This window comes from Loxodonta africana, chromosome 25 (genome assembly GCF_030014295.1).
Source record: "Loxodonta africana isolate mLoxAfr1 chromosome 25, mLoxAfr1.hap2, whole genome shotgun sequence".
Classification (NCBI taxonomy): Eukaryota; Metazoa; Chordata; class Mammalia; order Proboscidea; family Elephantidae; genus Loxodonta; species Loxodonta africana.
Genome location: NC_087366.1, coordinates 12,755,240 through 13,043,597, shown reverse-complemented (window position 1 = coordinate 13,043,597; position 288,358 = coordinate 12,755,240).

The window sequence follows — 288,358 nt, the reverse complement described above, 5'->3', positions numbered from 1 at the left end:
TGTGTGTATATATATATATATATACATATATATACACATATATATATTATATGTGTGTGTCCCCAACATAATCAGCCTCAATTAGTCACCTTGTGTAGGTCCTATCTTTTCACTCCTGAATTCCTTGGGGGCCACTCTATTCATGTCCAGAGACTCTGCAGCCTGCTCCCACAAAAACATGCTGCCACTCAGAATGTAGTTGCTTTGCCATTAATCTATATATGTGCATATTTGGATGTTTTAATTGACTTCGTCAATATACACTTTAAATAAAACAAAATTCACAGACTTTCAACGTTCATTTCTTCGAATTCTGACAAATGTATATATCCATAAATCAGCACACACAACAAGAAAAAAAATTCTATCTCCCTAGAAAGTTATGACACTTTGCAAACACCCTGCCCACCCAGGGTCCTATCTACATAAAATAGAGCCTACGACAATTAGTTTTAAATTGCTGAATGATCCCTCACAGCTGGTGATGGAAACTGTGATGGCAAATAGTAGCCGATCATTAGCACCACTTCTCAAGTGGTGCCCAGGGCACATGCTCTACCTCCCATAACTTAGTTACACCACTGTTTAACCCACCCTAAGTAAATATTGACCTGATTTGGGCCATCACAGAGTCATTTCGCTGTCCTAGAATTAAGTACAAGGAAAATCATACAGTATGTATTTGTATTCTTTTGTTTTGGGCTTTTTTGTGACAAGTAATGTCTATGAGATGACATTTATGTTTTTGTATTTATCAGCAGCATGGTTATGTTTTTTTTATGTTATGTAAATCATGGAAGTGTGCTTTCTGATTTATACGATATATGTAGTATAAAACCAAACCAAACCGGACCCAGTGCCATCCAGTCGATTACGACTCACAGCGACCCTATAGGACAGAGTAGAACTGTCCCCATAGAGTTTCCAAGGAGCGCCTGGCAGATTTGAACTGCCTACGCTTTGGTTAGCAGCCGTAGCACTTAACCACTAAGCCACCAGTATACATAGGTTTTGGATATATATACATATATATATATATATATACACATATATATATATACACACACATATATATACACACACATATATATATATACTGGTCTATAATATCCTGAACAGTATCTATATTTTAAATAGTTAACATTGTGTATTTAAATGTTTTCTCTATGCAGCGAAATAGAAAAACTGTTATGAACAACCTCAGTAGATATAAACAAAACTGACATTGCAATGTTAAGATTTTAGAAAGCATATGTGATGAACGGAAGCCCTGGTGGCATAGTGGTTAAGTGCTATGGCTGCTAACCAAGAGGTTGGCAGTTCAAATCTGCCAGGCTCTCCTTGGAAACTCTATGGGACAGTTCTACTCTGTCCTATAGGGTCGCTATGAGTTGGAATCGACTTGACGGCAGTGGGTTTGGTTTTTAGTTTTTTTTTTTTTTTAATGTGATGAACGTTGGCAAATACAAGTCTACGGTAAATATTCCTATTCATTTATCGTGTTTAAAATCTAAACTTCAGTTTACATAACTAACTATTGCATTAAGTTTACATTATATTTTATATTCCACTAAGGTCTGGGAACAATAAATTGTAAGTGAACAGAAGAAAGATGATAGATGCTCTTCATGAAGCCGAATTTGTTTTCTTAATTATTATTATAGTATTTACTTGATTTTGTACTTCTCGTCTTCCTGTTTTGATTATCACATTGAAGAGTAATTTCTTTTATTTTTAATCTACAATTATAATACTAACATCTTTAAAATAGTATATATTTCAAGTAACTGACAATTTTTTAAATTTATGCCCTTTTATTTACTTTTAAATCATTTTCATGTCATAGAATTACCTCCAATTTATAATCATGTCAAATTGATTCTTCTCCCAATCACACATTTAAAAAATATATATCCTTAAAATCCCCGACATTTTAAGTGTCCTTTTGCAGGATTAAAGACAATAATTATTGTCTTGTCAAGATGTGAAACACAATTTCAATTTTGCTTCATAGTGAAGGAAACGTATGAAATTCGTTGTATTAAAATATATTGAAACAACTGCATTCTACATTGATTATGCCTTCTGATTAAATCTGAAAAAGTAATTAACTATGAGAAAATAGATATTTTTAGAAATATGCCAAGGAACTAAAACTTAGATGAGAGTTTGGAGGTTTAATCTTGAGATCAGGCAGAAAGTTCCAGAAGTCTAGGCAACAAGAAGTAAAGCAACTGAGTTTGTAGAGATACAATTGGTCAGCTTACGTTTACTGCGATGAGCGACCTACACTCTCACTCGTGTCCTGTGTCTCTTGCACAGGATATGAAGTCCTGGAGAAGGAGTCTTGTCAAGCAAACATAGGGCAATACTCCTCAACTATTGGGGAGAGAAAAAATAAATAACTCCCTTAAACTAGAATTATTTCCTCATGAATTTTTAATGTAGCCTCGCTGTAAATAACTCCAAAAAATATTGTGGGAATTGTGCATTATACAATAACTGTGTATAGCTTTTTTTAATGTGTGTGTATAGTTATTTTTCATTGGCTTCTAATTACCTATTGTAAGGAGATTTGGAACAAGGAAAAGAGATTACTGGCTATCTTATTTAGATCATAGAATTCTGTGTTTTATCTAGCCTTTTGGGACAATAGAATAAAGAAAATCCCCTGGCAAAGAAATTAACAAAGGTACAATACACAGCCTATATGTGCCACCAACGGAAGTTTGAACAATTGAATACAGTTCCTCATGTTTACAAATTTGCATAGCTCTTGCAAAACTGAAATAAATTTCTTTAAGAACTTTCATTATGTATTATTCAAAGCAGTGCTGGAATCAACATATTAAATTAGAGTTCAGTTATTAATGAAATGGGTTAAGGTTTCTTGAATAAAGGGAAAGAAAAGAACAAGTGAATATTGAAGGAAGAAATAAAATTACAATACTCTTGGTATATTAACTTTGGAGCGGCCTCTACAACTGAAGTCAGATTATCTATATAAAGCATTCCCTGAATCTGAGTTTTAACTTCATATTACAAATTCACACACTGAAATACTAGAATAACTACGCCCCTATTGAGTGGTGCTGGCACGTAGACAAGTCAAAACCCAGTGCCGTCGAGTCTATTCCGACTTATAGCTACCCTATAGAACAGAGTAGAACCGCCCCTTAGAGTTTCCAAGGAGCGCCTGGCGGATTCAAACCGCCAACCCTTTGGTTAGCAGCTGTAGCACTTAACCACTAGCCACCAGGGTTTCCTATGTAGACAAGTAGGATAATGAAAAGATTAGTCCTTCCTAATTTTTTATCCAATTTGGATGTGCTTAAATAGGTCTGGTGTCCTTACACAGATAAGATTGGGCCTTGATAGACTAAGTGAAATTGAGATCTGAAATGTTATCTTGAAATTTCTACCAAAATAGAATACTAAATTAGATTAGGAACTAAAACATCATTTAGAGCTTAAAAAGTAGGAATTGGAGATCTATTTTTTTTTTCATGTGTATCAGATAATTATTATATATTTCCTTTGCTTAAAACTAGGCTGGCTTTTTTTTCTTCCCCCCACTCAACAACCTTAATTTAAAGGCAATCATATGGTGGAAAAAACACTTTTTTCTTTTTTTTGGCTGAAGCATCTTAGGGTGGTTTACAAGCACTTACTATTCATTGTGTAGAAAACCCAACCTAAAAGAACAATTCATTTTAGATACTGGCATAAGTGTCCCACCACGGGAAGATGCAAGAAAAACAATCGCTGCAGTAACAGTTTCTTAGTCATTAAAGTCTAGATATTAGAATGTTTCCAAACAGAAATATTAGTTTGCTGACATCCACTTTTATTTCACTCTTATTTAAAGATTTATGTGGTAGAATATCTATGAGTGACACCACTAGAGCAAACTTTTGGATAGAAAATATGGTCTATCTGATACTAGTTGATACACTCTCTCTTATCATTTTTTATGGAACCTTTACCATGTAACACACAACTACTATGTGGTCTGTGTTTTGCGATGTGAGGATAAAACCCAAAAAAACCCACTGCCGTCGAGTCTATTCTGACTCGTAGTGACCCTATAGGACAGAGTAGAACTGCCCTGTAGAGTTTCCAGAATGCAAAAGTCCAGTGTTGCCTTCAAGGTTCGCAATGTATTGGGGGCAAATTATGCTAACTTGGACACAAATTTTAATCCAAATTATATGTAAAATTAAAAATCGACATTACGAAAGAAAAAAAAATGGAAAACACCTTTCTTGAAGAACTAAATACATGCAGTTAATATTTTTGAAAATTGAGCTATTTAGTGCCATTAAGAAAAAAAAAAAGGCAGGAGAAAAATAATGAAGGAAAATATTGAGAGTATATGTGCTTGCTAATCCATTCAAAAAATATATTTGATAATCAATAATTTTCTTCAAACTATGTGGTAGTGTGTTGGATAAATACAAGACAAATAAGAGATGACTTTGAAAGACCCACATAGGAAAAAAAAAAATTCAGATTTTATCTTTTTACCCTAAATAACTTCAAAAAAATATTATTGGAATTGTGTACTTCTCAATTACTGTGTATATTTATTTTTCATTGGCTTCTAAAGTAGAACAAGCAAAAAAAAATATTACTAGGTGCATTGTTTAGGTTGTAGAATGCTGTGTGTTGTCTGATTCTGGAACCCTGGTGGCACAATGATTAAGAGATCAGCAGCTAACCAAAAAGGTCAGCAGTTCAAATCCACCAGCTGCTCCTTGGAGACCCTATAGAGCCTTTCAGGGCATTTTTTTTTTTTTTTTTTAGCTAGCAGGTGAGAGATGGCACAAAAGGTTTGTAATAATTACTAACCTGAAAATTAGCAGTTCAAACCCACCCAACTCTACTGCAGAAGAAAAGGCCTAGCTATCTGTTTCCATTAAGATTACAGCTAAGAGAACCCTATGAATCAGTCTACCCTGTAACACATGGGGTTGCCATGAGTCAGAATCAACTGGATGGCAAATAACAACAACAACAAAGCAGAAAGCAGGTGAGAACTTCCTGCCTACTTACCTTTTATTTATTTATTTAGAAAGACTGTTTCATATTGCAAATTGAATACTGTTTGAGATTGTCTTAATCCAAATACCTCTGCATTTTAGTTTTTATTTTTAAATTTTTCTGGGTCTTCATAAATATTGAACTAAGAAGGTAGAATATACTTTAGAGGGATCTACTAGCTATGTTGACTTTAATTACATATTTATTTCACTTTATAATAGTTAAATTATTTGAAAAATGTGTTTTAGATGCCTTTTTTTAAATTAGCATGTAGTTGCTATTTGGATTTGTCACATAAGATTCTATTTCTTTCACATTTTACGTTTTCTCATGATAAACTGTCCCTACCTAGGAAAATAGTAAACCAAAAACAATACCGCACTCTGGAGGAATTGCAGAGCTGACTGCCACCATCAAGGACTTGAAGAGTGCAGGAGTGGTGACTCCCACTACATCACCACTCAACTCTCCTATTCGGCCTGTGCAAAAAACAGATGGATCTTGGGGAATGACAGCGGATCATCAAAAGCTTAACCAGGTGGTAACTCCAACTGCAGCTGCTGTTCCAGATGTAGTTTCATTGCTTGAGCATATTAATACATCTCCTGGTACCTGGTATGCAGCTATTGATCTGGCTAATGTCTTTTTCTCCACACCTTTTTCAAAGGACCATCGGAAGAGGTTTGCCTTCAGTTGGCAAGGAGACAATACACCTTCAGTTCCTTACCTCATAGCTACATCAGCTCTTCAGTCCTATGCCATAATTTAGCTGGCAGAGAACTTGATCGCCTTTCCCTTTCGCAAGACGTCGTACTGGTCCATTACATTGAAGACATTAAGCTGACTGGACCTAGTATGGAAGAAGTGTCAATGACTCTCATTTACTAATAAAACATTTGTGTGCAAGAGGGTGGGAAATTAATCCCACAAAAATTCAGGCACTCTCCACCTCAGTGAAGTCACTAGAGTTCCGTGGTGTGGGACATGTCAAGATATTCCTTCTAAAGTGAAGGAAAAGTTATTGCATCTTGATCTTCCCACAGCTAAAAAGGAACCACAACACCTAGTGGGTGTCTTTGGATTTCGGAGGCAGTATATTCCTTGTTTTGTGGTGTTACTCTGTTCTATTTATCAAGTGACTTGATAAACTGCTAGTTTGAGTGAGGCCCAGAGCAAGAGAAGGCTCTGCAACAGGTTCAGGCTGCTGTATAAGCCGCTGTGACACTTGGGCTGATCCTATGGCGCTTGAAGTATAAGTGGCAGACGGAGATGCTGTTTGGAGTCTTTGACAGGCCCCTATTCGTGAGTCACAGCTCAGACCTTTAGAAATTTGGAGCAAATCCCTGCCATCCTCTGCAGATAACTATTTTCCTTTTGGGAAACAGTTTTGGCTGGTTACTGGGCCTTAGTAGAGACTGAAAGCTTAACCACAGGACACCAAGTCACCATGAGGCCTGAGCTACCCATCATGAACTAGATGTTGTCCGACCCACAGACTCATAAAGTTGGATGTGCACAGCAGAATTTCATCATTAAATGGAATTGGTATATATGAGATTGAGCTCTAGCAGGACCTGAAGGCACGAGTGGCCTGAAGAAGTGGCCTAAATGCCCATGGTTTCCACTTTTGTCACATTACCTTCTGTCTCCCAGTCCACACCTATGGCCTCACGGGGAATTCCTTATAGTCAGTTGACTGAAGAACAGAAAACTCATGCCTGGTTTACAGATGATTCTGTGTGATATGCAGGCACCACTGGAAAGTGGGCAGCAGCAGCACTACAGCCCCTTTCTGGGTCCTCCTTAAAGGACGGTAGTGAAGGAAAATTCTTCCAATGGGCAGAACTTCAAGCAGTTCACCTGGTTTTTCACTTTGCTTGGAAAGAGAAATGGCCAGATGTGCTATTGTATAATGATTCATGGACTGTGGCCAATGGTTTGGCTGGATGGTCAGAGGCTTGGAAGGAACATGATTGGAAAATTGGAGACAAGAATTTATGGGGAAGTGGTATGTGGATAGACCTCAAATAATGAGTCAAAGAAGTGAAGATATGTGTGTCTCATGTGAATGCTAACCAAAGAGTGACCTCAGCAGAGGATGATTTTAACAATCAAGTGCATAAGATGAAGTGTTATGTGGAAACCACTCATCCTCTTTCCCTAGCTACTTCTGTCATTGCCCAGTGGGCTCATGAACAAAGTGGCCATGATGGCAAGGATGGAGGCTATGCATGGGCCCAGCAATGTGAACTCCCATTCACCAAGGCTAACTTGGCTACAGCCACTGCTAAGTGCTGAATCTGCCAGCAACAGAGACCAACACTGAGTCCCCAATATGCACCATCCCTCAAGATGATCAGCCAGCAATCTGGTGGCAAATTGATTACATTGGATGACTTCCGTCATGGAAAGGACAGTGTTTTGTTCTTACTGGAATAGACACTCACTTTGGATATGTATTTGCCTTGCCTGCATACAATGTTTCTGCCAAAACTACCATCTGTGGACTTACAGAATGCCTTATCCACAGTCATAGTACCCCACACAGCCTTGCCTCTGATCCAGAGAATCGCTTCACAGCAAATGAAGTGCACCTAAAGGCCCATGCTCTTGGAATTCACTGATGTTACCGTGTTTCCCATCATCCCAAAGCAGCTGGCTTGATAAAACAATGGAATGGCCTTCTAAAGACACAATTATGGCGCCAGGTAGGTGGTAATACCTTGCAGGGTAGGGGCAGTGTTCTCCAAACCAAAAAAACTAAACTAACCCATTGCTTTTGAGTCAATTCTGACTCATAACGACCCTGTAGGAAAGAGCAGAACTGCCCCACGGGGTTTCCAAGGAGCACCTTGTGAATTTGAACTTCCAACTTTGATTACCAACCATAGCTCTTAACCACCACTCCACCAGGGTTTCCGATGTTCTCCAGGAGGCTGTATATCTTCTAAACCAGTGTCCAATATACGGTGCTATCTCTCCCATAGCCAGGATTCATGGGTCCAGGAATCAAGGAGTGGAGTTAGGAGTGCACCACTCACTATTACTCCTAGTGACCCACTCACAAGATTTTTGCTTCCTGTCCTTGAGACCTTATGCTCTGCAGGTCCAGAGGTCTTAGTTGCAAAGGGAGGAATTTCCCACCTGGAAACACATCACTGATTCCATTGAACTGGATGCTAAGAATGTCACCTGGCCACTTTGGACTCCTTATGCTTCTGATTCAACAGGCAAAGAAAGAAGTTACTATACTAGCTGGTGTGATTGATCCTGATTGCCAAGAGGAGATCAAATTTATATTACATAATGGAGGCAGTTCTACTCTGTTCTATAGGGTCGCTATGAGTCGGAATCGATTCAACGGCACTGGGTTTGTTTGGTATGGTTTTTAATGGAGGTAAAGAAGAGTATGTCTGGAATGCAGGGATCACTTAGGGCATCTCTTAGTACTACCATGCCCTGTGATTAAAGTCAATGGAAAACTATAGCAACTAAATTCTGTCAGGGATGAAGGCTTAGATCACCCCACCAGGCAAAGAACTGCGACCAACTGAGGGGCTTGCTGAGGGCAAAGGAAATATAAGATGAGTGGTGGAAGAAGATAGTTCTAAATACCATGTGGTCAGTTGCAGAGATGAGGACTATAATTCTTGTGAGTATTTCTTCTTTGTACACGTGTTTGTTATACCATGTTAGGGGCAAGTATGACTTTACAGTTGCCTTTATTCAGAGATTTTGTATGGTTTGAAGAGATGTGTACAGGTGCCAAGTTGACAAGGGATGGTTGTGTGTCAACTTGATGGGGCCATGATCCTCAGTGATTTGATAGTCGTATGATGATGTGATCACTTCCATGATGAGATTTGATATTATGTGATAACCTCCGTGATGGAATCTGCTGTGAATAGTCATTCAGTTGAAAGGGAGTTTCCTTAGGTATGTGGCCTGCATTGAATGTAAGTGGATATTCTGTCAAGCCTTCCAGCTTTTACTCATTCTGGATCCTGCAGCTGGCTCCTGTTCATCTGATCTCCAGTTCTTGGGACTTGAGCTAGCAGCTTACAAGCAGTCTTGCCTGCTGATCTTTGGGATTCACCGAACTTCATAGCCTGTGAACAAGAGCCCTACTCTCCATCCTGCTGATCTTGGGTTTTCCAGCCCCTGTGGCTACGTGCATCAGGAGAAGCCTGACCCATGGACATGGGACATTTCAGACTCTACAACGGCGTGAGCCGTTTCCTTGAAATAAATCTCTCTCTATATGTATTTGTTTATGTTTTGCTTCTCTAAAGAACCCAGACTAAGGTGAATGCTATGAAGCCTGTGTCTCAAAATATCCACATATATTTTCACCTGTATCAGGTTTGTCTACCTAGCAAAGTTAGGTATATGCTTTATTGTCTGGGAAGTTTAGTTATGGTAGTAGTCTAAATTTAATCTAGAATTTAAATGGAGTTGCAATGCTGTGCATTAGGAATGAAAGCAACTTCTTAGAAATCATGCAATTGAGTGACACACTTAAAAAACTTCTAAATTCTAATCTTTGAATTGAAGCTCCAAAAATCGATACGTTTCCACTTATAATTCGTATCTTATGCTATTTTCTATCTTGAACTTCTTTGTAAAGATAAAACAAACTCATTACTGCATGTGGGGTCTTTTGTATTGAATGAATGTTTAATTAAAAAAATGTTTACCAAGTTTTAAAAATATTATGTGGGTATTATTTATAGAGAAGACCAATGATGTAATGAGTAGGGCTAGTCCAGGTTGCCAGTTTTGATTTAATAGAAGACCCAAAACCTGATAATATTGTATATCAATAAAAATTCTCTTAAAAGATAATGAGCCAGTCCATATTTGCTAAGAGTACAAAATAATCCCCCCCTTCCCCGCCCCACTGGTCCTAAACACTATTTCAGCTCTGGATTATATACCTGTTTTAAGTGAACATTAAAAAACCAAACCTGTTGCCATCGAGTCGATTCCAACTCATAGTGACCCTATAGGACAGAGTAGAACTGCCCCATAGAGTTTCCAAGGAGCGCCTGGAGGATCTGAACTGCTGACCTTTATGTTAGCAGCTGTAGCACTTAACCAGCACACCACCAGGGTTTCCAAGTAAACACTAAAAAAACATTAGGAAGGTAAAAAACGAATCAGTCTGAATGATTAGCTTCAAGATGGTTATCTTTTTTTTTCTCAAGAGTAAAGGGTGTAAATAAGATACTCAATGACATATTGTAGGTATTGTGTGTCTTTATCTATGAAGAAAATTTAACTGCTAAAATGTATCTATATATTTGAAAAAATAATAGGGGAGGGCAGGTGCAGGATCTATGAACTTATAAAAAGTTGCCTTGGCCCAACTCTACATTCTATACATGAGCTGCTTAAAAATTACAGCAAATCATCTCACTTAAAGCATGAACAACAGATAGTCCTTTGTTTCTGTCCAGGTATCTTGTGTTTTCTGCCATCATCCATGAAACTGCAGCAGGCTAACTTGTTAAAAAATTTCAGACTCCTCACAGTTCTTAATAGTGTGTCAGGATTCCAGATTTAACTACCAGTTTACAGGAAATACTAGTGAAGAAAACCAGGTTATGGGACACTCTTATTATTGTTGCTAGTTACCCTCGGGTCAATTTGACTCACAGCAACCCCATGTGTGCAGAGTAAAACTGTGACCTTTTCAAAGCAGATTCAGGTGCCTCCTGAGGCACCTCTGAGTGGGTTTAAACCATCAACCTTTTGGCTAGTTGTTCAGCACTTAACTATTTGTGTCACCCAGAGACCCCAAAGGACACTATGGGGACACAATCTACCAACATAGGAATGTAGGAAATTCTATAGAACAAATGACTCAGCCTTGTAAAAAAATCTCATACTGTATGGCCAACCATATGAGTTGGAATTGACTCAATGGCAATGGGTTTGGTTTTTTGGTTTTGTTAAAAAAAAAATGGCATAGGAATAAACAAAAAAGAGAAACTTATTTTTACATAACCAGCTGCCAATGGGTTAAATTCAACTCATGATGACTACATGTGTATCCGAGCAGAACCGCGCCCCATAAGGTTTTCAGTGGTTTATTTTTTGGAAGTAGATTACCAGGTGTTTTGTCCCAGGCACCTCTGAGTGGACTTAAACCTTCAAATTTTGGTTAGCCCCTAAGTATATTAACTGTTCGTACCACCCAAACTGTAAGAGACAGAAATTAATTCAGTGTGCTGACATTGTTTGGATCATTTGATTTTAACATAACCATATGATATTTTCATACATAATGTCGTGGGTTGAATTATTTTCCCCCAGAAAAGTGTGTATTAACTTGGTTAGACCATGATTCCCAGTATTCTGTGGTTGCCCTCCATTTTGTGATTGTAATTTTATGTTAAAGAGGATTAGGTTTGGATTGTAACACCCTTACCAGGTCACATCCCTGGTCCAGTGTAAAGGGAGTTTCCCTGGGGTGTGGCCTGCATCACCTTTTATCTCCCAAGACATAAAAGGAAAGGGAAGCAAGCACAGAGTTAGCGACCACATACCACCAAGAAAGCTATACCAGGAGCAGAGTGCATCTTTTGGACCCGGGGTTCCTGAGCCTGAGAAAGTCTTAGACCACAGAAAGACTGCAGACAAGGACCTTCATCTAGAGCCGACAGAGATAGAAAGCCTTCCCCTGGAGATGGCGCCTTGAATTTAGACTTTTAGCCTACTTTACTGTGAGGAAATAAATTTCTCTTTATTAAAGCCATCCTTTGTGGTATTTCTATTATAGCAACACTAGCTGTATGACACATAATAAATAATTGTATTTTAATAAAATTTAATAATCATTTAAAAATTGTTTCTCTGATGGTTTCAAAATGTTATGCATGGTTAACATAAAAGTCTACATGAAATGTTTTGAATATCCCTAGGGGAAAAAACATATATTGGAAGGTGATCAATGAAACTCAATTGGATAACTGGGGGGGAAGGTATTATTGAAACTGAGTGTTGGGTTCATGGAGTTCAGAATATCCTTTCCTCTGTACTTTTCATTACTGAAGATTTATAGTAAATATTCAAAAAGAATAAATGAGTGGGGAAATGAGCATATTTACACATGGTTAGGAGTATAAACCATTGCAAGCACTAAGGAAGACTATTTGATGATATTTCTCAAAATAATGAAATGCACATTATTCATTTGACCCAGCAATATTCATTCCAGGAACTTACATTTTAGATGAATTAGCCTATAATTCCAAAATATAAATGGGAAATATTCATTGCACTATTGCTTAATTGCAAAAGTTTGGAAACTCTATTTTTTATAAATGGCCATCAGCAAGTAAGAGACTGGTTCACATATTTAGGGAAAAAACTTCTAGTATGGAACAGCATGCAACTACAAAAGGACAAGACAACTCTGTGTATATTGAGTTGAAATGGTTTCAAAGATATATTTTTTAATTAAAAACGAAACAAAAGCTGCTTTTATGGTATGTTCTCATTTTTATGTATGTAAAATTGGTATTTATATAAATGTGTATAAATGAATAAATCTATAGACAAATGTAGAAGTAGTTGCCTTGGAGGCAAGGGCTTTATTTTTCAAAGAGAGGTTTACTTTTCACTGAATATTATATTTTTTTTTGGATATTTTATTTCTCACATATATTCAACATTCGAAATAAAAACAGTAATAATATAAATCTAAATAAAAAAATAAGTGAGTGCACCATAATTACAACACTAAAAAAAATGGCACTTCTGATTTGACAAAATTTACTTTCTTCAATAAATTAAACATTGGCCATTGTGATAGTTTGTATAGAAATTGTTCAATGTTGGATATGTATATACTGAAAAGATACTTTTTTCTGCATGTACTTGCTACAGTTACAAACTAATTCATGATTACACTAAATATATTTTTATTAATCTATGACTGTCAAAAAAGATTGTTTTTCATATTTATACATATTCATCAACAGTAACCATTTGAAAATGCACCTTAACTGTGTAATATTCAAATCTGTGTAAATGAAAAATTGCTCCCTTCTTACTTACAAACACTTTTAAAAATCATACCTCTTTAAAATACCTTATTCATAATAATTTAATATATTCTCTGACCTTTAATAGAAATATTTCCTTCCAAAGAATTCCAGAGAATTATATTTCATGGCCTCATAACATAACCTCATTAGAAAATACGATTCATTTTTTTTATATTCTGTAGACATAAAGGAGAGATTCAATTACCTCCCTTTCCTAGCTACTCATTAACAGGTTTTTTTCTTAGAAATGTAAGAATGCATAACGATGTAATATCTTTAAGGGATTATCTATAAATTATAATTTAACATCTTCAATCAGTGAAGTTTAACTCTTTCTAATTTTTGAGATAATGGCTTTATTTTCTTTTTTACTTAAAATTGTATTTTTTAATATTCATCTCCAATTTTATTAAAGATAAGTTATTTTTCACTAAACAGGGCTAAGGCATTTAATTTCAGGAAATATTAGACCAAAATCTATTTAATTTTGTTTGATGAATTTCTTAAATACATCTGTAAAGGTGTGTAGATGCCATTTATTGCCCAAATTCATCAACCCTTTGTCATGCAATATTCAATGTCTTCCAGTTTGGACTTCGGGCTAAACCATGCAATTTGATTTCATCTACAGATTAAGGTGGTAATAATAGGTTGTCATTTCTGAGCCCTGGTGGTACAATGGCTAAGTTCTTGGCTACTAATTGAAAGGTCAGTTGTTCAAACCCACTAAAGGCTCTGTGGGAGAATAACCTGGGGATCTGTTTTACTAAAGATTATAGCAAAACAAAAAAAACCTATGGGGCAGTTCTACTCTGTCACGTGGGGTCTCTATAAGTCCTTAATTGACTACGTAGCACCCAACAACAGTTTTGTATCTAGGCTGAAAAGTAATTATTTCTGTTTTCTCTCTCACTCTACTCATTTCCATGGGACGTACATAACCCACCCAAGGTTAGAGACATGTGAAGCAGAGTGGCCTCAGCTAAGATTTCACATCCCACCACACTGACACTGACTCAGGAGCAAAGATGGCCGAAATCAGCAGAATCTCACATACAACCCTAAACTGTGTATAAACAAATGCTTGTAATTGTGTATTACTGAGTATTGAGGGTGGTTAGTCATACAATAGACATTAGTTGATACAGGATTGTCTAACTAATATACAGTAAAACAAATAGCTCAACTCCTATATATTTATGAAAAAGTTATCTATATTATGCTAGTCAGTTCATGTAAAATTAGCCACCAAGTTAACTAGTTATTTGATTTACCCAACAGAGTAACCATATTATTTATAAAAACTCTAAAACAAATTGTACCCAAACACTCAAACATCAGAGGAATATTTACAAAATTAATTTTATATATGATTTTAGACAGAACTCCACATTGCTTTGCATAATAAATATTCTTGAATACATAAACGATAGTTCTTAAACTTTCATTTTTCCAGATATTATATATTCAAATTGATGAATTTGTTACAAAAATGCTTTAAATATTAGAATGTATTTTATGTGGCTCTGGTGGATTTTTTTCCCCAAATATAAGTGGTAGTGCCTTTTCACAGTAAGCAACATTCTCTTCGATGTTTTTGGTGATGTTTTACTTGGTCCTACTGATACACAGAATGGTATCTATTATAATATCAGCAGGTAATAGCATTCAGAACTCTTCAAATAATGAGATAATAATTCTTCCATTTAAAATTCATGACTAAAACAAATGAAAATGGATCCTGTAGCAAACATTTTTTAGTCAAAGTGCACCTTTAATGTTAGAAATGTAATAATAGAAAACTGCCTTTGAGCATTCTTTTTTATTTATATACTGTATTGATGAGGATTTTGTCTTCTTTTGGGATATACTGTTTATATGTTGAGAATATAAAATCTTCAAAAAATATTTAGGTAAAATGATTTTTAAAAAGCAGCAAGTGTTTTTGTTTTTACTTTTTTTTAATGGAAATCCTGTTTCTTCTGAACATTGTAGAGATGAGAAATTGAGTAGTGTTAAATAAATAAATATATAAGAAGGATGCAGAAAATTCAGCAGGCCATCAGTAATGGTAAAAGTATTCACCTGTAAAGGTAAAAAAAGGTATGCGAAAGAAATTGGCAATTGGTCCAACAATTCTGCAATGATGGGGCTTAATCATATATATATATATATATTTTTTAAACTGACATGATAGGAAAAAACCTTCACTCAAAGAGTGAAAGATTCAATAAAGTTATGTGTGGACCAGATCCCAAGACAAGGCAGACGTGCTAAAATAATCACTTTGCCTACAGCCTCAATTTCTAAGAATTTTTACCCCAACTCGAAAATATAATGAACTAATGTTGGTGTCCAGGGGGTCCGGAAAATTACCAGGAGAAGCCAGTTGTCATTTTGTGAATTTATTTGTGTGGCCAATGGAGAGGCTTAAGTGGTAAGAAACCCCAAACCACGTGCCCCAAACCACATGCTTGAGCTTGGGCGTGGAGTCTTCAGCCCCAGTGAAGCCTCAGATAAATGTAGCCTCAGCTGATGGCTTGGCTGTAACCATGGTGAGACTCTAAACCATCCTACTAAACGGTGCTTGAGATTCTAAACACCCTTGATTCATCCATCTAAACTGCCCCAAGCCAGGTAATAGCGTCTTAGCATTTAGTTTTCATTGCAGTTTTGTCAATTTTGTAACTACAACCTTGATCAGATTTTGTGCACAATCTGTCTTGAAACTGTTCTGTGTATAAGCCTCTTTAAACACTTCTACCTGACTTTCATATCATAACTTGAATTGAGAGTTAGCTAACCTGAGTCAAGCATGATACTGTTTTTTTTTTTTTTTTTTATGAGTTACTAAGTGTGGTGATTTGTATAAAACAAAGGTAACTAATATACCTGTCATTAGAAATGTAGTTCAGATTTTCCCTTTACCTTATTGGTAAGCTATTATTTATTTGATATACACATTTGGAATGATCAGAATTATAACCCAAAGCACTGAAAATTTTGATTAATAAAATAATTGATCAAATGAAAATTTAGCAAGATTGTTAAAAACAAGAAAGTTTCTGTTTTATGTGTAATCTTCCAATTGGTTTATAAGCTTTGATGAGGTTAGCAAGTACACCATTTATTTCCTTGAATCCTATTTCAGTTCTCATCACAGAATCATGTACAGAGTAGGTGGCAAATAATAATAATGATTTTTCAAAGATCAAATTCAATAATGTTTTTGCTGTAAATAAAACATGAATTTTTAAAGGAATAAACGAGAAAAATCTAATAGAACTCTTCATTTATGTTCTTCTTAGGTTTTATTTTACAAAATATTTCATCATTTAATTTACAACTTGTATTTCATGTACAACTTTTAATCTAATAAATATCAAATGGCACTAGGCTCATTTATTATATATAGCAGTCACATTATTTTAAATGCTTCTAGAAATTCTGGGCATCATGCTCTTGGTCTACTTTTTCCAGCATATTCGAAATTGTGAAATGCTACCATTTTCCATTTGGTGGAGGGTAAAGTTGTAAAATGATTTACCATTCCAATTTATCAAAACAGAATATATATACACAATATGAAGTGTTAATATTAATATTAGTTACTCCTAGTTTATGAGATTAGTGGATAAGATTTTCATTTCATACATTTAATATGGTTGAATTTTAATTTTTTTTAATTAGTTTTATGGATGAGATTAATATGAGACTAAGGTAAGAGAGAGTGAAAAGAGAGGGGTGCCTAGTCTGAAGTTCTGAGATATCCCAACATTGAGAATGAGGAACCACCTCAAGGAGAGGGAGAAAGAAGGCAGGAGATTATGGTTTCCTGTAAACCAAGAGAAGCACCTATTTGAAAATACGGGAGAGAGCAACTGTTTTAATTGGAACGTGGATTGAAAAAGATCTATTGGGTTTAATAAAATAGTGGTCATTTGATGACATCAAGAGAAAAGCCTCAAAGTAGGGGTGTATAGAGTGTTAGGGATATAAACCACAGGATAGTACATAAATTACTTTTTTTTAATGACCACAGATCCCTTTGAGGGACAGTAGGAGATATTCATTGAAGAAACTTGCAACAGTTTTGCAGAATCCATTCTTAAGTGCTTCTACTCTTCCCATCTATGAATAGAATCTGGGTTTGAAAAATTGTCTTAAAAAATAACCCTGGGTGAGAAATTTCTCTTGATATTTTCTCATTTTTTAAAGCATATAACTCATATTGCTCTACCCTGTGTCTCTTTTATAAGAACATAGTGAGATCTTTGACAGGGATTCCAACTGTGGTTGAACATGCACTGTGCTTCTGGAATTTCAATATGTTCAGAATCATCCATCAAAATGGCACCAACCCAAATAGTACTGACTCAGACTTTTCCTATCATAGCATTTAGTTTCTTTTTTTTTTTTTTTGCAGTTTTGCTAACTTTATAATTACTCCCTTGACCAGATTTTTTGCACAATCTGTCCAGCAATTGTTCTAAATATAAGTCTTGTTAAACAATTCTATAGTGCTTTCTTACTTTCATTTCATGACTTGAATTAGAAGTTAGCTGACCTGAGTCAATTATATGTATGTGTATGTGTGTGTGTGTGTGTATATATATATAGTTTGGTAAAGTAGTGGGTCAGTGAAAAAGAGGAAAACCCTCAGTAAGATGGATTGACAAAGTGTCTACAACAATGAGCTCAAACATAGCAAGGCTTGTGCGGATGGCACAGGACTGGGCAGTGTTTCATTATGTTGTACATAGGGTTGCTATGAGTTGGAGCTGACTCAGTGGGATGTAATAACAACAACTAACAAAACCCACTCATCTCCAGAATCTAACATTACCAATTCCTCCATGCCTGTACTAGTGCCAACACTACTGCATAAGCCAACCTTTGACCTGCACCACTTTCCAATCTATACCGCGAATGCATATGTTAATAATTGTAATGTTGCTGCATACTAGGGAGTTCCCCAACCATTTTATAATTATTAATGGGTATATAATCACAATTTTATCTTTGATTGATCCAATTCTACAATGTTATCATACAATTGTTTTCTGGGACTACTTGCCTCCAAAAACCTGAGCCTAAGAAAAGGGACATGTGTATTTTTTCTTGGCATGTTATCCTTGGAAACAAGAGAGGGTAACTGGAAGGACGAAAGAGAGAAGAAAGAAAGAAATGGTGGGTTATCAATCTGATCATCATTAGGAACACATGAGATTCAAGCAAAACACAAAGGAGCCATACTGGATTTTCTTTTGATGCTTCTCCCTGAGGAACAGAAAATACTGGCATAATCCCAACCATTATTTTACAGTATTTGCCTGCACTGAGTGTTAGCTCCCTCACATTTTCAAGTTTATGCATTCATCGGAATATATTAGAAAAGAGAAAAATATGTTAATTACAGCTAAGGCTAGTTTTGTAAGCACACAACTGGTTACCATCACAACAGATAGAGTAACCCCATGCTTTGAAAAGATGAACTGAGTCACAAGAGATGTCATCTAATACATCACTTCCATAAAAGACTTGGACTTCTATAAGATAAAGAAAAAAAAAAAAAGGCTTTTCTGAAATAATCTTAACTGATGCAGATGGTGAAGTGCCCTGGTGGTGCAGTGATTAAATGCTCAGCTTCTAACCGAAAGGTCAGCAAATGGATCACCAGCCGCTCTGCAGGAGACAGATGTGGCAGTCTGCCTCTGTAAAGATTTGCAGCCTTGGAAACCCTACAGGGAAGTTCTATTCTGCCTTACAGGGTCACTGAGTCAGAATTGACTCAACGGCAATGGGTTTGGTTTGGTTGAATGCAGATGGTAACTTACACATTGAAGACAATGCAGTGTTTAACAAAATTTGCACTGGCTTTATCCAATAATATTTCCATAACATTTTGGAAAAGAAATACTGATGATGTTAAAATTTTTATCATTTATTTAAAAGACAAAAAAAAAAAATGTTGCCTTCAGGAATGAAGATTTTCAACTCTATTGATATTTAGCACAAAAAGCTGTTCTCAGAGTCAGAATCACAGAAATAATGATGGCAAGAGTTTTTAAAGTGTGACATCTAATTACTTACACTGAGAGATTTATTGAGCTACTGGATTCACGAATGTTCCCATAGAATAGAATAGGACCAGCAAACTTTAATGAAAACAATAGTTTACCAAAACGATTTTTGTTATATTTCCTATATTGTGAAAAAGTCCTTGTCAAAATTTTTCAAAAGAAAATGAGAATATTCCTGAAAGGAAGCTATGCCAACATGACAATTATTGAGTTAATAAACAAATAAATCTTAGAATATAAATCTCATTGCTAATTTACAAACATCACAATGAGGTTATATTGAACAGAAAAGGCATTTTTCTTTTGTTCTGAAACACTTCGTAGGGAAAGCAGAGAATGATTTGCTTTGAAACATTGATTATTTTGAAACACTGACACTATGAGATGAAGTATCTTCAAAAGATAAAGACCCGGGGGGAGGGCATCTTTAAGAAATGAGATTTAAATATACATGGAGCCATACAGGTATTCCATGCCATAAAATACAGAGGAAAAAATATGGGATGATGTCGTTGTCTGCAAAAATAACATAGTAGCTTTTTTATGGACTGGGGAAGTTTTATGGTAATGCCTAATGATTTTCTTTGGCCAGTGCACAAACACTGTACCATCCATAGTTTTCCATGTCTAAATCGAGAGTCTACTAGTGTGCGTCGCTACCCTGTAGTTAATTCACGAACCCCAAGGTAATTAGTTTTCATTGTTGAGAATGCAGTGTCCCCAGGTTTAAGGTCACCCACATCAGCTCGGTGTGGATCATTTCTTTCATGTTGTGCTTGCAGTTAGTGACTGTGTCTATACATAACAAAATAAAGTGGTGACTTGGCAGCTACATACTTTGCCTATTTTATTTATTGGTCTAGAAGGGAACTTGAATGCCTAACTTCACGACAACCAAAGTTACTAAAGGATACAGGAACTGAAAGTCAGAAAATGTAAAAGGATTCTCCCAGGTCTCTACTCAATTAAATTTATTTTGCATTACTGAAGATTACAAGATTTGTTAGGTGTTGTTGTGTCGGCTCTCGACTCACGGTGACCCTATACACAACAAAACAAGACCTCGAATTTTTTTTTTTTTTTTTTTGAAAGTAGGTCACCAGCCCTTTTTTCCTAGTGCTTCTTGGTCTGGAAGCTCAACCGAAACCTGTTCAGCATTATCGCCACACTTAAGCCTCCCACTGACAGAATGGTGGTGGTGCTCACGAGGTGCATTGGCTGAGATGCAACCGGGGTCTCCCACATGGAAGGCAAGAATTCTACCTCTGAAACACCACTGCAAACAGTTAACATGCTTGGTTTTTAATCAAAATGTTGCAGATTCGGTCCACCTAAAGGTGTCTCAGAAGAAAGGGTTGGTGGTCTGCTTTTGAAAAATCAGTTGTTGAAAATCCTATGGAGTAAAGTTTCTACTCTGACACGCAGGGTCTTCGTCAGTCAGAATGGAATGGGCTGCAACTGGTACTACAAGATACAATGGGTAAATTCACAATTAAAATTAATACGTGTAAAATCCTAAATCATCTACATTGACTGGTTTAAATCAAAATAAATCAAGAAAGGGATAATCATTTTATCGTTAAAAATCACAAAACTAATTGAAATGGAAAGAAAATGTAGAATCAATTACTTTAAAAATCTTGATTCATAGATACAAGAACAGAGCTCCAGAGCTGTTAAGTGACTGATTTAGGATCACACAGCTGATGGAAATTCTAGAATTACAATCTTAATACATTCGCATAGGTTTGCTCTTCTTTGCGCCCTAACATTACAGAGTATTTTAATTCTATACTCTCAACTTCTAATTTTTCTCTTAACATTTTTCTAATAATTAATGTTTAGTTATTTTAAAGCAAAAATACGGAAATAATTATTCCTGTCTTAATTACCAAGTGTGGCTATAACAGAAATACCACAAGTGGATGGCTGTAACAGAAATTTATTTTCTTGCTGTTTAGAAGGCTAAAATCCAAATTCAGTATACTGGCCTTAAGGGAAGTTTTTCTTTCTCTGTTGGCTCTGGGGGAAGGTCTTTGTCTCTTCGGCTTCTATTCTTTGGCTCCTTGGTGATCTTCATGTAGTATGACATCTATTTTCCTCCATATCTGCTTTTCTGGTTTGTTTGTTTAATCTCTTTTATATCTCAAAAGTGATTGATTAAAGACGCACCCCATACTAACACTGTCTCATTAATACAACAAAGAAAACCCATTCCCAAATGGCATTATACCTGCAGGTAAGGAGGTTAGGATTTACAACCCATTTTTGAGGGACACAGTTTAATCTATAACAATCTTATTACAAGATTAAGCTTTTTTTTTTTTTCCGGAAAGAAAAAGAAAAAAGACAATCTATACTTTGATTACAATAAGAAATGTTAAATTACCTTTGTAAGGCTCATAGCAAAATTGAGAAGTTGACACATTCTAATAAATTAAATAATGACATTAAACAAAGATTGTTCTGTGGTCTAAATTAGTAGAGGACTGTGTACATAATACCTTATAAATAGGTGTTTGTGAGTTTAAATGTGTAAAATAAGGCATTTCTAATTTTCACAAGGTATAAAACATGATTTATTGACAATCACTCAAGGCATCTAGTATTTGGCTATAAAAGCACTGAGCAGTAATAACTCTAAGACCTTAAGCTGAGACGTAAGCATACAGAAAGACATATATAAGCATGACTCAAGCTCCTTCAAAATGGGAGAATTGGAATCATCCAAATAACAAAACAGTAGGTAGCAAGGCACAATGAATAAAGATATCAATTGGAAATTATAAGCAATAATCTCCAAGGACATGGTAGGAACGTGGGAATTCTGAGTTTTGTCTTAAATTCAGTTTAGAGATGGGCTGAATTTTTTCAAGTTTATGATTAATTAAACATCTGCAGGGATCAAAGTTACATGAAACAATATTGTTTCTAAGTGTGAACACTGAATACATTTCTTAAATTTATTTTCAGTTATTCCCCTTACTTTCATTTCTCTCTCTCTGTGGCTCCTTTAAGCTCTCTTCTTTTAATTTTTGTTTTCCTCCTTTTCTTTCGTTCTTTGTTTCCTTCTTCCCATCTTTCTTGCTTCTGTACATCATATTTGAAGACACCCAGTAATTTTAACTAATGTAAAAGTATCTGCTCTACTAATACCGTGTTCTCATACACTGACAACTCTAATGATGGGTATTCCCTGAGCCACCTGTTCACTGGTATTTATTTTAGGACTGTCAGATAAAATGCAAGATGTTCATTTAAGGTTCAATTTTGAATAAACAGCAAATCAGGTTTTAGTACAAGTGTATCTCAAGCAGTATAACTTGGTTTTCTGTATTTTTATTTGCTAATCTGGCAACCTTAACATATTTGATCTACTTAATCTTCTGTGTAAAATGATAGTAATATACAGACTCAATCACATGTGTTTTGTCCTCACAAATCTGAGTTGTCTGCAATAGTAACGTTTATGTAAGCATGGACTTTAAAGACAGGTAATTCTGGGTTTGAATCATAATTATGTGATTCTGATCAAATAACCTTACTTCTCTAGGCTCAGTTTCCTCTTTTCAAAAATAGCAGTGACAGTAGTAAAAGCTTCAGACGTTTGTCATGAAAATCAAATGAGATTATACAAATAATAACTGTCAAAAGAGAGATACTAATAAAACATACCATTCTTGTTTGTAAGATGCTTATTTTAAAATTGAAATTAAATGAAATAAATTAATTCAATTCCATCAAGGCATTGCAATAGCAGCCATCTTTTCATCTTAAAAATTTACTCATTTATTTCAAAGTCACAGAAAATAATATATAACCATTTATTAATTTGTCCACAGATAAAATCCACCTCTCACTTAAAGAAGCAGTGAAAAGTTTACACACTAAACCTGTACAACAAGAAGTAAGGACTTGGAGAGTTAAATATTTTGGATCTACACTCGAACAAAACAGACCAACCTGAACCTAGATTAAACTGGTCATTAAAACTGAAAGATTAGTCTAGCCAAGTAGTCAAATGTGAAAAAAAAAAAAGAACAAAGAGCAAGAAACAGAAATATTGAGTGTGAAATATACTAGAGAACACATTATTCACAAAGTATTCATCCATAATCTACCACAAACCAGAGTTTTAACTATGGCCTGATTAATTTAAAAAAAAAAAAACTCGTTGCCAATTTCGACTCATAGCGGCTCTATAGGACAGAGTAGAACAGCCCCACAGAGTTTCTGAGGAGTGCCTAGGATTCAAACTGCTGACCTTTTGGTTAGTTGCCGTAGCACTTACCACTATACCACCAGGGCTTCCAATGGCCAGATTAAAAGAATTAGGTAAGGTTCTATATTACAACCCACTTTCAAGAAGTTCACAGAATATTCTTGGAGAAAGGAAACACAGTCAGTCATTATAAAACAATACAGTAAATACAAGTGGCATTATTTTTTAAATACATAAAAATTATTAGTTTTAAATGCATAATTATTATTATTTTTTAAATACAAGTGATATTATTTCTCAAATTACAAGGGTAATTTCTGGAGAAAGTAATCCTTATATTTAGATATAAAAATTAGTAAAAATCCATAGGAATGAAGGGAGACGAGAAAGGTATTCCAAATGTGATGTTAATATCACGTGTACATGTAACTGTAAGGGATTAAATTTCTTTAAGCCTGAAATGTGAGGAAGAAAACATTAAGAGATAAAGCTAGAGAGTCTATTATGTCCAAAGAAAAGCAGTGACAGCACACTGTAATTTACAAAAGTTCAGTATTTAGCACTAGATAAATCCGGATTTAAGTCACGATTTTGCCACTTGTCCTTGGCTAATTATCCTGCCATTAAAAAAAAAAAAAAAAAAAACCTGTTGCCATCAAGTCAATTCTGACTCACAGCAATACTATAAAACAGAGTAGAACTGTCCCAAAGGGTTTCCAAGGAGTAGCTGGTGGATTCGAACTGCCCAGCCTTTTTGTTAGCTGCCCAGCACCACAAGGGCTCCTTTCCTGCCCTAGAAGGCTGTATATAGGAACAGAGAATGGATATGGATTAAAACAAAACCAAGTAAAACCATGTAAAACAGGAAGACCCTTGTTCTATAAAAACCCAATTGCCTTCAAGTCTATTCTGACTCGTGGTGACCCCATGTGTGTCATAGTAGAACTGGGCCCCGTAGGGTTTTCAATGGCTAATTTTTCAGAAGTAGATCACCAGACCTTTCTTCCAAGGCACCTCTGACTAGATTCAAACCACCAACTTTTTGTGTAGTAGCTGAGCACTTCACTGTTTGCACCACCAGGGACTTTCCTTGTTTTACAGGGGTGAAGATAGATAATGCTGAACTTGTCAGTGATGGCTCATAGAATCACAGAGTTTGTGTGACTTTTTATGTGGTGTTTGCACACTATGAAATAGGAAACAACTGAGATTATAATTTAGGGGGAAGATAGTGATTTTAATTATTAACAAGATAAAATGTGCCTGTGATTTCTAGACAAGAGATGTTAAGCTGACATTTGCATTTAAAAGAGTGAAGCCTAGGTAATGAAGTCCTACCTAACAATTTAGTTTGGAGATTCGTTAGTAAATGGAGTTTAAGTACTGAAACACTGAAAATAGATGAGAACTCCTCTTCATCCTTATCTGAGGAGTATGAATAAAGGAGAAGAGCGGTAGATTAAAAAGGAAACTTTAGGAAGCTCATACTTTTAAAGCTATTTTAAATTCTTCATCTTCCTCTTTCCCTTCCCTTCTCTGTCTGAAAATTTCAATCTTGTATACACTAAGTGGGTGTGATGGTTAAGATTGTGTGTCAACTTGGCTGTGCCATGATTTTCAGTGTTCATATGTGATCACCCTCATGATGGGATCTGCTGTGAGTAGCCAATCTGTTGAAAGGGAGTTTCCTTGGGTGTGTAGCCTGTATCCCAATATAAGTGGGCTTTCTGGCTTTTTGCCCTGTCTGGACCCTGCAGCTGCCTCTTCCAGTTCTTGGGACTTGAGCCAGCAAATTACCTGCCAGTCTTGGGATCTGCCAATCTTCACAGCCTGTAAGCAAGAGTCCTGCTTTCTGATCTGCTGATCTGGGGTTTGCCAGCCCCTGTGGCTATGTAAATCAGGAGAAGCCTCTATTCTGATCCATGGACTTGGGACATTCCAGCCTCTACAATAGAGTGAGCTCTTTCCTTAATATAAATCTCTCTCTCTCTCTCTATATATATATTTACAGGCTTTACCGGTTTTGCTTCTCTAGAGAACCCAGACTAAGACAGTCGGGAAAAGTGATGTAGGAATTTTAGAGGAGAGAAAGGTGTGGGGATGGCAGAGGTGGAGGCCTAAATCTATAGGTAGGAGCCTGAGTATGGTGAGTAAGTCATCTACCAGACGGTCCTGGCCTGGTATGGAGTGTTTGAACCTGAGAAGTATAAGGAACGCAGGAGGGTGAATGACCATGATGGCGTGAGTATGGCCTGTTAACCAGGAATCAGAGCCCAAGCCAATGAAGAGGGCATCCGTATGGATATGCACCCTTATTTGTTGTATCAGAGCATGGTCAAGTTGTAAGATAGATGGGGTGGGGTGAAGCAGCCCACCATGGGGTATCAGAGTCCAGGTGGGATGAGGAGCACATCCTTCAAGGGGAGGGTGATATTGGTATGATAGTTTGGAGTCTCAGAGGAGTGAGTATGATACTTGTGTCCTGGGATGACACAGTCCAGGGTGTCAGAACCTATGTGCGGAAGGGGTTGTGCCACACAGAAGAAGCCTGGCAAGGATTTTAGAGCTGGAATGTAGTAAAGAGGGCCTCCAGGAAGAGAGACAGCCCAGCATAACGTGTCAGACTGAGGAGAACATCTAAATGGGAGAGCTGCATGCATGGGGTGTCGGAGCCAGCATGAGATGAGGCATCCACTTGGAGGAGGAATTGATTGTACTGATGGAAAATTAGTCATCCATGGGTGGGGTACCTTAAAAAAATAGATAAATATACTAAGAAAAATCAGAGTTACCCTTTTTAGTGTCAGAGAGGGTGGTGAAAAAGAAGAAAACTAAAATGAACACTGAATTTGAGTGAGAATTGGAAGCATTGGTCTTTGGTATAAAGAAATAGATATAAAAATACTTTCAGACATAAATGTGTGTGTGTTTATGTATATATGTATGTATGTATAAACCAAAAACCAAACCTGCTACCGTCAAGTCAATTCCAACTCATGGCAACCCTACAGGACACAGTAGAAATGCCCCACAGAGTTTCTATGGAGTGGCTGGTGAATTCAAACTGCTGACCTTTTGGTTAGCAGCTGTAGCTCTTTCTTAAACACTATGTTAGATGTTCATATTCTCTAGCTCTGTCTTCAGGGAAGGCTTAGTAGCACTGACACTCCAATAGCAATGAGCACAACTAGCATCCATTCTCCACCAAAAGACACTAGGACATTTTGGAGAGATGGCTGATTCAAGGGCATAAAGGATAGGAAGAAAAATAAATTGATTATATATTTTGTAAGAAGCAAGGACATGCACAAAAACAGGTGGATTAAAAGGGTACAGCTTGAAGGGTGCTCCCACTGGCAAAATATGGAACAATTTGAGCATCACTTAATTTATGGCCGTAACAAATCATAACTCATTTGACAAAACTCTCAACAGAAGAATTTCATAGAATTCTATAAATTCCTCCCAAACAAACAAACAAAAAAAACCAAACCCAGTGCCGCCGAGTCGATTCCGATTCATAGCGGCCCTGTAGGACAGAGTAGAACTGCCCCATGGAGTTTCCAAGGAGCACCTGGCGGATTTGAACTGCCGACCCTTTGGTTAGCAGCCATAGCACTTAACCGCTACGCCACCAGGGTTTCCAAATGCCTCCCAAACAACAAATATGATCAATTAAAATCACATCCTCATGATGAGTTATCAATATTTGACAGTATCCCTCTGTGTGAAAAAATCTTTTAATGATAAAATACGTAAAATTTCATTATAAATCAACATTAATGATACTTGGCAATTGATTTGAACCCCAATTAAGCAAAATGTTATCCCACCAAAATAATGTTTCTTTTCAGTGAATGCATTTTACAAATATATATATATATACGATGTTGTTGTTGTTAGGTGCCGCCAAGTCGCTCCGACTCGTAGCAATCCTATGTACAACAGAATGAAACACTGCCCTGTCCTGCGCCATCATTACAATTGTTGATATGCTTGAGCTTATTGTTGTAGCCACTGTGTCAATCCACCTAGCTGAGGGTCTTCCTCTTTTCTGCTCATGCCATACTCTGCCAAGCATGATGTCCTTCTCCAGGGACGGATCCCTCCTGACAACATGTCCAAAGTATGTAAGATGCAGTCTCACTATCCTTGCCTCTAAGGAGCATTCTGGTTGTACTTCTTCCAAAACAGATTTGTCCGTTCTTTTGGCAGTCCATGGTATATTCAACACCACAATTCAAAGGCGTCAACTCTTCTTGGGTCTTCCTTATTCATTGTCCAGCTTTCACATGCATATGATATGATTGAAAATACCATGGCTTGGGTCAGGCACACCTTAGTCTTCAGGGTGACATCTTTGCTCTTCAACACTTTGAAGAGGTCCTTTGCAGCAGATTTGCTCAATGTAATGCGTCTTTTGATTTCTTGACTGCTGCTTCCATGGCTGTTGATTGTGGATCCAAGTAAAATAAAATCTTTGACAACTTCAATCTTTTCTCCGTTTATCATGATGTTGCTCATTGGTCCAGTTGTGAGGATTTTTGTTTTCTTTATGTTGAGGTGTACTCCATACTGAAGGCTGTGGTCTTTGATCTTCATCAGTGCTTCAAGTCCTCTTCACTTTCAGCAAGCAAGGTTGTGTCATCTGCATAATGCAGGTTGTTAATGAGTCTTCCTCCAATCCTGATGCCCTGTTCTTCTTCATATAGTCCAGCTTCTCGGATTATTTGTTCAGCATACAGATTAAATCGGTATGGTGAAAGAATATAACCCGGACACACACCTTTCCTGACTTTAAACCAATCAGTATCCCCTTGTTCTGTACGAACAGCTGCCTCTAGATCTATGTAAACGTTTCTCATGAGCACAATTAAGTGTTCTGGAATTCCCATTCTTCACAGTGTTATCCACAGTTTGTATGATCCACACAGTCGAATGCCTTTGCATAGTCAATAAAACACAGGTAAACATCCTTCTGGTATTCTCTGCTTTCAGCCAAGATCCATCAGACATCAGTAATGATATCCCTGGTTCCACATCCTCTTCTGAAACCGGCCTGAATTTCTGGTAGTTCCCCGTGGATATACTGCTGCAGTCGTTTTTAAATGATCTTCAGCAAAATTTTGCTTGCATGTGATATTGTTCTATAATTGGTGAAAAACAAGGCTCCAGGATTTGATGGAATATCAATTGAGATGTTTCAACAAGCAGTTGCAGCGCTGAAGGTGCTCACTCGTTTATGCCAAGAAATATTGAAGACAGCTTCCTGGCAAACTGACTGGAAGAGAACCATATTTATGCCTGTTCCCAAGAAAGGTGATACAACTGAATGTGGAAATTATAGAACAATATATATATGATATTATATATAATATATGATACTATCAATACAAATTTATGGAAATCTATTTACATAAGTATCTACATAATATTCCTGATTGTACATCTTAGCCCACAAAGCCTAAACTATTTAGTCTCTGGTGCCTTACTTAAAACGTTTGGCAACCTCTCTTTTAAGTCAATTTTATATTTTGGCATTGACCATTTTATAAGATTGAATTACAATTGTGCAAAAATGTTTTTCTATATTGTATTATTCATAAAATAAAAGAAGGAAAATGTCTGAAGACATTGAAGTTTAATCAAATCATTGTCAATAAGCATGCTCTGCTGGAGTTCCGATAGTTTACCTTTGTAGCTATAACTGATCTATTGCATTTTAAGAGCCAGTAAAATGACTTTGTGTTAGTTTCCAGGAGGAAAGTCCTGGCAATCTACTTCCCAATATCAGCCTTTGAAAACCTTATGGAGCACAGTTCTGCTCTGACACACATGTGGTCACCATGAGTTGGAATCAACCAGAGAGCAAATGGTGTGGCATATTAAATTCCTAGGGCTTCCACAACAAAATGCCGCAAACTGTGTGGCTTACAAGAACAGAAATTGAACATCTCAGTCCTGGAGGCTGGGAGTCTGATATTGAGGTGTTCGCTATGTTGATTCTTTCTGAAACTTTGAGGGAAATACATTCCACGCCTTTCTCCTAGTTTCTCCTAATTTTTTGGTAGCTCCAGGCATTCCTTAGCTTGTAGCTGCATTATCACATGATATCCATTCTCTGTCTCCCTGTCGCTGAATGTGTTTTACTCTTATCAGAACATCTGTAATATAAGATTAGGATCCACCCTACCCTAGTATGACCTCCTCTTAACCTAACTGATAACATCTTCAAAGATTCTGGATTACACTCAAAGGAATAGGAAGTTAGAACTTCAACATATCTTTTCTGGGGGCACAATTCAATCTATAATATATCTCCTACTGAATGTAAGTGAATGTAGAGGAAAAAAGATGAAAATAATTCAATAAGGATAGAAGTTTTACTGCTCTAACCCTATCAAGGGCCTGAACTAGCCGATCAAAATACCTACTGTGTACCTAGCACAAGGATTGTTTTCATACGGTACTTACCACGATCACGCTGAGTGAATGGATGTTCAGCATGCTATTGCATAATGTCAATTGTACTTACCGTGCTCATCATCTGTTCCTGAACCTGAGACTACAGAACTGGCTACACCACTTCAAATTCTCATTCTCTTCCTTATATTTCTTATAATGTGTAGGTAATTTGGATTTTTACAGCCAATTTATGAATTATATTTCTATCAAATTGATTCATATTAATTAAAATACATATAAAGCTTTTCAAGTAATTTCTTAAGTTTTTGTATAATTGAGAAATAGTAATATGGATTCTATGTAAACTTTTATAGAACTGGAATTCAATTCCTACTGCACTTAAATAAGGAGCCCTAGCAGTGCAGCAGTTAAAGCACTCAGCTGCTACCCAAAAGGTTGGCAGATGGAGCTCACCAGCTACTCCATGGGAGAAAGACGTGGCAGTCTGCTTCCATACAGATTCCAAACCAAAACTAAACCCATTGTCATTGAGTCAATACAGACTCATAATGAACTCATAGAGCAGAGGAGAACTGCCTTATAGGGTTTTCAAGGAGCAGCTGGTGGATTTGAACTGTAGACCTTTTGGTTACCAGCCAAACTCTTAGCCACTGAGCCACCAAAGCTCCTCCATAAAGATTACAGCCTAAAAAAACCTATGGGGCAGTTCTACTCCGTGCTATAGGGTCATTATGAGTCGGTACTGACTACACGGCAGTGGGTTTGGTTTTGGTTTTGGTTCTTAATAAGGTATATAAATATATCTTTACCTAAAAAATAAAATCAAAATAAAATTTTCCTGCTTTATGATATTGTACAATAGTTAAATGAATATATTTTAAAGAATCTAGCATAATATTAATTCTACTACTCATATCTGATATTTCTCAGTTACCATTTTCTTCACCTTATGTTTATTATAGGCTTTTATTTTGTTGTTCCACTTCTTCTGGTATTTTTTTCCCTATGCTTTAATTTTTTCCAAAACCAATGTCTACTTCTCTTATTCATTCCAATTAAGTACCTTGCTTTTTTATTTTAACATTTTAGATTCATAGGTGCTCCTCTATATTTGTGATCTAAAGGAAAGAATTAAAAAAAAAATGAAAATGTGTAGCACGAAAGATGAAATCTTGGAAGAAAATATGTGAGGACTGACATTCACCTCACCTGTTGTGAAAGAACAAATGTGTAGAATTTAAGATTGAAAATGCAAAGTAAATAACTAAATTGTCTTAGGAAAAAAAGCAATTTGACAGATAAAAGATGAACTATATTTGTGATGGTTAAGATGGTATCAACTTGGTTGGCCCAGGATTCTCAATGTTTTGGCAGTTGTATAAGGTTGTGATCACTTCCCTGTTGAGACCTGATGTGTGATTACCACCATGATGGGATCTTCTGTGAGTGGCCAGTCAGTCGAAAGGGAGTTTCCTTGGATATGTGGGCTGCATCGAATGTAAGTAGACAGTCTGGCAAGGCCTGAGGCCTTTTTGCTAGTGCTGAATCCTGCAGCTGACTCTTGTTCGTCTGACTTCCAGTTCTTAGGACTTGAGCTAGCAGCTTATCTGTGGTCTTACCTGCCATTCTCAGGATTAATTGATCCTTGCAGCCTGTGAGCCAGAGCCCTGATCTCTGATCTGCCGATCTTGAGTCCTTCAGCCCCTGCGGCTAGGTGAATCAGAGAAGCCTCTGTTGTGATCCACAGACTAGGGATGTTGCAACCTCTACAATGACATGAAGTGAAAATTGGGTGTAAGGGGCAAAACCAACAGTCATGATTTCATCGGTTACTAATTTCTCAGGGACAAGATAACAAAATTGCATACACACACACACACCCCCCTACACAATCAATTCTGTTGCTGTTGTTGTGTGCCATCAAGTCAATTCCAATTCAGAGCATTCCCATGTGACAGAGTAGGACTGCTGCACAGGGTTTCCTAGGCTATAAACTTTGTGGGAGCAGATTACCAGGTCTTTTCTCCCTTGAAGCCACTGGATGGTTCATATCACTGACCGATTGGTTAATAGCTGAACACTAAAATGTTGCTCCACCAGGGCTTCTTTAAATCAATCACAGTAGGTATTTAACAAATAGTTCTTAATGTAATTTTATCCAGTGTTGTCTAGAATAAACATTCAAGTAAACAGTTTAAGTTTAGAAAAAAAAAGTTGCTATCGAGTCAGTTCTGATCATTGTGACCCCGTGTGTTTCAGAGTAGAACTGTACTCCACAGAGTTTTCAGTAATTGATTTCTGAAAGCAGATTGCCACATCTTTCTTCTGAGTGGCCTCTGGATGGACTCAGACCTCCATGCTTTCAGTTAGCGGCAGATACAGATGTTAACCGTTTGCTCCATCCAGGGACTCCAGCTTAAGTTAGAAAAAATTAAAAGGAATTATGCATGTAACTTGCTATAATAAAATGCAAGCATAATGAAAAAGTTTAATTTGAGTCAGAATTGACTTGACAGCAATGGTGTATAGGTTATTTATCACACTGTTCAAACAGAAGATATCACTAACAATCAAAATGTTGTACAGAAAAAGCTGTGTAGGAGGTCATTTTACCAGCACAATCAAAAGATTCCTCCTTAAGAGCTTTATTGTTGGGTGAAACATATCATGGAGAATATTAGGACTTTAAAGTACTGTGTTTTGCCTGAGTAATACCAAATGGTGATATTTCTTTAAAATTATTTTTTCTTAAGTTTATTGCAATTAATGAGCTTTCAATTTCTTCTGAGCCTTTATGCCAATGAGAACTCTGAGGGCTTTACAAAAACAGGCTAGTTATTAGAGAGATTCTTTTTAGAAATAGTTTATCATCTGAAGAATTTTATAACGTTAATAAATTATAAATATTTCAGATTTAAGAAAGATTGATTTCTATAATATTTTTAGTAATCATAGACACTTTTAAGATCATCTAAATATACTTCTCCATAGGCATTTTCCTTGGGGTCAAATATATTTCATAATGGCATGAATCCATAGGAGATTTTATATGATTGCCTGCATTGTTATACCAAACAGAGGGAGGAAGACATTATGCACTGAAATTGTACTTCAATATGTACTCTTAAATACTCATTAGTCTGCAGAGCCGTGGCATTTGGTAATCTAGTAGTGCTGAGAATTCATTAGGAAGCGCTCGTCAATGAAACTTGGCTTCTTTTGATATATTTCACGAACAAATGATTCACGTTTTTTGCTCAATCACATGTTGAAAAATCAGGAAGCATTTACAAATGAATGCATTTTTAAAATACTATAAATTAACTGTACCAGTTGTTATGACCATCTCTTTGGTTTAAAACCCACCACTGTTAATCTGTTTTTTGATGCTGGGGCTCAGGCAGGCCAACTGCATTTCTCCTTTGCTAGTGAGATAAAAAAAAAAAAAATTTTTTTTTTTTTTTTTAGTGAGATAAGTTTCTGTAAACATCTACCAAGAGGTGGGCTGGACACCAGGGAGAAGAGAGGAAAGGGACTTGACCTTTCTTTGTGACCTACTGTTCTCACCAGCATTACTTTAGCAATGACTCTACTGAGGCAGAGCTATCTGGATTCGCTATCTAATTTTTCTCCTGTGCTCCCATGACCAGCTTCCTCCCTCCCTTCTTCTTTTCCTTCCTTCCTTCCAAGTTCTCCCTTAGATGTGAAAGCACCAGCCCAGTAGTGCTCCCTCCTCAGGAGCCCAGGTCTGTTGCCTCCTCTACACTCCTGAACTACCAGCACCAACTGGCTGCACCCTTAGCTCAGAAGTCCTAGGTCCAGTCCTGCAAACCTCTCCTCTGAGCTTCTAGGTTCTAATCGCCCCAGTGCTTCTCCATTTTCCAAATGATTTCCAGGATCATTATTTCAGTGTTATCCCAGATTCACTTTGTGGCTTTCCAGTTGCACAACTGGTTAACAAGTTTTTTGTATTAATTTCTCTTTCCGTAAAAATAAGTTGTGTAACTTTTATTCTTCTCATTGAGTCTTAACTTGTACCATCTTTATTAAAGACTTCACTTTTCCTATTGAAAGTCTGAACAAAACTTATTTTTTTATGCTAAATAAAAATTAAAGCAGAAGGAAAAATATTTCATTTTTCTTAGCCCTCTTTTCCCTTTATCCTGTAGTGGATTTAAAATGATCTATAATTAGAAAAGAAAAAAAAAATGACATCAAGAAGTATTCTTCATCTGTCTGTTTCTCACTTCTTAAAATATTTACCTATTAAATTGGTATCTATTAATATTTTGCTTTTTAATGTGTTAATTATATATAGATATGCTGATCATTATTAACCAAATATTAATCAACAATTATTTAATTATAGCTGGAATACATTATACATGTGTATAGGAAGAGAAAGAAAATAGAAAGAATTCAGGCCAAATAATGCAATGATGACTAAGATGTTCTCTTTTGGGGGTAATATGTATAAGGAGCCCTGGTGGCACAGAAATACTGTATAGAAATTTGATTGGAATAGCACTTACTAAAATATTAACTTTATCTTCAATCAATAGATACTCAAGTTAACAATCCCTTTCTTTAAGGCATTAGAAAGGTCCTTAATTCTAAGTTTAGGATTTGCTTAAAATTTTCCGTTGTAATACTAGTTTTGAATTTTAAAAACAGCATTTTATATAATTATAATTATTTGTCCAATCTTTACCAGAATCCATGGCATGAACCAGTGAGATAATGATAATTTAATGAAGAAATGAATAAATATCTGTAGATGTGCTGCTTGCTCACTCTCTGGCCTGGGATTACATTATGACTTTCTCAGGCTTTGCTAGAACCACAAAGCACACATATGAGAAAAGGCAGCCTCTCCTAGCCCCCATTTTTTATTTTTAATCCACCATACAGTAGATATTTTGGGCATTAAAATAACAGATGTCAATTAAAAGATTGTGTGTTGAGCTGTTATTGGGTGGAACATTCTATACATCTGTTAGGTTTAGTTGAACTGTACTCATTGCTGTCAAGTCGATTTCAACTCAGCGACCCTATAGGACAGAGTAGATCTGCCCCATAGGGTTTCCAAGGAACAGTTGGTGGATTCGAATTGTTGACCTTTTGGTTAGCAGCCAACCTCTTAACCACTGTGCAACCAGGGCTCCAGCTGATCTATACTGTTGTTCAAATACTCTATTTCGTTGTTGATTTTCTGTATAGATGTTCAATCCATTATTGAAAATGGTATATTGAAGTCTCCAGTTCTTTCTGTGGAACTCTCTCTCCCATCAATTCTGTCAATGTTTGCTTCATACGTTTTGGGGCTTTTTTGTTAGACACATATATATTTATAATGGTTATATTTTCTTGACAAACTAACCTCTTTATCATTATGTGATGTCATTCTTTGTTTCTTACAATAGTTTTTCCTTAATGTATATTTTGTGTGATATTAACATAGCCGCCCAACTCTCTCAGTTTCTATTTGTGTGGAATATCTTTTTTTTTCCCCCGTCCTTTTACTTTCAACCTCTTTGTGTTTTTGTATCTAAAGTGAGCCTCTTATAGACAGACATATATTGGATTATGCCTTCTTATCCATTTGGAAATTTTAATCCATTGACATTTAAAGTAATTACTGATAAGGAAGGACTTACTTCTGCCACTTGCTACTTGTTTTTTTTATGTGCCTGTTGCTTATTTCAGAACTGATTGGAGATGGAAAAGGCTGTCCTAAGTTGAGGATAGAAAATTTCATTTAGCTCACCCATCCTTCTGAGTATGATGTCACTGTTGCGTTAATATCTGAATCCACAGTCTCCTTGGTGCGACCCCTCCAAAGGGTAAATCTAGGTTGCCAGAGTTGAGAAGAGGTAAATGCTTTAATTTTTGCTATAAAGGAAGAAATATGAAAGTCTAACATATATAAACACACTTTAAAATATTTTTCTGGTTTGTAGACCTGTATTCAGCTTCCACTCTCAGAGATAATTGGCATCTTCTCATCTGAGTTTTCCTGGGGCTTGCAGCATGGGTCTGCCTGGCCCTGGCCAACATCATTACAGAAGTAAGTTTCCATAGTCCTTAGTCAATGACCACTTCTCCATTTCTTTCCATCTTTAGAATTTTGTTGCAGCAATTCACTTTTATATTCCCATTGTCCTTATGTATGTATTCATTATCTATTCCTTTATGATTTTAGTAGTGGTTTGTGAGAGCAAGAGTGTATATATTCACAAAATTTACAAAAATACATTTCTGTATTTGGTTAGAGTTACCTGAACTCTTTCTAAAACTCTGTTAAAAGGATAAATCAATAGAGAGTGCAATTGTGTAGATGCACTTAATATACAATCGTCTTTTAATATTTGTGCTTTGTTTTCTTTTTTATTGCCTAGGATTATTTTTTTTTAGGATTACATATTTCCCTTAGGGCACACTATCTATAATTATTAGATGTATTTGCAGGAATAAATGCTGAATTTTATAACTTGTTTTTGAAATGTGAATATCATCCATACTAAGGCAATTGATATCTGTCAGGAAATAAAATGCAAGACTTTAGATGAACGTGACAAAAATCTTTGAATACAACTCTTGGTAAGAAAAAAAAAGGATTTACCTTTGTATAGCTTGTGGAATAATCCAAGTTGAGTATTTTTGTTTCAATCCTGCTTTACTATACTAAAAATCAGAAAATATAAAATTATCAACCAACTTGGGAATTTTCGCAAGTTAGTTAGCCTTAATATCTCCTTATGAACCTGTGAAATTGAATCTCTTCATGCTCATGAGAAATTCTGGTGATCATACTGTTGTGATGTCAAGTAAGACAAAATTAAAATTTTAAGACAGATGTGTAAATACAAGTGTTCTATTCAAAAAGCATCTCAGTTTTTTTTTTAATTACTAATTGAAAAATGCTAATGTTTTGTCTGGAGCCCTAGTGGTGCAGTGGTTATGAGCTTGGTTGCTAACTAAAACACTGAGAGTTTGAATCCACCAGCCACTCCTTGGAAACCCAATGGGGCAGTTCTACTCTGTCCTGTAGGGTTGCTATGAGTTGGAATTGACTTAACGGCAATGAATTTTAGTAATGTCTCATCTATGCATATATTAATTGTAATTTCATTTTCGTTTGTGAAAAAACGTTCTATGTTTTAGATATATCATTTATTTGATCAATTTATTAATCTTTGTATGTTTGTTAAATATTTGATAACTCTTTTAGAGATTAAATTCAGTTAAATCTGTGAATGGGACAAGAAATTTCTAATACGGTTAGGACGATCAATCAAGAAGTATAATTATTGGCAAACTGGAAATGACAATAGTCCCTGTATAGTCGAATCCCGGTGAATTTAAAGAACACCTCAAAAATAGACTTGACACATTGAACATGGTTGATTGAAGACTAGATGTGTTGTGGGATGATATCAAGATTATCATAAATGAAGAAAGCAAAAGATCATTAAAAAGATAAGAAAGAAAAAAAAAATGGATGTCAGAAGATGCTTTAAAACTTGTTCTTGAACGTAGAGTAGCTAAAGTGAATGGAAGAAATGATGAAGGAAAAGTGCTGAAAAGAAAATTTCAAAGGGCAGCTCAAGAAGACAAAGTAAAGTATTATAATGAATGTGCGAAGACCTGGAAATAGAAAACCGAAAGGGGAGAACATGCTCCACGTTCCTCAAGCTGAAAAAAATGAAGAAAAAATTCAAACCTTGAGTTGCAATAGTGAAGGATTCTATAGGCAAACTATTGAATGATGAAGGAAGCATCAAAAGAAGATGGAAGTACTCATGAAGCGTGTGCTTCTTAGTTCAAGCAGATACAAGAGACCAAATAGGTGGCTCCTATTCGAAGGCAGGACTGGAAGGAAGGAAGGGACAGGAGACAGTTGCAAGGACACATGAAACCTGGGAAGGAAAGGGGAGTATGCTGTCATATTATAGGAATTGTAAGTAGTGTCACAAAAAAATGTGTATTTAATTTTTGGATGAGAAATTAACTTGAGCTGTAAACTTTCACCTGAAGCACAATAAAAAATAAAATAAGAAGGAGAAGGTGGAAGTAATACAGAGAATTACTGTACCCAACATAATTGGTCAGTGTTCAGTCATTTCAGAAGTTAGTATATGATCAAGAACTGATGGTACTGAAGAAAGAAGTCCAAGCTGCACTGAAGACATGGGTGAAAAACAAGGCTCCTGGAATTGACAGAATACCAATTAAGGTGTTTCAACAAAAGGATGAAATGCTGAAAGTATTCACTTGTTTATGCGAAGAAAGAGAAAAGCTACCAGCCCAACTGACTGGAAGAGATCCATATTTGTTCCCATTCAAAAAAAAAAAAAAAAAAGTGATCCAACAGAATGTGGAAATTATTGAGAGATATCATTAACATAACACACGAATAAAATTTTGAAGATAATTAAAAAACAGTTTCAGTAGTACATCAGCAAGGAATTGTCATAAATTCAAGTTGGATTTGGAAGACGATATGGAAGGAGGGATATCATTGCTGGTGTCAGATGGATCTTAGCTGAAAGCACAGAATGCCAGAAAGACGTTTGCCTGTGATTTATTGACTATGCAAAGGCATTCCACTGTGTGGGTCATAACAAATAACGGATAATATTATGAAAATGGGAATTTGAGAACATTTAAATGTGCTCATGTTTAATCTGTACATAGAATAAGAAGCAATTGTTCTAACAGAACAAGGGGATACTGTGTGGTTTAAAGTCTGGGAAGGTGTGCATCAGGGTTGTATCCTCTCACCATACTTATTAAATCTGTGTGCTGAGTAAATAATCTGAGAAGCTGGACTATATGAAGAAGAATGTAGCATCAGGTTTGGAGGAAGACTCATTAAAAAGCTATGATATGCAGATGACACAGGCTTGTTTCCAGGAAGTGAGAAGGATTTGAAGTACTTATCGATAAAGATCAAAGACTACAACCTTCAGTATGGATTACAACTCAACATAAAGGAAACAAAAATCCTCACAACTGGACCAATGAGCAACATCATGATATACAGAGAAAACACTGATGTTGTCAAGGATCATTTTCCTTGGATCCACAATCAAGGCCCATGGACTGAACGGCCAGGAAATCAAATGACTTATTACATTGGGCAAATCTGCTACGAAAGGGCTCTTTAAAGTACTGAAAAGCAAAGATGTCACTTGGAAGACTAAGGGGGGCCTGACCAAAGCCATGATATTTTCAATTGCCTCATATGCAAGCAAAAGTTGGACAATGAATAAGGAAGGCCAAGGAAGAATTGATGCATTTGAATTATGGCGTTGGTGAAGAATATTGAATATACCATGGAATGCCAGAAGAACGAACAAATCTTTCTTGGTGAAGTTTAGCCAGAGTGCTCCTTAGAAGCTAGGATCGCAAGATTTCATCTCATGTACTTTGGGCATGTTTTCAGTAGGGACCAGTTCCTGTAGAAGGACATCATGCTGGTAGAGGGTCAATGAGAAGAGGAAGACAGTTAATGAGACAGATTGACACAGTATTCACATCACAACAATTGTGAGGATGGTGTAGGACTGGCCAGTGTTTCAGTCTGTTCTACTTAGGGTCTCTATGAGTTGGAATCGAATTGATGGCAACTAACAACAACAACAATAACCAAATAGGGGCCGCTGTGTTGTGAAAAGGTTAACATGCTTGGGTGATAACCTTGGAAGAAAGGCTTGGCGAACCGCCCGTAATAAATAAGCCACTGAAAACTTCATAGAGCACAGTTTTACTCTGAAGCAAGTTGGTTGCCATGAGTCAGAATTGACTGGACAGAAACCTGTCTGGTATAGTGAAATAAGAAATGAAGTAATATTGCTATTACTGCAAAGCAATGACAAAATAATTGAATACTTTTTTACACACTTTGGAGACTCAACATGGCTTATCTGTAATAGGATTTACTTCACCATTATTCTTAAAAGTGTATTTATATGTTAATAGGCCTTTGCCTTTCTTCTTCGAGTGTCTGAAAACTGTGATTGCAAATATTACTGATCTAAAATTGTTTAGTTAACACCTAAAGAAAATAAAGTTGCTACGTATTTAAAACACAATTTACTTTTCTTGAGTTAATCCCACGTTAAGGCAGTTTCCAGTTAACTCGTTAAATATTTTCTAAAAGAGTTTCTCTTAAATCATACAGTATTTCAAATAACCTCAGTTGTAATTATTTAAATACTTTCCCAAATTTGAATTGTACATGAACAACCAGAAACTGGTGTTTATAATGGATGGATAACTCAAAGCAATTTGAATTTTTTGTGTGGAAAGAATTGTAGGTTGGTCACAGAACCCATGAGCTAATTTTCAGGTGAAGGGTCAGCTCCCACAATTAATTATACTTGTCTGAGCATTAGCCCACTCTTTCACCTTCCAATTCCAAATCAAATGTGTGGACAGTATGCAATTAACTAAGAAATTTCAATCCACTTCTTAAAGTTAATAAATGATTGTCTCATTAAACCGATGTCATAAATATGCCCTTCTTGGTAAATTCTTTATTCTAAACTTCTATTTGATACAGGAAGGGAAAAAAAATGGCTGTATACAATTTTTGGAAGAGTTGAAAATGATGAAGACCAGTTTAGATTTGGAAAAAAATGTATTAAGAAAAATACATAGAACATTACATATAAACATCATTTGAAAATGGATTTTTCAAAATTCTATTTTAGGATTGGTTAATTTAAACTGAGGTTTAATTTTTCTGTGGATACATCATATTATACACTGTATAGCAATTCCAGCATGAGTCACAGAAGAAAAGGGTTACAGTCCAGTGTATTTTTGCTTTTATATTTTCCACTTAATATATTTCACAGAATCCTCACATTTTTTTTTTTTTACTCGTTTTTATAGATATAGAAATTGAGTTACAGAAAATGTCCCTATTTTGCAGACAATATTTGGTCATGAATATATTTGTCCCCAAAGCCTGACTTCCTTACATTTCTCTGGGCTATATAGTACATGTTAGTATATGAATACAGCAAAACATACAACACCCAAAATGTAATTGAACTAAAACACTACTCATAGGGAAAGTGAATGCCAAGTGTCAATGGATTAAATGTTTTTTAAAAAAACAAACACACACACACAAAACAAAACAAAAGAAGATATTCTTCCCTCCCTTCTAACATACAACAGTATTTTGATCCCATTTTATGCCTGGGTCTTTCTAGGTGTTGGTGATACAATGAAAGAACTAGACTGGTGGGATGAGTGGGATAGTTGATTTGAGTAATCAGAAAAGGAAACCTGAATAATGAAAAGATATGTTATATATTTCCCCACTTTTGTCTAGCTCCTATGAAAATCTGGTGATGAAATTTTCATACAGAAGAAATTGTAATATGAAGACCTTAAAGTAGAAACAATCTTAGATTGTGGGTGAAAGAAAAAAAAAATTGACATCATCATGACTGTACTGGACTGAATTTAGATACAGCTAAAAGCTTGTATTCTGCTATCATTTTGTACACTCCTTCAAATGTGTCTAATCTACAAAACTATTGGTAATATCAATTCCTATTTTCACAGAGAATCTTGTTTCACCTAAATGATGTGTAGAAAGAACTATCATTAAATAAGTCAAATTAACATGTTACTCATTGGCAACTATTTAATCTTTATAAAATATTTTATAGTACATTTAGGATATTTTAACTCCCGCTTTCCACATCTTTGTCCTTCCTGATACATTGGGATGAACATAGATTTGGAGTTAATCATAGATTTTAACATTAAACAGAGATTTTGGAGTTAAAAAGAACTACATTATTATTTATTATTATACCTTATTATTATTATTATGTTGCATTTCACAAATTATTTAAACTGTTAAACCTTGGTTGCCTCGTCAATTAAAAATAGATACTAGCACTCTCAACTCTACTCCGCTTGTTCAGTAAAGTCTCTGTTATCCAAACTAGCACCTGGGAATAATCTTTGATTCCTTTTTTTCCAAATCCATGCAACACCAACCCTTTTTGATTGTACAGTCTTAGGGCTGTTGGGTATCATCAAGTCAATTTTCAACTTAGAGCAAACCCACGTGACAGATTAGAATTGTTCCATAGGACTTCGTAGACTGTAATCTTTAAGGGGGCAGATCACCAGGTCTTTATCCCATGGAGTATCTGGGTGGGTTCGAACCACCAATGTTTCAGTTAGCAGCCAAGCGTTTAACCATTGGACCACCAGGGCTCCTTACACTCTCAGTACTAATCTAAACTGTCTACATTTTTCAGTGTAGATAACTATTATCTTAGTTGTATCATTTCTCCCTCCTACTTTTGTCTGGAGTATTGCAGTAGTTTAAAAATTTCTGTGTTTCCTGTCAGTCTTCCTCTGTTTTCTAATTTAATGTCAATCTTGCATCCATATTGCTTTTCTAAAGCACAATATGAATTTATGAATGCATTATTAAAAGTCCTTTAATGTCTTCCTTTTGCATTTTTGACAAATTTCAAAGCAATTAGCATAATACGTAATGTAAGAGATCCTTTTGTGTTATTGTATGTGTTCATGTTTACTTTTCCAGTCTTAGCTTATAACATCATTTCTCTGCCATCTCTGAGACTGTTTCTTAAATGGAATGCTTGTGGCACCAAAACATAAGCCATATGATAATTTAGTCTTCTGATGCTTCATAGTGATCTCCTTCTCTCTCTCTTTCTCTTTTATGCCTCAGTCGCCACATAGCCAAAACCAGGCTGTGTAATTGACTAAACCAGCTGCAAACCATAAATCTACACCTTTTCAATAAACTATGAAGTCAAGTTAGTTCAAGCTATCTCTGGGGTGTTTTGGATTTAAGCAGCATATTACTAGCCTCCAGGTGGTATATTCTATCTCTGTCCTGGTCATGGGTTGATACTAGAATTCCAGGCATCCCTGAAGATAAATGCAGAACTACCACAGACTAGCCATAAGTTAACATTAGCCTTACACACTTGACTTATACACACATTTTACACACATTTGACACATCACAATTTCTAGCATTTCTCTAGATTTATGCTGTCTGTTTTATTTGTTGGGAAGCTGGTTTTGGTTTCAGTCTTTACCATTTATTTATCTCAGTGTTTGGCCTGTGCTGGGCATTTTACCCAAGTTTTTTTCTATGCATTTTCCGTCCTATGCCTTTTTTTCTTCCCCATCTCCAACTGTTGTTCTTTAATGCTTTTTTTTTTTTTTTTAACTGAGCTTCTAATAGGTACGGAGTAAATACCAACTACTGAGAGAATGAATAAGTCCACAAGAAGTATTATATAAGTATTTCTGCCCAATTTGCTTCCCCGAAGAGTGGTTTTCTGGAAAAGAAAATTGCTATCTGGAGTAGGCTCCATATAGAAGAAGACTTCTTAAAACATATTATCTACACCATTTGGAGGATAATTTCTGCTAGAGGGAAACCCTGGTGGCATTGTGGTTAAGAGCTATAGCTGCTAACCAAAAGGTTGGCAGTTTGAATCCACCAGGTGTTCCTTGGAAACTCTATGGGGTAGTTGCACTCTGTCCTATAGGGTTGCTGTGAGTCCGAATCAACTCTTTCTCAGTGGGTTTGGTTTTTGGTTGGTTTTAAAGTTATGGAAATCTAATGAAAACAGCACCATGAAGGGCTAAAGTTGTTAACTAAAGCAAGTGCTAAAAAATCAAGTAAATATTTTGAGAAATGTTAATGTTGTGGATTCAGAAAATTAAAATGTAAATGCGTGAGGGTGAAACCAGGCACTTCTGAAGCAAAAACATCTTGATAGTTAACATTTCGTGCCCTTATTACAGAGATGCACAGTTCTAATTCTTTTTAAGAGTCCAGACAGTGGGTCAGATGGCCTCGTTTACATCCCAGCCCCACTTCTCAATAACTATGAAATCATCAGTGAGTTACTAGAACTTCTCTGTGACTCAGTTCCTTCCTCTGTATACTGGGATACTAATTACACTTACATAATAGGGCTGTTGTAATGTTTCAACATGTTAACCTTGAGATAACCATGTTTTCCACCCATGGAGGTAGGGAAATATGTGAATACAATCAGAGTGTTGGACAATTAGATAAAGGAAAAGAGGAGCTAAGTAGGAAGGATCAAATCATTTTATCTAAAAATTTAAGAGTAGCTGATTAATATATGATAATCGGGTTATTGCCATCAATACTTTTTGCCATAATTAGTATTAGGACAGGTTTTTTTTTTTTTTCTTGATAGCTGGAAAGTATAGTCTACTGTTTGCAATCTAAATTGCAGTAGTAATTAGTGTAATCTAATGGACTTCTACCTACCATGCACTTTAGAATCCATTTTGGAACTTAAAAAAAAAAAAAAAATTGAGATACTCATGTTTAAATGCATGCTAAAAAGATCCTCATCTGCATTTAAAGACTTTTTTTAATTCTTTCAATATAGTGAAGAGGTGGAGCAGATATCAAAGGTATCAACATTCATCAGACAGCACCTTCTTTTTAGAAAAATGTAAAATTAGCATGATTTTCAGAGCTGATAAATAGTCTTAGCTTTCAAATATACTTAATATGATTTTTCAGGGACCTGAAGCTATGTTGTTTTCCAACTTTTGGATTGTTGAGCTCTATGGATACTCAACGTTTAGAGAGTAATACATTGTTCCTCCATGTTTGCATTCACAAGATTCTTATATTTCTAATGTGTTTAATAGACAAATAGCTATGTCATTTAAAATATTTTGGGGGTAACCTGTTGTTATTTATAGTCTACTCAAATTATTTTGTAGTCACCATAAAGTGTTATAAATGTGTAAGTAAATGTAAATAAAAGGATGTTCAAGGGAATTATATGTATTCAGAAAAATATGTCAAACTGATTACAATTTTAGTACAACCGTTAGTACAACCAAAACATATGCTTACTGGCAGTCAACAAGAATGCACATTAATCTCAGAATAATCGCACTGCTTCTCCAAAATTATATGCAGGGTGCTAAATCGCATTATTAATTTATATAAAATTGCAAAGAAAACACTCCCCCACATTTACACTTATCTACAGGAATGATCACAGGGGAAATAGATTATGAAAGGCATCATGTTTTCTTTATTATCCTAACTGAATGTTAGTTATAATCTGATGAAAAATTGATCATAACATTTAGAAAACTCTATTAGTAAAATAGCACATCTAGAAAACATAATCTGAAGATACTGTGGATTTTTAAAAAAATGAAAAAATGGATAGTGCTTTAACAAAACTACTTAATAAAGAAAATGATTGACCCATTAAGATATTTTCTATATTCTGAAAATATACAAATCTGACTCAACTAACTTAAAGAAATAAGAGAGTGTACTGGTGTATGTAAGAAAAATCTAAGGATAGGCTACTCTGATTGAGGGCTCACATGTTATTATCAAGTTTTTATTACTTCTGCTCTCTTTCTTGTCTTGCTGTACTGAGCTCACTTTCCAGCTTCATGTGATGAACAAGTTGGCTCTGCCGCTTCAGGTATTGTATCCACTCACACTTTAGATCCAGCATTTAAATGTTGGAATCTTTTCTCAAAATTTCCATTAAAAACCTTTTATTTTCAGATATACTGTTTAATTTAGGACTACCTAAATTAATTAGGTAAGTTATATATATATATATATATATATATATATTTTTTTTTTTTTTCCCTAGAGTGAAAACTTACTGCTGAATTCTTCTTTACTGAAATCCTATGGGGAAGGGTGTTTCCTCAGAATGAAATTATCATGGAATTACCATAAGCGGAGTAAAGGGAGGATGGGTAGCCGAAATGATAGATGTTTTTTCTAGCCTATCTTTGTTGCCAGACAATACACACATGCACATACCCTATGAGTTTCCTTCACTGAAAAAAAAAAAAAAAAAGTTGCCATCGAGTTGATTCTGAGTCATGGTGACGCCATGTGTATCAAAGTAGAATTGTACTCCATAGGATTTTCAATGGCTAATTTTTTGGAAGTAGATCACCAGGCTTGTCTTCCAAGGCACCTTTGGGTAGACTCAAACCTTCAACCATTTGGTTAGCAGCCAAGTATGTTAACCTTTTGCACCACCAAGAGATATTATCTCTCATGTACGTACAAGTAAAAATCTGCTTTTTTACATGATACATCAGTCGGTAACAGGCAAATGTGTCTAGTGAGAATTAGAAAAGATGCATAAATAAAAAAAACTTATTTTAAAAGTAACAGAAAGCTGTAGAATCAAGAAACACTAGAGAAATTAGACAGTAGAGAAGATAGCTTGTCTGAATGATCAAGACATGAAATGAGGGTTTGCTGCTGCGTTTTTTTCCCCTCGAGGCACTTACCAATTGTAGTTATGGCTAAGGGTCTGAGTGAGAGTCAGGCGTTGGTCTACCAAAGCGTAGAATCAAAGAAACCAGTAGAAGTTTTGGTTGATAAGGTGGGGTGACAAAAGTGAAGCCAAAAGAAGTCTCAAACTCAGTCTTTCCCCTTTTCAAAATCTTTGATCATTTCTGGATATATTCAAGGCTGGAGGCTAAAGAGCTTAGCTGATAACTTCTGGAAAATAAAAGTAAATTAACTGTAGCCTTAAAATGGTTAAAGAAAAATACATGCCAAAGATAGGGACACTGAAAACACAAAAGGTCAGAGCTAGAAACTCTAGAAGAAGCAAGGAATTAAGGTGCATATTCTGTGATTAATTTTACCTCAAGGAGCCCTTGTCAATCTGAATACAGATGGATGATGGGAATAAGTAAGGGCTTGGAAAAGGCTAATGATAGGGGACACACAAAAAGAGAAAGAAAACAAGTTTTCTTCATGTTCAGGTGTAATCCCTATTAAGGCTGTAGTATTTCATCAGTAAATGCTTCAGATCGTGTTCACTTTCAGCAAGCAAGGTTGCGTCATCTGCATATTGCAGGCTGTTAATTAACCTTCCTTCAATCCTGATGCCACCGTCTTTATATAAACCAAACCTGTTGCTGTCGAATCCATTCCCACTCATAGACACCCTATAGACAATGTAGAATTGCCCCATAGAGTTTCTAAGGAGCACCTGGTGAATTCAAACTGCTGACCTTCCAGTTAGCAGCTGTAGCTTTTAACCACTACGCCAACAGAGCTTCCTGTCTTTATACAAGTTGAATAAGTAGGGAGAAAGGATACAACACTGCTGCACACCTCTTCCAATTTTAAAACACACACGGTATCCCCTTGTTCTGTTGGAATCACCGCCTCTTGATTCATGTACAGATTCCACGAGAGTGCAATTAAGAGTTCTGAAATTCCTAATTTTCATATCCACTGCATACTCACAAATAGGATTCAAATGTAAAAGATGAAGTATGTCAGGTGTTAGTAAGGATGTTGAAAAATGGGAATGCTGGTGTGAGCATGAATTGGTGTAACCACTTCATTACCCTGTTTAGTAGCATCTAAAGCAGAACATACATATACATTATGATATGGCAATTTCACTTCTTGATATGTAACTAAGAGAAATGAATGTACAGGCAATTCCTAGGTTACAAACACCTGATTTATGTTAACAATCCATAGTTAAGAACCAACTCCCATAAAGCCTATTATATTAAAAACTCAAGGTACATACAATAGTCTGTAATAACAAATGGTTGCTACTTTGGATTCTTATCAAAACATTATTATTATTTTTACTGTATTGTTATGTTAAAGATGTTTTAGTGTATCTGGAAGTGTTTCTTAAATGTTTTTATGCATAGAAAATTACACTATATGCTATATACTAAGACAAACATTTGATTAACAGGCGTTAGATACGAAGCATATCTAACTGTTCTGACTTAAGCACAAATTCGACATAAAGACAGACAGAAACATAATCCATGGACTGCCTATATATGTCCACCAAAATATGTACTAAATGATATGTACATAATAATATGTGCTAAATTATTCAAAGCATCGCTACTCATAAAAGTCTCAAACTGAAAATGAACAAATATGTATCAATAATGCAATTGTGAATAAATGATCATCTGCCACACAATAGAACACTATAGCAATGACGATGGATAACCCACACTACATGAAAGTAAGTGTATAAATAAACCACACAAATATAATATTAAGAAAAAGAAAGCAGACACTGTATCGTTCTGTTTATATAAAGTACAAGAACAAACTATGCTGTAAGAAGTTGAGAGTTTGGTGGGGTATGATGTTTAAAAAGGAACAAAATAGGATTTCTGGCATTCTGGTAATGTTATATGTTTTTATTTGAATACTGGTTGCGCAGGCATAACTAATTTGTAAAAATTTAATGACTTGTTTATGACATGAATAGGTTTTCCATATGTTCATTTTACTTTGGTAACAAGGATCCTTGGTGGCTTAGTTGTTAAAGCACTTGGCTGCTAATGGAAAAGTTGATGATTCGAGCCCACTAGCTGCTCCATGGGAGAACGATGTGACAGTCTGCTTTTGCAAAGATTACAGCCTCGAAAACACTATGGGATGGTTCTCTTCCTCACTAACATCTGACGTATTTCATCTTTTGCATATGAATCATATTTGTGAGTATATGCTGGATAATTTTATGAAAGTCAGGAATTTCACAACTCTTAATTGACTCAACAGCAACAGGTTTAGTTTTAGTTTTGAAAAGTGAATGAACAGTGAAAGAGAATAACCATCGTTTACTAATATGTGAAATGATAATTTTGGTCTACGTGCTGGCTAACATTAAGTGTCAACTTGTCTAGGCTATGGCTCTCAGTGGTTTGGCAGGTACCTGTTGCTCAGTGAAAGAGCCCTGTTAGCTACAGGTTGGAATCTACTCGATGGTTTTGGTGGCAGAGTGGTTAAGCACATAGCTGCTAACTAAAAGTCAGAATTTCAAATGCACCAGCTCCTCTGAGGGGGAAAAGGAGTGGCAGTCTGCTTCCGTAAAGATTAGAGCCTTGGAAACCCTATGAGGTAGTTCTACTCTATCATATAGTGTTGCTATGAGTTGCAATTGACTCCTGGCAACAGGTTTTTTGTTTGTTTTGTTTTGGTTGCTCAACGTAATATAATGTAACCAATTTCCATGTTCTGATCCAATATGATCAGCCAATCAGATGGAAGGGGATTTTCCTTGGTGGTGTGGCCTGCCTTCAGAAAATAAGAGAGTGTTTTGGCAAAGTTCACTCTCTCTAGACCCTGCACTCTTCTCATCACCTGACCTCCAGTTCCTGGGGTTCCCAGAACATAAGTCTGGAGAAGTCTCCAGCCTGCTGCCTGACCTGCCGATTGGGGGCATGCCAGCCTCCACAACTGCATGAGCCATTTCCTTGAAGTAAATCTCTCTCTGTGTGTCTCTTTCTTTCTATCTACGGCATGATTTGAACTGTGTTCCCCAATAATGTACGCATCAGTTTGGCTGGGCCATGATTCCTAGTGTTTTGTGATTGTCCTTCATTTTGTCATCTGATGTGATTTTCCCATGTATTGTAAATCCTGCCTCTGTGATGTTAATGAGGGGGCATGGGTGGCAGTTGTGTTGATGAGGCAGGACTCAATCTATAGGATTGGACTGTGTCTTGAGTCGGTTTCTTTTGGGATATGAAACAGAGAAGCAAGCAGAAAGACAAGGGACCTCATACCACCAAGAAAGCAGCGCTGGAAGCAGAGCGTATCCTTTAGACCCAGGGTTCCTATGAGGAGAAGCTTCTAGTCCAGGGGAAAATTGATGAGAAGGACCTTCCTCCTAAGCTGGCAGAGAAAAAGCCTTCTCCTGGAGCTGACACCCTGAATTTGGACTTTTAGCCTACTTTACTGTTTGGAAATAAATTTCTCTTTTTTAAAGCCATCTACTTCCGGTATTTCTGTCAGAGCAGAATTAGATATACACACACACATATACATCTTACTGGTTTTGTTTCTCTAGAGAACCCAGACTAAGACAGCCTAAATAACTTAATGCTTACTTTACTGAAAATTTCAATAATTTCATTATTTATCATAGAAAATAAAAGATGAGCATTTTTAAGAATAACATAGGAAAAACTAAGTATAATGAGATTGTGTTATTTAGAAATTAACCATTAACCTCTTCATAGAAAATTGCTAAGGAAAGATTATCTTCAGTTGATGATAAATGAATAATATATTTAATGGGCTTATAAATGTGATTATAGTAAAGAATAAATGTTTTATAATATTTACTTGAATTAGAGTCATTGCAGTGAAATTGATTCTTTTGTGATGAAGTTCAAATACAACAGGATTCTGTGGTGTCAGATAACCAGGATACCAGTGTTAAACCCAACCATCCTTTCATCCATTCAAAATGTGTTTATTGGGATATATTATTAAAAATAAATTAAAATTGAAAAAAAAAAAAAAAAAACCCTGAATTTAAAAACTAAGTCCATTGTGTCATATGCCATGGATTAAGTTAAACAAAAATACTGCAACAGTTATATCATAACTTGAAATTTATCTTGGAAAGAAAATGGCAAGTATACTTAAATATTGAGAGATACTTTAAGTAGTAGATAATGTTTTACAAAAACAATTAACTAAAATAATGTGTTCAATTTATAACAATTTCTTAAATTATGTGTGGGTTACCTGTGTTTTCTTTTGTATCTGTATTTTTATTTTAATTAAAAATTAAAAGAAAAAAATAAAGCTAATGAATAGATTAATGCAGGACAAAGACAGAACCTTGGGGAGACTATTGCAGTACTTGTTGCCGTTGAATAGATACCAACTCATAGCGACCCTATTAAAAAAAAAAAAAAGTGAAGCAAAATAAAACAATAACAACAACAACAAAAAGCAACTATTTTTTCCCTTGTTCCTTCTCCCATAGCAAAAACTAGTAATTGCTATCTTCTAGTTGCTCAACCCATGGAAGCAGCAGTCAAGAAATCAAATGATACATTGCATTGGGCGAATCTGCTGCAAAAGAGCTCTCTTCAAAGTGTTAAAAAGCAAAGATGTTACTTTAAGGGCTGAAGTGTGCCTGCTCAAGCCATGGTGTTTCAATTGCCTCATACGTATGTGAAAGCTGGGCAAAGAATAAGGAAAACTGAAGAAGAATTAATACCTTTGACTTATGGTTTTGGTGAAGAATATTAAATATACCATGGACCGCCAAAAGAATGAATAAATCTTTCTTGGAAGAAGTACGCCCAGAACGCTTCTTATGAGCAAGAATGGTGAGACTTCGTCTTGTATACTTTGGACATACTATCATACTATCAGGAAGAACCAGTGCCAGGAGAAGCACATCATGCTTGGTAAAGTAGAGGGTCAGCGAAAAAGAGGAAGACCCTCAAGGAGATGGATTGACACAGTGGCTGCAAAAATGGCTTAAGTATAACAATGATCAATAGGATGGCACAAGACCAGGCCAGTCTTTTTAATACCAGATATGCAATCCCTGAGCACTCATAAGAGTCGTACTATTGCAATAATCTATGGAAAAGAAGATATTGTGATAGAAGAGGATGGTAGCTGCAAAGAGTGACCTGGATTCTGGATACCTTTTACAGTTGAGCCAACAGAAAAGTCTCATGGATTGTCATGGGAAAGCGAGAGGGGAAAAAGTTTTTTGTTATTGTTTTGTTTTGCTTTACTTTTTTCTTTTTATGTGAGGAAGATAAGGTTTTTGCTTCTTTTTTAAACACTGCACCCTCCTAACACCTCCCACACTCTCAATTTCTCACAGTCTATATCAGATGTGATCATTGAAGGAGTGAGAGTGAGTATAGATAAAAATAGAAGTGATCAAAAACTAACTCCTAGAAAAACAAGAGCTTTCCCATATTTGGTTGTCAGAAAGATTAAAAAAAAAAAAAAAAAAGAGCTAAGAAGACTGGGATTAGAAATTAGCGTAAGTAAAAAACCAGGGCAGTAAAGTGTAACTTGAAGCAAATACGGCAATGTTTCAAGAAAAGGAGATTGATCAACTGTGCAAAAAGCTGCTGACGAATCAAGTAAGATAAGGCCAAAAAAATAACCACTGGATTTTGCACGACCATGATAAGAACAATTTGGGTGGACTTTAGAATAATAACAGCATATTTTCAGCTGAATATCCAAACAAACAAACAGATACAAGAGAATAAACAATTAATGATGCAAAGGAGAGGAAAAATACCGAAATAGGAAAAAGGAAATGTATTCTATTGTAAAATGGGACAGTTTTCTATAGTAATAGTAAGAAGACAGAATGTATGAATACAGACTCACGTAGCATAGATTGATCTATGTACTGGGCAGATTTTCTCAATAAAGTGGGAAACAAGGTCATCAGCTTAGGATCAATTTAGGAAATGGATGGTAGGACCTGAAGATTTGAGGAGAGAAGAAATGGAAGGAAATAGTTAACTCAAAAAAACAAGGGTGATGAATCAATAGAAGAAATATTTCACGATTTGCATCCAGCATTTAGGCAAGTTGTGGAGACTGATGGTTATATTTGCATGTCTTTTCCAGCCATGTTTAATCATGGTGGATAGGTAGGGTACTGTTAGAGAACTGGGCTTTCATAGGTCACCATTTATATGTGGGTTAAGAGGGGTTAAAGTGAAGAGAAATTCAAGCAAAGAGTTGAGTGGATATGAAAGAGAATGATTCCAATAACTTATCATGGACAGGGGAAGAATGGGGTCAAGAAAACAGTAACAGTGAGAAGTTAATAGAATTGATAGGTTTCTACACATTATTTTGGTTGTATATCAATTTGTCATATATTGCATTAATATTTAAGTAAATAATGGATTCTCTATAAAATCTTACTGAATGAATAATATGACTGAATATAAAATACTATAACAATTTGTATCTAAGTTAAAAATATTATTTGGAATGACTAATTATCCACCAATGAAATTAACATGAAATGTAAATACACTTATGAAATAGAATAGTTAAGAGCTTCTAAATAAACATTCAGTACGAATACATTTAGGATTTGTGATGTGTTTTGCAGAAATCTGAAAATATCAGCAGTATCAGCCACATTGTCATGTACAGAGATAGCTTTGATTTACTTGACAGATCATTATGGTTGAACATTTTCCCAGAATCATTCTGCTTTGTGCATGCAGATTCAATCTAAATTAGTGGAGGCCTGACCTTTAGTTACAAAACTACAACTGGGTACCAGTTAATACTCACTGTTTCAAGGGGAGACTTACAATGTCTACATGAAAATGTAGCTTATAACTAAAGGGTTGTTACTTGTTCAATGCTGTTTGTTTTATACAGAAATAAATGAATAATACTGCTGAAATATATAGACTATCTTAAAGGCATATATGACTATATTACCAGAAGTTTTCAGAATCCCGCTCTGAAAGTCACTGAAGTTCAAAAAACTCAGATTTTTGGAGGGGAGAAGGGGCATTTTTGCCCCATGGTGAAGACTCAAGTGTGGATTCCATAATGGTTCATATTTTTGTCTTCTTCCATTTCTTCCACACATATCCCAACCATTTAAGGGTAGGGAAAGCATTCTGTTTCTTAAGGAGAAAAATATAAATTAAAAAAATGTTATGATTCTATTTTAAACTATTAAATAAGTGTATAAAGAATGATATAGTAAAGCTTCACAAAAATGCAGGACTATCTACAAAGCCATTTTCAATTTTAGGTTTTTCTATTGTTTGTATAATGTTCTGTTTTCATTTCAGCGTATTGGATTTGGAATATAATGTATAGGAAACATATTTTTGAAATAAAATATATAATAAGACCAAAAAAAAAAAGAACACCTAACCGAGTCCTGTGTAGTTGCTTCCAACTCATAGCGACCCTATAGGATGCAGTAGAACCGCCCCATAGAGTTTCCACGGAGCGCCTGGAGGATTTGAACTGCCAACCCTTTGGTTAGCAGCTGTAGCACTTAACCACTACAGCACCAGGGTTTTCCATATAAGAAGCTCTACTCAAATATTTAAACTTAGTTCCATTACCAGTAGTTTTTCCCCAAAGGCCAGTAATGAGAGTCATGTGTATATTATAAGCATTTACTATTAATGTATTATGCATACAGTAGCAAGTTAATGTTACATTTAAACTTAATACTGTACTTTCTAGGGTTAACTTTTATATTTGGAAGTGTACTCATTTAAATTGTAAAAGTTAACTTACATAGGAAAAAAAAAAAAAAAACGTGATAATGTAGATAAGAAATGGGAGTTGAGTAATTTGAGATCTAATGTGGATAGTAACTTTCTTTTAAGAGGAATCTCTAAAGAGAAATAATCTGGCTTTGAAATATATTTAACTGTTTCCACTCTAAAATTGTTTGTGAAATTTAGACCCCTGGGTTTGTATTCTATTTAACACAGGTGGACTTTACTATTTTATAGTCCAATGTTAGATAAAAGTTTTCAGTACATGTTTTGTCATCCTGTAAAACATAGGCATGTTTGATTTCTATAATTTCTATAAAGCCAGCCAAAGATACAGGAAATGATTGAATGTGTATGGATTTTAATATATTAAGAATAAAATTAACAGAGATATGTCAATTGAAATATAAATGACTGCTATATTATCTACTATTATAATAATTTATATGGCAATTTTCATGCGAGAGGGACAGTTTCTTTTATTGAAATTTAGTATTATAATAATTCAAAGCTACATACATGCTATAAAACGCAACTACTAAGTCATATATCAAATAAGTCCTTTATCAGATTATGATGAGTGTTTTATTGGCTTTTGCTTTTACAGTTGGATTCAGTATCTCATTAATTAGCTTAAACATTTTATAGCAAATATTGGAAAGATAGACATATTTCAGAAATGATGAGTATCCACGTAAAATAAAAATTTCTTAAAGATTCTAAGTTGTGATGTTTTCAACATGGCTAATAATAGAAATGAAAGTGACTGGAAAAAAAGCCCTCTCCCCTGTCCAGGATTTGTTGTTGTAGTTAAGCTTTTCTTAGAATCAGACCATAAATCAATTATTTTATAACATGATTTCTAAATGTTTCCTGTCTTCCAACACCATAAAATTCAATGTAAATTACTAGATTATCCAAGCTTTTTTAAAACCTGAAATCTTTCCCACCTATACAACCATAGAGTTTACTGTATTTTCTTTTCTTTTCTCCTTTGTAAATGTAGAGGTATTTTTCTATTTCTATAAAAAAAAATTTTTTTTTCAAGGCCAAGCTCTTCATACTCAACAAATCTGATTAATCTTGGCTAACTGCAAACAGTATCAAATCAAATCATCAAAAATATTACCATTTGAGGCTTAGTAAATCCCCAAGTTGTTTCCTTATCATAATATAATTGAGAAAACTTAAATGTGAAGAAAAAAATATGTGCATTTCATAAATACACACCTACACACATTTTAAATATTACTAGGTACTATTAATATATTAATAGACCCAATTGAAATACAAGAAAATACATCCCTGTACAAGCAAAACAAAACAAACAAAAAACCCTTTTGTTGAGAGTCTGATTCATCCATTCAAAACGCTGGGTAAGAGGCATATTAAAAAGTGCATGTGCATTTTTTTACTAAGACTTTCTGGAAATAAGCGATCTTTAATGCAAATTATACTTCCATCACTCATAAACTGAATTTCCCATTAATTTTGAACAATAAAATTACCAGAAATGTGAAAGATCCATGGGTCAGAATAGTTTAGTCCCATAGTAAGTAAGTCGGGACAGAATCATGAAGGATAACTGAGTGGGCAATTAAGTGACTGAGTTTCTGAGTCAGGAATAAATTCATTTTTTCTGTATTTAGATATTCAGTAATAGCTTACCCCATTAACAAATGTAGTTTCAGCATGGTAAGATGCAGCCAATTTTTATAAAATATATCCAGATGAACTGAAAAGACTGTTTTCAGCACTATTTTTCTTTCTCCAAATAACATATTTTTGTAACCAAGCCAGGACTCGTTCAAATAAAAAAAATAAAAAAAATCAACTACTGACATTACGAATATATCTTAAACACCACATACACACACACACACTTCAAATCCAAGAGAGATTTGGTTATGTCTCATATCTTTTGTATGATTTACAAATCATACTACAAATCACACATTACCTTATTAATCCTTAGGAAGTATAAGTTATTATTTCTGCTTTACAAATATAATCAGACTGAGAAAAACAATGAAATATTAAATATTTTGACAAGCTCACAAAAGTTCTTAAATATTGTAATCATATCTTTAAGCTAGGTTATCTCTTTCCATTTCTCCTTGAAAAATATTTAAATTTAATAATCACAAAAGTGACAAGTTATACAGTTAGCATGATTAATTTCAATTCTATTTCGATGCTTACATTTTCATTTCTAGGCTTGAGAAAAATACTTGAAAATCTAATATGACTCCACTTTCTTATCTGGCCAGTTTCCCCCACTCAATTCTTAGCTATTCTAATTCAATCTCTAGTGATTTTCACTTTGTAATTCAACAAATAGTCATACCAATATATTCTAGGAACTGCAGTGGCTAGTAGGGACATGGGCAGGAATAACCGGATATTGTATTTGTCCTCATGCCCTTCACTATTTTAATGGGTCTAAAAGATCCTAGTCTGGGAAACTGTGGCAGGCAATGACCCCAAATGATGTTGAAATCCTATTCCCCAGATCCTGTGAATATATTACACTACATAGTGAAAGGGACTTAAGGATCTTGAGATGAGAAGATTATCTTGGACATTTCAGGGGGCCCAATGTAATTATAAGAGTCCTTATAAGAGAGAAAATGATGTGACAGAGAGGGCAGAATTGTGTGATGCAGTGCCAGGAGCCAAAGAATGCGAACAACATCCATCCTGAAAAAATCAACAAAACAGATTCTCCCTGGTAGATTTCAGAAGAAACCAGTCCCGTGGGCACCTTGATTTTAGCCCAGCAAAGCGAATTTCAGGCTTCTGACCACCAGACCTGTAAGATAACAAATTATTTTATTAAATATTTTGTTGTGTTTTAGATGAAAGTTTACACAGCAAATTAAGTTCCCATTTAACAATTTTTTTAGAAATTGTTCCGTGAACACTTGTTACGACCTTTGAGATGTGTCAGCATTCTCATTATTTCCATTCTGTTTTTTCTGTTTCCATTGATCTAGTTTCCCTGCCCCTCTTTGCCTTCTCATCTTTGCTTTTGGGTAATTGTTGACTGTTTGGTTTCATATTGTTAGTTGATTGTTTAAAGGAGTACTCATGAGTGATATTGTTTATTTTATAAAGCCAATGTATTATCTGGTTGAAAAGTGACCTCTGGGAGTAGCTCAATTCCAAGTTCAAAATGTATCTTAGTGTGAGAGTCTCAGTGGTTCCTGTAGTCCCTATCAGTATTCTATGTTGTTTTAAGCCACTAAGCTTGTGGTATTTTTTTACAGCATCAATAGCAAACTAATACAGAAGACAATAAATCTTCCCTGTTTTACTAAAACCAAGAGGTAGAGGTAAGAAGACATAATGCAACAAGTTTTCAGGAAGAAACTGTAAATTCAAGAGGTCCTAATATTGGAAGGAGTTTAGCTCTTTTCAGGAACTTTTGAGGGACTCCATAAAGACATACTGGGTGAATGACAGAATAATATGACTGGGAAGGCAGGTGGAAACTAAATTACATTTGGCACACTGGCCATGTTTAAGACTTTTTTTGGACATTTTATTAAGATCAGTGAGAGGATTTTTAATTGTTTTAGAGAGAAGTTACAAAATTATGATTTAAACTCACTCTATGTTGTGAATAAAGTGAATTTGGAAAATGCAATTGAGAATGGATCCTTTGGGTCCAAACAGGAGGTTATTTCTGTTACCTAAGTGACATACAGATGACAATATGAACTAGGAAGGTGGCCAAAAGTATACTAACAAGTAAAAACTATAGTAAAATGTTCAGGAGGTAGAATCAACTGAATTAGTTGGATGGGAGGAAAAAAAAAAATTTGTCAAGAATTATTTCCAATTATCTAATGTGACCATCTGACATCTGAATGGTGGTTCCACCTGTGCTAGATCCTCGCAGAAGTAACCTATTTGGGGAGGGAAGGCAGCCAAACTTTATGCATTTAATTTTGGACATACAGAGTTTGACTGGGAGATTTAATGTAATATGCAGTATTCACAAGGAAGTGCTCTGTAAATATCAGCTACTCCCACTCTTAATTTAACATGGAAATTACAAATTACAAGAAACTCCTGTTGACTTCAGGTGGAGCTTTCTGCTCAGTCTAAGAAGTAAAGGTGTGTGGGCAACATTCCAGATGATGTGAAATAGCTGTTATCCATTTTATAAATTTTATAAAATTTGTATAATAATCATAAATCACAGGTACCTGGTATTTAAATTACAATACTATAAAATTCCAACAACATAGGTTTTATTTGATCTTACCAATTAATTTTCTTTTCCCAACTTCCCTGAAATGAAAAATACCCCCGGACTACAAACAGACACACACATTTTAACCTTAATTTTCTATATTTAGATACGAGGGTATCAACATCATAATTTTAAATTTGTTTTTCAAGAGGCAAATTACATGAAACTTTATTCAACTTATGCAAATGGGAACTTCATATTTCTTAATGAGATGTATCTTTGTAAATATAAATAAAATGTGCTAAAATTTTTTTGTGACGGTAACATCGAAATGCACTTTGGACAATATTCTGTTCCCTTTTCCCAAACTATAACGCAAGAGTAATAAAGGCTTATTCCTTCAATTATTCCACCTTGCGGAGACACTGGTGGAAATTTCATATGCCTCATTTCTTAATGAAGCTCTTATGCCATTAGAAAGAATTCCGAAGACCTTGGGAAAGAGTAATGTTTATCACAATGTAAAGCACCTCCTGAGTCAGCCTATTTAGGGAGATTTGCTGACATATTTATTGAATTCCTCTAGTTATTACTCTCAAATGCATGAGCAAGAAAAGGCCAGAGCCCTATAGAACTTTAGTATGTGTCTTCATGTAAATGTTTACCAAAACGAAGAATATTTTGGTATGTCAAATCTGTGTTGTCTGTAAGTATTCTATCATGATTGGCATCTTCTCTCTCATCTCAGTATCTCCTGGTGGTTAAGGAAGACTTGAGTTCAGATCTTGCGTTTGACACCTACTAGCTTTTTAACTTCATGTAAGTAACTTACTCTCTCTGAAGATATTTCTTACTGTGAAAAGGGAGATAATTACATTGATACCATTGTATTGGCATAAGGATTACCTATCCCAATAATTTTTCAGAGCCACTCATCCAAAGTAAGTTTTCAATCAGCTGTATATTCATTAACCTTTTCTCCAAGTGGTTCCCTTCTGTTCAATTGCTTTTTTATTAAATCTTTCTATTTTGACTTTAGATTCATCTGAACTTTATTCAAAAACACTCAGGAAATAGAACACTGTGGTATTTACCATCTCTTGCCAGTCTAATTCTAAAATTAAAAAAAAAAAAGTATTTTGGAGCGTCTAAGGGGAATGAAAACAATCTGATTCTCACAGAGTTTTTCCTGCCTTTGGGACTTATTAGACAACAGCTTTGCCTTAGTCACGCTGAAAATCCTTTGGTCGCCATGAGCTAGGCTCAACTCGATGGCAGCTAGCTAACTAACAACAACAGCAACCTATCAACTTAGGTTGGAAAAGCTTAGTTTGGGTTGACTTTATATTATCATTGGGAAATGAAGGACTTAATTAAAAATGAGCTAACAGACTAAATCAAATCTAGCAAGTCAAATCATTTCTACTGAGCATTTTGTAGTTAAAAATGCCAGAGATCTTTAGATGAACAAGTGTATCATATATCATTCATATCAACGGAGTGGGGGAGGATGGTTCAGGGAGAAGGTTTTCAATTAACAAATCAAATTTAGTCCCGGACCAAGAGAGCAACACTCTTACATAGACATATTGTGGCATGAGATCCCTAATAATGAGGTGGTCAGGACCTCATTTTGATGGCTTGGTGAAATAGCTCACAGAACAGTATGCTAGTCCCATAATTATAATAAGCAATAATTACAGGATCAAGTTATTAAAGTCTGCATGGTGAGAGGAAAACTTGTACTCGGCTAGTAAAAGTGATGAGGTCTCTGCAAAAGCTTCATTTTATTTTTTACCTGATTATGCACTTGGTAACAATGAGAGGTTGAAGTTTTTTTTTAGCTCACAATGCACCAAGGTTAACTCAAGACATGATATTGGTTCAATTATATATCTCACTATTTATCTGAATACTGTCATACTGAAACAGAGGTAGGTGAGAATGTAGTGGCATTCCTTTTTATTATAATTGTCCTCTTTTATTGCTTCTAACATACTAAAAGACTAGAAAATGTCGTTTGGGATAATTCTGCATTATCCCAAAGCTTGTGCCATTATCTTACAGGCCACAGCTAGAATTTATCAATGGCCTACCAAATATAGTTCTTTCATTAGTTTTATTTAAAATGTGTTTGTTGTCACTCAGTAACAGTGAATTAGTGAAATTAATAAAGCTCCACTTGAAGATGTGGGAAAAAAGAAAGAGTGATACTGTAACATTTGTTCAACAAGAATATAGAACTATTTTGTGCCAGTTGTATACAGCACACTAAATTGACAAGATAAATAGACAGCATGTCATCCATCCCAATCTACCATAAAATCAGATATAAACTATGTGACACTGTTTCACCAATCTAAGCGTTAATTTCCCTAATGTTTAATTGTTCATTTATTATATATATGTATATATACTTATATATATACTTGTTTTTTATATATATAGTTAATTAATTAATATAATACAAGAAACAGAGTGCTATGATAGAAAGCACTTTTTTTTTTCCTTCTATTTTTCCACTCTCATCTCAGTTGTTACATTTTTATATGTCATAAAGTTAATTGGTGGCGTAGTGGTTAAGTGCTACGGCTGCTAACCAAAGGGTCGGCAGTTCGAATCCACCAAGTGCTCCTTAGAAACCCTGTGGGGAAGTTCCACTCTGTCCTATAGGGTCGCTATGCATTGGAACCGACGGCACCAGGTTTGGTATTTTTTATATATACACACACATATGCTTATATATGTATAGTCATAGATGTATACATGTGTATGTGTGTATAAAATTTATATACTTCATTGGGTAGAATATAAAAATGAACATTTTAGTGTATTCTAGCTCATAGTGATGTCTATGCTATACAAAGCATAGTGTTTCCATATTCTCAAAATAATTTATTTCCTGTTATGGGGTATCCCAAATGCCAGGTGTATAGGTACGGAACAGAATACTGATTATTTTAATGGCACTTATTTAGAAAGATGAGAAGGTAATATACTATGTATTGGCAGAAGGTTTGACATTGGATGAGATAAATTAGAAAAGTACAATAGTATTAAGATTTCTGAACCACAAGGAAAATGATTTATCCAGCACTTCAAACTGATAGCAGTTCAAACTAGTGAGTTGGTACATGAAATATCTAGTAATTTTAAAAATGAATTATTATAGAATACCCACTAGTGAAGTTTTAGTCTTGACTGCTAAGTTTATCCTAAATAGATAGAACACCCTAAGTCTGTTTAAGACTTTGCAAAAACAAAAAACCGTGTAATGCCTTTCCATAGATCATGTTACACTTCTATTCACCAGACCGCACTAATACTAAAAAAAAAAAAAAAAAAAATAGGATGTTAAAAAAGAAAAAAAAAAAAATAGGATGTTAGAAGACCAAAATTAATCCAAAAAGTTGACAGACTTTTATATAAAAGGCAATGTTCAAACAACGCTAAAGAATCGGCCACTTTCCTTTCTGCCCTCACTCTGCGGAGGGAATTCAGATTGTATGATCTACCTGTCTTGAGGTGTAGTCTGTGAATTGTTTGTTCATTTTGGGGACAATTGGCAGAGCACTGATGCCTGTAGCCAATAGCTGAACCCCTGTGGGGAACTGAAAAGATGAAAGAATGACCTGATCTGTTAATTACTTTCCTGAGGGCAGAATTTGTGGTTGATGATAAAATCTTTTCCCAGACCTTCCAAGACATAATCCCATTATATGCCAAAGCAAATATTACTGGATGTAACAAGAAGGTACAGACCTCTCACTGTGTTACAGAACAGGTGTGCAATAGAGAAAGCCTGAAATTTATCTAAATGATGACATAGGATTTACATGTATTATTAATGGCCCCTCAGAGCAAGCATTTCCTAATGCTTGTAAGCAATCTTGAAGTTCTTCACTTAAGAAGTGGTATATTTATTACCAATCCGGAGCCTTAGAATACAAAAATGGCTACACGTTGCGATATTTCTTGTAAAACTGGCATACTACTTGTAGATTTAGGCTTTCCTATTACATAGGCTCTAGTCTATTCTTTCGTTTTGTTGTACATGAGGGTAGCTATGAGTTGGAGCTGACCAGATGGCACCTAACACCAACAACATTATACAATTTTCATTTAATTATATAAAATACAATTTCCATTTTAATCATTTGAAAAATTGGAAATTCAATTTTTGCATGTTAAAACAAAAATTAAAAAAAACTGCAAAATATTATTGTTTTCTACTCTGACCTCTTGATTATTCTTTGTATAAATTTTATGGCATTGCATTACATTGTGGTAATTTTAAATGTGGGTGATTATTATAGGAGGAATAACATTAACTCAATGAGTACTATTTTCACTGAAGTGCACATACAATAAATATAGAAACATGCATTGCAGTTGCTGAAATATAAACAATGTGATTTCGAAGATATTAGAAATTCTGTTTGGAAAAAGGAGAACCGTAGCTTTATATTAAAATAAAGATACAAAAGCAGTGAGGATGAAATATATTTCATTTGAAATAATTTTCAAGAATGAAAAAGGTTGTTTTCACGCTGCTCACAGCTTTGTAATTGAAGCATGGGGTATAAGTGGCATGATCACTTTGGTCATGCAATGGGTATAGGTGGATATATGTGTATGTATTTCTCTGTATGTATGTTTGTGTTTATTATTTCAGTCTAAATTCAGAGCAAAAATAATTGTCTAAGGCAGAGTACACATATTCCAATTTGATTTCCACAGTGAACCGTTTGTAGTTTAAAAATATATATATTGTTCCTTCTCAACCTATAAGCAAGCCCTGGTGGCTAGTAGTTAAGAGCTATGGCTGCTAAGCAAAAGGTCGGCAATTCGAATCCACCCAGGTGCTCCTTAGAAACTCTATGAGGCAATTCTTCTCTGTCCTGTAGGATCGCCATAAGTCAGAACGATTCGGCAGCAACAGGTTTGGTTTGGTTTTTGGTTTATCTAGGCTAAACATCCTGTTCCGTGCCCTGGCCCTCTCATGGCCATTTACTCATGCCTTGTGCAGTGGGTTTGGTTTTTTTTGTGTGTGTGTGCCCCACTGGAGCCCTTGTGGCTAACTTTAAGGGCTATGGCTGCTAATCAAAATGTCAGCAGTTTAAAACCACCACCTGCTTCTTGGAAACCCTATGGGGCAGTTCTACTCTGTCCTACAGGTCACTGTGGGTCAGAATTGACTTGATGGCAAGGGTTTTTTTTGGTTTCGTGCCCCATTAAAAGGGATTTCACTTTCCAGAAAAAGTTACAAACACCCCAGGATTTCTGCCTGTTAGCGACTTCTTATCTACATATACTGTCTTCTCTAGGTAATCTCATACCAATTATATCTTTTTAATCTTGTCTATGTACCATTATTAGCATAATTTCATCTAAAAACCTGAAGTCATACATGAACTATTGATTTCCATTTTAACTTCTTACTTGAAATCTCTGCTTGGGTTACTAATGGACAATCCAAAATAAACATTCTCAAAACACAGATACTTATTTTTCAGAACCTCTAAACTTCTTCCCCAGAATTTCAGATCTCATTATACGGTGCCATCTTCCTCCAAATTGTCTACATCCCAAACTTAGAATTTATTTTTTATTCAACAAATAAATATTTAGTGAACATATACTCTGCCACAAATATTTTCTTCATTTGTCCACAGGCATCATGTCCAACCCCACCTCCAAAATATGCACCAAATACACTTAAAATTTTCTTTTTTTTTAACCACGTCCGTGGTTCAAACTGCAATGAACTCTCATATGGACTGATGTAAATAGTGTTCAAGCCACTGCTGTTATTCCCCTGCAGTCTCTTTTCCATAGCCTGTGTCAGCTGTTATAAGCAAAACATCAACTAAACGATTTTCCCGTTTAATGCTTATCAGTCAAATAGACTGAAAAATAACATGCAAATCTCGTACCCTGAGCTAGGAAGCTCTACATGACCTGGACCCTGTGTCCTGTCCTTCAACTTTATCTTATAATTGTGTCATGTTTGCTTACTAGGCTTCAGCCATACCAGGTCTGAAGCTGACAGACAATCCCTAATTGTCTCAGACCTGAGGCTGCCATGCTTTCCCCCAGGTCTTTACCAAGCTGTATCCTTCTGGTATGAAGATGATGGTTTAAGCATATGCGTCCCTGAGAGGCTTTGCCATAAAACCAATTTCTCTTTATTATACTACTCTCTTTTATTTTCATTACAGCCTTTGTCACTAACTATTCTTTTGCTTTCTGTATACCTTTAGTGGTTTTCTACTAAAATGCAAGCTTGATGAAAACAGGAACCTCATTTTCTCTTGTACTGCTAAATTTCCACTGCCTAGAAACACAGGGATCAAAAAGATATGCAGGAAATAAAGAGATAAATTCATTATGTGGCGTATAGGGAAAACAGCTTTCAAAATACTCCCATGAAAATATGTTGTCATGTAATTATTAAAAATGATACACAAACTAAAGTATTTTGTTTTTTACATATCTGAGAGGGTCGACTCGACAGCACTGGGCTGAGTTAAGAGGGATTATAAGGCAAAAGAGAAAAATTTGCCTTGAGCTGTAGACTCTGAAGACCATTCTGTGTTCCTATATGTGACAATTTTGCTTGCATCTGATTAAGTCTTTAAATATGGGAAGAAATATTCTCCTTGATTTTAGAGGTGGAAAAGATAAAATCCCTGGTAAAGGAGAGGAGGTGTTTCTCTTCGGCATGAAAAAAAAAAAAAAATTTATGAGGAGGTGAAAAATAGATATCTGGATTGTATTCACTAAAAAGTTAAATCAAGACTCAGGTCTCATTTACTTCAGAAATCATCAGAAAATAAGTCTTTTAAAGATACTAGGTTGGAAAATTGTCTAATATTTCTTTTCTTTTTTTTTTTTTTTTTTACAATTCCATTAATGAAACCAGTGTAGGGCTTTATAATAAGAATAATAAAGCTAACAATTATTCAACACTTATGATATACCAAGCACTGTAATATTTTTTTTACATTGATCATCTCACATAATTTCTATAAGAACTATGAGGTAGGAAATATTTTTATCCCATTTGACAAAAGAAAGCTAATGACTAAAAACAAAAAATGACTAGATTGGTTAATTAAATTGGTTAAAGTCTCTTAGGGATGTGGAGTTGGAATTTGAACACAGACAGCCCATAATCATAGCCATTATTCCGTTGTGAATTTGACCAAATTAATTTGCAAATCAAAATTTAGTGTTATTTTACCATGAGCCCACTTAATTTATGATATCCCATTCATTTTCAAAAAAAAAAAAAAACCCGCTGCTATCGAGTTTGTTTTTTTTTTAGATTCCGACTCATACCGACTCTATAGGACAGAGTAGAACTGCCCCAGAGAGTTTCCAAGGAGCTAATAAAGAGGTCGGCAGTTCGAATCCACCAGGCGCTCCTTGGAAACTCTATGAGGCAGTTCTACTCTGACCTATATGGTGGCTCTGAGTCGGAATCGACTGGACGGCAGTGGGTTTTTTATTCATTTCAAAGACTACTAATGGCAATTTTATAATAGGCAATATATCCCCACATTCGAGCAGAAAAGTAACTTGCAACATAAGCCCCAAGAATAAACCCTCCATCCTCTATTGTTAATTTCTGTACCATTCTTCCGTATCTATATTAATGATTTTAACCCTATCTATTCATTATTTTCAAATAATTTTTTTTGTAGCTGACTCAAATTCATCAAAACCAAAACTGAAGTTATTAACTTTTGCTAAAAAATTTTCTCTTATTCCTGTTCTTAGGCGATTATATCCCCTCAGTTATGCAAATAGAAACTGATTCTTCAAATAGGCTTATTTTTATAATATGCATACATTATATAAATGTCTAAGTCATTCTGAATTTATTTCTATCACATCTTCACAGATAATTGACCAGTGTCTTTTTTTATGCAATTTTGTATCTGAAATGTACTTCAAGTTTATCTGTTCTCCCCCGTGTCTAAAGTAGGTAGATATTGAGGAATAAGAGTTGCTTCTTAAATGTCAATCATTCATTTAAAATTGTTGTTATGACAGCATTCTTCGGGGAGGATTTGTACTCATATTTTGTTTTAATTTTTGTTAAATAAATATATTTTATTAAAAAGAATATTTGGAATATAAATGTTACATCATTATAATTAGTGGAAATCTGTTATAATAGCCATAAAGATAAAGTAACTATAAAGATAAATATGCATGCTAAGAAAGATATAAAAATAATTTTTAAAAAACTGTTCATGTGCTAAACCCAAACCCAAATCCATTGCAGTCGAACTGATTCTGACTCATAGTGACCCTACAGGACAGAGTAGAACTGCCCCACAGGATACTGGCAGGGTCTGTTACCACTTACTAATGATATCAATTTGGTGACATGAGTAAATAAATTTACTTGATGGTTTATTCACTTTTGTGAATAAGAGCATGTAAGAACAACTCAGGTACAGAAATGGAGAGAATATGAAATCCATATTCCCCTCACTTTTAAGAGGAGTTTCCTTTACACTTCTCACCTCTCTTCTCAACTCAGATTCATTTCTCTCCAGAGAAGGTGGTTTGATGAGTTTCAGTTAAGGAACCCAGCAAGAATAGCTCAGTCATTTTTTTTTTTCTTTTCCATTCTGGACCCAGATATTGTTTTTCTGCTCTGTTACCTTCATGCCATAATATTTACAGTGACACAATCTCATCTGGATTTAGAATCTATAATATTTTGAGGAATATATTCAAATTAGATGGATAGTAGGATATGGTTCATTGACCAGGAACCTTGAGGAAGAGACTAGGAGTGGGATAACTAAAGTGAGATCTAAAAGGATAAGGAGCCCTGATGGCACAAACGGTTAAATGCTCAGCTGCTAACCTAGAGGTTGTCAGTTAGAGCCCACTCAGTGACTGTAGGAGACAGACCTGGAGATCTGCTTCTGCAAAGATTACAGCCAAGAAAACCCTATGGGGAAGTTCTACTTTGTCATATAGGGTTGCTATGAGTCGAAAATGACTTGAAGGCACCTAACAATGACAGTTACCTGTAAAAGACTCAGGTGGACATATTCAGTATGATGTTTGATGTCTAGATAAAATTTTAATCCATTGAATCAGATAAATTTGCCCAAAGAGAATAAATAGATACAATATGATTGGGGAAAAAAATCAGAAACACAACTTCAGGGGTTACTACAGAGTGAGTACCTGGTTTTATGTAGACAAAACAGTGTTTCAGATAAAAAGGGCTGCACACAGGGCATTAGTTACACATGAAGTATGCATGGAAATTAGTAAAACATGGGCTCCAGCAATAAACATAGGATCAAGGGGCTTTAAAATGTAAGCTGATGTACTTTGACCTTTAACTTAAGGAGCACAGCTTGCTTTGGTATAGGAAGAAAGGTTTCAGATAAGAAAAGATCTTTGGAAGCATCTTTGTATGAAACTTGAGTTGGGTTTCTACGCTAGGTCTGTAGTTATATTCTTTGTACTGCACCTCTGATACAGAATACTAGTGTGTGATGTTCTCCCTTTCAGTATTCAGTGACAGTTGAGAGAAAACACCAGTGATCTGCCCAAAAATATGTTCCTGTTTTATATTATTTTGAGCTACATTTAGAACAAAGTAAGGAGATCTCTTGGTTCATGTGTTATCCATCAGATCTTAAGTATCATTCCCCACTAGATGCTTTGTCTCGGGATGGCTCTGGCCAGTACCTTGGGCTTCTGAGATGAAAACTGAAGCTTTTGCAATAGAATGAAGAATAAAAGGGAATTTTTACTTTGCCTATAGGGTCGCTATGAGTCGGAAACAACTTGATAGCACTGTATGCAATACCAGAACAAGTACTGGACTGGAAAGTATGGACAAATTAAATTTCTGCATTTGATTTTAGAAAATGCTACTATCTTAAAATATTAGAAAGAAACCAAGTCAATCAGGAGGCAAAGCTAAACTTTCCTGAAACTAGTGTATGAACCTCACAGGAAAACTTTATATCAGAATATGCTAAAACAAAAGCAAATCATATATAACTGATTGATATACTACTCAAGGCTTCTACAAGCTGAGAAAAGAGTAGAAAATGGCAAAGTACATGAAAAAAGAAGTACTCTTCACTAGACTCTACCAGTTTCTACTCTGAAAATGTATCATCAGCTTCAATTTAGAAATCAGCTGAAGTTGATTTTCCAGCTGAAAAAAAAGTTGGAGTTTATTGGAAGACATAATTAACAGGCCTGATTGACTCGACGGTACACAACAACAACAATCATTTTTACAGCAAGAAATCATGGTCATAACCACTGAGAAACAGGGCTGAGAATTCTTTTGACAATGTGGAAATTGTCACTGAATACTCAGTGTTCAGAAACATACTTTAATACCAGCAATAAAAGCCTGTAATGTAGATGGTCATTAAAAGTTTCATAATATTTTAGATAAAAAAAAATGATTCCTTGCATAAGAACTTATCTGGGGCTGTCTCTATTTCGGAATGTCTTGAATATACTTGCTTTTCGCTGTAGGATTGACAGCAATTTGCTGCTTCAAAAGCCAGCAACAGCGAGAAAGAAACTGGCAAGACAGGCACTAAACTTTATGTAATCACATATGTACAATCATGTATATCCCAGCATCTTACCTAATTCTATGAATTAAGAGAAGGTCACAAATCCTGCCCACACTCAAGAAGGGATTACAAAAAGGGCAAACACCAGGTGGTGGGGATCATGTATACCACCTTAAATTCTGCCCACCACACCTACTACAAATTTCTATGTCATAATATCCCATCTGTACGATTTCATTTAGATGTCATTATTTGATCTGACACGTGAAACCTGCCAAAATTTGAACCCTACTTTTCATACAACCTTATCCCTTCATGAGTCATTTGATGCTCAGATAAGCGTTATTTTATGCAAAAGCATTATTTATTTAAATAGAAACAGTATAGAATATTCAGAAAGCAATATTTAATTCTACATGACTCTGTGCCAAATTCCGAAATACAGAACATTTTCACCTCAACTGCACCTCAGATTAAAAAAAAAATCTTGAAAGTAAATTATTCCTTTTGAATTTCAGATATTTAACGACTCAAGTAGCACAGCTCTTTAGTATAAAGGAAATTAAGAATGGAATTGAAATGCTTACTGAAATATCCTTAAGACTGAAGTGATTAAGGATATATGTTTTTAAAGCCCCCTTTTTCAATGGTTATATTGAATAAAGTTGGTAGAATTATAAGTCATGTTACCCTTTGTTTTTCTTGTTATTAGTTGTTGACCAGTTAATTCCAGCTCATGGTTGCAGGGTAGAACTGCTCAATAGGCTTTTCAAGGCCGTGATCATTCAGAAGCAGATCACCAAGTGTGTCTTCTGACATGCCTCTGGGTGGATTCCAACCATCAGCCTTTCAGGTAGTATTGGAGCCCTTAATTATTCTCACCACCCAGGGACATTTAGATTATTCATAAAGGGAAATCATACTTACGTACTTAAATTCACTCCAAGTTTTCATAGTGTATTGAGCTACATTTTGTAGCATTTATAAGACTAACTATTATAACTTTAGGCAATTTTATGAAGAAACATGGAGTCAAAAGTAGACATGGAAAATTGTATTACAACTAATTATATGAAGAAGAAACAGTCCAAAATGTTTTCTTTATATTCGTGCTTAGTTAATTTTCAAATTAAATTCAGCTCTGCAAAAGCTGAAACATTTATTGCTTCATGAATAACCATAGAATTTGTATGAAAATTAAAGAATTGCTAAAGTGATGTGTTTAATTAAAACCCAATTAACATTACCAGTAAAATATTAAAACTGTTTAGAAATAGTGTAGCAGCTAACCCGTACAGTAAAGGAAACATATTTCTTAACCAATTGTGTATCTACTGAAATAGTTGCAGTTACTATCAAGTTGATTCTGACTCATTGAAACCTGACATGTTTCAGAATACAAACGCATTCCACAGGGTTTTCAAATCTGTGACCTTTTGGAATCAGATCACCAGGGCCTTTCTTCTGAGGCTTAAATAGTAGTAACAATTAATTTTCTGTCCTTAGGATCAATTTAAAGATGTAAAACTATATAAGAAATAAAGTACATAAGGCCCACATCCTAGTAGCATGCTACTGTAAACTCGTTGCCATCAAGTCCATTCCAACTGCACCATAGGCTGTAATATTTATGGAGGTACACTGCCACAGCTCTCTTCCACGGAGCAGCTGGTGGGTTTGAACCACTGATCCTTCAGTTAACATCTAAGCGCTTAAGTACCATGCCACCAAGGCTTCTGTAGTACCTGTAAAAGTAAACAGTTGTTACTGGGACAGAGGGATGCTATCTGGGAAAAGGAAACCCTGGTGGTGTGGTGGTTAAGTGCTACAGCTGCTAATCAAGGGGTTGGCAGTTCAAATCTGCCAAGCGTTCCTTGGAAACTCTATGGGGCAGTTCTACTCTGTCTTATAGGGTCGCTATGAATCAGAATTGACTAGATGGCAGTGGGTTTGATTTTTTGATCTGGGATAAGTACCTTTTTCTTTAACAAATAGTGGTGAAACATTGTGAGGGATAGCCCTGGAATCACAGACATTAATAAAAGATATATGCTTTAACCATTAAGGGACCTAATGGTGAAATATTGTCAAGAGGAACAAACAACTGTAAGTAAAAATGTTTTCATAAATAGATGTGTTGAAAAAATAAACAAAAAATAAATCTTATGAAAATTCTCTAAATTGACTTAACATGTTTCCTCATATTTACATCCTCTTTTAACCCATCTTAAAGAGGTTGGATTATACTGATTTTTCAATTCTAAGACAAACATTTTATCGCTATATAAAATTGAATGCAATAAATGAAATCATTTATTTAAAATTATATGTAAGTTGTTAATTTTTTAAAGTTTATGTCACTTATCTCAATGTTGCTTAGATTTAGTTAATAGAGCATAAACTAATTATTGAATGCAGTGGAAAATCTACAAAATTATGATTGTATACCAGATACTCTAAAAAAAAATTTTTTTTTTTTTTTACTCTACTTGCGTCTGAAAAACTCAAAAAAAGAAAGAAAAAAAGAAGAGAAAAGGAAGACAGAAATCACAATAGCAACCTGAATTACTTTAAAGCTAATAAAGATTTTACAGTGAAATTTTGAATTTGTAATTTGGAAAATACAACGTATTTAATTACATGCCACATCTTTTTCAAAAAGATTACCTCTGGTCTTCTTCACTCATTTCTTTCCAGGTGAGGTAGATTGATGAGTTTAGGTTGACATATACAGTAGGAATAGCTTAATTCCTTTTTTCTTCCTTTCTGCACAAAGGTAATGTATTTCTGATTTGCTACATCCACATCATAAGATGTACAGAGGAACTGCTAATGTTTTTTAATTTAAATATTATTATAACTATAGATGGTATTGCATAGTCACTGATGAATAGTTTAGCAATAAATGCTTTCTTTTTAAGATCTATAGACACATTTATAACATAATTTCAAAAAGAAAAAGAGGAAGAACAAAAAGGAAACCTGACTGCTTTAAACATGCCTTTCACTTTAATCTCAAATCTGTATTGCCATCACAGATCTATTAATTAATAATATCACAGTTCACTAGGAAAAGAAAGTGACTACATGTACTTCTTAATGTTTTATAAAATATTAAAAGATTTTATTAATTGATCATGAAATGCTTTCAGATGTTAACTAAAATTTTGAGTTTGTAATTATTTCAAAAATGTATTCTGGTATATTTGTTGCAGTCATTGCATTCTTAAAGTTTCCCTTTAATATGCCTTTCCTAACTTTTGTTGGGGGGACATCGATGTTTTAGAGGTAAAGTCTATTCTTCCATGCAGGAGACCTGGGTTTGGGTACCCACCACTGCACCACACGTACAGCTACAACCTATCTGTCAGTGGTGGCCAAGAGGGTTGCTATGATGCAGAACAGGTTTCAGCAGAGCTTCCAGGCTAAGTCAGGCTAGGGAGAACGACCTGGTGATCTCCTTCTTAAAGTCAGCCAATGAAAACGCCATGCAGAGGTGGAGCCAAGATGGCGGAATAGACAGATGCCTCTGGCGAGCCCTCATTACAACAAAGACCCGAAAAAACAAGTGAAAAGAGTATATTTGTGACAAGCTGGGAGCCCTGAGTATCAATGGCAAGCTTAGACAACAAACTGAGGGGCAGGGGAAGGAAGAGACTGTTCAGTACTGGAGAGAAGTTACCGGACCTGAATCACGGGGAGCCCTCGGGAGCCATTCCCAGAGCGGTGGTGGCAGTGGTCTGGTCCTAGTGTTCGGCTGTAGTTTCCTCAGGGAGAAGCAGCCAGCCTCACAGCCTACCCACACCTCCGGAACCTGAGAAGAAAGGCACTCTCGGCAAAAGCTAAGCACTTGCGTATATTTTACCACGCCCCCTACCCCCAAGCTGGCTTCACCGGCTAAATCCCTGGGCCTGAGATAGGTCCTGTTGAGCACCTAGAGCCATCCTCAAGACCTTGGGAAGGAAAAAAATGCAATTGGAGGGAATAGATAATTTGCTAGCTCCATTAACTGGGGGAGCTCAGTACAGAAGCAGCTCATGTCCAGGCATAAACCATCCATGGACCTTGAGCAGCTTTCCCTTCTGCGTGGACCTGTGTGGGCCTATTTTGGGAGAATAGGCCCTTGTCGGCAAACTCCAACCATTTCAGCAGTGCGGAGGAGAGGTGGGTGTTTGATGTTTGACATTGCTTAGCCTATTAAACAAGGTCCTCACCTACCCACATCAGGGACCTAAGGACTGGTGGCTCCACTTGGGTCGCCCAGCCACCCGCAACAGGGATCCAGGGATAACTGGTACCTCCCAGTCCTTACAACAAAAACTTTGGGTGCGCATGGTCCCTCTCCAGAGCCCACCCACCAGCACGCTCTAGGGAACAGAGATGCATTTTCCTCAGAGACAATTGGGGGTTGGTTCTCAGCCCCATGCCTTGTGCAGAGCATGAACCCCTACTGCAATCAGATACTGGTATATACGCCAATCACCCCTGCCCCTCTAAGACTGTAGGACACTTGAGCCTGTACCACACTTGATATCAGCTACCTGGAAACCTGAGCTGAATTCATACAAGAAAACCGAATGGACTCCTAGACTGATATACCTGATAACAGCTCTAGCCAGCTGGGGACAGGACACCAGAGCTCCAAAGGTGAAAATAATCAAGCTACCTCACTCAAGCAACCCATAGGGGTATACAAAACAAAACAAAGCAAGCAGCTATGACCCAGTAAGCGAGCATAAACTAATACAATAACTTATAGATGGCTTGGTGACAACAGTCAATATCAAGTCACAAAAAGAAACAGGCCATGATCACCTCAACAGACTCTCAGAACAAAGAATCCAGGGATCTTTTAGATGAAAGTGAATTCCTGGAATTACCAGATGCAGAATACTAAAGTTTAATATACAGAACCCTTCAAGACATCAGGAAGGAAATGAGGCAATGCGCAGAACAAGCCAAGGACATACAGATAAAACAACTGAAGAAATCAGATTATTCAGGAACATAATGAAAAGTTTCATAAACTGGAAAAATCCATAGACAGATAGCAATCAGAAATTCAGAAGATTAACAATAAAATTACAGAATTAGATAACTCAATAGAAAGTCAGAGGAGCAGAACTGAGCAAGTAGAAGCTAGAATTTCTGAACTCGAAGATAAATCACTTGGCACTAATATATTTGAGGAAAAATCAGATAAAAGAATTAAAAAAAATGAAAAAAGCCTAAGAATCATGTGCAACTCTATCAAGACAAATAACCTACGAGTGATTGGAGTACCAGAACAGGGAGGGATAACAGAAAACACAGAGAAAATTGTTGAGGATTTGTTGGCAGAAAACTTCCATGATATCATGAAAGATGAGAAGATACCTATCCAAGATGCTTCTCGAACTCCACATAAAGTAGATCTTAAAAGAAAGTCACCAAGATATATTATAATCAAGCTTGCCAAAACCAAAGATAAAGAGACAATTATAAGAGCAGCGAGGGATACAAGAAAAGTCACCTATAAAGGAGAGCCAATAAGAATAAGCTCGGACTACTCGGCAGAAACCATGCAGTCAAGAAGGCAATGGGATGATGTATTTAAAAAACTGAAGGAAAAAAATTGCCTGCCAAGAATCATATATGCATCAAAACTGTCTCTTAAATATGAAGGTGAAATTAAGACATTTCCAGATAAACACAAGTTGAGGGAATTCGTAAAAACCAAAACAAAACTACAAGAAATACTAAAGGGAGTTCTTTGGTTAGAAAATCAATAATATCAGGTATTGACCCCAGACTATAACACGGGGGAGAGCAACCAGAAGTCAACCCAGACAGGGAAATCCAAAAAAAAAAAGCAAGATTAAAAAAAAAAAAAAAAAGCCCAACACAAAAACTAACTCAAAATGGATCAAAGACCTAAATATAAAATCTAAAATAATAAAGATCACAGAAGAAAAAATAGGGACAACGTTAGGAGCCCTAATACATGGCGTAAACAGTATAGAAAACATTATAAAGAATGTAGAAGAAAAACTAGATAACTGGTCCTCCTAAAAATCAAACACCTATGCTCATCCAAAGACTTCACTAAAAGAGTAAAAAGATTACCTACAGACTGGGAAAAAGTTTTTAGCTATGACATTTCAGATTAGCACCTGATCTCTAAAATCTACATGATACTGAAAAACTCAGCTGCAAAAAGACAAATAACCCAATTTAAAAAATGGGCAAAACATATGAATAGACACTTCACTAAAGAAGACATTCAGGTAGCTAACAGATACATCAGGAAATGTTCATGATCATTAGCCATTAGAGAAATGCAGGTCAAAACTACAATGAGATTTCATTTTTTTTTCCAACAAGGCTGGCATTAATCCAAAAAACACAAAATAATAAATGTTGGAGAGGCTGTGGAGAAATTGGAACTCATATACACTGCTGGTGGGAATGTCAAATGGTACAACCACTTTGGAAATCAATTCGGCTCTTCCTTAAAAAGCTAGAAATAGAACTACCATATGATCCAGCAATCCCACTCCTTGGAATATATCCTAGAGAAATAAGAGCCTTTACACCCATGTTTATTGTAGCACTGTTTACAATAGCAAAAACATGGAAGCAACCAAAGTGCCCATCAAATCATAAATGGATAAATAAATTATGGTATGTTCACACAATGGAATACTACACGTCGATAAAGAACAGTGAGGAATCTGTGAAACATTTCATAACATGGAGGAACCTGGAAGGCATTATGCTGAGTGAAATTAGTCAGTTGCAAAAGGACAAATATTGTATAAGACCACTATTATAAAATAAGAACTTGAGAAATAGTTTAAACTGAGAAGAAAACATTCTTTTGCGGTTATGAGAGGGGGGAGGGAGGGAGAGTGTGAGAGGGGTATTCACTAATTAGATAGTAGGTAGCAACCACTTTAGGTGAAGGGAAAGACAAGCACACAATACAGGGGAGGTGAGCACAACTGGTCTAAACCAAAAGCAAAGAAGTTTCCTGAATAAACTGAATGCTTCCAAGGCCCGTGTAGCAGGGGCAGGGGTCTGGGGACCATGGTTTCAGGGGACATCTAAGTCAATTGGCATAATTAAATCTATTAAGAAAACATTCTGCATCCCACTTTGAACAGTGGCATCTGGGGTCTTAAACGCTAGCAAGCAGCCATCTAAGATGCATCAATTGGTCTCAACCCATCTGGATCAAAGGAGAGTGAAGAACACCAAGGGCACAAGGCGATTACGTGCCCAAGAGACAGAAAGGGCCACATGAACCAGAGACTACATCATCCTGAGACCAGAAGAACTAGATGGTGCCCGGCTACAATGGATGGCTGCCCTGACCGGGAACACAACAGAGAATCCCTGAGGGAACAAGAGAGCAGTGGGATGCAGACGCGAATTCTCATAAGACCAGACTTAATGGTCTGACTGAGACTAGAAGGACCCTGGTGGTCACGGCCCCCAGACCTTTGTTGGCCCAGGACAGGAGCCATTCCAGAAGACAACTCTTCAGACATGGATTGGACTGGACAATGGGTTGGAGAGGGATGCTGGTGAGGAGTGAGCTTCTTGGATCAGGTGGACACTTGAGACTCTGTTGGCATCTCCTGCCTGGAGGGGAGATGAGAGTGTGGAGGGGTTAGAAGCTGGTGAAATGGACACAAAAAGAGAGAGTGGAGGGAGAGAGCAAGCTGTCTCATTAGGGGGAGAGTATTGGGAGCATGTAGCAAGGTGTGTATGTTTTTGTGTGAGAGACTGACTTGATTTGTAAACTTTCACTTTCACTTAAGAGCATAATAAAAATTATTAAAAAAAAAAAAAAAAAGCCCATGCAGTACAACAGTCAGATCTACAACAGATCATGCGGATGGCACAGGATCAGGCAGTGGGGTCACCATGATTCTGGGGTAACTCAACAGCAGCTAACAACAACAACATTGAAATTTAAGTCAATATAAAGTCACTAAAGCTTGTACTTGATTAAATATGCTTTCTTAAATTCATTGAGCTTATAATGCTTCTCTCTGTTGTGTGCACTATTGTTAAATAAAGATGAACTTCTTGATTTTCTCCAGAAGGAATTTGTAATCTGCTTTGTTACACAAAGTAGACCAATTAACAAGAACCAAAATGTCAATGACAGAGTTGCTTTTTGCTTTGTTTTTTTCTCCCAATGTGTGTTCCTCAAAACACAAGTACAATAACAACATACTTGAAAAGGGCTTTTGTGTTCAAATTAGATAAGGATTTGCTTCAAATTGTACTTACCTCCTCTTGGATATTTATAGTTTACTAGCAAGATAAAAGTTTCGATAAGCCCTGTAGGTAAATCATGATTTCTGAGCTCCATGTTCCTCATGCTTGTATGCAATGTCCTACAGAAAGTATTTGAGAAATTCAGTAAAGCAGGTCCAGACATTTCAGTGAGTCCCAAATTGTCTTTCTCATAATGTAACTTCTTTCTTCCAAGCAACAGCAAAAAAAGGTCACAATTATTAATTTTTTTATAAAACTGTATTATTAGACTAAGAAATAAATAAAACCTTAATTAATTGATTTGTATATTTATAATAACCCTAAGATTCAATATACTGTGTCTATCCTTTTTTTTTTTTTTTATCCTAATAAACTGAGCTGAATTGTTTTCAAAGGGTAAGCTCCTAAATACCTCAGTATGACAAATAGATTACAGTTCTCCACTTTGGGTGCTCTCTGATCTATTGATCATAAATTCTTTGAACATTCTGTTGAGAGAAAAGAAAATTTTTCTGAAGGCTTGTTTGTTAGGGAAGAATGGCCATGGGTGTAAGTAATGGTGCCTGTATCAGATATTTTATTGTCATCTTTTAGAAAGAACTGTCACTTTATTAGTATCAAGCGTATTATTCCCAGTATATAATACAATACTTAGAACACAGAAGGGAATGTTCTCATATATTTGAAACCATAATATTTAACTTTGCTATGTTTTTTTGGAAACCCTGGTGGTGTGGTGCTTAAGAGCTACATCTGCTAACCAAAAGGATGGCAGTTCAAATCCACTAGGAACTGCTTGGAAACTCTATGGGACAGTTCTACTCTGTCCTACAGGGTCGCTATGATTTGGAATCCATTCGATGGCAATGGAATGGATGCTTTTATAGCACGTATGTTTTTATTAAATGGGATTTTATGAAAATAATAGATGGACTAGTGAGTTCATGGGATCATAGTTTACTTCCCCAGCCATAATGCTAGGTGCCCTTGAGTTGATTTTTTATTCTTAGTGACTCCATGTGACAGAGTAGAACTGCCTAGAGACTTTTCTAGGCTGCAGTCTTTATCGGAGCACATCACCAGGTCTTTCTCCTGCGGAGCCACTAGGTGGGTTTGAACAGCCAGCCTTTCAGTTAGCAGCTGTGTGGTTAATAGTTGCCCCATTCCAAACACAGAGTAATGATATATATCACCTTTATAGAGAAATAATTGATAGATGTTGCCCATATGTAATTTGATGATTTTGACATATCTATATCTGTGTTAAACCACCACCACAAGCAAGATAATGAACATATCTATCATTACCAAAAGTTTATGGTGACCAATTACAAATTTTCCCTCTCTTCTCACCATGTCCTGCCCATCCCAAAGCAAAGCAACTACTGACCTGCTTTTGTAACTACTGATTCATTTTAATTTTCTAAAATTTTATATAAGTAGAATCATACAATGTGCATTTTCTTTTGCTCCAGCTTCACTTGGTATACTTACAGTGAGTTTCCTTCAAATTATTATATGTATCAACACTATATTATTTTTTTTTGCTGAATGGTATCCCATTGTGTGAAAATAACACACAATTGTTGATGAATATTTGGATTTTTCTTGTTACGATTTTTCAAATAAAGCTACTATGAACATTTGTGTACACATATGCTTTCCTTATTTTCTCAAATACCTAGCATACAATGGCTGATCCTCGTTAGTGTATTTTTAACATATAAAAAACTGCCAAACTGTTTTTCAAAATAGTTGTAGGCAGTGTGTGAGACTTCAATTTGCTCCACAATTTTGCCATATTTGCTATGTTCAGTCTTTATAATTTTAGCTAGTCTAGTTAGTATATATCTCTTTGCAGTTTTAATTTAGGTTTCTCTAATGCCTAATCATTTTAAGCTTTTTTCCATGTGATTACTTCCCATCCTTATGTTTTCTTTGGTCATGTATCTCATTTCTGATATCGGCTACGTGTGTACTCTCTATTTTTTTGTGATCATGTTGGCCAAAGAGTTCCCCACCCCCAGTTGTATTTATCTTCTGTAAGAACAAGCTATTCTTTCATTTAATAACTTTTTTTTTTTCATTAAAGTCTGCTGTTTTCATTATTATTATGCCTTCCATTCTGACAATGGTAGGATGAATTTTCTTTTTCTTTTTCTCATATCTTAATGTGGAAGCTGAGGTTAACGATTATCGAAAGGTCCTGTAATTAACCCTTTGCCTAAAAATAAAATCAAAAAAGGAAAAACTATATGTTTAAAAAAAAAGCAACATGTTTTTAGACACTGGACATTGGGCCAAGAAGAACAGTGATCCCTCAGAGATGAAAATAAATAAATGGAGCCCTATTCTTACCTCAGCTTACTGCCTGCAAGAAGTTTCTAGGATGTACCCAGATAGACTCTGCCTGTCTTCATCACTTATGGAGAAAGAAATCCGAGTCCAGAGAGGCTAAGGGTTTACAGTTCTCAGCACACTGGAGAAGAGAATGCTACACAGAGAGACAAGGAGGGCTCTTGAGGTTTCCTGTAAGCCCTCCTCGAATCTTCTGCTCAGTACTAACTGGTCACTGGAGGGGAATAACAAAACCATCCAAATGAGAGAGAAATGGCAATTGACAGCACTCACTCAAAGTCAGGAATGTTTTATATTTCCACCAATGGAACTGGGAAACCTGATGATTCATGGGTCATTGTGTAGAATGCTCAGATTATTGTCTCATTAGCAGAAAAAAAAAAAATTATATAATGCAAGCAGTTCTGGTCTCATCTATGAAAACTGAAAATCAAAGCTTCGACTATCAAACTCTTTCCAAAGAACACAGCTGCATCACAGAACAAAGTTGAGAATATTTATAGGAACACAAAAATGACCAGATATCTACCTTGATTGCATATCTAATGTCCAATAAAAAATTACCACACATGCAAAGAAACAGGAAAATATGACCATGCTAAAGTGAAAACCAAATCAACTGAAATAGATTTAGACATTGCACAATTAATAAAATTAATATACAAGTACATTAAAACATTATGACTGTATTAGGCTTGTGCTAGTAGATAAAACTTACATTGAACATATTAGTAAAGACACGAAATGTGTAAAAAAAATTACATAAATCAAATGACCTAGTATTGATAAGTACAATGCCTTCACATTTTGGTTAGCAGTCAAGCTCTTAACCATTGTGCCACCAGGGCGTCATCCAGAAAAACACAGTAGACATGTCCAAAGAATAGAAACAAAACATAAAAACAAAATAAGAAATGGGTCCAAATTTGTAGGCCCACTGCCTTCAGAGATAGTCAGTTATAATGGTTCAGGTTACAGAATAACAAGGGCTTAAAGTGCTGACCGCCTCACATGAGATGGAACTTGGCTTAGTGTGTAAAATCCAGGACTGGGACAAGGCTTCTCCATTCATTAACTGAAATTGTGATAATATTTTTTGCTGAAGTTATTACTGAAATCTGTGCCTGAGATGGAAATGGTGGGAAAAAAATAACCTCACACAATATATAAAACATGTGAAAGTATTTGCTGTCACGGGATCTGGATAAGAGATACATTTTGCAATCCCAGGAGACTAGGGCCCAAAGGCATAAAGAAATTGAAGTGGCGTGTTCAAGAATCTGTGGGCCTGAGAGAAAGTAGCTTACCAAATCATGAAATAAATTGATAGAAATATAGACTTATAGAAACTCCAAAGAAAACATAAACAACTAAACAAGTAAAAGGCAAAAATGACCCAGTCTCACTTAAGATAAGTTTGCAAATGGAAAACTCATAGCAAGTAAGGAGTAGCAATATTAATTTCTGACAAAACAGACTTTAAAGTTAAACCCGCCGCAAAGGATAAAGAAGGACACTACATAATGATTAAAGGGACAATTGGCCAGGAACATATAACCATTTTAAATATTTATGCACTGAATGACAGGGCTGCAAGATACATAAAACAAATTTTAACAGAATTGAAACGTGAGATAGACATCTCCTCAATTATAGTAGGAGACTCCAACACACCACTTTCGGAGAAGGATAGGACTTCCAGCAAAAAGCTCAATAGAGACACGGAAAATCTAATTGCTACAATCAACCAACTTGACCTCATAGACTTATACAGAACACTCCACCCAACAGCTGCAAAGTGTACTTTTTTTTCCAGTGCACATGCAACATTCTCTAGACTAGGTCACATATTAGATCATAAAACAAACCTTTGCAGAATCCAAAACATCAAAATATTACAAAGCATCTTCTCACACCACAAGGCAATAAAACTAGAAATCAATAACAGAAAAATCAGAGAAAAGAAATCAAATACTTGGAAACTGAACAATACCCTGCTCAAAAAAGATTGGATTATAGAAGACATTAAGGAGGGAATAAAGAAATTCATAGAATGCAACGAGAATGAAAACACTTCCTATCAAAACCTCTGGGACACAGCGAAAGCAGTGCTCAGAGGTCAATTTATATCAATAAATGCACACATACAAAAAGAAGAAAGAGCCAAAATCAGAGAACTACCCCTACAACTTGAACAAATAGAAAGCGAGCAACAAAAGAATCCATCAGGCACCAGAAGAAAACAAATAATAAAAATTAGAGCTGAACTAAATGAATTAGAGAACAGAAAAACAATGGAAAGAATTAACAAAGCGAAAAGCTGGTTCTTTGAAAAAATGAACAAAATTGATAAACCATTGGCCAGACTGACTAAAGAAATGAAGGAAAGGAAATAAATAACCTGAATAAGAAATGAGATGGGCCATATCACAACAGACCCAACTGAAATTAAAAGAATCATATCAGATTATTACAAGAAATTGAACTCTAACAAATTTGCAAACCTAGAAGGAATGGATGAATTCCTAGAAAAACACTACCTACCTAAACTAACACAATCAGAAGTAGAACAACTAAATAGACCCATAACAAAAAAAGAGATTGAAAAGGTAATCAAAAAACTCCCAACAACAACAAAAAAAAGCCCTGGCCGGACGGCTTCACTGCAGAGTTCTACCAAACTTTCAGAGAAGAGTTAACACCATTACTGCTAAAGGTATTTCAAAGCGTAGAAAATGATGGACTACTACCTAACTCATTCTATGAAGCCAGCATATCCCTGATACCAAAACCAGGTAAAGACGCCAAAAAAAAAAAAAAAAAAGACAATTGCAGACCTATATCCCTTATGAACATAGATGCAAAAATCCTCAACAAACTTCTAGCAAATAGAATTCAACAACATATCAAAAAAATGATCCACCACGACCAAGTAGGATTTATACCAGGTATGCAAGGAAACAAGGAAACACTGGTGGCGTAGTGGTTAAGTGTTACTGCTGCTAACCAAAGGGTCGGCAGTTCCAATCCGCCAGGCACTCCTTGGAAACTCTATGGGGCAGTTCTACTCTGTCCTATAGGGTCCTATGAGTCGGAATCGACGCGACGGCACTGGGTTTGGTTCTGGCTGGATGCAAGGTTGGTTCAATATTAGAAAAGCCATTAATGTAATCCACCATATAAATAAAACAAAAGACAAAAACCACATGATCTTATCAATTGATGCAGAAAAGGCATTTGACAAAGTCCACACCCATTCATGATAAAAATTGTCAGCAAAATAGGAATTGAAGTAAAATTCCTCAGCATAATAAAGGGCATCTATACAAAGCCAACAGCCAACAGCATTCTAAATGGAGAGAGCCAGAAAGCATTCCCCTTGAGAACGGGAACCAGACAAGGATGCCCTTTATCACCGCTCTTATTCAACATTGTGCTAGAGTTCCTAGCCAGAGCAATTAGGCTAGACAAAGAAATAAAGGGCATCCGGATTGGCAAGGAGGAAGTAAAATTATCTCTATTTGCAGATGACATGATCTTATACACAGAAAACCCTGAGGAATCCTCTAGAAAACTACTGAACCTAATAGAAGAGTTTGGCAGAGTTTCAGGCTACAAGATAAACACACAAAAATCACTTGGATTCCTCTACATCAACAAGAAGAACATCGAAGAGGAAATCACCAAATGAATATCATTCACAGTAGCCCCCCAAAAGATAAAATACTTAGGAATAAATCTTACCAAAGATGTACAAGACCAATACAAAGAAAACTACAAAGTACTAGTGCAAGAAACTAAAAGGGACCTATATAAGTGGAAAAACATACCTTGCTCATGGATAGGAAGAGTTAACATAGTAAAAATGTCTACACTAACAACAACAACAAAAAAGCCATCTATATATACAACGCACTTCCGATCCAAATTAGAATAACATTTTTTAATGTGATGGAGAAACAAATCACCAACTTCATACGGAAGGGAAAGAAGCCTTGGATAAGTAAAGCATTACTGAAAAAGAAGAATAAAGTGGGAGGCCTCACTCTACCTGACTTCAGAACCTATTATACAGACGCAGTAGTCAAAAGAGCCTGGTACTGGTACAACAACAGGCACATAGACCAATGGAACAGAATTGAGAACCCAGATATAAATCCATCCACATATGAGCAGCTGATATTTGACAAAGGCCCAGTGTCAGTTAATTGGGGAAAACAGAGTCTTTTTAACAAATGGTGCTGGCATAACTGGATATCTATTTGCAAAAAAATGAAACAGGAACCATACCTCACATCATGCACAGAAACTAACTCCAAGTGGATCAAAGACCTAAACATAAAGACTAAAACAATAAAGATCATGGAAGAAAAAATAGGGACAATGTTAGGAGCCTTAATGCAAGGCATTAACGGAATACAAAACATTACCAAAAATGATGAAGAGAGACCAGATAACTGGGGAGCTCCTAAAAATCAAACACCTATGCTCATCTAAAGACTTCACCAAAAGAGTAAAAAGATCACCTACAGATTGGGAAAGAACTTTCAGCTATAATATCTCCGACCAGCGCCTGATCTCTAAAATCTATTTGATTCTGTTAAAACTCAAACACAAAAAGACCACGACCCAATTAAAAATTGGGCAAAGGATATGAATATGCACTTCACAAAAGAAGATATTGAGGAGGCTAACAGATACATGAGAAAATGCTCTCAATCATTAGCCATTAAAATAAAAAAAAAAGAGAGAAATGCAAATTAAAACTACGATGAGATTCCATCTCACTCCAACAAGGCTGGCATTAATCCAAAAAACACAAAAGAATAAATGTTGGAGAGGCTGCGGAGAGATTGGAACTCTTATACGCTGCTGGTGGGAATGTAAAATGGTACAACCACTCTGGAAATCGACCTGGCGTTTCCTTAAAAAGTTAGAAATAGAACTACCATACAACCCAGAAATTCCACTCCTTGGAATATATCCTAGAGAAATAAGAGCCTTTACATGAACAGATATATGCACACCCATGTTTATTGCAGCACTGTTTACAATAGCAAAAAGATGGAAGCAACCACGGTGCCCATCAACGGATGAATGGATAAATAAATTATGGTATATTCACACAATGGAATACTTCGCATCAATAAAGAACAGTGAGGAATCTGTGAAACATTTCATAACATGGAAGAACCTGGAAGGCATTATGCTGAGTGAAATTAGTCAGCTGCAAAAGCACAAATATTGTATAAGACCACTATTATAAGATCTTGAGAAATAGTTTAAACTGAGAAGAACACATTCTTTTGTTGTTACGAGAGGGAGGCGGGAGGAAGGGTGGGAGAGGGGTATTGACTGATTAGATAGTAGATAAGAAATACTTTAGGTGAAGGGAAGGACGACACTCAATACAGGGAAGGTCAGCTCATCTGGACTGGACTAAAAGCAAAGAAGTTTCCTGAATAAACTGAAGGCTTCAATGGTCAGCGGAGCAAGGGCGGGGTTTTAGGGACTATGGCTTCAAGGGACCTCTAAGTCAATTGGCAAAATAAATTCTATTAAGAAAACATTCTGCATCCCACTTTGAAGTGTGGCATCTGGAGTCTAAATGCTAACAAGTGGCCATCTTGCATCAATTGATCTCAACCCGCCTGGATCAAAGGAGAATGAAAAACACCAAGGTCACAAGATAATTATGAGTCCAAGAGAAAGAAAGGGCCACATGAACTAGAGACTTACATCATCCTGCGACCAGAAGAGGTAGATGGTGCCCGGCCACAACCGATGACTGCCCTGACAGGGAGCACAACAGGGAACCCCTGAGGGAGCAGGAGAGCAGTGGGATGCAGACCCCAAATTCTCATAAAAAGACCAGACTTAATGGTCTGACTGAGACTAGAAGAATCCTGGAGGTCATGCTCCCCAAACCTTCTGTTGGCCCAGGACAGGAACCATTCCGAAAGACCTCTCATTAGACATGGATTGGACTGGACAATGGGCTGGAGAGAGATTGTGATGAGGAGTGAGCTACTTGTAACAGGTAGACACTTGAGACTGTGTTGGCGTCTCCTGCCTAGAGGGTAGATGGGAGGGTAGAGGGGTTAGAAACTGGCAAAACTGTCACGAAAGGATAGACTGGAAGGAGGGAGCGGGCTGACACATTAGGGGGAGAGCAAATGGGAGAATGTAGTAAAGTGTATATAAGTTTCTATGTGAGAGACCTACTTGATTTGTAAACTTTCACTTAAAGCACAATAAAAATTATTTAAAAAAAAGAATATAGTCGAACGTAGAGGAATAAACTGCACAAAGTAAAGGCATTTGAGATTAAGCAACAGAATGAAAAGACAAAGTGAAACATCTACGGTTGACTGGATGATAATGGGTTTTTTTTTTGTATTTTTAAGATTTGTCAACTAGTGAAGTAATCCTGTTGCCTAACTGCCTCAAATATAATTTCAATTTCTTACTTCAGCAAGAACCAAGAGCAACACATGTAATGAAGAAACCGAAATCTCTTTTGTCATCTATACTTACCTCGTTCCTAGCAATTATTCATCCCATTATTATGTTCCATAGAGAATTATGCCCTATTTGTTGATATGTATGGGCAAAAATCCCTATTGTATTCCCAAAAGTAATTTATTTCTTTCTTTATTTTAATAATAATAATGGTAATAATAAACCTCTTGCCGTTAAGTCAATTCCAACTCAAAGAGGCCTTACAGGACAGAGTAGAATTGCCCCAAAGAGTTTCCACAGAGCGACAGGTAAATTTGAACTGCCGACTACTTGGTTAGCAGCTTGAACTCTTAATCACTTTGCCACCGAGGATGCTTTATAACGTTAGCTAATAAATTGACTTAGTCATTTTTCTCCACTGCTACAATATGAGACATAAGGAGAAATTGGTTTTTAACAATCAAAAAAAGTCTACTTGTAAAAATTTTAAAAAAAGTCTTAGCATCTTCGTATATTTAATTTGATTACATACTAGATGACTAAATCTCGAGTATGTGATGTGTCCGTAGCTATCTAATTTACTTCAACATTGAAATCATTAGACTCAATTAAATAGTGAATCTGACTTGAAGGTGATGATTAAAAACACTTGTGATTAACTAGTATGTGATAAAAAGAAAAAATAAGAGCTGAAACTATGCCTTTTGTTTTTCTCCTTTTCCTTCATAAAATAAACATACGCAATTTACTTATTCTAAAAACATGAGCAAAGGTAGATAATTACATTAATTGAAATATAAAATATAGCAAAGATTTTGATGATTTGTTACTAAATGCTTACTGCCTATGTATTTATTTACAGACATGTATGTCTGGATTGTATGAGATTTCTCCTGATGAAAGAAGCATTGAATGACTTAAAACTACATTAAAAAAAAAAAAAAAGATAATATGCCTACTTAACAAAACATTTTTCTACTTCCTGAAACTTATATATCCTTCTCAATTTTTTTTTAATATTATTTTTGGTGAAAATAATGGCTCCCATTCCACAACTTCTAGACATAATGATCAGTGACACTGATTAAATTCCTCATCTATTCACTCTTGAAAAATAAAATAAGCATCCACTTGAGCCATATATGTATGAGGATATATATATATATATATACAGTGATTAAGAAAGTATCATCACTGAATTTCTAGGAGATAACTTACTGGTTTAATTGTGTCAAAAGAAATTACCCAATATATATTTAAGTAATTTTCAAAAATCATTGTCACAATGAAATATTTCCATTTAATTTTAATTAGCAATGTTTACATCAGTTAATTTCACAGTGATTTTACTTGAAATGTTTATTTGCATTAGCCATACTGCCAGTAATTATTGACTAAGTGTCTAAAAGGTTGCCTAAACACCCATACTGGACACATAATCATATAATGTGGCAATAAATAAAGGCAGCATTACTACTATGAACACCAGGAAAAAACCAAACCAGTTGCTGTCGCGTCAATTCTGAGTCATAGGACCCTGGAGGACAGAGGAGAACTGCCCCACTGAGTTTCCATGGAGCGCGTGCTGGGTTTGAACTACCAACCTTTTGGTTAGCAGCTGTAGCACTTAGCCACTATGCCACCAGGGTTTCCTACTATTATGAAAGCATGAAGGATATTTTAAGGGTTTCCCTAGTGAGCAATTTTAATTTCTTCAGAGGAAAAGAAGCAACTTGAAACCAACAAATCACTACAACATTGCAATAATTATAATGTTTTCTGTGAGTTTCCACAATGGCATGATAATTATTGTGATTTTTAGAAACTGTTCAATTTTATTTCAGAATTCATTTGTGTGTTGGCAATATACCAAACCAAAACTAAACCCAGTGCCGTGGAGTCGATTCCGACTCATAGCGATCCTGTAGGACAGAGTAGAACTGCCCCATAGAGTTTCCAAGGAGCGCCTGGAGGATTTGAACTGCCGACCCTTCGGTTAGCAGCCGTAGAACTTAACCACTATGCCGCCAGGGTTTCCGCTGGCAATATAAAACTGCCTATAAATTCTTTTAATTTTAATGGACAACTTCACAAAAGAATAACATCTTTTAGTAATTTTCAATGGACTGTAATTTATTTTGGAGGATATCTATTTTACTTTAATGTTTAAGTGTGGATTATCACAACTATATATGCAGAAACACATTTTTTAAAATTGAAAGCTCCTAACGGTGACAGATGACCTGAAAATGTAACATTACTAACATTGTGCATTAAGGAGAGATTAGCAGAAGCTCCTACTCAAAACAAACAATTATTTACTAAAGAAATGTTTTTGAGCTGACTTTCAGCAGTTCCCACATGTGAAACTGTAATATGTTATACAGCTTTCTACCGATATTCTAAAGGCTAGAAAATAATCCTTTGAAACTTAATATTTGCATTTAAAAATCAGTCAAGAAATGTTGCTACATGAAATCTTATTAAATCAAGGTATTTTAAAATGCAAAATGGAGCTCCAGCTGGGCAAATGGCCATTCTAAATTCAAAGAAAATGAGTGCCCGTGGTGATAAATAATATTTCTCTAATAGTAATGCACAGTTTGCAAAACAAGAATATTAGTACAATTCAACAAATTTGATTACATTGCCTCTACATAGGTGATCAGGGTTCAGTTGTATGCCATAATTAAATCTATCACAAGTAAAATATTAAATTGAGTTTTCATAGTCCAAATCAAAGCAGAAACAAAATTTTATCTTGTAAAGACAGGGTGGCCTGGATACATTTGTAAAACACCAGGAGTTTGTCTTTGATACTTGAATATCTGAGGCCCAAAATCCTTCAGGGTTATCTCTAGGGAAGTTGTACTCAGGAGGGTGGAGGAAGGGTGTTTGTGTAAGATATAATTCATCTGAACACTAACCACAAATGTGTTATAATTATTCTCAGTTTATTTAAAATTTGGGGAGATAAAAAATTATTTTAGGAATACAATGGGTAGGTGAAATAAAGCTGAAAAGGAGATTTTTATTTCTTTGTAGTGAATAATGTTGTCTGCAACCCATCAAATTCTGTCTAGGTGATAGGACTAAAACAGACGTATATCTCTAAGGATCCTAAGGTCTTATTTTAGCATTCTTTTCCAGAGGGCTTCTCTCCTTAGACTACACTCAAATTTACCCTTTGAAAAAATGTGCTGCTCATTAATAAGTACAATTTTATTGATACTTCTCTTGAAATTTTATACTTTCTTACATGAAACAGTTATAAATTATTCCTAAACTTATCTCCTTTTCAAAAATTTGGTCAGAGAAAATAAATTATGTGAATATAAAAGTGCATTATATTTGTATGCGTACCTTTCACAATCCCCTTTATTGTCAGCAGGTAGATGAAAACAATATTTCTGATCACTGGATCATGAAAGTTGAAAGTATGGAAAATACTGTCACCCTGGTATTATAAACCTCAAAAATAAACATGGCTTGCAATTTATTATATTTTCTTTCATATTATTAGAGGAGCCAAACAATATTGAAAAAGAAGAAAAAACATTAGAGAACATTTCTACCTTATTTCAAAAATTTCTGTAATGCTACATTAACCAAGACCATGTGACAGCGATGTGAGAATATAGATCAGTGGCACACAATAGAGAACACAGAAGTGGATCCATGAACATGTGGTAAAACGATTTTTTTTTTATTTTTATTGTGCTTTAAGTGAAAGTTTACAAATCAAGTCAGTCTCTCACACGAAAACCCATATACACCTTTCTAAAAAATTTCTACACACTCCCAAATACTCTCCCCCTAAAAAAAAAAAAAAAGAGAGAGACAGCCTGCTTTCCCCCTCCACTCTCTCTTTTCGTGTTCTTTTCGCCAGCTTCTAACCCCCTCCACCCTCTTATCTCCTCTCCAGGCAGGAGATGCCAACATAGTCTCAAGTGTCCATCTGATTCAAGAAGCTCACTCCTCACCAGCATCCCTCTCCAACCCATTGTCCAATCCAATCCACGTCTGAAGAGTTGGCTTCAGGAACGGTTCCTATCCTGGGGTAAGAGAAGGTCTGGGGGCCATGACCACCGGGGTCCATCCAGTCTCAGTCAGACCATTAAGTCTGGTCTTATGAGAATTTGGAGTCTGCATCCCACTGCTCTCTTGCTCCCTCAGGGGTGCTCTGTTGTGTTCCCTGCCAGGGCAGCCATCCGTTGTAGCCGGGCATCATCTAGTTCTTCTGGTCTCAGGATGATGTAGTCTCTGGTTCATGTGGCCCTTTTTGTCTCTTGGGCTCATAATCACCTTGTGTCCTTGGTGTTCTTCATTCTCCTTTGATCTGGGTGGGTTGAGACCAATTGGTGCATCTTAGATGGCTGCTTGCTAGCATTTAAGACCCCAGACTCTACTCTTCAAAGTGGGATGCAGAATGTTTTCTTAATAGATTTAATTATGCCAATTGACTTAGATGTCCCCTGAAACCATGGTCCCCAGACCCCTGCCCCTACTACGCTGGCCTTCAAAGTATTCAGTTTATTCAGGAAACTGCTTTGCTTTTCGTTTAGTCCAATTGTGCTGACCTCCCCTGTATTGTGTACTGTCTTTCCCTTCACCTAAAGTAGTTCTTATCTACTATCTAATTAGTGAATACCCTTCTTCCACCCTCCTTCCCTCCCCCGTCTCATAACCACAAAAGAATGTTTTCTTCTCAGTTTAAACTATTTCTCCAGTTCTTATAATAGTGGTCTTATACAATATTTGTCCTTTTGCAACTGATTAATTTCATTCAGCATAATGCCCTCCAGGTTCCTCCATATTATGAAATGTTTCACAGATTCATCACTGTTGTTTATCAATGTGTAGTATTCCATTGTGTGAATATACCATAATTTATTTATCCATTCATCCATCGATGGGCACCTTGTTTGCTTCCATCTTTTTGCTGTTGTAAACAGTGCTGCAATAAACATGGGTGTGCATGCATCTGTTCGTGTAAAGGCTCTTATTTCTCTAGGATATATTCCAAGGAGTGGGATTGCTGGATCATATGGTAGTTCTATTTCCAGCTTTTTAAGGAAGCGCCATATCGATTTTCAAAGTGGTTGTACCATTTGACATTCCCTCTAGCAGTGTAGAACTGTTCCAGTCTCTCCACAGCCTCTCCAACATTTATTCTTCTGTGTTTTTTGGATTAATGCCAGCCTTGTTGGAGTGAAATGAAATCTCATTGTAGTTTTGATCTGCATTTCTCTAATGGCTAATGCTCATGAACATTTCCTCATATATCTGTTAGCTACCTGAATGTCTTCTTTAGTGAAGTGTCTATTCATATCTTTTGCAGTTGAGTTTTTGCAGTATTATGTAGATTTTAGAGATCAGGCGCTGATCAGAAATGTCATAGCTAAAAACTTTTTCCCAGTCTATAGGTAGTCTTTTTACTCTTGGTGAAGTCTTTGGATGAGCATAAGTGTTTGATTTTTAGGAGCTCCCAGTTATCTAGTCTACGTTCTTTGTAATGTTTTCTATACTGTTTATGCCATGTAAGGGCTCCTAACATTGTCCCTATTTTTTCTTCCATGATCTTTAACGTTTTAGATTTTATGTTTAAGTCTTTGATCCATTTTGAGTTAGTTTTTGTGCATGGAGTGAGGTATGGATCTTGTTTCATTTTTTTGCAAATGGATATTCAGTTATGCCAGCACCATTTGTTAAAAAGACTGTCTTTTCCCCATTTAACTATTTTGGGGTCTTTGTCAAATATCAACTGCTCATATGTGGATGGATTTATGTCTGGATTCTCAATTCTCTTCCATTGGTCTATGTATCTCTTGTTGTACCAGTATCAGGCTGTTTTGACTACTGTGGCGGTATAACAGGTTCTAAAATCAGGTAAAGTAAGGCCTCCCACTTTGTTCTTCTTTTTCAGTAATGCCTTATTTATCCGGGGCCTCTTTCCCTTCAGTATGAGATTGGTGATTTGTTTCTCCATCTCATTAAAGAATTTCATTGGGATTTGGATCAGAATTGCATTAAATGTATAAATCATTTTTGGTAGAACAGACATTTTTATAATGTTAAGTCTTCCTATCCATGAGCAAGGTATGTTCTTCCACTTATGTAAGTCTCTTTTGGTTTCTTGCAGAAGTGTACTGTAGTTTTCTTTGTATGTCTTTTACATCTCTGGTAAGATTTATCCCTAAGTATTTCATCTTCTTGGGGGCTACTGTAAATGGCATTGACTTGGTGATTTCCTCTTCGATGTTCATTTCGTTGTTGTAGAGGAATCCAGCTGATTTTTGTATGTTTATCTCGTATCCCGATACTCTGCTGAACTCTATTAGTTCCAGTAGTCTTCTGAAGGATTCCTTAGGGTTTTCTGTGTATAAGATCATGTCATCTGCAAATAGAGATACTTTGACTTCTTCCTTGCCAATGTGGATGCCCTTTATTTCTTTATCTAGACTAATTGCTCTGGCTAGGACTTCCAGCACAATGTTGAATAAGAGTGGTGATAAAGGGCATCCTTGTCTGGTTCCCAATCTCAGTGGGAATGTTTTCAGGCTCTGTCCATTTAGGGTGATGTTGGCTGTTGGCTTTGTATAAATGCCCTTTATTATGCTGAGGAATTTTCCTTCTATTCCTCTTTTGCTGAGAGTTTTTATCATGAATGAGTGTTGAACTTCGTCAAATGCCTTTTCTGCATCAATTGATAAAATCATGTGATTCTTGTCTTTTGTTTTATTTATGTGGTGGATTACATTAATTGTTTTTCTAATGTTGAACCATCCCTGCATACATGTTATGAATCCCACTTGGTCATGGTGAATTATTTTTTTATATGTTGTTGAATTCTATTGGCTAGAATTTTGTTCAAGATTTTTGCATCTACATTCAGGGATATACGTCTATAATTTTCTTTCCCTGGGGTGTCTTTACCTGGTTTTGGTATCAGGGATATGGTGGCTTCATAGATTGAATTTGGTATTATTCCGTCCTTTTCTATGCCCTGAAATACTTTTAGTAGCAGTGGTGTTAACTCTTCTCTGAAAGTTTGGTAGAACTTTGCAGTGAAGCTGTCTGGACCAGGGCTCTTTTTTGTTGGGAGTTTTTTTTTTTTTTTTTTTTTTTAACATTTTCAATCTCTTCTTTTGTTATGGGTCTATGTAGTTGTTCTACCTCTGTTTGTGTTAGTTTAGGAAGGTAGTGCGTTTCTAGGAATTCATCCATTTCTTCTCGGTTTTCAAATTTGTTTGAGTATAGCTTTTCATAGTAATCTGATATGATTCTTTTAATTTCAGTTGGGTCTGTTGTAAATATCATCCATCTCATTTCTTATTTGGGTTATTTGCTTCCTCACCTGTTTTTCTTTTGTCAGTTTGGCAAATGGTTTATTAATTTTGTTGAGATTTTAAAAAAAACAGCTTTTGGTCTTGTTAATTCTTTCAATTGTTTTTCTGTTTTCTGTTTCATTTAGTTCAGCTCTAATTTTTATTATTTGTTTTCTCCTGGTGCCTGTTGGTTTCTTTCGTTGCTCTCTTTCTAATTGTTCAAGTTGTAGGGCTAGCTCTTTGATTTTGGCCCTTTCTTCTTTTTGACTGTGTGCATTTATTGATATAAATTGGTCTCTGAGCACTGCTTTTGCTGTGTCCCAAAGGTTCTGATAGCAAGTGTTTTCATTCTCATTGGATTCTATGAATTTCTTTATTCCATCCTTAATGTCTTCTATAATCCAGTCTTTTTTGAGCAGGTTATTGTTCAGTTTCCAAGTGTTTGATTTCTTTTCCCTGCTTTTCCTGTTATTGATTTCCACTCTTACGGCCTTATGGTCAGAGAAGGCGCTTTGTAATATTTCAATGTTTTGGGTTCTGCTAACGCTTGCTTTATGACCTAATATGTGGCCTATTCTAGAGAATATTCCATGTGCACTAGAAAAGAAAGTATAGTTGGTTGCTGTTGGGTGCAGTGTTCTGTATATGTCTACGAGGTCAAGTTGGTTGATTGAGGCATTTAGATCTTCCATGTCTTTATTGAGCTTCTTTCTGGATGTCCTGTCCTTCACCGAAAGTGGTGTGTTGAAGTCTCCTACTATTATTGTGGAGCTGTCTATCTCACTTTTCAAAGCTGATAGAGTTTGTTTTATGTATCTTGCAGCCCTATCACTGGGTGCACAAATATTTAATATGGTTATATCTTCTTGGTGTATTGTCCCTTTAATCATTATATAGTGTCCTTCCTTATCCTTTCTGATGGAGTTCACTTTAAAGTCTATTTCGTCAGAAATTAATATTGCCAGTCCTGCTCTTTCTTGATTGTTGTTTGCTTGATATATATTTTTTCTATCCTTTGAGTTTTAGTTTGTGTCTCATTGTCTGAGGTGTGTCTCTTGTACGCAGCACATAGACGGATCTTGTTTTTTAATCCATTCTGCCACTCTCTTTCTCTTTATTGGTGCATTTAGTCCATTTACATTCAGGGTAATTATTGATAGGTATGAATTTAGTGCTATCATTTTGATGTCTTTTTTTGTGTGTTGACAGCTTCCTTTTCCCACTTGATTTTATGTGTTGAGTAGATTTTCTTTATATATTGTCCTTTCCTCATATTTGTTGTTGTTGATTTTGTTTCTGCCGAGTCTGTATTTTTCCCTTGTATTTTATTTTGATGAGTGGGATAGTTTGTCTCCTTTGTGGTTACCTTATTATTTACCCCTATTTTTCTAAATTTATTTCTAACTTTTATTTCTTTGTATCACTGTATCTTCCTGTGCATATGGAAGGTGTGTGATTACATTTCTTAGTCCCTCTTTATTATTTTAATGTTGTCTTCTTTTATATAACAACATTGCTGTTACCCTATGTTGGGCTTTTTTTTTTTTTTAATCTTGCTTTGTCTTTTTTTTTTTTTTTTTTTGGATTTCCCTGTCTGGGTTGACTTCTGGTTGCTCTGCCCAGTGTTCTAGTCTTGGGTTGATACGTGATATTATTGATTTTCTAACCAAAGAACTCCCTTTAGTATTTCTTGTAGTTTTGTTTTGGTTTTTACGAATTCCCTCAACTTGTGTTTATCTGGAAATGTCTTAATTTCACCTTCATATTTAAGAGACAGTTTTGATGCATATATGATTCTTGGCAGACAATTTTTTCGTTCAATTTTTTAAATATGTCATCCCATTACCTTCTTGCCTGCATGGTTTCTGCCAAGTATTCCAAGCTTATTCTTATTGGTTCCCCCTTGTAGGTGACTTTTCTTTTATCCCTCGCTGCTCTTATAATTGTCTTTTTATCTTTGGTTTTGGCAAGCTTGATTATAATATGTCTTGGTGACTTTTTTTTAAGTTCTACCTTATGTGGAGTTCGATGAGCATCTTGGATAGATATCTTCCCATCTTTCACAATATCAGGGAAGTTTTCTGCCAACAAATCCTCAACAATTTTCTCTGTGTTTTCTGTTATCCCTCCCTGTTCTGGTACTCCAATCACTCGTAGGTTGTTTCTCTTGATAGAGTCCCAAGTGATTCTTAAGGTTTCTTCATTTTTTTTAATTCTTTTATCTGATTTTTCTTCAAATATATTAGTGCCAAGTGATTTATCTTTGAGTTCAGAAATTCTGGCTTCTACTTGTCAATTCTGCTCCTCTGACTTTCTGTTGAGTTATCTAACTCTGTACTTTTATTGTTAATCTTCTGAATTTCTGATTGCTGTCTATGGATTTTTCCAACTTATTAAACTTTTCATTATGTTCCTGAATAATCTTCCTGAGTTCTTCAGTTGCTTTATTAGTGTGTTCCTTGGCTTGTTCTGCGCATTGCCTCATTTCCTTCCTGATGTCTTAAAGGGTTCTGTGTATTAAACTTTTGTATTCTGCTTCTGGCAATTCCAGGAATTCACTTTTATCTAGAAGATCCCTGGATTCTTTGTTTTGAGAGTCTGTTGAGGTGATCATGGTCTGTTTCTTTATGTGACTTGATATTGACTGTCTCCGAGCCATCTATAAGTTATTGTGTTTAGTTTATGTTTGCTTACTGTGTTGTAGTTGCTTGCTTTGTTTTGTTTTGGTATACCCCCATGGGTTGCTTGAGTGAGCTAACTTGATTATTTTCACCTTTGAAGCTTTGGTGTCCTGTCCCGAGCTGGTTAGAGCTGTTATCAGGTATATCAGTCTAGGAGTCCATTCAGTTTTCTTGTATGAATTCAGTTCAGGTTTCCAGGTAGGTGATACCAAGCGTGTGGTACAGGCTCTGTCCTACAGTCTTAGAGGGGCAGGGGTGATCAGCCTATATACCCGTATCTGATTGCAGCAGTGGGGCATGCTCTGGACAAGGCAGGGGGCTGAGAACCTACCCCCAAGTGTCTCTGAGGAAACCATGTCTCTGTTCCCTAGAGCATGCTGGTGGGTGGGCTCTGCAGAGGGACCATGGGCAACCAAAGATTTTGTTGTAAGGACTGGGAGGTATCAGTTATCCATGGGCCCCTGTCGCAGCTGTCTGGGGGACCCAAGCGGAGCCACCAGTCCTTAGGTCCCTGTTGTGGGTAGGTGAGGACCTTGTTTAACAGGCAATGTTAATCGTCAAACACTCACCTCTCCACCGCACTGCTGAAATGGTTGGAGTTTGCCAACAAGGGCCTATTCTCCCAAAATAGACCCACACAGGTCCATGCAGAAGGGAGAGGTGCTCTAGGTCCATGGACTGTTTATGCCTGGACATGAGCTGCTTCTGTCCTGAGCTCCCCCAGTTAATGGAGCTAGCAAACTATCTTTTCCCCCCAGTTGCAAATTTTTTCCTTCCCCAAGGCCGGGAGGACAGCTCCAGGTGCTCACCAGGGTCTATCTCAGGCCTAGGCGTTCAGCCGCTGAAGGTGGGTTTTTTCATGGGGGGGGCGGGGGCGTGGAAAAATATAAGCAAGTACTTAGCTTTTGCGGAGAGCGCCCTTCTCCTCAGGTTTCGGAGGTGTGACTGGGCTGTGTGGCTGGCTGCTTCTCCCTGAGGAAATTGCAGCTGAATGCTAGTGCCAGCCCGCCGACCCAGCTGCCACTCCGGGAATGGTGCCTGAGCGCTCTCTGCAATTCAGGTCTGGTAACTCCTCTCCGCTTCTGAACAGTCTCTTCCTTCCCCTGCCCCTCAGTTTGTTGTCTAAGCTTGCCTTTGACGCTCAGGGTTCCCAGCTTGTCACAAATATATTTGTTTCTCTTGTTTTTTGGGGTCTTTGTTGTGAAGAGGGCTCGACGGAAGCATCTGTCTATTCCGCCATCTTGGCTCTGCCTCGGTAAAATGATTTTTGATGAAGGTGCCAAAGTAATTCAAGGGAGAGAAAAATATTTTTGTTGAACTGTACTGGAAAAATGGGAACTTAATTTGCATAAGGGGAGAACTTAGACTCTTTACTCACTCCATATTAAGAAAAAAATCAATATGTATTGCACACCTAAATATAGTTTATAAACATAAACAAATATAAATGTAGACATAATTGCTAACTGTTTAAAGCTTCTAGAATAATAACATGGCCTTCCACAGTGTTATCCTAACCTGGCTATTATGTTTTTACGTTTACAATCTGACCCACATTTAACATGTTCCAATTGTCTTCTGCTTTCCTGTACATGGACACCATCATTATTTTCATGCTTCTGGGTCTTTCTCAAATATTGCTTTTCATTTTTTTCAACATCTTTCTATATTTGCTCGTCATTTCAGATTTCCTTCAAATCTTACTTAAAACTAAATGTTGTTCTGAATTAAAAGGATACATGTAAAAATTTCTTTTTGTTTAGAATAGAATTTCCTGAACTCAAACTATGTATTTTAATTGTCATGGTAGAAGATTATATTTGAAGAGTTATGTAATCTAAAAATATTAACAGTTATTGTCAGGATTGTCCATTTTGTACAATTGTACTATCAGATACTATTTATAATGAGAAAATTAAGATTATCAGATACTGCAATTTTATTTACATGTCATATATCACCAGTTATTTTGATTTTATATTTTCTTTTTCCAGTCACTTTATGTAATATTAATACTATTCAAACTTAAATATTTTAATGATCACTTGAGTATTGTTCAATTTGGAATAAAAATAATAATTTCCTTGATCTTAATTAATAATGATTGAGGGCAACTAAAAGATGATTATGTTAAATTAAGGTTTAGAATACTGTGAAAATAAAACATATAATCACCTATTAAAGCGTTTATTAATTTTTAATCACTCAAAATATTTTAATAATTTTATATTAAAGGTAAATAATCTGTATCTGAAAATAAATTATGGTTAAGTAGGGTTGGTATTGTAGTAGTAAATTTAGAGTCACCAGTGGTGTAGTGGTTAAATGCTATGGCTACTAACCAAAGCATCAGCCTTTCAAATCCACAACACGCTCCTTGGACACTCCACGGGGCAGTTCTACTCTGTCCTATAGGGTCACCATGAGTCGGAATCTACTCGATGACAATGGGTTTATTTTGTTTTTGTTTTTATCATCTGTAGGTAACCCTGGTGGTGGAGTGGATAAGAGGTAATGCTGCTAACCCAAAGCCTGTTGCAATGATGCAAGAGGCTTAGGGTCACCGTGAGTCAGAATTGACTAGACAGCAAAGGCTTTGTTTTGTTTTGTTTCTGTTTTGTATCTTCATCAGTGAAAATAAGCAGTGATGTTTTAGCAGCTGCTGAAATTTTTATTATTATTATTATATATTGAATTTCATTATTTCCTTCGGAGTTATTTCTAGTTAATTCATATCTGACATATGATGCAATTCAGGTATACTATAAATTGATTTGTTTATGAGAAATTAAGAGAAAAAATAATTTAACATAAACATAAAAATCAATAAACTCCATCTTACTATGCAAAATTTTTCCCCTATACACAAAATTGTGAGGAAAAAAATTGTATTTTTGCTACATATTTACCTGTGTGTGCTGTAGTTTTGTCTAAAGATAGTGACAATAAAAAAAAATTTGAATTTGGACAATATAGAGTCCAAATTCAAAGATTTTCTCGAGTTTATCTTCAATTACTGAGTTATTCACCATCACAGAGACTTGCTTAGAAGCTTTCAGATTGAAACTGAGTTGACTTGCTTACAGATATATCTTAGAGGAGAAAAGACTGTACACTATAGGAGATGTTGAGAGACACATTTTTTAGCAGATAAAATGAACTCTGGAGAACTAAAGTTATAACTTCTTGGCAACAGTACAGTCACTGGGAAAAATAGGTAAAATAGGAAATAGAATTCTAAAACACGGAACAAATTATAAATTAGACTTGGGTAAAATGGAATAGCACTATGTGGAGTGAAATGAAAATCTGAAAGCCTGTGGCTATGCATTGACTAAACAGAAAATAACTTAGAACTCTAGTTTGATTAATAGACTGCATGTTAGAAATAAATAAAATGTATTTTACATGCGATTCTTTCATTCATGTAGAAGGAAAACCCTTGTTCAACTCTTCCTCAAGGCTGAAAACAGAATAAAAGACAGATTCAGGTGTACGTTAATTTCCCACTGGCTGACACTTTGTAAGCTAAGAAGTTGTATATCAAAATGATAAAAAACAAAGTGTTGAACAACATGGTTTCAGCAAAAAAAAGTACAATTTTTCAAAATGTTTTGGAATTCATGTCACAGATGTTTCTTTTCCTAAGAGACATTGCTGTGCCTCAGTAAGCACATGCTTCTGGTCACTATGATCAGCAGCACAAAAGCACAAAAAAAAAAACCTCTCCTTTTGTAACAGATGATTTTAAAACTGCTGTTTAGATTCAATTTGAGAACGTATGCTTTTGCCAGGACCTTCTTCCGAGGAGCCTATGGTTGGATTCTAATTGCTTACCTTTTTATTAGTAGTTGAACACTTAACTGTTTCTCCTACCCAGGGACTCCTTTCAATCTTATAGATGAACAATACGTGCATGACCAAAATGATACAATTTTTATAACTTTGGAGAATTCTCGAGACAACAGCTTATGAGATCAATATTTAAAAAGGAAATTGAATGTTTACAAATTATTTGTCAATGAAAGCGCTATTGGCATTTTAGATGGGGCAATTATTGTTTTTATGAGATTGTAGTCCTCACTCCGAGCTATTCAAAACCTGGATCGAAGCTAAATATAATCTTACCATAATATATACCAGACATTCTCCTAGGTATTTAGCCAATTGATTTGAAAATTTATGTAAACACAAAACTTGTGTGCTTATTTTTATAACATCTATATTCATAATTGACCAAAACTGGAAGCAACCAAGTAGTGCTTAGATAAGTGAATGGATTAAAAAAAGGTGATAAAAACGTATGATGGGGAATTATTCAGCAATAAAAAAGAAAGAACTATCAAACGACACAAAAACATGGATGGAGGAGGTGAAAAAAAGTGTGCTAATTTAACCAACTTTGTAAGTTCATGAAAAGTGTAAGACTAAGAACTAAGTGAACTGTACATAAGCACTGTAGTCTAGTTGGTAAAGTCGTTTCCCCCAAGGGTATGAGTTAACAAATCTGAAGCCACTATACTATAAATGAAAAATTAAGTAATGGATGGTGGGTGCCAGTTTGCTCACTGTAGGAGTTGGTGATTACAAATAAATAAAGAGGAAGGATAGGATAATCCATATGGTTGTGGGTTTGAGTGGGACATAAGTATGAACTCATGCTCAGCTTCATATAGATATAGATAGATGCATGTATAAATATTTATAGATCTGTGAATACATACAGAAACCTCCGTTTTAGTTATCTAGTGCTGTTATAACAGAAATACCACAAGTGGATGGCTTCAACAAAGAGAAATTTATTCTCTCACAGTCTAGTAGGCTAGAAGTCCAAATTCAGGGAGCCAGCTCAAGAGAAAGGCTTCCTCTCTTTGTTAGCTCTGGAGGAAGATTCTTGTATTCAATCTTTTCTTAGACTAGCAGTTTCTCAGCACAGGGACCCCAGGTCCAAAGGGCACTCTCTTCTCCTGGCACTAGTTTCTTGACGGGATGAGGTCCCCCTGTCTCTCTGCTCATTTTTCTTTTATATCTCAAAAAAAAAAAAAGAGACTTAAAACACAACCTAATCTTATAGGTTGAGTCCTGTCTCATAAACATAACTGCAGCTAATCCCACTTCATTAATATCATAGAGGTAGGATTTACAACATGTAAGAAAATCACATCAGATGACAAAATGGTGGACAATCACACAATACTGGAAATCATGGACTAGCCAAGTTGACACACATTTTAGGGGGACACAATTCAATCCATAACAATATCCTTGTGCTACCAATGGAGAAGACCTAGAAAAAATGACACCCCTGTAGTAACGAATGCAACTGGCAACCAGATCCTGTTTTCTAATACCATTTTCCCAAGAAAAGGAACTAGGGCTCCTTGGAGACATAGCTGATTCTAGGGCTGGGGCAAAAAGCTCTGGTGTACCAATGGTTAAGCTCTTGGCTGCTAACTAAAAGGTCAAAGCTTTAAGCCCATCCAGTGGCTCTGCAGGAGAAAAGAGCAGGTTGTCTGCTCCCATAAAGATTACAGCCTGGGAAGCCTTATTGGGCAGTTCTATTCTGTCCTACAGGATTGCTATGTATCAGAATCTACTGGATGGCAGATAACAACAACAGGGCTGGGGTCTGGTGACCCAACAATTAAGCATTCAGCTGAAAACTGAAAGGTTGGCAGTTAGAACCCACCCAGTGACTCCATGGGAGAAGGACTTGTCAATCTGCTCCTGTAAAGCTCACAGTGTAGAAAACCATATGGGACAGATCTGCTCTGTCAAATGGGATCACTATGAGTCGAAAGTTGACTTGATGGCACACAACAACAACAGCAGGCCTGGAGCAGGGAATATACAAGATGAGTCTGGAGTGTTCTGTAGTACTAGAAAGTGAAAAAGTGTTCAAAAATCCATAAATAATTGTGTCAAATGGTAAAATAATCCATCTGAATGAACTCTCAATAACCAAAACCAGAAAGATTTGAGCCAAAAAATAGATAACATAGCACTGAAATATAATCCAAAGTATAAAGTATATATCCATTCTGATACAAATACATGATTGAATAAATAAGAAAATTGAGGAGAACAGACAAATCTCCTATGCAGAAGAATTCCAAATAATTTATTTGGATACTCGACCCTCAAAGAGGTGGAGAGTAACTCTCCAACCTGTAAGTGTGCACTATGCATAATGACTTCTTTCCAAAGAGTACATTAGGGCAAGGAGTGGGCTAGAGGCAGTAACTTTAAAGTGGAGATACCTGGCAAACACTTCCTCAACAAGATGATCAAAGTCAACATTATTGGTGACAAGTCATGTTGATAGATGTACTCTTGATATGACATGATAAGAAAAACTTCAGAAAATAACAGCTGAGGGACATTCTACAAAATACTTAACCAGTACTACTCAAAACTATTAAGGACATTAAAAAGAACAAAAGACTGAGAAGCTGTTATAGTCTAGGGGAGCCTGAGGAGCACTGGCATTTTGGGGCTATGCCACGGTGGCACAGAATCCTTGGGCCATAAAATTAAAGACACAGTGCATCTGAGTCTAGGTACTCAGATAATGTCTGCACAAGGCCTGCATGGCCAAAGCAAAAAAGATTGAGCGGATTTGAAACAGACATACAGTTGTTTGACACACCTCAACTAAATTTTTTATCTCCAATAATTTAATACTTGACTTTCTTCTTCAGCCTCTAAAAATACTTGCCTTTGTCTCTCTTCTAGATTACTATGTAAATCAAGTCAAATAAAGTGTAATATATTGATATGCATACTTTAAGCTGCTATACAAATATACAACTTCTGATCTATTACTGTTTTATGTGACTTATTGGAAACATTGGCTGCCATCATTCTGATATCTTCCATACTTTTCAAGATAATATGATTCTGACTTCAATTTTTCTCTACCTATCTGGATAGTATGCATGTGCAGGTACCTTTGAGACTATTAAAGATGATATCCCCCAATGGATATCCCTTTCTTCATTATTTTCATTGCGTTTCATGAATATAATGAGGTACATGAACAAAATTAATCATTTTTGCCTATTAACAATTTCATTTTTGAAAATGTTATTGACTTTTGTTGTTGTTAGCTGCCATCGAGTCAGCCCCGGTTCATGGTGACCACATGCACAATGCAACTAAACGCTGCCCAGTCCTGAGCCATCCCCACGATTGGCTGAGGACAGGACAGCTGTGATCCATAGGGTTTTCATTGGCTGATTTGGGGTAGACAGCCAGACCTGACTTCCTAGTCCATCTTATCCTGGAAGCTCCACTGAGAACTGTTTAGCATCATAGCAACTTTTAAGCCTTCACTGACAGACGGATGGTGGCTGCACATAAGGTGCATTGCCTGGAAAGCGAACCCTCGTCTTCCTCACGGAAGGTGAGAATTTGTTGACTTTTACATAATCCTTAATGGGAATAGACATTTTTTCTTCTCAGCACAAGTACATATGAGCTCCTTCTTAAAAAGGCAGTTATTATAAATACGTTTCAAACTATTAACGGTTTCACAAATGATTTCTTTGTTGCTATAATATATATACCAGAAAAAAAAGTGATATGCAATCAAAATATGTGGTTTAACAAGGAAATTCTATTTAAGATTAAATAGATCTAGAAAACCTCTCACATAAACTTGTATTTCATATATCGTCACCACACTTACATGGGTCAAACAAATATTCTCTTCTTTGTTCTTGCATAATAGGACGATACACATTTATAGAAAGTATTTGTCCAGAGTCTGATGCTCTTAAGTAGGCTCTAGATGATGATACTGGCAATGTGTGAATGGGGTGTATGACAGCCTTCAGACAAAAGGAAAAGTGTGCCTGTGGGTAAATCTATATAGGCACTGAAGTTAGGGAAGTTGAAACGGACTGTAGCTTTAACTGGGCAAAAAATATTAAACATCTAACATTGTATAAGCATGACATGTTCTGGGGTTTTGTTCTCATTTTCATTACCCGCTTGACTAAGCAATTACTGAAAAGTCAGTGGCCAAGAGAACTGCAACTAACCTGTTCTATTATGGAGTATTTTAGCATTATCCATGATAAAAACAAACAAAAACGAGCCCCAACCAAGTACGGGCCTGTGCTGGAACACTCATTTTTAAAATCTGAATAATTTTTGTATCTTTGGATATTTTCAGTATATATATATTTTAATAACCTAGTGTATTTAACACAATATTTTAATAAGAATTGTCCTCCTCTTGTCCAATAAACTCTATAAATCCCTACTTTTGGCTAAGAGGAAATAGTTTTCTTCCCATATTAGCAGGCTTTCTTCTTTATATGTTTTGTTCTTCAAAATCAGCATTAAGAGAAGGTTTGCAAGCTGGGAGCAAATCAGGTTTTAAACTTGAGGTCTGAGCTAAAATTAAGCTCATTATTTGCACGGTGGTTAAGAGCTTGATTGCTAACCAAAAGGTCAGCAGTTCAAATCCACCAGCTGCTCCTTAGAAACCCTATGAGGCAATTCTACTCTGTCCTGTAGGGTTGCTACAAGTCGGAATTGATTCGACAGCAAAGAGTTTGGTTTGGCTTGGCTTATTGGAAATGCATTTTTTAAGGTTCTTCAATTTTTTTTTTTTTTTGAAACAGTAACCATTTCTTCACAATTTAAATCTAAACAACAGCAAACACCACATCAAAAATGCATTTAAAATATACCTGATATATTAGTTTCCCAGGACTGCTACAACAAAATATCGCAGACTTGGTGACTTAAAAGAGCAGAAATTTATTGTCTCACAGTTCTAGATATTAGAATTCCAAATTACCCTGCAGTCTGGACCAGGCTCCCTCCAAAGTTTCTAGAGGAAGAATCTTTCTTTTCTTTCCAAGCTTCTGATGGCCCCACGTATTCCTTGGCTTGTAGGTGCATATTCATATGGCCATTCTTCCTTTGTCTTTCTGTGTCTCTTCTCTTTTATAATGACATCACTCAAGTTGTATTAGGCCCCAACTTACTTCAGTAAGGTGTCCTGGTGGCTCAGTAGTTAAGAGCTCGGCTCCTAACCAAAAAGTCAGCAGTTCGAATCCACCAGCCACTCCTTAGAAACTCTATGGGGCAGTTCTACTCTGTCCTATAGGGTCCCTATGAGTCAGAATCGACTTGATGGCAGTGTTTTTTTTTGTTTTTACTCCAGTATGACCTCATTTTAACGGATAACATCTTCAAAGACCCTATTTCCAAACAAGATCACATGATCACATGCCAGGGGTTAATGCTTTAGCATGTCTTTTGGTGAAACGTAATTCAACCTGTAATAAGTGGTATCAGTATGAATTAAAAGAACAGTTGAACAACTATAGAGCAGTTGTTTTCAGGGAGTGAAGAGCTAGGAAACTTTGGGAATCTCATGAATAGTAGAGAAACAGTTTCTGAGGCTTCCTCTCTAGCACAAGGGTCTAAGCCTACAGAAGAGAAATGTTTCTGAGGCTGGCAATTCTACTATGATGAACGCCTTAAGGCTGTTAGTGTTACTCAATTAAGTGATCAAGTTGGTTTGTTTCGGCATCTCCAGGTTTTACCTTTTATCATTCTTAAACTCAATAGCATTTGGACTACTAACAAATGGAAGTTACACTAATAAGCACTTTTTAATCCACTGGGAATTACATTTTATTGCAAGTATGTGATATGTAGACAGAGGGAAAAACATAAGTTTATTATAGTGCATTTTATGTAACCAGAAATATGTTTATAATGTAAAATATGAGGAACTTGCAGTTTGTGTTAATTGCTTATTCTAGTAGCAACAAAGACTAAGGTTAATTTTAAGAAGTAAGACACTAGTCTTTGAATATTTTCTATGCTATACCAATAAAAAACTGGAGTAGTCAAAGAATCTGAATACCACTGGGTACCAGGATCCAATAGGGCAGTCTTTGTTGTCGTCATTGTTCTTAGGTGCCGTCAAGTCAGTTACGGCTCATAGTGACCCTATGCGGAACATAACGAAACACTGCCCGGTCCTGGGCCCTCCTTACAATCGTTGTTATGCTTGAGCTCATTGTTGCAGCCACCATGTCAATCCACCTCGTTGAGGGTCTTCCTCTTTTCCGCTGACCCTGTACTCTGCCAAGCATGATGTCCTTCTCCAGGGACTGATCTCTCCTGACAACACATCCAGGGTATGTAAGGTGTAGTCCCACCATCCTTGCTTCTAAGGAGCATTCTGGTTGTACTTCTCCTAAGACAGGTTTGTTTGTTCTTTTGGCATTTCATGGTATATTCAATATGCTTCACCAACACCACAATACAAAGGCAACAACTCTTCTTCGGTCTTCCTTATTCATTGTCCAGCTTTCACATGCATATGATGTGATTGAAAATACCATGGCTTGGGTCAGGCACACCTTAGTCTTTCAGGGTGAGAGCTTTGCTCTTCAATACTTTGAAGAGGTCCTTTGCAGCAGATTTGCCCTATGCAATGAGTCTTTTGATTTCTTGACTGTTGCTTCCATGGGTGTTGATTGTGGATACAAGTAAAATGAAATCTTGACAACTTCAAACTTTTCTCCATTTATCATGATGTTGCTCATTGATCCAGTTGTGAGGATTTTGTTTTCTTTATGTTGAGATGCAATCCATACTGAAGGCTGTGGTCTTTGATCTTTGTTAGTAAGTGCTTCAAGTCCTCTTCACTTTCAGCAAGCAAGGTTGTGTCATCTGCATAACGCAGGTTGTTAATGAGTCTTCCTCCAATCTTGATGCCCCGTTCTTCTTCATATAGTCCAGCTTCTTGTATTATTTGTTCAGCATACAGATTAGATAAGTATGGTGAAAGAATACAAACCTGATGCACACCTTTCCTGACTTTAAACCAATCAGTATCCCCTTGTTCTGTCTGAACAACTGCCTCCTGATCCATGTAAAGGTTCCTCATAAGCACAATTAAGTGTCCTGTAATTCCCATTCTTCACAGTGTTATCCATAGTTCGTTATGATCTGCACAGTCAAATGTATTTGCATAGTCAATAAAACACAGGTAAACATCCTTCTGGTATTCTCTGCTTTCAGCCAGGGTCCATCTGACATTAGCAATGATATCCCTGGTTCCACATCCTCTTCTGAAACCGACCTGAATTTCTGGCAGGTCCCTGTCGATATACTGCTACAGCCGTTTTTGAATGATCTTCAGCAAAATTTTGCTTACATGTGATATTAATGATATTGTTCTATAATATCCATATTTGGTTGGATCACCTTTCTTGGGAATAGGCATAAATATGTATCTCTTCCAATCAGTTGGCCAGGAAGCTGTCTTCCATATTTCTTGGCATAGACGAGTGAGCACCACCAGCACTGCATCTGTTTGTTGAAACATCTCAATTGATATTCCATCAGTTCCTGGAGCCTTGTTTTTCGCCAATGCCTTCAGAGCAGCTTGGACTTCTTCCTTCAGTACCATCGGTTCCTGATCATATGCCACCTCTTGAAATGGTTGAATATCAACTACTTCTTTTTGGTATAATGACTCTGTGTATTCCTCCCATCTTCTTTTGATGCTTCCTGCATCATTTAATATTTTCCCCATAGAATCCTTCACTATTGCAACTCGAGGCTTGAATTTTTTCTTCAGTTCTTTCAGCTTGAGAAACACGGAGCGTGTTCTTCCCTTTTGTTTTTCCATCTCCAGCTCTCTGCACATGTCATTATAATACTTTGTCTTCTCAAGAGGCCCTTTGAAATCGTTTGTTCAGCTCTTTTACTTCATGAATTCTTCCTTTGGCTTTAGCTGCTCGATGTTTAAGAGCAAGTTTCAGAGTCTCCTCTGACATCCATCTTGGTCTTTTCTTTCTTTCCTGTCTTTTCAGTGACCTTTTGCTTTCTTCATGGATGATGTCCTTGATGTCATTCCACAACTCGTCTGGTCTTCAGTTGCTAGTATTCAATGCCTCAAATCTGTTCTTGAGATGGTCTTTAAATTCAGGTGGAATATGCTCAAGGTCATATTTTGGCTCTCATGGACTTGCTCTGATTTTCTTCAGTTTCAGCTTGAACTTGCATATGAGCAATTGACGGTCTGTTTCACAGTCGGCCCCTGGCCTTGTTCTGACTGATGATAGTGAGCTTTTCCATCATCTCTCCCCACATATGTAGTCAATTTGATTTCTCTGTGTTCAGTCTGGTGAGGTCCATGTGTATAGTCGCTGTTTATGTTGGTGAAAGAAGGTATTTGCAACGAAGAAGTCGTCGTTGGTCTTGCAAAATTCTATCATTCCATCTCCGGCATTGTTTCTATCACCAAAGCCATATTTTCCAACTACTGATCCTTCTTCTTTGTTTCCAACTTTCACATTCCAATCTCTAGTAATTATCAATGCATCTTGATTTCATGTTTGATCAATTTCAGACTGTGGCAGCTGATAAAAATCTTCTATTTCTTCATCTTTGGCCCTAGTGGTTGGTGTGTAAATTTGAATAATAGTCATATTAACTGGTCTTCCTTGTAGGTGTATGGATATTATCCTATCAATGACAATGTTGTACTTCAGGATAGATCTTGAAGCGTTCTTTTTGATGATGAATGCAACACCATTCCTCTTCAAGTTGTCTTTCCCAGGACAGTAGTCTATAAAACTGTCTGATTCAAAATGGCCAATACCAGTCCATTTCAGCTCACGAATGCCTAGGATATCGATGTTTATGCATACCATTTCATTTTTGACCATATCCAATTTTCCTAGATTCATACTTCGTACATTCCAGGTTCTGACAATTAATGGATGTTTGCAGCTATTTCTTCTCACTTTGAGTCATGCCACATCAGCAAAGGAAGGTCCTGAAAGCTTTACTCCATCTACATCATTAAGGTCAACTCCACTTTGAGGTGGCAGCTCTTCCCCAGTCATCTTTTGAGTGCCTTCCTACCTGGGGGCTCATCTTCCAGCACTATATCAGACAGTGTTCCGCTGCTATTCATAAGGTTTTCACTGGCTAATGCTTTTCAGAAGTAGACTGCCGGGTCCTTCTTCCCAGTCTGTCTTAGTCTGCAAGCTCAGCTGAAACCTGTCCTCCATGGGTGACCCTGATGGTATCTGAATACTGGTGGCATAGACTCTAGCATCACAGCAACACACAAGCCCCCACAGTACGACCAACTGACAGACACATGGGGGAGAGTAGGCTTTAAAAAAAAAAAGAAAAAATTTTTAAATGGCAAAGAAAATAAAAATAATTTGACTTCAAAGAACAAACTATATAAAGATATTTTCTATTTAATAGGTCTCATTTATCATGTAATTTGACCTTTTCAATCACTAATTTCTCTTTTTGGTGGGAATAGGTGAGGTTATGCTATATTTGGAATTATTCCAATGGAAAAATCTCTCTATTTGAGCCAAATTGGAATTGTCTAAGTCTTATTATTAATTCTCAATGTTTAAAATTTCTTGCTGAATGTAAGATATACCAAAACCAAACAAACAAACCCGTTGCCATCAAGTCAAATCCAACTCAAATCAACTCTATAGGGCGGAGTAGAATTGCCCCATAGAGTTTCCAAAGAAGAGCTGGTGGATTTAAACTGCCAACCTTTTGATCTGCAGCCAAGCTCTTAACCACTGTACCACCAGGGCTCCAAGATGTATTCAGAGTTGCTAACTTAGTACTCACTCATTGACTTGCCAGCTAGTAGAAATACATACCTTAATAAAAATCTAGTGACTTTGCATTACAAATGTCAACAAATAAGAATGCACACTCTAGGAGGCAGGGCCAAGATGGCGGACTAGGTGGACGCTACCGCGGATCCCTCTTGCAACAAAGACTCGGAAAAGCAAGTGAATCGATCACATACATAACAATCTACAAACTCTGAACAACAAACACAGACTTAGAGACAGAAAACGAACAAATACGGGCAGACAGCGACTGTTTCCAGAACTAGGAGCCAGCGTACCAGGCAGGTGACCTTTGGAGCCCGATCTGGGGCAGAGCCCAGGGGGGCAGACGGCACAGACAAGAGGCCCAGCCCTACCCACCCCCAAACCCATCCCGGGAGGAAGTCTAGCTGGTTGGCTGAAAAAAAATCAGATAAAAGAATTTAAAAAAATGAAGAAACCCTAAGAATAATGTGGGATTCTATCAAGAAGGATAACTTGTGAGTGATTGAAGTCCCAGAACAGGGAGGGGGGACAAAAAACACAGAGAAAATAGTTGAAGAACTCCTGACACAAAACTTCCCTGACATCATGAAAGACGAAAGGATATCTATCCAAGATGCTCATCGAACCCCATTTAAGATTGATCCAAAAAGAAAAACACCAAGACATATTATCATCAAACTTACCAAAACCAAAGACAAACAGAAAATTTTAAAAGCAGCCAGGGAGAAAAGAAAGGTTTTCTTCAAGGGAGAATCAATAAGAATAAGTTCAGACTACTCAGCAGAAACCATGCAGGCAAGAAGGGAATGGGACGATATATACAGAGCATTGAAGGAGAAAAACTGCCAACCAAGGATCACATATCCAGCAAAACTCTCTCTGAAATATGAAGGCAAAATTAAGATATTTACAGATAAACACAAGTTTAGAGAATTTGCAAAAACTAAACCAAGACTGCAAGAAATGCTAAAGGAGATTGTTTGGCCTGATGACCAAAAATATCAGGTACCAGCACAATACAAGGTCACAAAACAGACCGTCCTGATATCAACGCAACTCATATAGGGAAAGCACAAAAACAAACAAATTAAGATTAATTCTAAAAAATAAATAAATAAACAAAATAATTCATATAACAGGAAATCATGGAAATCAATAGATAAACGATCACAATAATCAAAAAGAGGGACTAACTACAGGAGGCATTGAACTGCCAGATAGAGAGTGATACAAGGCGATATAGAACGATACAAGTTAGGTTTTTACTTAGAGAAATAGGGGTAAATAATAAGGTAACCACAAAAAGGAATATCAATTTCATAACTCAAGAAAAAAGCCAAGAAAAACGTAACGACTCAACAAACATAAAGTTAAACATTATGAAAATGAGGATCTCACAAGCTACTAAGAAAAACGTCTCAGCACAAAAAAGTATGTGGAAAAATGAAATGGCCAACAACATACATGAAAAGGCATCAAAATGACAGCACTAAAAACTTATTTATCTATAATTACGCTGAATGTAAATGGACTAAATGCACCAATAAAGAGACAGAGAGTCTCAGACTGGATAAAGAAACACGATCCATCTGTATGCTGCCTACAAGAGACACACCTTAGACTTAGAGACACAAACAAACTAAAACCCAAAGGATGGAAAAAAATATATCAAGCAAATAATAAGCAAAAAAGAAGAGGAGTAGCAATATTAATTTCTGACAAAATAGACTTTAAAGTGAACTCCATCAGAAAGGATAAGGAAGGACACTATATAATGATTAAAGGGACAATACACCAAGAAGATATAACCATATTAAATATTTGTGCGCCCAGTGATAGGGCTGCAAGATACATAAAACAAACTCTATCAGCTTTGAAAAGTGAGATAGACAGCTCCACAATAATAGTAGGAGACTTCAACACACCACTTTCGGAGGACAGGACATCCAGTAAGAAGCTCAATAGAGACACGGAAGACCTACTTACAACAATCAACCAACTTGACCTCATTGACTTATACAGAACTCTCCACCCAACTGCTGTAAAATATACTTTTTTTTCTAGTGCACATGGAACATTCTCTAGAATAGACCACATATTAGGTCATAAAACAAATCTTTGCAGAATCCAAAACATCGAAATATTACAAAGCATCTTCTCAGACCACAAGGCAATGAAGCTAGAAATCAATAACAGAAAAACTAGGGAAAAGAAATCAAATACTTGGAAAATGAACAATACCCTCCTGAAAAAAGACTGGGTTATAAAAGACATCCAGGAGGGAATAAGGAAATTCTTGGAAAGCAACGAGAATGAAAATACTTCCTATCAAAACCTCTGGGACACAGCAAAAGCAGTGCTCAGAGGCCAATTTATATCAATAAATGCACACATACAAAAAGAAGAAAGAGCCAAAATCAGAGAACTGTCCCGACAACTTGAACAAATAGAAAGTGAGAAACAAAAGAACCCATCAGGCACCAGAAGAAAACAAATAATAAAAATTAGAGCTGAACTAAATGAATTAGAGAACAGAAAAACAATTGAAAGAATTAACAAAGCCAAAAGCTAGTTCTTTGAAAAAATTAACAAAATTGATAAACCATTGGCTAGACTGACTAAAGAAATACAGGAAAGGAAACAAATAACCCGAATAAGAAACGAGAAGGACCACATCACAACAGAGCCAAATGAAATTAAAAGAATCATTTCAGATTACTACGTAAAATTGTACTCTAACAAATTTGAAAACCTAGAAGAAATGGATAAATTCTTGGAAAAATACTACCTACCTAAACTAACACATTCAGAAGTTGAACAACTAAATAGACCCATAACAAAAAAAGAGATTGAAACGGTAATCAAAAAACTTCCAACAAAAAAAAGTCCTGGCCCAGACTGCTTCACTGCAGAGTTCTACCAAACCTTCAGAGAAGACTTAACACCATTACTACTGAAGGTATTTCAAAACATAGAAAAAGACGGAATACTACCCAACTCATTCTATGAAGCTACCATCTCCCTGATACCAAAACCAGGTAAAGACATTACAAAAAAAGAAAATTTTAGACCTATATCCCTCATGAACATAGATGCAAAAATCCTCAACAAAATTCTAGCCAATAGAATCCAACAACACATCAAAAAAATAATTCACCCTGATCAAGTGGGATTTATACCAGGTATGCAAGGCTGGTTTAATATCAGAAAAACCATTAATGTAATCCATCACATAAATAAAACAAAAGATAAAAACCACATGATCTTATCAATAGATGCAGAAAAGGCATTTGACAAAGTTCAACACCCATTTATGATAAAAACTCTTACCAAAATAGGAATTAAAGGAAAATTCCTCAACATAATAAAGGGCATATATGCAAAGCCAACAGCCAATATCACTCTAAATGGAGAGAACCTGAAAGTATTTCCCTTGAGAACAGGAACCAGAGAAGGATGCCCTTTATCACCGCTCTTATTCAACATCGTACTTGAAGTCCTAGCCAGGGCAATTAGGCTAAACAAAGAAATAAAGGGTATCCAGATTGGCAAGGAGGAAGTAAAGCTATCACTATTTGCAGATGACATGATCGTGTACATGGAAAACCCTAAGGAATCCTCCAGAAAACTACTGAAACTAATAGAAGAGTTTGGAAGAGTCTCAGGTTATAAAATAAACATACAAAAATCACTTGGATTCCTCTACATCAACAAAAAGAACACCGAAGAGGAAATAACCAAATCAATACCATTCACAGTAGCCCCCAAGAAGATAAAATACTTAGGAATAAATCTTCCCAAGGATGTAAAAGACCTATACAAAAAAAACTATAAAACTCTGCTACAAGAAATTCAAAAGGACATACTTAAGGGGAAAAACATACCCTGCTCATGGATAGGAAGACTTAACATAGTAAAAATGTCTATTCTACCAAAAGCTATGTATACATATAACACACTTCCAATCCAAATACCAATGTCATATTTTAAGGGAATAGAGAAACAAATCACTAATTTCATATGGAAGGGAAAGAACCCCCGGATAAGCAAAGCATTACTGAAAAAGAAGAAGAAAGTGGGAGGCCTCACTCTACCTGATTTCAGAACCTATTATACAGCTACAGTAGTCAAAACAGCCTGGTACTGGTACAACAACAGGCACATAGACCAATGGAACAGAATTGAGAACCCAGATGTAAATCCATCCAAGTATGAGCAGCTGATATTTGACAAAGAACCGGTGTCAGTCAATTGGGGAAATGATAGTCTTTTTAACAAATGGTGCTGGCATAACTGGATATCCATTTGCAAAAGAATGAAACAGGACCCATACCTCACACCATGCACAAAAATTAACTCCAAGTGGATCAAAGACCTAAACATAAAGACTAAAACGATAAAGATCATGGAAGAAAAAATTGGGACAACCCTAGGAGCCCTAATACAGGGCATAAACAGAATACAAAACATTACCAAAAATGATGAAGAGAAACCCCATAACTGGGAGCTCCTAAAAATCAAACACCTATGCTCATCTAAAGACTTCACCAAAAGAGTAAAAAGACCACCTACAGACTGGGAAAGAATTTTCAGCTATGACATCTCAGACCAGCGCCTGATCTCTAAAATCTACATGATTCTGTCAAAACTCAACCACAAAAAGACAAACAACCCAATCAAGAAGTGGGCAAAGGATATGAACACACATTTCACTAAAGAAGATATTCAGGCAGCCAACAGATACATGAGAAAATGCTCTCGATCATTAGCCATTAGAGAAATGCAAATTAAAACTACGATGAGATTCCATCTCACGCCAACTAGACTGGCATTAATCCAAAAAACACAAAATAATAAATGTTGGAGAGGCTGCGGAGAGATTGGAACTCTCATGCACTGCTGGTGGGATTGTAAAATGGTACAACCACTTTGGAAATCCATCTGGCATTATCTTAAACAGTTAGAAATAAAACTACCATATAACCCAGAAATCCCACTCCTCGGAATATACCCTAGAGATACAAGAGGCTTCACACAAACAGATATATGCACACCCATGTTTATTGCAGCTCTGTTTACAATAGCAAAAAGCTGGAAGCAACCAAGGTGTCCATCAACGGATGAATGGGTAAATAAATTGTGGTATATTCACAGAATGGAATACTACGCATCGATAAAGAACAGTGACGAATCTGTGAAACATTTCATAACATGGAGGAACCTGAAAGGCATTATGCTGAGCAAAATAAGTCAGAGGCAAAAGGACAAATATTGTATAAGACCAGTATTATAAGATCTTGAGAAATAGTATAAACTGAGAAGAACACATACTTTTGTGGTTACGAGGGGGGGAGGGAGGGAGGGAGGGAGAGGGTTTTTTACTGATTAATCAGCTGAAAAGAACTGCTTTAGGTGAAGGGAAGGACAACACTCAATACATGGAAGGTCAGCTCAACTGGACTGGAGCAAAAGCAAAGAAGTTTCCGGGATAAACTGAATGCTTCAAAGGTCAGCGGATCAGGGGCTGGGGTCTGGGGAACTTGGTTTGAGGGGACTTCTAAGTCAATGGACAAAATAATTCTATTATGAAAACATTCTGCATCCCACTTTGAATTGTGGCGCCTGGGGTCCTAAATGCCAACAAGTGGCCATCTAAGATACATCAATTGGTCTCAACCCACCTGGAGCAAAGGCAAAGGAAGAACACCAAGGTCACACGACAACTAAGAACTCAAGAGACAGAAAGGGCCACATGAACCAGAGACCTACATTATCCTGAGACCAGAAGAACTAGTTGGTGCCCGGCCACAATCGATGTCTGCCCTGTCAGGGAGCACAACAGACAACTCCTGAGGGAGCAGGAGACCAATGGGATACAGACTCCAAATTCTCATAAAAAGACCATACCTAATGGTATGACTGCGACTAGAGGAATCCCAGAGACAATGCTCCCCAGAACTTCTGATGGCACAGGACAGGAACCATCCCCAAAGACAACTCATCAGGCATGAAAAGGACTGGTCAGTGAGGGGGAGAGAGATGCTGATGAAGAGTGAGCTAATTAAATCAGGTGGACACTGGAGAGTGTGTAGGCAACTCTTGACTGGAAGGGGAATGGGAAGATAGAGAGAGAGGGAAGAAGGCAAAATTGGCACAAAACGAGAGACTGAAAGGGCTGACTCAATAGGAGGAGAGCAAGTGGGAGAAGGGAGTAAGATGTATGTAAACCTACATGTGACAGACTGATTGGAATGGTAAATGTTCACTTGAAGCTTAATAAATATTAATTAAAAAAAAAAAAAAGAATGCACACTCTGTTAAAAATAAAAGCAAAGAGATTTATTGATGGTTCAAGATAGCTTAAACTAGGGACACATCTGAGCTACTAAAGTGAAACCAAATGCTCCAAAATGGTAGCGTCACAGAGGCATATTTATAAGGTAAAATACAACATTCTGAGTGGAGTTGAAAGATTAGGTAGGTGAGAGGAGGGACAACTCAAAGTGTGGGCTTTACTGTGATTGATTGTAAACACAAATGTGGGCTATTTGGATTGTGTAGGTTAAGTACATGACTAAGGGGGTTTTACATGGTGGTTACAATATAATTATCTTACAACATTTCCTGAGGGCTGTCGATGGGATGGAAACCCTGGTAGCATAGTGGTTAAGAGCTACGGCTGCTAACCAAAAGGTCGTCAGTTCGAATCTACCACGTGTTCCTTGGAAACTGTATGGGGCAGTTCTACCCTGTCCAATAGTGTCGCTATGAGTTGGGATCGACTCAACATCAATGGAATTGGTTTTTTGGTTTGGATGATGGGATTCCTGATAAGTGTGTTGTGTTCAGGCCCTCGCCTAGGAACGTACTTTCGATATCTTCATTTTAACCACAAGAGAAATGTTTTATTTGTTAGGTTTTTTTTTAGGTCTCTTTAAGGGTTTGATGGTTGCAGGGGAAATTCTTTATGTATTTAAGTCTGACTAAGAATTTGACAGTTGCAGGGGGAATAAGCAAAAGGCACAATGGAGTCAAGGCTCAGACCTGGGCAGATCATTATGATAAGAGTCAAACACCTCAATTTTGGATCTCCTACACAAAGTGATTTTTTAAATACCTACTGAGCTTAAGATTTATTGAAAAATGCATGCTATGCTTTCAGGTTTTTCAAAATATGATTTTTCAAAACTCAAAAATATGAGTTTCTGGGAGAAATAAAATGTACATTTGGGAAATGCTATTTAATACTTGTACTACATGTATTGGCTCAGTGGTTAAGAGCTAATCAAAATGTTGGTGGTTTGAACTCATCATCCGCTCCACAGGAGAAATTTCCGGTCTGCTTCCATAAAGATTACAGCCTTGAAAACACTATCGGGCAGTTTCTACTCTGTTCTATAGGGTTTCTATGAGTCAGAATCAACTCGATGATAATGGGTTTGGTTTTTGCTTTTACTTATACATGTGATATAGTGCTGGAAGATGAGCCCCCCAGGTTGGAAGGCACTCAAAAGATGACTGGGGAAGAGCTGCCTCCTCAAAGTAGAGTTGACCTTAATGACGTGGATGGAGTAAAGCTTTCAGGATCTACATTTGCTGATGTGGCACGACTCAAAATGAGAAGAAATAGCTGCAAATATCCATTAATAATCAGAACCTGGAATGTATGAAGTATGAATCTAGGAAAATTGGATATGGTCAAAAATGAAATGGTGTACATAAACATCGACATCCTAGGCATTAGTGAGCTGAAATGGACTGGTATTGGCCATTTTGAATCGGACAATCACATAGTCTACTATGCTTGGAATGACAACTCGAAGAGGAATGGTGTTGCATTCATCGTCAAAAAGAACGTCTCAAGATCTATCCTGAAGTACAGCGCTGTCAGTGATAGGCTAATATCCATACACCTACAAGGAAGACCAGTTAATATGACTATTATTCAAATTTACACACCAACCACTAGGGCCAAAGATGAAGAAAGAGAAGATTTATCAGCTGCTACAATTTGAAATTGATTGAACGTGCAATCAAGATGCATTGATAATTACTGGAGATTGGAATGCAAAAGTTGGAAACAAAGAAGAAAGATCAGTAGTTGGAAAATATGGCATTGGTGATAGAAACAATGCCAGAGATAGAATGACAGAGTTTTGCAAGGCCAACGACTTCTTCATTGCAAATACCTTCTTTCACCAACATAAACGGCAACTATACACATGGACCTCGCCAGATGGTACACACAGAGATCAAATCGACTACATATGTGGGGAGAGACAATGGAAAAGCTCAATATCATCAGTCAGAGAAAGGCCAGGGGCCAACTGTGGAACAGACCGTCAATTGCTCATATGCAAGTTCAAGCTGAAACTGAAGAAAATCAGAGCAAGTCCATGAGAGCCAAAATATGACCTTGAGCATATTCCACCTGAATTTAAAGGCCATCTCAAGAATAGATTTGAGGCATTGAACATTAGGGACTGAAGACCAGATGAGTTGTGGAATGACATCAAGGACATCATCAATAAAGAAGGCAAGAGGTCATTGAAAAGACAGGAGAGAAAGAAAAGACCAAGATGGATGTCAGAGGAGACTCTGAAACTTGCTCTTAAGCATCGAGCAGCTAAAGCAAAAGGAAGAATTGTTGAAGTAAAAGAACTGAACAGACAATTTCAAAGGGCGGCTCAAGAAGACAAAGTAAAGTATTACAATGACATGTGCAGAGAGCTGGAGATGGAAAACCAAAAGGGAAGAACACGCTCCGTGTTTCTCAAGCTGAAAGAACTGAAGAAAAAATTCAAGCCTCGAGTTGCAATAGTGAAGGATTCCATGGGAAAATATTAAACGACACAGGAACCATCAAAAGAAGATGGAAGGAATTTACAGAGTCATTATACCAAAAAGAAGTAGTTGATATTCAACCATTTCAAGAGGTGGCATATGATCAGAAACCGATGGTACTGAAGGAAGAAGTCCAAGCTGCTCTGAAGGCATTGGCGAAAAACAAGGCTCCAGGAATTGATGGAATATCAATTGAGATGTTTCAACAAACAGATGCAGTGCTGGAGGTCCTCACTCGTCTATGCCAAGAAATATGGAAGACAGCTTCCTAGCCAGCTGATTGGAAGAGATCCACATTTATGCCTATTCCCAAGAAAGGTCATCCAACCAAATGTGGAAATTACAAAACAATATCATTAATATCACATGCAAGCAAAATTTTGCTGAAGATCATTCAAAAACGACCGCAGGTATATATCGACAGGGAATTGCCAGAAATTCAGACCGGTTTCAGAAGGGGGCGTGGAACCAGGGATATCATTGCTGATGTCAGATGGATCCTGGCTGAAAGCAAAGAATATCAGAAGGATGTTTACCTCGGTTTTATAGACTATGCAAAGACGTTCAACTCTGTGGATCATAACAAACTATGGATAACACTGCGAAGAATGGGAATTCCAGAACACTTAATTGTGCTCGTGAGGAACCTTTACATAGATCAAGAGGCAGTTGTTTGGACAGAACAAGGGGATACTGATTGGTTTAAAGTCAGGAAAGGCATGCGTCAGGGTTGCATTCTTCCACCATACCTATTTAATGTGTATGCTGAACAGATAATACGAGAAGCTGGACTATATAAAGAACGAGGCATCAGGATTTGAGGAAGACTCATTAACAACCTGTGTTATGCAGATGACACAACTTTGCTTGCGGAAAGTGAAGAGGACTTGAAGCACTTACTAACAAAGATCAAAGACCACAGCCTTCAGTATGGATTACACCTCAACATAAAGAAAACAAAAACCCTCACAACTGGAGCAATGAGCCACATCATGGTAAATGGAGAAAAGTTTGAAGTTGTCAAGATTTCATTTTACTTGTATCCACAATCAACACCCATGGAAGCAACAGTCAAGAAATCAAAAGATGCATTGCATTGGGCAGATCTGCTGCAAAGGACCTCTTCAAAGTGTTGAAGAGCAAAGATGTCGCCCTGAAGACTAAGGTGTGCCTGACCCAAGCCATGGTATTTTCAATCACATCATATGCATGTGGAAGCTGGACAATGCATAAGGAAGACCGAGGAAGAGTTGTTGCCTTTGAATTGTGGTGTTGGTGAAGCATATTGAATATACCATGAACTGCCAAAAGAACGAACAAATCTGTCTTAGAAGAAGTGTGGCCAGAATGCTCTTTAGAGGCAAGGATGGTAAGACTGCGTCTTACATACTTTGGACATGTCAGGAGGTATCATTCTCTGGAAAAGGACATCATGCTTGGCAGAGTACAGGGTCAGCGGAAAAGAGGAAGACCTTCAACGAGGTGGATTGACATGGTGGCTGCAACAATGAGCTGAAGCCTAACAATGATTGTTAGGATGGCGCAGGACCGGCCAGTGTTTCATTCTGTTGTGCATAGGGTTGCTGTGAGTCAGAACTGACTCGAAGGCACCTAACAACAGCAACAACATACATGTGCATACAAACCATTTAAGTGGAAAAATACATTATTAAAAGCTTATTCCTATGTAGTCATTTTGACAGTTATTGAGTTCAAAAATTTTTTTTTTATGTAATAGTTTTTTTTTTTTTTATTTATAGTCCATTTTGAGAACCTGCCATACAGGTATTATATATATATATGTATATATATATTTCGGACTTGACAGCACTGGGTATATATATATACACAGAAAGAGAAAGAGAGAACTCTGGTAGTGCAGTGGTTAAGAGCTCAGGCTGCTAACCAAAAGGTCAACCGTTCAAATCCACCAGCCGCTCCTTGGAAAGCCTATGGGCAGTTCTAATCTATCCTGTAGGGTCGCTATGAGTCAGAATTGACTTGACAGAATGGCATTGGGTTTGGTTTCCAGTGGTGCAGTGGTTAAGTGGTTAAGACTTGGCTGCTAACCAAAATGTCAGCAGTTTGAATCCACCAGCTGCTCCTTGGACTCTACATTTATCTATCTATATATATATAAAGACTTGTTTTTTTTTTATATATATATATATGGAAACCCTGGTGGTGTAGTGGTTAAGTGTTACCGCTGCCAACCAAAAGCTTGGCTGTTCGAATCCACCAGCTGCTCCTTGGAAACTCTATGGGGCAGTTCTGCTCTGACCCACTATGAGTCAGAATCGACTCAACAGCAATGGGTTTATATATATATATATAATATATATATATATATATTAAGTTTATATTCCCCCTAAAACTTAAATATATGTGTGTATATATATATATATACACATATATACACATGTATATTTAAGTTTTAGGGGGAATATAAAAATGGATTCAAATAATTCTGATATGACAATTTGGTTATAGCCTCACAGAGGAGTTACATTTCTTATTAATTCTGTAATATTAATCAAACGCTTACCATATTTAGACATTGTGTTATGAATTAGTAATATTCCACCAAACAAAAGTGAAGCCTTTTATTTTCGTATGGAAACTGTGGTGTAGCAGGTAAATGGTACCTGAAATCAAGATAATATACCTCTAACTCTTTTAACCATGAACCAAAATTTGCCCAGTTTTGTAAAAGCACATGCAAGAAACATTCAAAACATTGACAACCCCATAAAATCCACAAGAAAGCCATAGAGTGAATGTGTAAATTCAGTAAAGTGGCATGATACATGGTCAACAAACATGAATCAGTCAGCTTTCTGTAATATAAGTAATAAGCATTCTGAAAAGGAAATTAAAGTAACAATTAGATTTGCAATAGTGTCTGAAAGAATAAATTACCTAGGAATAAATGAAACCAAGGAAGTCAAAGACTTCTACACTGAAAACTATAAATCATTACTGAAAGAAATTAAAGAGAACCTAAATACGTGGAAGAACATTATATAACTATGTACTGAAAGGCTTAATGTTGTTCAGATGTCAAGAGTACCCAAAACAATGTATAAATTCAATTCAATCCTTATCAGTATTTCAACTTTCTTCACAGAAATAAAAAAGCCAATACTAAAATTTATGTGGAATTGAAAGAGGCCCTGAATAAAAAAAGCAGTCTTGGAAAAGAAGAACAAAGAGGGAGGGTTCCCAATCTCAAAACACACTGTAAGCTATGATAATTAAAACAGTCTGGTATAAGTATAACAATATACATATATATATATCTCAATATAATAGAATAGAGAGTACAGACATAACACTGTATAACAATGGTCAATTAATTTTCAACAAGGGTGCTTAGCCCATTCAATATTGAAGTTGTTAGGTGCCACCAAGTTTGTTCTGAATCACAACGACCCAATGTACAACAGAACAAAACACTGACTGGTCCTGTGTCATCCTCACAAACGTTGCTATGTTTGAGCCGATTGTTGCAGCCACTGTGTCAATCCATCTTGTTGAGGATCTTCCTCTTTTTCGCTGACCCTCTACTTTACCAAGAATGATGTCTTTATCCGCCGACTAGTCCCTCCTGATAACATGATCAAAGTCCACGAGATGAAATATTTCCAACCTCGCTTCTAAAAAGCTTTTTGGCTTTACTTCTTCTAAGACATCTTGTTCTTCTGCCAGTTCATGGTATGTTTAATATTCTTTGCTAACACCATAATTCAAAGGCATCAATTCTTTTTCAGTCTCCTTATTCATTGTCCAGCATTGTCATGAAAATGAGTTAATTGAAAATACTGTGGCTTGGGTCAGACACAGCTTAGTCCTCAAAGTGATATTTTAATACTTTAAAGAGGTCTTTTGCAGTAGATTTTGTTTGATTTCCTGACTGCTGCTTCCATGAGCATTAATTGTGGATTCATATAAAATGAAATTCTCGACAACTTCAAACTTTTCTCCACTTATCATTATGTTGCTTAATGGTCCAGTTGTGAAGAGTTTTGTTTTCTTTATGTTGAGGCATAATCCAAACTGAAGGCTGTAGTCTTTGATCTTTATCAGTAAGCGTTTCAAGTCCTACAGGCTTTGAACAAGCAAGGTTATGCCATCTGCATATAGCAAGTTGTTAGAGTCTTCCACCAATCTTTATGACACATTCTTCTTCATATAGTCCAACTTCTTGGATTATTTGCTCAGCATGGAGATTGAATAAGTGTGGTGAAGGGATGCAACCCTGATACACACCTTTCTTGATTTTAAACCATATCGTATCCCCTTGTTCTGTTCAAACGACTGCCTCTTGGTCTATGTACAGGTTCCTCATGAGCACAATTAAGTGTCCTGGAATTCCCATTAACTGAAAGTGGGTCAAGGATCTAAACATAAGAACTAAAACCATAAAACTCTTGGAAGAAAACAAGGGTTAGGCTTTGGAACTTATTTTTTTTAATTAATGGATTCTTAGATATGACACTGAAAGCAAGAAAAGACAACATAGATAAATGGGAAATCATTTAAATTAAAACTTTTGTTCATCAAAGGACTTTATCAACAAAATGAATAGACAACATACAAATGGGAGAAAAAAAATTGGAACCATAGGTCTGATAAAGGTTTAACAACCAGAATGCATAAAGGACTCCTGTAACTTAAAAAAAAAAAGACAACTTAATCAAAAAATGGGCAAATAATGCTAATCAATATTTCTCCAAAGAAGAAGTACTTATGGACAATAAGCACACGAAAAGATGTTCAATTTCGTTAGTCGTTAAACCAGAACCAAACCAAACTCATTACCATCAAGTTGATTGTGACTCTCAGGGACCCTATAGGACAGAGTAGAACTGCCCCATGAGGTTTCCAAGGAGTGGCTGGTGGATTTGAGCTGCTGACATTTTGGTTGGCAGCCTGAGCTCTTAACCATTGTGTCACAAGGGCTCATCAAAACCACTGCAACAGATATTGACAAACATGTGGAGAAACTGGAACCCTCATCCATTGTATGGTAAAATGTTCCAGCCCCTGTGGAAAACAGTTTGGCAGTTCCTCTGAACAATTAACAATATTTTAACTCTAGAATTTATATATTTTTTAAATTGATTCTATTTCTTTACTGAGGTTGCCTGTATATTGAAGTTGTTGGCATCATATTTAGTTCTTTGTGTCTCACTGACTTTCAGTTTTTCAACGTATTTGACTTTCAGTTTTTCAACATATCTGACTTTCAGTTTTTCAGCACATTTAGCAGAAACCTCTATCTGCTAAATCTAACACCTGGGCCATATCAGATTCTTTTCACTGTTTTCTTTTTCCTCCCTTAGTACTGATTACATTTTTCTGTTTCTTTTCCATGTCTCAGAAATTTTAGACACATATTGAACATTGTAGATGGTATATTTTTGCAACTGTATATTTTGTCATATTTTTATAAGGAATTTTTTTTTGTTTTCATTGTCACAAAAATTTATTTTTTAATTGTGGCAGGTATATGTAACAAAACATTTGCCATTTTTTCAATATTTTGCCATGCACAATTCAGTAACATTGAACTAATTCATCATGTGATGCACCTGTTACCACTATCTGTTTCCACTTAGAATTTTTATTTTTCATCCCTGGTTTCCTAGGGATTGTCACATTGTCAGTACAATTTAATTGTTAGCCAGTGACTTTGGCAAAAGTTGTGCTCAAACACATTGAGCCTGTACGATACATGTCATTTAAGAAATACATTCAAAGTTGTAGCTAATTTTCAAGTCTCATTTGGCTTTTCCTTTTCAGTAGTCATTTTTTGGTTTTCCCCTGCAAGTGCACACTTTTTTAACTTTTCAGGAACGCAGAGGAAACTCACCTGAAAATCCCTCTGTTAAATTCCTGGTTGGTCTACTGCTCCCACCAGCTATGACAATATCGGTCTATCAAAGATGTGGGCTGTGCCTAGTCTTTATCTAATATATTTGCTTATTTAAGGCGACAAAGCCATGAGTTCTTGTTCCCCACTTCAAACTAAGGCAATCCTTCAGGCAGCAAAGCTCTTATTTTTTGCAGCAAATTCCATATTTGTAAAACTCCAGTGTGTAGGAGCAGCCCTAGTTGTTAAGGGTACAGGCTTTCATTTTTGTTACCTAAAGCTTTAGCACTTTTTCATAAGTAGATGCTCCTTAATATTTTTGTTTTTGTTTGCCTTTTGTCTATTTCCAGAGCTCTGGAAACAATCTGATATGATTATTTTTGATAATTTTTACTCTGCTTTATATTCGTATTTTTAAAGAAGATTCATCTATCACTTCACACCACCATAAGTTTCCCTTCTCTTATATTATTGGATATAATAATGAAATGACCAATTCATCTAAGAAAGAAAAAGTTCAGAATATTTTTCCTTTTGAAATCAGAATATATTTTTATTTCTCCATTAAGATGCAGATTAAAGTAAATAGTCTTTGTGACTAGGTCATGTTCACATATAAACTTAGGACCTTCACTAATGCTTTTATGCTTACCATATTTTAATGAAATAACATGTGTGTTCTGTTTGTTTGCCAACCGTGCCCTGCCTCCCCCCTCAGCAAGGTATTTTCTTAAGCACGCTATGTTTTTTTTACAGCAATATGTAAAAAAAAAAAAAAAAAAATGGCATAGCACACTTATGAAATTACCTGGGGGGAGGTGCAGTTGGCAAACCAATGTATAACATGCGTGCATAAAAATATGGGTATTCTCTAACAATAATTTATTTTTCCAGTATTATTCTACATAGACAGGAGTAAGGAAGAAGTTTCTGTTAAAAAAAAAAAAAAGTATTCTATATTCTATCACATGATTGATAACATCTACCTAAAGTTGAGATTTTGTAATGAAGAAACTTTGTAATACATTTGAAATTAATCATTTCTGAGGTAGAATTTACCAAAAAATGCCATTGGAGATATTCCTTGACTCAGTCTGTTTATTTGGCCAGTTAGCAATATCCACAGAGACACTAGCATTTTCCTAAGCAATTCAACTTTTAACAAAAACCCTCCCCCATTAAATTTCATAATCTAGGGAGTTAAATAGTGTGGAATAGTCAAGATAATTACACATTTATTCTAAATGGGTATCATTTGTAATAATATATTCTTTTATATGTACAAATGTTTTATACCAAATCACATATACCTTATATAAAAGAAAATTCATCCACAGAGAAAGCCAATTAAATCTTCACATATCTTTGATTATAAATAAATTATCCTTAAGAATATGGGAACCATAATAAAACAGCATATTATTGAGAGTTAGAAATTCACAAATGTTATTAAAATTAATCATGCTGAAATTATTTAAAAACAACTATGAGAATTACTTCATTTTGTATTTCTTGTATGATTAATTAAAGCTCTAAAAAGGCAGAATAACATGTTTTACACAATTTATTAGACTGAAAAATTTTTCAGAGTTTGCACCTCTGGCATGGTAATAAACAGTACAGCACATCCTTTCCATTGATTGGACAGTACAACTCTAGACAAAATAAAGAAACTAGCTGTGCACTCTGAAAAGTCAACAAAAGCAGGTGGATTGTGGATGGGAATCAAAACTGGGAGAACTGCCTGACACAGTGGTGATATTCCCATTTTTAACTTTTTTTTTTTCATGAATTTCCCCTGAGCGAAAGTACCAATTGCAAATGGGGAGTCATAACAATTCAGATGGCTAAATTTCTGATAGAAACATTATTTTCCTGACCATACCACAGTCCGTTGCCATCAGCTCGATTCCCACTCATAGCGACCCTATAGGACAGAGTAGAACTGCCCCACAGGGGTTCCAAGGAGTGACTGGTGGATTCAAACTGCCGACGTTTTGGTTATAGGGACAAGGAAAAGGGGTCACTGTCAGCCAGATTTCATGAAGGGAATCCTAGACAGAAGAGACCTTGAAGGGGTAAACTTTTAATTCTTTGTATAAGCCTGCCTGCTTACCAGTCTAATTACTGAGCTATGCATTAGTGGGCACGAATGGAGCAGACAATTCAGCATACCAAAAGATTTGAAAACTGAACCAAGATTTAAACTACCACAAACAAGAGGCAAACTTAGCTTTAAGATATAAAAGTAATTGGATGCGATACAAGCTGAAAGAAGAATATTAGCATTCTATAGAGTCCAAAAAAACATAATATCCACAATGTCCAGAATACAATGAAAAATTAGTCACCGTATAGACAACAACTCTGAGATGACACAAATGTTGAAAAGGTCAAAGACTTTAAAATAGTTATTATAACTACATCCTGTTACAAAAAGAAAACTTTAAATGAATGAAAAAGTAGAAATTTTCAGTAGAGAAACAGAAAGTATACAAAAGAAGCATATTACCAGGCAATTTTTAAAAAATGCTTCTTGCAATAGCAGAAATCTTATGCACTCCAAACAGAAACTCTGTGTCTGTTAAGCAATGACTTCCCGTTACTTCCTCCACCCTTTATTTTCGATCTATATGCATTTGTCTCTTCTGGATATTTCATGTGAATGGGATCATGCAATATCTGTCCTTTTGTGTATGACTTATTTAGCTTAACGTTTTCAAGGTTTATTCATGTTGTAGAATGTTATCAGTGCTTTACTCCTTTTTATGACGGAGTAATATTATATTATGCATATGTACCTCATTATGTTTATCCATTCATCTGTTGATGGACGCTTGAGTTTATTCCACCTTTTGGCTATTGTAAATAATGCTACAATGAACATTGGTGTACTAGTATCTTTACAGTCCCTGTTTTCAATACTTTTGGGTATATACCCAACTGTGGTATTGTTGGGTCATACGTTAATTCTGTGCTTAACCTTTAGAACATCTGCCAAAATGCCTTCCACAGAAACTGTTATTTTACATCCCCACCAGCAAATAAGTAAATTAATTAATAAAACAAGAGTTCCAATTTCTTCATATACTGACTAACATTTATTATTATTTATAATAGTCACCCTAGCTGGTGTGAAGGGTTATCACATTGCGGTTTTGACTTGCACTTCCCTAAACACTAATGATGTTGAGAACCTTTAATATGCTTATTGGCCATTTGTTTGGAGAAATGTCTATTCACGTTTTTGTCCATTTTTTAATTGGGCTATTTGTCTTAAAGTTGTTGAGTTGTACGAGTTCTTTATCTATTCTGGATATTAAACCCTTGTCAGACATATGATTTCCAAATATATTCTCTCATTCTGTAGATTATCTTTTTCACTTTCTTGATAATGTTCTTTGGAGCACAGTTTTGTTTTTTTTTTTTAAATGATGTCTAATTTATCTATTTTTTCTTTTGCTGCTTGTGTTTTTGTATTTTTCATTTGAAAACTCTTGGAGAGAAGACACAGAAAAATCTAATTTAAAGTGCTGAAAGGAAATGACTGTCAATCCAGAGTTCCATATCCAGCAAAAATATCATTTATGAATAAAGATAAAATTAAAGCATTTTCAGATAAAGGAAAACTAAAGGAATTTGTTACCAGGAGCTCAGAAGTAAAAGAAATACCAAAGTGTTGGTTTTTGTTTTTAGTTGCTCCTGAGTCGATTCTGACCCATAGGTTTTTCTAGGGTATAATTGTTAAGGGAGCAGATTCCCGATTCTTCTCATGAGGAGCTGCTGGGTGAGTCTGAACCACTTGACCTTTGGATAGCAGCCAAGTACTTAACCATTATACTACCAGGGATCCCTTTACTAGATTGGCAGAGGTTGGAAAAGCAGAACATAAATTAAATAATATAAACGTAAAAGCAGAACACAACTATATAGATTGTGCTGTCCTTTATTAGTTTCATGTTTTATGTATTTAAACAATGCTTAAAGTAAATTATTTTATGAATTTCCTTAAAAGGGATTGAATTGTTCTTTTCTGCGGTTATTGAATTATTTCTTCCCCAGAGCCTTGGAATTGCAGCGCACTTGCTATGTAGTTTAACTGACCTTCTATCTTCCCTCTAAGCAGCTGCCTTGGAAATCTCTGGATCTGTCTTGAGCATTATTCACTGCTGTTCCATAGGAATACCTTATGCATCTTTTGCCCAACAGTTGTTTTCCTAGACACAGACTTCTACCCTAATGCCACTTGCTGATTTATCCAGACACCTCTTTTGATGGCTTAGACATCTGTTCTCAAACCACAGGATTATACTACATGCTCTAAGTGGTCTAACTAAAGTGCCATCTATCCTGACTGAGGATTGCATCCCTATTCTTTCACTCTTGTGATAGCATATGAGACTATAAAATGTGTGTATGTCTGGGCATGTCTATTTAGGAGGGGGCACCTACAGGGGGAATTTAGCTTTGTCTCTCCAAACAAATTCCCTATCAAAAACATTCCCCTAATTTCTTACTCATTATCATTTTGTAAAATCATTTGATGGTGGAGGATGAAACAGACTACAAATGGATCTTAAAATTTTGAGACCTTTTGACCTCTACCTCAGTTTGCAATTGAACGTGTCTCGTCTAACACTTCCATTTTAACAAACTGTCAGAATAAAATTGGACAAGCATTACTATGTTTCAGTCAGTAAATATAAATTTGATTCACATTCCCTCATGTTTTCTAGGCCCAGTAACTGCCATTCATTAAAAATATGTATTCCACCTATACTCTGTAGGAGAGCATGTCATCTAATCATAGAAAGAAGCTTGAAACAGCCTTCACAGTATTCCTGGTTTTGCCAGCCTATATTTATGATTTCTTTGATTTTCTAGATACTTTTGGGGAGTGGGAGCCCTGGTGGTGCAGTGGCTAAGGGCTTGACTGCTAATCAAAAGATTGGCAGTTCAAATCCACCAGCCGCTCCTTGGAAACCCTATGTGACAGTTCTACTCTGTCCTATGGGGTTGCAATGAGTCCTAATAGACTCGACAGCAGTGAGTTTGTTTGTTTGTTTTGTTTTGATTACAGGAGGCCTGGTGGCACAGTGATGAAGCACTCGGCTGCTAACTGAGAGGTCGGCACTTCGAACCCACTAGCCACTCCATGGGAGACAGATATGGCAGTCTGCTTCTGTAAAGATTACAGCCTTGAGAAGTTCTGTTTTGTCCTATAGGGTCTCTATGAGTTGGAATCAGTGATTGATCCCATCGGCTGCTAACTGAAAGGTTGGCAGTTCGAACCCACTAGCCACTCCACAGGAGAAAGATATGGTAGTCCATATCTGTAAAGATTACAGGTTTGGAGACCTTGTGGGGCAGTTCTATTCTGTCCTATAGGAATCTCATTAGTCGAAATCAACTTGACAGCAATGGGTGGGTTTTTATAGGGTTGTTATAACTCGGAACTGACTTGATGGCAACGACTTCTTGTTTTGTTTATAGTTAAAGTAAAAAAAAAAAAATTAGAAAAAAAAATTCCCCACTGTCATTTTTTAGAGATACATAAAAAATTAAGATTGTTTTCTTCTGGCCTCAGTCTATTTGGTCAAGTTAATATTATAGAAATGACATCATTTATTCAACTACAGGCTGCCAAATTTAAGAGGCTATAAGATTCATAGTTCTTGGCACATATGTCATTAATACTCAAGTTACTTTAGTAACAGAAACCTTAATTTAATTTGTTGTTTGAAAGTAACAATGGAGGACATATTATGCTTGGAAGTTTTTGTTTTAAATTCTTTTTAATTGTCTAAGTTTATTTCCGTTAATAAGTTAAATATACAAATATAGCTTTTTTCCTTTTATTTTCTAATTTTGCCTGAGATAACTTTACCTGTAGACAAAAATATATATAAAAATGAACACTGAGAAAAGAAAATATGTGGCATCATTGCTGATTAAATATAATGTAAATTGATTTGGAAATGGCATTGCAGCTAAATGTAGCATTTGTCATGGCAGTATTTTTTCTTCAGAGTTTGTAGTCTTAAGTTGGTTTATTTAACAAAATATATTGTATTAGGCACTACAAATGAAGGAAGAGGAGGACAAAGAGGAGGAGGAGGAGGCATAAAACAAGGAGGAGGAGAAAGAGAAGGCAGAATGTGGTCTTTGAACCAAGAGCTTGAGACCTCACACATAATGAAAAGTAGAAAGGAGGATAGAGAATGTGACAAATATGATTTTCAGTTCTTTTTAAGAAAAATGTCTTCCTTTATTGACCTCTAAATTTACCAAACTAGCTAAAATAGGTTGTAATTTAGTGTAAGCAGTCATTTGCCATTTGACTTTCTTGACTATTATTTTGCTCAAGTTCATTTGTTGATTTTTTTTAAACAATGAATAATTTTACATTTGTGATCCAAAACACCAACAATTAACTATAGTACCAAACAAAAATGTAAATTTGGTGACAAAGATGGAAATAATAACGCCAGAAGCTGAGCTGATCTGGAGAGAGCCAAGCTGAGTTTTCAGGTATCAGAGTAGTGGATGAAGACAATGAGCGAAAATGAAAGTAACAGTCAAGCCTTTAATCACTTACTAAGTTAGTATAAGAACTAGACTAATCAAAAGAAAGCACCAACTCCCCCTTATTCCATTTTCGCCATGGAATGGCACCAAACAAGGATCACAGAGCCCCCTTGATCAGCTCAATTATATGGGCCTATCTCATCTCATTGACAAAGGAGCCCTGAACAAGAAGTCCTCACAGTTTTATGGACCTAGATTTGTGGGAGGAAAAGAGGGAAAGGCTAAGAATGGAAAAGTACTGAGTATTGAGTCAGAGTAGGGAAATGTCTTCGTGGTCTCTCCCACTCCCATAAAGAGGTTTTAACAGTGGCCCCTGAGGAAGGCCTGTGCTGAAGGCCCTGATAATGAGGTCTCCTTATGGAAGTGCCAGGGCTAGCAGAAAACTATTTTGGTATTTTCTCTTATTCAAGCTTCTGAATCAAATCTGTATACATACTGTCATGTTTATTAAAAAAAAAAAAAAAATCATAGTTCGATAAAGTAGTATTATTAACAATTCAGCATTGTGTATAGGGACACACCCTAAATGAACTTTTTTTTTAAATAATTTTTATTTTGCTTTAAGTGAAAGTTTACAAATCAAGTCAGTCTGTCACATATAAGCTTATATACACCTTACTCCATGCTCCCACTTACTCTCCCCCTAATGAGTCAGCCTGCTCCCACCTTCCAGTCTCTCCTTTCCTGACAATTTTGCCAGTTTCTAACCCTCTCTACCCTCCTATCTCCCCTCCAGACAGGAGATGCCAACACAGTCTCAAGTGTCCACCTGATACAAGTAGTTCACTCTTTGTCAGCATCTCTCTCCAACCCATTGTCCAGTCGCTTCCATGTCTGATGAGTTGTCTTCAGGAATGGGTCCTGTCCTGGGCCAACAGAAGGTTTAGGGACCATGACCGCCGGATTCCTCTAGTCTCAGTCAGACCATTAAGTCTGGTCGTTTTATGAGAATTTGGGGTCTGCATCCCACTGTTCTCCTGCTTCCTCAGGGGTTCTCTGTTGTGCTCCCTGTCAGGGCAGTCATCGGTTGTGGCTGGGCACCAACTAGTTCTTCTGGTCTCAGGATGATGTAAGTTTCTGTCTCTTGGGCTCATAGTTATCGTGTGATCTTGGTGTTCTTCATTCTCCTTTGATCCAGGTGGGTTGAGACCAATTGATGCATCTTAGATGGCCGCTTATTAGCACCCAGACGCCACATTTCAAAGTAGGATGCAGAATGTTTTCATAATAGAATTATTTTGCCAATTGACTTAGAAGACCCTTTAAGCCATAGTCCCCAAACCCCGGCCCTTGCTCCGCTGACCTTCGAAGCATTCAGTTTATGCTGGAAACTTCTTTGCTTTTGGTCCAGTCCACTAGAGCTGACCTTCCGTGTTTTGAGTATTGTGCTTCCCTTCCCTAAAGTAGTTCTTATCTACTAACTAATCAGTAAATAACCCTCTCCCACCCTCCCTCCCTCCCTCCCTCTTAACTTAAATGGATTTATATACATTCTTTAATACTGCGTTTGAAAAGACTATGAATTGAGAGCTTCTTGTGGTTACCAGCAATCACTGGCAATCCTTGGCTTGTAGTTGCATCATTTCAGTCTCTGCCTCTACCTTCACATGACTGTCTTCCCTTTGAGTATGTACGTGTGTCTGAGTCTATCTCTCCTTTCTCTTACAAAGACACGAGTCATCAGATTTGGGGCTCACTTTAATTCCCTGTGACCTTATCTTTGCTTAATTAATTATGCCTGCAAGACTCTATTTACAAATAAGGTCACTTTTTAAGATTCAGAGTGAACATGATTTTTGGGGACAGTATTTAACCTAGAGGATGTGGATCAAGGGATATCGTTGTTGATGTCAGATGGATCTTGGCTGAAAGCACAGAATACCAGAAAGGTGTTTACCTGTGTTTTATTGACTATGTAAAGACGTTCAACTATGTGGATCATAACAAATTATGAATAACATTGTGAAGAATGGAAATTCCAGAACACTTAATTGTGCTCATGAAGAACCTTACGTAGACCAAGAAGCAGTCATTCAAACAGAAGAAAGGGCTCTGTGTGGTCTAAAGTCAGGAAAGGTGTGCATCAGGTTGTATCCTTTCGCCATACTTATTCAATCATATGATGAACAAATAATCTGAGAAGCTGGACTATATGAAGTACATGGCATCGGAATTGGAGGAAGACTCATTAATGACCTGCGATATGCAGATGACACAACCTTGCTTGTTGAAAGTGAAAGGAATTGAAGCACTTGCTGATGAAGATCAAAGACCATATCCTTCAGTATGGATTACACCTCAACATAAAGAAAGCAAAAATCCTCACAACTGGACCCATAAGTAACATCATGATAAACAGAGAAAATATTGAAGTTGTCAAGGATTTCATTTTACTTGGATTCACAGCCAACACCCATGTAAGCATCAGTCAAGAAATCAAAAGACACACTGCACTGGGCAAATCTGCTGCAAAGGATCTCTTTAAAGTGTTAAAAAGCAAAGAGGTCACTTTGAGAACTAAGGTACACCCGATCCAAGTAATGGTGTTTTCAGTCACCTCATATGCATGTCAAAGCTGGACAATGAATAAGGCAGACAGAAGGAGAATTGAAGCATTTGAATTATGATATTGGCAAAGAATATTGAATATACCATGGACTGCCAGAAGAATGAACAAATCTGTCTTGGACAATGTACAGCCAGAATGCTCCTTAGAAACAAGGAGGGCAAGACTTCATCTTACTTACTTTGGACATGTTGTAAGGATGGATCAGTCCCTGGAGAAGGACATCATATTTGGTAAAGCAGAGCGTCAGTGAAGAAGAGAAAGATGCTCAACAAGATAAATTGACACAGTGGCTGTAGCAACGGCCTCAAACATGGCAACAATTGTGAGGATGGTACAGGACCGGGCAGTGTTTTGATCTGTTTGTACATGGGATCACTATGAGTCTGAACGGATTCAATGGTACCTAACAACAACAATTCAGTCTAGTACAGACCACATTTCAGATGATCTGGACTGCTTATTTAACACATGACCCAGACTTTTCTCAGAAGTTCTGAGCTCTTATTTACTGTCATAGATTGGCATTGTTTTAGCTCCTAATTTTTTTCACAGATTCTTGTATCCAGGCAATTGATTTTTCCCCTCTAACGATGTATCTGGGCTTGACCACAGATCTGCTTTGGATAATGGGATAAGAACAAATATGTGGTAAGCAGAAACTTGAAAGGAGCTTAAAACTTGAGGCTTGTTCTCTGTGATGTGCTTGGTAACCTGAGAATACCATTGGAATAAGCTCAAGTTTACCTGTTAAAGAATGCAGGACATAGTGGGGAGAAAGGAAGTGATCCAGCCAGAAACTATTCAACCAACAGATAAGTTAGTAAGGTAATCCTATATCACACACTTATGATCTAAACCTACTGCTGAACATAAATAAATGAAAAAGTCTATTAGAAATCAGCCAAGATGTCCAGTGTAGAAGATATAAACAAAGAAAAATTCAAACAATTATGTAGAAGATAGGTCCAGCGTATTCCTATTTGTAATGCAATGGTAAAATCACAAATAAGCAAATCTAATAAACAGGAAAATATTCTTACACTCACTAAACCAAAAACCCAAACCAAACCTGTTGCCCTCTAGTTGACTCCGACTCATACCTATCCTATAGGATAGAGTAGAACTGCCCTATACAGTTTCCAAGGAATAGCTGGTAGATTAAAAAACTGCTGACCTTTTGGCTAGCAGTGAACTCTTAACCACTGCACCACCAAGGCTCCATATGCTCACTAGTAGTTAATAAAACACAAATTACTGTTGAAATACAGTGCTTATTCATAAATGTTTGGACCAGATTTTTTTTTTTTAAATAACAAATGTTGACATGAATGGAAAAATGAACACACTCAAATAAAACTGATGCAAATGCATCTTTTGGGAACGCAACCTGCCCAAATCTACCTAAAATATGTATACACTTCCAGTGCTGGTGCACGGAAAGGGAAATTATTAGTTCTGCCTTTATATAACTCCGCATTATGTTATATAACTCCGCATTATGTTACTGGTTTTATATAACTCTGCATTATATTATTTTTCTTTATGCTTTATTTTTTTAAATAATTCCTATATTGTTTTTTTATATGGAAATTTATCATTTAATAGAATTTCATTTTTCTAAGAAAATGCTCTTTGAATGCCTAAGTATAAAACTGTTACATTCATTGTTAATAATGATGTGTTGATTTAATTAAAATTAAATTTTCTATGAACAAATAACTTAGTAATTTCTTTTTTTTTTAACTTTTACTTTAAGTTTAAGAATACTTTTCTTGGGTATAATAGAAGATATATATGTATATAATCCCTACCCTCACATGCCCTATTCATTAGTAAGGGAAGGGGAAATTAAATACTAGTGGACAAATTATCAAATTATAATTTGCAGGAAAGATTATATTCTATAAGAGAACATGGAGCCCTGGTGGCACAGTGGTTAAGAGATTGGTTGATAACCCAAAGGTCAGCATTTCAAAGCCATCAGCCACTCCTTTGAAACCCTATAGAGCAGTTCTACTCTGTCCTATAGGGTCACTATGAGTCAATCAACTCAGTGGCAACAGGTTTGGTGTTTTTAGTATATGAGAACATATGAGGGTCATTAAACCAGTCTTTGAACTTCAAAAATATATATATATATATTTTTTAATAACTTTTATTAAGCTTCAAGTGAACGTTTACAAATCCGATCAGTCTGTCACATATAAGTTTACATACATCTCACTCCCTACTCCCACTTGCTCTCCCCCTCTTGAGTCAGCCCTTTCACTCTCTCCTTTCTTGACAATTTTGCCGGCTTCCCTCTCTCTCTATCCTCCCATCCCCCCTCCAGACATGAGTTGCCAACACAATCTCAAGTGTTCACCCGATATAATTAGCTCACTCTTCATCAGCATCTCTCTCCCACCCGCTGACCAGTCCCTTTCATTTCTGATGAGTTGTCTTCAGGGATGGTTCCTGTCCTGTGTCAACTGAAGGTCTGGGGAGCATGGCAGCCGGGATTCCTCCCGTCTCAGTCAGACCATCAAGTTTGGTCTTTCCATGAGAATTTGGGGTCTGCATCCCACTGATCTCCCGCTCCCTCAGGGGTCCTCTGCTGTGCTCCCTGTCAGGGCAGTCATCGGTTGTGGCCGGGCACCAACTAGTTCTTCTGGTCTCAGGATGATGCAGGTCTCTGGTTCATGTGGCCCCTTCTGTCTCTTGGGCTCTTAGTTGTCGTGTGGCCTTGGTATTCTTCATTTTCCCTTGCTCCAGGTGGGTCGAGACCAACTGCTGCATCTTAGATGGCCGCTTGTCAGCATTTAAGACCCCAGACGCCGCATTTCAAAGTGGGATGCAGAATGATTTCATAATAGAATTATTTTCCCAATTGACTTAGAAGTTCCTGCAAACCATGTTCCCCAGACCCCTGCACTAGCTCCGCTGACCTTTGAAGCATCCATTTTATCCCGGAAACTTCTATGCTTTTGGTCCAGTCCAATTGAGCTGACCTTCCATGTATTGAGTGTTGTCTTTCCCTTCACCTAAAGCAGTTCTTATCTACAGATTGATCAATAAAAAACCCTCTCCCACCCTCCCTCCCTCCCCCCCTCGTAACCACAAAAGTATGTGTTCTCAGGTTTACTATTTCTCAAGATCTTACAATAGTGGTCTTATACAATATTTGTCCTTTTGCCTCTGACTAATTTCGCTCAGCATAATGCCTTCCAGGTTCCTCCATGTTATGAAATGTTTCAGAGATTCGTCACTGTTCTTTATCGATGCGTAGTATTCCATTGTGTGAATATACCACAATTTATTTACCCATTCATCCGTTGATGGACACCTTGGTTGCTTCCAACTTTTTGCTATTGCAAACAGAGCTGCAATAAACATGGGTGTGCATATATCTGTTTGTATGAAGGCTCTTGTATCTCTAGGGTATATTCCTAGGAGTGGGATTTCTGGGTTGTATGGTAGTTCTATTTCTAACTGTTTAAGATAATGCCAGATAGATTTCCAAAGTGGTTGTACCATTTTACAATCCCATCAGCAGTGCATGAGAGTTCCAATCTCTCTGCAGCCTCTCCAACATTTATTATTTTGTGTTTTTTGGATTAATGCCAGCCTTACTGGTGTGAGATGGAATCTCATCGTAGTTTTAATTTGCATTTCTCTAATGGCTAATGATCGAGAGCATTTTCTCATGTATCTGTTGGCTGCCTGAATATCTTCTTTAGTGAAATGTGTGTTCATATCCTTTGCCCACTTCTTGATTGGGTTGTTTGTCTTTTTGTGGTTGAGTTTTGACAGAATCATGTAGATTTTAGAGATCAGGCGCTGGTCGGAGATGTCATAGCTGAAAATTCTTTCCCAGTCTGTAGGTGACCTTTCTACTCTTTTGGAGAAGTCTTTAGATGAGCATAGGTGTTTGATTTTTAGGATCTCCCAGTTATCGGGTTTCTCTTCATCATTTTTGGTAATGTTTTGTATTCTGTTTATGCCCTGTATTAGGGCTCCTAGGGTTGTCCCAATTTTTTCTTCCATGATCTTTATCATTTTAGTCTTTATGTTTAGGTCTTTGATCCACTTGGAGTTAGTTTTTGTGCATGGTGTGAGGTATGGGTCCTGTTTCATTTTTTTGCAAATGGATATCCAGTTATGCCAGCACCATTTGTTAAAAAGGCTATCTTTTCCCCAATTAATTGACACTGGTCCTTTGTCAAATATCAGCTGCTCATACGTGGATGGATCTATGTCTGGGTTCTCAATTCTGGTCCATTGGTCTATGTGTCTGTTGTTGTACCAATACCAGGCTGTTTTGACTACTGTGGCTGTATAATAGATTCTGAAGTCAGGTAAGGTGAGGCCTCCCACTTTCTTCTTCTTTTTCAGTAGTGCTTTGCTTATCCGGGGCTTCTTTCCCTTCCATATGAAATTGGTGATTTGTTTCTCTATCCCCTTAAAATATGACATTGGAATTTGGATCGGAAGTGCGTTAAATGTATAGATGGTTTTTGGTAGAATAGACATTTTTACTATGTTAAGTCTTCTTATCCATGAGCAGGGTATGTTTTTCCACTGAAGTATGTCCTTTTGAATTTCTTGTAGTAGAGCTTTGTAGTTTTCTTTGTATAGGTCTTTTACATCCTTGGTAAGATTTATTCCTAAGTATCTTATCTTCTTGGGGGCTACTGTGAATGGTATTGATTTGGTTGTTTCCTCTTCGGTGTTCTTTTTGTTGATGTAGAGGAATCCAAGTGATTTTTGTATGTTTATTTTATAACCTGAGAGTCTGCCAAACTCTTCTATTAGTTTCAGTAGTTTTCTGCAGGATTCCTTAGGGTTTTCTGTGTATATAATCATGTCATCTGCAAATAGTGATAACTTTACTTCTTCCTTGCCAATCTGGATACCTTTTATTTCTTTGTCTAGCCTAATTGCCCTGGCTAAGACTTCCAACACGATGTTGAATAAGAGCGGTGATAAAGGGCATCCTTGTCTGGTTCCCGTTCTCCAGGGAAATGCTTTCAGGTTCTCTCCATTTAGAGTGATATTGGCTGTTGGCTTTCAATTGATAAGATCATGTGGTTTTTGTCTTTTGTTTTATTTACGTGATGGATTACATTAATGGTTTTTCTGATATTAAACCAGCCTTGCATACCTGGTATAAATCCCACTTGATCAGGGTGAATTATTTTTTTGATGTCTTGTTGGATTCTGTTGGCTAGAATTTTGTTGAGGATTTTTGCATCAATGTTCATGAGGGATATAGGTCTATAATTTTCTTTTTTTGTAATGTCTTTACCTGGTTTTGGTATCAGGGAGATGGTGGCTTCATAGAATGAGTTGGGTAGTATTCCGTCATTTTCTATGCTTTGGAATACCTTTAGTAGTAGTGGTGTTAACTCTTCTCTGAAAGTTTGGTAGAACTCTGCAGTGAAGCCGTCCGGGCCAGGGCTTTTTCTTGTTGGGAGTTTTTTGATTACCGTTTCAATCTCTTTTTTTGTTATGGGTCTATTTAGTTGTTCTACTTCTGAATGTGTTAGTTTAGGTAGGTAGTGTTTTTCCAGGAATTCATCCATTTCTTCTAGGTTTGCAAATTTGTTAGAGTACAATTCTTCATAATAATCTGAAATGATTCTTTTAATTTCATTTGGTTCTGTTGTGATGTGGTCCTTCTCATTTCTTATTCGGGTTATTTGTTTCCTTTCCTGTATTTCTTTAGTCAGTCTAGCCAATGGTTTATCAATTTTGTTAATGTTTTCAAAGAACCAGCTTTTGGCTTTGTGAATTCTTTCAATTGTTTTTCTGTTCTCTAATTCATTTAGTTCAGCTCTAATTTTTATTATTTGTTTTCTTCTGGTGCCTGATGGATTCTTTTGTTGCTCAGTTTCTATTTGTTCAAGTTGTCGGGACAGTTCTCTGATTTTGGCTCTTTCTTCTTTTTGTATGTGTGCATTTATCGATATAAATTGGCCTCTGAGCACTGCTTTTGCTGTGTCCCAGAGGTTTTGATAGGAGGTATTTTCATTCTCGTTGCTTTCTATGAATTTCCTTATTCCCTCCTTGATGTCTTCTATAACCCAGTCTTTTTTCAGGAGGGTATTGTTCATTTCCAAGTATTTGATTTCTTTTCCCTAGTTTTTCTGTTATTGGTCTCTAATTTTATTGCCTTGTGGTCTGAGAAGATGCTTTGTAATATTTCGATGTTTTGGACTCTGCAAAGGTTTGTTTTATGACCTAATATGTGGTCTATTCTAGAGAATGTTCCATGTGCACTAGAAAAAAAAGTATATTTTGCAGCAGTTGGGTGGAGAGTTCTGTATAAGTCAATGAGGTCAAGTTGGTTGATTGTTGTAATTAGATCTTCCGTGTCTCTGTTGAGCTTCTTACTGGATGTCCTGTCCTTCTCCGAAAGTGGTGTGTTGAAGACTCCTACTATAATTGTGGAGGTATCTATCTCGCTTTTCAATTCTGTTAAAATTTGATTTATGTATCTTGCAGCCCTGTCATTGGGTGCATAAATATTTAATATGGTTATGTCTTCCTGATCAATTGTCCCTTTTATCATTATATAGTGTCCTTCTTTATCCTTTGTGGTGGATTTAAGTCTAAAGTTTACTTTGTCAGAAATTAATATTGCTACTCCTCTTCTTTTTTGCTTATTGTTTGCTTGATATATTTTTTTCCATCCTTTGAGTTTTAGTTTGTTTGTGTCTCTAAGTCTAAGGTGTGTCTCTTGTAGGCAGCATATAGATGGATCGTGTTTCTTTATCCAGTCTGTGACTCTCTGTCTCTTTATTGGTGCATTTAGTCCATTTACATTCAGGGTAATTATAGATAAATAAGTTTTTAGTGCTGTCATTTTGATGCCTTTTTATGTGTGTTGTTGACAATTTCATTTTTCCACATATTTTTTTGTGCTGAGGCGTTTTTCTTAGTAAATTGTGAGATCCTCATTTTCATAGTGCTTGACTGTATGTTAGTTGAGTCGTTACGTTTTTCTTGGTTTTTATCTTGAGTTATAGAGTTGTTATACCTCTTGTGGTTACCTTATTATTTACCCCTATTTTTCTAAGTAAAAACCTAACTTGTATTGTTCTATATCGCCTTGTATCACTCTCCATATGGCAGTTCAATGCCTCCTGTATTTAGTCCCTCTTTTTGATTATTGTGATCTTTTACCTAGTGACTTCCATGATTCCCTGTTATGTGTATTTTTTTTTTTAATTAATCTTAATTTGTTTGTTTTTGTGATTTCCCTATTTGGGTTGATATCAGGATGATCTGTTTTGTGACCTTGTGTTGTGCTGATATCTGATATTTTGGTTCTCTGACCAAACAATATCCTTTAGTATTTCTTGTAGCTTTGGTTTGGTTTTTGCAAATTCTCTAAACTTGTGTTTGTCTGTAAATATCTTAATTTTGCCTTCATATTTCAGAGAGAGTTTTGCTGGATATATGATCCTTGGCTGGCAGTTTTTCTCCTTCAGTGTTCTGTATATGTCGTCCCATTCCCTTCTTGCCTGCATGGTTTCTGCTGAGTAGTCAGAACATATTCTTATTGATTCTCCCTTGAAGGAAACCTTTCTTTTCTCCCTGGCTGCTTTTAAAATTTTCTGTTTATCTTTGGTTTTGGTGAGTTTGATGATAATTTGTCTTGGTGTTTTTCTTTTTGGATCAATCTTAAATGGGGTTCGATGAGCATCTTGGATAGATATCCTTTCGTCTTTCATGATGTCAGGGAAGTTTTCTGTCAGGAGTTCTTCAACTATTTTCTCTATGTTTTTTGTCCCCCCTCCGTGTTCTGGGACTCCAATCATCCGCAGGTTATCCTTCTTGATAGAGTCCCACATGATTCTTAGGGTTTCTTCATTTTTTTAAATTCTTTTATCTGATTTTTTTTCAGCTATGTTGGTGTCGATTCCCTGGTCCTCCAGATGTCCCAGTCTGCATTCTAATTGCTCGAGTCTGCTCCTCTGACTTCCTAGTGCGTTGTCTAATTCTGTTATTTTATTGTTAATCTTTTGGATTTCTACATGTTGTCTCTCTATGGATTCTTGCAACTTATTAATTTTTCCAGTATGTTCTTGAATAATCTTTTTGAGTTCTTCAACAGTTTTATCAGTGTGTTCCTTGGCTTTTTCTGCAGTTATCCTAATTTCATTTGTGATATCATTAAGCATTCTGTAAATTAGTTTTTTATATTCTGTATCTGATAATTCCAAGATTGTATCTTCATTTGGGAAAGATTTTGATTCTTTTGTTTGGGGGGTTGGAGAAGCTGTCATGGTCTGTTTCTTTAAGTGGTTTGATATGGATTGTTGTCTCCGAGCCATCACTGGGAAACTAGTTTTTCCAGAAAATCCGCTGCGTCCAGTCCAAATCCCTGCAGGATGGTTCCCCGGCTCGGACGCTGCTCTTTCTGCTCCAAGACCAGTCACTCTCTCCCGGGGACTTCTCCTACCTGCTGCGTCCCACGCCGCCCATGGAACCGGCTGGTCCCCTTCCCGGGGTTAGTTCAGGGGGGTGGAGCAGGTCTCTGTGCTTGTGCCGTACCTGACTTGTACGCTGGCTCCAGGCTCTGGAAACAATCGCTGCTTCCCCGTATTAGTTCGTTCTCCGTCTCTAAATCTGTGTTTGTTGTTCAGGGTTCGTAGATTGTTATGTATGTGATCGATTCACTTGTTTTTCCGTGTCTTTGTTGTAAGAGGGATCTGAGGTAGCGTCTGCCTAGTCCGCCATCTTGGCTCCGCCTCCCTATATATATATTTTTTGAACTTAGAGAACACATCCTAAGAAATAATAATTCTTGAAAATTACAATATTGGTAGAAAGAAAAAAGGATGGAGAGAGAATTGAGAATATTTCAAATAAAAAGAATTTGAAATAATACAAATACAATAGACATGATGTATTCAGAGACCTAAATGTAGTTAATATATGAAGCATTCAGATGCTTGCAGAGTTCTATCAAGAGGTGAGCAGAATTAGTATGATAAAAGACTTTGTAACTTACCTGAAGCAGTCTAGGTTGCATTCTTAGGAAAATGGGTTGTATACTTTTGGTAATAAATAATTCTTATTGAAACATGGAATTTGAGAATATAAAGTTGGAGATGGTGAAAATTAGGACAATTGCAAAGAACAGGGACTGTGGAAGTGACGAGAAATCAAGTCTTTTAAAACGTGGCTATTTGTCCCAAAATATTATCTATTTCTGGATCAAACTATTATGAAGGATATGTAGGTTACTTCTAGATGTTTTGGATTTAATTAACACTTAAATTATTTTATATCATTACTTTCATTTAACTTATTCTTTAATTTCTGAGAGTTTTGTTTCAAATACTTTATTGCTACGTTAGTAAAAAAAATACTTTTGAATGTTATTCCTTTTTAATGGACTACATATTGTATTTATATAAGTTTACATGTATTAATTTTTGAGTGTTCACAGTAAGTTTTTCTCCATTGATCTGGCAATTCTGGCATATAGCAATGGAATGCGTCACTCCTTCTACACCTTACTCTTTGAATTGACAAAATAGTGTTCCCCAACATATTTGTTTCTATATTTTTTTCCATTTAAAATCAAAGCCTTGCTACAGGAAAATCAATATACTCAATAATTGTCTTTTAAATAAACAAAATGAGGGAACAGGGGAAAAAAATGTGAGAAATTTCCCTTCACATGGAGAAAACTTGCTTGAAAATGAATCTGACACAGAGGAAAAAAAGCAAAGCCAAGAAACAGAGAGAGAGAGAGACAGCAAGGTAAGTAGAGAGACACAGAGCCACCCAAGCTTTATTCAAATCTCTGGGCTTAGCCACATATGAAGCAGATTCAGTCCATTTGCTTCCTGCAAATGAAAGTCAACATTTTTTTTTTCTGAAATAATTTGCATGACAATTCGTCCATCATCAGCTGAATATGTATAAAAAAATCCCTCAAGATGAATTAATTCTGATATTCCTCCTATAAATGGTATCTTCATTTAGAAAAGCTACTTATTATATGGAAACTCTGGTGGTGTAGTGGTTAAGTGCTACGGCTGCTAACCAAAGGGTCGGCAGTTCAAATCCATCAGGTGTTCTTTGGAAACTCTATGGGGTAGTTCTACTCTGTCCTATAGTGTCGCTATGAGTCGGAATCGACTCGGCGGTACTGGGTTTGGTTTGGTTTTCTATTTATTATGTGCATGCATCTTGAGTTTCTCTAATAATTTATCTATTTAAGTAGTAGTGGTAAGTTGAAAAATTTTGTCATTTGAACAAATTAAAAAATTGCAAACAATTTATTATTTATTAAAATGAATTTTTACTTAAAGAATTATCAGATATATAAGGTTAATTTTAGAAGGGAAAATCATAAATAAATTGCTTTTCTGTCTAAGAAAGGTAAATCATTGTTGAGACTCATTTGTAGCGAAGTGAACTTGAAGTTTTTATGAGACAGAGCCCTCTCGTCAAGGACAACGGGAGCGCATGATATTACCTATTGTGATTAATGCATTATAACGGAGCACCCACATCATTAGTATTCTCCCATCAAAAGTCAACAGTGAGACATGGCAGAAAGAACACTGATAAACTACCTTGGTATTCCTCACATAGTGGCACCAATTGAAAATATAAAATTATTTTAATTTGGAAAATTTTGGGGGGAAAAATGAGTCTCGATATAGAAATATATTCATAATATGAATGCATTGATAAGGGATGTGTAATTAAAGATAAATTAAAATTATTATATCTGGATATTCAATCAATTTCCTAATATTTAAAGACAAATAGAAATCATCTGTGCTTAACATTGTAATGACTTTTATATACGTATAAAGTTTAAAGGGATTATTGACTAATACCTTGCATGCTTTGTTCTTTTAGTACTCCAGAGCTAAGCTGTACACATGTCAGTGAAATTATTTAGTACCTACTTGTGTGAGTCATTATGCTAGATACTAGGGTATAAAAACACTCAAAGAATTTCCCTTAGCAAGGGATTTACAGAAAATTAGCAGATACAATCTCCTAAAGAGCTAATTTCTACAGATACTGGAAAGTGCAAGAATAGAGGTATGGGCCAAGTGATATAGGAGCACTGAGAAGGAACTCTTGACTCTCCTAGTGGAGCTATAACTGAACATATATTTTGAAAGGTGATGAGTGTAAGCCCATCGATCATGAGAAGATCATTAATTTAAAAATAATATTACAGTCTGAATCTTGCAAGTTCTACTGTTAAGCACTTCCTGGAATTCAATTAAGTGCTTTCAGGTAGAGACATCAGCATGAGCCAAGAAAGGAAATTTTATTTAAGAACTGAAAACATTGGCTACAGCTATAACTAAATACGCAGGGCAAGATGTGCTAGAGAAGGGATTGAAGATTTACCTGGAGACCAATCTAGGAAGGCTGCTTTATTTTCCCTAAGGAAATTGAGGTTTACTAAATGGGCAATAGGTTTGTAGGGGTCCCCGGGTGGTGCACATGATTAAGTGCTCAACAACTAACGGACAGTTTGGCAGTTTGAACTGCCCAGAAGCACCTCAGGAGAAATTTCTGGCCATCTGCTTCTGAAATGCCACAGGCTTGGAAACCCTATGGCGTGCGGTTTGACTCACCCACACTGAGTTGCCATGATTCAGAATTGACTTTACAGCAGTGGGTAATGGGTTTGTACAGCACAGTTAAATAGCCACAGAGTTTCTCTAGCAGTATCGTGGAGGATGAGTTGAGGGGCATCTTCTACCCTGGTCGATAATGTGTACCTGGGGAATGTTGTAAAAAATGGTCCTGGCTCATGACTCACAAAATGTGGTTAGGATGCTGGTTCAGAATTTGTCTCAGGTTTGAGAGCCTCTAGGATTATAATTTGCCCGGACCCTACCAGGTGACCCTATGCCTTAAGGGATTCCTTTATATCGTGGCCATTACACTTTTTTTCCTAATCGTTTTTTTTCTTTTTTTAATCATACAACACCTAATTAGGGAGGAATAAATAACAAAGGGCTCAAGTCTAAACTCTCCAGGAACCTTTGTCTTATCCATGGCACATGACATGACCCTCTGCCTCTCTAGGTTCAGCAACTGTCTTTCTAGGTTTCCTACACTGCTGATGTTAGATTCTGGGATCTTTGAGCTCTCCTCTAACTTCTTGACATACTCAGAGTTGGATTCAGAAAAGAATAGAGTCAGAATCCCACATTAGTTTGCTATTTTACCGGGACTTTCTTTTGGGCATGAAAAATTATGGAGGGCTTTTTAAAAATAGAGTTTAGGGTAGGCTCTTTGTAGCTGATGTTTAGTTTTTTCGAAAGGAAAATAGAGACTGTAGCCTGTGGGTATTCATTTATTTTCTAAATAATTGAGATTTTGTTCAGGAAAAATGCAGTCAATTTTGTAAATGTCAGTAATTTAATGTGAATATAAAATAATATGTTAAGTACACTTTTATGTAATAACTGTTTACTACATGTGAATATATTCTTCCTTATTCTTGTTCTTTTTCCATATATAAACTCATTCTTGTTAATTTTTCTACTCACATCTATTCCCTTACACCCTTGATTTGTCTTTTTTTTTCAATAATTGCTAGTTCATATTAACTTAAAAAATAAACAAGAAATATTACTTGTTTCTTTCAGTTTATATTCTGATAACATGAGTTAAGAAGAGTGCTTAAAAAGATAAAGAAGCAGAATCAAAAAATCTGGATACCATTTGGATAAACAGAAAGTGTATGTATGCTTTTGCATAGTGTGATTAGTTAATATTGTATGAAAGTAAAACATTTGAGTTGAATCTGAAGAATGGGTAGTGATTAAGTAGGAAAAGAGGTTAAATAGACATTCTGGGCAGAATAAATGCCCTGGTGGCACAGTGGTTAAGCGTTCAGCTGCTAACCAAAAGGTCAGCAGTTCGAATTCACCAGCTGCTCCTTGGAAACCCTATGGGGCAGTTTTACTCTGCCCTATAGGTTCTCTGTGAGTTGGGATCAACTTGATGGCAACGGGTTTAGAGAGGCAAAATGAAGTTGCAAGAAATATGATGTCATTTATCATTTTTGTAATGTGAATAGCAGATACCCAAACTAAACTGGCTTATACAATAAGGGAAGCTATTTATTCTCACATACCGAAGTTCATTGCTGTATTGGGTTTCAGTGCTAGTTAACCTAGTGTCTTAATGTTGTTTTCACAGAATCATATTCTTTCTATCTCATGGTCAGTTCCTCTCATGGATATCAGAACCATGTAGGACTCTTGAGGGATGCAGACAGTAGTTTTTACCTCCTATTTGTATCTCATATGATTAAGAAAAAATTTTCTGAGACATCTCCAGAAAATGTGTTCTTGAAATCATCTGCCTAAATTGAGCCATACGTGCATTTTTAAATAAATTATGGCATGGTTTATTGAACTACCCTTAGAACAATAACACCTTGCTTTTAAGGTAAGGTCACTTCTTCAACTCAACCTGGCTGTTCTCAGTGCCACAGGGTGAATGGATGATGGAAAGTTAACTATGTTGCCTCAGATAGTGCTTCTGGGAATGGAAAGTAGGCAGAAGTAAGGAAATACTCATTGAATTACTTTAAAAATATTATGATAGTCTGAGGCCTTGAGGTTCTTTTACAAAGCACTTGATGGGAGTTGAATAGAATTTGGCACTTGTGATTGTTGTCTGGACTACACTGCTTGTTGGCAGGTGTATCAACTTGTTAAAATAAATACTGGCATAAAAATCTTTGTATTTTTTTCCTTACAGCAAAAATAACTTAGTCTCAAAAATATTCAAATGCTTGAATAAACACTACTCATATTTTCATCTTAAGATTTGCTTTGTATTTATGGAAAAAAAAAAAGGATTAGCATGCCTTTATTCACTATCAAACTGATTTGGCAATCACATTTCTTAACACCTTAAACCAGTGCTGTTAAATGGACATTTCAGAAATGAAGAAAATGTTGGCTAATCTGTGCTGCCCAAGATCCTAGCTACAATCACATGGTTATTGAGCATTTGCAATGTGGCCAGTGCACCTGAAGATCAGAACATTCAATTTTATTTGATTTTAAGTAATTCTAATTTAATGAGCCACAATATCTAGTGGCTACCATGTTGGATACTACAAACTTAGACTGAAGAGATGTTTTTCTGCATTCCAAGTAGGTTATTCTCAAGAATCGCTAACTACCAATGTATTGGGACATAGTAGTGGGTATAATAGTAATAATGTTTGTCACGGATTGAATTATGGCCTCCAGAAATGTGTGTATCAATTTGGCTGGGCCATGATTCCCAATATTGTGTGGCTGTCCTCCATTTTGTGATTGTAATCTTATGTCGAGAGGATTAGGGTGGGATTTAACGCCACCTTCAGTCAGGTCACCTCTCTGATCCAATGTAAAGGGAGTTTCCCTGGGGTTTGGCCTGCACCATCTTTTATCTCTTAAGAGATAAAAGGAAAGGGAAGCAAGCAGAGTTGGGAACCTCATGCCAACAGGAAAGCAGCAGCAGGAGCAGAACACGTCCCTGGACCTGAGGTTTCTATGCTGAGATGCTCCCAGACCAAGGGAAGACTGATGCGTCACAAGGACCTTCCCCCGGAGCCGACAGAGAGAGAAAGCCTTCCCCTGGAGCTGGCGCCCTGATTTTGGACTTCTAGCCTAGTGGACTGTGAGAGAATAAACTTCTCTTTGTTAAAGCCATCCACTTGTGGTATTTCTGTCATAGGAGCACTAGATAACTAAAATAATGTTCTACAGGTCGTAGGAAAAACTATAGAAATAACATGAGCAAGAACAGGATTATAATAGTATGCTTTCATTGTGAGCCATATTTCCTGAACATATCATAAACATAATGTCATTAAATCGTATGTTATAATAGCAACGTATAACCAACAAAAATAATTGAATTCACGAAGCTTGCTACAAGTACCATAAAATGCCCTCTGCATTGTTTTTAGCAATTATCATCACTGAAGAGTTTTTCATGCGTTGTGCACTTCACGGCATTGGATGGCCAGTCATTCCAAATATAATAAAGCCATTACTCAACTTTAACATCTGAAATAAGAAATCAATCTATCTTCTATATTTAGGCAGAAATTCAACTGTTTGCTGGTATTATTAAATTCATGCTAATTTAACCCTATTGTTAATGAAGTCACAGACATCAACATATTTATTTTAGTGTGCTACATTCTATTTTGTAGTAACAAATTACATTTGCGTTCCGAAGGCTGATGCATGGCAGGTTTATTGCATCCAGCCATTTAATTGTGTTTGATAGTAACTAATTATATTAAAGGAATCCCTGAGTGGTACAAACCGTTAAGCAATTGACTATTAGCCAAAAGGTTGGTGGTTCAAATTGACCCAGAGGCACCTTGGAAGACACACCTGGCAATCTTCTGAAAGGCCACAGCCTTTAAAATCCCATGGAGCAGTTCTCCTGTGCACACATGGGGTTGCCATCAGTCAAAATCTACTTGACAGCAATTAACAACTTTATTTATGGCATTTTTATGATAAAATTTTGTGATTTTTGCAAATAAGAGCATTATTAAGAAAAATGAAATTATTAAAAATTAAAAAAAAAACCCACTAAATAGGACTGTGAACTGAGACTAAAATCATATATACTATTAGAGGAAACAATACGTTTTTGGCTAGGCCAAGCATATGGTAGCACCATTTGGGAAGTTTGCCCAGGGCAAGGCATTTATCCATGCTGCTAACGTCTAAATAATACCTGGAAATGTATTTTTTTAACCTTATCACAGTTTACTGTATTCAGCAATATATCAGAATTATGTTGAAAAATAGTAGAAACAGAGCCGCAGTAAAGGATTTTCTCAAATTTTTCTTTTTTTCATTTCCCACATTTTCAGAATGAGAAATGAGAATAATTTTAAAGGTCAGAGTTACATTGTAATTTTAGTTCCTAGTGCATTACTGAGAACTTAAGATATGTTTTATGTTTTTGTTTTTCCATTCCTCTGTTTATTCTTCTTCATTTTTAAAAAGTTTAAAAGTCTTTTTCATGAAGGGATATATCATGTTCGAAGATTTATCTTCTTATATAAATTATTTTGCTATTAAAGCCAGTGTATACTAGTATCGGAAACACTGGTGGCATAGTGGTTAAGTGCTACGGCTGCTAACCAAAGGGTCGGCAGTTCGAATCCACCAAGTGCTCCTTGGAAACTCTGTGGGGCAGTTCTACTATGTCCTACATCATTGCTGTGAGTTGGAATTGACTTGATGGCAATGAGTTTGGTTTTTTTTTGGTTTATACTAGTATCTTTGTGTATTCATTAACATGTACTTGTGTATCAGTATCCTAATACTGCCTTAACAAACTACTAAAAATTTAGCAGCTTAAAACAGCACTCATATTAACTCACGGTTCTGCAAGTCAGAAGTGTGAGTGGGTTTGGATGAACTCTCAGAGTCTGACAAGGCCAAAAACAAGGTGTAAGCAAGGCTTTAGGCAAGAATCCATCCTTCATTCAGGTTCAGCTCATTTACGTTCTGGGGTGAATTCAGTCCCACACACTTGTATGATTCAGGTTGTCATTTCCTTGCTGGCTGTCAGCCAGAGATTATTCTCAGTTTCTGGATGCACTGGTATTCCTTGGCTTGTTGTTCCCTTCCTCCATCTTCAAAGCCAGTAAAACAAACACCAAACCATTTGCTGTCGACTCTGACTTACGGAAACCACAAATGTTTCATAGTTGACCTGGGTTCCATAGGGTTTTCAACGGCTGTGATCTTTCAGAGGTAAATCACTAGCCTTTCTTTCAAGGAGCTTCTGGGTGGATTTGAAAAGCCAACCTTTCAGTTAGTAGGCAAGCATTCAACAGTCTTTCAAGTCCTTCTCATGCTTCGAATCTCTCTGTTCTCCCTATTTAAAGACACCTGATTAGTAACCTTAACTCCATCCATAAAATCCTTTTGCAGCAATACTTAGATTGGTGTTTGATTGAATAAGCAGGGAAAGGGTGTACTGGAAAGCCACCTTCAGTTGCCAACCAAAGCTTATAATATCCATTCCCACAGGTGACAGGAAGGAATTCTATGTAGTTCTGTGTGATCTATGTAATAAGTGTTGATCATTGACTAGAGTTTATTGCTGTGTACTTAAATATATATATATCTAATGATGATTATTACAATAAAGGTAACAATTTATAAATACCGCAAGGGCAAGTAGTCACTATGTCATATCAGAGAATACTTGATGTGAGTAGAAAAAACTTATTTTACTCTCATTTGGAACCATGATAATTTATTTCAGGCTAAAATTAATAATCTGCTTGTTAGATTATTCATACATCTACAGTTGATTCCCTGAGTTAATTTGCAATTTTAGGGCCACTCTGTATGACAGTCTGCTAGATTCTAGAGACAAAAAAAAAAAAAATTCTTGCCCCTCTGCATCTAGACACAAGCAAATGACATTATGTCTAATTTTAAATGCTTAAAATGCTTTCTTAAAATCCGAACGTATCAATTTGGTGTGGAGGATTTTAAACCAGCATTCTACAAATCAGTAGTTTAAAAGATGCCACCCACCTACTTTCCTTGAAAAATATATAATTGTCTACATGAAGCAGAACTAGTGTTTACTGTAAGAAGAAATTCCACTCCTTCTCCTAGATTTAAATAAACAAATTCTAATTGGAAAAAAAAAAAAAGGCACAGTACAGTGAGGAGCTGTATAGACTTCTGAATCTAACAGAGCGTGAAAATTTTTTAAGCTGCTTATACACACATAAATTTTCCCACACAAATATATATAAATTTATATTTTCATAGCTCCTTGATATTTTTAGTTTTATATGAGGTGCCTGATTCAAAACTAAGGAAAGGAAAAAAAATTTTAACATGTGCTGTTAAGATAAACTCAGTTTATTGTAATATTTTTTTTAAATTGAATTCTAGTTAATATGTATGTTACTTGATTAGATAGAAATATAGAGAATTATTTTACATAGCAAAGGTAGCCTTCATTTTGTGTTTTTATTTTACTATATAAAATTTAGAAGAAATTTTATTAAAATATAAAATTGTTGATGTCAGATGGATCTTGGCTGAAAGCAGGAAACACCAAAATGATATTCACCTGTGTATTATTGACTATGCAAAAGCATTCAACTATGGGGATCATAACAAATTATGGGTAACATTGTGAAGAATTGGAATTCCAGAACACCTAATAGTGCTCATGCAGAACCTGTACGTAGACAGTCATTCAAACAGAACAAGAGGGTACTGAGGCTTAAAATCAGGATATGTGTGTGTTAGGGCTGTATCCTTTTACCATAACTAATTCAATCTGTATGCCGAGCAAATAATTACAGAATCTGGACTATACGAAGCAGAATGCAGCACTAGGATTGAGGGAAGACTCATTAACAACCTGCAATATGCAAATAACCTTGCTTGCTGAAAACAAAGAAGACTTGAAGCACTTACTGAGGATGATAAAAGACTACAGCCTTCAGCGTGGATTACACTTCAAAATAAAGAAAACAAAAATCTTCACAACTGGACCAATAAGCAACATCATGATAAACAGAGAAAGTATTCACTTTGTCAAGGAGTTCATTTTATTTGTATCCACAGTCAATGCAGCAGTAAAGGAATCAAATGACATATTGCATTGGACAAACCTGCTGCAAAAGACCTCTTTAAAGTGTTAAAAAGCAAAGATTTCGCTTTAAGGACTAAGGTGAGCATGACCCAAACCATGGTATTTTCAATCTTCTTATAAGCTTGGAAAAGTTGAACAGTTAATAAAGAAGACCAAACAATTGATGTTGTTGTTGAAGAATATTGAATACACCATGAACTGCCAGATGAATAAACAAACTTGTCTGGGAGGGGGTACAGCCAGAATACTGCTTAGAAGCAACGATGATGAAACTTCATCTCACATACTTTGGACATGTTATTAGAGAAGGACGTCATGCTGAGTAAAATAGAGGGTCAAGGAAAAAGAGGAAGACCCTCAGTGAGATGGATTGACAAAGTGGCTGCAACAACGGGCTTGAATACAGTAATGATTGTGAGGATGGCCCAGGACCTGGCAATATTTTATTTTTTTGTACATGGGGTCGCTATAAGTCAGAATTGACAGCACTTAACAACAACAAATAAAATTTAAGAACCTCAGGTGGCACACTGGTTAAATGCTTGGATGCTATCTGAAAGGATGGAGATTCAAAAACACCAGGGACTTGCAGAGAAAAGACCTTTAGATCTGTTACTGTAAAAAGATTACGGCCTAGAAAACCCTATGAGGCAGCTCTACTCTGTCACATGGAACTGTCATGAGTCAGAATTGACTGGATGGCACACAACAACAACAAATGAAATTTAGATAATGGTATGTAACGGTAGAGGAATCATAATTTTCTATTAAAGTTATTTTGTTAACCATGCCATATTTTTTCTAAAGTATCTGATTTGAGAAGATTTAACATTAGTTAATCACTTAACATTATATGACATAAAATTAATGTTTTTCTATTTATATGTTTTAGAAAATAAGATCTGTAAAAGAATTAGAATAATATTTTAACAATAACTGTGAACTCAATGACAATTAACTACATTGTATAAGAATTTTTAAAGAAGTTATCTTTATAGAGTAGAATAAAATAAAATGGTAGGCTTTGTTTCTTAACATACCCAACTCATTGCTTTTTTAAGGTTTATCAATATAAGTTGTGATGTACTGTTTATAGTTGGTAAGCATTGTTCACTCTGAGTTCTAACTTTTTCAAAGCCCTCCCTACACAAGCCCACAGACACTCATAGAATAAATTGGCATTCCCACTTATCTTGGTCACATAAACGATTTTCGACCATATGAGGGTAATTTCCAGGCATTCTATTTTTGATTATCTAATCAATAGAAGAAAAAAATGAGGGGGCAGGCTGAATGCATAAATTGGATGCTGGACTACAAGTCCCTAATCCAAATTTATAATATCCTTAACCTCCTTAATTGTATACCACGTAAGAAAGGAACCTTTTCTCTATATGAGAAAGAATCAAGAAGAAATAAGCTAAGTATAAGAAAAGTATTTAAAAGTCATTAAGGAGAATGGTATGTCATTTGTGGACCCCAGGTTGGAGAGACACCAATAGGACTAAATCTACCATGAATAGGAAATAGGAAACCCAACAAAGTTACTTTTAAAATTAAATTTTATCATCACTTTTGTCACTTTGATTTTACCTCCCTTGGCTGATAGATTTTGGAAAATTAGGATTGTGTTAGATTACTTGAAATCTGTCAATCACTTTATAGTGTTTGTTAAATTAAAATCCCCACTACAAAGCAGTCATTGACTGATGATTGATGTTTATATTTCTTTATTCTACCAAATGGTCCTAAAGATTGATAGAAGTTGCTCCTTGATGTGGCTTCAAAGGCCAGGTTAGATTATGATTTGATTCAATTTTTCAGTCATATTAATATCATTATTTGACTTTTTAAATAAGTAGAGTTAGAAAAGCAGATAATATTATAATTTAATTTTAAGTTAGAAAAGATCACCTGAGGTATGGGGACCTAGATCCTAAGAGTGCATAAACCAGACAGATGCACTTGTGTTTGAACTGACAACCAAATTTTGTGATGTAGCCTTTAGACCTCTCCCTTAAATTGCCATGTGCAGTTTCATCTTGGTGAGCAAGTAACAGTAATTTTAGAGAAATATTCCATGATAAATGCTTGATGGAGTAGATCATTTGGAAGTAAAGAGAGGACCTAGGTGGTGTCACAATTTGGGAATAGAAATAAGGGTATGATTTTGAAGTATTTAAATTCTAGGTTGTATCAATAATCCAGAAAAGACCTTTAAGAGGATGATAATTGTCATGATGCTTTTCTGGTAGTGAATGGTCCACTGAAATTTCATTTCTAAAAATAAAAGGCACAGCATTTGTTTTGAACGTAGAGTGTTGTGAAACAACCCACGCGTGATGCCTGAGTAAGACGTGTTGTGGTGCCTTATAACTTAGAAACTAAAACTGACTATAACTGTGTCTTACTTTGTTTTGTCTTGAGTGCGGTGCCTAATTGTGCAGTGAGTATACAAAGCTGTAACAATGCGCAATTTTTGTCAATTTATTTCACCTTTCTGAACTGTACTTTTCTGAAATAAAATAGGCTTTGGGGCTTAATAAACCTGGACATGAATTGAGGCTATTTACCCTACTTATTCTATTGTCTTTGTAAGTCATATAAAATCTCTGGGCACCATTTTCCTCATCTGAAAAATGAAGCTATAACATCTGTCTTTCATATATTACAAATACGCAGCTCCCAGATTTTTATGTGTTATCTTTAATACTATGGATTCTTGGTCTCATCCTTGAATCTGGCTGGACTTCTGATTGCTTCAAACAGTGTATCATGGAAAAGCTATGCTTTGGTCGCTACGAGTTGGAATCAACTCAAAGGCAATGGGTTTAGTTTGCTTTATTATTTTTTTCTTTTTTTGGTTTTAATGGCTTCTAGGGCTGACTTATAAATGGCCAGATAGCTTCCACATGGTTGTCTTTTCATGGTAATATTCCATCTCAGGCCCCAGCCCTTATGCTGTGAGATAGCCAATGAGATGTGCTCCAGCTTAGAGTCCTGGCTGAGTCAATTGTTCAGTATTCTCAGTCTGGTTGGCAGACATATGATTGAAGGAGCTGTTTTTGAAGCAGATCCTCCAGTCCCAACAGTTTCACCCCTAGCCATTCAAGTCTTCCTGAGGTTCTAGATATGTGAGAACAGACACAAGTTGTTCCTACTGTGCCCTTTCTGAAATCATGACCCATGGACTTCTTGATCATAATAAAATGGTTGCTGTTTTATGATGATAAGAAGTTACTTTATCAATACGTCAAGGTTTATTGTGAAAATATGCCAAATTTAAGTAAAACTTTTGCATATCAAAAACACATTGGAAATATTAACTCTTATGAAAATAAAATTGTATGAATCCAGGAATAGAGGATACATACATATGTTTTAAAATGCCTGAGTTTTGTTCATTAAAGACTGGACTATGAGAGGCTATTTAAGAATTAAGACTATTTAGGATTGACACAGTGGCTGCAACGATGGGCTCAAACATAGCAACTGTTGTGAGGTTGGCGCAGGCCCAGGCAGTGTTTTGTTCTGCTGTACACAGGGTTGTCATGAGTCAGCAATGACTCAAAGGCAACTAACAACAGCGAAAGGATATGCTCCGATATTAAGTGTTTGCTGTTTCAGTAGGCGCGTAACATTCCCTTGCACCCATTGCTCATTAGCACCATTGTCAGAAACTAAACACTAGGCTTACTAGAGAATTAATCAATAGGAAATGTAATGTGTGATAACGGTGGACTGCATTTACCTTTTTATTCTGAAGGTCACTTTATGTATTTCCTAGGGAAAACAAAACAAACACATACAAGAAAAACAGAACTTAGCTCTGGTGTTGAAAGCATGCCAATACATTGAAAATAAGATCCAAAGAACTAATGCTCAGGAACAAATTGCATTGAAGGTGAGGATGGAAAGTATGCCAACAAAGAGCTGAGATGCATATTACTCAAGTGAGCAAAATGACTTCTTCACAAGGATTTTGTAGGAGATGAATACTAAATTGGCCAAACTACAACAGGCAAATCGTAAGTCAGATCAGAAGTAGACACTTTAGTTTTATGAGTCATTGGCTTGGAAAACTGTCTTAAAGCTATTAAGAAAGGAAAAGAAAAAGAAGCAAAAGCACAATAAAAAATAGAATATCTATCACAAGCTCTGTCACCGGGGTGAAAAAATAACACTATACATGGAATCATAGAAATAGAGAATCTAATTTATCAGGAAACGTTTTTCATACCTGGCACTTTTTGACACACAAAAAAAGCAGTAACATTTTCTCTCCAAGATCCCAGCATCTATGAGAGATAACACTGTGATCAAACACTAAACATGAAAGTTTTATACAATTGACCTAATGTTTTAAAGTTCTAATTTACCCACACGAAGTTACTTATCAATTATGTGATTAATTTAATTTGTCAGGCACAACTTAACAAAGCAAAAAATAAAGTAAGTATAAATCATTCTATCTATGGTGGTCAAGTTAGGTAATAATAATTAAAAAAATATAGAGTTTAAAGTAGAGTGCTCTTTGATTTAAACTTCAGAAAACATGTTAAAATCACTTTCCCAAATACTATATTTTAGTACTGAACATATTGCTAATATATAACAAATGCAAACAAAATGATTTATTCATCTCTGTTTACATCAAGGAAACCCTGGTGGCATAGTGGTTAAGTGCTACGGCTGCTAAACAAAGGGTCGGCAGTTCAAATCTGCCAGGCGCTCCTTGGAAACTCTATGGAGCAGTTCTACTCTGTCCTATAGGGTTGCTGTGAGCTGGAATCGACTTGACAGCACTCGGTTTGGTTTATATCAACAAAGTTATAGTGCTTTTCAAATTATTTTTAGACTCATGAACACTGAGAAAAAAATAAAAACAAATATATTTACCTAGTTCTGTGACAAGACGCAAGTTTGGAGCTATAAATTCAAAGTAAGTACATAAAGTAGAGAACATCGAGTCAGCCTATTTTTATTGACATTTTGTACCTGGCATAGGGAAAAAACAACAAGGAATTTTTGAAGCCAGGTGAAAGAAGTCTCAATTTAATGAAACAACAAATTCTGATACAAATAAAGCACATTTTGATGAGTTTTTTTTGTTTTTTTTTTTTTGGTAAAAAAGGCTACAGATAATATCAGTACTATAACTGTTTATATTTGTGTTAGAAACAGGCCTTATATAACTATGTGAAGAGTGATCATATTTTCAGCTAATATGTTAATAAATTATTAAAAATATAAAATTATGCCTCACTTATTTGCTTAAACATAAACATATAATTAAACACTAATGCTGTCTTTTCTGTAATCTTATAAATGATCATATGTGCCATTAAACCAGAGGTAAACCTCAATCCAGTGGTCTGATTCAGTACTTCTAAAATTATCATACACAATTTGGGAAAGAAAACAAAGAATCAATTTGCCAGTATCTATAATTCTACTTTCTATGGTAACTTATTTGGTATATGTAAGGTTGTAGTCAGCAGTGCCAAATTTTGAGAATTAGATTAGGAAGATTATCATGTACCTAATTATTATTATTAGGAAATTATCATCTTCTAAATATGAGTTCAACAAAAGCTTCAATACAAATTGATGTAAGGAAATTATCACATAAGTAGAGATAGTATATAAATGTGCTCCTTAGCATGCTCTCACTACACATGAGTCCATGGAAATGGGAATGAAGAAGAAATTTTAATTTGTTAGAAATAAAAAATATTTTAGGCACTGTGCCTAGAAGGGAAAAGATAAAAACGTAATAAATCAATAATTAAATTTCAGTAAGTGCCGTGATAGAGGTATGCAGAGTGTTAAAGAGGACAAATAAAGGGCATTTTACTCTCATCCAGAGTCTCTGGGTGGTGCAAACAGTTCTTGCTGCTGACCAGAAAGCTGGATGTTTGAGTCCACCCAAAGGCACATTGGAGGAAAGGTCTGATGATGTACTTCTGAGAAAAATCAGCCATTGAAAATCTTAAGAAGCACAGTTCCACTCTGACACACGTGGGGTCTCCCTGAACTGGAATCTACTCCACCACAACTGGTTTAACTCACATTTGCTATCAAGGAATGATTCATAGAAGAGTCTAGATGCTTGAAGAATTTCTTCAAGTGTGAGAGGTAGCTTGGTGAAGAAATTCTTGGCACAGGAAGTTACCAGCAGAACAAAGGGCACGTAAAGGTAGATTAAACTGTAAAACTTGTGGAGGAAACTGAGAGCGATTTTGCACATGAAAGGATTTAGGGGTGCATTTCAAATAGGTCAGTGGAAGAAAACAAAATTTTTTTTTTTTTTTTTAGGAGAACCATGATTCATACCTTTATTTACAAAGCTACAGAGATTAAATTTAAAGCTCAAGATATTTGAGAAGTCTTACACTATTTAAGGAGATAAAATAACATGATGAGTCTTGTGTTTTTAGAGTACTCTTACAGAATTTAGAGCAGCAGTGCCCACGGTGAGGTATGCAAGGATATTCATTGAGTGAAGAAAGAAATAATAAAACTAATGTTAACATGTGAAAAGTAATACTAGTTTAGCATTCAAAAATTTATAATACATAATCCTTACTGGGGAAACCCTGGTGGCATAGTGGTTAAGTGCTACAGCTGCTAAGCAGGGGGTTGGAAGTTCGAATCTGCCAGGTGCTCCTTGGATACTCTGTGGGGGCAGTTCTACTCTGTCCTATAGGGCTACAATGAGTCGGAATCGATTTGACAGCACTGGGTTTGGTTTTTTTGGTTTTAATCCTTACTGGTGCCCCATGCACTATCCTTTGGTTAATATTTATTTAAGTAAAGTATTTACATTAATTGTTAACTTAAAGGAGGTAAAAAAAAAAAAAAAAAATTATTTACATTAATTGTTAACTTAAAGGAGGTAGGATATTTATAAAAATATCTCACTTCTCAGAGGCTCACTAATTATCTTATTAAATGATATCTAAAAAATATGACCTAGGGAGGAGGAGCCAAGATGGTGGAATAGACAGGCGCTTCCATCCAGGCCTATCTACAACAAAGACCTGAAAAAACAAGTGAAATGAGTATATTTGTGACAAACTGGGAGCCCTAAGCATCAAAGGCAAGCTTAGACAACGAATTGAGGGGTAGGGGGGAGGAAGAGGGCGTTCAGAAGTGGAGAGGAGTAACCGGACCTGAATCACAGAGAGCCCTCAGGTACCATTCCTACAGCAGCAGCGGCAGCAGCGGGCTTGTACTAGCGTTTGGCCACAGTTTCCTCAGGGAGAAGCAGCCAGCCATACAGCCTACTCACACACCCGGAATCTAAGGAGAACGGCGAGCTCTCAGCAAAAGCTAAGTACTTGTGTATATTTTACCATGCTCCCCCGCTCTCATCTGCAAGCCAGCCTCAGTGGCTGAATCCCTAGGCCTGAGATAGGCCCTGGTGAGCACATAGAGCCATCCTCCCAGCCTTGGGGAAGGAAAAAAACTGCAACTGGGGGGAAAAGATAATTTGCTAGCTCCATTACTCAGGGGAGATCAGGACAGAAGTGGCTCCTGTCCAGGCATAAACCGTCCATGGACCTTGAGCACCTTTCCCTTCTGCATGGACCTGTGTGGGCCTATTTCGGGAGAATAGGCCCTTGATGGCAAACTCCAACCATTTCAGCTATTAGGTGGGGAGGTGGTTGTTTGACATTTGACATTGCTTTACCTATTAAACAAGGCCCTCACCTACCCACATCAGAGACCTAAGGACTGGTAGCTCCACTCAGGTCACATGGCCACCCGCGACAGGGGTCCAAAGATAACTGATATCTCCCAGTTCTTACAACCAAAAACCTTGCATGCCCATAGTCTTTCTGCAGAACCCACCCACCAGCACGCTCTAGGGAACAGAGAGGCGTTTTCCTCGGAGACACTTGGGGATTGGGTCTCAGCCACCTGCCTTGTTCAGAGCATGACACCCTGCTACGATCAGATACCAGTATATACGCCAATAACCCCTCCCCCTCTAGGACAGAGCCTGTACCACACTTGATATCAGATACCTGGAAACCTGAGCTGAATTCATACAAGAAAACTGAATGGACTCCTAGACTGATATACCTGATAACACCTCTAGCCAGCTGGGGACAGAACACCAGAGCTCCAAAGGTGAAAATAATCAAGCTAGCTCACTCAGGCAAGCCATAGGGGTATAGCAAAACTAAACAAAGCAAGAAGCTACAACACAGTAAGCAAGCATAAACTAATACAATAACTTATAGATGGCTGAGAAACAACAGTCAATATCAAGTCACAAAAAGAAACAGACCATGATCACCTCAACAGGCTCTCAAAACAAAGAATCCAGGGATCTTCTAGATGAAAGTGCATTCCTGGAATTACCGGATGCCGTATACAGAAGTTTAATATATAAAACCCTTCAAGACATCAGGAAGGAAATGAGGCAATACACAGAACAAGTCAAGAAACACACAGATAAAACAACTGAAGAAATTAGAAAGATTATTCAGGAACATAAGGAAAAGTCGGATAAGCTGGAAAAATCCATTGATAGACAGCAATCAGAAATTCAGAAGATTAACAATAAAATTACAGAATTAGATAACTTGATAGAAAGTCAGAGGAGAAGAACTGAGCAAATAGAACCTAAAATTTCTGAACTCGAAGATAAATCCCTTGACACTAATATATATGAAAAAAATCAGATAAAAAATTTAAAAAATGAAGAAACCATGAGAATTATGAGGGACTCTATCAAGTGAAATAACCTACGAGTGATTGGAGTACCAGAAGAGGGAGGGATAACAGAAAATACAGAGAAAATTGATGAAGATTTGCTGGCAGAAACTTCCCTGATATTGTGAAAGATGAGAAGATATCTATCTAAGATGTTCATCAAACTCCACATAAGGTAGATGTTAAAAGAAATTCACCAAGACATATTATAAACAAACTTGCCAAAACCAAAGATAAACAGAGAATTATAAGAGCAGAGAGGGATACAAGAAAAGTCACCTACAAAGGAGAGCCGATAAGAATAAGCCCAGACTACTCGGCAGAAACCATGCAGGCAAGAAGGCAATGGGATGACATATTTAAAAAATTGAAGGAAAAAAATTTCCTGCAAAGAATCATATATCCATCAAAACTGTCTCTTAAATATGAAGGTGAAATAAAGATATTTCCAGATACATACAAGTTGAGGGAATTCGTAAAAACCAAAACAAAACTATAAGAAATACTAAAGGGAGTTCTTTGGTTAGAAAATCAATATCAGGTATCAACCCAAGACTAGAACACTGGGCAGAGCAACCAGAAGTCAACCCAGACAAGGATATCCAAAAAACAAAGCAAGATTAAAAAAAAAAAAAAAAAAAAAAGCCCAACACAGGGTAATGGCAATGTTATTATATAAAAGAATACAACATTCAAATAATAAAGGACTAAGAAATGTAATCATGCACCTTCCATATGGAGATGAAGGTATGGTGATACAAAGAAATAAAAGTTAGTTTTAAATTTGAAAAACAGGGGTAAATAATAAGGTAACCACAAAGGAGACAAACTATCCTACTCACCAAAATAAAATACAAGGGAAAAATACAGACTCAGCAGAAACAAAATCAACAACAAATATGAGGAAAGGACAATATATAAAGAAAATCTATTCAGTGCATAAAATCAAGTGGGAAAAAGAAACTGTCAACACACAAAAAAAGAAATAAAAATGATAGCACTAAATTCATACCTATCCATAATTACGCTTAATGTAAATGGACTAAATGCACCAATAAAGAGGCAAAGAGTGGCAGAACGGATTAAAAAACAAGATCCATCTATATGCTGCCTACAAGAGACACACCTTAGACAATGAGACACAAACATACTAAGACTCAAAGGATGGAAAAAAAATACATCAAGCAAACAACAATCAAAAAAGAGCAGGACTGGATATATTAATTTCTGACAAAATAGATTTCAAAGTTAAATCCATCAGAAAGGATAAGGAAAGACACTATGTAATGCTTAAAGGGACAATACACCAAGAAGATATAACCATATTAAATATTTATGCACCCAGTGACAGGGCTGCAAGATACATAAAACAAACTCTTTCAACATTGAAAAGTGAGATAGACAGCTCCACAATAGTAGTAGGAGACTTCAACACACCACTTTCAGTGAAGGACAGGACATCCAGAAAGAAGCTCAATAAAGACACGGAAGATCTAAATGCCACAATTAACCAACTTGACCTCGTAGACATATACAGAACCCTGTACCCAACCGCAACCAACTATACTTTCTTTTCTAGTGCACATGGAACATTCTCTAGAATAGACCACTTATTAGATCATAAAGCAAGCCTTAGCAGAACCCAAAACATTGAAATATTACAAAACATCTTCTCTGACCATAAGGCCATAAAAGTGGAAATCAATAAATAACACAAAAAACAGGGAAAAGAAATCAAGCACATGGAAACTGAACAATACCCTGCTCAGAAAAGACTGGATTATAGAAGACATTAAGGATGGAATAAAGAAATTCATAGACTCCAATGAGAATGAAAACACTTCCTATCAGAACCTTTGGGATACAGCAAAAGCAATGCTCAGAGGCCAATTTATATCAATAAATGCACACATTCAAAAAGAAGAAAGGGCCAAAATCAAATAATTATGCCTATAACGTGAACAAACAGAAAAACAGCAACAAAAGAAACCCACAGGCACCAGGAGAAAACAAATGATAAAAATTAGAGCTGAACTAAATGAAATAGAAAACAGAAAAACAATTGAAAGAATTAACAAGACCGAAAGCTGGTTTTTTTAAAAACTCAACAAAATTGATAAACCACTGGCCAAACTGAGAAAAGAAAAACAGGCGAGGAAGCAAATAACCCAAATAAGAAATGAGAGGAGCTTTATTACAAAAAGACCCAACTGAAATTAAAAGAATCTTATCAGATTACTATGAAAAACTATACTCAAACAAATTTGAAAACCGAGAAGAAATGGATGAATTCCTAGAAACACACTACCTACCTAAACTAACACAGAGATAGAACAACTAAATAGACCCACAACAAAAGAAGAGATTGAAAAGGTAATCAAAAAACTCCTAACAACAATAAAAAAAACCCTGATCCAGACGGCTTCACTGCAGAATTCTACCAAACTTTCAGAGAAGAGTTAACACCACTACTACTAAAGGCATTTCAGAGCATAGAAAAGGACGGAATACTACCAAACTCATTCTATGAAGCCACCATATCCCTGATACCAAAACTAGGTAAAGACACCACAAGAAAAGAAAATTAGAGACCTATATCCCTCAGGAATGTAGATGCAAAAATCCTCAACGAAATTCTAGCCAATAGAATTCAACAACATATCAAAAAATAATTCACCATGATCAAGTGGGATTCATAGCAGGTATGCAGGAATGCTTCAATATTAGAAAAACAATTAATGTAATCCACCACATAAATAAAACAAAAGACAAGAATCACACGATTTTATCAATTGATGCAGAAAAGGCATTTGACAAAGTTCAACACTCATTCATGATAAAAACTCTCAGCAAAATAGGAATAGAAGTAAAATTCCTCAACATAATAAAGCACATTTGTCCAAAGCCAACAGCCAACATCACCCTAAATGGAGAGAGCCTAAAAACATTCCCATTGAGATCGGGAACCAGACAGGGATGCCCTTTATCACCACTTTTATTTAACGTTGTGCTGGAAGCCCTAGCCAGAGCAATTAGGCTAGATAAAGAAATAAAGGGCATCCAGATTGGTAAGGAAGAAGTCAAAGTATCTCTATTTGCAGATGACATGATCTTATACACAGAAAACCCTAAGGAATCCTCCAGAAAACCACTGAAACCAATAGAAGAGTTCAGCAGAGTATCGGGATACAAGATAAACATACAAAAATCTGTTGGATTCCTCTACAACAACAAAAAGAACATCGAGGAGGAAATCACCAAATCAATGCCATTTACAGTAGCCCCCAAGAAGATAAAATACTTAAGAATAAATCTTACCAGAGATGTAAAAGACTTATACAGAGAAAACAACATTACACTTCTGCAAAAAACCAAAAGAGCCTTACATAAGTGGAAGAACATACGTTGCTCATGGATCGGAAGGTTTAACATTATAAAAATGCCAATTCTGCTAAAAGAGATCTATACATTTAATGCAATTCCAATCAAAATCCCAAGGACATTCTTTAATGAGATGGAGAAACGAATCACCAATTTCATATGGAAGGGAAAGAGGCCCTGGATAAATAAGGCATTACTGAAAAAGAAGAACAAAGTGGGAGACCTTAGTTTACCAGATTTTTGTACCTATTATACCGCCACAGTAGTCAAAACAGCCTGGCCCTGGTACAACAACAGATACATGGACCAATGGAACAGAATTGAGAATCCAGACGTAAATCCATCCACAAATGAGCAGTTGACATTTGACAAAGGACCCAAAACAGTTAAATGAGGAAAAGACAGTCTTTTTAACAAATGGTGCTGGCATAACTGGATGTCCCTCTGCAAAAAAAGGAAAGAAGACCCATACTTCACCCCATGTACAAAAACTAACTCAAAATGGATCAAAGGCCTAAATATAAACTCTAAATGATAAAGATCATGGAAGAAGATATAGGGACGATGTTAAGAGCCCTAATACGTGGCATAAACAGTATAGAAAACATCGTAAAGAACTTAGAAGAAAAACTAGATAACTGGGAGCTCCTAAAAATCAAACACTTATGCTCATCCAAAGACTTCAGAAAAAGAACAAAAAGACTACCTACAGACTGGGAAAAAGTTTTTAGCTATGACATTTCTGATCAGCGCCTGATCTCTAAAGTCTACATAATACTGCAAAAACTCAACTGCAAGCAGACAAATAACCCAATTAAAAAATGGGCAAAAGATATGAATAGACACTTCACTAAAGAAGACATTGAGGTAGCTAACAGATATATGTGGAAATGTTCATGATCATTAGCCATTAGAGAAATGCAGATCAAAACTACATTGAGATTTCATCTCACTCCAACAAGGCTGGCATTAATCCAAAAAACAAAATAATAAATGTTAGAGAGGCTGTGGAGAGATTGGAACTCTTATACACTGCTGGTGGGAATGTCAAATTGTATAACCACTTTGGAAATCTATCTGGCATTTTCTTAAAAAGTTAGAAATAGAACTACCATACAACCCAGAAATCCCACTCCTCAGAATATACCCTAGAGAAATAAGAGCCTTTACACGAACAGATATATGCACACCCATGTTTATTGCAGCACTGTTTACAATAGCAAAAAGATGGAAGCAAACAAGGTGCCCATCAATGGATGAATGGTTAAATAAATTGTGGTATATTCACACAATGGAACACTTTGCATAGATAAAGAACAGTGAGGAATCTGTGAAACGTTTCATAACATGGAGAAACCTGGAAGGCATTATGCTGAGTGAAATTAGTTAGCTGCAAAAGGACAAAAATTATATAAGCCCACTATTATAAGAACTTGAGAAATAGTTTAAACTGAGAAGAAAACATTCTTTTGTGATTAAGAGAGGGTGGAGGGAGGGAGGGTGGGAGAGGAGCATTCACTAATTAGATAAAAAAAAATTAGATAGATAAGAACTACTTTAGGTGAAGGGAAAGACAGCACACAATACAGGGGAGGTCAGCATAATTGGACCAAACCAAAAGCAAAGAAGTTTAGTGAATAAATTGAATGCTTCAAAGGCCAGTGTAGCAGGGGCAGGGGCCTGGGACCATGGTTTCAGGGGACATCTAAGTCAATTGGCATAATTAAATCTATTAAGAAAACATTCTGCATCCCACTTTGAAGAGTGGTGTCTGGGGACTTAAATGCTAGCATGCAGCCATCTAAGATGCATCAATTGGTCTCAACCCACCCAGATCAAAGAAGAATGAAGAACACAAAGGACACAAGGCAATTACGAGCCCAAGAGACAGAAAGGGCCACATGAACCAGAGACTACATCATCCTGAGACCAGAAGAACTAGATGGTGCCTGGCTACAACAGATGACTGCCCTGACAGGGAACACAACAGAGCACCCCTGAGGGAGCAAGAGAGCAGTGGGATGCAGACAGACCCCAAATTCTCATAAGACTGGACTTAATGGTCTGACTGAGACTGGAAAGACCCTGGTGGTCATGGCCCCCAGACCTTCCGTTGCCCCAGGACAGGAACCATTTCCGAAGTCAACTCTTTAGACATGGATTGGACTGGACAATGGGTTGGAGAGGGATGCTGGTGAGGATTGAGCTTCTTGGATCAGGTGGACACTTGAGACTATGCTGGCATCTCCTGCCTAGAGGGGAGATGAGAGGGTGGAGGGGGTTAGAAGCTGGTGAAATGGACACGAAAATAGAGAGTGGAGGAAGAGAGCGGGCTGTCTCATTAAAAGAAAAAAAAATTTTTTTTTTTTTGTCTCATTAGGGGGAGGGTAATTGGGAGTGGGTTGCTTTTTTAGCAAGGTGTATATGGGTTTTTGTGTGAGAGACTGATTTGATTTGTAAACTTTCACTTAAAGCAGAATAAAAATTATTAAAAAAAAAAATGACCTAATAGTTCACCAAACTTACAGAAGAAATGGCAGATTTTTTCACTAAATTGAAAAATTCCCAAATGAATAACATCTGTGGTTACTTGACTGGTATATTACAAATATAATACACAAAAACAACTTCCAAGAAAATTTCAGAATAAGTGGCTAATATCTAGGGAAATGTAAATTTACTGCCTTAAAATAAATATAATCAGTCAAACCAGTGCAGCTTATAATGCGTTTTTCAAATAACTCTCTGACATTCTAATTGACTTACTGTTCTCTAGTGGGCCTTTGAAGACAGAAATATCTCTGTCTTGATCTCCATAATATTGCCATTTTGTAGATTACTGCCTTACAGTTAGCACCTGGAAAGTCTTCAATAAATACTCATTAAATAAATAAGGTAGGAGGCGGGGCAAAGATGGCTGACTAGATAGAAGCTACCTCAGATCCCTCTTGCAACAAAGACTCGGAAAACAAGTGAATCGATCACATACATGACAATCTACGAACCCTGATCATCAAACACAGATCTAAGGAGTTGACCTGAGTGACAGAGACAGAACGAACAACCACGGGGAAGCAGCAACTGTTTTCGGAGACTGAAGCCAGCGTCCCAGTCAGGAAACCTTGGTGCCCGGCTTTGGACTGGGCACGAGGGGCTGAGCACGGCATCCTGAGATGGCGCAAACATGGGACGCAGCCCCAGCCACCAGAAGTGACCTCGGGGGAAGCCCAGCGAGTGCACGCAGGCAGTGCAGCAATGTGGCTGACAGGAGGAGAAGTCACCGGGAGGCAGAGACTGGTTTTGGAGCCTGGAGTGCAGCGTCCCAGCCGAGGAACCTTGGCGCTGGGCTTTGGACTGAGAGTGGAGGAATTGACCGCGGCTTCTGACACAGCACAAGAATGGGCCTGACCCTTGGTGGTAATCTCTACCCAGCCAGCACACACAGTCAACGCGCCCCGCGGAAATCTCAAATAAAACAGTCATCCCAAGCAATATAAGTAACTTTATCTATATTCCGGGGTGCTACTCTCTCCTATTTATCTGAACCCTCCCCTCCCCTTCCCAGGCCGCTTAAATAACATTGGAATTTCCTGAGCCAGAGAGTGAACTGCTCTGCGGGTTTTCTTTCTTTTTTTTTTCTTTTGATCTTCTTCTAATCCATTCTCCTGGCCTGAGAGAAGCAGCTACAAAAAACCCAGGGACCAAAAATCCTTCCCTAATTGGACTAAAAACACAGAACCAGCTCCAGCCAAGCATATGTGATTCACAGTCTCGGGCTTTCATCCCTACAGGGAACAAGGTGGCTATTCTAATCCAAAGGCATTTCTGATAGGGATCTGACTGCATTTTTTTTTAGTGGATTTACTGGAAAAACAAGTTTCCCAGATCTGATATCTCTGCGTATTCAACAGAGCCCTCACTGACCCACAACAGGGAACTGAGGGCTGAAGCTCCCCCCAGACCACCTAGCCTCCTGCCTTAGGGGTCTAAAGAGGGTGACACCTACCAATCTGTACAGGTACTTGCATTGGGGGACTAAGGTACAGCTGCAGAGCCCACCTACCAAAGTGCTTTAGGAATAGAGACACACCTACCTCACTGGCACTTGGGAGAAGCCTGTCAGCATCCTGCCCCCCCTGGAGTGTGAACCCCTACTGCTACTAGAATCTGGTGCACGCAACTACCACCAGTACTTCTCTAGGTAGATAGGTAACAGTCTGTACCACACACTTGATGACCCAAAATCAGATTCTACTCAAGAATAGTGAATGGACTCTTAGGCTTATATATCTGGTAACAGCCCAAACCAGCTCGTAATAGGACATAAGTGATTAAAGGGCTACAACAATCAAGACAGCGCAACTGAGTAGCCCATCTACGTATATTGAAAGAAAACAAAATGAGATAAGACACAGTGAGCAAATATAAAATAAATCACTACAATATCTTAGTGATGGTTCGGAGACAGCAGTTGATATCAAACCACATAAGGAAGCAGACCATGATTGTTTCTACAAGTCCCCAAACTAAAGAATCAAAATCTTTCCCAAATGAAGATACAATCCTGGAATTGCCAGATACAGAATATAAAAAACTAATTTACAGAATGCTTCAAGACATCAGAGATGACCTCAGAAATGAAATAAGGCAATCTACAGAAAAAGCCAAGGAATGCACTGGTAAAGCAGTTGAAGAAATCAAAAAGATTATTTAAGAACATAGTGCAAAAATTAATAAGCTGCAAGAATCCATAGAGATAGCATTCAGAAATCCAAAAGATTCACAATAAAATTACAGAATTAGACAACTCAATAGGAAGTCAGAGGAGCAGACTCGAGCAATTGGAATGCAGGGTGGGGGATCTGGAGGACCAAGGAATTGACACAAATATAGCTGAAAAAAAAATCAGATAAAAGAATTTTAAAAAAAGGAAGAAACCCTAAGAATCAAGAAGAATAACTTGCATGTGATTGGAGTCCCAGAACAGGGAGGGATAACAGCAAATACAGAGAGAAGAGTTGAAGATCTGTTAGCAGAAAACTTCCCTGACATCACGAAGGACGAAAGGATATCTATCTAAGATGCTCATCAAACCCCATTTAAGATTGATCCAAAAAGAAAATCACCAAGACATACTATCATCAAACTTGCCAAAACCAAAGATAAAGAGAAAATTTTAAATGCAGCCAAGGATAAAAGAAAGGTCTCCTACAAAGGAGAATCAATAAGAAAAAGTTCAGACTACTCAGCAGAAACCATGCAGTCAAGGAGGCAATGGGAGCACATATATAGAGCACTGAAGGAGAAAAACTGCCAACCAAGGATCATATATCCAGCAAGACTCTCTCTGAAATATGAAGGCAAAATTAAGACATTTACAGATAAACACAAGCTTAGAGAATTTGCAAAACCAAACCAAAAAGCTACAGGAAATACTGAAGGAAATTGTTTCGTCAGAAAACCAATAATATCAGATACCAGCACAACACAAGGTCACAGAACAGAGCATCCTGACATCAACTCAAACAGGGAAATCACAAAAACAAATTAAGATTAATTTTAAAAAGAAAAACATGCTCAAAACAGAGAATCAATGAAGTCAATATGTAAAAGATCACAATAATCAAAAAGGGGGACTAAATACAGGTGGCATAGAACTGCCATATGGAGAGGGAGACAAGGCGATATAGGACAATACAAGTTAGGTTTTTACTTAGAAAAATAGGGGTAAATATTAAGGTAACCACAAAGAGGTCTAACAATTCCATAACTCAAAATAAAAACCAAGAAAAACATAACAACTCAGCAAACATAAAGTCAAATACAATGAAAATGATGAATACACAATTTACAAAGAAAAATGTCTCAGCACAAAAAGGTAAGTGGAAAAATGAAATTGTCAACAACACACATAAAAAGGCATCAAAATGACAGCACTAAACACATACTTATCTATAATTACGCTGAATGTAAATGGACTAAACGCACCAATAAAGAGACAGAGAGTCTCAGACTGGATAGAGAAACACGATCCGTCTATATGCTGCCTACAAGAGACACACCTTAGACTTAGAGACATAAACTAAAACTCAAAGGATGGAAAAAAATATATCAAGCAAACAATAAGCAAAAAAGAGCAGGAGTAGCAATATTAATTTCTGACAAAATAGAATTTAAACTTAAATCCACCCCAAAGGATAAAGAAGGACACTACAGAATGATTAAAGGGACAATTGACCAGGAAGATATAACCATATTAAACATTTACGCACCCAATGACAGGGCTGCAAGATACACAAAACAAACTTTAACAGAACTGAAAAGTGAGATAGACACCTCCACAATTATAGTAGGAGACTTCAACACACCACTTTCAGAGAAAGACAGGACTTCCAGTAAGAAGCTCAAGAGAGACAGGGAAGACCTAATCGCTACAATCAACCAACTGGACCTCATAGACTTATGCAGAACACTCAACCCAACTGCTGCAAAGTATACTTTTTTCCTAGCACACATGGAACATTCTCTAGAATAGATCACATATTAGGTCATAAAACAAACCTTTGCAGAATCCAAAACATCAAAATATTACAAAGCATCTTCTCACACCATAAGGACATAAAAGTGGAGGTCAATAACAGAAAAATTAGGGAAAAGAAATCAAATACTTGGAAACTGAACAATACCCTCCTGAGAAAAGACTGGGTTATAGAAGACATTAAGGAGGGAATAAAGAAATTCATAGACTGCAATGAGAATGAAACTACTTCCTATCAAAACCTCTGGGACACAGCAAAAGCAGTGCTCAGAGGCCAATTTATATCGATAAATGCACACATACAAAAAGAAGAAAGAGCCAAAATCAGAGAACTGTCCCGACAACTTGAACAAATAGAAAGCGAGCAACAAAAGAATCCATCAGGCACCAGAAGAAAACAAATAATAAAAATTAGAGCTGAACTAAATGAATTAGAGAACAGAAAAACAATTGAAAGAATTAACAAAGCGAAAAGCTCGTTTTTTGAAAAATTAACAAAATTGATAAACCATTGGCCAGACTGACTAAAGAGATACAGGAAAGGAAACAAATAACCCGAGTAACAAATGAGAAGGGCCACATCACAACAGACCCAACTGAATTAAAAGAATCATATCAGATGATTACAAAAAATTTTACACGAACAAATTTGCAAACCTAGAAGAAATGGATGAATTCCTAGAAAAACACTACCTACCTAAACTAACACAATCAGAAGGAGAAAAACTAAATAGACCCATATCAAAAAAAGAGATTGAAACGGTAACCAAAAAACTCCAAACAAAAAAAAGCCCTGGCCCGAATGGCTTTACTGCAGAGTTCTACCAAACTTTCAGAGAAGAGTTAACACCACTACTACTAAAGGTATTTCAAAGCATAGAAAATGATGGAATACTACCAAACTCATTCTATGAAGCCACCATATCCCTGATACCAAAACCAGGTAAAGACATCACAAAAAAAGAAAATTAAAGACCTATATCCCTCATGAACATAGATGCAAAAAATCCTCAACAAAATTCTAACCAATAGAATTCAACAACATATCAAAAACATAATCCACAAAGACCAAGTTGGATTTATACCAGGTATGCAAGGCTGGTTTAATATTAGAAAAAACATTAATGTAATCTACCATATAAATAAAACAAAAGGCAAAAACCACATGATCTTATCAATTGATGCAGAAAAGGCATTTGACAAAGTCCAACACCCATTCATGATAAAAACTCTGAGCAAAATAGGAATTGAAGGAAAATTCCTCAACATAATAAGGGGCATCAGCATATAAAGCCAACAGCCGACATCCTTCTAAATGGAGAGAGCCTGAAAGCATTTCCTTTGAGAATGGGAACCAGACAAGGATGCCTTTTATCACCGCTCTTATTCAACATTGTGCTAGAGGTCCTAGCCAGAGCAATTAGGCTAGACAAAGAAATAAAGGGCATCTGGACTGGCAAGGAGAAAGTAAAATTATCTCTATTTGGAGATGACATGATCTTATACACAGAAAACCCTAAGGAATCCTCCAGAAAACTACTGAAACTAATAGAAGAGTCTGGAAGAGTCTCAGGTTATAAGATAAACATACAAAAATCACTTGGATTACTCTACATCAACAAAAAGAAGATCGAAGAGGAAATCACCAAATCAATACCATTCACAGTAGCCCCCAAGAAGATAAAATACTTAGGAATAAATCTTACCAAAGATGTAAAAGACCTATACAAAGAAAACTACAAGGTACTAGTGCAAGAAACTAAAAAGGACCTACTTAAGAGGAAAAACATACGTTGCTCATGGATAGGAAGACTGAACATAGTAAAAATATCTATTCTACCAAAAGCCATCTATACATAAATGCACTTCCAATCCAAATTCCAATGACATTTTTTAATGTGTTGGAGAAACAAATCACCAACTTCATATGGAAGGGAAAGAAGCACCGGATAAGTAAAGCACACTGAAAAAGAAGAAGAAAGTGGGAGGCCTCACTCTACCTGATTTTAGAACCTATTATACAGCCACAGTAGTCAAAACAGCCTGGTACTGGTACAACAACAGGCACATAGGCCAATGGAACAGAACTGAGAACCCAGATATAAATCCATCCACATATGAGCAGCTGATATTTGACAAAGGCCCAGTGTCAGTTAATTGGGGAAAACAGAGTCTTTTTAACAACTGGTGCTGGCATAACTGGATATCCATTTGCAAAAAAATGAAACAGGAACCATACCTCACATCATGCACAGAAACTAACTCCAAGTGGATCAAAGACCTAAACATAAAGACTGAAATGATAAAGATCATGGAAGAAAAAATAGGGACAACGTTAGGAGCCCTAATGCAAGGCATAAACAGAATACAAAACATTACCAAAAATGAGGAAGAGAAACCAGATAACTGGGAGCTCCTAAAAATCAAACACCTATGCTCATCTAAAGCCTTCACCAAAAGAGTAAAAAGACCACCTAAGGATTGGGAAAGAATTTTCAGCTATGACATCTCTGACCAGAGCCTGATCTCTAAAATCTATATGATTCTGTTAAAACTCAACCACAAAAAGACAAACAACCCAATCAAGAAGTGGGCAAAGGATATGAGCACGCACTTCACTAAAGAAGATATTCAGGCAGCTAACAGATACATGAGAAAATGCTCTCGATCACTAGCCATTAGAGAAATGCAAATTAAATCTACGATGAGATTCCATCTCACTCCAACAAGGCTGGCATTAATCCGAAAAACACAAAATAATAAATGTTGGAGAGGCTGTGGAGAGATTGGAACTCTTATACACTGCTGGTGGGAATGTAAAATGGTACAACCACGTTGGAAATCTATCTGGTGTTATCTTAAACAGTTAGAAATAGAACTACCATACAACCCAGAAATCCCACTCCTCGGAATATACCCTAGAGATACAAGAGCCTTCACACAAACAGATATATGCACACCCATGTTTATTGCAGCTCTGTTTACAATAGCAAAAAGCTGGAAGCAACCAAGATGTCCATCAAAGGATGAATGGGTAAATAAATTGTGGTATATTCACACAATGGGATACTAGCATCGATAAAGAACATTGAGGAATCTGTGAAACATTTCATAACATGGAGGAACCTGGAAGGCATTATGCTGAGTGAAATTAGTCAGAGGCAAAAGGACAAATACTGTATAAGACCACTATTATAAGATCTTGAGAAATAGTATAAACTGAGAAGAACACATACTTTTGTGGTTACAAGGTGGGGAGGGAGGGAGGGTGGGAGAGGGTTATTTACTGATTAGTTAGTAGATAAGAACTACTTTAGGTGAAGGGAAGGACAATGCTCAATACACAGAAGGTCAGCTCAACTGGACTGGACCAAAAGCAAAGTAGTTTCCAGGAGAAACTGAATGCTTCTAAGGTCAGCAGAGCAAAGGCGGTGGTTTGGGGACTATGGCTTAAGGGGACTTCTAAGTCAATTCGCAAAATAATTCTATCATGAAAACATTCTGCATCCCACTTTGAAATGTGGCATCTGGGGTCTTAAATGCTAACAAGCGGCCATCTAAGATGCATCAATTGGTCTCAACCCACCTGGATCAAAGGAGAATGAAGAACACCAAGGTCACAGGATAACTATGAGCCCAAGAGACAGAAAGGGCCACATGAACCAGAGACTTACATCATCCTGAGACCAGAAGAACTAGATGGTGCCAGGCAAACCGATGACTGCCCTAACAGGGAGCACAACAGAGAACCCCTGAGGGAGCAGGAGATCAGTGGAATGCAGACCCCAAATTCTCATAAAAAGACCGGACTTAATGGTCTAACTGAGACTAGAAGAATCCCAGCGGTCATGGTCCCCAAACCTTCTGGTGGCCCAGGACAGGAGTCATTCCTGAAGAGAACTCATCAGACATGGAAGGGACTGTACAATGAGTTGGAGAGAGATGCTAATGAAGAGTGAGCTACTTGTATCAGGTGGGTGCTTGAGACTGTGTTGGCATCTCCTGTCTGGAGGGGAGATAGAAGGGTAGAGAGGGTTAGAAATTGGCAAAATTGTCACGAAAGGAGAGACTGGAAGGAGGGAGCGGGCTGACTCATTAGGGGGAGAATAAGTAGGAGTATGAAGTAAGGTGTATATAATCTTATATGTGACAGAATGACTTGATTTGTAAACATTCAGTTAAAGCTCAATAAAAATTATTAAAAATAAAGAAATAAATAAGGTAAAGGATTAAATATCAATAGCAATTATATATACACTGCTGCCCTTGGTATAACAATTTGGGATAACTTTTCACAGTATCAGTGTTAAAACTTGATGAAGTCAGACAAGGGAACTCCATGAGAAGATCGGAGAGCTGAAGATGGATGTCTGAGTTACATTAACATTTAAGGAATGAAATGAGTAAAAATATAACATGAAGAAGCAATGATGGTATATTTTTACCATACTTGTCAAGTAGCAATATGGAGCAATGATGTATGAAGGAATAAAACTATCTGAATGTGCCACAGAACCACCAGTACGGTGAAATCTAAGGGGCAGTTTGGTCACCAAAAAAAGGGAGAGCAAATAAGATAATGAACACAAATTGTGGAATTGTTTTTGGTCAGATGTAACCCACTGATAATCTTAGCTAGAGAAGTTTCTATGTTGTGTGAAATCAGACTTAGAAAACCAGCTAGATTGAGAAATGAATTATAGATAAGTAATTGGAGCCAAAGAATGTAGATGTATTTTTCTTTCAAGAAATGTGGATAGATAATGGTAGAAAGCACAGAAGTTAGATTTTTTTTTCTTTTAATTTGATTTTTATGTGGGGATGTTTAAATATGCTGATATTCTGAAAGGTAAATTTTAGTATAGAATGAATAGTTTAAAAACATGTCAAGAAGATTATCGATTTAGCAATGTATCACAGAAATTAGAAGTGGCAACGAGTTAATAATGGATATGAAGACGCTTCTTCCAGTGAGATATAAGGAAGACATAGGAAAGGGTAGGTACAGATTAGTAGGTGTTAAGGAAGAAATAATGAATATTGGTGAGGCTTGATATTTTCTAAATCGTAGGAGTAATACCTTTCCAAAAGTGAGGAGGCAAGGAATGAGTTTGAAGACAAGCATTAGAATAGTTAACGAACGAGATATGAGATGTACTTGAATAGTATCATGTAGAAGGGTCTCTGGAACATTACTGAAGAATAGCTGTGCTTTCTCTAGAGACACTCAGCAATCTGGGCATTGTAATAGAAGGGGCTGTTTGTTGTACAAACTAAGGTTGCTTAAAGGAAGATTACAGAGTAGATGGACCACTAACAATACTGCCTTCCAAGCAGTTCTTTTTAATATAACCAAGGTCTCTGAGGACTGTAACCAAGAGCCACGTGTACATAGTCTATTCAGAAAAATAATGTGTTTATTAAAGGCTTTCTTGGAATTTAGGGAAAAAAGGAGTCAATAAGCTGGTGAGTATGACCTCTTTGCCATTTATCAAGAGTTATACACAGTCTAGAAGTATTATGATATTCTTTATAATCACATTCTTTGGTTTATTTAAGGGGTATATTAGAATCACACCTTAAGATGGTTATGTTCATATGGATATCTTGTTAATTACATTATGGCTGTTAAGACGTCATGATAATTTTGAGTTCCTTCAAGGAAGAAAAATTTGTAATATGATTATTGGAGCATTTTGGCATGATTATCATTTATATTACTTGCTGTAAAAAATTAATTAACTTTTAGTTCATTGATTGTGTAGTTACAGTGATGATATTACTCAATATTTGAAATAGTCTGTGTGAACATATAAAATTGAGTTTCAAACATAAAATCTGTTGTTATACTACAGTATGTCATAGTCCATTGATTTTTTTGATAACATGTGTGGGTACTTCCAATTTTGATTATTAAGAATTGTTGTGTATTAAGTTGTATCCCTCCAAAATACATGTTGGAGTTCTAACTCCTGTGCCTATTGATGTAATTCATTTGGGAATAGGGTTTTCTTTGTTAATGAGGTCATATCAGTGAAGAGTGTGTCCTAAACCTAATCAGTTCTGAGTTATAAGGAATTATAAGGAGCAGCATAGACACAGATGGACAATAAAAAAGGAAGATCAAAGAAGAATTGACACATTGAATTATAGTATTATCGAAGAATACTGACAGAAAAAAGAGCAAATCTCTCTTAGAGGAAGTGTATACAGAAAGCTCTTTAGAAGAGAGGATGGCAAGACTTAGTCTCGTTTACATTGGACGCATTTTCAGAAGGAATCAATCCCTAGAGAAGGGCATCATGCTTGGTAAAGCAGCGATTCAGCAAAAAAGAGGAAGACCCTCAATAAGATGGATTGATGCAGTGGCTGCAATAATGGGCTCAAATATATATAATGTTGTGAGGAAGGAGCAGGACCAGGCAACATGTCTTTTTTGTTATTCATGGGGTCGCTGTAACCTAACAACAGTCACAAGACAAGGAAGCACAAAAGAAGGAATAGAGATGCCACATGAAGATCACCAAGGAACCAAGGATTGCTGGTTACATGAAGCTGAAATAGACAAAGAAGGACATCCTCCTAGAGCCACACTCTGAAATCAGATTTATAGCCTTCTAAACTGTGAGATTCAAAATGGCCAATACCAGTCCATTTCAGCTCACTAATGCCTTAGGATATCGACGTTTATGTGTTCCATTTCATTTTTGATGATTTCCAATTTTCTAGATTCATGCTTCATACATTCCAGGTTCCGATCATTAATGGATGTTTGCAGCTGTTTCTTCTCGCTTTGAGCTGTGTCACATCAGTACATGAGTTTCCCAAAAACTTTAACTCTATTCACATCATTAAGGTCGACTCTACTTTGAGGATGCAGCTCTTCCCCAGTCATCTTTGGAGTGTCTTCCAACCTGTGGAGCTCATCTTCCAGCACTATATCAGACAGTGTTCCACTGCTATTCATAAGGTTTTCATTGGCTAATTCTTTTCAGAATTAGACTGCCGAGTCCTTCTTCCTACTCCGTCTTAGTCTGGAAGCTTAGCTGAAACCTGTCCTTCATGGGTGACCCTGCTGGTATCTGAATACCGGTGGCATAGCTTCCAGCATCACAGCAACAAGCAAGCCTCCACAGTACAACAAACTGACAGACATGTGTCTACTGTGTGGATCATAACAAATTATGGATAACATTGCAAAGAATGGGAGTTCCAGAATGCTTAATTGTGCTCACGAGGAACCTGTACATAACATTGCAAAGAATGGGAATTCCAGAACACTTAATTGTGCTCATGAGGAACCTGTACCTAGATCAAGAGGCAATTGTTACAGACAGAACAAGGGGATATGGAATGGTTTAAAGTCAGGGAACCTGTACATCAGGGTTATATCCTTTCACCATACGTATTCAATCAGTATGCTGAGCAAATAATCTGGGAAGCTGCACTATATGAAGAAGATCAAAGCATCAGGTTTGGAGGGAAGACTCATTAACAACCTGCGTTATGCAGATGACACAACCTTGCTTGCTGAAAGTGAAGAGGACTTGAAGCACTTACTGATAAAGATGAAAGACCACAGCCTTCAGTATGGATTACAGCTCAACGTAAAGAAAACAAAAATCCTCACAACTGGACCAATAAGCCACATCATGATAAACAGAGAAAAGATCGAAGTTGTCAAGGATTTCATTTTACTTGGATCTACAATCAACAGCCATGGAAGCAGCAGTTAAGAAATCAAAGGGTGCACTGCATTGTACAAATCTGCTGAAAAGGGCCTCTTTAAAGTGCTTAAAAGCAAAGATGCCACCTTGAAGACTAACGTGCGCCTAACCCAAGCCAAGGTATATTCAATTGCATCATATGCATGTGAAAGCTGGAAAATGAATAAGGAAGACTGAAGAAGAATTGATGCCTTTGAATTGTGGTGTTGTTGAAGAATAATGAATATACCATGGACTGCCAAAAGAATGAACAGATGTATCTTGGAAGAAGTACAACCAGAATGTTCCTCAGAAGCAAGGATGGCGAGACTGCAACTTACATAATTTGAACACATTGTCAGGAGTGATCAGTCCCTGGAGAAGGACCTCATGCGTGGTAAAGTAGAGGGTCAGTGGAAAAAAGGAAAACCATCAATGAGATGAATTGACACAGTGGCTGCAACAATGGGCTCTAGCATAACAAGCATAACAATGATGATGGTGCAGGACTGGGCAGTGTTTCCTTCTGTGGTACAAAAAGTCTCTATGAGTTGGAACCGACTCAATGGCACTTAACAACAACAACAAAAACCGTGAGAAAATATTTTTCTATTCTTTAAATCATGCACTTTTGGTATTTCTGTTAGAGCAGTACATGGAAAGTAAGACAAAAATAAAACTATATTGATTTTGTTTTGTATCTTTTGGCAGACGTCTGTACCTATTTCTCTTAGGCATATACTTGGATTGGAACTGATGATTTTGGATATGCTTAGCAATAGGAGATACCACCACACAGTTTTCCAAAGTGCTTCAAACAATTTACATTCTCACCAGCAATGTAGGAAACTTTCAGTTACCTTATATTCTAACTCTTGGTATTGTCAGTCTTTTAAATTTCGGCTGTTCTTGTGAGTTTATAGTGATTTCACAGTACCTTTAAGTTTCATACCATGATGATTAAAGCAATACTCCTTGATCATTTGAATATCCTCTCTTTGGATGTTCCTGACCAGGGCTCCAGTGCTTTTAAATGGGTTTTTTGTCTTTTCTTACTGACTGATAGGAATTTGTGTGTGTATATATGTATGTATGCATATACAAATCTCTTTATGAGTCATTTTCACATATATTCTCACAGCTTTAATGGTATATCTTGATTAAAAGATAATTTTAATTAAGTAGAGTTTATCTCTTTTCCCCGTGTTTAATGTCTTTTTAATCCCATATAAGATTTTTTTTTGCCTATCTTAAGGTCAAAATAAATAAATAAATAAATAAATAAATAAATAATTTTTTTTTTTATCTTAAGGTCCTGAAGATACTTTACCATATTTTATTCTAGAAGCGTTATTGTTTCAACTCACTTTTTTTTTCAAGTTTATTTTATGATCCATCTCAAATTAATTTTGTTTGTGTAAGAGTTACAGTTCAAGATTAATTCCCCCCCCCCCCCAGAGGTGTAGTGAGTATCATTTTAGTATACTCTTGTACCCCTGCTAAAGTCCTTGCCTGGGCAAAAATCAAAGGTTTGGTTGTGTTACCAGGTTACTATCTGAACAGAAATTCAATGGTTTCACTTAATGATTGAGATTCATTGAGTTTATAGGATTGCATCTGTAATCCCTTTTTCCATCTATACGAAAGATCAGGTCAAGCTTCCAACTGGGACAAAGTGTCTTATGTTAGAAATGGAATCTTATTTCTCACCGACCTCACCCAAAGGTGTAGACAGGTAATGACTTATTTTATGTCCAAAAATCTGAAAAAAGATATCACAATAATAATCCAAACTTAATATTGCAGTTGAAAATAAATTTTTTAAATATGAAATTAAGAATAGTGCAGACCACAAATGTGTTCAGAATAACTATTGATTAATTTCAGATTCATCTAGTATTCCTTCTGAACTTCTGAAACAATGACAATAGTCAAGGAGGAGGGAGTGTCTATAAATTCCTAGAACTGTGGACTTACTATTTCTATCAGAAAAAAGACCACATTAATTTCTGGCTTAATCACTTAAAAATATATCTGTCTCAACTTCTGACAGTGGTTTATAACAAACCAAACCTACTACAAAGAAAAACTAAAAATCAGGATAAAACACAAACGTCTGGCATTTGAAAGAATTAGAAAGTATCCAAATAAACAAAGATTTAAGAGTCCAAGATACTGGACACAAGGGAACTGAATCAAGGCAAGTCTAATCTTTTGCAGTGATTTTCTCTTCAAAAATTTTCAGATTCCTAAACAGATAAGAACGTGGCATTGGTGGTTCAGTGGTTCAGCAGGAGACTTGTGTTCATTTCCTGGGCAGTACACATCGTGCTCGGCCATCACTCATCTGTGAGTGGAGGTTTGTTAACTGCTACGATGCTGAACAGGTTTCAGTGCAGCTTCCAGACAAAGATGGATAGGAAGAAAATCCTAACGATCTACTTCAGGAAATCAGCCAGTGAAAACCCTATGGATCACAATATTCTGATCAGTAACCAATTATGGGGATTGTGCGGGACTGGGCAGCATTTTGTTCCAGTGCGCATAGGGTCACCATTGGTAGGGAGCCAACTCAATGGCAGCTAACAACAATGAAAAGATTAGGACCAAGTGTTCCAGCAAAAAGTGATACCTCAAAACTTTCTGCAGTATCATGGAGCTGTGGCACATTTGTCAAAGTTTTACAGTTTCTGTGGTTATGAGAACGTGATGGCCCAAACTCAATTTGAAAAGGTAACTAAGAAGAAATGTGTCATGGATTGAATTGTATCCCCCCAAAATATGTGTCAACTTGGATAGGCCATGATTCCCAGTATTGTGCAGTTGTCCTTGTTTTTGTGATTGTAATTTTATGTTAAAGAGGATTGGGGTGGGATTGTAACACCTACTCAGGCCATATCCCTGATCCAATGTTAAAAGAGTTTCCCTAGAATGTGGCCTGCACCACCTTTTATCTTATAAGAGATAAAAGGAAAGGGAAGCAAGCAGAGAGGGAGGACCTCATACCACCAAGGAAACAGGGCTGGGAGCAAAGAGTGTCCTTTGGACCCAGGGTTCCTGTGTGGAGAAGCTCCTAGTCCAGGAGAAGATTGATGACAAGGATCTTTCTCCAGAGCTGACAGAGAGAGAAAACCTCTCACTGGAGCTGACACCCTGAATTTGGACTTCTAGTCTAGTAGACTCTGAGAAAATAAACTTCTCTTTGTTAAAGCCATCCACTTGTGGTATTTCTGTTATAGCAACATTAGATGACTAAGACAAAATGAGTCCAATTTTTCCCTCAATGTATGCACATTTCCTAAGTTATGAAGGGCCAGAAAGTAAAAAACAAGGCAGAAAGGATCCAGTAAAAGGCTAAAGCACAAGTGAGTCTATTATTAGTTATTAGCAATCACACAGGTTCAGGGGAAAAAAAAATGCAGTTTATGTTTGCCAAAAAGGGAAGATCCCATAAATACCAAAGTCTTTCAGCCCAAACTCTTGAAAGGGTACACCCTTATAACTCCTTATAAAACTTGAAGCATAGAACTACTACTTTCAATCTTTATTTGTCCTTTTATTTAAAGTGTGCCCTTTGTAAGCAGCTTATAGATTTACTATACTGTGTATTCTAACAATATTAGTCTTTCCATGTTATTACTGACACATTTTTAAATCATCTAGGTCCCCCAATTTGATTGTAATAATCTACCTTTACTCTAATTGCTTTCTGGAAAAAAAAAAAGTGCATAGTCTTTGGAAATTTAATGATATTCATGGTCTATACATATAGAGAGAGATCAGCATTTAGGTCCATGCTTTCAAGCAACGGAGTTCCCCAATTTAGTTTAGAAAAAACTTCAGCTAATCCTTTCACTGTAAAGTTTTTTTATTTCTCTCCTCCCTCATCCTCATTATTTCTTTCTTTTTCAGTGTTTCTTTCCTTTTCAAAATACATTAAATCCTGATCTGTCAATTCCCCTTCTTTGTGATCTATGAGCAGCTGCTCTATGTCAGCGATATCGAGTTCTAAATTCAGCATTCTTGCCATCTGGATGATTTTCCAGCCAATCTCTTTCATCATATTATCTTGATCAAACGTTTGGAGCATGTTCACATAACTCAGCATTTTTTTTTTTTTTTTTTTTTGCTGTATACCCTGCATGCATTTTCCTGTAACTTCCTCCTAGGAAGATGCAATGTTCCAGATACACTGAAGAACGTTGTAACTCTTCCAGAATTTTACGGTACCTCCATCTGTTGCAGCTATTGCCTGAGAAAACGTAGTCCACAGGTAGTATGCCGTGAAGGTGGCAATTCTACCTTGATCCACAGGCTGAATCACAGCTGGTAGAGGTAGTTACACCACTTTGCGAGGCGGATACACCACTTTCACTGCTTCATTTAGATAATCTACATAAGGAGGATGTCCTGAGACATTATCAACTAGCAGCAGAATCTTGAAAGAATGCTCATTTTAGGTAGTAGGCTTACTCTTCTGGGATGAAACCATTTAAAAGGCAGTCTTCAAATAACACAATTGTCATCCAGATCTTGGAGTTATTCCTGTAGTAGATCAGAAGTTTATTTTTGTCAGTGTTTTTGAATGTTCAGGGGTTTTCAGAATAGTAAAAAAGAAAAGGTTTTAGTTTAGATCCAGCAGCATTATTCTGTCTTTAAATGCCTTGAAACCAGGTATCAGTTTCACCTCTATATGCATATAGGCTCATTCTGGCATCCTTTTCCAAAATAAGCCTGCTTCGTCTATGTTAAAAATCTGCTATGGTAAATATCCGTCATTATATGTATTATCTAACCCAGATCATCCTCAAACTTTTCAGCAGCTTCAACATCACCACTTCCTGCTCCTCTAGTTATACATGTTGTGTAAGCCAAGTCTGCGTTTTAAGCAATGAAACAAGACCTCGCTGGCATTGAAGCACTTGCAATTTTCTTCTCCTTGCTGTTCCTTCAGGTTTTCAAAAGTCTGTGTGCTTTCTTTGGATCATCATAAACTCATAGGAATCATCTTCTGAATCTGGTCTTCTACCAAATCAACAGCTTCTCTATCTTGTGGATTGGCCCTTGCCTCTTCTTTGTTAAAGTGGTTTTATACCAATCGCTCATTTAACTGACTCCAAAATCCTATTCTTGTCCTTAATGATTATTGAAATGGTCAAATGAGACTGTGCTTCCTCACATGCTATTTCACTGGCATTCTTTCCATTATCATAGGCCTTAATAACCTTCATCTTTATATCCATGTATAGAGCCTTCCTCATCTTCTTTTTTGGATTAGGACTTTCAGCGGTGTGATTTATTTTGCTAGACATATTGTTGGAGGTATAAGCAGTGCAGGTGTTACAGTTAGAGAAGCTTGAACAACTGGGCTTCAAATTAACAACTGACACTTCTTATGGTAGGAAATGCTGAATACGACCACGCGATAGCCCCATCTGAAATGAAGTCGGTGTCAGTGTTGTAACAGTGAAGTTGCAGTCATAATGGCTGTTGTGCATGTGTGCAGTTTAATTGACGTGTGTTGTTAGAGTTGAACATTTCCCAACTTTTCATCATCACGACTGCCAATACCGACACTGCCTTCACTGTAGACCAGACCACAATCTTCTACATGGCAGTGTTTTGAACAGTAATCTTAAAATTAAATGTCTGTGAGTAAACATCTAAGAATGCTAACATCAGTAAATTACATGCTGAAACATTGTATGTAGTACATATTACTAACAAGAAGATTAAAAAAAAAAAAAGACCTTTGTATGTGAGGTTCATTGTAACTTGACCTAGGTGTTTACGTGGGTGTTGACCTAAGTAATTTTGGAAATGAACAGAGTCTGAGAATTAAAGGCAAAAGGAACTGTACATAAGCACCACATTCTAGTTAGGTAAGTTGTTTCCCATATGATTCTGAGTAAACAATTCTGATACGGGTCTGGGTTTATATATGCACACACACACATACATACAGAAATTAAATTATTAAGTAAATGAATGGTGGATGGTGGGAGGCTGGTTTCTCACTGTTGGAGAAGAAATTTACACATACCTGAGGAGACTAGAGTGATTCATGTGGTAATGGAATAGACTTAGAGTTATCAGTCTAAACACATATTTATCTCAATAGAGATACAGATGGCTATGTACAGAAATATTTTTAGATGTGTATATACACACATCTATTCCCTTGCTGTCATCTGAGAGATCCTAGAAGCAATGACACCACAGTAGCAATGACCAAAGCTATAACCCAGATTGTGGTTCTAAATACCATTCACCAGTAAAGGAAACAGGACTCCTTGGAGAAATGACATTTGAGGACTGGGGCAGGAAATCTACAAGGCGAGCCTGGAGCATGCTTAGTACCAGAAAGTAGGAAAGTGCTTAAAAAAAAAAAATTGAGGGATTATGATGTCAGAGTGACACAAAAGCCACTGAAAGAGCTCTCAGTGGCCAAAGGTGGAAATATTTAGCAATAAAATACATAATGCATTATTAGATTATATCCCAAAGTGTAAAATAAACATCAGTGGGTCCATGATGATATAAATAAATGAATAAATAAATAGAGAAATGAGAATAAAAAAATCACAAATATTTTATATGGCTAATCCACTCTCAGGGAGGTGGATCATAATGCCCCACTCTGCATTACGAGTTCCTTCCAAACAGTACTGTACGGAAATGGGAGGGCAGAGTAAGTTGACAGTGAAGATATCTGACAAATACTATCTAGGCTGAGTGATCAAGATTAATGTCCTCAGTGATGAGTCATGTTGATAGCATGCACCATTAATTTAATGTGATGAAAATAGCACATTACCTCACTGGTCTTCCTCCCTAAAACCCGTAACGTCAGTCCAATCACAACAAAAACATCAGGCTAATTCCCATTAAGGGGCAATGTACAAAATGCCTCACCAGTGCTCCTCAACATTGCCATCGAAACAAGGAAAATCTGACAAACTTTCATGATCAACAGGGCCTTAAAGAGACATGACTGCTAAATATAAAGCACTATCCTGTATGAGACGCTGGAACACAAAAATGACATTAGGTAAAACTAAGGATATCTGAACAAAATATTGAATTTAGTGAATAAAATAATGAATTTAGCTAATAAAAATATATCAGTACTTTTTCATCAATTGTAACAAATTATCGTGCTGATGTAAAACATTAATAAAGACAAAACTGGGTGTGCAATGTATGAAAACTCTCCGTGCTATCTTTCCTTTTTTTTTTCTGAAAATCTAAAACTGTATTAAAGCCAAAAGTTTAAACAAATACACACACACACACACGCCTCTCTCTTCCACACACACACACGACCAGATAAACAAAACGAAAACCAAAAGCCAAGCCCCATTTCTCATGGATTTCATATTCTATTTGAGGAGAAAGATTATAGACAAATATATAACATGATGCAATGAAAATGATAAATAATGAGGGAAAACAAACCAAGGTACAGAAACTAGAGGAGGATAGCAGAGGTGCTGTTCTGATAGCTAGTCTAGAAAAGATCCCTTCTAAACCAAAATAACACAAACCTATGGAGAGTCGATTCTGACTTATAGTGACAGTGTAGGACAGAGTAGAACTGCCCCATAGGGTTTCCATGGAGCGGCTGGTGGATTTGTACTGCCAACCTTTTGGTTAGCAGCCAAGCGGCTAACCACTGCACCATCAGGGCTTCAAATTTAAATGAAATGAGTTAAAAAGAACTGTCTCAAATACAAAGTGAAAAAGAGAATGGCACGGTGATAATGTTCAAATCTGCCAAATGCCACTGAGTAATTGGGAAACATCTAGATTCAGTACCAATTTTTGTCTTTGACATCATGTAAGTCATTAGTGACCCTGAATGGAGTGATTTCAGTGTGGGGTTGGAGACAATGATTTGATTGATAAGGATTCAAGAGAGAATGGGAAGTGAAAGTGTGGAAACAGTGAGTATAGACAACTATTTCATGGAATTTTCTAAAAAGGGAAATGATATGTAAGCTGAGATGACAAGAATGCATTTATTAAGTAAAGTGAATTGAGGTTTAGATCCCTTACAGATAGATCAGAAAGACTCAGATATGGAAAGAGCCCACGAGTATTTGGAATTGTACATGTGGAAAATGGTAATGTGAAAAGCAGGATCATGTAAGTCTTAATCAATTAGGGCTGTGGTTTTTATACATTATGGCATATACATATTATAACCAATGCCTGTTTAGATGTTGATTCTTGAGAAACCCTGTGAATGTGTTTTAGCAGCACTTACTTCTATGGGAAATGCTGTTTTAGACCTTGGAATCTCTGTTAGGGATTTAGGTCTTTTTCTAAATATAATGGTAAATCACTGCTTTTTGCTTTGTTTGTCTTTATTTTTTACCCATGAGAGTAGCATTTATGATTTAATAACTGCAAGGTATGGAGAATGCATTGAATAAGAAAAATAAATAAATAAAAATGTAGGTTAGCTGAACTGTTGGGAAACTATTGGCCAGAGAGAGACTTCATTAGCTCATATTATGGTAGTGTTAATAGGGATATAGAAATGTGAATGTGACAACAGGATATTTGGAAAGTTAGAGTGGCTAATAAAGAGAGATGGAAGAGTCAGAAGTATTAATACATGACCCTTAAGAGCTTAGGCCAGGATTGTGGATTCTAGAGTGTTCTTAATATAGAGGTGGCGCCCTTACATTCCATTTGAGATCAGTTTAAAGTTTCTTTCCAACGTCTAAGTGGAGAAGGAAAATAGGCAGCATAATATACGGTTCTGGAGTTCAGAAAAGAGGTCTGAACCAAGATACACGTTTCGGAATTGTCATGGATTGAATTGTTTTCCCCCAAAATATCTGTCAACTTGGCTAGGTCCTGATTCCCTTATATGATTATATTATTGTCTACCACTTTATCTTCTGATGTGGCTTCTCTATGTGTTGTGAATCCTATCATTATGATGTAATAAAATGGATTAGCGGCAATTACATTGATGAGGGCTACAAGATTAGGTAGTGTCTTAAGACAATCTTTTTTGAGATATGAAAGAGAGAAGTGAGTAGAGAGACATGAGGCCCTTATATCACCAAGAAACCAGCGCTAGGAGCAGAGCGCACCATTTGGACCTGAGGTTCCTACACTGAGATGCTCCCAGACAAAGGGAAAACTGGTGGCGGGGATGTTCCTCCAGAGCTGACAGAGAGAGAAGGCCTTACCCGGGAGCCAGACCCTGAATTTGGACTTCCAGCCTACTAGGCCATGAGAGAATAAACTTCTCTTTGTTGAAGCCATCTACTTGTGGTATTTCTGTTATAGCAGCAATAGATGACTAAGACAAGAATTATCTACTTGCAAGTCATTATTAACACCTTAGAAAATAACAAGTTTGACTTATGATGGAGACTACAGTGAGAAGTGAAGATAGTGAAATTAGTCTAAGAAGAATCAGCTAGATATATTAGAAGTTCACAAAGAATGGAAGTCAACTGAGGGGCAGTGCCTGTAGAGGAAGGAAAGAGACAACCATGATAAGTGCTACTGAAAGGTCGAGAACAGTCTGCTAAAAATTGACCATGTTATTTAGAAAGATGGGGTCTTTGAGGACATTTGTGAGAAATTGGACGGTTCTAAAAAATGAATTTAGTCTGTATCTATCTGTCTTTCTTTATCTATCCATCTATTTTTATGCTTCTCTGTGAAAAGAAGGAAGAGTACATGGCTGAGAATGAAGGTAAGATTAATTTTTTCAGGGATCCAAATTTTTAGCTTACCAGAAGCACCTGTTTATTCCTATCTTCCCTACCAAAGGGACACGTCCTTAAGAGTGAATACGATATCTTTATTGTATCTGTATCTGCCCCTCTTTTCATAGCACCTTACATACAGTTGATATCCACAAGTCTGGTTTAACTTAATTACTTTGTACAGAAAGAGTAAAGACAGCAAGAAGTAAAGCTATTATATTGTAATTAATAGCTTAATTTTATTGGCTGGTCCAATCATTTATATATTATTTATATTAACTTAATGATCTCCATGTGAAGTGATACATGTGTGCAGATAAGCTATGCACTGGAAAATAAAATAAAATGATTCATGCAAAAATACTTATTCAAAACAATTAGATAATCAATAAGAAAAGCAGAAAGCATGTATTCATTATTCTTTTTTCTCATTTTAATATGTTTATTGAATGTTTGCTATATGCTTTCAATTTAATTTCAATGGTACCCCTGATGTGGGTACCATTATTGTCACCATTTGACAGAAAAGGGAAAGAAAGTAGAATAAGATGAAACCAGATGCCAGTTAGCCAGTCAGCCTTGCTGCCTTCTCCATACAAATTACGCTTTTTAAAATGTCATTCTTCTTGCTGATGCATCTAATTTTCAATTCTTATATTGTACTGCCTACTTTTGGGCAATTGGACATTTGGCTTTCTACACATATGCAGATAATTTGCAAAATAGCACAGTAATTGTAAGAGTGTCGATAGTTTCAGTAAGTGCAATCAGAGAATGGCTTTGTAAGGCTTTCTAATAAGATACTTTAAATGTGTTGTCTATTATTGAAACAACCTACATGACAGTTGTATTTAATAATTTTACATATTCCCTTCATTGTTTAAAATTCATAAAAAAGTGTTATAAACCTGAAATGGTCAATTTGTTTCCATTTAATTTCTTTCATTTTCAGTTTCAGAAAAATTGTTCTAAGCCAGATGGCTGCTCAAAGACAGTGACAACTTACATTCTATTTTGTATTCTCTTTTGATAACAAGCTCTGCTTTTTGGTTTATGATGCATATTGCAGACTTTCAAGCAATAGATACTTTCAAAATCACTGGTAGCAGGTGCACAAACTATTTACCAGTTTTATAACATACAAATACATTAAGAAAATGGTTCATTTTCTTTCAGTTATTTTTCATGTAAGTATATCACAGAATTCTATGAGAGATAAAGGATTCAAAGCTTTATTTTTAACATGTCATTTATTTAACCAGTCAAAGTATCCGTGATGATTTTCAAGAATAATGGAGATGACATGTGATATACATAGCATGGTGCTTGGCATAAAGTAAGGACTATAATGAATGCGAGTTGTTATCATTATGCTTATGATTTAGATGAACAAACTATTGTAGATTTTAAACAGTAAACATGTACATTAAAATATATTTTAAATACTTAACTTTTTATTGGTATCCTCACCTTGTACCATCACTTAAATACACCAGAAAAGAACACTGGTGTCTGTCATAATAAATGAATATAGATGTGAACAGAGAACAAAAATGAAAATACTAAAGAGCATGGTCTGGAATGGCAAACTTTGGAATGTAGCAAATTCTCTACGATTTTTTATTTTACAGTATTAAAAATGAAAGATTTATCCCAATGGGATTATCTAGATTAGTTGCAATGGCTATTTTCTTATCTGCAAATCAATCGCTTTTGCTCCAACTCAATAAAGCATATCAGAATAGAAGAGACACACTATTAAAGAGATAAGTCAAGCATTCATTCATATTTATTTTAATATATCATCAAGTACTCCATGGCATTAACGTTTTATTGTATGTATGCTATTTTTTTTAGTGAAATAAAGCATAAGAGTGCTGTAAAAAATGGTGTGGTGGGGGCTTCTGACTCCTCTAACTTTGCAAGGGTGAAGGTGAATCAAGATCAATAGCCCAAGGCTGATTCCCACAGGCTGGAGTTGAGACATAACTCCTCTCTCCAACCTTTTTACCAGTTCCAGCACCAGCCGTCCCTGCCATGGCCTCTTTACTTCTCTGCTGGGCTCGATAATTTCCTGCAGTGGCCACCTAGAACTTAAAGACAATACTCATGATTATGGGGTTTATTATGGAAGTAATAGGTTGTATTTCAGGATCAGGAACAACTCAGGACACAGTTTTTCAATCAGAACAGCTTCTTCTCAGCCACGATTACAGGCAGGCCTCTCTCTGACACTCCAACTCTCTGCCTCCCAGCCCCTCAACCTAGCTTCTGCACTGCTTAGGCAAGTGTTACAAAGTTCTTTAACTCTGACAATAAATGCCTGGAGGCACCCCACTCCACTAGTAAGCCTCTGCCCAAAGATGCTTAGCAAGCCTAGCTCTTAGCTCCACTGACAAGTGCCCAGAGGCCAATAAACACCAGTCCAAAAATAGCTCTTTTGCCCCGCAAATCACCACACCTTTTGTTACTGCCTTGCTCCAAGGACCCTGGAACCCACTGTGCCATTATCATCATAAAAACCCAGAGGTAGGATTTACAGCACGTAGGAAAATCACATCAGATGACAAAATGGTGAACAATCACACAATACTGGGAATCAGGGACTAGCCATGTTGACACACATTTTGTGGGGACACAATGCAATCCATAACACTGTCCAATTCCCTTGGTGGGCCATCAGGAATTTGTATAGTTTCATTCAAACATTTTGTTGGTGTTACAAGATCATGGCGAGAAAGGTCATATAAAAGTGATTTATGGCACTGCAAGTACTTAAAATATATGCACACATTAAAGACAGTAATAAAATTAACACGTTTTCTAATAAGATAACCCAGAATCTCCCTGATCAGATACCCTTCCTTCCCATTTTGTTAGGCTTAGTTATATATCACCCAGCATTACTCACTGCTTTAATTTATTAGAACTTCAAAATCATTACTGATATTAGGTATGACAAGAACTTACCTGGTTTTTCTTCTTTAGACACTTGGCTTTTTTTTTATCCTTTTGTTCTCTATAACATATTTGAGAATTGCCTTGTCAAACTCTGCAAAATCATGTTGGGGCTTTAATTGGAATTATATTGAATCTATAAATTAGTACTATTACCATTACGGACTACCATCACTTGCCATCAAAGTTATCTTAAATAGAAATGTCGTTAATCGCTTTGTTTTGTTTGTCCGTTTTGCAAAAAAACTTATAATCAATAGAACAACCATTTTGTTGTTGTTGTTGTGTGCCATTGAGGTGTTGAAGTGATTCTGGCTCATAGCAACACCATGTGACAGAGTAGAACTGCCAGGGTTTCTCCCATGGAGCCACTTGGTGTGTTCAAACTGTCAACCTTTTGGTTAGCAGCTGAGTGTTTAACCATTGCAATGCCAGGGCTCCTAAAGCAACAATAGAAATCAGTTTGGAAATATAAGTTCTAAAGGGTTGGTTCTTTAGTGTAAACCTTCACACCCCACAATGACTTCTTACTAAAAAAAAAAAATCCTTAGAGTAGCCTAGACTACAAGGGTGGTGTTCAAATCTGACTTGGTTTTCTGCTATTCTCTTATATTTGCTCACTCTGCTCCAGTCAAATGGCTACCTGCTTGTTGCTTAAAGATGTCAGAAATGCTGACATCTCAGCACCTGCCTTCTGCTTCTAAGAGTCTTTCCCTATATACTCATATTTCTTGCTAACTGACAGCCTACAGGTCATGGTTCATATTTCGCCTTCATACTGAGGTCTTGTCCAACAATTCATTTGAAATTTCACCCAACCCTAACAGTATCTTTTCTACTTTCTCAGTTTTACTTTCATCTATACAACTCATCACTATCTATTTTATTACTTTTCTTATTCTGTTTCCTTTCACTAGAATGAAAGCTATATAAGTGCAGCAATTTCTGTTCATTGTTGGATTCCCAGTGTCTGGAACTGCATCTAACAAGTTCTTGCGGTGTGCCATCAAACGATTCTGACTCACAACTGCCTCATAGACTTTCCTAGGCTGTAATCTTTACAAGAGCATATCACCAGGTCTTTCGCTTGCGGAGCAGCTGGTGGATTCAAACCACTAAACTTTCAGTTAGCAGCCAAATGCTTAATAATTGCATCACCAGGGCGCCTTATCTGACGTGTAGTGGGAGCTTTATAAGTGGTTGTGGAAAAATGCATACATGAATGAATTAGTGAATCAGTGTATGAATGAATGGGTATTGTCAGAGTAACAAAAAGAAATAACCTAGATATTTAATACATTAGATACTTTTATATATATCCTTTCTTTTGTATAGAGGATCTATATAGGATATTCTATAAAAGTGCTTTTAAAGGATTATTATTAAAGACAATTTATAAATAATTAAATTTAACTGTTGATTAATTTCTCTGAAATACAGAAAATATTATTGGATTTGAATCATCAAACTAATTATGTTTCCATCAAGAATGTAATTGTATATTTAAATATATATTAAACGTTGTTGTTACTGGCTGATGAGTTAGCTCTGACTCATGGAGACCCCTTTCACAACAGAATAAAACACTGGCCAGTTCGAAGCCGTCTTCACAATCGTTGGTATGCCTGAGACCAACTCTGTAGCCTCTGCAGATTTTGAGAGCCTTCAATCTAGGATACTCATCTTCCTGCACAATATCCCGACAACACCCTGTTGTGATCAATGGTGTTTTCATTGGCTAATTTTCAGGAGTAGATCACCAGGCTTTTCTTCCTAGCCTGGTAAGCTCTGCTGAAACCTGTCCATGATGGGTGACACTGCTGGTGGCATAGCTTCATAGAAACATGCAAGCCACCACAGCACAACAAACTGAGAAACAGGTGGTGGGTGTTTTTAAATACATAACTATATATTAAACCTAGACAATTAGCTTATTTGTTCTGCATTAACATTGCCCTGAGATCTTGTGACCAATAGACAAAAACACTCTCTGTGTTCATATGTGTGTGTGTCTATGTGTGTATCAGTTATAAATACATATTCTATTAATACTAATTATGGAAAATGTATTTTTTTCTTTACAAATTCTTCCCAACTTCATTTTGAGGTTATGTTCAGTTCAGGGTAAATGCCATTTATCTAACATTTAGCAGCTACAAAATGAAAGCAACTACATCTGAGGCCTACAAATGAATAAAAAATATCATTCTCTCATTGATATTTAATACAAATAATCTTGTTGTCTAATATTTTCCTAATTTAATGACAAACCTATCCAAACACACTACATCAGAATTCTATAGGGCAGGTCATAAATCTAGCCAGAATGACTCCTTTTTAAATCTAAATTTTCCTTTCTTTCTATGTTTGATGACCATGCTTTGACCATATTTCTGGCCTTATTGTAGCAAGTTTTTTTTCTAGCCAAACTCATAAGTTTATGGAGTAAAACATCTATTTGTGGACTCTACCCTCCAAAATGGCACCAATGATCCCTGTGTCGTTATATATTCAAATCTTTGAATAGTTCCCACCCCTAGGCAAGTTTTGTCTGTGTGACCAATACTGTATGACAGTAGCGAGGATATGTCATTTCTGATCAGTTTATAAAAAGGCAGATGGATTCCTTTGCTTTCTCTCTCTCTCCCTCTATCTCTCTCATCACGTGCTAAAGTTAGCCGCCATATTCTCTCAATAACTTAATGTACAGCCCTGTCAGGGAGGAATTGAGGTCTTCTACCAAGAGCCCAAAAGAGTCAAGGTCTTTAGTTAATAGCCATAGGAGCGAGTGGGAAGGGCTCTTCCAGTTTAGCCTGAAGATGGCTTCTAAAAAAATTTGACCCAGAACCACCCAGCTAACTCTCTGCACCTAAAGGCTATATAAGATAATAAATGTTTTGAGTCACTGAATATGGGTAATTTGTTATGGAATAATGAATGATAAATATAATATGTTAGAGACCTAAACAGTAATATAATCCTTTTCCATATAGGCTAAACTTAAAAAAATAAGAGCTTTTCAGTATTGCGTATAGTTGAATCAAAAGCTTTTACAAAGGTGTTTGGTTTTATATAGATAAAATGTTTATACTGAATTTGCCCCTATTTATATTATAAATGAAATATTTGATTTACATTTATGGAAAAATGCGATAGGCATTTAAGTTATACTGTTAAAGTTGGTATAATAACAAACACCTGTAAACTTATTGCACAAAATGGGAACTAGAAAACTAATATGCTCTGTAAGTCAAAATATCGCAAAGAAACAAAAGCGGACACAATTGGGGGAATTTAAGAGAATTTAACAAAGAGATTATAAAAAAATATGTGAGCATATTTAAATTAAATTAATAAGAAATGTTGAAATACTCTTGCAAGTCAATGCTGGGACCTATAGCACTTCCTTTCCCTGGAATCAGTAAAGAACCCCCCAAAACTTTAAAAGAATGCTTGCTCCAAACAGGCTGGGGCACTAGGTAGTCGAATGCTTTCTGGAAATTTGAGAAATTCTGCAAGGAGGGATCTAAGGGAACAAATACACACAACTCATTTTAAACCGTACTTCTCTTCTGCTAATTCCTCCAAATGGTTCAACTAACCAGAAACCAATGGGTAAGGAGCTCATTAATGCAGTCCACGTAGTTTCCTGAGACAAAGAAAAGTGTGGCATGTGAGCCTGGAACAGCAAGTGAAAACATCTAGCCCATTTCATCCCCTTTGCCTTTAGCCATTTACTCTTGATATTTTTCAGGATAAAAAATTTGTATTGCAAATTCAGCAGGTGCAACAAGGCTATCAGCTAACATATCGTAGGTGACATAAATTTAGTCAGAAATCCACATAAAACAAAATGTAGGCCACAACCACTGCACTTCATATTAAGTAACATGGGAAAAAAGGAAAAACAACGAACAAAAAACACTGCTGATATAATCTTCACTCGAGTGTCTGGTTTTGACACCAAAGTAATCGGTACGCAGCAATTACATGTTTCCTTTACCTTTGCAAGAAATCTGGCTTAACACAGTTTCTTACCTAGTAGGTTAAACCGAAATTTCTTTCCTACATCTCTATTGTTTCTTACGTTGCCCGTAATGGACTGCCTTAATTTTTCATTTACCAGGACTTCTGGACAAGGCATTATTAAAAGAAGCCCAATGAATCCCTGGGGTTTCAAACATACCCTTCTTTGCATATTTTAGTCAGCAGCAAACTGATTTCTTTTAGTAATGTGGGTAACAACTTCAGCTAACAGAGTGACTGCTGCTTTTTCTGTTGGTTCAGAGGCATGAGCAGCTGCAAATTTCAAGGATGTAGAGCTTCCAATTTAACAGGATCATGAATGCATTTCTTGCTGAAAGCAATCTTTCCTTAAACTCTAAGATTTTCAAATTCATAGAGCCAATACGGAAACCCTGGTGGTGTAGTGGTTAACCAAAAGGTTGGCAGTTTGAATCCACCAGGGGCTCCTTGGAAACTCTATGGGGCAGTGCTACTCTGTCTTATAGGGTCACGATGAGTCGGAACGGACTCAATAGCAATGTTCTTTTTTTTTTAATGTGGAGACAAAGAGCAAAGAAATGCCTTCTTTGGCCTACTAATATAATAGTGAAGTCATTTTGGCTAAGTCCCCTCTTAGTGTCCAGTCTCATCCATTTTTGCCATTGAGAAAGTATCACATAGCCATTGCCGGTATAAGGCACACATCAAAACCTTTTGGCAAGTTCCCCAAACTTTAAAGATATCTCCTTAATTTAGCTTTAACAAGCCACTATGCATTTCATTGTACTGAAATATGATTTTTCTACCATATAATTCAGACATTTAAATTATACAATTGAATACTTTTTAGTATAGTTTCAGAGTTGTGCAGCCATCACCACATTCAACTTTAGAACATTGTCATCGCCCTAACAAGAAACCTCGAAGCAGTCACTATCAAATTTCTTCCAAACCTTGTCCCCATCCCTAGGCAACTGTTAAACTACTTTCTGTCTTTATGAACTTCACATAAATAAAATCATACATTATGCTATGTTCTATGGCTGACTTCTTCTATTTAGCATAACGTATTCAAGGTTCATCTATGTTGTAGCTTGTATCATTCCTTTATGTCTTTTTTTTCCTGGATAATAATTCATTGCACATATATGCCATATTTTATTTATCCATTGATCAGTTGGTGAATAATTGGTATGTATTCACTTTTGGACCATTATGAATAATACAGCTCTGAATATTCATTATACATATTTATATATTTGTGTGTGTGTGTGCATGCATATGTTTTCGTTTCTTTTGGGTATATATCTAAGAGTAGAATTGCTGGATTATATATTAACTTTATGTTTAATCTGTAGACGAACTGCCTGACTGGTTACCAAAGTGGCCACCATTTTGCATTCCTACCAGCAATATATGAGGTCTCCCATTTCTCCACATCCTTACTCCATTATGCACTTTCATCATGCCAGCAGCTTCCAATAATGGATCGCATGGGAAACAAGTGAAAGATATGAGCATGAGACCATTACCACACATATTTCACCATAAAATGAGTTATTAATCAGATGGAATGTCAAGTGTGATAATAAGGCGATGGTAAGTCATTCTGTCAATTTTATAAATATATGAATGGTAGTTCTTGAAGAAGTACGGCAGGCAAGGAAGGCAAAGCAATATTTGCAATACTTGTCTGTTCTTGTGAGAAAAAAAAAAATGTTTTCCTTCCACAGTAAAAGGTGTCTGACATAGTCAACCTATCTCCAGATAGCTAGCTGGTTCCCCCGGATAAACTGTCAAAGCAGGGACTCGTCATTGGCTTCTGCTCTTGGCAGTTTTGGCACATAACTGTGCCATTAACCATACAAGCTGTTGTGAGAAAAAGCCCATATGGTTGAGCTTCTACATGATCTAATTCCTTCTGTCTTGTTAACTTTTCACATTGACACCTGGATGAATGGGAGAGAATGCAAACAAATTCTACAACTGCAAAACAAATGATATTCTGGATAGTTGGCCAATTACCGGCAGATGGAAAGATGAATGAACTGTACTTCCTGTCCTTGAATATCTTAGATTTCGTTATTCTTGGAAAAATAATTCAATTAAAATCAGTAAGCATTTTTCAAGTGACTACTGTAGGTGATCCAGGGATTGAAAAATAAATGGTAAATAGAACTGAGGTAGACATCTTATTGATGCTGATCAGAAAATGGAAGTAGGGAGATACGTGTGAAAGATTTCATTTAAAATAAGTAGTGTTTGAGCTGAAATTTAAGTTAAAACAAAATTAGAAAATTGTGGATCACATAGACATTAGGATAAGGAACAATATAATTACCTGCAATAACTTTTGGTAGAACTGTGAAGAGGCTAGGTACCAAACTCTAGTTGTATAGTGATCAGCAGAACAATAAACCTTGTCAGGTGATTCTTATAATAGTTTCTATAGACCTGAGAGGGCAGATGACAAAATTAAATCACAAATATTAGTTTTGCACATGTAGACATAGTCTAAATAGTTCACCCAATAACAGCAACAATAAAGCCATTGAATTTCACTCCTATATTAAGTACCTATGTAATATGTATGATGCTTAAAATAAACTGTAAAGCTTCTACTAGAAATTATTAAATTCTGGAAAACCAAGAGTGTTCATATTCCATAATTCTTAACTAAGTTTCAAAAAGTTGGGAATATTCTTTGCCTACATATAAAAAAAAATTGATAACTTAGGGTATTACATATTTGTTGTAATTAAATTATTTTAACCTTTGTTTTCTGTAAGAATCTAGATGAGAATATCCTTAAAATTGTTCTCTTGAAATAAATTCAACCCACTTATTTCTACTTACGTAAAATTTGGTTTTCATTATTTATGAGGTGTATTTGCATACAAACATTTACTTCATTATCAATTAAGGAAATGTTAATCATGAAACATCCGAAGAACTACTTTTTCAAATAAACCATAAAAAAAAAAAAAAAAGAATTTAGCTATAAGACTCCTACTTGCTAGCAGACACTAGAGACTCTCCTTGTTGCCTTGATGAAGGAATTGGCCATTTTGGAAAAGTTCACATGTCAAGGAACAGCAGATGGCCACTAGGAACTGAGAAAACAAAAAAAATGAAAAGAAAACCAAACCCCATTGCCGTGCAGTCAATTCCAACTCATAGCCATCCTACAGAACAGAATAGAATTGCTCCATAGGGTTTCCAATGAGCAGATCATGGATTCGAACTGCAGAAGTTTTGGTTAGCGTACAGGTATGATTAATTTTGCTAATAACAAGAGAGACTTGGAAATGGAACCCAGCTAAGCCGAGCCTCAACTCCTGGCCCACAGAAACTATGAGATTGCAAATGAGGGTTATTTTAAGCTGCAAAGTTTGTGGTAATTGTTTATATAGAAGTAGAAGATGAATACAATTTAAAAAATAGCTAAATGTATGTAAAATTAAATGAAATTGAGTAAAGTTATCCCCTGGCTTTACTTACTGGCTTCTTGAAAACTAAAAAGATAACTAAATGGGACTAAGAAGTTAACAGCTTTGAAAGTTTCTGCATTTTTAAATCATGATAGTTATAGAAAAAAGAAAGCACTCTGACAATTTTTAAAGCTTTTAAAAAAGTTAAATTGAGATTCAAAACCATATATTCACACTAACTCAATTTTCATCTTCCACTTGAAAAACAAAGAAAAAAAAGAAGATAGAGAAAAATGTGAATATCAAAATCTAAGTATCTCTCTAAAGCTTAAAACAGACAAATAAACACAAAATAACTCTAAGCTTCTCAAAAAAAAAAAAAAAACTGCATCCATTAAGATCCTTTGAGAACACATTTTAAAAGTAACTCATTATGGATAAAATCAACATTTTCTGCATGAGCTTTTAATCACATTATTAATAAGTTATCTCCAAAATAATATTTTATGACTGAATATGTATATATCTGGAAATCCTGATGGCATAGTGGTTAAGTGCTACGGCTGCTAACCAAAGCGTTGGCAGTTCAAATCCACCAGGAGCTCCTTGGAAACCCTATGGGGCAGTTCTACTCTGTCCTATAGGGTCGCTATGAGTTGGAATCAACTTGACCGCACTGGGTTTGGTTTGTGTGTATATATCTTTCTTTCAATAAAAGCATATAGTCAAATATTGTCCAGTTTCATTTAATGAATCAATAATGAAACTAAAATTTTAAAAATAGTTCCAAGCAAATTAATAAATTTGTTCATTGAAAAATACTTTCAGAAGTTTTGCATTATTTTATCAATAGCAGACATGGCAATAAAAATGAATTAAAGGGGAAAACCATCTCTCTGTAGACCCTAAATGATGATTAAATTACACAGTAAACAAAGCAGCCAAAGTTAAAAACAGGGACTTAAACACAAGACTTTGGCTGACATGTACCTTCTATATTCCAGCACAGGATTGCACTATTATTCTTTTACTGAGAAACAGTACAACATAATTATTAGCATGGCTTATAATTGTGCCAGGCCTGAGTTTAAATTTCCAGGCCTCTCAACTCTCTTGATTAATCTTGGGTATGTCACTTAACTTCATGGAGATTCAGTTTTCTGAACTGTGAGCTGGGGTAATACCTAGATGATAGAGCTGCTGAGAGCATTAAATTAAACTAATATGTATAAAGTACTTGGTATATAATTCCTGTACTTATTTCAATAAATCTGCTTTGGTATTGTTGTAGCTGTTAATATTATTATTATAATCTTCACTCAGTTTCTGCTAAGACTCCGAGTTATTCCAAATATCAACTTATCTGACCAAATAAACTATTCATTTCAGAAATTTTAAATAAAGAATAAGACAATTAGAGGCTTCACTCTCCTTCTCAGGTAAAATGTATTGGTTTCCCGCATTTTAGAACGTTCCAAATGGTATGTACGTGATTCTCAGGCAGAAGAAAATATAGTAAAAACAGTTAAGGTAAACCAAGGAGGTTTTTGTAATTTTATTTAAATTGATACCTCCAAAATAAGAATATTTGTATGAGTATGAACATCCCAAATCTCACATGTTATAAAACATATACAGTTTTCTCATATAACGAACTGATTAAATCACGGTTACATTTTCAGCTATGGATATTGTCTAGTGAAAAAATTATTTTAACAAAATAAAGAGATTAAGAAAAACAATGTAGAACTATGAATCATGGGGTCACAGGTTTAAAAAGCTGAAAAAGAACTTAAAGATTTAACTGACAAATGAAATTTGGTGGGTAAGTTGGCATTTCTTCAAACTAACCACATCCTTAATGCTGAAGTGTCTTAATGTTTCATAGTCCATTCAGCCAGAGTTTCATAGAAAGACATTTTGATTTAATATAAATTGGCTGAAACAATCAGATAGCTTTTTCTCTCCTAAATGTCTTGCTTTTGCAATGGACGTAAAAGCTATTAACTTTCTTTGTTTTTAAAAGCAGGTATGAGGACTTGTCTCTTGAGATACGCACTGATTATTAATAAAGAGGTTGTGAAAATTGAACATGACTTTCAGCCAACTCAGTAACACTGACTCTGGTAAGTGACAAGTGACATTAAGAGCCTTTCAGAGGCAGGTCCCTGTCAGAGGAAGGAGATTCATGTTAACGTAAAGGGAAGAAAATATTTTCACAGATAAATTAAATTTCTTTTCTTGCCTGAGGATTATAGTAAACTAAAGAGAATTTATTGTTCAAGAGATTGTTGTCCCATCTGATTCTGTTGAGCTTTCACCTGAATTATCAGTCATGTAAAGCATTCCATGATATATTTCCGTTTTCTTCAAATTCTTTAAAAAGCTTTTTATTTCTTCTTTGGTTCTAGTGTACATCCGGTAATGATGAACCTACAATATCTATGTTGAATATTTCCTTGAATTTCTGATACCCCAACATCCTTAATCTATATAGTAACTTGGTTACACATAAAGGCATCATTCCTTGGACCTTGCCATTGCTCAAAACTTCTGTATCCCTCAAAAACCCTCTTTAATCACCAACTTCTATCTTAAGATCTTTCTTTCCACAGCTTTTTTCTCCCTTCTCAAATGCCTAGTGTTTCTGTCTTTCACACAAGTTTCTGTGACCATGGAACTCCCAAGTCAACCTAGAAAGGACAGATGAAAATGTCAAAAATGCATTTGACTCATGAATCTTTTAACTTACTGCAAATCCCCTGCTATTCCTGCTTTAAGAATGCTTACCATATGTAAAATTGTCAAGTACTTTAATACTGTTGGTTATTGACAATTTTAAGAGAAAGTACAAAAAAAAAAAAAAAAGAAAGAAATAGGCTAAAAGGGCTATAACACCATTCAGCTTTCTCACCCTCTGGATCCTTACTGTTGTTCAGGAATAAAGTAAAAGACAAAATGCCATGGATTAAAGACAGAATGCAAAGTGAGAATAAGGAAAAGAACATGATCATAGGTATGGGTACCAATAATATTTGTAGAATATGTTTGTACAGGATAAGCTAGGTGTCATATAAATGACAAATATCCAAATTAATCAGATTCAAAACTTCAACAGTTTTGCTGTCATTGGGTTCATATGGGTTTGAACCTTTTTCTATGCCCCTCTAGCACGTAGTATACATCTCTGTAGACGTCACATCTCATTGTCTCCTATGACACATCTCACTGTCTCCTATGATACTTAGGACAGCATTAAATTCAACTTAATAGCTTAGTATCTAATTCAATGTTTGCAAAATACTTAACACTGAGTAAATGCTTGATGAATGAAACCATTAATCTTCCAATTTTGAATTTCCTGAAGAACATGAACTCTAGGGTCAGAATGCCAAAGGTTGGATTTTGTGTCTTTCTTTTTATGGTACCATATCCTTGGGCAATTAGTTGGCCTCTCTGCTTCAGTTTCCTTATCTATGTCAAGAGGAGCAATTCATCTAAGATTATTGTGAAGATAGAGTTGAACATTAATTAGAGCAACTACTGAGGCTGCTTATATACCAGCAAATATTTAGTGGGATTTGGTCCTTGGTTTGGAGGTTTAGGGTCACGGTTTCATGAAACATGCCAGTTAATTGGCCTAGCTTGTTTAATGCTTCCGCTCAATAAAGAAAACAAAAACCCTCGTATTGGACGGAATAAGCAACATCATGATAAATGGAGAAAAGTTTGAAGTTGTCAAGGATTTAATTTTACTTGGATCCACAATCAACACCCCTGGAAGCAGCAGTCAATAAATCAAATAACATGTCACGTTGGACAAATCTGCTGCAAAAGACCTCTTTAAAGTGTTAAAAAGGAAAGATATCACTTTAAGGACTAAGGTATGCCTGACCCAAGCAATGGTGTTTTTAATCACCTCAGATGATTATGAAAGTTGGACAACGAATATAAGGAAGACCCATAAAGAATTGATGCCTTTGAATTATGGTGTTGTCAAAGAACATTGAATATACCATGGACTGCCAAAAGAACGAATAAATTCTTATTGGAAAAAGCACAGCCAGAGTGCCCCTTAGAAGCAAGAATGGTGTGACTTTGTCTCACGTACTTTGGACATGTTATCAGGAGGGACCAGTCCCTGGAGAAGGACATCATGCTTGGTAGAGTAGAGGGTCGGTGAAAAGAAGGAATATCCTCAACAAGACAGACTGAGGCAGTGGCTGCAACAAGGGGTCAAGCATAACAATGATTACGAGGATGGTGCAGGGTCAGGCAGCATTTCATTCTTTGTTTTTCATAGGGTCACTATGAATCAGAACTGACTTGAGGGCATCTAACAAAAACATTCTATCTCCTAGTTCTTTGCATAGTGCCTGGGGTCTTAAAAGCTTGTGTGGGGCTATCTAAGGAACAAAAATTGATCTCTGTTTGCCTGGAGCAAGAGAAGAAGAACGAAAGTCAGGAATAGGAAGAAGGAATGGAATGTGTAGCTAATTGCCTCCATGAACAACTGGCTCATTAGCCATGAGACCAGAAGAAATAGATGGTGCCTGGCTACCATTACTGAACATTTTGATCAAAGAGTCTATAGAAGAATTCTATGGAAGAATCTTTCATCAAAAGGGAGAAAATGCAGAATAGAATTTCAAATTCTTACAGAATCCAGACTTACTAGAAATATAGAGGCTAGATGAGCCCCCAAAAATATTGTTCTTAGTTAATCTTTAAAACTTAAACTGAAAATATTCCTTGATATCTTCTTAAAAACCAAAAATAGTTTTGCTTAATTATTAAAAAAGTCTGCCTTGAACATTGTGCACTTTTAAGAATGGTCTATATGGGATCAAACAGCAACAACAACTCAAAAGATTAGATAGGATACTTAGGGGGCAGTGCATTCATGTTAAGGAGGGAGAGCCATTCAGAAAAGGAGTGTGGGCATGGTTGCACAGCTTGAAGAATATAACCAATGCCACTGAATTGTGTACGTAGAAATTCATGAACTGGTGTATGTTCTGCTGTTTATGTTCTCAACAGCAGTAAAAACAATTTCTAAAACAAAACAAAAAGACTTTAACAATAGTCACTGCTATATAAAATATCCATTTTATAAAAATGTCACTACTCCAGTGCACACCTTTATTTTTCCTTGACTTGGTCAGCTTTCTAACTGGTCTCTCACATAAATACAAAGAGGTATACACAAACAATATTATGCAGAGTGTAAATGGCCAGGGTAATTCAATCAATGGGATGGTAATAAAGATATTTATTCTAGTCCATATATTTTATTTTACACTATAAGGTCCCCATTAAAAATGTCACTACATCATATAGTTGTTAAGTCATTTGTTAGAAATTAGACTTTTTTAGAAGTAAGACACTATTCATAAATTTAAGAAACTTAAGCATGAAAAAGTTAAATACAATTATTTAATGTCTCAAATCAATGAGACTGTCCTATGGATGATAAAGGAAGAATTATTATGGGAAGAAAAAATAGGCTTTGTTTGTTATTACCATTTTTTACATTTGTTTTGAGGAATAATTGAAATAAAATCGACTGTATATGTGAAGTATACAATTTGATAGGTTTTGACCTATGTATCACAATGAAACTAACACCACAATTTAGGTAATAAACATATCTGCAAACGCAAGTTTCTTCGTTCCCCTTTTACATCCCTCAACCCTCTATTTTCCCCACCTTGTATCTATGCAAGAAAAAAAAAAAAAGGAATGATGTAGAAATCATACGGTAATTATTTTGGAATTCACCTATGTTCTTGCATTTATCAGTAGTATGTTTAACTTTTATTGTTGAGTGGCACTCCATTGCCTAAATATACCAGTTTGTCTAGTCACTGATTCAGTGGGCATTTAAGTGGCTCCCAGTTTTTTTTGGCTATTAGATATTAGTATCAGAAGTTGATCCTTCGTGTACGGGTCTTATATGGACATATGCTTTCATTTCACTTGGGTAAATATCTGAGTGAAATAATTGTGTTATGCGGTAGTGCCTGCTTACCATTGTAAGAGAGTCAAACTGTTTTCTAATATGATTGAGAGGCTCCAAATCCTCACCAATGGCATGGTCAGACTTCTAAATGTAGGTATCCTAAAAGGTGTGTAGTGGGGTCCCATTATGTTTTTAATGAGCATTTCCCTAACGACTAATGATTTAGAGAAACTTTTCATGTGCTTTTTTTTGCTACTTGTACATCTTTTTTGGTGAAGTATCTGTATAAATCCTTTCTCAATTTTTATTATGCTTTTTTTTTTTGCATTGAGCTTGGATTTTTTTTTTTTTTTAATTTGGAATGCAAGTCTTTTATCATATATGTTTTTAACTAATATTTCATAAAATCTTATAGTTTGTGTTTTATTTTTTCTTTCTCTTAACCTTGATTTTCAAAGAATAGAAGTTCTCAATTTTCCAATTTATCAGTTTTTCTTTTATGCATAATGTTTTCGTATTTGTCTTAGTTTCTTGGTGTGGCTGTAGCAGAAATACCCCAAGAGAGTGGCTTTAAAGAACAGAAATTTGTTTTCTCACAATTCAGGGCACTGGCTATAGGGGAAGGCTCTCTCTCTGTTGGCTCTGGCAGCAGATCCTTGTCTCAGCCTCTGTAGCCTTGGCATTCCTTGATTCCTTGGTGATCTTCACATGGCATCTGCCTTCCCCCCATTTCTGCTTGCTTGTAAGTTTTGTAAGTTGGAATCTACTCAATGGTAACAGAGTTGGTTTGGTTTTTGTTTTGTGTCCATGGTGTATATGTTATGCCTTATAACTCAGAAGTAATTAGGTTTAGGACACACCCTATACTTATATGATCTCATTATTGTAGCAAATAAAACCCTGTTTCCAAAAGGTATTACATCCATAGGGATAGAGGTTAGGATTTTGGGGGACACAATTTATTCTATAACAGTGTTGCCAAATCCAAGGTCACAATTTTTTTTTAATGTTTTCCTCTTAGAAATTTTATAGTTTTAAAAGTTCAGATTTATCAGTATACCTTTCTGATTTCATTTTTTTATATCGCCTGAAAAATGGATCAATGCTGATTGTGTGTGTATACTCACACACACACTTATTTATATACGTGCACACACACACACAACACATTTACAAAATCATATGTTTAAAAAATTCATTTTTCTTCTGAATTGTCTTTGCACCGTTTTCAAAAATAAATTGAGCATGCATATGTCAATCTATTTGTGGCCTTGTGGTCTTTATACTCTTCTATTGATTTTTTTTTTATTGATTTACTAACCCTGTGGCATAGTGTTTAAGTGCTTAGGCAGCTAACCAAAGGTTCAGCAGTTTGAGTCCACCAGGTGCTCCTTGGAAACCCTATGGGGCAGTTCTACTCTGTCCTATAGGGTCGCTATGAGTACGAACCGACTTCACGGCACTGGGTTTGGTTTTTAGTTTATTGATTTACTTACCTTTTGTCTATTTTTTGCCATCTCCACACTGTCATATATAGTGCAGCTTTACAATAAGTTTTGGTGTAAGATAGTGTAAGCCCTCCATCTCTATTTTTCAATTTTTTCCTTCCTTCATCTTTTCTTCTTTATTCATCTTTTTTCTTTATTTGTTCTTTTTTTTTTTGCCATTATTGTTATGTTTCTTACCTTTCCAAATATATTTTATAATTTGTTTCTGAATTTATCCAAAATGGCCCCTGAGATTTTGGTTGGGATTATGTTTAACCTAGGAATTATTTCAGGAAGGATTATCCTCTTAACAATATGAATCTTCAGTTCAAAATTACAGTATATCCTTCCATTTCTTAAAATCACCTTTACATCCTATCTGCAATGTTTTATAGTTTTGGGGTTTCCTTGCTCATTCAGGCCATATTTTGTCAGATTAATCATGTATATTTCATATATTGATGCTTTTCAATTCTTCTTTTTGATTTCTAATATTTGTGCTCAGTATAAAAAATTGATTTTTAAATATTAATCTTAACTCCTACAATCTTCCTAAAATCTAGTACTTTTTTTATTTTTTCACTTTTTTACAAGAATGATGATGTTATCTGCAAATAAAAACAATTTTATACCCATTCCACACTTATGAACATGGTTAGGCTCCAAAGACCAGGTCATTATGCAAAAACCAGCATTATGCAAAAACCAGCATTATGCAAAAATGGAGGATGTCCACATCAGATCACAAAATGGAGAACTACTATACCATCGCATAACTGGCAAATTACATCATTACATAACTGCCAAATTACATCATTAAATAACTGCCAAATTACATAATTACATAAATGCCAAATTATATCACTAAATAACTGTGAAACCACTAAGAATCATGGCCCAGCCAAGTTGACACATAACCTTAACAATCACAGTCAACTTTAATCTTTCCTTGCATATCGGCATTCATTACTGCCAGACATACATTGTTAATGCACAAAATAGTCAGAAGTAGATTTTTTACTATTGTCATAAATATGAAATGTCAGATAATGAGATAGTGAGAAGGTATATTTCTTTTTACTGTGGATGTTTATGATTCCCTTCTCTTGCCTTTTGCAAAGATTAGTATCTTCAGTACAATGTTAGAAAGAAATGAAAAGAGAGGATATACTTGCCTAGCTCCTGATCTTAAAAGGAAAGCAGTCTTTCATCATAAAGAATGATATTAACTGTGCATTCTACATAACCTGTTACCCATTACCATCGAGTCATTTCTGACTCACAGTGACACTTTATGACAGAGTAGAACTGCCACACAGCGTCTCCAAAGGCTGTAAATCTGTATGGAAGCAGACTGCCACATCTTTCTCCCATGAAGCAGCTGGTGGGTTCAAACCACTGACCTTTAGGTTAGCAGCCAAGTGCTTAGTCACCACACCACCGGGGCACTTTATGTTTTACATAATTCCTTTTAAATATGAAATTGAGAATTTTCTCTTCAATTCTTAGAGTGCTGAAAATTTTTGTCAAGAAGAAATACTGATATTGTTCCAATAATTTTTCTGCATCTATTAACATAATCATACTTTTTCTTTTTAAATCTATTATATTAGTGAATTGCGTGTCCTGATCTTTAAACATTAAACTAATCTTTCATTTCTGAAATAAGCCCAAGTTGCTTATGATATAATAAACTTTTTTATGTACTGTTGAATTTGTAAACTACTGCCATTTCTAAGCTTCAAGGATTTTTAAAAAAAACAGCATTTGTAATATGGACATAAATATTCTTACAAAAATAAATGAAATATTGTCTAATATTTAGATAAAATAAAGCTTGCCAAATTATAGCCCATGGACCAAATTTAGCCAGTAATCTGTTTTTGTAAATAAAGTTTTGTTGAAACACAGCCACACTCATTCATTTACACATTGTCTATGGCTGCTTTCATACTAAAACACCAGAGTTGAGTAACTGCAACAGAGACCATCTGGCTTACAAAGCCTCACTATATTTACTACAGAGCCTAATATATTTGATTTACAGAAAAAGTTTGCAAACCATTGACCTAGAGTACAGTATATGTTCAGTATGAATTCTCTGGTCTTTTTAATCTCTTCTAACCCAAATCTAAACCAAACCCACTGCCATCAAGTAGGTTATGACTCGTATCGAGCCTATAGGACAAAGAAGAATGGCTCCACGTAGAGGACCCCTGGTGGCATAGCATTTAAAACCCTTGGCTGCTAATCAAACCCATGAACTGCTCTGTGAGAGTAAGGTGTGGCAATCTGCTTCCATAAAAATTACAGGCTTGGAAACATTTAAATTGTTCCAATATTGGCAAAGAAAATTATTTTCATTTTTAAGTTAGATAATTTTTTCCAGTACTAACACTAATATTTTCTACTATTTTATACCTGAAACTTGCAAGTGCTAAAAATTCAATTCAGGTTTTTTCTGATTCCAAAGGTAAAATTCTAATGTTCTTTTTGCTATAATACATTGACTACTGCAAAAAGAAGAAAATAGTTGCTCAAAGTATATGTTTTGTTGTTGTTGTGTGCCATTAAGTCCATTCTGACTCACAGTAGAGTAGAACTGCCACATAGGATTTCCTAGACTGTAATCTTTATGGGAAGGAGCCCTGGTGGCACAGTGGTTAAAGCACTCAGCTGCTATCAGAGAAGTCAGCAGTTCTAACACACCAGCCCTGGGAGGAAGAAAGATGTGGCAGTCTGCTTCAAAAAGATTGCAACCTTGGAAACCCTATGGGGCAGTTCTACTCTGTCCCATAGGGATGCAAGGAATCAGAATCAACTTAATGGCAACGAATTTGGTTTTGGTTTTTAATATTTATGGGAGCAGATGGACAGTTCTTTTCTCATGCAAGCTGGTGGTGGGTTGTAACCTCTTACCTTTAAGTTAGCAGCCAAGTGCTTAACTATTGTACCACCAGGGCTTTTTAAATACATGTAGAGAATTTAAATCACTCTTCTTCATTTACATTATGTTGCAGTTAATAACCATTGTAATACATCAATGATGTTACATTAAATAAAATAATGTCCCTGAAAAGTGTTTATTTTTTCCACCAAAGACAGAAGCACATCCAGGAAAGGCACTTGTTTCCTTCAGTGAGAACACACTGGTTTTAAATTTTCAGCATCTTCAGATAAGAAGGAAAAATAAATGGATAGGAATACCTGCAAACCTATTAAAATCTGAAGCTTGTCATATAGAACTTGGTTCATGTTGATCTCCTATGATAAATTTTATGAAGTGGCCTTGCTTTTGGTTTACCTTGTAATAATTTTTCTTGTTTTGATATGTCCACACTCTTAAACAATTTTCCAACTGCATTTCAAACAGCAAAACGAATATATAGATGCTCTTTTAAAGTAATCAAAGACACAGCTAGCATTAACATTATACAAATATTTCTTATAATTCATAATTGTGAATCTAGTTTTATAATGGTTTACATGTTTTTAAAGATTAAAATATATATTTAGATACTACAGAAAATAATGACATGGTTTTTGGCATTGCTGACAATTGTGAAAAACTATTTTAAAAAATGTATTCCTAGTATAACCATTACCAGATTAGAGTCCATGCCCTGGAGCAGTAAAGCCAAAGAAATATACTCCAAGTCAGAAAGAGTGAGAAAGTTTATTAATGAGATGCATACATCACCAGGGACCCAGCAGCAACACAGGCTGTCTCTATGGAGTCCCAAAGAGCAATTTTACATTACAGCTTATATAGAATCTTACAAGGGTTACAGGTGACTTTGTAGAACCCTGCCAGACATTTCTTTATTAGGCAAAAGACATACATATCTGATACCTGGGCTCCAACTTTCCTCTGGGGGTTGTATGACACAGGTAGTCCCGCCAGAACAAAGGATTATTTGCATCAGTTTAAAACAAAGAACAAAGTCATTAATATCTGGTTAAAACAAGTCAACAGAGGTATGTGAAGAGGCAGGCAGAGGAAGAACAACTTATAGGTTTATATTTTTTTTTTTAGTTATGTTAAGCTCTCAGTTGCCATTTTGAAAAAGGGGAAGACATGCTGGGTGGTATCGGGGTCACATATTTCCCCCTTTGAAACTTGGGGGACCATATTCACCTATCCCAAGTTTCAACCCATTCCTTATAGATCAGAGTGTTTCAGGCGATAGAATTGGGCCTTCTGCCTGTGACAGTTTTGAGCTATCTATTGGACAGAGAATGTAATTTTACAGATAAGCATAAATTGGAGACGGGTAACACTAACAACCAATTTAATTTCACTAATAAATAAGGTTTTTAGCGGTGTAAAATCTGGCAGTCAAGAAAAATTAAATTTTTCATAAATTTTGTAACAGTTCTTAGCTATAAATATTAGAATATTAACTCTGTGTACAAGAGTACAAACTTTGATGAGACGGGACTTGAGGGCTGAGTTGGGCATGTAACCGTCTGTCCAGACAGGGCAGACAGAAATCAGTAATGTTTAACACTTCTCTAGCAACATAGATCTAAAAATTTTTATTTCTCAACAAGAGGTTGTGGTACTTTTATCTCAGGGAAAAAGATTCCCTGGGCAAGAGTCTCTCTGGCTCCTAATAGTAGTCTCATTTAAGTTAGCATTAACAACATATTTACTGAGGCAGGGCCAACATGGTTGACTAGGTAGAAGGTACCGTGGATCCCTCTTGCAAAAAAGACTCTGAAAAACAAGTAAATTGATCACATACATGACAATCTAAGAACCCTGACCATCGAACACAGATCTAAAGAGTTGAACTGAGTGACAGGGGAGCAAAAAGCCATGCCCTGAAGCAGCGACCACTTCTGGAACCAGCATTCCCTGCCACACCCTTGAGCCCTCGCCATTCCCTGGTGCCAAGTGGTGGGGCTGATTGCGGTTTATTGAGAGGGGACAAGCACGGGACACAGTCTTAACCCCTAACCCCCTGGGGTAACCTCGGTAGAGACTCAGCCAGCACAAACGGGCTGCACGCTGATGCGGCTGACAAGAGAACGAGTAACCACGGGGAAGCAGTGACTGTTTTCAGAGCCTTGAGCCAGGGCCCCAGTCAGAAAACCTTGGCTCCGGGCTTTGCACTAAGTGCAGAGGAGCTGAGCACCACTTCCTGAGATGGCGCAAGCAGCCCCAACCCCCTGAAGTAACCTTGGGGGAAGCCCACCCAGGGCATGAAGACAGCACAACTTCTCTGCTGACAGGAGGAGAAATCACTGGGAAGCAGCAACTGGTTTTGGAGCTGGGAGTGCAGTGTCCCAGCCAGAAAACTTTGGCCCTGGGCTTTGGACTAGGAGCAGAGGAGCTGATCACAGGTTCTGAGAGGGCACAAGCAGGTCTGACGCCCAGGGGCAATCTCAACCCAGCCGGGCACACAGGCTACATGCCCCTCTGCCACTCTGGAATCTCAGATAAAACAGTCACCACCAAGCAAGAGAAGTAACTTTGTCTATATTGCTGGGTGCTACTCTCTCCTATCTATCTGATCCCTCCCCTCCCTGCCCCAGGAGGCTTTATTGACATTGGAATTTCCTGGTCCAGGGAGTGAAGCACTCTGTGGGATTTTTTTTTTTTTTCAGAGCAAGGTGGCTATTATAATGCAAAGGAAATTCTGAGAGAGATCTGACTGTAATTGTTTTAGTAGAGCACTGAAAAGACAAGTTTTCCAGGTCTGATATCTCTGCCTATTAAACAGAGCCCTCACTGATCTGCATCGGGGAACTGAGGGCTGAAGCTCCACCCAAACTTCCTAGCTACCCACCAAAGAGGTCTGAGTATACTGACTCCTACCAATCTTTAAAGGTACAAGCATTGGGTGCCTAAGGTACAGCTGCAGAGATCACCCACCAAAGTGCTTTAGGAATAGAGACACACCTACCCCACTGGCATGTGGGGGAAGGCTGTCAGCATCCTGCCTCCCTTGGAGTGTGACCCCCTGCCGCTACTAGAATCTGGTGCATGCAACTATCACCACTACTCCTCAAATAGGTGACAGTCTACACCACACACTTGGTGACCCAAAATCAGAACACCTAAGCTGATTCTATTCAAGGATAGTGAATGGACTCTTAGGCTTATATATCTGGTAAGAGCCCAAATCAGCTGGTAATAGGACATAGGTGATTCAAATGCTACAGCAATCAAGACAGTGCAATATAGTAGCCCATCTGGGTATATTGAAAGAAAACAAAACAAGATAAGACTCAGTGAGCAAATATAAAATAAATCATTACAATATCTTATACATGGGTTGGAGACAGCAGTCGATATCAAACCACGTAAAGAAGCAGACCATGATTGCTTCTACAAATCCCCAAATTAAAGAATCAAAATCTTTCCCAAATGAGGATAAAATCCAGGAATTGCCAGGTGCAGAATATAAAAAACTAATTTACAGAATGCTTCAAGACATCAGGGGTGACCTCAGAAATGAAAAAAGGCAATCTACAGAAAAAGCCAAGGAACACACTGACAGAGCAGTTGAAGAAATCAAAAAGATTATTTAAGAATATAGTGCAAAAATTAATAAGCTACAAGAATCCATAGAGAGACAGCATTCAGAAATCCAAAAGATTAACAGTAAAATTACAGAATTAGACAACTCAATAGGAAGTCAGAGGAGCAGAAACGAGGAATTGGAATGCAGAGTGGGGAAGATGGAGGATAAGACAGTTGACACTAATATAGTAGAAGAAAAATCAGATAAAATAATTAAAAAAAATAAAGAAAGCCTAAGAATCATGTGGGACTCTAACAAGGAGAATAATTTGCGTGTGATTGGAGCTCCAGAACAGGGAGGGATAATAGAAAATATAGAGAGAATAGTTGAAGATCTTCCCTGGCATCATGAAAGGCTAAAGGATATCTATCCAAGATGTTCATAGAACCCCATATAAGATTGATCCAAAAAGAAAATCACCAAGACATATTATCATCAAGCTTGCCAAAACCAAAGATAAAGAGAAAATTTTAAAAGCACCCAGGGATAAAAGTCACCTACAAAGGAGAATCAATAAGAATAAGTTCAGACTACTCAGCAGAAACCATGCAGTCAAGAAGGCAATGGGATGACATATATAGAGCACTGAAGGAGAAAAACTGCCAGCCAAGAATCATATATCCAGCAAAACTCTCTCTCAAATATGAAGGTGAAATTAAAACATTTACAGATAAACGCAAGCTTAGAGAATTTGCAAAAACCAAACCAAAGCTACAAGAATTACTAAGGGAAATTGGTCAGAAAATCAATATCAGATACCAACAAAACACAAGGTCACAGGACAGAACATCCGGATATCAACTCAAATAGAGAAATCACAAACACAAAATAAGATTAATTTTAAAAAGAAAAAAATGCTTAAAACAGGGAATCATTGAAGTCACTATGTAAAAGTTCACAATAATCAAAAAAAGGGACTAAATACAGGAGGTGTAGATCTTCCATGAAACCAAAGAAAAAAATCTAATACTGTCGAGTCGATTCCAACTCATAGCGACCCTATAGCCTTATGGAGAGGAAAACAAGGCGATACAGGATGATACAAGATAGGTTTTTACTCAGAAAAATAGGGGTAAATGTTAAGGTAACCAGAAAGAGCTCTAACAATTCCATAATTCAAAATAAAAACCAAGAAAACATAACGACTCAACAAACATAAATTCAACTATGACGAAAATGAGGAACACACAATTTACAAAGAAAAACTTCTCAGCAAAAAAAAGTAAGTGGAAAATGAAACAATGACACACACAAAAAGGCATCAAAATGACAGCACTAAACTCATACTTCTCTGTAATTATGCTGAATGTAAATGGACTAAATGCACCAATAAAGAGACAAAGAGTCTCAGACTGGATAAAGAAACATGCTCTGTCTATATGCAGCCTACAAGAGACACACCTTAGACTTAGAGACACAAACAAACTAAAACTCAAAGATGGAAAAAAATATATCAAGCAAACAACAATCAAAAAAAAAAAAAGAGCAGGAGTAGCAATATTAATTTCTGACAAAATAGATTTTAAAGTTAAATCCACCACAAAGGATAAAGAAGGACACTACATAATGATTAAAGGGACAATTTAAAAGGAAGATATAACTGTATTAAATATTTATGCACCCAATGACAGGGCTGGAAGATACATAAAACAAACTTTAACAGGTTAGGAAAGTGAGATAGACACCTCCACAATTACAGTAGAAACCTTCAACTCACCACTTTCGGAGAAGGATAGGACTCTCAGTAAGAAGCTCAATGGAGACACGGAAGATCTAATTGCTACAATCAACCAACTTGACCTCATAGACTTATGCAGAACACTCCACCCAAAAGCTGCAAAGTATACTTTTTTTTCTAGTGCACATGGAACATTCTCTAGAATAGATCACATATTAGGTCATAAAACAAACCTTTGCAGAATCCAAAACATCGAAATATTACAAAGCATCTTCTCAGACCATAAGGCCATAAAAGTAATCAATAACAGAAAAATCAGGGAAAAGAAATCAAATACTTGGAAACTGAACAATACCCTGCTCAAAAAAGACTGGGTTATAGAAGACATTAAGGAGGGAATAAAGAAATTCATAGAATGCAATGAGAATGAAAATACTTCCTAACAAAACCTCTGGGACACAGCAAAAGCAGTGCTCAGAGGTCAATTTATATCCATAAATGCACACATACAAAAAGAAGAAAGAGCCAAAATCAAAGACTGTCCCTACAACTTGGACAAATAGAAAGCGAGCAACAAAAGAATCCATCAGGCACCAGAAGAAAACAAATAATAAAAATTAGAGATGAACTAAATGAATTAGAGAACAGAAAAACCGTCAAAAGAATTAACAAAGCCAAAAGCTGGTTCTTTGAAAAAATTAACAAAATTGATAAACCATTGGCCAGACTGACTAAAGAAATACGGGAAAGGAAACAAATAACCTGAATAAGAAACGAGATGGGCCATATCACAATAGGCCCAACTGAAATTAAAAGAATCATATCAGATTATTATGACAAATTGAACTGTAACAAATTTGCAAACCTAGAAGGAATAGATGAATTCCTAGAAAAACACTACCTACCTAAACTAACACAATCAGAAGTAGAACAACTAAATAGACCCATAACAAAAAAAGAGATTGAAAAGGTAATCAAAAAACTCCCAACAAGAAAAAGCCCTGGCCCGAATGGCTTCACTTCAGAGCTCTACCAAACTTTCAGAGAAGAGTTAACACCACTACTACTAAAGGTATTTCAAAGCATAGAAAATGATGGAATACTACCTAATTCATTCTATGAAGCCAGCATATCCCTGATACCAATACCAGCTAAAGACATCACAAAAAAAGAAAATTACAGACCCATATCCCTCATGAACATAGATTCAAAAATCCTCAACAAAATTCTAACCAATAGAATTTGACAACATAGCAAAAAAATAATCCACCACGACCAAGTGAGATTTGTACCAGCTATTTTTATGCAAGGTTGGTTCAATATTAGAAAAACAATTAATGCAATCCACCATACAAGGAAAACAAAAGACAAAAACCACATGATCTTATCAATTGATGCAGAAAAGGCATTTGACAAAGTCCATCACCCATTCATGATAAAAACTCTCAGGAAAATAAGAATTGAAGGAAAATTCCTCAACATAATAAAGGGCATTTTTATACAAAGCCAACAGCCAACATCATTCTAAATGGAGAGAGCCTGAAAGCATTTCCCTCGAGAACGGGAACCAGACAAGGATGCCCTTTATCACAGCTATTGTTCAAAATTGTGCTAGAGGTCCTAGCCAGAGCAATTAGGCTAGACAAAGAAATAAAGGGCATCCGGATTGGCAAGGAAGAAGGAAAATTATCTCTATTTGCAGACAACATGATCTTATACACAGAAAACCCTAAGGAATCCTCCAGAAAACTACTGAAACTAATAGAAGAGTTCGGCAGAGTTTAAGGTTATGAGATAAACATACAAAAGTCACTTGGATTCACCTACATCAACAAAAAGAACACTGAAGAGGAAATCACCAAATCAATACCATTCACAGTAGCCCCCAAGAAGATAAAATACTTAGGAATAAATCTTACCAAAGATGTAAAAGACCTATACAAAGAAAACTGCAAAGTACTAGTGCAAGAAACTAAAAGAGACCTATGTAAGTGGAAAAACATACGTTCTTCGTGGATAGAAAGACTTAACATAGTAAAAATGTCTATGCTACCAAAAGCCATCTACATATACAATGCACTTCCGATCCAAATTTGAATGACATTTTTTAATGTGATGGAGAAACAAATCACCAACTTCATATGGAAGGGAAAGAAGCCCCAGATAAGTAAAGCATTACTGACAAAGAAGAAGAAAGTGGAAGGCCTCATTCTACCTGATTTTAGAACCTATTATACAGCCACAGTGGTCAAAACAGCCTGATTCTGGTACAGCAACAGGCACATAGACCAATGGAACTGAATTGAGAGCCCAGATATAAATCCATCCACATATGAGCAGCTGATATTTGACAAAAGCCCAGTGTCAGTTAATTGGGGAAAAGATTGTCTTTTTAACAAATGGTGCTGGCATAACTGGATATCCATTTGCAAAAAAATAAAACAGGACACATACCTCACACCATGCACAAAAACTGACTCCACGTGGATCAAAGACCTAAACATAAAGACTAAAACAATAAAGATCATGGAAGAAAAAATAGGGACAATGTTAGCATCCCTAATGCAAGGCATAAACAGAATACAAAACATTATTAAAAATGACGAAAAGAAACCAGATGACTGGGAGCTCCTAAAAATCAAACACCTATGCTCATCTGAAGACTTCACCAAAAGGGTAAAAAGACCACCTAGGGATTGGCAAAAAATGTTCAGCTATAACATCTCTGACCGGCACCTGATCTCTAAAATCTATATGATTCTGTTAAAATTCAACCACAAAAAGAGAAACAACCGAATTAAAAATTGGGCAAAGGATATGAACACACACTTCACTAAAGAAGATATTCAGGCAGCTAACAGATAAATGAGAAAATGCTCTCGATCATTAGCCATTAGAGAAAAATGCAAATTAAAACTACGATGAGATTCCATCTCACTCCAACAAGGCTGGCATTAATCCAAAACACACAAAATAATTAATGCTGTAAATACTGTGGAGAGATTGGAACTCTTATACACTGTTGGTGGGAATGTCAAATGGTACAACCACTTTGGAAATCCATCCGGCGTTTCCTTAAAAAGGTAGAAATAGAACTACCATACAGCCCAGAAATCCCACTCCTCAGAATATATCCTAGAGAAATAAGAGCCTTTACATGTACAGATATATGCACAGCCATGTCTATTGCAGCACTGTTTACAATAGCAAAAACCTGGAAGCAACCAAGGTGTCCATAAATGGTTGAATGGATGAATAAATTATGGTATAGTCACATGATGGAATTCTAGTTCAGTGATAAATCTGTGAAACATTTCATAACATGGAGGATCCTGGAAGACATTATGCTGGGTGAAATTAGTCAGAGGCAAAAGGACAAATATTGTATAGGACCACTATTATAAGATCTTGAGAAATAGTATAAACTGAGAAGAACACATTCTTTTGTGGTTAGGAGAGGGGAGAGGGAGGGAGGGTGGGAGAAGGGTATTTACTGATTAGATAGTAGATAAGAACTACTTTAGGTGAAGGGAAGGACAACACTCAATGCAGGGAAGGTCAGCTCAACTGGACTGGGCCAAAAGCAAAGAAGTTTCCTGAATAAACTGAATGCTTCAAAGGTCAGTGGAACAAGGGCAAGGGTTTGGGGACTATGGCTTCAGGGGACCTCTAAGTCAATTGGCAAAATAAATTCTATTAAGAAAACATTCTGCATCCCACTTTGAAGTGTGGCATCTGGGGTCTTAAATGTTAACAAGCGGCCATCTAAGATGCATCAATGAGTCTCAACCCACCTGGATCAAAGGAGAATGAAGAACACCAAGGTCAGAAGGTAATTATTAGCCCAAGAGACAGAAAGGGCCACATGAACTAGAGACTTACATCATCCTGAGACCAGAACTAGATGGTGCCCGGCCACAACCGATGATTGCTCTGACAGGGAGCACAACAGAGAATCCCTGAGGGAGCAGGAGAACAGTGGTATGCAGACCCCAAATTCTCATAAAAAGACCAGACTTAATGGTCTGACTGAGACTAGAAGAATCCCGGGGGTCATGGTCCCCAAAACGTCCTTTGGCCCAGGAGAGGAACCATTCCCAAAGACAACTCATCAGACATGGACTGGACTAGACAATCGGATGGAGAGAGATGCTGATGAGGAGTGAGCTACTTGTATCAGGTGGACACTTGAGACTGTGTTGGCATCTCCTCTCTAGAGGGGAGATGGGAGGGTAAAGGGGGTTAGAAACTGGCAAAATTGTCACGAAAGGAGAGACTGGAAGGAGGGAGCGGGCTGACTCATTAGGGCGAGAGTAAGTTGGAGTATACAGTAAGGTGTGAGAAAAAAAAAAGTAAGGTGTACATAAGTTTATATGTGAGAGACTGACTTGATTTGTAAACTTCCACTTAAGGTACTTTTTTTTTTTTTTTTACTTTAAAGTAAAAATTTTTTTTAATTTTTTAACCCTAGAAAGTCTTAACTTCAGGCCATTGATCCGTTGGGCTTTGTACTCCTTGTCACTGTACACCGGGTAGAGCTTGACTTGGAATGATGGATCCACGGCTTGACTCCTGCAAGCTTCACAACTGTGTCAGTGCTGAGTGGTGCGTTGAAAGGTCCAGTCCACTTAGGTTGCAACAGGAGGTCCTTCTACTTCCGGAGGAGCACCTGGTCACAGCTATTTCAGGAGAGAACTTTTATTTGATATAACTGGGAAAGAGTTTTGGTTAGAGAAAGCAAATATTTAGACATCATTACATTAGGGGTTGGGTGGAGGATCACGGAGAGAGTTGGTGGTGGAGACAATATGGTCTCTCATAAAATATCTCAAAAGCACTGATTTTAAGTTTTCCCCGGGGTACAATACAGACTCAGAGGAGGGCCAGTGGCAGAACATCTGTCTGTCTAGGGTACAGTTTACTAAGATGACATTTTATGGTCTGATTCATTCTTTCACCCTTTTCTAATAGATTGAGGTCTCCATGTTGTGGAGTTTCCACTTTATTCTTAAGGCAGTTAAAACCTGTTGTACCTCTCTCTAGCCGTCTTGGTCCGGCGGGGAAAAGTCTCTGCCCGTTCTGAAAAAGAATCTACACACACCAGTAAGTATTTCATCCGATATTTAGTTTTGAACACTTTACAAAAGTTAAATTTGATTTCTCTAAAAAGCTGTGTTTGAGGTACTGTTAGCCGACTGGAGGTGAGCCACAAATGTCCTTTTTGTTGCAATACTACAGTCACTGCATGAGGGACAAATGGGATAGTATCATATCCCAAAGAAATTAACTCAACCACCTTTGATAATGTTAGTGGTGGCAACTGCTGGGAGGCAGGCCCATGCAACCTTTTGAAACAGTGTCTAGATTTTTAGGGAAATAGGTGGGTGACAGGATGTCTCTGTGGTCCCAAGAACTGGGTTAATACACCAACAGTTACTCTTCTTTTATTTATATAATTCAAAGGATTTTTGATAACCTGGCAGCCCCAGGGTTGGGGCTTTCATTAACCGGGACCTTAAATCACAAAAGGCTCATTGACACTCAGGAATCCATTTGAAAGGATCTCTCCCTGTCCCCTGAGTAGCCTGACAGAGGTTAGCTTGTAACTTTCTTAGAGACACTGGGTCTAAAAAGTTTAAGACAGTTAAAGTTTTTGTAGAGTCTTTTTCAGACTTGTTCCCTATCAGGAGGTCCAGATATTGCAGGAATATTCCTCAGCTGAAGGGAGGTAATTGCTCTAGACCTTGGGCCAGCACTGTTCCAGAAATAGTGAGGGAGTTCTTAAACCCTGGAAGTAGAACAATCTGACAGAATTGTTTCTTCCATTTTGTCCCCTTTCCATTTGAAAGCAAAGATTAGCTGGCTCTCTGAAGTCAGTGGGATACAAAAGATTCTTCTAAATCTAAAACAGTAAACTGAGTACTGGAAGGTGGAAGAGCCTATAGTTGGGCATATAGGTTCAGGACTACTGAGTATAAGATCTTCACAACTTTGTTAACAGCCCGGAAATCATGAACAAAATGGTACTCACTGTTTGATGTCTCCTTCACCGGGAGAACAGGAGTTTTGAATGGGGTTTGGCATTCCCACAACAGTCCTCACTCTAGGTATCCAGTGGTCAGCACCAAGTGAGCAGAGCCTCAATTGTTTGTTTAATCTGAGGAGGCAGAACCTTGAGTAATAGCTCCATAGTCACAGGGAAGACCATCTGAGCTCATCCTGCCGGCCACTGGCCCAAACCCATGGGGTCATAGCATCAACCGCTCTTTGAACTTGGTCTCATTGTATTCATCCAAATGATCCTAGAAGAGTGGTCAGTAGGTTGGCCCGTTTCTTCATGTCCTGGTCTTTTCCTTTCTTTTTCTCGATCTCTTTTACCTGATCTCTGTTGGTAAAGACCTTAAATGCATTCATACGCCAGGGACGGATTATGGACTCACATTATCTGAGGTGGCCCTTCTGCAGCGGGGACTGGCACTTCCTGGAGTGGGTAAAGCCCTCCCAGGGGAACTGGGCCGAATTCTACCCCACTGCTAGTATGGGGTGGGGAGACCATATCTGTCCCACCTCCTCTGCCCCCCTTTCAGCGCCTTCCCATTCTCATCTTTTGATACCCCCGGGGGAGGGGTCACAAATGGGGTTTTTCCAGGTGGGAGAATAAGAACATCCTCAGGTTCTTCATCTCTTACCTCGTCATCATCATTCACCTGCACAAGAGAGGCTAAAACAGAGGCTTTATCCTTTTTCCATGCCATAAAGTCATAAAACATTCTGCATACAGTTTTTCCTCTCACTTGTTAGTAAAAGTACAGAACAGATCAAGCTTTACAATAGTAGCAAAATCTCCAGAACCATTTACAGACCACACTTGATTATGCAAAATATTAAGACGTCTCCTAGTCAGGGAATCCCATCCTAAATAAGCCCAGTTCTTAGTGGACTCTCAGCCAGAACCTTACCTCCTGGGTACCCACTTGCAACAGGGAACCTCACCGGTCTCTTGTCCAACCTCATGGGACCTAGTCACCCGTTCTTGGAGAGAGTCTATGAGAACCGACGTCCCTGTGGCTTTTACAGAGGATTTACCACCCCATGCCCAGTTACCTACCACAGCCAACAGAAACTTTCTCCCTCTGTCTGGAGCTTGCTGCTCTGGAGTCCTCCCCCGTCGCCAGATCTCCTGGCCACCACAGGTTGAGAGATCTCCACAATTCAAGGATCGGTGCACCTTCTGTCTTCCCGGGTCCATCCCAGGGGCTTGGTCCTTAGGGAGAGGGAACCAGGGCCTGAATAATTCAAGCCCCATGTTGGGCGCCAAAAATTTGTTACCAGATTAGGATCCGTGCCCTGGAGCAGGCAAGCCAATGAAACATATTCCAGGTCTGAAAGAGTAAGAAAGTTTATTAAGAAGATGCATACATCACCGGGGACCCAGCAGCAACACACGCTGTCTCTGTGGAGTCCCAAAGAGCAGTTTTACATTAGAGCTATATAGAATCTTACAAGGGTTAGAAGTGTCTTTGTAGTCCCCTGCCAGACATTTCTTTATTAGGCTAAAGATATACATATCTGATACCTGGGCTTCAACTTTCCTGTGGGGGGTCCTATGCCACAGGTAGTCCCACCAGAACAAAAGATTATTTGCATCAGTTTAAAACAAAGAATAAAGTCATTAACATTTGGTCAAAACAAAGTCATTAACAGAGGTATGTGAAGGAGGCAGGCAGAGGAAGAACAACTTGTAGATTTTCATGGCCTTAGTTATGTTAAGCTCTCAGTTGTCCATTTTGAAAAAGGAGAAGACATGCTGGGGGTATTGGGGTCACATAACTGGAAGTTATTTGGGAAATCAGAAAATAACTTAAAAGATTACAATATTTAAAATATTCAAGCACTGGTAAAACAAATGTAGATTTAAAGAAGACCTAAAGTGATATTGTTTTATGGCTTTTAATAGTATTGGGGAATCGCTTTTTACTTGTTCTGTACAATAACAGGTTATTGATTTTTTGGAAGCAAACAGGCATTGCTAACCATCATGTAGATTTCATCTTAAATACTTTAAACACATTCAGAAGTGATGTTATATGAATCTAAAAAATGATAGGTATAAATAAATGCATTTAACAGATTTTTTTTGTTTTTTAAGTAGCAGAGCATTTAAAGATTGTGGCTACGCCAGATCTTGACTGTTTTTAGCCGTATGGTTAACTTCTGCCACTGCACTTAATGACAAGCGTTCTTGCAGCAGCCCAGCCTTCCAAATGCTCTCCATTCCATTTTTCCTCCTTTACGAGAGAGAAACCAACGTGTTAAATCAATTCTTGAGATGACCTCTAAGTCCAGGTGAGGTATACTCAAGTATCAAATAGGGCACTAGTAAATTTGTGTCATCTAAATACATCAAAAATGGATGATTAGGATACTGGTGGGTCAGTGGTTAAGCAATCAGCCGCTAAGTCGTGAATGTTCAGTGGTTCAAATCCACCAGCACTCCACAGGAAAAGGATGTTTTAGTCTGTTTCCTTGAAGATTACAGCATTGAAAACTCTATGGAAAAGTTCTACTCTGCCGCATAGGACCATTATGTGTAGGAAATGACTCAACGGCACACAGAAACAAAAACAGGAGACTGAAATAGTAACCCCAATAAAAATTCACATTTTCTTTCCAGACTTGGGCTAGTTTTAAGATATAGAGGCTATTGATTGTAGAGGATGTTGAGTTCCCAGGAGAGAGTAATGCACATGTTTACAATGATTACTTCCTCAATCCCCAGTCCTTTTTCAAAGGACCTTCCAGTGTTATCTTTGGGCATCTGTACAATGGGGAAGGTGAATACACAAACATTGCAAGGTCAATTTAATATAAAATTGGAATTAAAAGCAATACATGGGGACAAAAACACCATCACGGCCTTCCTTTTAGAGCAGCAGCATACGAGAGGCCAGATAATAAATGGAACTATGGCCATTGTTTTTCTCGCTATCTATCCAGGTGTCTATTTGATAAACTGTGGTAACTGACTTAAACCTTGAATGTATAATTAGATAAATATCTTTGGTAATTGATGCAATCCCACTTTAGATCCTTAGTTTTTGATGTATGAGCTATCATAATGGGAATGAGTGAGTAGAAACTTTTGGAAAATGTTGCCAACTTCAAAAGCCTCCCCCTCAAAATAAAGTAAGTAAATAATTATCATATCCTGAAAGAAGTTAGTACCATGCTTAAGGTCATGGTCTCCAACACATCTCCATTAAATTCACCAACATAGCCTGGGTGGAAACCAGATGAGTTCTGGGAGATGAAACTAGTCTCTTGAAAACTCAGCAAAGTAGTGATTGCACTTGGAGATGATGCAGCTATTGTGATATTTTTGTCAGAGCAGTTTGATACAGCCCAGTTGTATGATAAGTGGTCATTGACTTGGTAAATGAATTTGTTTTTATCTCTATCAGAAACATTTTGCTTTCAAATGAAGACAATAGGAATCAACCTCAGTTTTAATAGTGTTCTCTTCTGCCCTTACTCATAATATAGTCTGAAGATACATAGAGTCTCTGTGCCTCCTCTGAAACACCGTACTGATCCGCTCTGTCGATGATATCATACAAATTAGGCTGGTTGAGCTGTAAGTGGCTAGCACATAGGAGCATGCACTACTACCTAAGCACTCCAGATAACCTGAAAATGGGATACAAAGCGACTATGCTTCGCAACTGCTCTTTTTCAGTTCAGTTATTTCAGACCCGACAAGTCAGAAGGCAGAGGTTAGATGGTCTGGCTAAGCTCAGTAACAATCTATTGTAAGATGAAAGTGTGGATCTGAGATTGAGCAAGAAAGGACATAACCAGAGGACACAAGTAAACTGCATAGCATTTAGCCCACATTCCCCTATATCATACAAGACTTTTTCAGCAGTGCCTCTCTCTCTCAGTTCACACTTATTGCATACAGTACATCCCTTATTTCCACGTGATGGAAAAGGGTATAGCCTGAACTTGATTCAGGGAGTTTTTTTTTTTTTCCCCCCAGTATGTGGGTAAAATCTTAAAATGGACTGCAGCTGCACTACAGCCTCATCAAGGGAAAATCTCCTAGTGAACAGTTTGCCTTTTTGTGTGGAAGAGATTTGGCCCAAAATTTGGATATATACAGATTCATGGGTAGTGGGGAAACATTGCTGGCGTAGTGGTTAAGTGCTACAACTGCTAACCAAAAGGATGGCAGCTCAAATTCACCAAGCACTCTTTGGAAATTCTATGGGGCAGTTCTACTCTGTCCTATAGAGTAGCTATGAGTCAGAATTGACTCTAAGGCAGTAAGTTTGGTTTGGTTTTTGATGGGTAGTGGTGAACTGCTTGGATGTCTGGTCAAGAGCCTGAAAGCATAATTACCGCAATATCAGGAACACGAATGTGTGGGATAGGGGTATGCATATGAAGGTAAGGGAATAGGCATGACCTGTTACATGTTTATAGTCACAAAGATAATCAATCACAGAAGCACTTAACAAACAAGTAGGCAAAATGACTGGTCAAGTTGACGTTAATCAGCCTCTGTCATCAGTCACCTCAATGATGGAACAATATGTACAAGAAAGAAGTGGCCAAGGTGACAGAGACGGAGGGTATGCATAGGCTCAACAGCTACCATAAGATCCCATATATAAAGGCTGATCTATTTTTCTTCATCCACACATGACCAACCTGACTACAGAGACCAGTGCTGAGCCCTCTATATGGGACTAATTTTATTAAACTGGGATCCTTGCACCCTGAAAGAGCCAACTGTAAGTCCTGACAAAAACAAATACGTACATTAGATACGGGTTTGCCTTTCCTGTCTGCAGGAATTCAGCCAGCACCAGGATTTGAGGATTTATGGATTATTTGATTGCAGACTTATGCATTATTTGATGCACTGGCATGAGGTCCCATATAACAAGATGTCGAACTCATTTTACAAGAAAAGCAGGGCAGAAATGTTCCCATGACCCTGGGGCCCAGTGGTTGTATCACTTACTATACTACCCAAAGTGAATGGCTTGAAAATAGCAGAAGTGCCTGTTGAAGGAACAGATGATGTACCTACCAGCTTAGAGGAGAGATGAGATTGTGTTTCAAGTCGTAGCACATACTACTCCTTGAATCCTTGACCCTGTGCTTCCAGTAAGAAGAACACATGGATTCAACAACCAGCAATGGACCACTTACCTCTTCCAAAGACCCACTTGGATCACTTGTACTTTGCTGACCCACAGCTCTAGGTTCTGCAAGTTTAGATGTTTTGGTGTTTTAAGAAGGAACATTTCCATCAGAGGAAAAAAAGTCACATTGAACTCTTAGCTATGGGTGTCTCCTGGCCACTTTGGGTTCCCTGTCCCTAGGAATCAGGAGCCAAGAAGAGAATTCACCATCATGGCTGGAGTAATTGATATTCAGAAGTTGTTAGGGATTCTAGTACACAATGGGGAAAGAAGGAATACACTTGACATTTTGTTGATCAACTTGGGTTCCTCTTTACACTCCCTGTCCAGTTTTGATGGTAAATGGAGAAGTCTAGCAACTTCAGATTAAGAAGGTTGTAGTAGACAGGTGTTCAGATCCCCAGAGATGAAGCTACTAGAAAAATCTTGGCTAAAGGTGTTTATTATTTTACGTGTCAAAACACATTTAACATAACGCTATGGCCATCTGCCATATAACATTGATAAGACTGCCTACAGAAACCTCTTTCAAGCCCTTCAGATCTCAAGGCCAGTTCTTGGTTGTGTGTCTTTAATGAAGGCTTAAAAAAAAAAAAAAAAATCATTGTATCATTTTCCTATAATAATTGAGAATTCTGAAAGACTAATCCCCTTAGGAAGTTTTTACAGATTAATCAAATAAATATTTATTATTTTACCCTTAACTCATGCCATTTAGACATAGATTTCTTCTAGCAAAATTTCACAAACCTCCAAATCAAATCTCTTTTAGCATATCTTCACATAGCACCTATGAAAATAAAAATCTCTGTCTTACTTTCCATAAATAATTGTTTAAACCTTCTGCTTTTTTTTTTTTACCAATTTATTGTTGTCCATTTGGGTTAGTTATCCTCTCCAGTAAATCTAGGCTCCAAAGTAGCAACTTTGAAATTGCAAAGTGCATCTTTAAAATTCTCATAATAAAATTGCTAGCATAGTGCTATCTTTAATTGTATATTTAATGCACTATTTGGTTGAATGTAGTGATTAGTTTTTATCAATGCATGTAAATGTTTCATGTTTTTATGGCCAAACCATAAATTGTTACAACTATTTTAATGGATTAGGTCAATGATGTTAAAAAGAAATTAATTATATTGAATGTTACTTGGAGAGAAGCAAGTCCTGAAACAAAGCTTGCATGTTTTATAGTTCCTGTTATTTCTGAATTATTGGCAAGTTTGGAATGTAGAATCTCTGTAAAAACAATATTTTGCCTACAAATTGTGTTCTGAAGAAATTATAGCTGAAAACTTTACTGTCCACCATAGTAAATTCCACCTGAAATAAAAATAAAGAAATCACATCGTTAGAGGTAACGTGCTAAAGATTCTGACGATTCAGTAAGTTTGCTTTACTTTTAGCACCCTATATGAAAGACATTACTTGAGTGCTTAAGTCAGCACCATTTTAAGAAAAAATATTAACCAGCATAAACACTGAATTAAATAAGTAAAACCTTGTACCCATGAAAGATTATTCTTATTTTTCCAATCTTCTATATAGGTTTCATATTTCTTGCATCTTTCACATGCATGGCTTATAGATATTCCTGATTCACGAAAGAAACATTTCATCCATCTTCCCTGGATGAGATAATCTGAATATATACTTGTTATTACTGTTCTTGTTTATCCTAACTGGAATTATAATAACTTATCATAACCCATTCAGCCAATCAAAATAATATGTCATAGATCAAATAATAGAGAGCAGAAATAAAATTTCTTAGATTTTTTTGTTCAGAATGAAAAAAATGTGCAAATAGTTAGAAATGATGTTGGAAAGATAAGAGGGACGGCAGGTCTTGGACTGCCTTGTAGTTCATGCTAATGGTTTTGATTGCAAGACCTGGAAAGACGTTGGAAAGCTATAACCATGAAAATGACAAGTAAGATATATATTATAGTGAGAATACTCTGGATGCTGTGTTAAAAAATAAAGGGCAGAGAAGCAGGAGAAAGACAATTTAGGAAGCTATTGATAAAATTCAAGGAGATAATGGCATGAACCATTTCACAGATTATAAGATTATATGAGGTTTGCACCAAGTCTTACATTAAGATTTAAAGCCTGAGCATATGTCAGAATAAAGTTATTATCGACAAGCAGAAAGCCCATAGGAGTAATTATATTGTCTTTGCTGTGCTTGTTTGAATGACTCTTTTTTGGCAGGGGTGAAACGAGGATATTAGGATCTCACATTTGAACATGTTAACATGGAAGTTTCTTTTAAACATTCTAGTAGACTTATTGAGTACACAGCTGGACTAATGAGCCTGGATTCAGGGAAGGACACCTAACTGGATATATACTTTGGAAAATGTCAGATTATGCATGACATTGTCAGCTATGAGATTATGAAATCTTCTATGGAATTAGTGTAGATCAAGTAGTCATTGAAGGAATGAACCGTGGGGCATTCTGACAGAAGAACATGAAAAAGAACAAGAGTCTTGAAAAAAAAAGGAAAGAGATGAAGGAAGAAAAAAAGAATGTGATGTGATGGATGTAGTGGGATCCTTAATACACTTAGAATGAATATTGTGTTTAGTTGCATTTCAAATTACGGAACACATTTTTGTAGTAGAATTTTCTTTCATTAATTACTGATAAAATATGTTCTGCTCTTAACCCAAGTACTTCATTTATTTAAAAAGTCACAATTTTCATTTTTTCAAAATTTTATTTGTCATTTATATATGTTACACCTAAAAACTGAAAAAAAAAAAGATTCCATTAAAAGCCTCATGCACCTCTGACTAATAAGTCCTGTATTTATGATGTAAAGTAAAATCCATTGTTGCATATGATAATATCATTGAATCAATGAGAATAAATTATTCTTTGATTAATTTGCACTTCAATTTTAATTGTTAATGTTTCATCAACCTATAAACTACTGTAAATTTTACAGTAAGGTTAGAGAAGCATTTCAAGAATTGTGCAATTCATTCTAACAAACACCCTAAAGTAAAATATACATCATCTACGTATTGTTTCTTTTCTTTTTTTAACATTTTCCTTTTAATGGCTAACTAATTCTCTAGATTTTTTGTCAATTAAAAAATGTTTCCTGCTAACACAATAATACAGAATTAATTTACAATGACTAATAATTTTGTATTGGCTCTTTTCCCATTCCTGGCATTAATTGAAGTGTTTCAAATTCTAATGACCATTTGAGATCTTGCACGACATACAGTAACATATTACACAACTTTTACCAAGAGCAATAATTCATCTTACAATTGAGTGAAATTCAAAGGTAAAAATTATGCTCGATAGGGTGGTTATTAGTTAATCATATTTGCAATACAATTTTCCTAACTGAAATGAGTATGCAGTCCTTTTTTTAAAAAAGGAGAAGGAAACCAGAAAATTCAACATCTTTCTGTCATTCACCTATTCCCATAATGTTGTAGAGCACTTAAAATTTTATGGACATTCAATTTATGCTAGTAATAAAACTGTTTGATAGCAAATCCTAATTTTAGTAGAAGTAAATTCAAGATCAATAATCTTAAATATAAGGAGTCTAACCTTGAGGTGCATACAATATCAGCGGTCTGTACTTACATTCTAATAGAGGTAGTATGCTTTTAGCAACTCTTAATAGCTAATGCAGCAAATACTGGGGGATGTGTATTGAATGTTTAAATTCACTGAGTTATATATTGAATAAAATTTTAGGTACCTATACACCAAGAGTGATCAATATCTGCATTATCTTTAAATGTGTTGCTTCAGGTTTTGACACAGGTTTCCAGATTCTCTGTTATGTGATTTTTTTATTGTAATTATGATAAGCCTTACCTCAGGAATGAACATATTGCAGGCATGTTTTGAAATTTTAGGAATGAAACTTAAATTAGTTTCTATATATAAGCAAAGAAATCTTTTGGAAGCAACACAGCAATATAACAGAAACCAAAAATATAAGCCATTCCACCTTCCCTTTTTTTTTTTTCTCTCTGCCGTACGCATAAAAGGATTCTTTTATTTTGGAGGTAAGAAAACTGGGGGAATGTAGACTTTTATTGTGTAATTGTAAACTTTCTTGCTTCTTTTAATCTCAAAATAGATTTCACAAAGCAAGACACATGGAAGGCAAAAATTAGTACACAGCTATGTTCAGAGAAAAATGATTCACTTTTAGCCCTTTTCAGATGTAACATGGAGCAGAGCTGTTATCTTTCACAGTCTCTCCAGTCTTAATCCTAATGTCTTCCACTTACTTTGTAAAGTAGAAAGCAAAGGTATTTATTAGAAGGCTGTGTGCCATACATAGAGAGTTGGGTGTCCTGTTATTAGTTTAGGACACTCTCATTGAGGACAAAAAGGAAGATGACTAGTGGAAAATATAATACTTCTTAAACTGCAATTGAAACTTTTTTTTTTACAAATTACAATCTGCTACTTAAAATTACAATTTTGGCATTGCTCATTTTTATCAATATTGGTATTTTTCTACACATATACACAAGAAAAAATAAGCAAACAAACAAACACAACAAAAATACAAACGGTTGCACGGAGCTACAGAAGGGTTGGGTCCATGAGTGGCAACAAATCTGAATGTGTGAAAATGCTGAAGAGTTAGGAAAATTGATTGGTGTTGTTTAATCACAGGAGAAAAGGTGAAAGAAAGAGAAGAAACCCAGGAAATTAAGTATCAACAAATTGTGTCTGACACTGATAAGTGGAAGAGATTAAGGGATTTGAGGTAGCTATGAGATTGAAGGGCTTTCTAGTAAGAATAAGGAAGTGAGATAGATAAAGCAATTGAAAGCTCTGAAATGGAGTATAATAGATATAACTGTATTTCAAATTCCAAGCTGTGACTATAGAGTTGGTTGTTGGAATGGTGTGGAAACAAGGTGATTCAACAGAGAAGTTGAAACCATTATCGAGGTAGTTTCTCTCCCCTCTCCTCCCCTCCCCTCCCCTTCCTTTCTCTCTCTATAAAATGTATATACATATATTATATATATATATAATATGTATATATACATAGAAAATATGTATACACACATACATACATATATGCTTATACATATATGTGTGTTTATTTGTGTATACATATTGTACGTAATTACATTCATTCTATATGCAGAGTTAGTTTTTATTTTTATATTGCAAATTTGTGACTTTTTTGGTAATGAAAACAATGGGGATTAGGAATTTCTTCTAACATACTAGAAGAAATTCAAGTGTCAGTTATACATTTTTGAAGTGCCGGGTGTTCCAAAATGAATTTTACATATACGACTGTCTAGAGCGCTATGGTATTAAGAGGTACACAGAATACAGGTCTTTAGATTAATAACAGCTATCACTAAACATGTGAGGTCTTGAGATAGGTGAAAGCCACATTGCAATTCTTGTACTTGTTTTTGATAATTAGTACACCCTCAAACTTATTTTTGTAAAAATACAGTAGAAATGAAACATTCGTAAGTAAAGTAGAGGTATGCGAAATTGTCCAATGTATTTTTCAAAGGCAATTCATAAATTTTGTTGACACCAGGTGCAGCATGAAGCACCATTAAAGCAATGTAAAAAGGCAATCTTCTCTGAGTGGAGCTTATCTAATGAAGTGATTGAAGAAGTGAGTAAAACAAAAATAAAATAGGATTGATAGAGAAGAAACGAGGAGGAAAAATCCAAAAAGCATTTACAAAGATTAAAAATGACTAAATGACTATCATTTGGTTTATTCATATTTTAAATGTCATATTCAGTGTCTATTTTGGAAATGAAAGCTGTGAAAACATTCCTATTTAGAAGTAATTTTCTCTACTTCATCTCCATTGTATATCAGAAGATTTATCTAAATGTACTGTTTCCGTGTGTGATTTATGTGACAAATAAGCTACTTTGGATTATGCCTTATTCTTTAGTATATAAAAGGATTATTTGTGCTATTATTTGATATGCTCTTTGATTGTCTTGATATAGTTAGTGTGCTTATGATATGCACAGAACGCAAGTAGCGAGAGTCAGCATCACAGAGTTGTGCTTCTGCCGTTGTTACCTAATGCTGTATGACAGAAATGCCACAAATGGCTGACTTTAACAATCAGAAATTTATTTTCTTATAATTTAGGATGCTAGAAGTCCAAATTCAGGACACTGGCTGTACAGGACTCATAGCGACTCATTGCTCTAGAGGAAGGCTGTCTCTTTCTGTTGGCTCTGGAAGAAGGTCCTTGTTCCTTGGTGATCTTCATATGGCTTGGCATCTATCTTTCCTATCTCTACTTGCTTCTTCAGTGCCCGATCTGCTAGTTTTACATCTCAAAAAGTGACTGGCTTAAGACAGACTCTACCATACAATAATACTGCCTTATAAACATAACAATGTAAACCCATTCCCAAATGGGATTATAACTACAAGTAGTTTGTTGTCATTGTTGGGCATCTTCTAGTTAGTCCTGGCTCATAGTGACCCTATGTACAACAGAACAAAATGCTGTCTAGTCCTGTGCCATCCTCACAATTGTTGTTATGCTAGAGCTCATTGTTGCAGTCACTGTGTCAATCAAACTAGTGGAGATTCTCCCTTTTTTTTGCTGACCCTCTACTTTACCATGGATGACATCCTTCTCCAGGGACTAATCCCCCCTGATGACATGTCCAAAATACACGAGAAAAAATGTCACCATCCTAGCTTCTAAGGAGCATTCTGGCTGTACTTCTTCCAAGGCAGATTTGTTTGTTCTTTTGGCAGTTCATGGTATATTCAATATTCTTCACCAATAAATGTAATTCTTCATCAATCTTCCTTATTCACTGTCCAGCTTTCACATGCAATTGAGGTGATTGAAAATACCATGGCTTGAGTCAGGTGCACCTTACTCCTCTAAATGACCTCTTTGTTCTTCAACACTTTAAAGAGGTCTTTTGTAGCACATTTGCTCACTGCAACATGTCTTTGGATTTACTAACTACTGCTCCCATGGGTGTTGATTGTGGATTCAAGTATTATGAAATCCTTGACAACTTCAATATTTTCTCTGTTGATCATGATGTTTGTTATTGGTCCAGTGTGAGGATTTTTGTTTTTCGTTAAGGTGCAATCCATACTGAAGGCTTTGCTCTTCATCAGTAGGTGCTTCAAGCCCTCTTCAGTTTCAGCAAGCAAGGTTTGTGTCATTTGCATATCGCAGATTGTTAATGAGCCTTCCTCCAATCCTGATGCTCTGTTCTTCTTCAGATAGTCCAGCTTCTGGGATTATTTGCTTAGTGTACAGGTTGAATAAGTATAGTGAAAGGATACAGTCCTGACGCATACCTTTCCTGACTTTAAACCATGCAGAATCCCCTTGCTTTCAAACAACTGCTCCTTGGTCTATGTACAGGTTCCCCATGAGCACAATTAAGTGTTCTGAAACTCCCCTTCTTCACAGTGTTATCCATAATTTGTCATGATCCACACAGTCAAATGCCTTTGCATAGTCAATAAAGCACAGGTAAATTTTTTTCTGGCATTTTATGCTTTCAGCCAAGATCCATGTAACATCAACAATGATATCCCTCCTTCCACACCCTCTTCGGAATCCAGCTTGAACTTCTAGCAGTTCCCTGTCAATGTGCTACAGCAATTGCTTTTGAATGACCTTCAGCAAAAATTTACTTGCATGTGATATTAATGATGCTGTTCGATAATTTCTGCTTTTTGTTGGATCACCTTTCTTTCGAGTGACCACAGAATACTCTGTAGAGGAAAATGCAGCAGAGAAATAGACTGAGATTGCAGTAAAGCTGATGTATGTTTAAACTGAGTAGTCAAGGGTAAGCTACTTGGAGAAGGTGACCTTGGAGCAAAGAATGGAAGAAGGTGAAAAAATAAGTGGTGTGGATATTTGGGAGGAAGAGCACTCCATTCAAAGAAAACATAAAATGTAAAGGTTATGAAGCAAGTCAACACCCCCAAAATTGTGTTAATCAACAAATCCTTAAACAATACTACTATCTGTAAGAAATAGTGAGTTATCATGAAATTGCATTTCACAATATCAAATGGAAAAGAAATAAATGGTAGATCAGGGGATTTGATAATAATAGACAGGTAGTAGCTTAAATAACATTTCTTCTTGCCACGATCAGCTTTTATCTTGGTAAACAGAAATGATAGATGTGATTTTGCCTACTTAGAAAGGAGCTATATAAAAAAATAGGCTGAGATAAATGTATTAAATCTTAAATCAAAAGAAATAACTTCCAGGTTAAACCATAGGCTGGTGATTTTTTTCATGATGAAAACAGTTTTCTTATTTTTGAGTTTGTTACAGTGCAACACTCTATGTCTAATTATTCCTACATAAAGAAAAAGGGTTTTTGACACCCAGGCTTTGTTAAGAAGCATTTAGAAGCTGCACTCCGTTCAACTGGAAAGATTGAGCTGAACAGATTTCTTAGTAAGAAGGCCATTGACAAAGCCTCCTGCACACTCTGAACACGCTGAAGACAAATCAAAACATCTTTTACAGATGAACACTAAACTGCTGCTTTCCTGAAAATTTTGGAAATCAGATCAGCGACTGTCACCTCATAAGGACCAAATCAAACACCTTCTCTCCTTTGAGGACATCTCTGTTTGAAAACAGTTTTGTCATTCATTCAGATTCAGAGGCACTCTGACTTCTTTCCTGACATTTTTATTACCTTCCTTGAATTTCGATGTCATGTTCTTTGGCGAAGAAACTATTTTGCTCATCTTTGTGCTTTGCATAGGACCCAGCAACTATTTTGCACATTTAAATACTCATTAAAACTGTTTAAATATACTAGAGAGAAAATTAATTAATACATTTAAGTATTATGATCATAAATACTTAAAGGGTTCTGTCTTTCTATCTGGTAGCTTTTCTGGTGGGGAATGTTAATGTGAACAGAAGGAAATACCATCTCTTTTTTCATATCTAAAATTTGGAGAAAGTACTCAGATGCCTACCCTGCTAAAATCTATTTCTCTGTAGACAATGTAAGGTAAGTCATTGCAAAACTCAGATGAACCATTATATTAGGTCACATCACATAAGAACGTTTTTGAAATCACCTAAAATGCTGCATCTTTTGTTCTGAAGATGTAGATATCAGAGATATTAGAAATTTAATAATCAAACCTACAAAAGTGGCCTAATTTTAAAATAAGACTGTGTGCATGATAACAATGATTAGATATTTTGCTTGGCACTTTGTTTTAGTGCTCAGTGAGTAACCCACAAGAGCTCTAAGAGTGTTTTTCCCCTTTCATGCCATCTTCTATTTATTCTGTGGCAAATCACATGCTTGGCTGCAAAAAAAGTTGTGTATGTTTTACATCCATGTAAAGAACAACTCACCTCTCACTATGCAGAAGAAGATAGTGGCCATGTCTTTGACACTAACAATTAATTCCATAAATAGGTTAAAACTTATAACTTTCATAAAAAAATCTATAAGTGTCAACTTATAAAATTGTGTATAGTTGTTTGTGGGATATTTATGAATGTTAGGAGACATATTCTAATAACTAATAATAAAGTATTTTTAATAACAATACCCAGTGATATATTGTGTTCTTACTGTGTGATGAATACTAGATTGATTTTGTTGTTGTTGTGTGCCGTCAAGTCAATTCCAACTCATTCCACCCTATAGGACAAAGTAGAACTGCCCCATATGGTTTCCAAAAAGTGCTGGTATATTTGAACTGCCAACTTTTGTTTAGCAGCCTGAGCTCTTAACCACTTCACCACCAGGGCTCCCGCTAGATAGTTAGATAGTGTAATTTCCAATATATATTATATATACTATATAATATAATTTCAAATCATCTACAAAAACCTGATGAGGTAAACTTTGTAAAAAAATGCTTTCATCTGGAATTCAGAAATGCTGCCTTACTCAATGCATTCTACTTGTGTTTCCTTAGCAGGAATTTATATCAAAATTTGTTGACTTATAAAGACATTTATCATCTGTTATGCACAATGCCCTCCATAAATATTTATATCATATCTGGTCCATTAAAGAGGAATAAAAGGGCATTTTCCTGGTAGGACAATGAGTCTTTACCAATTTGGGCATATAAGAATTAATTAAGACTTTTCATAAAACAACAATATGATGCCATCTCTACTTTTTCCCATCAAAATGTTGAAACCCTCCAGTAACTGCCACATATATTAATATGATGCTAATGTTTTTATAGCAACTTGTAAAAAAAAAAATGACATGGCGATGTTTATGAAAACACTGTGTGTGGGGAGGGCATGGTTGGCAAAGGACCACATTATTTGCTTAAAAATACGGTACATTTGAGAAGAACTACTACAAATTTCTATTCAATATAAGATTCTGAAACTATCCAGTTCAGAATAAGGCCCTGTTTCCTTGGACCCTCCAAAAAGTCACCTTTACAAGCCCAAATCCTATGCCTTTTCTAACACCCTCTTATTACAAGCCTCACAGAAGACAATGGGATGATATCTTTGAAAATGCTGAAATCAAATAATTGTTAACCAAGAGGATTATAGCCAGAAGAAAAAACCTGCAAAAAGTAAGACAAAATAAGCCATTTTCTGACAAGTGAAACTGAAAGAACTTGTCACCAGCAGACTTTCACTAAAGGGAATATTAAAAGAAGCAAATAAGAAGATAATAACCCCATGATGCAAAGATAGAGGCAAGATATGCACAAAAGGATGAGTTTTAGAAAGAGTAAACATTCAAAAAATCTTAATGGATTGCTCAGTTTAAATTTACATTATGTAATGTCTGTCAGAACGCAATAGACTGTTTTTTAACAGATCACATGAATATAATTTGCATATTTGTCCATAACTAATTGAAAAAAAGAAGAGTTAAGGCAGAAGCCCACCAAATATTAAAATTTATGATAAAGTAACTATCTTAGCTAGTGCTGCTATAACAGAAATACCACATGTGGATGGCTTTAACAAACAGAAATTCAATCTCTCACAGTCTAGGAAGCTAGAAGTCCAAATTCAGGTGCCACTTCCAGGGGAAGGCTTCCTCTCTCTGTGGCTCTGGGGAAAGATCCTTGTCATCAATCTTCCTCTAGTCTGGGAGCTTCTTAGAGCAGGGACATTCAATAAATTACATTAATTCAATAAATTGTGATAGCCAAATTTACTATCTAAATTTTAGCCAATATACAAAAATACATTTCAGGTATGTTAAAGAACGAATATAAATATTCTTAAAAATCTAAGAGTTAATATGTGATATCTGTGATTAAGTGATAATTTTGAGGAAAACAATATTCAGAAAACTTAAAAGACCAGTATGTACCATAATTTATAGATTTTATTTTTCCTAATATATATCCAAAGTCATAAGAACACCAAAAGACAAACATTTGACTTGTAAATATATTTGTGATATGTAGGGCTGATTAGACAGTTACTACAATGCTTATTAAGTCAAAAGAGCCAGCCAAAGAGTATTTTAAAAAGCACATTCTTATTTGAAATTACATTTATATATGTATATATTTGCAATGTTCTTAAATGATCATGAAATAATAAACAAAATTATACATTCTAGGGAGGTGAATTGGTCATCTCAGGCAAATGAGATGGGCGTGGAGATGGAGAAGGGGTAGGTGGGTGGTCACTAGTTTAGTCTTTGTTTTATTACATTTTTGTATTTGTTACAATAATTTTTTTTGCAGTTGTAATATAATGACTAAAAAATTTGAAGAAAAAATAAAAAGGATGAAACTTACCAGTTTTATATTGTTACTTTAAATGAATGTCTCAGGATCTAAATATTTTCTTTGGCCTCTTTATTTCAGCGACTTCACAATGATGATGCACCTGCCCCTCTCTGTACCAAAGCATGACTGTAGATCACCCGAAATAGAAAGATTGATTGCTTTCTGGAGCTGTTCCTCTCAAGGAAATATGTCCTTTGAAAATGTTCCACATTAGAAAATATCTTTCATCACACAACATTCAAATTTGTTTTCAAAGGATAAATATCAAAACAGTTTCGTAAAGTAAAGAAAAGTTGCTGAAATTATTACAATCTCCAAGGGATTTTCAAAGTCTGATTAAAAGCACAGCAATTTAAAATAAAACTCTTTGGAAAACATTACATCATTTTTGAGAGACAGGAGCAAATAGATTTTAAAACATAAGGAACATATTTTGGGGGGACAGCATTTAGGTTGAATGTTTAAATCCTAACACTCGCCTGAGTTGTTTATGTTGACACCACTCTGAGCTGTCTACATACCCCTTCCTATAAATGACGTAATTTGTAGTCCATCATTTTCAGTTATTTTTGCTCTAAATACCCATTTCCTTGCTTTCCTATGCTAGTACAAGTTGCATTTAATACTCAAATTTTTATATTTTGCAGACAATTGCAACTTAGTGTCAGATACTAACTATAAAGCTTAGAAGATATGTGATTTTGGGCCAATCTATTTAGCTTTTTTAAATATAAATTTAATATAAAACATTCTTTGAAGGAAAATAAGAATTTAATGAAAAAATATGCATAAAAATTTCATAACAGTGCCTGAAACATGTTGATGTTTTGTGAATATGGGTTCATCTACATCCCTTTACCACAACTTGAATGTTCTTTACTTCATTTTGCCTGGACATTCCTACTTTATGGATTGGTACTTAGAAATGATAACTGGATTGCAAAATCCTGCTCATGTGCTGTTTTATATAGGATCAAAACTTCAATATGCATGCATATTTCTGAGTTTAAGGAAATTATACCAAAAGTTTGATATAAACATCATTTATAGTCAGGGCAACAGGGAATTGCTATCACTGAAATTACTATGATGTATCAATGTATTTTATTGTTTATAGCTAAGGGTTAATGGTAGATTATAACCTTAACAGCTTCATATCATAATTTGGTTATAGTTTAAGAGTCTTGGTATCATTCTAAAGTGGGTACCTAGAATGGGTCAAAATTTTTCCAGGCCTGAATCTTTGAAAAACAGGGATGCATTCTTAACTACACCTGCAAAAGAAGGTGTGTGTTTGTGTCTAAGTACAAAGAAAATGACAACAAATTATATATTAGACAAATGCCAAAATCATTACAACAACCAAAAAATATGTCTAATCTTCCCAAAATATCTCTGTATATTTATTCTTAATTTTTAGCTGTATACTTTTTGATTGCCTCTTAATATGAAAATGCTTTTGTAAATGTTTGTTAAAATATTTTTTGTTATTGTTATAAAAAGTAATTCTTTAAATGTTACAACCACCTTGGGAAATTGACTTTCTGTGATGTTTGTAAATGGTGGGTACATGTCTGTCTAGCTGGATTGCGTATACAGACATGTTGTGCCTCAAACTTGCAGGCAGCCATTTGTCTGCTAGTAATCAGACTCTTACACCCACTGGAATCAACCATTCTGCAGATGCTACGTTCATCTGTGATTGAGTCGACCACATGAGACACTTAACGCAGTGTTGCCAAAGTGAAAGGCATTACTATTATTTATATAAAGCAAACAGTAAACAGTAACAACAGATTCTCAATAAGAAAACCTCATACCCTTTCCTAAATTACCCATGCCCATTCTCACTACTGAGCGAGCAAGCTGTGGTTCAGGACAGACGCTGTGTTCACATCACTGCTGCCTCCAGCCACCACCATGTTCCACCTGGCTTCTTCTCTGCTGCTGTGCCTTACTGGGCTTTGCCTCACTGACCTGAAGAGCCCTGCACAGGATCTACTGAGCCTCTGCAGCTGGGCCCTTCTGGTGCCTACCATGCTACCTGGGCCTGTGCTGCCAGAGGGCCTGTGTGACATTTGCGACGCTGCTCAAAGTGTGTGGAGAAGGATGTAACCTCTGCACAGAACACACTCAGGCCTCTGCCATGCATAGGCAAGTACTGCAATGCTTTTAGTTCCTCTGGCAAGCCTTCAAGCTTTCTGCCCAAAGGCACTCAGCTCTTGCTCTTGAGTCAGCAAACTCACAGCAGCTGTCCTGCTCTGCCCTGTTCTGCTTTGCAGCCCACTGCTACTCCTCACCATCTCCAATATTATAGCTCTTTCTTCCAGTTACAGGAGATTCTCAGTGCAGGGACTATAAACTGAGGTATAAAGGCAATAAACCAAAAAAAAACGAAACCCAGTGCCGTCGAGTCAATTCCGACTAATAGCGACCCTATAGGACAGGGTAGAACTGCCCTATAGAGTTTCCAAGGAGTGCCTGGTGGATTTGAACTGCCGACCCTTTGGTTAGCAGCTGTAGCACTTAACCACTACACCACCAGGGTTTCCATAAAGAACATAGCTAGGACAATCTTGGAAAACATCTTTGAGGGAAACTTTTCCCCAAGCAACTCATAAACAGCAGAGAAGACCCACATATTTTCTACTCTTATCTTTTTCTACTAGTATTTAGTAAAGAGTAAGATTTGTTGGACCAATGAAGACCCTCTTAGAATTCAGCAACATATCAAAAAAATAATACACCGTGACCAAGTAGGATTCATACCAGGTATGCAAGGATGATTCAACATTAGAAAATCAATCAACGTAATCCACCACATAAATAAAAGAATCACATGATCATTTCAATTGATGCAGAAAAGGCATTTGACAAAGTCAAACAGTGATTCCTAATAAAAACTCTCAATAAAATAGGTACAGAAGGGAAATTCCTCAATATAACTAAGGGCATCTATACAAAACCAATAGCCAACATCATTCTTAATGAAGAGCGACTGAAAACATTTCCCTTGAGAACAGGTACAAGACAAGGATGCCCTTTATCACCACTCCTGTTTAACATTGTGCTGGAATTCCTAGCTATAGCGATATGGCAAGAAACAAACGGCATCCAAATTGGTAAGGAATAAGTAAAACTGTCCCTATTTGCAGATGATACGATACTATACATAGAAAACCCAAAAGACTCCATGAGAAAACCACTGGAACTAATAGAAAGATTCAGCAGTGTAGCAGGATACAAGATAAACATTAAAAAAATCAGCTGGATTCCTATACACCAACAAAGGAAAATAGGAAAATAATACCTCTTATAATAACCCCTAAAGAGATGAAATACTTAGGAATAAATCTAACCATGGATATAAAGGCCTATACAAAGAAAACTATAAACACTACTGAGAGAAACCAAAAGAGATACACATAAATGGAAACAAATGGCATGCTCATGGATAGGTAGACTCAACATTGTGAAAATGATAATTCTACCCAAAGTGATTTATAAATGCAATGCAACCCCAATCTAAATACCAACAACATTCTTTAAAGAGATGGAAAAACTTGTCATTAACCTTACATAGAAAGGGAAGAAGTCCTGGATAAGTAAAGCACTATTGAAGAAGAGGATTAAAGCCTGGCCTTAGAACCTATTATATAGCTACGGTAGTCAAAAAAGCCTGGTACTGGTACAATGACAGCTACACTGACCAATGGAACAGAATTGAGAACCCAGATGTAAATCCATCCACCTATGGCCACCTGATTGTCTACAAGGGCCCAAAATCCACCAAATGGGGAAAAGACAGTCTTGTCAACAAAAGGTGCTGGCAAAACTGGATGTCCTTCTGCAAAAAAACAAAACTGGGTACATACCTGACACTGCACAGAAACTATTTCAAAATGGATCAAAGACCTAAACATAAATCCAAAAAATATAAAGATCATAGAAGAAAAAATAGGATCAACACCAGAGGACCTAATACACAAGATGAACAGGATACAAACCATAACTGACAACACACAAACTCTAGAAGATAAGCTGAATAGCTGAAATCTATTAAAAATCAAACACTTAATGCTCATTAAAAGACTTCACCAAAAGCATAAAGAGGGAATTTACAGACTGGGAAAGAATTTTTGGCTATTACAAATCAGATAAAGCTCTAATCTCTAAAATCTAAAGGAAAATCCAGCACCTCTATGACAAAAAGAGAAATAATCCAATTAAAAAATGGGAGTAAGAAACAAGTAGACATTTCACCAATGAAAATATTCAAGCAGCTAACAGAAACATGAAGAAATGTTTGGCATCACTAACCATTAAAAAAAAAAATGCAAATCAAAATCACAATGAGATACTTTCTCACCCCGGCATTACTGGCATGAATAAATAAATAAATAAATAACCAATGTTCGAAGGGCTGCAGGGAGATTGGAACTCTTATGTGCTGCTGGTGAGAATGCAAAATGGTACAACAATTTTGGAAAATGATGTGACGCTTCCTTAGAAAGCTAGAAATCAAAATACCGTAACATCCACAAATCCTACTCATAGGAATATAACTTAAACAAATAAGATTTATCACACAAATAGACATATACATGCCCATATTCATTGCAGCATTGTTCACAATAGCAAAAATATGGAAACAACCTAGATGTCCATCAACAGATGAATCTATAAACTATGATATGTACACACAATGGAGTAGTACACAATGGTAAAGAACAACTATGAATCTGCAAAGCATGTCACAACATGGATGACTCTGAAGGGCATCATGCTGAGTGAAATAAGTCAACCACAAAAGGACAAATATAAGACCACTAGTATAAAAATTCATGAAAAGTTTTTTACACACAAAAAGAAGCAATCTTTGATGGTTACAAGGGAGGGGAGGAGTGGGTATGGAAAACACTAAACAGACAATAGATGAGTGGAAACTTCGGTGAAGGGTAATACAGTACACAGTACTGGTGAAGTCAGCATAACTTGCACAAGGCAAGGTCATGGAAGCTCCATAGTCACATTCAAACTCCCTGAGAGACTGAATTGCTGGGCTGAGGGCTGTGGGGACCATGGTCTTGGGGAATATCTAGCTCAATTGGCATAACATAGTTTATAAAGAATATATTCTGCATTCTACTTTGGTCAGTAGCATCTGGGGTCTTAAAAGCCTGTGAGCAGTCATCTTGGATACTCCACTGGCCTCACCCCTTTGGGGGCAAAGAAGAATAAAGACAACTAAAGAGACCAGGGAAAGATTAGTCCAAAGGACTAATGGACCACATCTACCATGGCCTCCACCAGACTGAGTCCAGTACTACTAGATGGTGCCCAGGTATCACCACTGACTGCTCTGAGCGGGATCACAATAGAGGGCCCCAGACAGAGCTGGAGAAAAATGTAGGATAAAATTCTTTTTTTTTTTAATTGTACTTTAGATGAAGGTTTACAGAACAAACTAGTTTCTCATCAAATAGTTAGTACACACATTGTTCTATGCCATTGGTTAACAAACCCACGACATGTCAACACTCTACCTTCTCAACCCTAGACTCCCTAAAACCAGTTTTCCTGTTCCCTCCTGCCTTCCAGCCCCACCCCATGGCTAGTGCACCCCTTTAGTCTTGTTTTGTTCCATGGGCCTGTTCAATCTTTGGCTGAAGCATGAACCGCAGGAGTGGCCTCATTATCAAGCTGAAATGGTGTCCAGGGGCCATACTCTCAGGGTTTCTCTAGTCTCTGTCAGGCCAGCAAGTCTGGTCTTTCTTTTTAAGTTAGAATTTTATTCTACATTTTCCTCCAGCTCTTTCTGGGACACTCTATTGTGATTCCACTCAGAGCAGTCAGTGGTGGTACCCGGGCACCATCTACTTGCACTGGACACAGTCTGGTGGAGGCCGTGGTAGATGTGGTCCATTAGTCCTTTGGACTAATCTTTCCCTTGTATCTTTAGTTTTCTTTATTCTTCTTTGCTCCTGTAAGGTTGAGACCTGTGGAGTAAATGACCGCTCACAGGCTTTTAAAACCCCAGATGCTACTCACCAAAAAAGAACGTAGAATATATTCTTTATAAACTATGTTATGCCAGTTGAGCTAGATGTTCCCCAAGACCATGGTCCTCGTAGCCCTCAGCCCAGCAATTTGGTCTCTCAGGGAGTTTGGATGTGCCTATGGAGCTTCCATGATCTTGTACAGGTTATTCTGGCTTTCCCAGTACTGTGTACTGTCTACCCTTCACCAAAGTTTCCACTTATCTATTGTCCATTAAGTGTTTTTCCATCCCCACCCCTCACCTCCCTCGTAACCATCAAGGATTTTTTCTTTTTGTATAGAACCTTTTCATGAGTTTTTACAGTAGTGGTGGAAACCCTAGTGGTGTAGTGGTTAAGTACTACAGCTGCTAACCAAAAGGTCAGCAGTTCAAATCCACTAGGTGCTGCTTGGCAACTCTATGGGGCAGTTCTTCTTTGACTTATAGGGTTGCTGTGAGTCGGGATTGACAGCAATGTGTTTGGTTTTTGGTCTCATAGAATATTGGTCCTTTTGTGGTTGACTTATTTCACTCAGCATAATGCCCTCCAGAGTCATCCGTGTTATGAGATGCTTCACAGATTCATCTTTGTTCCTTACTGTTGCATAATACTCCATTGTGTATAAGTACCACAGTTAGTTTACCCATTCATCTGTTAGAAAAAAATCCTAACTCACAAAAAAGACTAGACTTACTGATCTGACAGAGACTGAAGAAACCCGAGAGTAGGGCTTCTGGACAACCTTTTAGCTCAGTAATGAATTCACACCTGAGGGTCACCCTTCAGCCACAGATTAGACAGTCCAATTAAAAAAAAAAAAAAAAATGAAACTAAAGGAGAACACCAGCCTAGAAGTAAGGAGTAGAAGACAGGAGGGGACAGAAAATCTGGTAATAGGGCACCCAAGATCGAGAAGGGAGAGTGTTGATGTGTCGTGGGTTTGTTAACCAATATTATGAAACAATATGAGTACTAACTGTTTAATGAGAAGCTAGTTTGTTCTGTAAACCTTCATTCAAAGTACAATAAAAAAAATGGTGAAAGAAATTATTTAAAAAAAAAGAAACATTATAGCAATATTAATATCATACTAAATACTATTTAAGGCAAGAATAAGACCATGAAAAAAAAAAGTCATTATGTAATAAAGCACCAATTCAGAAGAATAAAAAATACAGCCATGTGTCTTGTAAACACTGTAGGATATACCATTCATAAATGATACATTAAGTTACAAAAAATAGTAAGGACATAGAAGATATTAAAAAATTAACTTTTTTAAAAATAGATAACAAAACATGCACCATTAGTTAATATAAATCCCTTCATATGACAGATTCATCACAACTGTGCCTGTGTTAATCTAGAGAAAACACCTGGGCAAAGACTAAAAACATTACTTGAATTCAAAGAGTGATACAATAATGATAAGAAAACCAGAAAATACCTCTGCATTTAAAAATAAAAAACACACAGCATGCATGAGTTCATATACACCCAGATATTTCTGAAGTCATTAAGCTGAAATATAGAAGACATTTAGAATTGAACGGAAACAAAAGGATTACATATGGAATGAAGTTAAAAGCATTATTTAAAGGGGAATTCATCATCTTAAAAGGATAGATCAAGAGGGGAGTACAGAAAAGTAATGACCTAATGATCTAACTCATGAAAAGAGTGAGGGAAAAGAAAAAGGCATAAAAAATTTTAAAAATGGTATAAATTTAATACATTTAATAAACAGCTATAATACATATGACAACATTTATTAATACAGAGAAAACCAGGAAGCAATTGTGAGGATTAATAAATCTAGAAGTGTTTCTTTGAGAATATTAATAAAATACCCCAGTGGTTCTCAAACCTACTGCACAATACAGTCACCTGGAAAGTTTTTAAAAATTCTTCTACTCAGGTCACAATCCACAACAATCCAAAACTCTGAAGGAGGGACCCCGTCATCGGAATGCTTTATATTTCCCAGGTGATTCCAGTATGCAGTTCAGTTTGAAAAACACTAAAACAGACAAAACTGTGTTGTCAGTTGCCACTGAGTTACTTCCAGCTCATGGAGACCCCCTATGTGCAGGATAGAACTGCTCCATATGGATTTTGAGGTTGTCACCTTTTGGAACCTATCGCAAGGGCTGTCTTTCTAGGCACCTCTGTATAATTTTGAGCTGCCAAACTCTGAAAGAAAGGGGAGAGGAGAGGAGAGGGAGAGAGACAGAAAAAGAGAATGAGAGAAAAACATGGTGGGAGAAGGAAAGGAAAAGCTATATTAGAGAGACATGGCAATAATGACTTAAAAATTATAGAACATCCTTTAAACAAGTTTATAAAAGCCTTGAGTTTATTTATGAATATAAAGAATGATTCAACAGTTTTAAAAAATTCACCCATAAAAAGACTATGATTTTGTAGGTATCCTGCACCATTCCTTTAAAAAAAAAAAAAGTCATCTATAGAATGAAGATAAATGAAAAAAAAAAAAAAAAAGCAAGTTGAAGGGGAAGGAAATTACCACAATTCATTGTATTTTTTGAGACATAAGTTATATGTTGATATCAACTTCAGTCATGTGCAGTGTGAGAAAGAAAAAAAATTTAGGATTTTTTTAACTTAAGAACAAAAATTGAATAACAATATATAATATATTAACACACTAAAGAATAAACAAGTAGGGTTTTTTTTCTCAGAATGTAAAAGTTTAAATTAGAATAGTCTCAATATAAATTACAACGTGTGTCAAGGCTAGCAAGCTATTTGCTGGCATCCAACCACCCCTTCTTCTACATGCCGAAACAAAACATTTGTTGTCATTAGTTGCTGTAAAGTTGGCTCTGACTCAGGGCGACCTTATGTATTCCTTGACTTTGAGTTGATTCTGACTCTTAGTGACCCTGTATGTACAACAGAAAAAAACATTGCCCATTCCTGGGCCATCTCCATAATCACTGGTATATTTGAGTCCAAGACAAAACTTAGTAAAGATTATTAGAAAATTATTTTTCATGAAATGTACCCATATGAATAAATTCTACATTTTACCTTCAAGATATTAAGTGAAGTGTTTAGGTATTACATATTTAATCAATTGCATGCAGAATATTAAATATTTTCCATGTCTTATCCTTAAAAATACATTAATATCTCTCAAAACCATGAGTCAGTTTGTTCTATCTGATGTAGTTTATGAAAAAGAAAACAATACAATCTTTGAAAGTACTTAATTACATTAATATATTTAAAACCAAATTTTCTCTAGTTCAAATAAAAATGTGTATTCAATACTTAAATATACAAAGTATTTTTCTAGGCCCTAAGCAAAACATGAAGATGAACACAATGGCCCCTGACCCCAGGAAATGATACATTCTACAGTGAGAGAGAAAAAAGACATGTATATCCGTAATTGTTCTGGGATGGCCCATGTGGTGAAGCACTTGACTATAAATCAAAAGTTTGGCTGTTAAAACCCCCCAGGGGTGTCATGGAAGACAGACCTGGCAATCTGCTTCCAAAAAGTCGTAACCTTGAAAACCCTATGTAGCAGTTCTACTCTGCAATGATAGGGCCGAAGCAACTCAATGACAACCAACAGCAATCACTTATTAGCGAAAGAAAGTAAAAAACGTCATCAGAGAAGCCAAAATGGTCCTGGAGCCAAATAATTGGTAGGACTATTTGTATGGAGAGATCTGTTTATGGAGGAGAAATTTTTGACGTGGTCCTTGAAAGATGATATTTACAAATTTGAACCAGACGCTGTTTTCTGGGAATCAGCTATTCTGTTCCGTACCTGCCTATCAAAAGTATTCTATTTTTTCTGAGTACATTTTTTAAGTCACAGCATGTGCCAGAAGCAGGCTTTGTCAAAGGCACTCTTCCTCGCTAAAGAAAACTTTTAAATATTACTGAAAATATATTCATATTTAATTACTTGTTATGATGAAATAGTGTTTACAAGCATCAACTAATCAAAGAAAATAAGGGACCCTTACATAATGTATGCTTAGCTGGTTTCCAAGGTCTGAAAGGCTGAATTACAGACATCCAAGTAATTTATATAATAGTATACATCCACTTTTATTTTCAAAAGAGCCCCACATTTTAATAATAGATGGTCCTGGATTCATTATGCATATATATTTGTTTTAATCTGAAAAGGTGGCACATTTATAAAGGCTGATACATTTAACAAATTCTCCAAAATGTACTTCACACTTGCTGAAGATATACTACGTGGTTCTGTGCTGATTCTAGAACACCCTTGAGAAGACATTTTGAAATATTGCTTTTATTAATGTTCTGCGAGAATTTGAGAGCTTATATAGACATTCAAAAATTGGGTGGCTGGCTACCCTCAAGGAAGAACAGATGTTTTGACACATGTCCAGATGAGTACTTTGAACTAGAAATTCAAATCTCCTTCTGGAAAACTTTTTGTGCTACCATATGGTAGACAATGAATCTTAAAAACCATTGGCTATGGACTTGACAGAAAAATGGGATTAGTTAAGATTTATTTACAGAGTTTAACCAAATTGAGCATAGAAACTGATAGAATTGGCTTTCTTCCTCTGATTTTCAAATGATTGGCAAAAATTCTTTCACTCTTTCCAAAAAATTGTTTAAACTATGAATTTTATGTTCAGTATAACATCTCTAAACACATTCCCTATCTGTCTTTGTTAAATCATATGGAGCACTTAGACTGCCTACAATATCATAAACACTTCTAGGAGAAATATAAATTTTTAGTCCCCAAATTGTGGAAGGAAATGCTCAAATTTGAATAATTTTCATTTCTTCTCTCCATTATCATAAAAAAATGATGGATTCAAAGCATAACAATATCCATATTTAAATAAAAAAATATTTAAATAGCATCAAGCAAAATCATATCCTCTCACTATTGCTGATGATAATTGCATATGAAATACCTCTCCATTTTTGTACATTTACATTTATATAATTCAATGTTTTAAAATAAGATAAGCTTTTTTTTTATCAGATATTGTTTTAAACAAACCCAATTTTACAAAGAACATTAATGTATTTCCACAAGACTTAAGACATAGTTTTCTTTCTTCTTGGAGATACATCTTGTGTATATCACAAAAAATAATCTCTAATCATTCTACCTTCTATTTGAATGTTGTTTCCTTTTCTTTTTAAAAATAAAATTAACTACTTTTTTCTGGTGTAGTATTTTCACTGGGTACTAAGCTTATTCTGAAAAGCACCAAAGACCCTAAATGTATTTCAGTATTCTCTACTGGATACTTCAAATTTAATTCATAATGATTTCAACAATGAATGCTATATATTAGTTAGATTTTACATGTATCTTTGGATTGAAATTAAGGAAAAGTAGGGGCAATCAGCACTGCTGGGCTTGTGTGTTTAACTGAAAAAGAGTACTCTATAATAGCAAATAGTTTTGCAAGAACAACAAAGGGCTTAAATTATCGAAATCTCTACATGGTCATAGGATTAATTTTTTTGGAGGTGAAAGGGCACACTTGACTCTTTAATTTCATCCTCTCTACCAATCATTTAAAAAAGAGACAAAAACTAATCTTCCGTATTAACCAACAGTAAAAAAGAAGAAAAAAGAAAAAGTTAAGCCAGAAGCAAACAGGAAATGGGAAATAATACAGATAACGGCAGACAAGGTGGAACTGAACACAGAAAATAACAGAAAAACAGTCAATCAAAACAAAAGCTGGTTCTCTGAATATACCAATTAAATTGATAAATTTCTAACCAGAGTGACTAATTAACTTAAACCCACAAGAAGAAATGTAAAGCAGTAGAACAGTAAATATGTCAGTAAACACAGAGTATATAAGTCTTCTCCTTTCTTCTCTTCACTTTATTTAAAAATGTAAGATTATATAAAGCAAGAGTTAAATTTCTCTGATTTCTTTTTAGGTTTATAACATATAGAACTATAATTTCTGTAGCAAAAAGAAAACAAAGGAAGAGAAAGGAAATAGAGTTTTAATGGAGAGAAGTTGCTATATTTTCTTGGATTAGATCAATATTAATGTGAAGTAGATTGTAAGATGCATATTGTAAATCCTGGAGCAAATAGAGAATCAACAGAGGAATTAAAGTTGCATGCTAAAAACATTTGTTTAGCACAAAGCAAGAAGATATAGGACAAGCAGAAGAACTACAAAATAAGAGACATATAGGAAAGAAATAGCAAAATGGCAGTTGTAAAGTTGACCATATTAATTACTTACATTAATATGAAATAATCGCTCTAATCAAAAACAGTAATTGTCAAATTCAAGTAAAAAGCAAGATCCAATATTTCCTGTATTGAATAGGAAATAGGGATATTTTAGATTCCACAACAGAATTTAGGGTTTATTCTTATATTAATATGATCTATTTTTTTTTTTATATTTATCATCTTAAATGAATTCAATTTTCCTATAAGTTTTGAAGGATATTAATAAGAGAATAACTTGTTTTATGAAGGCTTTGCCTATAAAGTCTAGGTTATTGGGGAATTACGAAAAAGAGAGCCAATGAAATAATAGCATACTGAAAAGGTCACAGGGGTAGAAAAGGAAATAATTTCAAGAAGCACATGAAATGTTAAAGTTCAGACATTTCATGTTTCTAACAAGATTGTAAAAATATTCAACTTCATAAAAGGACATTTGTATTTACCATTAAAATTATATCTTAGTTCCACATTAAAGAGTAACTGTCTTGTCAGTGTTCCAGCTGCAACAGGAATGTAGAAGATTTCGAGGTGCAGACCATCTACGGAACAGTACGGCGATTGGTGGAAGGAATAGAGGCTCTGTTGAAGGTTCCTGATTTTTCCAAGACAGTAGTGAACCATTTTACGGAGTGTTCACAAAATACAAGTTAGTTTGTGCCTGTTTCATATTTGGAATGAAGTAACTAACAACTCAAGATACATCTGAAGAAAAAAAATCAATATTGGACTGCATAAGAAAATCAAAACCACCATGCTCACCACAAACAAACAGCTTATTTTGGTTTTCCTATTTGTACATTATTATTTTTAAGTGAGTAACCAAAGTGAATACTCTTGAAGCAACAATATAGAAAGTAATAATAAAATGTCTTTTGCCATATCCCTAGAAGCTGACATTAATAACATTTCCTAGAGAGAAAGAGCATTATACAGCTCAGTACAGTTAGTTTCTAGATTACAGAACACTAAACATTAGCAGTAGTACAATTTATAGAAATTTAAGCCAACTGATTTATTAATTTTTCTTATAAATTTTCTCCTTTATTTTTTAAACTGATAGCCAGGTTTAGTTCTGGCTTGTCTTAGTTCTGGCTGTCGAAAAGTAAAATGAATAAAAACTGCATAAAGTCCAAGGGTGCTTTTCAGAGACAGATTATATTGGATGTCTAAAAAGAAAATGAAAAGAGGGGTGAGATCATGCCTTTGAGAATAGGAAAGAAGGATAGGCAAAGCCTCTGAAGTTATCACTACTGGGTGAATTTGAGAAGGCTCAATTCTAGGCACAGGGGCTCTCATGTTTTATATTCTCATATACCATGTATGGCAAAGAATTGGGTGTCCCGGGCAACAGAGAAATGGAGTAATCTTTGATGGAAACATAATTGAAGTTTCTCTTATATTTTCAAGGATCCTCCAAGAATTCCTAGATTCTTAAGAAATCTCAAAGAAGCTGAGGACTGATTTTTCTGCCAAATGACAGTGTAGGGCTCGGAGATGAGATAATTTATCTAATGAAAAATCCACATGTGTGATATTCTATGATTTAGAATTTTTTTCTTAAGTGTTTCTTTAAAAATATAGCCCAATTTTAGAGACGTAGGCCATTTTCAACTCTATTTAGAGACAAAGTGGTGAGTTGATGAGTCAATTTAGTAAAAATGAATGTCAGACATCAGTAACCATGAAGAAAGAGAATTTCACTTTCATACTTCTGTTTTTGTTGCATACATGCAGATTCTAGATATTTCAAAGAGAGATGTGTCCCAACCGCATCAAGGGAGCATCCAAGTAAAAATATCTAATGATGGGCACAAAACCAGATACAGTGATCTTAACAAAAATCTTGTAGCTAGTGAGAATGAAGGCTTGTACCAAGCAATGTTCTTTGCAATTTTTTTTATGTAAAACAGCAGTAAACAGAGTGATTAGGAAAAAAAAAAACTTAAAAAGATTGAATGACATAAAACTGTGAAAATGAATGACGCCAGATTATTTGAGAAAGGTACCAATTACAACCCCCTTTTTAAAAAGGAAATAGCCTAACTAGGATTTCAGTCTATGGAAATTAGGCTTAAAATTTTTATTTGGGGTAAGTGAGAAATTACATATCAAAAGCACAGCTGGTTTGCTACGCAAAAACCTCCCATGTTTAAAGAGTTTTTAAATTTGCTTTTGCTTCATATACAATTCAAGTTGTGCAAGAGTATCTGGAATGGAACCATTTTGAAGAGATTTATTTCTAACTAGCTACTTCCCAGGAAACGGATATTGAATCATTTATAGGGTTGTTTCAATTTGTTATTGTTTATTTCATTTTAAATGTTTTCCCCTTCAGATGTTTTTCATCCAAAAATGTTGTATGGCAAAAAAAAAAAAACATTTAGGATCAAAATAAATAGATTTAGTAAGCTTTATTTCAGATTGTAGGAATTTTGTGATTCTGACTGGCATAAATTAAAACAACTTGAAATGACAGAAAACAGTAGGGGGATGACTGTTATGGAATTAAACATATCATACAGCTGTTCAATTTTACACTGCTATTCCATATATATATTTTTTATTCCATATACTAAAGACACTTGCTAACATGTTTACCTATTAGCAAATATCACAACCATTTCAAAGAGAAAAAAAGTTACTGATAATTCCTGAAAAGAGTATAAGGGTTCATTAACTCATAAAGGATCAGTGTCGTCCAAGCAGCAGAAGAATACAGTTGGTGAAGTAATAATTGCCATTAAGTGATCTACAACACAAGAAAATTTTCTCTTATGTGAAAATAAGACTATTAAGAGTTTTTAAAGCAACGCTAATAGCTTATAGAATTGTAGAATCATATGATTTTATAACTAAAGGTAATGCCCTAATTTCTTAGTTAAAGACATTAAGGCCCAGATAATTAAAAGCCAGAGCAAATCTCAAGGTCATACAACTAGGTAGGGAGAATTAGAAGTCATATGTCCTGATTTGTAGTCCAGGGCAATAGGATAATAGATGATTGTAAGTAATTTTAAAGGTGACTTATTTCAATCTCCTCAGAGCATAGCTGGTTTCTGATAAGAAAACACAAATGACCGAGATATAGGCAAGGTAGTTAAAAGGCAATACTAGTAGGTAATTGTCATTCATTTATACTAATAAAAGCAATTGCTTCCAATCTCCTTATAATCCAAGCTTACCATTTAAAAAATAGAAGCTGGGCTATTGATATGTTGTCTTCAAACTGGTTAAAGGTGCCGTAATGGAAATTAAATATTTTCAAAGGCTTGTCCACTAAATTTTCATAGCCCCATGTGGGTATTGGAAATCAGAGAAACTTGCAGACTCTTTATTTGCTTTTGTTTGTAGATTTCCTTTTTACTCAAGTACAATGGTCAGAAATTGTCTTGAATAGAATGATTTCTACACATGAGGTGATATGTAGAACCTCTTTGACATATCTCCCATTCAGTTTGACTCATGGGAAAATCACTTCGTCATTTTTCTGACAAGTTTTGGGATACCAAAAAATAAAATAATAGAATAATTTCCCCAATTCCTATATCACAGTCATGTCACTGGACTTAATTGCCTCAAATAATATTACATGGAGTCTACATATGTAAAAGTATTTGTACACATAAGTAAATTTGTAAGTAAATTATCCAAAAATACAAAAATATGTTGCAGTGGCAGTACATACAAAAGAGCATCATTAATTCATTAATTCCATAAATACTTATTGAACACTAATTCTTTGCCAGGAACTATTTTAGGTAATTGGATTTTATAAGAGAATAAAACATCTAATAAAAATTTCTCAGAGCATAGCTTACATTGTTACAGGAGGTAAAAAAAAAAAACAAATAATTATATACCTATATAAAATGACATCTCTGCTTTATCAAATGATGTTCTGATAAAGCAAAGATGTCACTTTGAGGACTATGGTGTACCTGACCCAAGCCATGGCATTTTCAATTTCCTCAGACACATGAGGAAGCTGGGCAATGAACAAGGAAGATAGAAGAAAGATTGATGCCTCTGAATCGTGGTGTTGGCAAAGAATATTGAATATAGCATGGGCTGCCAGAAGAATGAACAAATCTGTCTTGAAAAGCATATGGCCAGAATGTTCCTTGGAAACAAGGATGGTGAGACTTCTTACCTACTTTGGACCAGTCCCTGGAGAAGGAGGGAGCAGTCCCTTGAGAAGGACATCATGCTTGGTAAAGTAGACGGTCAGTAAAGGAAAGAAAGACCTTCAATGAGATGTATAGTCACAGTGGCTGCAATAATGGGTTCAAGCATAGCAACGATTGTGAGGATGGTATAGGACCAGGCAGTGTTTCATTCTATTGTAGGTAGGGTTGCTGAGTTGGAACTGACTTGATGGCACCTAATAATAATAATAAGTAAATATATATATATACACACACACACATATGTAGTGATTAATTCTAAGAAGAAAAATAATTTAGGGAGAGATGTGAAAGTCAGTTTTGGGTAGTCCTGTATTTGAGAAAAAATCTGATGAAATTAAAGGAGTTAACACTGCAAACATCTAGGTGAAGAAGACTGTAGTAAGAAAGAAGACACTGAGGGGATAATGTATTTTGTATATTTGAGGAAACCATCTAGAATAAGAGAGTAAAAAAATTAAAAAAAGATGGATTAAACATTTAACTACCTTCAGATTTATGGATATGAAGGTTGCTGGTGATCTTTGGAGAGGTAGCTAAAGCTGAAGTGACTGAGGTGATAGCTAAAAAACCTGACTGGGGTGAATTTAGGATAGAACAAGGAGAAGAACTATTTCAGGAAGCTTTTTTTGTTTGCTTGTTTGTTTTCCTACAAAGAAAAGACAAATTGAAAGAAGATTGGCTTCAAAACAGGCATTTATTAAGATGGAAAAAAATCATAGCATGCTTATACACTGCTAGGAATGAATGCATAGAGAAGGAAAAAATTAATGATGCAGGAGAGAGAATGTGCTAGAAGATAATCTTTGAATTGCTGAGAGGGGTGGAGGATTGGTCTTATTTTGGAGCATGTTTGTTTTATACATAAAAACAGAGTAGGATTATTTATGGGTGTATATTACTAAGGGATAAAATTCTGTTTGTAAATGTTTATAAATTTAATAATTTATATACTTGGAGCATTTACAGAAATGGTGAGTTTATATACAAATTGTTGCTATTTTACCAACACTATCTATCTTTTTTTTTTTTTTATCTATCTCCTCCAGGTTTTTTTTTTTATTATTTGATATTGGTTTCATGTGAACTAAAAAAAAAAATCTTGGCCATCACACCACTTGATCATGGATAAGTATCTCCAAATGATGATTTTTTTTTTTTAAATAATGCCCACTCAATTAATAAAGTTAACAAAATGAGTTTATTACCTTCTAAATACCCAGAGCATACTCAAATATACATGATTGTCTCAAACAAGTCTTTTATAATTGGATTGCATAAATTAGAATCTAAACAAAGGCCTCACATGCCATTTTGCTGCTATTTCTAACTTTTTTTTTATTATCATTATTCTGTAACAGCTACCACTAACTAGCTGAGATTTGATTACAACCCACTCTACTACAGTATGACCTTGTTTACTTAAACTGATAATATCTTTAAAGAAAGACAAACAAGGACAAATTCATATCTTTTGGGGGTACACAATTCAACCAATAATTGTTGGGAAAAAAAAAACCCTATGCACACCAAATTGATAATTTATATGTAATGGACCAAAAAATAAAATTCATAAAAGAAAACACCATGCCCAGGTGGTTTCTGGTGAAGTCTAAAAGGCATTTAAAAAAGAAAGAACACCAATTCTGTACAATCTCTTTCAAAAAATGGAAGACAACTTTATCAAAATTAGTAGTTTTTTCTTTACAAAGACATTGTCAAGCACTGAAAAGACAAGCAACAGACTGTGTAAACACATTTGCAAGTTGAAACTATGATGAAGAACTTGGATCTAAAATATATAAAGAACTCTTAAAATTCAACAATACACAAACAATTAAATAGCGGGCATTTGTCTGAACAGACATTTCATCAAAGAAAATATGTTGTTATGTGTTGTCCACTTGATTCTTGATTCCAGCCCATAGCGAACTTACAGGATAGAGTAGAATTGCTCCCTGTGGTTTCCTAGGCTGTAATCTTTAAGGGAGCAGACTGCCTGGTTTTTTCCTCCCTGCAGAGCAGTTGGTGGATTTGAACCAACCTTTCTGTTAGCAGGTGAGTACTTTAACCATCACACCACCAAGGCTCGTAGGCCAAATGATCATATGAAAAGGTGCTCAAAAACATTTGACTGTTGAAATACAGCCATGCATGGTCTAACTTTTGTTCAGGAAACATCTGACTGCATATACCTCTGTGGTTCCATAAGGTTATAATAAGAGCATTCTCAAATCCCATTAGGAGAACAGGACATAACCGGACGATAGGAATGCAACAGCTTCCCACGTGCAACATGTATAACTCGTTTCTCTTGTATACAAGGACGCTGTGCTGCCAGGCGTGTAACGGTACAGTACATATATAATCTATAATACTTATGTCTTGATATTCATAATAAATGTCTATACATATGTACTGTACTGTACTTTCTATTGCTATTTTAATGTGAACTTTCCCTACTTACAAATAAATAGTTTATCATATAACGATGCGTGCTTCGACTCAGGCAGCAACACCCAAACTCATGTATCCCACAATCTCTTGAGTGTTGTAGTGTTATCTCTGTTTAATTTTCTTTTGAAGATATTATTGTGAAGTGTGTCATGGCTCCCAAATGCAGTAAAACAGTGCTAGTAATAGCATCAGTAAGAGGCAAAGGAGAAGTATTGATCTGGAATGAAACAAAAGTTTATTAAACGACACAAAGTTGGAAAACCAGTGAATGCTATTTATTTAGGTATGTTCACACAATGTCCAAATCACATAACATCCTATTTCACAGAACGTTATCATGGATGCTAAGTGACACATGACTATAATATTATGTGTATCTCTGTATATGTCTGAATTTTTTGTAACCAATTAAAAAAAAAAAAAAAAACTCCTACCACCACTCCAGAAAATACCAGAACAGTTAATTCTTTATTTATCTGAGTTAATGAATCTAGGGCATATGCCTTATGTTTTGTGTGTTTGTTTTTAGTTGGTATTCTTGTGTCAAACATATTAACAAATTGCAAACCACAAGACACTGTATCATAGACACAAAAAATACAAATTAGAATAAAATGCATAATTTCTGGAAATTAGAGCATAATATATACTAAACTACTACCAATAAATGCCATCAAAACAAATCATTCTTGTTTTGATCTCTCCATCAAGATTCAGATTCTCAGTACTAACATTCTGCTAGACACTTATTCCAGGATAGTCCCCTAGCTTCATGAACCTCAGATGATCAGTACACTCATCATTCCCCCTAAATCTTGTTTTTCTTTTTTTATTAGATAAAAATATTAGATATTGAAACAATATGTTTATATGACTATCTCCCATAGTACAACATAATATCCTTAAAATCATGTCTTACTCAGTATTTTATGTTTATTACCTGTAGTTCAGAAATCCTGGTGGCATAGTGGTTAAGTGCTACGGCTACTAACCAAAGGGTCAGCAGTTTGAATTCGCCAGATGCTCCTTGGAAACTCTATGGGGCAGTTCTACTCTGTCCTATAGGGTTGCTATGAGTCAGAATTGACTCGACGGCACTGGGTTTGGTTTTTTGGTTTACCGGTAGTTCAAGAAATTACTGTGAAACAGAACTGTCATGAATTGAATTATGTCCCCCCAAAATATGTGTATTGATTTGGCTAGGCCGTGATTCTCAGTATTGTGTGACTGACCACCATTTTGTCACCTGATGTGATTTCCCTACGTGTTGTAACTCTTATCTCTAAGATGTTAATGAGATAGAATTAGTGGCGAGGCAGACCTCAGTCTACAAGATTAGGTTGTGTTTTAAGCCAATGCCTTTTGAGATATAAAAGAGAGAAGTGAACAGAGAGACAGAGGAACCTCATACCACCAAGAAACAAGAGCCAGGAGAATAGGGCATCCTTTGGATCCAGGGTACCTGCGCTGAGAGTCTGCTTGACCACATCAGGATTGATGACAAGCACCATTCTCCAGAGCTGACAGAGATAGAAAGTCTTCCCCTGGAGCTGGCACTCTGAATGTGGACTTGTGGCCTTCTAGACTGTGAGAGAACAAACTTCTGTTTGATAAGGGCATCACCTGTGATATTTCTGTTATAGCAGCACTAGATAACTAAGATAAGAACTAAACTGAGATGGCTGCTCTACGCAGATTAAGAAGAAAGAAAGCGAATACATAGAATGCCTAAAGTACAACATAATGATTGTTTTAGGGACTGATAAAAGTAAAGCCAAATACTGAATTGAAAGTAGAAGGAAATATAGATATCACATAATACAGTTTTCATAGTTAACAATTAAAATAATAATATAGGTGGATAGTAATATCAAACACTGCATTCCATATGTCAGTTGATGTTTTAAGCTCTTTAAATAAATAAATATATTTAATGACCCCAAAGCATCAAAACAGTGGTAATATCATCATTTTATGGTTAAGAAAAGAAAGCCACATTTTGCTCCCTGTGGAGAGAAAAAAAGGACAGAAAGTTTGCTCAAGGCCAAGCTTTCAAGGAAAGTTAAGCTAGTTTTAATACATAGTCCAATTCTAGAGCCTAGTTCTTGGCTAATACACTCAAAGCCATCACAAATCAGCTTGCATAATCAGTAATTAGATCAGACATAACATTAAAAGCCAATACGCACTAGAGTAAAACAAAAATTTTTGGATTACAATATTTTTTTTGAAAATACAAATTCTTATATTCCTGAAAATAATTTTCTGCCACAATGATCAATCTGCATGAAGGGTTTTGGCAACTTCATTAAAAAAAATTAATGATGCTGTCAAATATATAAATGAGATACTGATCTATGAAGAATAAATTCTACCATGCACAAAATGGGGTCAAAACCTGTCTGCATGTATGCTGAGTGGCACATTGAGGCAAATCAATGTTATTTCTTATTACTCATAGCAGGCCTTGTAACTCATATTTTTGATGCATATAGAGTATACATAGCCTCTGATTTCAGTTGGAACTAGACGCTAATTTCTCTTTTTAGGGTTCCCATATGTTGAAGCCCCATAATCATGTGATACCATCCAGGAATCTTAAACAAATCACAAAATATTAAGATAAACGTGACATTAAGTATAAAGTAGAAAACTCATTTTAATAAAATGTTTCAGGCTTTATAAATAATGGTGAAAATTCTTCTATTCCCCGTTAAATAGTTTTAAAAATCTTAATAAAACTCATTTACCATTCAAAATTATTTATTACTTATGCTGAAAGATTTTCCCTTTGAGCCTAATTTACAGGAATTACATTATCTCTGTTCAAGCTATTTATCAGCTCTTTAGGTTGCATTTCATGAAAAAAAAATATTGTGAAGAAAATTCCAGTTCTCTTTTTAAAGAATTTATCTGAACTATTTAATGGAATTTGAATGTCAGAAATTTTTGTCAGAAAATCATTCAACAAATAAATTTCATTAATACATAATTATAATTATTAGAATATAATTGTGCATCAATGCATGACTGAAAATCTTGAAAAATAAACTTATAATGGAAAAATAGGCAATTGAGAGATAAGTAAAGGGTTTATTTAAAATTTCAGAAAAAAAAAAAAAAAACTTTTCTGAAGACACTGCCTAAGTGGAAAGATGCTGTGAGAGTCAGAAAGACTTTTTAGAATCCCAGCTCTGATATTTATTAAGCAATCTGAGACACACTACTTAACCTCTCCATACCTGCTCTTCTGCAAAATGGTAATAAATTCCATAACCGAAGCTCTTTGAGATTTAAATTAGGTAATGAGTGTAATGTGCCTGGCACATAGAAGAAATTCAATAAAAATACCTTTTGGATTAATGGTCATTTATTTTTTCATTCTACATTGTTTGTAGCAATAAAAAATATATATATAGGAAAAGAGTTACTCAAGCAAGAGTTCTGCAGGAAATCTATAAAACACATAATTGCCAATAGATGCCATACTCTTTGCCTTTCGGTCGATTCTGACTCATAGCAAACTTAAAAGACAAAGAGTAGAACTGCTCCATAGGGTTTCCAAGGCTGAAATCTTTACAGAAGCAGACTGACACGTCTTTCTCCCGCAGAGCAGTTGTTGGGTTTAAAAAACTGACCGTTCAGTTAGCACCCAAGTGCTTAATCACTGCACCACCAGTGCTCCTTCATCAATAGATAATTAAGTAAATTTAAAATTCTTTATTTACAGTATCCTCTCTTCATTTTCCCATGTGCTATTTATAAATGAGTAGGTACTAAATAGGAAGTTGATGATTATTGGTATAATAAATATGGTCAATATATTCAAAGATAATAAACACGTTCAATATTGTTCAAAGCAAAATATTTCTTACCATGTAAGGAAAAGCACGGCTATTTATATGGTTTGCATTCATATGCACTGTGATGATACAACTCCGAATATGACACCACATTTTAAAATGTAAAAAATAAAAGCATTTTTTTTTCTGATGTTCACATGAAAATTCGTTCTCAAACATAAATATCAGATATTTGGGTAACTTCTACTAATTCTATAATTACAATAGATAAGAAATGTTTGATAGAACATATATACTCAATTTTAAGAAATTTGCTCTTCAATAAAAACCAAAAACCCATTTCCATTGACTCGATTATGACTCATAGGGACCCTTCGGACAGAGTAGCACTGCCCCCTATGGTTTCCAAGGAGCTCCTGGTGGATTTGAGCTGCCAACTTTTGATTAGCAGCTGCAGCTATTAACCACTGTGTCACCAGCATTTCCTGCTCTTCAATATAAAGTGCTTATTCTCAGAAGTTTTGGCTGAAATTAAACTTGAGAAAAAAGAAAAAAAAAAAGATATAATGAGAGGACATAGTTTAATAGATTACTGAGGCAAAAATTATGGCATTTTAGTAATAGCAAAGCAGTGGGGCAACAACAAATGTGGACCATTCTCTTCCTCTATGACTCTCTTCAGTGCTGTTCATTTAACCTCCGTCCTCAGCCGTTTCCTGTTTACTCTACACACCTTCACTTGCTAATCTCATGCATTTCCAGTCTTCAGGTACTCTCTCTGTGATAAAACTTTCAAATCCATTTTTTCTGCCTTTTAGTTTTACATTGACATATCCAACAACCTATAAAACATCTTTACTTAAATATCTCCCCCACGTGTCTGTCAGTTTGTCATACTGTGGGGGCTTGAGTGTTGCTGTGATACTGGAAGCTATGCCACCAGTATTCAGATATGAGCAGGGTCACCCATGGAGGACAGGTTTCACCTGAGCTTCCAGACTAAGACAGACTAGGAAGAATGACCCGGCAGTCTACTTCTGAAAAGCATTAGCCAATGAAGACCTTATCAATAGCAGGGGGACGTTGTCTGATACAGTGCTGGAAGATGAGCCCCCCAGGTTGGAAGGCACTCAAAAGATGACTGGGGAAGAGCTGCCTCCTCAAAGTAGAGTCGACCTTAATGATGTGGATGGAGTAAAGTATTTGGGACCTTCATTTGCTGATGTGACACAACTCAAAATTAGAAGAAACAACTGCAAACATCCATTAATAATCGGAACCTGGAATGTAGGAAGTATGAACCTAGGAAAATTAGAAATCGTCAAAAATGAAATGGAATGCATAAACATCAATATCCTAGGCATTAGTGAGCTGAAATGGACTGGTATCGGCCATTTTGAATTGGTCAATCATATAGACTACTATGCTGGGAATGACAACTTGAAGAGGAATGGTGTTGCATTCATCGTCAAAAAGAATATTTCAAGATCTATCCTGAAGTACAATGCTGTCAGTGATAGGATAATATCCATATGCCTACAGGGAAGACAAGTTAATATGATTATTATTCATATATACACACCAACCACAAGGGCCAAAGATGAAGAAATAGAAGATTTTTATCAGCTGCTGCAGTATGAAATTGATCGAACATGCGATCAAGATGCATTGATAATTACTGGAGATTGGAATGCAAAAGTTGGAAACAAAGGAGAAGGATCAGTAGCTGGAAAATAAGGCCTTGGAGATAGACACAATGCCAGAGATCGAACGATAGAATTTTGCAAGACCAACGACTTCTTTATTGCAAATGCCTTCTTTCACCAACATAAACAGTGAGTATACACATGGACCTTGCCAGATGGAGCACACAGAAATCAAATTGACTGTATCTGTGGAAAGAGACAATGGAAAAGCTCAATACCACCAGTCAGAACAAGGCCAGGGGCCGACTGTGAAACAGGCCATCAATTGCTTAGCTGAAACTGAAGAAAATCAGAGCAAGTCCACGATAGCCAAAATATGACCTGGAGTATATCCCACCTGAATTTAGAGACCATCTCAAGAATAGATTTGACACATTGAACACTGGTGACCGGAAACCGGAGGAGCTGTGGAATGACATCGAGGACATCAACCATGAAGAAAGCAAAAGGTCACTGAAAAGACAGGAAAGAAAGAAAAGACCAAGATGGATGTTAGAGGAGACTCTGAAACTTGCTCTCAAACATCAAGCAGCTAAAGCAAAAGGAAGAATTGATGAAGTAGAAGAACTAAACAGAAGATTTCAAAGGGCGGAGAGAGAAGACAAAGTAAAGTATTATAATGACATGTGCAAAGAGCTGGAAATGGAAAACCAAAAGGGAAGAACACTCTTGGTGTTTCTCAAGCTGAAAGAACTGAAGAAAAAATTCAAGCCTCAAGTTGCAATAGTGAAAGATTCTATGGGGGAAAATATTAAACGACGCAGGAAGCATCAAAAGAAGATGGAAGGATTACACAGAATCATTATACCAAAAAGAATTAGTCGATATTCAAATATTTCAAGAGGTAGCATATGATCAGGAACCGATGGTACTGAAGGAAAAAGTCCAAGCTGCTCTGAAGGCATTAGCAAAAAACAAGGTTCCAGGAATTGATGGAATATCAATTGAGATGTTTCAACAAAGAGATGCAGTGCTGGAGGTGCTCACTTGTCTATGCCAAGAAATATGGAAAACAGCTTCCCAGCCAACTGAATGGAAGAGATCCACATTTATGCCTATTCCTGAGAAAGGTGATCCAACCGAATGTGGAAATTATAGAACAATATCATTAATATCACACGCAAGATATCACATGCAAGCAAAATTTTGCTGAAGATCATTCAAAAACAGCTGCAGGAGTATATTGACAGGGAGCTGCCAGAAATTCAGGCCGGTTTCAGAAAAGGACATGGATCCAGGGGTATCATTGCTGATTTTAGATGGATCCTGGCTGAAAGCAGAGAATACCAGAAGGATGTTTACCTGTGTTTTATTGGTTATGCAAAGACGTTCAACTGTGTGGATCATAACAAATTATGGATAACGTTGCGAAGAATGGGAATTCCAGAACACTTAATTGTGCTCATGAGGAACCTTTACATGGATCAAGAGGCAGTTGTTCGGACAGAACGAGGGGATACTGATTGGTTTAAAGTCAGGAAAGGTGGGTGTCAGGGTTGTATTCTTTCACCATACTTATTCAATCTGTATGCTGAGCAAATAATCCAAAAAGCTGGACTATATTAAGAAGAACAGGGCATCAGGATTGGTGGAAGACTCTTTAACAACCTGTGTTATGCAGATGATACAACCTTGCTTACTGAACGTGAAGAGGACTTGAAGCACTTACTAACAAAGATCAAAGACTACAGCCTTCAGTATGGATTACACCTCAACATAAAGAAAACAAAAATCCTCACAACTGGGCCAATGAGCAACATCATGATAAATGGAGAAAAGATTGAAGTTGTCAAGGATTTCATTTTACTTGGATCCACAATCAACAGCCATGGCAGCAGCAGTCAAGAAATCAAAAGACGCATTGCATTGGGCAAATCTGCTGCAAAGGACCTCTTCAAAGTGTTTAAGAGCAAAGATGTCACCCTAAAGACTAAGGTGCGCCTGACCCAAGCCATGGTATTTTCAATCGCATCATATGCATGTGAAAGCTGGACAATGAATAAGGAAGATCGCAGAGGAATTGATGCCTTCGAATTGTGGTGTTGGCGAAGCATATTGAATATACCATGGGCTACCAGAATGAACAAATCTGTCTTAGAAGAAGTACAACCAGAATGCTCCTTAGAAGCAAGGATGGCGAGAGTGCATCTTACATACTTTGGACATGTTGTCAGCAGGGATCAGTCTCTGGAGAAGGACATCATGCTTGACAAAGTACAGCGTCAGTGGAAAAGAGGAAGACCCTCAACGAGGTGTATTGACACAGTGACTGCAACAATGGGCTCAAGCATAACAACTAGTGTAAGGATGGCACAGCAAGGGGCAGTGTTTCATTCTGTTGTGCATAGGGTCACCATGAGTCAGAACCGACTCGATGGCACCTAACACAACAATAACTTAAATATCTGACTTAGTAACTGCAAAAATACGGAATTTGAAGTTATTATCTCCGTCTTCCAATCTGTACCTCTCCCCTCATTTGTGCAGGACTAAATCAATCCAATATGGACTCTCTTATCCATACCAGAAACTCACAATTTTTTTTTCCCCCTGTGTTTCGTGCACTAAATAACAAACCCCAAGGTCTATTGAAGTAATAATCTCCTACACATTAACTGAATCAGTCTACTTTTTTCCAATCTAATCCCATACACATAGCATGGAAAATGCATTAGCTTATTAATGCATTTTTTTCCCTGATGCCAGTCTTTCCTCCCTCAACACCATTTTTTAAAGCACAGCAGGAGTTAATTACATCTCTAAAATTTGCATTTATTAAACACAAATATGTCAAAATTGCGGTTTCAGTTACCTTAAATTTTTTTATGTTTATTAGCTCTGGAATAATTGAAACCTTCTCTAGAAGGCTCTAGATGATAAAAACCTAAATTATCTCTAGTCACATGTATTGGTATATCTATTACATTTCATGCTTCAGTCACATTAGACTTTAATTTCCCCAAATGTGTCATCCTCTTCTATCTGTTCTGAGTCTGTGAAGATTGTGTTCCATTTATACAAACCTCACTTTCCCTATATGTGACTTGCATACATTTTCACCTTTATTTCTACTCGTTCCTGTGCCGTCCTCACAATTGTTGCTATGTTTGAACCCGTTCTTGCAGCCACTGTGTCAATCCATCTTCTCGAGGGTCTTCCTATTTTTCACTGACCCTCTACTTTACCAAGCATGATGTCCTTCTCCAGGGACTAATCCCTCCTGATAGCATGTAGGAAGTACATGAGACAAAGTCTCCTCATCCTCGCGTCTAAGGAGCCTTCTGCTTGTACTTCTTCCAAGACAGATTTGTTCATTCTTCTAGCAGTCCACAGTATATTCAATATTCTTTATCAACACCATAATTCAAAGGCTTCAATTCTTTTTCAGTCTTCCTTATTCATTGTCCAGCATTCACTTGTATATGAGGCAATTGAAAATACTATGGCTTGGATCAGGAGCACCTTAGTCTTCAAAGTGATATCTTTGTTTTTTAACACTTTAAAGAGGTCTTTTGCAGCATATTTGCCCAATGGAGTACATTGTTTGATTCTTGACTGCTGCTTCCGTAGGCTTTGATTGTGGATCTAAGTAAAATGAAATCCTTGACAACTTCAGTATTTTCTCTGTATATCATGATGTTACTTATTCATTCGGTTGTGAGGATTTTTCATTTTTTATGTTGAGGTGTAATTCCTACTGGTGGATGTAGTCTTTGATCTTCATAAGTAAGTGCTGCAAGTCCTCCAGTTTCTGCAAGCAGGGTTGTGTCATCGGCTTATCACAGGTTGTTAATGAGCCTTCCTTCCATCCTGATGCCACATTCTTCTTCATGTAGTCCATCTTCACAGATTATTCACTCAGCATACAGACTCAGTATATATGCTGAAAGGTTACAACTCTGATGCACAACTTTCCTGATTTTAAACCATGCCGTATCCCTTCATTCTGTTCTAACAAGTGCCTTTGGGTCTAAGTACAGGTTCCTCACAAGCATAATTAAGTGTTCTGGAATTACTATTCTTTGAATAATTTGTCATAATCCACACAGTCGAATGCCTTTGCATAGTCAGTAAAGCACAGGTAATCATCTAGTAACTGCAAAAAATATGAAATTCGAAGTCATTATCAGCCAAGTTCCATCTGACATCAACAATGATATCCCTCATGCCATGTACTCTTCTGAATCCAGCTTGAATTTCTGGCAGTTCCTTGCTGATGTACTGCTGTAACTGTTTTTGAAATATTTTCAGCAAAATTTTACTTGCGTTTGGTATTAACAATATTGTTTGATAATTTCTGCATTCTGTTGGATCATCATTCTTTGGAATGGGCACAAATATGGATCTCTTCCAGTCGGTTGCACAGGTAACTGCCTTCCAAATTTCTGAGTATAGAAAAATGAACACTTTCAGTGCTGCTTCCATTTATTGAAATATTTCAATTGGTATTTTGTCAGTTCCTGAAGCCTTGTTTGTCATGAATGCTTTCAGTGCAGCTTGGACTTCTTCCTTCAATATCATGAGTTCTTGATCATATTCTACCTCCTGAAATGGTTGAAAAGCAGCAAATTCTTTTTGATACAGTGACTTTGCATTTCTTCCATCTTCTTTTGATGCTTTCTATGTCATTTAGTTTTTGGCCCATAGATTTCTTCAATATGGCAACTCTAGGCTTGAAATTTCTCTTCAGTTCTTTCATCTTGAGAAAATCTAAGCGTGTTCTTCCCTCCTAGTTTTCTAACTCCAGGTCTCTGCACATTTAATTATAATACTTTTTTCTTCTGGAGCTGCCCTTTGAAATTTTCTGTTCAGCTCTTTTACGTCATGATTTCTTCCATTTGCCTTAGCTACTCTTCGTTCAAGAACACATTTCAAAGTCTCTTCTGACAGCCATTTTGGTCTTTTCTTTCTTTCTAGTCTTTTTAATGACCTTTTACTTTCTTTATCCCACAACTCATCTGGTTTTCAGTCATTACTTATCAATGTGTCAAGTCTATTCTTGAGATGGTCTATAAATTCAGGTGGGATATACTCAAGGTTGTACTTTGGCTCTCATGAACTCGTTCTAATTTTTTTCAGCTTAAATTGAACTTGCATATGAGCAATTGATGATCTGTTCTGTAGTTGGTCTGTGGATTTTTCTTACTGATGATGTTGAGCTTCTCCATTGTCTCTTTCAACAAATGCAGTTGATTTGATTCCTGTGTATTCCATCAGGTGAGGTCCCCATGTATAATTGCCATTTTTGTTGTTGAAAAAAAATTATTTCCAATGAATAGATCGTTGATCTTGTAAAATTCTATCATGGGATCTCAGCATTGTTTTTATCACCAAGATCATATTTTCCAACTACTGATACTTCCTTATTTCCAACTTCCACAGTCCAATGGTAAAGAATTATCAATGCATCTTGACTGCATGTTTGACCAATTTCAGACTTCAAAAAAGTTGGTAGAAATCTTTAATTTTTTCATCTTTGGCCTTAGAGATTGGTGCATAAAGTTGAATAATAGTCATATTAACTGGTCTTTCTTGTAGGTGTATGAATATTATCCTGTCACTAACAGTATTGTATGTTAGATAGATCTTGAGAGGTTATTTTTGACACTGAATGTGAAAATAAAAAAGAATGCGAAAATATTCCCCTTTAATTCGTTATTCCTGTCATAGTAGACCACATGATTGTCCAATTCAAAATGTTCAATTCCAATCCCTTTCAGCTCACTAATGCCTAGGATATTGATCTTCAAGCTTCTATTTAATTTTTGACAATTTCCAATTTTCCTAGATTAATACTTCTTGCACTGCATGTTCAAATTATTGATGAATTTTTGTAGCTGTTTTTTTTCTCATTTTCAATCCTGTCACATTACAAATTAAGGTCCCGAAGGCTTTAATCCTTTAAAATCCTTAAGGTTGACTGTACTTTGAGGAAACAGCTCTTCCACAGTTGTATTTTGTGTGGCTTTTAACCCAAGGGGCTCATCTTCTGGCACTATATCAGACAATGTTCCACTGCCATTCATAAGGTTTTCATTGGTCATTTTTTTTTTTTTAGAAGTGGATCACTAAGTTCTCCTTTCTAGTCTGTCTTAGTCTGAAAGCTCCTCTGAAACCTGTCCACCATAGGTGACCATGCTGGTATTTAAAATACTGTTAGCATGGCTTCTAGCATCACAGCAATGCATAAGCTATCACAGTACAACAAATAGACAGATGAGTGGTAGAGTTAGTGGTCTCCATATTAATATTGGACTGATACATAAAAAATTGCCACAAAGTTAGTGTCTCAAAACAGCACAATTAATTAGTTCATAGTCTCCAAGGGTCAGGAACCTGGGCACAATATAGCTGGATCCTATGCAAGGTTGCAATCAAAGTGCTGGCTAGTGAGTTTTCATCTGGAAGATCATTTGGTAAAGGGTTTGCTTCCATCTCACTTATGTTGTTTGGCAGGATAAATTTCCTTGTGGCTATAAGATTTATGGTAACTCACTTCTTCAAAGCCAGCAACAAGACTCTAGAGAGTTTTCTAGAGTGATGTGCATAACATAATCATGAGAGAGTCACATTCTAAAACATTTTCCATACTCTACTTGTTAGAAACAACTTGGAGATCCTGCCCACACTAAAGGAAATAATACGAGACATGAATATCAGAAAGAAAGGCCTCTTTTGTGATAAACTTAGAGTCTGTCTGCCACATTCTCTTCTTTTGCCTGAGTCATGACCGGAATTGTCCACACTTGCTCATTTGTACTGTATTTTGTATATGAGTTAAATTTAAATACACAAGTTTTGTGGATAATATCAACTCTTTTTTTAAAAAGCCAACACTTAATGAAACTAAAGTCCTACTTAGTGGTCAGAATAAATACTAACTGTTGACAAGGTCTTACACTATATTTCAATTTTACTTTAAAGGTAATAACTAAAGAAAAAGCAGATATGATATAATGTATTAACTTACAGAGATTAATTTTAAGTGGGTAGATGAGTAATACAGTTATTTATCTGTAGTTGACTTTCTGATAAAACCCCGTCATCAGTTAAAATTTCATTACCTATATTAGTTTTCTATGGCTGTTGCATTAGTCAGGACTCTCCATATAAAAACAGCCAATAGGAGAAAGACAGATTGGTTTTAAGAAATAGGCTCATGCAAATGTGGAGGCTGACAAATACTAAATTCCTAGGGCAGGTGCAGGCAGGAATTCTATGTTTCACTCTACAGTCAGAATTCCTTCTTCTCCAAGAAAGCTCAGTTTGTTTGATTGTTTGTTTCTCTAATGCCTTCAGTTGATTGGATGAGAAAATAAACATTGTTAGGAGTAATCTTTATTTAAAGTCAAATGTTTTAAATGTTAATCACTACAAATTTTCTTCACAGCAACATCTAGACTAGTGTTTGGTCAACTGGGCACCATAGCCTAGGCAAGTTGACACATTAAGTTAACTATCACAATCTATCCCTAGTCAACTTGGCAACCATACACAATTTCTTAAAACATATGTACTTAGTTCCAAAATAAAGACATGACTCCAAAATTCTAAGGACCTGTACTGTGATTCATCATTTGGGGGCTGACGTGGGCTCAGACAGAATCTCCATCTACCACTGAAACTTCAAGTACCGTTGGTGATCTGCCAGATCATATGGCTCCAAAGGCAGACCAGCTTGTACTTCAGCCTGGGGCTGTCACAAAGTCTTGTTATGGGTCCCACTCAAAACCAACAGCTTGTAGAGTCAATTGGTAATTGGCTGGATTAGAGCAAGTAGCACAACCATGTTTCTCTTAGATTCTATTCATTTTACTTTTTTTTTTTTTGCTTTCTGTTCATTCGGATTACATACTTTTTATCAATGTATCTCACAGTTCGCTTATTCTTTCTTCTACCAGCTCAAATTCCTTCTTGGGGATCTTCAGTGAATTTTTGATTTTGTTTATTGTACCTTTCAACTCTGGTTAAGTGTTTGGCTGCTAACCAAAAGATTGGCAGCTTGAATCCACCAGCCACTCCTTTAAACCCTATGGGACAGTTCTACTCTGTCCTATAGGGTCGCTATGAGTCGGAATCGTATCAACGGCAGTAGGTTATTTCCATTTGGCTTATGTATTTTTTCTCTTCACCAATATTCTCTATTTGATAAGTCATTGCCAGCATATCTTTCATTAATTTTTTAAAAATGGTTTCTTTAGTTCTTTGGATATATTTATATTAGAAGCTTTCAAAGCTTTTTTTTCTAAATCCAGCATATTGGCCCACTCAAAGACAATGTATATTATCTACCTCTCTCTTTACAAATTTGCCACACTTTCTTATTTCTTTGCATGTCTCATATCTGTATAGCTATATCAATATATATATTTGGTATGAAAATGGATCATTTTAAATAACTTGGTGTAGCAATGCTGGATACTGACTCCTATGCCTTTCAGGGACTTGCTGTTGTTTACTTTATTTTTTAGTGGATGGCCCAACTAATTTCATCAAGGCAATTTTCCTTGCCTCTGATATCCATGTTCAAATTTACTTTTCTTGTTTTATAATTTTAAGCTTAGCTTTCTAGGTGTTATCCCTGTGTTAACACAATTGAGCAGTAAGCTGCTAATTGATCAGAAGTTGTGCTTAAACCTCCTGAGTCAGAAAAGTTTTCACCATTTACCATTGGGTATTTGTGTATGTGGCTTGCAGTTTGTTTTCACAGTTCAAGAGGTTAATCAGTTTATCTTGCATTCAGCCAGGGATTAGTGTGTCAGAAGTTCTTTGAATGGTCACTCCAAAGATGGTACAGTCTTGCACATTCCTATAGTCTTCTGGACCATCAGGGACAACTGTGATTTTAGTGCAGCCCGATGTGACTATCTCTTCCCTTTATCTTTCCGTTAAATTTCTGACTGGTCTGTCTCTGTTGATATTACACCAAACTGTTCACCTCTGCTGATTGCTTGCTGATTGCTCTATTACTTTTGACAACACCTTAGTGCATAGATTGCTTCACATTTGATCCAGATAAATTGGCCCCTGGGGCAATGGTCAGTCATTTTTTAAGCCAGCTCTTATCCCAGCTGGGAAGAAATTCTGAACTATGAAGCAGCAGTTGAGGATGGTGGTTTGAAAATTTGTTATTCACTGGCTGCCCTGCCTGGGTCCTCCTTGTGAAGGGTAATTTCGTGCCAGTGTAGGAGGGTGGGTAAAGCTGATGCCACAACCTAGCTACCATGCAACCCGTCCACCTCCTTATAGATCCTCCACTTTACAGAGCAAGAAGCATGGGATCTATTGAAATTCAACAGATGCCAAATCCTTCCAGAAGAGCTCTTCTTCATTGAGATATAGGGGAGATAAGAGCAGATACTCAACTGCCAAACCACTGAAATAATTTTCACAACATATAGCTGGGGGAGGGAGGGATGCAGCCCTTACTTACATTCAAGAACCTCTCAATGTTATTAATAATTTTCACCAATTTTGTTAAATACCTGTTTCTCAACTTTGTCCAATATCCAGAAACACTGAAAGATTGTTAATTTTAAACAGTTCATTAAAAGTTCCTCTGGGGGAGAAGCTTCACCTAGCTCATCACACTGCCATCCCTGATATGATATTTTAAAATGTGGTATTACTTAATGTTCAGTATAAAATTTATCCATTTTTTCAGGAATAAACACTCAGCATAAAGCCACAATCTATATAACAGTGAATACTCAAGAAGTTTAGAAGCTCTCTGTACATGATGGTAAAAAATTTAGATGTTTTGAAACTTATAAATTTTTATTTTTTCTTATTTCCTTATAGACTTATTCTTGTGTTGATTTAGCCTTAATTAATATGACTAGAGGATTACTATCTTGCATTTATAGGACACCATCTGGGAAAAGGGCACAGAATGTCTTTATCATTTTAAATATATTTTTAAAAATCTATCTCAAAATATATAACAACAGAGTTACTATAACCAAAATGGTGCCAGCAGTCTCAAGGTTTCTAAGAACTTTGAGACTTTTTTTGGATTGCAGACCTCTTATAACCCAATCGGAAACCCTGGTGGCGTAGTGGTTAAGTGCTACGGCTGCTAACCAAAGGGTCGGCAGTTCAAATCCTCCAGGTGCTCCTTGGAAACTTTATGGGGCAGCTCTACTCTGTCCTGTAGGTTTGCTATGAGTCAGAATCGACTCGATGGAAATGTTTGGTTTTTTTTTTTGTTGTTGTTGTTGTTTAATAACCCAGTCAGAACTCTGGTGGCACAGTAGTTAGGAGCTCAGGCTGCTAACCAAAAGATCTGCAGTTCGAATCCATCAGCCTGCTCCTTGGAAACCCTATGAAGAAGTTCTATTGTGTCCTATAGGGTTACTAGGAGTCAGAGTCAACTCAATGGCAATGGGTTTGGTTTGATTTGGTTTAATAACCCTATCTCTACTGTAGCACCACAGGTGTTATCCAGTGTCACCTCCTAAAATATTACTTTCTGGTAACAGAAAATTTTTAATTTAAAAGTAGGGAGTTATTTGGTATTACTTACAATTGCAGAGATGTATCTTGAAATATCTTTTAAGATAAGAGTACCTTTACAATATCAAAGAAATAAAATATTGTAGTAGAAAGAGATGGAGAAATTTGGGGGAGGCAGGGTGTCTTGTCTAGCACTTACATAAACCTCACTCACTCTCTGTACTTGTGAATGAGCATCACTTCAAAATATGGATGTGAGCAACACAGTATCAGCAAGGAATGGTTGTTATGTAGAATAGAGCTGAATAAAAAAAAGAATCAATATTTATTATGTATATTAGTATATGTATATTATTACGTATATTAGTATATGTATATGTATATTAGTATATGGAGCCCTGGTGGTGCAGCTGTTAACAGCTCATCTGCTAATTAAAAGGTCGGCAGTTTGAAATCCACCATTAACTCCTTAGAAACCCTGTGGGGCAGTCCTATACAGTCCCTATGAGTCAGAATCAACTTGACGGCAACAAGTTTGGTTTTTGGTTTATTTATGACCTACCACATGCCAGTTTTAACATTATATTATTTGAGTGGATTTTGATAGAGGGAAATTATAGTATTTTTGAAATTAATGGGCTAAAATGAATTATGTTTTCTGAGTTTACATTTCTTTATATGAAAGGTAATATTGGTTTTGCATTAATTGTGAGAATTATATAAATGTGTATAAAGTACAATCAAAGTAACGTTATATTGCTTTTAAATATTGAAACAACCCTATATGAGAGACACTGTTTCCCTGTTTTGCAGATGAGTAGAACAAGGTTTAAAGGTTATATGTGTTACATGGTTTTTAAGAGATTGAACCAGAATTTGAACTCAGCCTTATTGATACAAATTTCTTTTTTTGTTTTATTTGTACTTTGAATAGAGAATTAATGTTATTGACAATTAGGACATATGTTTTGAAGAATTATAGGCTTACGATAACTTCTAGGAAGGCCTGGTGGTGCAGCTGTTACAGCACTCTGCTGCTAACCGAAAGGTCGATGGTTCAAACTCCCTAGCTGCCCTGAAGAAGAAAGATGTGATGGTTCGCTTGCATAAAGATTTGCAGCCTTGGAAAGCCTAAGGGACAGTTCTACTTTGTCTTATAGGGTCACTATGAGTGGGAATCAGCTCTAAGGCAACAGGTTTTAATGTTACTTCTTTTTTAGGGCAAGTCTTTTAACCTGTTTGGTCCTTAATTCCCTGATCAATGTTATAAGACACATGATATTCTCCAGAGATGCTGTGAGGATCGATATAAATATCCCATGTGCATATGCTTTATAGATGATCCCACCCAAAAGATTGTTGCCATCAAGTTGATACCGACTCATAGCAACCTTATAGGACTGAGTAGAATTGCCCTGTAGAGTTTCCAAGGAGCAGGAGGTGGATTCAAACTGCCAACCTTTTGTTAGCAGTGAAACGCTTAACCACTGTACCACAAGGGATCCGTGATAAAACACTGTAAAATACTCTTTTGTGTTTTTTACATGAAGGTGAAATAGTTGATTCATCAAACAAAAGGAATAGGAAAGAATGCATTCACGATCATTTTAACATGGTATTTAGACTACTTCTCAAAAATGTATGCCTTTAATTTGGTAAATGAGATTTTTATCTAACCATGAAACTTGTCCTTAGAAATGTTATTTTTCAATGACTTGTAGTTCAAAGTTATATAAAACATCAATACTTCATAGAATTGTTCTGCAAATATTAATCTGGTGGATTATTTCTTTTAGTAGAATTTATGAGCATTATATAAATATTTATTCTTACTGAAGAGTATCTTGTCTTTGGGAAAACACAGCAAATATAAAGTTTATATAGTGAATTGAAAAATACGTATTTGCAAAAAGCCTATTTTATTGAAGTCTCTTGAACCCAGTTAAAGTTCATGAGGAGACATAAGGCTTTATGTTATTCTATTTATTTATTTATAGTTCACATTTTACAAGGTGCTGACCCTTGCCACCTGAAAGCAGAAAGAGGTTACTGAGAACAATAAAGTCTAATTCAGTAGAAAAGAGGTGAAAGTCTTCCCTGAGAGATTGATAACAAACAAGTATTCCTAAGAGATAAGAGGAGAAAGGCATGAAAGTATTTTACTTCACAATAGTCTAGAAACACACGCTAATACTTAGAATTTTTCAGGATTAAAAGAACAGCAGTATTTTTCTTACTGACTCAAAGGTCAAGGAAATAAAAAAAAAAACTCATATAATCTTTGTAAATGTTTGCAAAAAGTCACAGCATGTGAATACAAATTGATTGATATATTTGAAAATAATCACAGTGATTTTTTTTTTTTTTTTTTACATAGGTGAGGATGTGGGTTAGACATTCCTAAAATGTATATTGGATAATTTCCATAACTCTTTCTTATCTATAAAAATTAAATTAAAAAAAAAAAAACTACATCTACATTATATCTGTGGCCATTTATACCAGTTTTCAAATTATACTAAGTAGAAAACTCTCGTGGGAGCTACAGAATTATCTTCATATTGACTGGTTTAGGTTGCAAAAAAAAAAAAGGTGTTTCTCTAGTTGTATATTTAAACCATTCTCTTTAACCCAAGGTTTGTAAAAGGCAAACCTTCTAATAGAAAAACAATAAAGAAATAAACTAAGACTAAGGTATTTATTCTATTTACCGTTATCATTCAAGTTTTACAAGGAAGTGTAGTAGAATGAGTGCAGTTTTAAGTGTTCTGGAATTTCCATTCTTCACAATGTTTAGCATAATTTGTTATGATACACCTTTGCATAGTCAATAAAATACAGGTAATCATCTTTCTTTTATTCTCTTCTTCCAGCCAAGATCCATCTGACATCAGCAATGGTATTGCTCATTCCACGTCCTCTTCTGAATCCGGCTTGAATTTCTGGTAGTTTCCTGCTGATGCACGGCTGCAACTATTTTAAATTATCTTCAGCAAAATTTTACTTGCTTGTGATATTAATAATAATTTCCACATTCTGTTGGATAACCTTTCTTTGGAATGGGCAAAAATATGGATCCTTTCCAATTGGTTGTCCAGGTAGCTATATTACAAATTTCTTGACATAGACAAATGGGCACCTACAGCACTGCATTCATTTGTTGAAACATCTCAGCTGGTATTCCATCAGTCCCTGGAGCTTTGTTTTTCTACAATGTCTTCAGTGAATCTTCGACTTCTTCCTTTAATACCATCAATTCTTGATCATATGCTACCTCCTGCAATGGTTGGGCACCAAACAATTCTTTTGGTACAATGACTTTGTGTGTTCCTTCCATCTTCTTTTTGATGCCTCCTTTGTTAATAATTTTGCCCATAGAATCCTTCAATATTGCAACTCAAGGCTTGACTTTTCTCTGCTAATCTTTCAGCTTGAGAAATGCCAGGTGTGTTGTTCCCTTCTGTTTTTCTAACTCCAGATCTTTGCACATTTCATTACAATACCCTACTTTGTCTTCTCGAGCCACCCTTTGAAATTTTCTGTTCAGCTCTTTTATTTCATCATTTCTGCCATTAGCTTTAGCTACTCTGCTTTGAAGAGTAAGTTTCAGAGTCTCTTCTGATATCCATTTTGGTCTTTTCCTTCTTTCCTGTCCTTTTAATGACTTTTATTTTCTTCAGGTATGTCTTTGATGTCATCCCACAACTCATCTGGTCTTTATCCATAAGTGTTCAACACGTTAAATCTATTCTTTAGATGGTCTTTAATTCATGTAGGATATACTCAAGGTCATATTTTGGCTCCCGTGGACTTGTTTTAATTTTCTTCAAATTCAACTTGAACTTGCATCTGCACAATTGATGGTCTGTCTGACAGTTGGCCCTGGGAGTTGTTTTGACTGATGATATTCAGTTTCTCCATCATCTCTTTCCACAGATGTAATCGATTTGATTCCTGTGTATTCCATCCTGCAAGGTTCACATTTAGAGTCGCCATTCGTGTTGTTGAAAAGTTATTTGCAATGAATAAGTCATTGGTCTTGTAAAATTCTATCATGCAGTCTCTGACTTCATTTCTATCACCAAAACCATTACTTCCGACTACTGATCCTTCATCTTTGTTTCCAACTTTTGCATTCCAATTACCAGTAATTATCAATGCATCTTGGTTGTATGTTTGACCAATTTCAGACTGCAAAAGTTGGTAAAAATCTTCAATTTCTTCAACATTTGCATTAGTGCTTTGAGCATAAATTTGAATAATAGTCATATTAACTGTCCTTCCTTGTAGGTATATGGATAGTAGCCTATAACTGACAGCGTTGTACCTCAGGATAGATCTTGAAATACTCCTTTTGACAATGAATGTGACACTATTCTTCTCTAAGAATGTTGTTACTTTATATGAGCAGGACCAGGCAACGTTTCATTCTGTTATATATAAGATCGCCATGAGTGGAAACTAACCCGAAGCCACCTAACAACAATAATAATTTGTCGTTCCCAGCATAGTAGACCATATGATTGTCATTCCCAGCATAGCAGACCATATGATTGTCTGATTCAAAATGTCCAATACCAGTCCATTTCAACTCACTTATGCCTAGGATATTGATCTTTATGTGTTCCATTTCATTTTCAACAACTTCCAGTTTTTCTAGATTCGTACTTCATACATTCCGTGTTCCAATTATTAATGGACGTTTGCAGCGGTTTCTTCTCATTTTAAGTTGCGACACATAAGTGAATGAAGGCCTCAAAAGTGTTATTCCATCCATGTTGTGAAGGTTGACACTACTTTGAGGCGGTACCTCTTCCTCAATTGTATTTTGAAGGTCTTTCAACCTGAGTGGCTCATCTTCCAGCACTATATCAGACAATGTTCTGCTGCTATTTACAAGGTTTTCACTGGCCAATTTTATTTTTTTTTTCTTAGAAGTACATCACTAGGTCCTCCTTCTTAGTCTGTCTTAGCCTGGAAGTGCCAATGAAACTTGTCCACCATTGGTGACCCTGCTGGTATTTGAAATACTAGTATCATAGCTTACAGTATTACAGTAATGCACAAGCTGCCACAGTATGACAAACCGACAGATGAGTGGTGGTTTCTCCTCTAAAAATATCCAATTTTGAGCCCTAAAGTTGATTAAAAAAAAAAAAAAAAAACTAAACCCAGTGCCATTGAGTCGATTCGGACTCATTGCGACCCTATAGGACAGGGTAGAACTGCCCCATAGAGTTTCCAAGGAGCGCCTGGTGGATTCGAACTGCCGACCCTTTAGTTAGCAGCTGTAGCACTTAACCATTACGCCATCAGGTATAGAAGAAGTAAAAAATATGATTAATGTGTATGTACTTTTAAAGTCAATCATATGTAAATGGACCTGATCTTGTGATATAATATTTGAAAAATTTCACTAAAACTCTTTAGAACTTTAGTTTCCAAACTAAAGAAGAATGTTTATCATACGTCACTCATGGTATATGTAGACTGTGGTGCAATGAATTACTTAATATAGGCTTTGTAACCAATGTCTTTGCAACTCCTATATAATAATTGGGCAAAACTATGCAAGTAAGCTGCATTGAGTCCTTGTGGAAGTGAGACCATGAAAATAACATTTATGAAACACTAGCTACGAGATTGGTGAGTTTTGCAATACCCCTAGGCTTAAAGGGAGACATGGAGAGAGAGAGAGAAGCTGTAACACAGACGACAGGGGAGTTTGTGGCACAATAGTAGCAAGAGCAATAGTGGCACAAGATGGCAGGAACCAGGAGAACTGCACAATAGCTGCAATGGGGCTTGAAGACACATGGAGCCAAGAGCTATAACACTTGCCAGAGAAGGCCCCTGAGCAGGGCCTGGCAGCTGAAGGCCCTGAGTGGGGCCTGGCCACAGAGAGTGAAAATAAGCTGTCCTGATCAAGAACTCTATCCTGAGCTGTTTGTGTTACTTCTGAGTCTTTCCTGACCTGAGTTGTACCCTGTTACTTCTCTAATAAACCACTTGACTGAAAGTAAAATTTCTGAGTTCTCTAAGATTTTGCAGCAAATTATACAACTCAAAGACTGAAGGGAGAGTACTGAGGGGAGGGGAAGTGCTTGATGTTAAAGATGATGGAGTGGTACAGCATTTTGGAAGAGCTGGACATGTTGGACATCTTTAACCTCCACCTCATAAGAACCAGCTTTGTGCTGATCCTTATCAAAGAAATGATTCATTTATAGACTGACATATATACCAATTTAAGAGTAGTAATGAATGGTGGCATAGCGGTTAAGTGCTACAGCTGCTTACCAAAGGGTCGGCAGTTCAAATCTGCCAGGCGCTCCTTGGAAACTCTATGGGGCAGTTCTACTCTCTCCTATAGGGTCGCCATGAGTCAGAATCGACTTGATGGCACTGGGTTTGTTTGTTTTTTTTTTTTTTTTGGTAATGAATGGTTAAGATGAAAACAATTTCCTCAGCAGCATGGACAGTTGTTATAAATAATAGACTAATTCATGAGTACTTCAGAAACTGTGAGTTGGAAGGCAAATAGATGTGATAATTTATCAGTTTTGAGTACCAAGGAATGATGGTTTCTGTGTCCAATTATAATCACTATTTTTCTAGAAGTAAAATTTGCAAGTGAATTTATCAAGTTCACTAGTAATGAAATCAACATAAAAGTCTGTTTTCTTTTTAAAAGTTAACAGTAATCGGAGTCCAGAGCTAAAGGAAAACACAGACAAATAATTAAAGGAAATCAGAGAAATGGTACATGAACAAAATGAGAATATCAAGAATGAAATAGAAACTATAAAAAGGAACCAATTAGAAATATTGAAACTGAAATGTACACTAACTGAATAATAAGTTTCATTGGAGTTCAATAGCATATTTCAGCTAGGAGGAAAAAAAATCAGTGAACTCGAATATAAGACAACTGAAAATTTTGAGTCTGAGGAACAAAAGAAAAAAAGAATAAAGAAAAGTGAACAGAGCCTTAGGAACTTGTGGGACATCATTAAATGGACCAACATATGCATTAGGTGAGTACGAGAAAGAGAAGAGAGAGAGTAGACAGAAAACATATTTGAAAAAATAATGGACACAATTTTCCTAAATTTGGTGAAAGACTTAAATCTGCACATCCAAGAAACTTCCACCACTATCATCTATTTAAATGATTGTTCAGTTTTAGTATACATATATACTGGGTTCATGAGAAATTAATGGTTCAGTGAAAGAAACCTTGCCTTCCATGTGAAAGAACCAGGCGTGATCCCAGATTGTGAAGCTCGTGTGTAGCCACAACCTGTTTCTCAGTGGAGGCTTGTCTGTTGCTGTGATGCTGGACATGTTTCAGCAAAGCTTTGAGACTAATACAATCTAGGAAGCAAGGTCTAGTAGCCTACTTCTCCAAATCAGCCAATGGAAAACACTATGGATTACAATGGTCAAATCCATAAATGATCAAGGGGATGGCATTGTCTCCCGCTGTTGGAATAGGAGTTTACACATAAGAGGAAATGCTAGAATGATCTATGTGGTAATGGATTAGAGGTGAAAACATCAATAAGAGCTAAAGTTTTGCTTAGTACAGGTACAGATTATTACATATAGAAATATTTGCATATATACAAGTGTTAATACACACATGTATACATGTATTTCCTTGCTTTGTTAGTTGAGAAGGCCTATAAGCAACCACACTCTGATAGCAAGAGCATTCCTATTGCTCAAATCTTGATTTCTAAAACCATTCTCCAATAAAAGGAGCTAGGTCTCATTGGAGAAATGTCTGATTCTAGGGCTGGGATATGAATTATTGAAGACGAGCCTGGAGTATCTTGTAGTTCCAAAAAGTGAAGATATTCTTAAAAAAAAAAGAATCTATCTATGTGGTATCAAATCAATAACAGCAACTTGAAAGATTACATAGGAAACCCAGAGGGCAGTGAGTTTATATTAATAGAGGAGGAACAATTTGGAAAAGAGGGGTGAGAATGGTTGCACAACTTGAAGATTGTAATCAAAGTCACTGAATTGTGCATGTAGAAACTGGTGAATTTGTGAATGTTCTGCTGTGTATATTCTCAACAAAATAAATTAAATAAAAAAATATTGAAATTATGGTCATAGGGTCCAGTAGATTGATCCTGGGGTTGTAAAACTTGTTTAATATTTTTCAATATAATTCACCATTATCAATAGACTAAAAAAAATGAAACATGATATTTTTAATAATACTGCTGACTAAATTAAACATACATTCATAATAAAATCTCTCAGCAAATTAGGAAATGTTCAGAAAAGAGTCTCTATAGCAGGCCTGAGGTTACTATCTCTAAAAGGGCCTCCTTGCAAGTTTGGAACTTAACTGTTATTTTCAAACTAATTCCAAATCACATTTTTTTAAATGATAAGTATGATTTATTGTACCTAGGCTGTTTGTACCGTGCATATTGGTGGTTCAGCAGTAGAATTCTCACCTTCCATGAGGGAGTCTCAGGTTCCAATCCCAGCCAATGTACCTCATGCATAGCTACCAATGCAGGCTTGTGTGTTGCTACGTAATGCTGAAAAAATTAGCGCAGAGCTTCCAGACTGAAACGGACTAGGAAGAAAGACCTGGTGAAATACTTTTGAAACCAGCCTAGGAAAAATTTATGAATCACAACAGTCTGATTTGCAGCCCTTCATGGGGATGGCACTAGGACTGGGCACCATTTTGATCCATCACGCATGGTACCACCATGAGTTGAGGGCAACTTGACAGCAGATAACAACAACAATATACATGTTGTGTGCTGTTGAGTTGATTCCAACTCAAAATGACTCTATAGGACAAAGTAGGGCTGCCTCCATAGGATTTCCAAAGTTGTAATCTTTATGGGATCACATCACCACATTTTTCTCCAGGGAAGCCACTGGTGGATTTGAACCTCCAACCTTTCAGTTAGCAGGCTAGTGCTAGGGTTCATGTACCTAATGCATATATATATTTATATTTGCTGGTACGTGCCATCAAGTTGGGTCCCACTCATAACCACCCTGTGGACCACAGAACAAGACACTGTTCAGTCCTGTGCCATCCTCAAAATGGTTGTTGTGTTTGAACCCATTGTTGCAGCCACTGTGTCAGTCCATCTCCTCGAGGGTTTTCCTCTTTTTCTCTGACCCTCTACTTTACAAAGCATGATACTCTTCTCCAGAAACTGGTCCCTGCTGACAACATATCCAAAATATGTGAGACCAAGTCTCACCATTCTCACTTCCAAGGGGCACTCTGGCTATACTTCTTCCAAGAGACTTGTTTGTTCTTCTGGCTGTCCATGGTATATTCAATAGCAATCAATTCTTCTTAGGTCTTTATTATTCATTGTCCAGCTTTCACATGCATATGAAGGGATTGAAAGTATCCCAGCTTGGGTCAAAGGCATATATATGTCTGTGTGTGTGTATATATTTATGTGTATGTGTGTATATATGCGCATACAAAGACACACACACATATATATATACATGGAGCTCTGATGACACAGTGGTTAAGAGCTATGGCTGCTAACCAAAAAGTCAGTTGTTCAAATCCACCAGCTGCTCCTCGGAAACCCTAAGGGACAGTTCTACTCTGTCCTATAAGGTCACTATGTGTATGAATCAACTCCATGGCAATGAGTTTGTTTTTTTTTTGGTTATATATTTTTTTTTTTTTTATATATATATATATGAGTTAAAATAATTATTTTTCATAAATATTTCCGTTATCTTTCTCTGGCACGTTACTTTATATTTCAATACACAGTGAATAGCTATATGATATTGATAATGAAAATAAATATCATCTGAAAAATTTACTGTGACTTTCTTTGAGGAGGCTAAAATAGTCTTCCTTTAAACATTTTTGCTGTTCCGTTGCTGGGAATAAAATATTGGTATTGTATGCTTTCGTGATAATTACCATCTAAAACTTTCCAATTTTGTGTAGTCCCCTTCAAAATATGTATTCCAGAAATAATAATTAACATTTCTTTATCTTACAGTGAATAAGTAATTATACCATCTTCTTCTAGAACTGAAGAGGCCATTTTGAATACGTGACTGAGCTAGTAGTGGTGCAGGTAGAATTTAACATTAAAGTGTATACTTTGTAAAATGATGAGATCATAAATATCATTTTGTTTCAAAATTAAGGCAGGTTTTAACTCAGGTTCTCAGAGTAAAAGTAAACCAAGATGAGTAAAAGAAATTTAAAAAAAGAGAGAATATTTAAGTTCTCAATTACACCTCTTTTATTGCCTTCTGATATTAAATTTCAAAAATTCCCTAAGTCCCACCTTGACTTTCTGTAGGCACATCCATTTGCAGTGATTACCATTCTTATCTTGAATAGACCCTGAAAACCAGAAGCTAATGAAAGGAAGTGTGAGGTTAAGTTGTACCCATGACTGTTAGGGCCTTGATTTTTAGACCATGGATTTCAGAAATCATTTCATTTGAGATCAGGCTGGATCATTCTGCACGGCCTTGAACAAAGTTTTGAAAAGGAACTGTTAAAAAAAAAAAAAGAAGAGAGAGAGAGAGAGATAATACTTGCAGCAAATGAAATACCATCACAATACTAAGACTCCACAATTTGAAATGGCGTCATCAAACATCTGTGCTCGCTCCATAGAAAAAAGTGATCCCAGGCAAAAGGGGCTGTAAAAAATAAATATCTTGATGTTGAACATCCATCATTAAAAGCTTTCTTGTCTAAACAAACTACACAATGAGCACATGTGTAAAATGAAGATCATTTTCCAAAAATAAAATGGCTTTTTTGACTACAGTCCTGGTTTTTACAATTGGAAATGTGTTGAAATTGACTCTGTTGAAGGATGAACCACTTGAAGTCAATAGATTATATACTAAGAAATACATACTGTGCAGTTTTTATCTTTTTTTAATTGAAAGTTCTATTTTAAGATAATTGTAGGTTCACATTCAGTTGTAACAAATAATATGCAGATCCTCTTGTGAGCTCTTTAGCTAGTATCTCAATGGCAAGTATTGAAAAACTGCAGTATAATATCACAGCTGGGGCACTGACATTGTTATAGCTTAAGGTAGAGTACACTCCCACCACCACAAGTAAGCCTGTGTTGTCCTCTTATAGCCACACCCGTCTCCCTCCGGTCCTCCGCCCTCTGACACCACTAATTTCTTCCCAGTTTCTACAATTTTGTTATGTCAAAATGTTATATACTAATATGTCTAATTGTGACTGGCTTTTTGAGTCAGCACAGTTCTCCGCAGATTCATCCAGGTTATTATGAATAACAATAGTTCATTCTTTTCTTCACTGCTGAGAAGTGTTCCAAAATACCACCCATGTGGTGAAGGACAGGGTGATTGTTTTCCAGTTTGGAGTAACAGCAAGTAAAACCAAAAACCCAGTGCCGTCGAGTAAAGCTGCACTAAAAATGGATGTACAGGTTTCTGTGAGAACATATGTTTCATTTCTCTAGGATCAATACTCAGGAATAAAATTCCTAGGTCACATGGTAGCTGCCTGTGTAGTTAAAAAAAAAAAAAAAAAAAAGTTCCCAAATGATCTCACAGAATGGTTGTATCATTTTACATTCCCAACAGTAATGCATGAGTAATTCATTTTCTCCAGTTTGTCATTTTTTAATTTTGGCTGTTTTTAAGTGTTTAATGATATTGTAATTTTTTTTATAGTATTTCTCTAACAGTTCACATGTTTAACCCCTTTTAATGTGCTTATGTGCTACACGTGTGTCTTCTTTGGTGAAATGTCTCTTCATGTCTTTTGCAAATTTTCTGTGAATTGAATTGTTTGTTGTTTTACTGTTGAATTTTTTAGAGTTCTTTATACATTTTACTTATTTATTTACTCTTTCTATTTATTGTACTTTAGATGAAAGTTTGCAGAGCAAATTAGTTTCTCATTAGACAATTACTGCACATTGTTTTGTGGCATTGACTCCCAACTCCCCAATCTGTCAACAATCTCCCCTTCTTGATGTTAGGTTTCCTGTTAACAGCTTTCCTGTCCTCTCTTGCCTTCTCGTCCTTGTTCCTGGACCGATGTGCCCATTTAGGTTCTTTCTTTCTTTTTTCAATGGACCTGTCTAATCTTTGGATGAAGGGTAAACCTCAGGAGTGACTTAGGTACTGAGTTAAAAGGGTGTTGGGAGGCCATACTCTCGGGGTTTCTCCACTTTCTCAGACCAGTAAATCTGGTCTTTTTTTGAGAGTTTTTATTTTGTTCTACATTTTTTTCCAGCTCTGCCTGGGACCCTCTATTGTGATCCCTGTCAGAACAGTTAGTGGTGGTAGCCAGGCATCATCTAGCTGTGCTGGACTCAGCCTGGTGGAGGCTGTGGGAGTTGTGTTCCATTAGTCCTTTGGACTAATCTTTCCCTGTATCTTTGGTTTTCTTCACTCTCCCTTGCTCCCGAAGGGGTGAGACCAGTAGAGAATCTTAGATGGCCACTCACAAGCTTTAAGACCCCAGATGCTACTCACCAAAATAGAATGTGAAACATTTTTTTATAAACTATGTTATGCCATTAGAGCTAGGTGTTCCTGGAGACCATGGTCCCTAGCCCTCAACCCAGTAATTTGGTCCCTCAGGGAGTTTGCATGTATCTATGAAGCTTCCATGACCTTACCTTGGTCGAGTTGTGCTGACTTCCCCAGTATTTTGAGCTGTCTTACCTTTCACCAAAGTTGCCACTTATGTATTGTCTAGTTAGCTTCTTTCCCTTCCTAGCCCTCCCCTCCCTCATAACCATCAAAGATTCTTTCTTTCTGTGTGTAAATGTTCTTATGAGTTTTTATAATAGTGGTCTCACACAATATTTGTCCTTTTGTGGTTGACTTACTTAACTCAGCATAATGCCCTCCAGATTCATCCATGTTGTGAGGTGCTTCGTAGGGTCATCGTTATTCTTTACGGTTACGTAATATTCCTTTATGTGTATACACCACAGTTTGTTTATCCATTCATCTATTGATGGACGCTTAGGTTGTTTCCATCTTTTTGCTATTGTGAATAATGCTGCAATGAACATGGATGTGCCTATGTCTATTCCTGTGACAGCTCTTGTTTTTCTAGGATAAATTCCTAGGAGTGGGATTGCAGGATTGTATGATATTTCTATTTCTAGCTTTTTAAGGAAGTGCCATATTATTTTACAAAATAGTTGTACCATATTATATTCCTGCCAGCAGTGTGTAAGAGTTCCAAGCTCCCTGCAGCCTTTCCAACACTTGTTATTTTCAGTTTTTTTAATTCCTGCCAGTAATGCTGGGGTGAGATGGTATCTCATTGTGATTTTGATTTACCTTTCCTAACGGCTAATGATTGCTAGAATTTTCTTATGTGTCTGTTAGCCCCTTGAATGTCTTCTTTGGTGAAGTGTCTGTTCACTTCCTTTGCCCATTTTTAATTGGATTATTTATCTTTTTGTTGTAGAGGTTGAATTTTCCTGTAGAATTTAGAGATTACACCTTTGTTGGATTTGTCATAGCCAAACATTTTTTCCCAGTCAGTCGCTTCTTTTTTTCATTCCTTTGGTGAAGTCTTTTGATTAGTATAGGTGTTTAATTTTTAGAAAATCCGAGTTATCTAGCTTATCTTCTGGTATATGTGTGTTGTTAGTTATGGTTTGTATCCTGTTAATGCCATGTATTAGGGTCTCTATCACTGACCCTATTTTTTCTTCTATGATTTTTATAGTTTTTCATTTTATATTTAGGCCTTTGATCAATTTTGAAGTAGTTTTTGTGTATGGTGTGAGGTTTGGGTCCTGTTTCATTTTTTTGCAGATGGATATCCAGTTTTGCCAGCACCATTTATAAAAAAAGACTATCTTTTCCCCATTTAAAGGACTTTGGGACTCTCTCAAGGATCAGGTGACCGTAGGTGGATGGATTTACATCAGAGTTCTCAATTCCGTTCAATTGGTCAATGTGTCAGTCCTTGTACCAGTACCAGGCTGTTTTGACTACCATAGCTGTATAGTAGGTTATAAAGTCAAGTAGTACGAGACCTGCTGCTTTATTCTTTTTCTTCAGTAGTGCTTTACTTAGTCACAGGCTCTTTTCTTTCCATATAAAGTTAATGATTATATTTTCCATTTCTTTAAAGAATGCTGTTGGTATTTGGATCAAATTTGTGCTGTATTTGTAGTTTGCTTTGGGTAGAATTGGCATTTTCACAATGTTGTGTCTACCTATTCATGTGCATGGTATGTTTTTCCATTTGTGTAGGTCTCATTGTGAGTTGGAAACCCTGTGGCATAGTGGTTAAGAGCTACGGCTGCTAACCAAAAAGGTCAGCAATTCGAATCCACCAGGCACTCCTTGGAAACTCTGTGGGGCAGTTCTACCCTGTCCTATTGAGTTGCTATGAGTTGGAATCGACTTGACGGCAACAGTTTTGGTTTTTCGGTTCATTGTGAATCGGAATCTACTTGATGGCAGTGGGTTTGGGTTTTTTGTTTGTTTTCTTTAGGTCTAGTTTGGTTTCCCATAGTAGTGTTTTGTAGTTTTCTTTGTATGGGTCTTCTAATTCCCTGGTTAGATTTATTCCAAAGTATTTTATTTTTTAGTGGCTGTTAAAAATGGTATTGCTTTCCTGATTTCCTTTTTGTAGTTCTCTTTATTGGTATATACGAATCCCACTGATTTTTATAAGCTTATCTTGTATCCTGCTACACAGCTTAATCTTTGTATTACTTCCAGTAGTCTTCTTGTGGAGTCCTTTGAGTTCTCTACGTACAGTATCATATCATCCACAAAATGGGATAGTTTTACTTTTTTCTTACCATTTCAAATGCCCTTCATTACTTTTTGTTTCCTTATTGCTCTAGCTAATACTTCCAGCACAATGTTAAATAGGTGTGGAAATAAAGGGCATCCTTGTCTTGTTACTGTTCTCAGGAACATTAAGAATGATGTTGGCTGTTAGTTTTGTATACAGTCCCTTTATTATGTTGAATAATTCCCCTTCTATATCTACTTTATTGGAAGTTTTTATCTGGAATGGCTGTTGGACTTTATCAAATGACTTTTCTGCATTTATTGCAATGCTCATGCAATTCTTTTTTGTTTAGTTTATGTGGTGGATTATGCTAATTGATTTGCTAATGTTGAACTATCCTTTCATACCTGGTATGAATCATACCTCTTCATGGTATATTATTATTACTTTATTTTATGTGATTCTGAACTCTATCAGCTAGAATTTTGTTAAGAAATTTTGATCTACATTGATGAGCGATATTGGTCTGTAATTTTCTTTTTTTGTGGTGTCTTTGCATGGTTTTGTATCAGGGTTATTGCTGGCTTCATAGAATGAATTTGGAAATAACCCTTCTTTTTCTATGTTCTGAAATAGTTTCAGTAGTACTGGTACAAGCTCTTTTCTGAATGCTTGGTAGAATTCTTCAGTGAAACCATCTGGCCAGGGCTTTTTGTTGTTGTTGTTGGGAGTTTTTTATTTTTTTTGTTACCTTTTCAATCTCTTCTCTTGTTATGAGTCTGTTCAGATTTTCGACCTCAGTTTGTGTTAGTTTAGGTAGATAGTGTGTTTCTAGAAATTTGTCCATTTCCTCTAGATTTTCAAATTTATTGGAGTGTAGTTTTTCATAGTATTCTGTTATGATTCTTTTTATTTCATTTGGGACCTTCATAATGTCCCCCATTTCATTTCTCATTTGGCTTATTTGCATGCTCTCCTGTTTTTCTTTTGTCAGTGTGGCCAATGTTTTGCCAATTTTGTTGATCCTTTCCAAGAACCAACTTTTTGTTTTGTTGATTCTATTATTTTTCTATTCTCTATTTCATTTTTTTCTGCTCTGATCTTTATTATTGCTTTTCTCCTTGTGGCTAGTGGCTTCTTTTACTGTTCTCTTTCTATTTGTTCGAGTGTAGGGCTAATGTTTTGATTTTGTCCCTTTCTTCTTTTTCGATGCATATTATTTTTTTAATTTATTGTTATAAATTGACCTCTGAGCACTGTCTTAGCTGTGTCCTGGAGGTTTTGGTATTATGTGTTTCATTCTCATCTGATTCTAGGAATTTTGTTTATTCCATCTTTAATTTCCTCTATTGCCCAATGGTTTTTAAACAAGGTGTTATTCAGTTTTCATGTATTTGATTTTATTTCCTAACTCTCCCTGTTATTACCTTCTTTTTTTATGGTGTTGTGATCAGAGAAGATGGTTTGTATTATCTCAATGTTTTTTTTTTTTTATTGAGAGTTGCTCTGTGGCCTAAGATGTGGTCTATTTTGGAGAACA